The sequence below is a fragment of the Carex rostrata genome, chromosome 17, assembly GCF_964058835.1.
Source record: "Carex rostrata chromosome 17, lpCarRost1.2, whole genome shotgun sequence".
Taxonomy (NCBI): domain Eukaryota; kingdom Viridiplantae; phylum Streptophyta; class Magnoliopsida; order Poales; family Cyperaceae; genus Carex; species Carex rostrata.
In genome coordinates this window covers 3,084,082-3,372,439 of record NC_135934.1, presented here as the reverse complement: position 1 = coordinate 3,372,439, position 288,358 = coordinate 3,084,082, and the positions used below count along the sequence as shown (strand labels likewise).

General features: G+C 34.6%; 24 protein-coding genes, 3 long non-coding RNA genes and 2 pseudogenes across 41 annotated transcripts in view; 14 read left to right on the top strand and 15 right to left on the bottom strand.

Annotated features, from left to right (window-relative positions):
• Positions 1–3,766, top strand: part of LOC144568791 (cold-responsive protein kinase 1-like) — a 4,454-nt gene extending 688 nt beyond the window's left edge. Inside the window, exons 3-9 of the mRNA XM_078319180.1 lie at positions 349–830; positions 1,141–1,216; positions 1,310–1,380; positions 2,189–2,265; positions 2,642–2,789; positions 3,140–3,298; positions 3,599–3,766. Coding sequence (XP_078175306.1) covers positions 349–830; positions 1,141–1,216; positions 1,310–1,380; positions 2,189–2,265; positions 2,642–2,789; positions 3,140–3,298; positions 3,599–3,751 — 1,166 coding nt within the window. The 3' untranslated portion in view covers positions 3,752–3,766. The remainder of the gene's footprint in view (positions 1–348; positions 831–1,140; positions 1,217–1,309; positions 1,381–2,188; positions 2,266–2,641; positions 2,790–3,139; positions 3,299–3,598) is intronic.
• Positions 3,767–7,457: 3,691 nt separating this feature from the next.
• On the top strand, positions 7,458–8,355 carry LOC144568793 (proline-rich receptor-like protein kinase PERK15). Its single transcript, XM_078319184.1, has 3 exons — positions 7,458–7,531; positions 7,642–7,803; positions 7,886–8,355. The coding sequence occupies exons 1-3, from the start codon at positions 7,505–7,507 to the stop codon at positions 7,943–7,945; spliced, it is 249 nt and encodes an 82-aa protein (XP_078175310.1). The 5' UTR covers positions 7,458–7,504; the 3' UTR covers positions 7,946–8,355.
• Positions 8,356–26,882: 18,527 nt separating this feature from the next.
• LOC144568433 (uncharacterized) lies at positions 26,883–28,263 on the bottom strand. The gene has a single exon (XM_078318789.1). The coding sequence runs from the start codon at positions 28,121–28,123 to the stop codon at positions 27,059–27,061; it is 1,065 nt and encodes a 354-aa protein (XP_078174915.1). The 5' UTR covers positions 28,124–28,263; the 3' UTR covers positions 26,883–27,058.
• An 11,505-nt stretch (positions 28,264–39,768) lies between these two features.
• On the top strand, positions 39,769–43,631 carry NYC1 (NAD(P)-binding Rossmann-fold superfamily protein). 2 transcript variants are annotated; one of them, XM_078319178.1, is made up of 10 exons: positions 39,769–40,200; positions 40,662–40,740; positions 40,823–40,958; positions 41,550–41,624; positions 41,731–41,926; positions 42,012–42,080; positions 42,195–42,328; positions 42,454–42,576; positions 42,658–42,850; positions 43,079–43,631. In XM_078319178.1, exons 1-10 carry the CDS (start codon positions 39,934–39,936, stop codon positions 43,250–43,252), a joined length of 1,446 nt encoding a protein of 481 aa, XP_078175304.1. In that variant the 5' UTR covers positions 39,769–39,933; the 3' UTR covers positions 43,253–43,631. The 2 variants fall into 2 exon arrangements, with proteins under 2 accessions (XP_078175304.1, XP_078175305.1); XM_078319179.1 differs by having other exon boundaries at positions 39,878–40,200; positions 40,467–40,740.
• A 3,252-nt stretch (positions 43,632–46,883) lies between these two features.
• Positions 46,884–47,483, bottom strand: LOC144568789 (mitochondrial import receptor subunit TOM7-1-like). Its single transcript, XM_078319177.1, has one exon. It carries the CDS (start codon positions 47,383–47,385, stop codon positions 47,170–47,172), a length of 216 nt encoding a protein of 71 aa, XP_078175303.1. The 5' UTR covers positions 47,386–47,483; the 3' UTR covers positions 46,884–47,169.
• Positions 47,484–47,767: 284 nt separating this feature from the next.
• Positions 47,768–49,639, top strand: LOC144568535 (uncharacterized). Its single transcript, XR_013515678.1, has 2 exons — positions 47,768–48,206; positions 48,474–49,639. It is a non-coding gene; the product is annotated as an uncharacterized LOC144568535 (long non-coding RNA).
• Positions 49,640–59,162: 9,523 nt separating this feature from the next.
• Positions 59,163–62,353, top strand: LOC144568263 (proline-rich receptor-like protein kinase PERK1). Of its 2 annotated transcripts, none has more exons than XM_078318551.1 (9): positions 59,163–59,391; positions 59,488–59,603; positions 60,157–60,666; positions 60,767–60,853; positions 60,975–61,045; positions 61,138–61,217; positions 61,455–61,614; positions 61,697–61,858; positions 62,150–62,353. In XM_078318551.1, exons 1-9 carry the CDS (start codon positions 59,270–59,272, stop codon positions 62,273–62,275), a joined length of 1,434 nt encoding a protein of 477 aa, XP_078174677.1. In that variant the 5' UTR covers positions 59,163–59,269; the 3' UTR covers positions 62,276–62,353. The 2 variants fall into 2 exon arrangements, with proteins under 2 accessions (XP_078174677.1, XP_078174678.1); XM_078318552.1 differs by lacking the exon at positions 62,150–62,353 and adding an exon at positions 61,950–62,019.
• An 18,099-nt stretch (positions 62,354–80,452) lies between these two features.
• Positions 80,453–83,354, top strand: LOC144568265 (proline-rich receptor-like protein kinase PERK1). The gene is made up of 8 exons (XM_078318555.1): positions 80,453–80,787; positions 81,179–81,688; positions 81,772–81,858; positions 81,962–82,032; positions 82,134–82,213; positions 82,479–82,638; positions 82,719–82,880; positions 83,180–83,354. Exons 1-8 carry the CDS (start codon positions 80,595–80,597, stop codon positions 83,303–83,305), a joined length of 1,389 nt encoding a protein of 462 aa, XP_078174681.1. The 5' UTR covers positions 80,453–80,594; the 3' UTR covers positions 83,306–83,354.
• Positions 83,355–86,192: 2,838 nt separating this feature from the next.
• On the top strand, positions 86,193–89,558 carry LOC144568264 (proline-rich receptor-like protein kinase PERK1). The gene is made up of 9 exons (XM_078318554.1): positions 86,193–86,418; positions 86,527–86,642; positions 87,176–87,685; positions 87,939–88,025; positions 88,149–88,219; positions 88,310–88,389; positions 88,603–88,762; positions 88,844–89,005; positions 89,318–89,558. Exons 1-9 carry the CDS (start codon positions 86,303–86,305, stop codon positions 89,441–89,443), a joined length of 1,428 nt encoding a protein of 475 aa, XP_078174680.1. The 5' UTR covers positions 86,193–86,302; the 3' UTR covers positions 89,444–89,558.
• A 7,790-nt stretch (positions 89,559–97,348) lies between these two features.
• On the bottom strand, positions 97,349–100,583 carry LOC144567915 (transcription factor GTE2-like). 7 transcript variants are annotated; one of them, XM_078318106.1, is made up of 6 exons: positions 100,373–100,471; positions 100,128–100,241; positions 99,619–99,951; positions 98,490–98,942; positions 98,343–98,385; positions 97,349–97,963 (listed from the first exon to the last, which is right to left on the bottom strand). In XM_078318106.1, the coding sequence occupies exons 3-6, from the start codon at positions 99,817–99,819 to the stop codon at positions 97,602–97,604; spliced, it is 1,059 nt and encodes a 352-aa protein (XP_078174232.1). In that variant the 5' UTR covers positions 99,820–99,951; positions 100,128–100,241; positions 100,373–100,471; the 3' UTR covers positions 97,349–97,601. The 7 variants fall into 7 exon arrangements, with proteins under 7 accessions (XP_078174232.1, XP_078174234.1, XP_078174229.1 ...); XM_078318108.1 differs by lacking the exon at positions 100,128–100,241 and having other exon boundaries at positions 98,490–99,127; positions 100,373–100,506; XM_078318103.1 differs by lacking the exon at positions 100,128–100,241 and having other exon boundaries at positions 100,373–100,506.
• A 2,290-nt stretch (positions 100,584–102,873) lies between these two features.
• Positions 102,874–106,608, bottom strand: LOC144568506 (proline-rich receptor-like protein kinase PERK4). The gene is made up of 9 exons (XM_078318864.1): positions 106,368–106,608; positions 106,157–106,269; positions 105,152–105,634; positions 104,535–104,621; positions 104,341–104,411; positions 103,912–103,991; positions 103,651–103,795; positions 103,388–103,549; positions 102,874–103,255 (listed from the first exon to the last, which is right to left on the bottom strand). Exons 1-9 carry the CDS (start codon positions 106,478–106,480, stop codon positions 103,130–103,132), a joined length of 1,380 nt encoding a protein of 459 aa, XP_078174990.1. The 5' UTR covers positions 106,481–106,608; the 3' UTR covers positions 102,874–103,129.
• A 3,855-nt stretch (positions 106,609–110,463) lies between these two features.
• Positions 110,464–113,766, top strand: LOC144568501 (proline-rich receptor-like protein kinase PERK4). Of its 2 annotated transcripts, XM_078318861.1 has the most exons (9): positions 110,464–110,669; positions 110,762–110,874; positions 111,285–111,731; positions 112,026–112,112; positions 112,211–112,281; positions 112,391–112,470; positions 112,699–112,843; positions 112,986–113,147; positions 113,229–113,766. In XM_078318861.1, exons 1-9 carry the CDS (start codon positions 110,557–110,559, stop codon positions 113,694–113,696), a joined length of 1,686 nt encoding a protein of 561 aa, XP_078174987.1. In that variant the 5' UTR covers positions 110,464–110,556; the 3' UTR covers positions 113,697–113,766. The 2 variants fall into 2 exon arrangements, with proteins under 2 accessions (XP_078174987.1, XP_078174988.1); XM_078318862.1 differs by lacking the exon at positions 110,762–110,874 and having other exon boundaries at positions 110,540–110,669.
• Positions 113,767–114,307: 541 nt separating this feature from the next.
• On the bottom strand, positions 114,308–118,505 carry LOC144568507 (putative proline-rich receptor-like protein kinase PERK6). The gene is made up of 9 exons (XM_078318865.1): positions 118,332–118,505; positions 118,152–118,264; positions 116,902–117,384; positions 116,586–116,672; positions 116,417–116,487; positions 115,861–115,937; positions 115,313–115,454; positions 114,820–114,981; positions 114,308–114,610 (listed from the first exon to the last, which is right to left on the bottom strand). Exons 1-9 carry the CDS (start codon positions 118,442–118,444, stop codon positions 114,539–114,541), a joined length of 1,320 nt encoding a protein of 439 aa, XP_078174991.1. The 5' UTR covers positions 118,445–118,505; the 3' UTR covers positions 114,308–114,538.
• Positions 118,506–125,528: 7,023 nt separating this feature from the next.
• On the bottom strand, positions 125,529–179,175 carry LOC144568508 (proline-rich receptor-like protein kinase PERK5). Its single transcript, XM_078318866.1, has 10 exons — positions 179,172–179,175; positions 132,350–132,489; positions 132,147–132,259; positions 128,342–128,815; positions 128,037–128,123; positions 127,871–127,941; positions 126,851–126,927; positions 126,335–126,479; positions 125,866–126,027; positions 125,529–125,616 (listed from the first exon to the last, which is right to left on the bottom strand). The coding sequence occupies exons 2-10, from the start codon at positions 132,460–132,462 to the stop codon at positions 125,545–125,547; spliced, it is 1,314 nt and encodes a 437-aa protein (XP_078174992.1). The 5' UTR covers positions 132,463–132,489; positions 179,172–179,175; the 3' UTR covers positions 125,529–125,544.
• On the top strand, positions 134,365–135,852 carry LOC144568681 (serine/threonine-protein phosphatase 7 long form homolog). Its single transcript, XM_078319051.1, has 4 exons — positions 134,365–134,502; positions 134,591–135,045; positions 135,133–135,310; positions 135,394–135,852. The coding sequence occupies exons 1-4, from the start codon at positions 134,365–134,367 to the stop codon at positions 135,850–135,852; spliced, it is 1,230 nt and encodes a 409-aa protein (XP_078175177.1).
• On the bottom strand, positions 148,074–153,799 carry LOC144568131 (RAD3-like DNA-binding helicase protein). 2 transcript variants are annotated; one of them, XR_013515597.1, is made up of 10 exons: positions 153,411–153,799; positions 152,708–153,232; positions 152,140–152,222; positions 151,304–151,657; positions 150,806–151,057; positions 150,065–150,295; positions 149,581–149,802; positions 148,690–149,230; positions 148,468–148,572; positions 148,245–148,381 (listed from the first exon to the last, which is right to left on the bottom strand). XR_013515597.1 is itself a non-coding variant. In XM_078318371.1 (9 exons), the coding sequence occupies exons 1-9, from the start codon at positions 153,559–153,561 to the stop codon at positions 148,174–148,176; spliced, it is 2,571 nt and encodes an 856-aa protein (XP_078174497.1). In that variant the 5' UTR covers positions 153,562–153,799; the 3' UTR covers positions 148,074–148,173. The 2 variants fall into 2 exon arrangements, 1 of the variants encoding a protein (XP_078174497.1); XM_078318371.1 differs by lacking the exon at positions 148,468–148,572 and having other exon boundaries at positions 148,074–148,385.
• LOC144568132 (S-type anion channel SLAH2-like) lies at positions 154,336–158,707 on the bottom strand. Its single transcript, XM_078318372.1, has 6 exons — positions 158,532–158,707; positions 158,136–158,281; positions 157,479–157,997; positions 155,323–156,093; positions 154,868–154,899; positions 154,336–154,758 (listed from the first exon to the last, which is right to left on the bottom strand). The coding sequence occupies exons 2-6, from the start codon at positions 158,265–158,267 to the stop codon at positions 154,461–154,463; spliced, it is 1,752 nt and encodes a 583-aa protein (XP_078174498.1). The 5' UTR covers positions 158,268–158,281; positions 158,532–158,707; the 3' UTR covers positions 154,336–154,460.
• On the top strand, positions 166,991–170,684 carry LOC144568545 (Per1-like family protein). Its single transcript, XM_078318908.1, has 5 exons — positions 166,991–167,161; positions 167,462–167,714; positions 168,379–168,578; positions 169,014–169,201; positions 170,206–170,684. Exons 1-5 carry the CDS (start codon positions 167,067–167,069, stop codon positions 170,490–170,492), a joined length of 1,023 nt encoding a protein of 340 aa, XP_078175034.1. The 5' UTR covers positions 166,991–167,066; the 3' UTR covers positions 170,493–170,684.
• Positions 173,830–177,405, top strand: LOC144568500 (L-type lectin-domain containing receptor kinase IX.1-like). Its single transcript, XM_078318860.1, has 2 exons — positions 173,830–175,783; positions 176,266–177,405. Exons 1-2 carry the CDS (start codon positions 174,129–174,131, stop codon positions 176,291–176,293), a joined length of 1,683 nt encoding a protein of 560 aa, XP_078174986.1. The 5' UTR covers positions 173,830–174,128; the 3' UTR covers positions 176,294–177,405.
• Positions 179,176–179,375: 200 nt separating the features above from the next.
• LOC144568502 (L-type lectin-domain containing receptor kinase IX.1 pseudogene) lies at positions 179,376–181,361 on the top strand (annotated as a pseudogene).
• A 301-nt stretch (positions 181,362–181,662) lies between these two features.
• NSI (nuclear shuttle interacting) lies at positions 181,663–184,949 on the bottom strand. Of its 3 annotated transcripts, XM_078318868.1 has the most exons (8): positions 184,790–184,948; positions 184,174–184,262; positions 183,830–183,887; positions 183,521–183,716; positions 182,880–182,973; positions 182,328–182,431; positions 182,111–182,204; positions 181,663–181,905 (listed from the first exon to the last, which is right to left on the bottom strand). In XM_078318868.1, the coding sequence occupies exons 1-8, from the start codon at positions 184,861–184,863 to the stop codon at positions 181,826–181,828; spliced, it is 789 nt and encodes a 262-aa protein (XP_078174994.1). In that variant the 5' UTR covers positions 184,864–184,948; the 3' UTR covers positions 181,663–181,825. The 3 variants fall into 3 exon arrangements, with proteins under 3 accessions (XP_078174994.1, XP_078174995.1, XP_078174996.1); XM_078318869.1 differs by lacking the exon at positions 182,880–182,973 and having other exon boundaries at positions 182,328–182,456; positions 184,790–184,949; XM_078318870.1 differs by lacking the exons at positions 181,663–181,905; positions 182,111–182,204 and having other exon boundaries at positions 182,350–182,740; positions 184,790–184,949.
• A 1,880-nt stretch (positions 184,950–186,829) lies between these two features.
• On the bottom strand, positions 186,830–188,980 carry LOC144568503 (6-phosphogluconate dehydrogenase, decarboxylating 1, chloroplastic-like). The gene is made up of 2 exons (XM_078318863.1): positions 188,370–188,980; positions 186,830–188,223 (listed from the first exon to the last, which is right to left on the bottom strand). Exons 1-2 carry the CDS (start codon positions 188,699–188,701, stop codon positions 187,056–187,058), a joined length of 1,500 nt encoding a protein of 499 aa, XP_078174989.1. The 5' UTR covers positions 188,702–188,980; the 3' UTR covers positions 186,830–187,055.
• Positions 188,981–193,221: 4,241 nt separating this feature from the next.
• LOC144568751 (L-type lectin-domain containing receptor kinase IX.1 pseudogene) lies at positions 193,222–195,417 on the bottom strand (annotated as a pseudogene).
• A 4,256-nt stretch (positions 195,418–199,673) lies between these two features.
• Positions 199,674–204,539, bottom strand: LOC144568582 (U11/U12 small nuclear ribonucleoprotein). The gene is made up of 9 exons (XM_078318951.1): positions 204,398–204,539; positions 204,059–204,214; positions 203,673–203,982; positions 202,715–202,798; positions 202,350–202,415; positions 201,588–201,660; positions 200,476–200,837; positions 200,344–200,384; positions 199,674–199,964 (listed from the first exon to the last, which is right to left on the bottom strand). Exons 2-9 carry the CDS (start codon positions 204,211–204,213, stop codon positions 199,886–199,888), a joined length of 1,170 nt encoding a protein of 389 aa, XP_078175077.1. The 5' UTR covers position 204,214; positions 204,398–204,539; the 3' UTR covers positions 199,674–199,885.
• Positions 204,540–211,334: 6,795 nt separating this feature from the next.
• Positions 211,335–220,487, top strand: LOC144568718 (uncharacterized). Of its 2 annotated transcripts, XM_078319088.1 has the most exons (17): positions 211,335–211,735; positions 212,956–213,077; positions 213,232–213,320; positions 213,562–213,597; positions 213,934–214,027; positions 214,365–214,407; positions 214,493–214,593; positions 215,061–215,125; positions 215,529–216,025; positions 216,277–216,370; positions 216,661–216,798; positions 217,141–217,351; positions 217,973–218,330; positions 218,807–218,945; positions 219,038–219,106; positions 219,822–219,944; positions 220,097–220,487. In XM_078319088.1, the coding sequence occupies exons 1-17, from the start codon at positions 211,518–211,520 to the stop codon at positions 220,208–220,210; spliced, it is 2,511 nt and encodes an 836-aa protein (XP_078175214.1). In that variant the 5' UTR covers positions 211,335–211,517; the 3' UTR covers positions 220,211–220,487. The 2 variants fall into 2 exon arrangements, with proteins under 2 accessions (XP_078175214.1, XP_078175213.1); XM_078319087.1 differs by lacking the exons at positions 218,807–218,945; positions 219,038–219,106; positions 219,822–219,944; positions 220,097–220,487 and having other exon boundaries at positions 211,347–211,735; positions 216,661–216,792; positions 217,973–218,364.
• A 39,751-nt stretch (positions 220,488–260,238) lies between these two features.
• LOC144568717 (reticulon-like protein B2) lies at positions 260,239–263,132 on the bottom strand. Its single transcript, XM_078319086.1, has 5 exons — positions 262,721–263,132; positions 261,589–261,769; positions 261,179–261,320; positions 260,905–260,974; positions 260,239–260,774 (listed from the first exon to the last, which is right to left on the bottom strand). Exons 1-5 carry the CDS (start codon positions 262,929–262,931, stop codon positions 260,608–260,610), a joined length of 771 nt encoding a protein of 256 aa, XP_078175212.1. The 5' UTR covers positions 262,932–263,132; the 3' UTR covers positions 260,239–260,607.
• Positions 263,133–271,144: 8,012 nt separating this feature from the next.
• LOC144568569 (uncharacterized) lies at positions 271,145–275,406 on the bottom strand. Of its 2 annotated transcripts, none has more exons than XR_013515686.1 (6): positions 275,152–275,406; positions 274,636–274,769; positions 274,107–274,155; positions 273,338–273,419; positions 271,698–271,723; positions 271,145–271,575 (listed from the first exon to the last, which is right to left on the bottom strand). It is a non-coding gene; the product is annotated as an uncharacterized LOC144568569 (long non-coding RNA). The 2 variants fall into 2 exon arrangements; XR_013515685.1 differs by having other exon boundaries at positions 275,167–275,406.
• Positions 275,407–276,293: 887 nt separating this feature from the next.
• On the top strand, positions 276,294–279,114 carry LOC144568282 (serpin-ZXA-like). Its single transcript, XM_078318575.1, has 2 exons — positions 276,294–276,764; positions 278,115–279,114. The coding sequence occupies exons 1-2, from the start codon at positions 276,366–276,368 to the stop codon at positions 278,907–278,909; spliced, it is 1,194 nt and encodes a 397-aa protein (XP_078174701.1). The 5' UTR covers positions 276,294–276,365; the 3' UTR covers positions 278,910–279,114.
• Positions 279,115–283,528: 4,414 nt separating this feature from the next.
• Positions 283,529–286,092, bottom strand: LOC144568618 (uncharacterized). The gene is made up of 6 exons (XR_013515691.1): positions 285,744–286,092; positions 285,355–285,424; positions 284,757–284,849; positions 284,460–284,514; positions 284,081–284,155; positions 283,529–283,852 (listed from the first exon to the last, which is right to left on the bottom strand). It is a non-coding gene; the product is annotated as an uncharacterized LOC144568618 (long non-coding RNA).
• Between the last annotated feature and the right edge of the window lie 2,266 nt (positions 286,093–288,358).

Sequence of the window (288,358 nt, the reverse complement as noted above, 5' to 3'; positions counted from 1 at the left end):
CAATGGCATTCTTTTATCCTTTTACCTGATCCGTACCATATTCGAAAAGACAGGTAAAGGTAAAAAAAAAAATTTCCATTATCATTACAGGTATGATAATGCCTCCACCTAACCTGTATCGTACCCGTTGACACCCCTAGTGCCACAAAATCTCACACCTATATAATTATGCTATCAAGGATCTGAAATGAATATGGGAATAACTTCAACTAAACCAGTGTCAAATGTCCAAATTGAAATGCCAAAGAAAAATGCAACCTGAAGTATTAAAATGGGAATAGTTCGCTTTACTAGACATGAACAAATAATATAAATAATGAAAGAAATACTATTGTCCATTTTTTTCAGATTCAGCTGTTGGTTTACAGAATAAAAGCAAAGGAAGTGCTGCTCTGCAATCCATGGAGACCCTCGTACAACATGTCATTAATATGAGACAACAACCGGTTCCTCTTGGAAGCCGTCTCCCATTTACCGTACCTCGAAGTACTATTATTTATGGCTTCCCTAAAATCGGTTTTACCTATCAAGAACTGGCAGCCGCAACAAATGGATTTGGTTCAAGTAATATTATAGGTCAAGGTGGATTTGGGAAAGTGTACAAAGGTCAGCTGCAGGACGGAAGGCATGTTGCAATCAAGAATTTGTTCTCTTCTGGCAACCAAGGGGAGAAAGAATTTTGTAAAGAACTCGATTTACTTAGTCGTGTGCACCATCGCCACCTTGTCCAGTTAATTGGATGTTGTGTCACCCAAGGAAATAGCCTGCTTGTGTATGAGTATATTACAAATGGCTCACTCCACACTTGTTTGCAAAGTAATTATCTGTTAGTCTGGAAATAGTCTTCTTATATATCGAACCTAACAAGTTAATTGTTTTGAAACGCAAAACTTTGCAACGAAGAATTTTAATTGTTATGTATAATTATAGCAAATTAAGTTCATGTTATAGGTTTTCCAAGATTCATTTGCCTGTTGTTATTTTAGATTAGTTGATGCCTTAAATCGGATCAACAATATCTAAGTTATACTAAAATACATCTATTTGAAAAATTAGCATATATAATATAAGATCAAATTGTTATGAGACTGTCAATTGTAAAGACAATATATTCACTAATATTTATACTGTACAGGGGAGCTGACCATTGATTGGCCTACTAGAGTGAAGGTAGCTCTTGGCTCAGCCAAGGCTCTTGCTTACCTGCACGAAAGCTGTTAGATCTTGCTATCCATTTTAAGTTACTGATTAATCATGTCTATTTTGAGTTGATATGACTAAGTTCTAAAACCCCTTTTCTTTCTTCTAGGCCAACCTAGAATCATCCACCGTGACATCAAATCATCAAATATTCTGCTAGATGACGATTTCCTGCCCAAGGTACATCCTGAACTACAATTACTCATATCACAATAATATTAATTTTGTTTTGATTGTCTGCAAATTCTATGTTTCTGATTGATCCTTTCCTTCATCAGTTTTCAATGTGTCAACTTATCAACATTTTTCCAATCATCACAAATTAATTTACAGTACAAGATTTCAGTTGAGAGAAATCCTCAGTTTTTCTCACCAGCATGGTGGATTAACTTTAATATAAGGTGTAGAAGGGCCTAACTAAACATAGCAAATGTGGAGAGAAGATGCTTGAAAATGGATTTCATTGTAATTGTTATGTACTCTTATCTGCTACTTCAAATGATCTTCTCTGTCCTTTTTCCTTATAATTCCTTATAGTACTCACCTAGTTTTCCCTCTTTATTTTTTGTCTGTGCTCCAAATTGATAATGGCTGTACTACCATCCGTGGACCTGTCCCAGACTTGTCCCGGTAATTACTTATTAATTTTTTTGGCTTTGAGCCATGTCCCACCATTCAGCCCAAAGCCACTGCTGAGCACACATTAACAGATAACCCCAGAAAATTTATTTTGTTTTGCTCACGTAATTGGAATGACAAAAAAAACAAATATAATTTGAATGAATATATAGATAAATTCTAAATAAGCGGACAATTTAGGCTTTCTATTTTAAGATCAATTCATGCTACATTAATCTGATTATCAACAGCCTAAGGAACATGAATGCAACCTGAAAGTATATCGTTTCAATCTAGTATGTGTGCATATATGTTTAGTTAAATGCTATAAATTGGCCTCATCAATCCTATTTCTTGTTATTTATTACAGATGGGAGACTTTGGTCTTGGAAAGCTCTTTCCTGATGATGTGACCCACATTGAAACACGTGTAGCAGGAACAATTGGGTGTGATATTTTTGAATTTTTTTTAAAAATGCTATTTGCATGCTTGTGATCTCATAACTTGAGTAACAATTCTTTTGGTATAACAAGGTATTTCTTGTTTTTGATGATTTAGGCTTTGGGGAGCTACAAATAGAACCATAATTTTACAATTTAGAGTTTTAGTTCAGGATGTTGAGAAACTATTTTAATAATATAGTTGTGGTCTCCACTCCATTTTGAAGATGCATGCTTCAGATAGAAACAGGTTTTATCAATGCGAAAGATGCTGAGGAATTAAAAATAACGGTTAATTATTACAAGTCAGAGAGTCTGAAATGCATTGAACAGATTAATACAAAACAAAGAAATCTTAGTATTATAGTATGAAATGTGCCAGGTATTTGGCCCCCGAGTATAGGTCCACCGGTGAGCTAAATGAGAAGTGTGATGTTTATTCATATGGAGTAGTGCTCCTTGAACTGATTAGCGGAAGAAGGCCTTTCGACCTTCTCTGTTATGAACATCCTTTTTCGTTGGATTATTTTGTAAGTTCTTATTGTCTCATTTATTGAACTTCCTTTTTTTGTGTCAAAACCAGTTTTTGGACCCGCCATGCATCACTGCCTTCTATTTTTGCAGATTAAACAGAGTTCACTTGATATTCTTTTTCTTTTTTTTTATTTTATTTTGCTTCGAATCAGTCAATTTGACTATCAATGAATGCATATTTATGGATCAATACATATAATAGCAACCATGTATTTTTTTTCCAAAGAATCACAGTTGTAATTTTCACCTTCTTTAGATAAACCATTTAATAATTAGTTTGTGCACTTTGTTGCCCAATATTAAGGATTCAAAAGCAAGTTAGAATAATGCTATTATGCCTTTTCAGAAGGAGAAATTAAGGCCAGCACTGCCAAAAAAAGACTTCACTGAATTAGTAGATCCACATTTAATGAACCAGTACAATCATGATGAAATAATGAGGATGATTGCTTGTGGTTTATCTTGTACGCGCGACTCGCCACATGAACGGCCACCTATGAGTCGAGTAAGATCAATTATCTCAAAGTACATAGCAATTAGCATCAATACAATACCAGATGAGATGAAAATGGTTTTCTTTTCTCAAGGGGAAATAAGGGACACAAAAAACAATTGATACAAGATTGTTCGACACAAACCTTAACAAAAAAAAGATTCTTACACACAATTCTGTTGTTACAATTATTGATGCACTAAATGCCAAGATAAATATATATATTAGGACCAATCCTGCAAATCCATAAATGTGATTTTCGGTGTTAATGTTCTAACGTAGTTATTTGATTACGATTTGTATTTCGAGCAGATTGCACTTGTACTTGGAGGAAAATTATCTCTAGAAATTCTAGGATCAATTGACTCTGATATTTATTCACAAAATATCACTAATGAGTCATACATTACCAATGATATTTATTCACAAAATATCACTATGAGTTTAACAATAACGAGGAGTTAACTATGGAGGATGATGTCCCTATGTTGTTCCAAATTTGGTGGAAAAAATTTACATGGATGGAGTTGTAATTTTTTTTTTTTTTTTTTTGAAAGACTTGGTAGTAGCTACCAAGTATACAAAAATTAGATGTACTTACAACATCTTCACCTATTATAACTCTTCAAAGTAATGGAAAATTAAAACAGTTGTAATATTTTTCAATTATATGCAATCTTAAGAGTGAGATGTACTGTAAATCTGTAAACAATTGCATGCTTTAATACTATTTGAGTAATTAAATATAGGATGTTTAATATTTGGGATTGATGTCATAATGTTAGGATGTTAATACTTGGGATTGATGTCATAATTTATGGATATTAATATTTGGGATTGCTGTAATAATTATGAATTGTTTTGTAGAACATACTCAAGCAGCTGTTTTCTTATTTATTTTATTTTTCCTTTTTATTGGTTGAAAGTACTGAGGCAACTGTGAACCATTTTCTCAATGCATATATTTCAGTACTTTGTTGCAGGAAACACATCAGACCCTCTGGCCCAATAGAGAGGCCCTAATATCAGCTAATACATGGGCGACCAACACATGAGATGAGACTCGATTTGGGGCCCGGGCATTATTTCCTTGTAGCCAGAGTCTGTAAGACTGTATCCCACATCTTCTTCACTCACAGTCAATATTTGGTGTTAACATGCATAAAATGTGTTTGGAGATCAAACTTTTACTATTTATTAAATCAGTTTTAAAATCTCTGATTTTAATAAAAAGTGAAAAAGTTTTGGATCATTGAAAATAGTGATTTTAAAACTGAATTAATAAATAGTAAAAAGAATTCAAAAAATGTAAAATTTAGTTTTGAACCTAAAAAGTTTTGGATCATTGAAAATAGCGATTTTAAAACTGAATTAATAAATAGTAAAAGGAATTCAAAAAATGTAAAATTTAGTCTTCAAGGTTCAAGCACATTTTATTATAGATTGAATGTTAAACAATTTGGATCGACTGTTTGAATTTTCAAAATGTAAAAATTGAAGCGTTTGATCTACTGTCTAAGCACAAACATTTTGATAATAGCCAACCTCTCCAAGGAGCTGTTAACATTAAGATCCGTGCAAGATTTAAATCGGACGGTTGATCGCACTCCACATTATTACGTTTCTCCACTCCTGGTCTAATTAATTAATTAATCTTCGTAGCATTTTGTTTACAGTTAATGGCTTATTGATTGAAAAGTCTGGATGCGCTAGGGATGCAACGCGTGGTATACTTGATTACTTGAGAGAAATCCCAAGCGTTCAAACTACAATGTGTGGTCAATGGTCAAGAGAAACAAACAAGCCGGTTGAAGAAGAATCATATCTGATGCGGAACCTGTGGGGCTAACTATGCAGTATTTCTTTTAATGCAACATATTAGATTCAAAAAAACGAAGATGCACACATGTAAACTTGGAGAGGACCACAAAATATCTCCGTTTGATCAACGTCAACATTCACAACTAGGGTTTGGATCACGGGCAGGGCACGGGCGGGCCGGGCATACCCGAGGACGGGCACGGGCACAGGCACGGTGGATATACGGGTACCACGGGCCGGGCATCACGGGTTTTTTTTTCAGAAACCCTGCCCTGCCCATCTTATACCCGTGCCTGTTGTACCCGCGGGGGGCAAGGCGGTCCGGGTAGGGGGGCCTAGTGGTCCGGGTAGAGGGGCGGTCCGTTCCGGTCCCGTTTTTTTCTGTTTTTTTTCTTCTTCTTTTTTTACGGTGTTGTACGAATATTATTACGTGTTTATAATTTTAAATATTATTACGTGTTTCTTCTTCTTTTTTTTCTTCTTCTTTTTTTCTTCTTTTTTTGAAATTTTAAATATAAACGGATACGGGTACGGGTACACGGGTATAGGGGTACACAGGTACAACGGCACAGGCACGGGTTCACGGGTACGGGTAAACAGGTACTATGGTCCGGGTATGTCCGAGTATTTTACCGAAAAACTGAGTCCGGCCCATTTAATGCCCTTACCCGTATACTCTACACAACATAAGTGGAATAGCCCGCCGCGGATTTTGTTAATACTCTACACAACATAAGTGGAATAGCCCGTCGAGTGAGGTCATGCCATGTGGCTGTACCCCTACTCCACAGCTGTTTTTTTGTATTGAAATATTAGAAATGTTTAATATATTTTTTTGTAAATAGATAGAATACAATATAATTTGATTTATAAGAAAGAGTGCAATAAATAACCCGGATCAATATTTTTAAGGTCGGATTTTTTGCAGTTGTAAGAAAAAATAATATATTTCTTTATGTGTTATTGGAAAAAAAATAAAAATGCTTGGATTATGAGTTATTGATCCCGGTTCAAAAGTCACTTCTAAGTAAATACAGAAAATATTGTCATCCTTGTAGTACATTTAATTTCTAAAAAGTTGTATTATTTTTGAAAAATAAAAGCAAAAACTTTAAATTATTTAATGATTATTTTTTTTAAAAAAAATCTCAAAATAGATACAACTTTTTAAAATTAAATGTACTAGAAAGATCACAATATTTTATGTATTACCTAGAAGTGACTTTTAAACCGCGATCAATAACTCAAATTCAAAGCATATTTATTTTTCTCCAATAACACATAAAGAAATATATTAATTTTTCTTACAGCCGCGAAAAATTCGGCCTGAAAAATGTTGATCCGGGTTATTTGTCGCAGTCTTTCTAATAAATCAAATTATATTGTATTCCATCTATTTTCAAATAAATATATTAAACATTGCAAATATTTCAATATAAAAAATAAATTAATTAAAAAAATTATGTTTCCTAAAAAAAACAACAAGAACAAAACCGGTAAAAATCTCATCGAAAAGAAATTATAGAACCGGTGAGAATCTCACCGGTTTGGGCATTTTTTCGAAATCCCGCTCAAAAGCGGGTAGAATTTTGAAATTTTTTAGTTTTTTTGGATATTAATAAAAATTTCGACACATTTAGCATAGTCAATACTATTATGCTGTTGATTATAATCAACCTATTATTCATTTTCTCAGCAATTAATTAAGAAATGATAAAAAGATATATGAACATCTTTTTCATCAAAATAAAAATTCAATTATGCTTGATTAAGAAATGTAGTATATATAATTGAGCAAAGTTAGGGTATGATGTGCACATCAAGAGAATTTGGTGAGCACAACTCTAAAAGTATATTGGATCAATTTTAAATGTCGAATCCAAACCGTTGAAATTCATGTATTCAATGAGTGATGTATGTACATGCAAAATTTTAAAAGTTTCAAGTTTATTTGCTATAAGGTCAAGCGATCAAAGAAATGAATATTTGATAAGTTAATTAGTAAGTTGTTTTATATATTCAAGTTTTATCATTTTTTTTCAGCACTTGACTTTGTAGCAAATAAACTCGACACTTTCAAAATTTTGCATGTACACACATCACTCATTAATTATATTGATTTTAACGATTTGGATTCGGCATTTGAAGTCGATCAGATATACTTTTGGAGTTGTGCTCATCAAACTTTCTTGGTGAGCACATCACACCCTAGCTTTGCTCTATATAATTTCATTATTTTGAACATGGATAAGCAACTAATTAATAAACTCTGCACTTATCATCCTCCAGAGTATGTTTCTACAGGGGAAACTAGAGAACAATTAATATGACACATTTTCATATATATGGAGTTGTGCTTCTTGAACTAATCACAGGAAGAGGCCGCTTATATCTAGAATGCCCATGCTGTGTTTAGTAGATTGGGTAAGTTCACTTCCATAGCCAGTTGCTTCATCTTTCCATAAACATTTCTCTGAAAGTAGAAATTTAAGTATGAATTTAAATAGAAAGCTTGTTAATTTGGCATTCAACAGGCTAGGCCATTGCTATTGGAAGCATTAGTGGATAATAATTACAATGATATAGTGGATCCAAGATTAGCAAATAACTACAATCTTCATGAAATGAACCTTATTATTGCTTGTGCTTCTGCTTGTGTGCGTCAGTCACCGCAAGCTCGACCGCCTATGAGTCAGGTATGCAAGTCTTATTTACAAATATTATTAATTATGGGAAATCACAATACTCTTTTCCAATTAATAGTATCCTATTTAATAGGTTGTTCTCGTGTTAGAAGGCATATCAACTCCTGACACACTCGGCTATGTGCCTATTTAGAGCTCTGGTAATCTCACTAGCAGGAGTAGTGCACACAGTATGTCAGAGCACACCACAACAGACGACTCGACAGACAATTATATGAATCTAGAAACTGAATACATTACTGCTTATATCGATTTAAGCACAAGTGAACAAATTCCACATCATGCTGCATCCATGAACCAGACCGTGCCGCAGGATGAACGACCTAAGTGGGTTGCTTGTCCCACAGATGAGGTTGCATCGAGTGGCGCCATGACAGCGGTTGATCCTTGCATTGATGCTGCAGGAAGAGATCTTGAGAGAAATTCAGTGGACATGTTGCAATCTGGTGAGAATTAAGGATATATTGCCGTACAGAACACGACGAATCAAATGCATAGTTTAAACACAGAGTACATGACAGCAGAGATAGCCTCTGTTTATTTACATTGATTGTATAATTATGTTGTTACAATAGTGTGGACTATATTTTTCTAATTGCAGAGGTATTGTACGAATTGAATTTGATCTTGTTGTGTGCCTTCCTTCATTTTTCTTCGAATTTGTTATATTAAAGTATTTCTTTTTATCAATTTTATATTTTTATCCCATTGGAACTTGGAATCTTGTTCGCCTCACGATCCGCCCTAGGAAACTGCCACAGACACAACAAGAACGTAATAGTCAGGAATAAAGAGGAGGGCTTCCTGGTACAAAGAAGGATTAGTATATGATATGTTATCCGTCTGATCTATAATAAAAGAATCATATTATATTAAAAAAGTTTCTTGTAAAAATCATCAGTGATGCGATTTGATCAATCAATGAATCCATACGATTGGAAGGTCCGATCCAATATGATATGGCCTTCTTTTTGGACATCAATTAATAATAACAGTTGCGGACCAAAAAAGTTAGGCGAAAATTGGAGTACATAAAAACATTTGTTAATAAATTTAGAAGGAATATATTTTGTTTGATCATTTTTGAAAAAAAATATTTTATAAATTTCCGATAAAAATGAGATCAAGTGTAGTTTTTTAGGCCTATTTTTGAAAGCCTACTACGCTTTGTTCTTTCTTTTGTTTCTTCTGTTAAAACTAAACTAATGGGCCTTGGGTTCAACACAATTACATTTTCAAGTTTGTGGCTAATATTGACCAAGTGATGATGATTGTTATTTATTTTATTTTTTTGCAAGTGATGATAATGTTAGAAAATGATTCCCTTTTTTAGAAGGAATTATTGGCATTCTGATTTGACTTTGACTAATTAGATTTCAAATGTTGATGTGGGTTGATTGGGATGCACAAAATCAAGAGACCACACTTCGGCTCTTTAATTTTAAAAAATATTAATAAACTTTTGATTTGAGCAATCAGGATTAATAATTTACACGTGAAACGTAACCGCTGACATACAAAACTTGTGCTGAAAAAAAAAAAAAGAGCATCAAGTTTTATACGGCTCAAAATTGATACTCAATTGACAAGGTTTGGTCAACACGTGGTCCAATAGGCAAGAAGTCCTGCTTTGTTTTTCAATTTAGATAAGTCAATAAACAATAAACTTTTGGTTAAAAGGATATATAGCATATTGTATTAGGAAGAAGAGGCATCAAGCAATTAAAATGTTGATAATTTCCATCTGGCCAGCCAAATATAGCATATTTTATTGGGCATTATGGTTCTCCAATTCGAAGAGGAGACCAGAGGATTCAAACAGACGGTGGGAATTTATACCCAAATTTTAAATTAATTTAAGAGATTAAACTCACTTTTGATCCCATTTTGCTTCTCTTTCCCAACCCTTCGTAGCTATGAGAATTCGTATCCTCTGCATTAACTCAACTTTTGAGTTAATGCATAATGAATCCGGACCATCCGATTCATATTGGCACGACTACTAAAGATCCCCGGTGTGTTTCACCTCAGACTGACACACTTTTAAAAGTGGATGTTTCACCATTAATGGGTCACTATATATGCATGTAGCTATCGGGAAAAATGGGTCACATATGTAGTTGCATTTTGTTTTTGCTAATATCGGTTAAAATCTTTTGAACAATAAATGAAGCAGAAAACCTACTTTGATCTAGTGATTATCTGGTTAGGAGGTTGCCAGTTCGAAAAATGAGGGTCCTTTACGATTATTTAAATTAATAAAGGGGGCTTATAATTACTTCCCAGTTACCTAATGACCGGAAGAAATAAAAGTATCTTTATTCCGCAAAGTAACGAGGATGTGGCCCATGTGGGGCCTGACTGTGAATAGATATACAGACTGGGTTTCAAGGCCTTTCTATTGGGCCAAAAGGCCTGATATGTTTCCCAGTTGCCTCCATATTTCCAACCGAAAAAATGAAAGAAAGAAAACAGCTGCTTTAGTATCAAATGTAGTTCCATCATATATATTCAACATTCCCAAATATTAATATTCTCAAATTATGGCATCAATTCCAAATATTTAACATCCTATAATACAATGTTTTACAAAATATAATCATTAATTGTTCTATATTGTGATACTTGCGGAAGGCGTAATCCAGAAACATACCCTTTGATGGTTACAGGATCAAATAATTATTATGTTAACGAATGGTTATCTAATGAACCAGGAGTTTCTGGAGAGAGTCTACCTCCTAGCAAAAGGGCAATCTGTTCAAGTCAGACTTATTATCAGAGCAATTTTAAAGAACACTTTGCTCATAAAAATTAGCAAATTGTTAACAACATAATTGTGTGTAGCAATCTTTTTCTTTAAGGTTTTTTCGAATAAGTTACATTGTTCTACTTAGTTTCAAAAATGTTGTGAAAATTGAAAATTGAAAATTCCCTGATTTTTCCTCTCCCTTGTTTGTGCAGATGGATGAAGGATGTGAAACGAAGGAATAAAACAGAGGTCAGAGCCTCAGAGGCCCATATCGACAAATGTCGCACAACTGAATATAAGCAATAAATGAAGGAGAGCGACGTAAATATAAAATGGTACACAAACACTGTGAATGTTGTTTCGCATGCACAAGGGTTGGTTTATAGGCTTATTGCTAGTTGTTCAGGCGACAGTGTAATAAATTAAGGAGGTACGTAATAGATAGAGATGTATCACCGGAAACATCTCCTTTGCCTTGCATAAGCATTGCCCATACCCTTTTGCTAATAATACTATTCTTATTTCATCTTTTGTCAGCGAAATTCCTACCATAAATCATTAAATATTATATTAATACAAGATCTAGCAATATATAATTAAAGCGAAAGATGATTGTTTATTGTCTTATTGAAATGATTGTATATAGTGATATATAATTAAAGTTTTTGAGAATAATCAAAACTATGTTTATTGTCTTATTGAAATGATTGTTTTCTTGGTTACATCCGGGTGAGGATTTTAACAGAGTAGTTTTGGCTTCGTGCAGCGCAAGAACCACATGCAACCCTTTGTTCATTCTATAGTCTGTGCGCTGCACGAAGCCAAAACTACTCTGTTAAAATCTTTACCCGTTACATTCTCTCTTTTTAGCCGTTGTTAACATTCCTAAACAGTTTTCTGATAATGGTAACTACAACTTCTTTTTCTGAATTTAGCAAGGGCTAATTGGTAAGATGGCCTATGGATCTGCTAAGGATCTCCCACTGCCTATCTCCGATCAAGGAATCCAATTCACCAAATGAGGCAACCGACAAGGATATGCCTTTTCCGACTTCACCTCAAACTCCTCCGAGAATAGAAAGAATTCGTATCCTCTGAGATATCTCAAACTTTGCGTGACTTTATGGAAAATGCCAACCGTTTAAATAAGTTCTGCACGAATCTCAAAGCACTCGTAATACTAACCCCCTACATCACCCCGAATAGGCACCGGACACGTCGGTCAGGCAAAAGTTGAGATATCTCAGAGGATACGCACTCGAATAGAAAAGGGTTCAAGGTTTATTCCTCTCCAATTGTACAAATTTATCAATAAGTCCAAACTAATCTGAACGGTCCAATTTAGATCTTGCGGTCCTAAAAAGTTCCTATTATTAAACCAATGGTTGGAATCTTTGAATTTAAATCATCTGATCTGAAATGAAGGGTTAATAATTAATTAGATATTACATTGTCTCCGAGATCAAGTGGAGAAGAACCCAGCTGAAATGAGGAATTAATAACAAAAATTCAATTCAAGAATCAAGATTTGAAGCACTAGAAAAAAGAGAAACAGTGCAAAACAGAGGAAGCAAAGCATTACCCAGAGGAGGTTGCACGATGGGATGTTTAACCGATCCTCTGTGCTCTCATTAATACAGCATTTGGCAAACTCTACCCCTTGAAAAGGAATGGAGATGTCCATTTTTTAAATGAATGTTGGAAATCTGAAATATATATATATATATATAGATATCTCATTATTTTATTGTGAATTGTCGGTCGCATATGAATCTTTAATATGTTGGAAATATATAACTGCAAAACGATAGGAACTGATGCAATTTATTATTTTTATTTTCATATTTTAACTTCTAATTACGTAGATATCACTATTTAACGCAATTGATGTAGATTTGAAATCATCCTGATATATAGTTTTCGGGTATAAAAAATGAGGCACTTGAATTATTTATTGTTTTGATAAAACTATAAAAGTAATAATTCTATAATTGATCAGAAATAATGATATACAGTGAAATGCAGTGATATGTTGGAATAATTGGTCAACGGAATTAAATGTACATCAATACAAATATGCTAAGTAACTTTTGAAAATAACAGTTTCAATGAAACTTTTATGTTGAGTTGGACCAATTTAGTGCAATGTCTTTCATAATTGACCCTATTCTGCTCGCCTACCGCCACATGTAAAAAAAATATTTTCTGAGTCACCAATTAAAGGGTCCTTTATGCAATTATGTACTATACTATCTAGAGGTGAAAACGATATGGATAATATCTCATCCGTATGTACTCAATTCGTGTTGGAAAACTTAGATTTGGATATTCGATATTCAAATATCTGTGTAGATAAGGATACTGATATGGTTTTACATTTCAATTATTTGTATCCGAATAGTAGATATATACCATATGGGATCCAATTACACCTTTTTTTGGTGACACCAAATTACACTCTATATTTTCCAAACAGTCGATTCAAACCGTTTAACATGATGGATATGTTAAAATGTGCTTGCATATCAAATTTTATATTTTTTTTGGAATTTTTTTATATTTATTAAGATGGGTACAAAAATTCAACGGTCTAAATATAGCGATTTTGTTAAATACTTAATAAAAAAATTCCAAAAATATAAAATTTGATCTACAAGCACATTTTATTATATCCATTATGTTGAACGGTTTGGATCGACTATTTGATCTTTGAAAATTTTAAAATTCGAGAGTGTAATTCGGTGTCACAAAAAAAGGTGTAATTAGATCCCTCCTCTTTTAATATATATTGAAAAATTTATGTTATTCACCATTATAATTAGATAAATATTACGAACTTTATTTTTATATTATTTTCATAAATATTTGATCTGATCCAGACCCATATATATATATCCATATGATATCCACTCCATATCTATATTCAAAAAATAAAAAATAAATAAATATAGGATATGGATATGATTTTACCACTATCTGCTATGTATCCCCTCCATTGTCACCCCTAATATTGCTACCTCTACGTTATACAAAAGGTGATTGAATTGTAAAAATAATTATAATAAATTACTATATATAATACAAAAATAGAATCAGGTTCTTATACCTCATTTGTTGAACTTATTTGCATTTTTGTCACAACAGTTAATTACTACACAATTATTAAAACAAAATTATTGTCCAATAAATACATCATCCTTCTTTTCCACAGTAAGTCTATTTTGTCACAAAGCTAAGAACTTGATTAAATCCCCTTTTTTATATTATTTCAATTATTGTTTTTTTAATCATTTTCTAATAAGTAAATTAATTTCTCGTTATTCTCTCTCTTTGAAATCCATATTTTGATAATTGTGTCGTTGATATAAGGCTACCAAGCATTAATTAATACCTATTCTTTTTTCTCACCTCTGACCTCTGAGCACAAGTTAAATAATAAATAGTAAATAATAAATTAAATTCTTTGCATGTATCCGATGAAAAGTAGCTATCAGAAGTAGACAAATAGGTGCTAAAGCTGCGTTGCCATTCCGGCGTTTAGCATGCAACCATACATATATACATGCATGCATGGCTTTAATGGCTTTCTTTCTCAGGCTTTACCCCTTGTTTGTTGCTTCTGATCACCGTTAAATACGCTTCACTCTGGTACCGGTGCAGCTAGCGGTACAGAAGAATTTATGAAAATGTCACACCAACATTATAATATTGGATTTTGAGCTTCAAATTTATTACAATTGCTGTGTCTTAACCTATTTGGGAATTTCGATTTTCTGAGGATGTTACATCCACATGCGCAATCGTACATTATTGGTAAGAACATGTACAGCACACAAAAATTTCAACACTGCGAATGAATAATGATATAATTATGTATTTACATGTTAAATTGTTAAAGCTGATCTACTTCATAAGTGATATATTTACACGTTAAATTTACAAACTTCGAAATAATGTAAGTATAGATTTAAAAAAATACTATTGTTGTATAAATATTTCCAAAAGTGTTTGTATCTAAAGAAGGGATCTACTTACATCTTTTTTTTGTGACACCAAATTAGATTCTACATTTTTAAAGTTTTCAAAATTTTAAAAGTTGAAACAGTCGATCCAAACTGTTCAATGTGATGGATATATTAAAATGTGCTGGCATATCAAATTTTACATTTTTTCTGAATTTTTTTACTATTTACTAAGTATTTTACAAAATCGTTTTTTCATACCATTAAATTTTTGTATCCATTTTAATAAATAGTAAAAATTAAAAAAATAAATAAATTTTGATTTGTAAGCATATTTTAATATATTCATCATATTGAACGGTTCGAATCAACTGTTTGGCCTTTGAAAATATAAGATGTAATACAGTGTCACCAAAAAAGTGTAGGTCCCTCCTCTTGAATCTATTATGCTTGAATAATTTGTTATATTCAGAATCAATGTCCAAAATTCATACTAATTAAATAAATTACAAATATAAATAAACTTTTAGCATTCTCCACTTCATAACTAGGGGTGTCAATGATATCCCTTTACTCGTTTACCCAATCCGTATCGTATCCGAAAAGATAGGTAAGAGAAAGATTTTTTTTTTTTTCGTTAGCTTATCGGGTACGGATAAGCGTTACATTTTTTTCCGTTATTTTACTTGTTTCCGTATAAAATAATTAAAAAAAAATTATATATAAATATATATTTGAATGAAGATGATACATGATACAATAAAGTTTTGTATTTTTATTAAATTTTGATAATACAAATTAGTTGTATTTATTATTTATTTTTATTTTTTTAAAATATTTTATTAAAACACACAAATTGTAATGTCAATGGCACTCTTTTATCTATTTGATCCGTACTATATTTAAAAAGACAAATAAAAATAAAAAATTTCTTTTTCATTATCATAATAAGTACGGATATAAAAATGTCTTCATTCAATCCGTATCGTATCGTAGCTGTTGACCCCCATATTCATAACCCTCCCGTTTCAACACATGGCAATTGCCTGGTGAGCAATTAATCTGACATTGTACCAGAAAGTGCCAATTCAAGCGGACATATTTTACTAGGAATTAGTGACTAAATTCATCTTGGGACCATTAATTCTTACAAGTTATAAACATCCAAAAATTTTAAACACTGTTCAATATGATGAATATATTAAACACTGTTCAAAATTTTAAAAGTTGAAACAGTCGATCCAAACTGTTCAATATGATGAATATATTAAAATGTGCTGGCATATCAAATTTTACATTTTTCTGAATTTGTTTACTATTTACTAAGTATTTTACAAAATTGTTTTTTCAGACCATTAAATTTTTGTACCCATTTTAATAAATAGTAAAAAAATTCAAAAAATAAATAAATTTTGATTTGCAAGCATATTTTAATATATTCATCATATTGAATGGTTTGAATCGACTATTTAACCTTTGAAAATATAAGATGTAATACAGTGTCACCAAAAAAGTGTAGGTCCCTCCTCTTGAATTAATCTATTATGCTTGGGTAATTTGTTCTATTCAGAATCAATTTTTCCGTTATTTTACTTGTTTCTGTTATTTTATTTGTATTTTATTAAAAAAAATTTGTTTTTTTTTTAATATTTTGTCAAAACACACAAATTGAAATGTTAATGATACTCTTTTATCCGTTTGATCCGTACCATATTTAAAAAGACAGATAAGAATACAAATTTTTGTTTCATTATAATAATGAATACAGATATAAAAATGTCTTCATCCGATCTGTATCTTATGGTACCTGTAGACCCCTATTCATAACCCTCCCGTTTCAACACATGGCAATTACCTGGTGAGCAATTAATATGACATTGTACCAGAAAGTGCCAATTGAAGCGGGTGTATTTTACTAGGAATTAATGACTAAATTCATCTTGGGACCATTCTTACAAGTTATAAACATCCAAAAATTGATCAGAAAAATTAAATCAGTACTAGATCCTTAAATCCATGATTACTAATCAACATCCAGCTGTACCTAGTTTAATGCCCTGTAGCATAGGCCACTAATTCAGTGTATTTAAGACCTATTATTAATGCCATGTTCATTACATGGTTTACCATAAATATTCATGATTAAAATTTAATAGACACTAAATTGGAATTTTCCTTTAAAAAGTATGTGTTGGGAAAAATTAAAATTAAAATTAAAATTAAAAAATCGAAGAATTATACATAATTACTTTGTCAAGTGGATTGAAGTTAAAGCGAAACAAATATTAAAAAAAATTAATACCATAACAGTTGAAATACATAGATAAAATTCCTTAAATGATATAAAAAAAAGAAAGAAATGAAAACATGATCAATCAATTCAAAGTTTCACAAATAATATTTAAAAAATAAAAAGAAATTATGACCAATCAGAGAGATGATACAATTTGCATATGGAGAGAATGTGTGATGACTACGTGTATTAATAAATTTGGACTTCTACACATAAAAATACATATAAAAAGATGCATAGAATTAGAATATTTGATTGGAAAGTTAATATTCATGCTGAAATTTCATCTTTTAATTAAGGTTGTTGGCGGATCAGAACATCTACGTGCTCAATATAAGAATGAAGATATTGAATTGTTATTTTAATTTTGAATTTTTTAAAGGAAAATACATAACTGTTTAAAATACTCCTAAAATACATAATGAATGTACATCTTTTTACAAGCTTTAGGGAATGTGTTAAAAAAAAAAAATTTACACATGTTTGAAGTCCGAATTATCATTTGTACTTTTTGATGAATTTTTTCGGTTTGCAAATAAATAGTTAACAAATTAATTTATTGATTATGTTTTTCCGAGTTAAAATTTTAAAATTAAAATAGAATTGTTCAAATGTGAAAAATTGAAGGGTCAAATTGCATAAAATTACTATGAGTTATGGCAGCAGATATGCGAGGAACTGTAACAAATATAAAAAAAAAAAAAAAAATCACAGAGAGGTGCAGACCTGCTGCAATTCCTTTAGAGAGAAACAACTTTGCGACCAACTGTGCCAAACGCAAAGAAACAACATCATTTCTACGGCCGAAATTTGTATTTATTTATATTCCAAAAAAAAATCAAAAAACATGTGAAATTTCAAAAATACTAGGGCTGCCAATTCAATCTGTGGCTTCATTCTTGAGAAGCCGCAGATTGAATTAGAGGCCCTCTGAAAATCCAAAAATATACTGTAATATATTGATATTTACGTTTTTGGAGGCCCTGGTATAATTCGAAATCCCCAATTTCATTGGTATTTTGGTTTTTTTTTTTTTTTTGGAAATGGTATTTAATAAAAAAAAAAATGGTTTCTACGGTTGATTAGTAAATTCCTATAAAAACTATAAAATTGGTGTGGTTCTTTCCATAATAAATTCTGCCAACGCCTCTCTTTCCAATTATGTTCCCTCTTGTCTTTTTATTGCCAACATAGAAATAAGAACAATTTTGGTTCTTTTCTCTCTGGATCAATTTTGCCAAAACAGAATTATGATGAAATGGAAATATCATTCATAAAATTGCTGCTGCGCCACCAAGAGACAAGAGGTATAGTCTAAAATCTTAGTACAGAACTACAGATGACAGTTTTAGAGTACGTAGTGGATTAAACGTCAGCTTCCATTGCCGACAGTATTTTTTCTGTTTCAAATCGGATCCGGATTCATTGCTAACTCCAATTTTGAGTTTGGATAATCATAAGGTGCAAACGGGTCGGATATTATCTTACTGTATCTGAATCTGTATCCGAAAATTAGATACGGATATCTGATATTTCAATATTTGTGTGGATATAGACAGCGGCGAATGCATAATTACTGTCAGAAAGGGGCAGGAATCAAACTAAAATAGCTTATTGGATTCAAATTCATTAACTAATCGGGTACTGAATATAAAAAATAATAAACATAATAAGAAATAATAAAAATAATATAGTCTTACATAATAAAAAATAATAATATCATTTTACATATTAAAAAACAACAAAGTTAGTCCAGATCTATAAATTTTTATAAAATTTCTATAAAAAACAGCAAAGTTTCTTATTACCAGTGCTTTTAAACTGGTATAGCAGGCTTTCCAGTTCTAAAGAGGGGAAAAACAATTTTCAAGGAGGGACAAAATGGTATGGGGCCCGTATTTTTTCACTGAATTTCAAAATTCAGGGAGGAGCAGTCTAATTGTGTGTGTGTGTGTCCGCTCCTAGATATGGATACTGATATAATTTTATATTTTAATTTTCTGTATTCGAATAATAGATATATACTATATAGTTTAATATATATTATGAATAAGAAACAGTTAATATATATTATGAATAAGAAACAGTTAATAGATATATACGGATTCAAATCCATTAACCAATCGGGTACTGAATATAAAAATAAAAGGCATAATAAGAAACAATAAAAATAATATAGTCTTACATAATAAAAAAACAACAAAATAATATCATTTTGCATATTAAAAACAACAAAGTTAGTCCAAATCTATAAATTTTTATAAAATTTCTATAAAAACAATAAAATTTCTCATTAACAGTGATATTAAAAATAAAGAAAATAATAATACATGTGATTTTGTTGACGTTTGGTTGACCTTTAGTCTATTTATGTTGAGGACATTCTAAAGAATATATACTTTATGAAACAATCAAATAAATTGATATTTGTCAAAATATCATGTAAATTAATAAAAAAATGTAAATATATTTTACCACTATTTAGTTAACAAATGTACTTATAGTACATCTAACTTGGTACGATCTCATTTGGTAAACATTGGACCATCCATCAATCAATTTCGTACATATTAAATGATTGAAATTATTAAGTTGGATGGTCCTACAAATTTAAACTAGAACAGAACAAAATTACTATATTTATATTTATATAGTAGACACACATCTTGAATCAACTTTTTATTCCAAAATTTTTATTAATGCTATTTCTTTTTCTTTTTTATATTCATTTGACAGTGGCTGTCAAATTACAGTTATTAATGATATTTCAAAAAAAAAAAAAAACCAATAAACCCTGAAATTGGAAAACTAGAAAAATACTAGGGAGGAACGCAGATTGAATTGGAGACCCTGAAAAATCTAAATATCAATATATTATAGTGTATTTTTGAATTATTTTTTTTGAGACGGGGGGCTCCAATTCAATCTGCGATTCTCTAAAAATGAGACCTCCAATTCAATATGCGGCCCTTCTAATATTATTTTTCGAATTCCCCATAATATTTGTTTTTCTTAATAGTGGTATTAATAAAAAAAAATTCGGCTTTTTATTAGTCTGGATTAGGGGTTTGCTCTCGGGTAGGGTACGGGTACCTCGGGTATACCCGGGACGGGTAGTCGGGTAGGGCAGGTACGGGTAGGTCGGGTAGGTTTTTAAAAAAGTGTACCCTACCCGTTTCAAACCCGTGCCCATCTCGGGTAACGGGTACGGGTACCTCGGGTACGGGTAGTCGGGTAGGGCGGGTAGGGTACGGGTATTTTTTTTTTTTTAGTTTTTTTCGTTTTTTAATACTGTTTTTTCTGTTTTTTAGTTTTTTTTTTCTGTTTTTAATACTATTTTTTCGGCGGCAAAATAATTTTGAATTTTGAATTTAAAAAAAACGGGTAAAGGTACACGGGTAAACGGGTAAAGGTATACGGGTAAACGGGTAAAGTTAGTCGGGTAAACGGGTGCGGGTAGACGAGTTTCGGGTACGAGTTGGGCGGGTTTTTTTCCCGAATCATTGAGTCCGGTCCGTCTCAAACCCGTACCCGCCTATACCCGGGCACGGGCACGGGTACAGGTACCTCGGATAACGGGTACGGGTCGGGTAATACCCGAATGAGTACTAGCAAACCTCTAGTCTGGATAACGCCGCGAAACGAAACATCAAATCATTATTGGCCACACAAGTCACAACTCGCAATTATAGCTTTTGTGCACAGTAAAAGTTGGTGTTATAGATACAGTTTCTTATTTGAGTGAGTCTATGGTACTATGCATATTACGATTTGTTACCGTGCTACGGCTCTATATTCGAGTTTTCAAATTCTAACGGTCGATCCGAACCGTTCATCTTGTTCTCCATATTAATATGTATTTGGAGACCAAATTTTACATTTTTTGAAATTTTTTTACTATTTTTTTAGATTTATTGAAAATCACTGTTTTTGGATGGTCCAGAATTTTCAGATCAAGTAATTTTCTAAATATCTAAAAAAATAGTAAAAAAATTTCAAAAAATGTAAAATTTGGTCTCTAAACACATATTCATATAGAGAACAAGATGAACGGTTCGGATTGACCGTTAGAATTTGAAAATTAGAATATAGAGCCGTAGCACGGTAACAACCCGTGATATGCATAGTACCATAGCCTCACTCTTCTTATTTTGTATATAAAATTGAAGCTTATTGACTACATGGTTTGTACCAGTGTTGTAAAAAACGTCCGTAACGGCCGATTAATTGGTGATGGTGGTCAAACCGTCACGCATATCCTTAACGGAAGCATGTTTACGTTGAAAAACGTTTAATCTGTTGTTTTTCCCGATTAATCGGCTGATTATTACCGTTTATTCCCGTTTATTCTTGTTTATTCCAATTTATTTCAGTAATTTTTTTTTCACGTTAACTTTTTTTTATGTGATAGTGTGTGATAATAAGTTTTATAAATCATGTATTGCAGTTTTGTTTGTGCTTAGACATACATTCCATATTTTTTATATATGTTTTTTCTTCTTACTTACTTTAAAATTGATTAATTCTTCTTCTATTTATTTATCATGTATTTTTCAATTAGTACGACATATTCATTTATGAAACTAAGTTGTTATTATAAACTAAATTTAGTGATTTTATGTTGGAATGTTTCATTTCTTTCACATAACATTTTATTAGTATTTGAAAAAAATTTAACTCTTGAATTTATTTTTTTCATTAAATAAATGTGTTACTAACACATGTAAAGTGCTTATGCGTTAAAATAAATAAGTGTAGTGTCATGTTATAATAATGAAATTAAGTTAAATTAAGTTTATTTGATAAGTTTAATGAGTTAAATAAATTATGATATATATACATAAATTTAATAAAAATGTTAAATTGTCCGCATAATTCCAATTAATCGGCCGCTTACCGATTAATCACTTGGCGGTACCCCGTCTGTCTAACGACTGCATACCGTTATTTACAACACTGGTTTGTATCATTAATAGTCATAGTTCTTTTTTCGTCCAGTTATGATTAATATTTTAAAATACAATTTTGTAAATATCACAATTGCATATGAAAGTTACTGCACACTGCGTACTGCATGTGCAATATATGATATACGATTGTATATATATATATATTTTTTAATGTGGATTTATATATGTAAATTCTTAAACTGGGTATTAATATTTACGGTCAATTCTCATAGTTATAAAAAAGCAACAAGATAATTCTTAATGTCGCGAGTCATGACAATATCCAATTCAGAAACAATACGAATAAAGTGTACTATATATAAACTAGAAAGTCCATAACAATCTAATAATCAAATCACATAAACTATCGAATCTTGCAGGACAGAGTACAGACGTCAAAAGTAGGGATCAAAATCTGTTTTTATTCTCCTGCATAAACAGTGTTGTTATTATACCTGCTTTTCTAAATTCAGTTATTAAATTGTTTCGAGATGCGTATACAAAAAAGTTGTTTTGAGATTCGTTTCCGAAAAAAATTGAGGACGTATTCGGCGGACGAAGTGGAATAGGAATGACAACGGGATTGTAAAATTTTTGAACTAAAAAGTACTGTTCACGTGGGAAAAAAAAATTCAGTCTAAGTGAATTTATTTTTTCTCACGTGAATAGTAATTTTTGGGTTGCTGCCGAACAGGCCCTGAACGGTTGGATTCGGAAAAGCAGAGATAGCAGGATTATTGTTCACGGGAAAAGAATAGCAGCGGATATCATTCCCAAAAGTAGCTATATACGGTAAGATATTCAAATTTGCATACTACTGCATGATATTTTGAGTATAGTAGCATACCGCATACATATGAATGCTCATCCTCTGCATTAACTCAAAAAAGAATCTTTTGAGTTAATGAATTTGAGCCGTCTAATTTTAAATTGAGCCAATTTAGCACCTGTTTATAATATAGGGGACCTTTCAATATTAATACAAATCTAGTTCGCACAAATCTTAAAACAGATCGAACGGTTTATATTCATTAACTCAAACAATTCCCTTTTTAAGTTAAATGCAGAGGATACGAATTACATATATATATACAGTCCATACAACTCCATTTAAAAATACTAGCTATGACAGGTATTTGTGAGTACAACTCATCTTTTAGCTCAATTCAATTTTGCATTTCATTCGTTATATAATAAAAATGAAAAAATGAAAAAAAAAATACTTTCATCTTTATCTTTGAAATAAATTGAATGCTGAAGTTTTATCTAGTTTGATCTCTGACTTTACTCAAGAAAAAGAGAGAAATTTTATGTATGCCCCTCAAAAACCCTAAAAATTGAAAAGCCCCCCCTCTAAAATTCATAATATCACATTTTCCCCTCTAAAATTTAAAAACTCACAAATTTATCAAATTTATAGTTTTTTATATTAAAAATTACTTTAAACTTATAAAGTATCCATTTTGTCTTTTATTACAATAAAAAATATGCATCATATTTAAGAGAAATATTTAGTCTTTTAATTGATCTCTTGTGATGCAAAATGGTTCATTTTCTTACTTGTGATGCGCACGCACACAAGCGTATGCCTAAATCCCATTGTGTACGTGTCATAGGTTGAGAAATCACCAATTAACCTCGGAAATTGACCAATTAGAAAAGTTAGTTTTTTTCTTATACAAATTACATATTTTATTTTTTTAATAAAGGATAAACAAGAACTTCATAATTTAAAAAGAATTTTAATACAACACACAATAAATTGGGTAAAATTGTTAGTTATGAAAATTTAGAGAGATAAATATGATATTATGAATTTTAGAGAGTATACTACGTAATTTTGAGGTTTTTTAGGAGTTTACGTGAAATAAAAAAAAATATAAATTTAGAATTATGACTTAAAATATTTAGAGAGATAATCATAATTTGTCAAACTCCCGGAAAAGCAAAAAGAAGTGGAACAATCCCCAACTAAGAAAATAAGAAAGAAAAAAAAAGAGATGAATCTAGTTAGCCTTTTTCAGATTACCAACAAAATATGACACATACTATATAAATATAAAGGATTAAATTGCACTGGTTTGGTGTTGGTGCAAATTTTGAATCAGAAAACAACAAAAGTTTAGGTGTCATATTTTATGGGAAACGAGCCCCCCATCACCTAATCCCAATATTTATTCTAATTAATTAATACCAATACTCTCCTCAAGGGGCATGATTGAGAAAGAATAATGTGCCAATGCTCCCTTCGGTTTCAAAGTTCAAAATGCAAATGATTTCACAATTTGAAATTAATAGTTCAAATATCTAAAAAGGAGCATGATTAGAGCTTTCTAGGTGCTTTTGCATTAACCCAAAAATTTACACTTTTTTTCATATGATCTAGTGAAAATTTTGATGAATCAAAAAGTCGAAAATTGATTTTATTGAGATTGAACGTTAGATTTTTTGTCATAAAAAGCCGTTAAAGTGTAATTTCACCTTCATCGTTATTCGAAAATTATATACTTATATATATATATACACAATTCTCAGGAGTAGATACAGTAAACAAGAAAGGATCAATTGACTAACTATTTTTTTCTTTTTCAAAAGTTACAATTTTAGTATATTATCTAATTTAATTCTTATATTTAAAAATATTATTCGAAATTCTGCTTCCACCTTAAAATTAGTAAATCCTTGCCTATTATAATATATATATATAAATTATTAAGTTAACTAACAAAAACATTCAATTAAGTTAAATTTAAAGAATATGAGATTTATTTTGGTTCCTAAACTAGCGTAATCGATTCAATAATTTTCAAAAACATTTTTTTTTTCAATTATCCTTCTGAACTAATGCGCTTATTCATCTAATTCAATCACTCATTCTTGTGTTGAAATTATGACATGGCACTACAAGTGAATCATGCCTTATCAAAATCTTGTTAGGATAGAAAGGATCAGATTTGGAGAATTTTTTTTATTCATATAAATTATTAAAATCAAACGTACAAAAAATAAAAAGAGTGTCTCATTTTCAATAAATACATAAAGATATGACTCATTGAGTCTGATTCAAATATATGGATCTGACTCAATAATTCAGATTCACACACACACACACATATATATATTTTTGGGATAATCTGTGGGCCAGAGCTTGATTTTTCTTTAATTCAGATGGTTCAAATCCAAACTAAAGAAAAAACATGGATCTAAATTGTTAAGTCTGATCCATAATATATGGATCGAACTCAATGAGTCAGATTTTTTTTCTATATTTATTGAAAATAATAATTCTTTTTATTTTCGTATGTCTTATTTTAATAATTTTTACGGATAAATTTTGTTTCAGATTTGGAGCACCAACAATAATAACAACTAACAAAATAATTATTAAAATAAGAGAGTAGGATCATAAATATTGTCTTTATTGTATTGATATTTGATACACAGTGTTCAACCTTTGAGAAATTTGAAAATAGCCTTCAGCGTTTTAACTTAAATAAATATATTTCAAGGCCCATTTGGTAAAGGTAAAAAGTTGAAAAGTCTCAAGGCCTTTCTCTCTTCTTCTCTTCTGATCCGGATCTGAAAAGACTACTAGATTCTATAGACAAAAGCAACTAGGAGTAGGGGGTAGCAAGTAAAAATATATAGTTCAAAAAGAGGAGCAGAGAAGGCAGCTCAAATCCCAAGTGCTTGGCTAACTTTAGCTTTAATTCTTCTTTTTGACCTTTCCACACTCATGAAACTTGCTACACAAAAAAAGGTCCCTTTCATTGGTTACATTTTAAAAAAAAATTTCCCTAGTAAAAAAAACAGTGATTTTTGTAATTAATTAAACACCTTTCTCCACTTAAAACTTCTCAACAGTTGCCTAATGGATAGTTGGCCAAAAGAAAATTTCAACAGTCATAAAACTTGAAAGACAAAAAAGGTGCCTTTTATTGGTTAAAGTTGTTTTTTGGTAGGGGAAAACAGTGATTTTTTAAATTAATTACACACCTCCACTTAAATTTCTCCTGAGTTTCTTAAGGGCTATTTGGGCCCAAAAAAAAAAAAAAATACTCAACAGTCATAAAATTTGAAAGACAAAAAAAGGGTGTCTTTATTGGTTAAATTCAAAAGTTATTTTTAGGTGGTAAAAAAACAGTGATTTTTAAAAAATATTATTTAAACAATTTCTCCATTTAAACTTTTCAACAATCATGAAACTTGCACATAAAGGTACCATTTATTGGTTAGATTCTAAAAGTTATTTTTTGTAGTAAAAAGAAGTGATTTTTAAATTAATTAAACATCTCACTAAAACTTCTCAACAACTTTGATGTGATTTGATCTTCTTATTGTGACTTCATTGGTTTTAAAAAGTAAAATTTTGGTAGTAAAAGTAAGTTATATATTTTTTATGAATTAAACACCTCCACTTAAAGTTCTTAACAATTTTGGTGTGATTTTCTTCTTATTTTATTTTATTTATTAATGCAATTAAATAGAGATGTCTCGAGATCTAAAACCATGATTATGGCCACTAAAGCAAATCGTTGAATGTTTTCAAAGGCAGTCCAACCAAGGAAACATTGAATGTAGATTTTTATTTAGGATCTCTTAGATTGAATTAGCACAACTTTCAAAGCAAGCTAACAAATCGGATCTTGCACAAACAAATTAACACTTGCATAATTGCATTTCATGTGCCATATTTCTTTGAAAAATCAAATGTAAGCATATTAATAAAATATATATAAGTATCATATCAATTATTGATCTGCAAAAGTGCACAAGTTAAACAATTTTAGCTTGTACGTACCTTAAATAATTTAAATCCAACAAGTACATGGTGCATTAGTTATAAGTTATAACTTATGTGCCTACATTTGTTTTTTCTATGGATCAATTTAAGTTAGAAGTTAAAATGTTGAATCCAATGATTTCAATTCCAAAAGGAGGCATGTATCAAAAACAGAAACATTTATCACTTTAAACCAGAGTTCTAAATAGTTATAGTTGTTTCAAATAGCGACCTATGCTATAACGTGATAAATATTATTTAAACCTTTGCATTTAACAAATATATGTATACTAAAAGGGTGCATCAGACAATATGCCAGAAAAGACAACCATGAAAGAAATTAAACGACTAGCATTGAATAAAATTTTACAGCTTAGTAGACCTTAACACTAAGTTAAGATAAACAACATAACATTCAAAAAACAAAAAAGGCAGAACAAAAACTAAAAACCTAATTAGCACAACAAATTTAAAACAAACTTATAATTAATTGCCCCCATTATTTCTATTTTAGTTACCAAACAATGCAACCCAAATATCAGAAAATGCTTGAAGTATAATAGGATGGTGCCTAGGCGAATTCAAAGAGAGGTAAGATTGCAATAGCTTCTCCAAATCCTCTGCTCCAAATATTTGCCTCTCAATTATCATCTCCACCATTGAATTTCTAAAGTCTGCGTAAGGATCGCTCGATTTTTTTACCACGGCAAAATCCTTTTTAACCCGTTCGTTCTTCGCCTTTTTCTCTCTAGATGAAACAGAAACCAAAGGTTGAAATCCTTGTTTGATGTTACAATTCTGGCAACTTGATAATTTTCGTCGACTCCCTTGCTTGGTTTTGCTTCGTTTCTTCTTCGAAAAATGGTGATTATTACTTTGCACCGGCTTGCTATAGAACTCGGAAGAATCAGAGGAGAAGCTCTTTGAAGAGAAGAAGGCCTCCGTCTCTGTCTTGTGGGCCCCACCTACTTCTTCTTCCTCGCTGGAGAAGAGCCCGTATCCTCCGTCGCTTTCCAATGAAGAAGAGGAGCTCTCGCTAAACCCGTATGCATTAGTGCACAACCTCTTCTTGATCTTTGCCTTGCCATCTTTATTTAGGTAGTAAGAGATGCGATATGAATTGGATGCAGCTTGTTTAACTGGAGAGGATGATGAGACTGGAAGGCGGGTACCGGCACCGGTACCGTTACCAGTGCAAGTACCAGTACCAGCGCTTCTCTCCCTAGTGTTGCTCTTGAGAGGTAAAGGTTGAACTTGAATAGGATTACTCTTAGGAATGACAAAGTTGTCACGGTTAGGCCGGCAACCGCCACAGTCTACCGACACACGGGCAGTCGTTGTAGCAGTAGTACTGCTTGTGGGGCCCACATGGTCGACTTTACTACTACGGTGATCTAAGCTCGAGCTGGAACGGAAAGGGTTGTTGCGTGCAATGTCGGAAAGGAGCGTGCGGCTTGATGTATTCCCCGAACTAAGGGTTACGGAGGTGGCGGAGCTGGAGTTGCATGAATTCCGACGAAACATGCGCGCAAGTCGGTCTTTTAGCTTGCCACTTGTTTTACCATTGCTCTCCATGGTGTCTTTCTCCTTACTCTGTTTTTTGGTGTGTGTTTGGTTTTTGAGGTATTTGAAAAGGAAAAGAGGAGGGAGAAAGAGAAGAGAAGGAGAAGGAACAGATTGAAATATGAATTATGAGGCAATTATTATAGGAAGAATCAAGAACTGTGGTGGAGGTTTTATAAAGTTTTTAAAGTGGGAGAATAGGAAGTGTACTGTGAAGGGTTTGTCTTTTTCTACAATTTTAAAATTTCTAGTTATGTGGAATGTTTTTTCTCCATATATTCTCTCCAGTTCTGACAAATGGACAGATCCGTTATATAGATCACCATTTTAATTTGTTTTTTAAATAGAACCAATTTTAAATATTTTAAAAGAACAAGCACCATTAATTTCGTTTTAATAAAAAACAGCTCTACCAGGATCAGTAGAGTTATTTACTATTGATTTATGTGGTCAGATTATATACATGGATCATAAAATGGCTCCACCGATCTAACGGATCAGTGGAGCAAACATCTTTGTGCCTCCACCGATCCACATTAATCGGTGGAGTCATTTTTTGTAAAATCCAAATAAATGGTGTTTGTTTCGTTAAAAAAATTATAATTTGGTTCTATTTAAAAAAATCCACCATTTTGTTTGATTTTTTTTTTTATATAATTTCAGATGCATTTTGTATGATCTGAAAATTACAGGAAAAAAAGGGTTTATGCTGTTAGCAAACGGTGAACCAAGAATCACTTTTACTTAAATTTTACAATTTTGAAGTACTACATTTTTTTTTTAAATTCAAAGCTAGGTCATTATTTTAAAATTTAAAATCTTTTGTACTTCCATTACTGTCTTACCGTTACTAATATTTTTCTTCTTCCGTAACTGATCCACTTAGAGATTTATTATGTCTTTTGACATAATCAATGCACAATATCTATTAATATTAATAAATTAGTTAAAACTCCAATAAAAATAATGGCCATTAATTGCCACCATATTGTCCCAAATAATATAAATAACAAAATTCATTTGCATTGATGAGAGACTTGTAGACAAATTAAAAGAAAAACATAAAAAAAATATTATATGAATAATCCTACGGTGCTATGCATACCATATATTGGTCTGTTTTATAAATTTATATTCATGTTTTCAAAATTCAAATGAAGCTATTCGTGTTACATTCAGAAGTGAAGTCAGACTTTTAAGTTATGAGGATTAATTATAAAAAAATCATGCTGTGAATGAGATCAATATTACAATATTCATAGCATTTTATTCTAAATTATATAGAAAATCATATATAAACAATAAAATTTTGAAAATAAATGAGGGTTAATTGACCCCAGGGTTAATTGACCCCATTCAGTCATACTAAATCTGCCCCAGATTACATTGTTACTTTTCTATTATAATTATAAAGAATAAGTAGCTAAAATGCTGAAATAAAAAAAATAAAATCCTCAACCTCCTTAAAAGGTCATGCTCTTAGAAGAACAAATTCCACATTATAATTTGGAACATCCTCATTACCAGGGGTTGGAGAGTTGACTGAGTAAATTTATCATATTATTTTATCTAATAATTTTTATAATTTATATTCTTTTATCACAATTCAAGATTTATGAAATTGAACTCTCATGTTTGGGTGTAAGAATATCTGACCTCCATAAAAGTATAAGAATTGTTGTTTGTTGATTCTAATTAATAATTACTATTCATATTTTTTTTTGATGCAATTGTTATAATAATAATATGAACATTTAATATGGTACTTGATACCTTATTTTCAAAATTTCAAATTCTCAAACCTAATTACCATAAAAGTATAAGGATTGTTGTTTGTCTCACAATTATAATTCATATTTTTTCATGCAATTATTATATTATAATAATAATATGAGCATTCAATATGATACTTGACACCTTATTTTCAAATTCTCAAATTTAATTACCATAAAAGTATAACAATTTGTTGTTTACTTGCCCATTTTAAAATTTTAAAATTTACTAAACACAACTACGATAAAAATTAATAACAAAGCAAATTAAGTGCACTTAACCCTTTAAAATTTCCCGGTCATTAAATTTAACACCTATTAACTTAACATTAGTTTGAAGCAGTAAAAAAAACGTCTGTTTAGACCGATTAATCAGCCGATTAGTCGTCGACGGTGATCAAATCGTCACAAATTTTCCCGATTAATCGGCTGATTGTTTACAATTATAATCGATTATTCTCAATTATTCTTGATTAATAACTTGACGGTATTATGTCCGTCCGATAATCGTATACCGTTATTTATAACACTTGTTTGAAGATATGGTATTTAGCATGAGATGGTCTCATTTAATGCGACACGTGAAAAAGAGAGAAATAGGCAGAGATTTGAGATTTGTATTGTTGAAGGGTTGAAGCGACTGAGACCGTATCAATGGGACCTTCTGCAGCTTTTATTCCTTTCCAGTCCCATCTCTCTCTTCTCGGCTACGCTTTTTAAGCTCAAATTTAAATCCCAATTGAAATTCTTTGACAGCTGATGCCTGATGGTATTGGTCATTGCCATTGGTGCCTACCTACACATTTCGGTTTTCAAATTGTATTCAAAGGCTCTACGGGTTTTCATCAAAAAAGAAAAAAAAAGAAAAAAAAAAAAAAAGCAAATTGTTTTCAAAGGTCACGGATAGACCATGACTCCATGTGTAGTTTCAACGCTGCTTCAAAATTAGTTTTTTTTTTCTTCTTTTTCTTTTTCATTACAGAAAGAAAATCAGTTTTTTTTTTTGATGAGATAAAAGATAAATATTCATAATTAGTTAATTACAGAAACAATCTTTAATTTGGTGATAATAAATAACATCTGCAAATATGGAGGTCGAATTTATATCACCTGAAATTACTCGAATTTTGAATTTAGATCAGTACTGAATTGGTTCGGATTCTGATCAAGTGGTCCATATCCAAACTCAAAATTGGAGTTACATCTAAGATGTAATAAGTAAATAAAATTACCAGTACGATTAGCGAGTTGTAGACTGCCGTAAATTAACTAATTTAGACTGTGAGTTGTCTAAAAATAGACTATAGGATTCCAATGTGCTTCAGTGCTCGGACTTACTAAATAAAAGGAGAAGATGACACTAAGTCAACCGAGATACACAGGAAAAACGTAACAGAGCTGCTCGAGATGCTCGAGGTTGATAAAATATTTATTTTATTATTCAATTTCAACTTTAAAAAAATTATTCAAACAATTTGATTTAAAAGTAATTATTGCTTGTAAATTTGTAGGTTAAAAAACAATCAATGGATTGAATGCTTATCTAGGAGTTAAATTTATGCTTTTAATGTATTGAATATTTTTATTATATTTTTTTATTTAATTAAGAGCATTGTTTATTTTACGTTTAATAGCCGTGTTTTTATTGTATTCGTGAGAATATATGCAGTTCTTATTTTTCTATTGATGATTTATTTTATATTTATTGTTATTATCATCTGATGAAACAAAAATACACCTTGCTTTTCTATAATTTTATGAAAATGAAACAGATAAATAAACTCATATGTTATTTTTGCAAAATATACTATAACAAAATAAACACATAAACTGAAACAAAACTATATATATATTTTGTTTTCATAAAAAAAAAAATAATGGGGCCGTAATGATAATTAGCGGCTTTATTTTTGGAGCCACTACGACAAATGGTGGCCCTCAAGAATAGAGCCGCCAATTATCATTGTGGCCCGAATATTTTTTGAATTTTTAGAAAAAAATTATTTTTTAAAGGGTATTAATAAAAATTTCGACAACATATCGGAATACTGACACGATACGTTGAAACATGCCTTACCAGGTTCATATCTCGGTGTATTTCAAATGGTACTCAATCTCCCCTTATTTTTTTTAGTTATGTAAATTGAAATATAATTAAAAAATTTATTCTTTTTTAAATTTAATTTCTACATAATTCAGGCTCTTTTATAAAATATTAAATGTTTAATTGTAATCTAATGATTAAAGTTAATCATTGGAGTTATGAGAGATTTGGTTTTAAATTTAACTTACCAAATTATATATTTCAATCTCCTATATTTAGTTTCGCTTTTGTACCTTACCAAACTGTGTCATTAAACGTGTTATGTTCATCTGTATTATTTTATCACTTGGATGATGGTGGATTTTTTTTTTTTTCAAAATTTAACAGTGTATCCAAGTTTGTTAGTAGTATTCTCATATCTCGTTTAATTGATATGATGTTGTATTAATTTATTAGCATATTTTTTTTAGAGTTGGCTACAATTAAAATGGTCATTTTGAGAACTTTAATCATTTAATTTTTTTTTTAATCTAGATCTTGTTTAATCTTATAAATCAGCAATGATATATCTTTTTTTTTAACATAAATATTATTCAAAAACCTAATAATGTTGAATTTAATAGGAGGGTTCCAATGCCTCATCATACCTCATATTTTATATTTTTATTTTGAAAGTTCAAATTGTCGATCCAAACCATTCAACATAATATTTATACTAAAATATGCATGTAGATGAAATTTTATATTTTTTGAAATTTTTTTACTATTTTTTAAGATAGTGACAAAATCACTGTTTTTGAACCGTTCAAAAAACAATGATTTTCTATCCATCTTAAAAAATAGTAAAAAATTTTTCAAAAATTGTAAAATTTCATCCCTAATCAAATTTTAGTATATATATCATGATGAACAGTTCAGATTGATAATTTGAACTTTGAAAATGAAGATATAAAATATGAGGTAAGATGAGGTATGAAAGACACGAGGCATTGGAACCATCCTCATTTAATAGGTACTTGTTGAGTCACTGTTCAACTTGCCATTACCTGGTTGGATTCAAACAGAATGGATAAAGCACAAGGCAGAGAAAATAATGACTGATGAGCTGATGAGGGAACAAGTGTACCTAAATGCACCATGCAATTAAATGCAACTTTTGTAGCTAAACATAATTGATATAGTGGTCTATATATGTAGGTTTTAAGGCATATATATATATATAGCTGTCTATATCTGTACACATATTGGTGGCTCTAGATCCAAGGAGAGTTACAATTTAACAGTGTATGCAGTGCATAGGTGAACGATGAACTGCCTAATTTATTAACGAGTTATAGCGAATTTAATATATTAATTTTATAATTTTTGAAAATAGTACAGAAGGAATCAGGTTTTGTAGAGTTTAAGTGTAATTTAGTATTCTTTTATAATATGTATCTGATAGAATACTAAATTACACTATGCAAAGTTTGATATACAGTAATTAGTCTATAAGGCTCTAGCAAGTTTTATTGTTTTTTTTGTTTTGTTTTTGAATTTTCATAATTGGATTTGTCAAATACTGCCAAGATCATGGAGCTAGCTTCTGATAGAAGGTGTGGCCAATGTTGCTGTTACAATTGCGCTCGAATGAGATGCATGCATGCTAGCAAAGGACACGTCAGGTTGGTCGGAGAAACACAGCTTAATGCTATTATTCATTGTCAGAGAGAGTACATGGATAATTAATGAATCCAGTTTTAACTAATCATTGATTAATTGTAGTTTATAAAATCTTAAATTATAAGATCTCTTACTTTTTGTGTTACATGCATCCATCTCTAGTTACAGCTTCCTTATATCTAGTTTTAAATTTTTTGTAAACATGAACTTGACAACAAATAGAAAAACATATAGTTATTTCTTAACCTTATACTAGCAACCATTCTCTACAAATTTCAATAGGAGACTAAATAAGATATTTGACAAAATTCTCTAGAATTACTCTACCAAATTATATTAGCCATCTAGAATTTCCAGAATTTTTATAACATTCTAGACATTAATTCTTATTTAACAAAAACATAAATATTTATTTTTGGTCTGATTATATAATATTGTGTAAATATTCTGCTGAAACGTTAACTTCACTTTATTTTGTGCTGAATTTAATTTCCAGCCATCTAAGCATGATAATTTTTTTCTATCTATTTCATTCAATGTCACCTAATAACCATAGCACACATATCTCAAATTGGAGCTGTATTGTACGTACAATAGTTCTTTTTTCCAAACCACAAAAAAGTAAACATGTCAACATGCATTGTATGTCAAATTTGATGCAGTTGATTTGTACATTTGCTCAAAAAAATACAAATGTGGTTCCCCCCACATTTATGAGGTACATCCCATACTTAGCTAGCTGTAGGGTCTCTATATGGCCTGGTTCTGACATGTTTTATTCTGCTCCTTTTGCCTTCTGCATGAATACTAAAAAACAAATAGGAGATTGTACGTATAATTTAAAAAAAATGAAGAAAAAATTAATTATTCGCTATATATAGTTTGAATTTATATAACATATATCTTAGATTTATACAACATTAATTTTGGTTGATCTTGAAGATCTACAATTATATCTTGTTAAATAGTATTAACAGCCAGATAATAACTTGATATTATATATAATTATCTATTTCATGTACCATGCAAGCAGTAGCGTAGTCATGATTTTTATCAGGAATAAGCAAAAAATAAATTATGAAAAAATAGGTATTATTATTTTATTTTTTTAATAAAAAATAAAATTGTCAACGCACGCTTGCTTAAAATGAATTCTTTTTATTTCTAAACAATTTGGTAAAAGAGGTCATGTTAACAATTTTTTTTCACTATACTAAATAATTAAGATAATTTTTGTGATAGTTTAAAAATAAATGGATTCACTATATGTTAAAATTGTCAAATGACAAAGCACAATGGTCTGGATTGAATGCTAAGGCCTAAAAATTTTATAGATGCTCCTGATTCTTTGTGAACCAATCATTATTTCAATTTTTTATACTTAATAGACCAATACACCAAGTTTATTTAGAAATAATTATATTTCTTCTCCAAAAAACCTCCTTTCACTTTCTAATTTCAAAATCAACAGCACTCATTTTTGTTAAATTCAAAATTGACACAAAAAAGACCGAATCAAGCCACTATTAGAAGAGAATTACGACATGAATAGGCAATGTACCGAAATGGGGATAGTCGACAATGACCTAATTTTATACATATTTATAGATAATTTTCAAAATCTAGAGGTAGACAATTCTGGCTCCGCCTCTAGTACCAAGTACATATGGATGTCAACATTTAGTAATAAATTTTGGTCTTTGAAATGGTTGATAATGAAACATAAACATATTTAACTTGATTTTAATTAGAATATATAGCAAGTAGCTAGATGAAAAGGCGCCATTGACAAAAAATGACCAACTAATCAAATATTTATTACAACCAGTCAGAATTATGATATTATAATAATGTGTACTTGCTCTTCATGAACAGTGCTGATAGTACTTGATGAACAGTCATAAAACATGTCTCTAACAAAGGATGCCACTCTGTTGCTCTTCAAATAGAAGAGCAGGACTCTGTTATTTCAAATCTAACCTTTGATTTTTTTTCTTGTATGAATCTCAACACAAATGAACGGTCAGATATGGAATAATAGAGTCATGTTCTCCTATTTGGAGAGCAGCGGAGTTCGCTCCCCCTAATGAAATAGACAAAATAGCAAGGTAATTAAAATTAAACCCAGCCAATAAGCTAGGAAAAAATCTTAGATCTACACCAGTTTCTAAGTCTCACATTTGACATATATAGCTATATATATATATATTCGTACAATATACTCAGGCATTGATATTAGAAACTCTGAATCAAATGGTACACAACCCATATTGTTACACTATTGTTTGATTTGGATTTATCTTTAGCTATCCAGACAAGTACTATTCATGACATGATAGAACCAATAGTGTTTTCAAATTAGTGTAGATAGTTTGGATTTGAAGGTTTAAACAAGTTATAAGAAACAAAATAGCCGGTAGCTAACCCAAACTCGAAACTCTAACCATTGTACTGTGTTCTGAAATTGTACTTGGGAAGCATAGTAAATTAACAACAAACAAAACAGTCACACCACAAATTTGGAATCTTACAAAGTAGGAAAATGTTAAAATTTGTTGCAGATTTTATTTGCATTGGAAAAGTTCAAATATATCTTTTACTCATTTTTTTTTGTAAGAGTGTGTTTATGTGGATGATAAATTGACAATGATGGTTTGTATATATATTACCAAATTATTTTTATCCTTTTATCTTGATTTTATGGGAAATTAACCAAAATAATTAAGTACTTCTAAAGGTTTAAGCAGAGTCAACAATCATTTGAATTTTATATATTTTTTAAAAAAACAGCTCATTATTTCATGATATCTTCACCATAATAATTTTTAACACACCACACTATTAAATTTATTAGTAAATTTATACACTATAATTCTAAGTCATATGTTTATTAACTCTAATGTATATCTATATATCTATATATATATATATATTTTTTTTTTTGTTACTCCGAAGCTATGATCATGTTCAAAATCATCATATGAAATGGGTATCCAACCCACAACAAAAGCCCTAATATGCATAGTAGCTAATAAATTTATTATTTATTTGAAAAAAAGATGCTGTATATGCACGTGTTGAGCGAAGACTATAGGCAATAAATTATTGACTATTGACAATAGGTTTACGTACGTGGATCCCTCGACAAACTTTTGAAATCCATGCAAGAGAGAGAAAGAGACTAAGATCTAGAGAGAGATGTACTGTATTATAAGTTTTGTTATCTGATGAATCTCATAATTATTGTCTTGATCCATATGTCCAGTATAAGCTTGGAGGCATTGAGGTGCCTTTTCTCTAATATAGACAATGAACGTGATTACAAGGCTTAACAAATGCAAATAAAAGGAAACCAACAAAATAGAGGTTGACGAATGACATAATCTGGTTTTCTCAACTGATACATACATTGTTTATTTCATTTGGGTGCTACATTACAAATATAAAGGGAGGACTTTGAGGCCTTCATAGCATGTCGGTACTTCGCTTCAGAATTCAGAGTCACAAGCCCATAAATGAAGTTTGGAGATATCTTTTGTGGATATTGTTGTGTGGCACAATATGTGGTTCAATTATGTAACAAATGTGCTTTCTCACGTGGCTGGGGTTAGGCCGCAATGTGTGGTCTTGTCTTTCAAGTGTGTTTGTTTGAGTTCTAAAATCAATACAAATGAACACATTTTCTTTGAACATCAGAACAAGAGCATATATAATACAGCTACTTACAGAAGTGGAAGTAGAAAATTTGTATTGGAGGTGCTGAAACATACAATTCAGATTGGAATTTGAACCTAATTCTCCACAGCCACAATGGTAAGGCTAAGGTGCTATGGGTTGCATAGAGACCTACGATGCTACGGTTCAATATTTGAGTTTTTAAAATTCAAACGGTCGATCCGAATCATTCATATTGTTCTCCATATTAATATGTATTTGGAGATCAAATTTTATATTTTTTGAAAATTTTTTACTATTTTTTTAGATAGATAGAAAATCAGTTGATCTAAAAAATTCTGCACCATTCAGATATTTGATTTTCTACCTATCTAAAAAAATAGTAAAATTTTTTCAAAAAATGTAAAATTTGGTCTCCAAACACATATTAATATGGAGAACAAGATGAACGGTTCGGATCGACCGTTTGGATTTTGAAAACTCAAATATCAACCGTAACACGGTAGGTCGCTATGCAACCCATAACACCTTAGCCTTACCCTTAATAAAATGACAAAACTATATAAAAACTTAAGAAAATATAAATTAGAATCCTAAAATTATAGGGATGGCTAAGCATCCTTTTGGTTGCATTAAGATCCTTCCCTAACAAATTGGAGATTTAAACTTATCAATCAATTCATATAAACAAGTACTTTTGTAGCTACATGAAACACAATATCGCCACAGAAGATCTGAAGGAACGATGCATGTTGATGTTGTACTAGACTACTAGCCACCCAAATGGGTCCAAGAGGTGAAATCCGTGGCAAGGGGTAATTAGGTCCACCATGATTGGCACTTGACTTAAGAAGAGAATGCCAAGCACTAGCATATTCTCCATGCCATTACTTCCTCCTGCCTTTTTTCATCAAATCATCTCATCTGAATTGCGCCTAGGGATAGGCATGGGTTCCCTGTCTTCTTCTCCACAGCTCTGTTCTTTGGATTCAGAGAAAAAGGATATACCACCCAGTGCGGTTTTGAATTCATTCCTTTGTTGGTACCCGGTACACACTGTGAATGCTGCAGTGGTGAAATTGGTTTGGTGGAAGTTACCCCTTGTTGCATTGTATACTGTACTTTTTTTTATTACTGTTTTAAACCTCTGTAGGGAGTATATGATAAAATGGCTATTGGATTTTATTTTGTTCTGTTTTGTTTTAAATTTGAACTCTAGATCTGAGCCCATTATATATAATAACTGTATTTGTAAATTAGGTGAATGCTAGCTTGTCTTTTTGCTTAATAAATGTTTGTAGTAGTTTTATATGTCACTGACTTCCGCATTACTAACCAAAATAAAATTGAAAATAAAATAAAAATGTGCAATAGCAATGCTTATATACATATATAGATGTTAAGATCAATTAGACAACTATCTCTCTGTCATTATTGTGGAATTCAGATCCTCTCCGGTACCATAATAGAGAATCTTTAGAATTACTGGATCTGAACCTTTTTTGTTTAAACTTGGCACAAATCTAAAGGCCCAATAATATTGCCCACTGCGCTAACCGAATCTCAAAGCGGCTGGGAGTTAATCTCAGACTGTAAAGTGAAGAGAATCTTTTACAATATTGGAGAGGATACTTGTCCATTATTGTGAGAGTATGTGTGCCTTCGTTTGAACTTCGATCCCTTCATCTGACGGTCCGGATCCCGTCAAGTATCTCATAATTTGAGTTTAGGTCCGGATTGTCCGATCATAATTCGGGCCAATCTTGTCCAAGATAACCACTTTAATGTTCGTGCATATTATGATCAAGGAGTCTGATACAAGCTCATATTTTGAGTTGGTTTAGGAGACCCGAATTCTTCATCTGACTGGTCCTATTGTGACCGTATGATTTTATCATAGGTGATTAATTTTTACTTTAATTTGAAAATTTATAATTTTTGCATACACAAAATTTTTCAGTTTTCTTATACAATAAAATTACACTACCAAATTATTCATCTTCATTGAGGTCTAGTTTTTAAAAATGGGTCCAAGACGGCTTGGTAATATCTGCTTCAGGTCCATTCTAAACTTAGCTAATACTAGCCTGTCTTGGGCCCAGCCTTTGTTAGCTATATGGCATCTCAATTGGACCAGCCTGTCTTGGGCCCAGCCCCCAAAAGTCCTAAACAAAAATATCTCTCGTTTCACCCAAAAATATCTCTTCGTAACTTAAGTATACTACTTACTAGTTACTACGGACTTCTCTTCCCTAGTCTCCCGCCTACGGGGAAAAAACCGTTAGCAGTTCCCAACCCGCAATCGACTTTAATTCTTGCACTCATTAATTACTATTGCAAATCATTTAGACCCGTTTTTGCTTGAACCGTTAAACCTAACCTTTCTATTAAAGCTCCTGGATATGAACCGGGTCTAGTCAATAGTGCTCCAAAAAGCGACTGAAGATTAGACAAGTACGACGTGGCGCGTTGATAGCACGGATGAGGTTCCTTGAACGTGTGGTATTCTCGTTCCCCTTTTGCGTATCTTTTACACACAGTAGAAAAAAAAATTCTCAAAATCTCCAATAAAATAGGTAGTTGCCACTTCAAAATCCACACACACACACACAAAAAAAACAGAGGAGAAAAAGAATAAACAAAGGAAACATAAATAAATTAAAGGAGCCATGGCCACGGTGGCAGGTCACTTAACAGTTCATCGGTTAGATCAACGGCGATATCCTTGCCGGAGTCCGGCGATTGCCACGAGGAGACTGGCGATGCGAGTAGAATCTAAGCTTATCGAGGATAAGAGGGACAGCGATACGAAAAGGAGGAAAGGACCGTTATATTCGCTGAAAGCTTTGATTTTAGGTTTTAATGGATCGAAAAATGTAGAGTATGAAGGGGCGTACAAGCGAGCAGTGGAGAAAGCTGAAGAGATCTTTTTCTCGGTATAATTCGATTTCTTTTTCGAGGGTTTAAGCATTCTAATTTGGAGTCTGCCAGTCTGATGCTTTTTTTTATATATATATTTTTTAGCTGAATAAACAACCTCATTACTGATAGCTGTGATAGTAAAATAATGGGAGATAAAGAAGTAAAATACCATTCCTCGATTATTAGCTGAATTTGTGCCATTAAAATTGTTAATTAGTGAAATGAAACTTTACTACTGAACTAAGAATGTCATTTGCAAATTTCATTGTATAGAATTCAGGTATAGTTGATACTTTCCAAATCTGAATCATCCTCCTCTAAAGACTTGACAGTAAAAAAAAAAATACTCTGTTTCTACTTAAACAAAAGTCACTTTCAGTGACAGATTTGAGGGATCCAAACAAAAATATATTTTAAAGTCACCAGTCCTAACAATGCTTTCTATGTATTTTAACATTTTATTTTTTTATTTTAGGTTGCAACACAAGTAGGCAGATATGTTTTCACCATGATGAGCACTGGTGTTATTCTCTCTATAGGATTTCAGTTGTCAGGTACAAGGATAGTAAACTACACTTCTCTAATTTGACTAAATAGTTATCAAATGATAGTTGATTAATGCTGTAACTTTTGAAGGTGGAGATCCTCAGATGAATACAGTGATTTGGTACAGCTGGCTCGGCGGCATTATTATTGGTACCATGATAGGCGCCAATAGGGTCTTGGAAGAACACGCTAAAGCCGGACCCCGTAATGTTGTCATAACTGGAAGGTACATATATGTGCACCTTGCTTTCCACTAACACTTCGAGAAAAGGGAAAATTAGATATAATGTTCTTCTTTTTGGAGTTACTCCTAAGACTTTTAGATTTGCAAATACATCAAATATTATTGGATGTGTTTGGATTAGCAAAAAGAGACTAATTCTTTGTTTCTTTTGTGGGTTAGCATGCTATTCTACTAACCCAACCAAAGTTGAATTAGCTCACTATCTCAATTTTGTGTTGGCTCATCCAAATGAACCATTGTGATTATAGATATTGCTATGCTTGACCTTAATTTTGTATTCTTGAGTGCTGTTTGCAAATAACAAAAGTAGTTGGTGTTGGAGTTAAAGAGTTAGGAAAGGCGAGATAACATTATAGCAACATTGTAAATATATTTTCTTTATTAATATATCTGTTAGTGGAAATTTACCACTAACCATCAAAAAAAAAAGTAGGTGGTGTTGACTAACAAGATGAGGAATAATAAGTGTTATTTTTTATAGACACTACAGTATTAGTGTAATTTGCCAAATACCCTCGAAAAGCTTTTGTTTAGCTATCAATGACCTTCTCATTGTATATCTTTCTAATACAGTACAAGAGGTTTAGGGAAGGCACTTGCACGGGAATTTCTTCTCTCTGGCGACCGCGTTGTAGTTGCTTCCAGAAGGTGGTACCTTTTTTTTTATTTCTTTGGATAATTTATGGACTAATTTTTTATAGGTTCCAGGTTTTTTTTCTCAAGTTTAATATATATATTTTTTTTGCGAAGACAGCCCTGTATCTGTACAGGAAACCGTTGAAGAGCTGAATGAGTACATAAATGCTGGTTTATTAGTTGCAAAACCCAAGGACAAAGCGAGATTATCTCAAGCAAAAGTTGTTGGTATTTCGTGTGATGTTTGCAAACCTGAAGATGTCAGAAAATTGTCAGACTTTGCTTTAGATGAATTCGGTTCAGTAGATATTTGGGTGAGTAATCTTTGACTTTTCAATGTTTAACTTGTTTTGTGATGAGGTTGCAATCTACGTTTATAATATTTGATTTTGTTAACAGATAAATAATGCTGGGATGAATAAGGGCTTTAGACCTCTAATACAATTCACGGATGAAGAAATTAAACAGGTTATCCCCTGAATTCATGCATCTCAAATTTGAAATCAATAATGTATCTCAAATAGTATGTCTATTGCTGTTTCTTATCTGATTTAGTGAAATATTTGTTCCCATAATGACTAGATTGTATCAACAAATTTGGTCGGGTCCTTGGTTTGTACAAGAGAAGCAATGCGCGTGATGAATGAGAAAGGTGGTCATATCTTTAACATGGATGGGGCGGGATCCGGTGGATCTAGCACCCCCCTAACTGCTGTGTGAGAATTTCATTAAATTTGTAATTATACTTGAAACTTGAAAGAGATATTTTTGTTTTGTTTCTTCTCAAGTCTCTATTGGGATAAAGACTTAATATATATATTTTTTCTTGTGGTACCTATAGATATGGATCAACAAAATGTGGGCTAAGGCAGCTCCAAGCATCACTCTTAACAGAGAGCAGGAAATCAAAAGTTGGCGTCCACACAGCTTCTCCAGGAATGGTTCTCACTGATTTACTCTTGAGGTAAGTTTCAGAACATCACTATTTCTTTTCCAAAATATGCCTCATAGAAAGCATTCTTGACATTCCGGTGCATCATTGCAGCGGCTCTTCATTGAGGAATAAGCAGATGTTTAACATAATATGTGAGCTTCCGGAAACAGTGGCGAGAACATTGGTGCCTAGGATGAGAGTGGTGAAAGGAAGTGGCAAGGCTATTAACTACTTGACTCCACCTAGGATTTTGCTTGCTCTGGTCACTGCATGGCTCCGATGGGGCCGATGGTTTGATGAAGAGGTACACATCATACCTCGCTCTGATCTGTTGGATTTTGTTTACTCGTTCTTTTCTTTGGTGTACAATTTGTTGGACTTGTTCTCGTAAGTTTTTGTAAAAATAAAGACCCAACATGACCTCACCTATCCATTTACTTTACATTGGTTATAATTTAATCTCTAGATTAGTATATTGTGCAACAAAAGTTGTGGATACTTTTGCTTGATAAGTTTTTCACTGATAATACAGGGGAAGGCACTATATGCAGCAGAGGCAGACAGAATCCGCAATTGGGCAGAAAATAGGACCCGGTTCTCCTTTACAGATGCAATGGAGATGTACACTGAGAACACATGGGTCTCTGTTTTCTCTCTTTCAGTTGTCTGTGCCTTCATCATACTCTCAAGCTCCTCTGGTACATAAAATCGGACCAACAAATATGATGTGTAGATTCTTTCTTTCTTTGTTACCAAAAAACTTCTAGAAATAAAGATATGAAGCTAACCATGGGTAGGCACAAGAGTTGATTTTAGATGGGGAGGAAAGGGACTTAGTGGTTGATGATCCCTTGTGGGTATTCCATTTGATAATATTTTTCTTGTAATATTCGATTATTGATGGATTATTAGTGCAAACTCAGACACAAGATGATTGATTGGGGCCTTGTAACCATCATCAAGGAAATTTCGCCTCGGGTACGGCCTCCATTCTCTGTCTATAAGTGTGTATTGGGTGCAAATAATTTGAATTTGTATATAATTCACTTTTTTTTAATATTTTTAAAGAATGTATTTACACTTAATTTTTGTGATTGTCTGAATATGGTTCACACGTGTTGCACCTGTGTTGGTGGGTGAAAATCATTTTCCTTGATTTTTTGTTTGTTTAAACTTTGGTCTATAATATCAGTTAGGACTAACATGGAATGTATAACAAATCTTACATTATCTCATGTCAGTTACTGTCAGAATGCTAACGCTGTACTGATCATATTGGCACCTCTTCACTTCCAACAGCTCTTATAATCTCATATCATGTAAATTTCAAAGTGAACTAGTTCAGTAATTATTCCCATGATCAGAGCAGCAATCAACGAATCACCAGGGCTAGAAATGATTGCAGCTGGAGTTCATGTATGTTAATATGTTATTGCATTTCTCTCCTCATTCTTTCTTTCTAATTACCATCCATCAAGAAATTGACGTAAGACAATTAATGCATTTGTATTCTGACATAATAATATTAATTGTCATGTAATAAAAAAAAATGAAGGAATAAATATTATCCTACCTTTGCATTCCTCTACTTTCATGACTACAAACAGACACGAGTTTATGTCATATATAAATTAGGTTATATTTTCAAATCAAAATAGACGTGTTTATTAAGATACAACACTCCTCAATAAATTCCTTAAATTTATCAAAAACAATGACTAAGAAAAAGAAGTTAGAATCTCATAATTTGCTTTCTTACTGCGTATTAACTTTGATTATTTCTAAGTTTCTAAACAGTAGTAACTCTGTTCTGTTGAACAAAAATGATTGGCAGGTAAGTCCTAGTCTGTATGATTTGGATGGTAAGTTGCATTTCTTCACATAATGGACTAAGTATCCCAAAAGTTCTTTTCTTTTTTTACAATTTATTGGACCATGTTCTCATCTTTCATAACCAGTTAATTAAAGCACTACAAAATTAAAAGACACTAGTATGCAAATGGTCTAGCAATAAAATCAAGTGATGAGTCTTTACAGATCATGGACTTGATTTCGGGCAGACGCAGGATTTTTATTAGGGAGGGGCAAAAATCAGGTTAAAATAGCTTATTGGGTTGAAACTCATTAACTAATCGGGTACTAGATAAAAAAAAATAATTAACACAATAAGAAACAATAAAAATAGTATACTCTAACAATAAAGAACAACAAAATAATATCATTTTACATATTAAAAAACAACAAAATTGATCCGGACCCGTAAATTTCTATAAAAACAATAAAGCTTCTCATTAACAGTGCTTTTGAACTTAAACACACGACTAGTTGCATAATAGTCCATGTTACAATTAATATATCTGCTATACTAAGAATAGATAACATAAAAAATTAAATAGGACAATTAAGTTTGTTTCAAGTTTCAACTTATATCATCCATATATAGTCTGCATTTGCAATGATTTAGGATCAATTCCTGTTGTTTATTTCAATTTTTTAGCTTAATAACTATTTCCCTTTTCGTTTTTATTTTTTATGAAAGTGGGTAATTTCCCACTGATTTCCTTAAGGAATCATTTACAGTCTTACAATACCAGCCACTGAAACCAGTGATATCATACCAGTAATGTTTACAAAAGTCTTAAGAAAGAATATAAAACAAAACAAGAAGTTTTTGGAGGCTAATTATTATGTTTTGCCAGTGATTCAACAAAAAGAAATTTCATGACCAATATCACTGGAATCAGAAGTATGTCATGGAATAATGTTAGTGAAGCACACAAAATCGCTACGAACTTGTTAATCGTAAGTACTGTAGCTGGACATTGGTCACTGTACAGAGAAGATAAAGGTGGCCCTATCGGTGGCATGACATTGCTAGGATATTGGCCATCGACATTCTTCAAGTCTTTGTCAAGCCATGCAAAGATAATTGAATGGACCGGAATTTTGACAACAATCAGGAAAGTTCTCTGATGGGCAGCGGGCTATTCACTAGCGAGCTCAATAATAGAGCAGCTTCCTTCACTGATTGCTTTGGATTTGATGAAAATGGTAATGGTTTTGAGGATAATTATAATCCTATTGCCAATGTAGAGAAAACAGCTTGTTACAGTGTCTCTGAAAGGTACTACACTAAGCATTTGGCACAACGCTACATTCTTTTACGGAAAGAATGGAATGTAGTTCAAAATATGTCATGTGGTGGACTTCATTTGGATTTAGTATGATATATAAATAAATATTGCACCATTTGTTCGTCAAAATCCTTCTTCTAACTATATCATGTAATGACGTCCGAAATATCTAACTAACAACAATTTTTTTATGAATGTTTATAGATGCTTTCAAAGTTTTTGTTCCTCCATAAAAGAAATCAGAGCGAAGGAAGTCTTCGTTCCCAAGTTTCAGGCAACGGGAAGAGATAAAGCATGAGAAAGTGAGAAACGGCGAAATGTTTTTTGGATTCGAGTCCTTGGGGACACACCCATTAGAAAGAAAGGAGACTTGAGAGATGACCGGAGAGGGGATGGAGATGAAAATTAACAAGTGGTAGGTGTTTGGTATGAGGAGGATGACAAGTAGAGGCAAGGCCGTGAACATTTTGTATTTGTATTGATATCTTTATTTTTCTCTTAAGAAAATCACAATTTGGAAAGCAAATGTAAAGAAAGGGGAATCAGGGGCTAATGCACAAGAATATATGTTAGAAATTCAAAGTGCTCAGAAGAAAATGGCCATGTCAGGATCAGTGACTGGGTGTCAGGATTCATTAGAAAGAGAGGATACACAGATTTAGTTTGCGTACCACTTCTTTGGAGTGCGTAAACTAGATCTGCGTTCCTGCTATCTTTCCAAAGCGGGTACTTGCCAGTTTTGGAAACAGTTTATTTTCAAAGTGAGGTTGATTTTGATTTTTTGGAAATGCCAACTATTGAGACTTCTACCCAGGTCATACAGGGAAGTTACTGCTATTTTGCACATTAAAAAATAAAAATCAAGGAAATATAATAGAAAGCTTAGCCTATGATAGTTCAAACTTGGATATGCAAGGAACACCTAAAAAAGTATGGCACTACTTCTGACAGTGTTCTCTTTTCCCAAATTGACAGCACAAAACAAGGATTTGGTCACAGTAGCTAGTGCTGGATTGGAAAATTGAGCACAGCTGACAATTATTTAGCTCCTGAAAGCATCTTGAAACACCAAACTATTCATACCACAAATTTCACAATCTAAACTTCCTAAGTCTCTCAAGAACAATAACTTGTTACTGTTACTGACAAAATGCAAGATTACCAATTCCTTGTTACCGAAACTAATTACTGGTACTACCGACCTTGAAAACAAATAATGATACTAGCTACTGATTACTTCTGGTACTAAATTTTATGGATACAAAGAACTTAAAATTCGATCACAGAATCTCAATTCAGTAGTCATAACAAGCAAAACGGGCTATCAAATACAAGTCAAACCTGCTTGATTCACAAAATTATCCTAGATCTCCACAAAATTCACCTCGGATTATCTCCGAACCAGAGCAGATCCACTTGACTGAAAGCGAACAAAATATAAAATAAGAAAAAGGACAGACAGACAATCGATCCTGAAACCAATCCGAAATCAGATCGGAGAGAGCAACTGGTAGAGTTGTGGCTTCGGCTCCGAGTTCATCCCTATTATAATCACGAGAGGGACGAAGCCGTAGTGCGCCACCACCGCTGCCTTCTTCATCGTCCAAGTGGTCCAGTACTTCGTCGCCGCCGCTGCCGTCGACAGGTAACTCTCTTTTTCTCGCGCGTCGCTTGGCGGAGGACCGAGCGGATTCCACGACGCCATCGCCCGATCGGAGGAAAGATCGAATTTAGGTTGAAATTTGTTTTGTTGCGGGAGTAAAAAGTCAGAAAATGAGAAGGGAAGGGATAAGAAAAGAGGTCAAAGTGAAATAATTTTAGACCGAATTCGTATCCTGCATTAACTCAAAAAGGAATATTTTGAGTTAATGTATCTGGACTGTCGAATCAGTTTTAATATTCGTGCCGATTAGATCCGCACTAATATTGAAGGACCCCTACGTTATAGGCGGGAGCCGGATGAGCTCTATTTACAATTAGACGGACAAGATGTATTAACTCAAAATAAACTCTTTGCAGTTATTGCAGACGATGCGACCGAGATGCGGATTAGTGTGTTTAATGTGAAGGCCTAAGAGCATCTCCATCGGCTTTCAATTGCAATTGCAAATCCGCGTTGGCGTCTTATGTGGCATTTTATTTCTTGAATCACCGATGCAGACAAAATGGCAAATATGCAAGCTTTCATATTATGAAAGCTTTCATTTGGCCTTTCATTTCGCTAAAATCACACTTGCACGGAGAATTTCCAATCAAATTCGCTCGTCTCTTGTATTCGTCGCTCCATCTCACCTGCTTCTTCCTCTCACAGGCGCATGACGAAGCTGAAATCTATGGTCGTTTTTCCTCTCCTCCTTCCCGTTCCCGTTCCTTCACAGATCTGAGCCCATCGCCACTGCCTCCGCTCTTCCCCTCTCCCCCTTCCCGTTCCCATTCCTCAATAGGTCTTTCTTCTCCATTAGAGCCTCCACCTTCACTTCAAAGGAGTTAGTGTTCCAGGATTTCACTGATAAGCGAGCTCTAAAGGTTTCTTTTCATGTTTTCAAACTGAAATTTGGTACCAAATTTAGAGGATCAAGGTTTCTTTTCATATTTTCAAACTGAAATTTGGTATCAAATTTAGGGGATCAGCTTACCAAGTAGCTTGAACAAGGTGTTTCGAACCTTGTCAAGTTAACCAGCTTTTAAGTTTCTGCTAGTTCGAATTTTGTCGACAATTACCTTTTCTTATAATCTAAACTGAAAAATTTGATTTGTGTGCTTTTGTGTATATTTGTATATATTTGTATGTAGATGGATTAGGGACATAGCAAATGGAACTAGCTCTAAATTGGATTTTGTCAGCAACTTGACATCTTTGGAAATTTTTGTATATATCCCTTTTATTTTAAATGCTTATTCAGGATTTCATTTCTCTAGATGTGCTCTCACCTTCAGTATATTTTTAATGAAGTTTACATTGTAGAATCTTAAGGAATTGCAAGATATCAGGTACTCTCCTAACAAACTTCTCTAAGTTCAAAATTTAAAATAAAACTTAAAAAAAATTTATTCATTTATTGATGTTTATTGCTTATGTTACAAGGGAAAATACCACCAAATGTCAGATTGTTCATTTTCCTTCTGCTACAAGGGAAAATACTGACAAGAGATGTGCTAACAAAATTTAAGGACTGAAGGATTTAAAGATTTTGAGAAGTAAGATAGAGCAGGGAATCTTCTGGTTTATCATTATAGTTAGAAAGCAATGTTTTTCTTACACTTTGGAATGATGTAAAAGAGTGGATGTAACCAGAAATTGCTTAATAAAACCAATACTGGCAGCATCTGTCAGTTCATTTCAAAAAAAAAGAAAAAAAAAGATGTTTATTGCTTATGTTGTATTTTGGGGCAGATTTTTTGGGAACAATAGTCTTAATACAAACTGAATGGGAGAAATGCTCCAATTCCAGGTTGCGATTTGCGTCTCCCGGTTAATTACAAAGCACTTCCTTTCTTTTTATGGTTGCTTGATTTGTGCTTGTGCGTTTTCTGTGATTGTGGCCGTGCTTGTTTGTGTGATGTGGCACTGGTACTGCTCTTAATGGGGCCCTGATTGTGGATGTGAGGTGCTGAGAGTGGTTACTGGTACGGTTCAGGGTGTGGAGATAGAGTTATTTGGCAAGGACGGGGTTACTGGTATGGTTCCAGGTCAGGGAGAGGGGCCAGAGGTGCACCGAATACTAACTAGTATGATCCTGGTAGACCAGTCGGACTGGATTGTAAGTTCAGTGCTGAACTCAGGGTGTAGTTTGTAATTTTTAATCTTTGAGGGTGTTTTTTTTATTAAGACCAGTAGGAGCCAATTCTCTTTTCATTTAGTAATTTTGATGTATGTTGTACTGTAGAAGATGATGCTACAGGATTGTATTTTAAAATTTCATATATAATATATGGTTTGGTAGCTACTGCCAATAGTTTAGTAAAAAAAAATAGAGAGAGGTCTGAGAGACTTTATGTTTGTTTTATCTATGTGAACAAGTCGGGAGAGAGAAAGGGTTGATAAGGATATATTGTTGACGTGACATTCAAAATGCAATTAAAACGAATTGCACCGATGGAGGGATTTTGAAATTAGAATTGAAGTTAATTTCATTTTAACTTCCGATGTGTATTTGCAATTGCAAATCACTTGCACCAATGGAGATGCTCTAATACAGTAAATATTGGTATGGGCGTTGTTCTCTATTTTGTTCCTTCTATTAATGGGCCTTTTGTTTATAAGATTTTTTTTTTTTTAAATACATAAATTGGATTCGGTTTTCAATACAAATTTTAAATTAGATAGTTTGATATTTTGATATAAATAGTTCGGTTCGGTTGAATTTTTGAATTACTTTAGTTTTTTTTTATATTTGATTCGATTTAACCAAACTAATTCAAATTTACTTGATATTTATTTAAAGAGGAGAGTTCAAATGCACCCAAATTTTTGTGCACCCATATGCACTTTATCTTTCAAATCTTTTTTCTCCGTTTTCAAAGTCCGAATAGTCAATCCGGACCGTTAGATGCGATCTATATATTAAGATGTGCTTGGAGACCAAATTTTACATTTTTTGAAATTGTTTTACTATTTATTAAGCCACTTTGAAAATCGCTGATTTTACATTTTCTGGACCATTGGATCAGCGATTTTCAAAGTGGTTTAATAAATAGTAAAAAAATTCCAAAAAATGTAAAATTTGGTTTCCAAGCACATCTTAATATATAGATCGCATCTAACGGTTCGGATTGACTATTCGGACTTTGAAAACGGAGAAAAAGGATTTGAAAGATAGGGTGCATTTGGGTGCACAAAAATTTGGGTGCATTTGAACCCTCCTCTTATTTAAATTACTTTGGTTTTATAAATATGTTCGGTTAATTTTTCTTATTTCGGTTTACTTATTTATATTTTAATATTTATTTCTATAATTATTAAATATATTTGTGTATATTTATGAGTTTTTTTTATACGATTTTGACAAAATATATTTCAAATATTGATGTGGGTTATTGCCTTATTGGGGTGCATAAAATCAAGGGACTACACCTTCATTAAAAAAAAAAAATCATAAAGAGATTTACTTCGATGAGAGCAAGTAGTTCACACGAGAAAAAAAAGAAGAAGACAAAATTAAAGAACAAAAAATCCCGGATGCGATTTTAATGAAAACGAAAGATGTCATCCGCCCAAATACTTGACCGATGATAATTATGAGCTGTCATTGTGAAATTGTTATGATTGCAGCGATGTGCAATAGACCTGTCATAAGATCAAACTGGGGGTGACAACAAGCTGGTTCGTTACGAGTTGGATCCAGTTTGAAATCGTTACGAGCTGGTTCGTCTGAATTACGAGCGAGCTGACTTTAAGAGTCCGAGATAAAATTTCAGTTTGTAATCGTCACGAGCTGTATCGAGCTAGCTTGCGAGCTGACGAGCTGGCTCGTTGGGTTTGACTAGATCTTATTTTAAGAAGAAAATAAACATATGAACTTTTTGGATCAAGCTGAACTGAGCTAGATTGAGCTGGACAGTATCCAATGCACACAAATTCTTACAAATCTACAAATTGATGCCTAGCTAAACAAACTCGCGAGCTGGTGAGCAAGTTAGACACCAGCTTGAACTTGTTAATTTTGGACCAAGCTAGTAGCGAGCTGGCTCGTTAACAACTCCGTTCAGTAATGAACGAGTTGTTAACAAGCAAATCAGGTACGAGTCACGATCGGACCACGAGCTACAAACTTCTTTACCACCCCTAAATCAGACTAACGATTAGGATTTATTGCTTTTTTGGATTAAAAGTTCTGCACATTGCCCAACATTATTTTTTGGATTAATTAAGCTTGTTGTTCCGGAGAATTTGATATAATAACATTTTTTCGAAAAAAAATCAAACAAAATAGTATTCTCAAAATTTATTGACAGAATAATCATTTGAGACCTATTCATATAAAACTTTCTTCTCCTTGTTTACTTTCATATTTTTTAAGTTACCTCTTCTTCTCCCTTAAAAATTCTATTATCTTTCTTGTTCGCACAAAAGCGTGCACACAAAGTTTCAGATACAGCTAGTTGTATCCTTTTAAACCGTGATTGAGCTTTCGTATTAGGTTGCAAGTGCACAACCTTTGTCCAATGGTACAATCAGGTATCGATCCTCAGGGACGGTACAATTCGAGTCTACATCACTACTTATCCTAGTTAGGTACTAGAAGTGAAGAGTTTGGTTTGAATTCGTTTTAATTTTCTAAATTCAATAATAGAGGATAACAGAAAATAAATGTTGGTTCAAATTGATTTAAAATGAAGTTCCCAGGGTTTCAGATTTCATCCTCAACCTTGCCTCTTTGGACCTTCACGTGACTCGCATGCGACCCTTGTGACGCGACCCGCGTGGTCCTCGAGTGAATGCAGCATTGAACCCGTTTCTGAGTTATTTACTTGTGTAAGGATCTATTGACCGTACCTAAAGTTCCTGAACCTCAACTCTCGTTTATTGGCTTAATGAACCTAGTAAGGAATTGCAATTTCACCTTCTTAGATCTACAACCTCAAACTTTCGTTTACAAGTGTTCAATCTAAGTCATTTGATCGGTTTGCTAAAGGTATCCACTATCTTTCAATAGATGGAAATCTCACCTCTCGGTTCAATTGATCTATCTTTTCAGATCCAAGACCTACCTCAAGTACTTGATCAAATTGCAAGAAATATCAAGGTCTCAATATTAGAAGAAATGCAAGAAACATTCAACAATAGACAACAAGATTCAATCAAATAATCACAATCAAGCAATGGAAAAATAATACTCAATCAAATGAACACAAGAACAAGTCAAATTCAAATTCAATGCATTACAATCAAGGTTTTAGATTACATTAACCCTAGAAACAAAATAGAACTACTCAAGCATCATAGAGAAAGAGAAAGAGATAAAAGGAGAAATCATGATAAAACCAAATGAAGCAATCTAGCAAGAATCTTCACTCCTTCTTCCCTTTCTTGCACCACACTTCAAGGATCTTGAAGTTTTGAATCTTCAAATTCGGAACTCCCCTCTGGTGGCAGGGGTGGTCTATTTATAGACTTTTCAAAACGAGTACTTCAATTCTGGGCCTTTATTGGGCCTTTGCTGTCTGCTCTGGAGACTCGCGACGCGAGTCGCGTCACCACCGTTGCGACCCGCGTTGGAGCATGAGGGATGCGCCTCGCATGAGATGGCATTGCGACCTGCTGGTGCGACTAGGAGGGGTTGTCAGTGCGACTCGGAGGAATGGATGCGCCTCGCGTCAATCATGATGCGGGTCGCATCAAAGTCTCTGAACTTCAGAAATTCTCCTGATTTCACCAATTTCCTGCAAAGTAAGAATGAAAGCGCAGCAGTACTAAATTCTACATGTATTCATTATAATAGACGTTATTTGATGGCTTAAAATACATGTTTTGGTACTGAAATTGGTCAAAACAATAGCTCAGATATAGCAATATCATTTCTCTTGATTAAATGATCGAGTTTTTCTATAGCTAATTATGAACCCTAATACACCTAATTTGGTTGCAAGCATACAACCTTGTCAAGTAGTAGTTCGGGTGTCGAATCCACAGGGACAACTCGTAAAGTACTGGTTCTCGCCAATTCACTAAGCTAGACTACCGGAGTTTGGGTTGGTTTCTAAATCTAATTAAATTGAAAGGAGCAAATAATAAATGTCTTGGGTCTAATTCAAGTGTAGGAGTTCTAGGGACTTTGGCATTCCTATCCACTAGGGTCTCAATCTACTCGATTCATGTTTCTAAAGCATACGTGGGCGTCCTGTCTAAGGTGATAATAGCGTACACTTCACGGTTAAGTACTTCGCGGGCTATTATCTTACCTTTAGGTTACTTCGGACTTCTCGGTTAAGTACTTCGTCCTAATAACCTATTCTTTACTCTTTTTGTTCAGGGAGTTATCGCAAGTGATTTTTAGTCATTGATAATAGCGTACACTTCACGGTTAAGTACTTCGTGGGCTAATATCGTATCTTTAGGGTACTTAGGACTTCTCGGTTAAGTACTTCGTCCTAATTACCTATTATTTACTCATTGGATAAATCCCTAAATCCATGTATCGGAGGAGTAAGGTTAAACCACCCAATCCATGTATAAATCAAGCATTAAAAGAGTAAATCGCTAATAGTCAATAAAAACCACAAATCGAGTAAGATAGAGTGCACCTAGTTTCGAGTTTTACATGCCATCGCCCTTAGAGAGGAGATTAGCCTCTCATAGGGGCACAAACAATTACAAAGGGGATAAATAAGTTGTTACCAAAGCCTAAAGAAAGGAAAATAGAGTAGAGAATACAAATCCAAGCTCAAATCTCTTCTCCCTCAAGCTTTTCCTCTCCAAATCGCCCTAGATCTGAAACCCTAGCTCTTGAGTCGTTCCCAGCTATTGTGTAGTGTGAAAATGGCGGCCTCCCCCTCCTCTCCAAGAGCCCCCGTCTATATATGCCCTTCTGGGCCTCTAACAGCCCAAAAATAAGAAGCTGAGAAGAAATTTCGGGTCGCAATCATAGGAATTACGGGTCACAATAATGGTGCGAAAAAGTGGCAGTGAGCTGCTCCAAGTAGTTTTGGAATTGCAGGTCGCAATACCAAAAATTGCAGGTCGAAATTTTCCTCTGATTCTTGCCTCTACGTGCCGTCTAGGTTCCGATCGCGTCCGAACTTGCTCTAAATTGTTCCCCTTTGCTTCTAATACCTGAAAACACATCAAAATATAGCAGTATCTCGAACTTGGTGCGATATCTAAACAAAATGACTTTAAACTAATAAAAGGAGATAGTTTTAAAGACCAAATCCTACCAAAAATGTATATAAAATTTTGGTTTATCATTAAACTAAAAATTTAGAAAGATGCTACACCTGTAAAACAAACATTACGCTGTCATTTTTATTTTTTTATTTTTTATTTTATTTTACATTTCTGCATAGAAAAGTAGTTCTTGCTTCATTAAATAACGAGAAAAAATATGCTCATCTTGAACTTATTTTTTCTATAAACACATACGTGTTTTTATAAGAGAATTTCTAAATGTTCCATTAAATTGAAAAGTTATGAGTAAAATTTCAAGTACATAAATCTGGAACCCAATTTATTTATATTTTTAAGATTTTTCAATTTTCAATTTTTCCAAAAAATATGGAACCCAAAACATCTTTAGTGGTTCCAGATTTTTCAATTTTAATTTTTCACAAAATCTGAAACAACGTTCAATTTAAAAATAATTGCATTTTAAGTGAACATTCTGATCACTTTCAAACAAAGCAATTATATTGTAATTTTTTAAAACCTAGAAAAAAAAAACAAAAAAAAATTACATTAGAACGCGGTTCTTGTTTTACGAGTGTAACATCTTTTTTAATTTTTAGTTTAATCAAGAGAGAAATATTAGAATTTTGAAGAGAGGAGAAAATGTAACTTAAAAAAAAATGGAGTAAATTGGAAGAAAGAAAATGTTTTATATATCCCATACGATTATTTTGTCAATAAAAGAGGATTGTTTGATTTTTTTTCGAAAGAAGGTTTTGTAACAAAAATACTACTCAATAAAAAAGATACAGTATTCGATGTATGGCAATGGATCGCTAATTTTTTTTTGGAAAAACCCTTAGGCATGCACACCATATTCCAATTCTGCTCCATGCAAAATTGAACTCATATCCTCCCATGAGAGGACTAGTGCCTTTTACCAGCTGTCCATGGAACATTGACGGTGGATCGCTAATTGCTAGTGTCTTTTTTTTTTTTTTGAAAACCTTCACAGAAGCTGTGAAGTTGTGAGGGGAATCAAACTCTCAATCTTTGTGTAGAACAATTCTATGATTTTTTTCTAGCTAATTGTGCAACCTCCCCTTGTCATTTATTGTTTTGCTAGGTGTGTAACGGAGGGTTGGGAGACTGGGTGAGGGCATTTAGTGCCCTAATTAGTGTGTTTTTTGGTATTTAGAATAGTTAGAGGGGATACATGAGGTTAAACCAAGTACTTCTGGATTGTAAATATATTTCTAATCTTAATACAATCATTAACGGTTTTGGCCACTAACCCTAAAAAAATAATACCACTAAGATGATGGAATTATAAGATACATTGGAGAAATTTTATTTGAAGTAGAACTTTTTCTTTGATATATTTGAGAAATCTAATTCAACAACAACAAAGACGAGATGAAATAGTAGCACAGTTGGTTTAGAAGAAAATAAATTTAAAATTATATTTACTCAAAAATTGACATTTTAAGTTCCGTTCACTACTTCGCAAGTAACAACAACAAAGATAATATATTTTATTGTGTCATGTACAAGTAGTGGATTAACAATACCCGGGTCGGGTATACCCGACCATACCCGCCCGTGCCCGAGCCCGGGTATGGGTCGGGTACGCGGGTACGGGCATAAACCGGACCGGACCCGTTTTTTTGGACCAATACCCGACCATACCCTACCCGAGTTTACCCATACCCGACTATACCCGTACCCTAGTACCCGATACCCGAGTACTGTTCATCCGAATTCAAAATTCAAAAATTCTGTTTTTCCCTCCCAAAAATAAACAGAAAAAACCAGAAAAAAACTAACAAAAAACCAGAAAAAAAAAAACAGAAAAAAAAACCAGAAAAAAAAAGCAAAAAAAAAAAAAAAAAAACCCGTACCCGCCCTACCTGGCAAGGGTACACGGGTACGGGTATAGGACGGGTAGGATATGATTTTTGAAAAATATACCCGACCATACCCATACCCGTATACCCTTGTACCCGTCCTACCCGTACCCGAGACGTACCCGTACCCGTCCCGGGTATACCCGGGGTACCCGTACCCGCCCGCCCATTAAACCTCTATGTACAAGTTATGTTTGCTGCGTATTATTTCTGGTCAAAGAGATGCATGATAGATTCATGGCCACATGGGAATTTAAAAAAAAAAAAATTGAATTACAAAAAGCGGGAAAAAAAAATGGTTCTGCAGTGTGAACTGTGAAGAGAATACTAGAATATTAAGTCTTGAGAGCATTTAGTTTTCATACAGCTCAAAATTGATGCTTACTTGACAATGACGTCAATGCTTGGTCAAATAAGATAGAAATCAAATCACGATGTGTTTCAAGTTTCAACTTAGGAATGTGAATTGTCAAATCAACAATAATTTTTTAAAATAAAAGGATTAAATATTGAAAATTTAATTGATTGGCCAGTGAGAAAAATCGTGGGAAAAGAGGCATCAAGCAAAGTATCGATAATTTCCATCTGGCCAACCAAATATAGCATATCTTATTTTGGTTCTCCAATTCGATGAGGAGACTAGAGGATTCACATTGAGGAGAGAGTGAGAGAGAGACGCATGCCGACGGGCTTCTCCTAAAATAAAAAGATAATTATTGGGTTTTCCGTGTCAAAGTTGTCAACATTCCTCATTATTGAGAAAATCGGTATCGTCTAATCAGAATTCGGATAATAGTTGATGCCTGAGATCAAAGGGACTATTATTTCTCTTTTCTCCTTTTTTATTTTTTCAAATATTTTCCGATAAATGCTTAACTACAAATTTTTTTTTTTTTTACTACAATTCTTTTTTTGACAATTTTTCTTTTTTCACCTATTATAGCTGATACTTCTTTTATTGCATTGAAAAGATTGATTGTCATTCTATATCTAATAGAATAATCTAAGTATCGAGATCAAAATCAATAATTCAGAATGGAAAAAAGAAGAAAAATACTTTCTTTAGCTAGATAAGGGACGGATGTAGCCAAGTGGATTTTGAATCCAATTTGAAAATCTACAAAACCTTTATAAGCTTAAATTTTAAATTACTTGGACATGGTTGACCAGTAGTAGTGTATTAATGGTCGGGCGGGTATGGGTACCCCGGGTATACCCGGGCACGGGTACGGGTATGACGGGTACTAGGGTATACGGGTACGGATATGTCGGGTATTTTTTTCAAAAACCATACCCTACCCGTCCTATACCCGTACCCGTGTACCCTTGACGGGTAGGGCGGTCCGGGTACGGGTAGGGCGGGTACGGGTATTTTTTATTTTTTTTTTGCTGTTTTTTTCTGGTTTCTTTTGTTTTCGTTTTTTTTTTCTGTTTTTTTTCCTGTTATTTTTTTTTTCTGTTTTTGTTATGTTTTTTTTTTTACTTTAAAACAATAAAATATAAATATAAATAAAAAAACAGAAATTAAAACAGAATTTTAAAAACAGAAATTACAAAACAGAAATTAAAAACAGAATTTAAAAAACAGAAATAAAAACATAATTTTAAAAACAGAAATTAAAAAACAGAAATTAAAACACAGAAATTAAAAAATAGAAATTAAAAAATAGAAATAAAAACAAAATTTTAAAAACAGAAATTAAAAAACAGAATTTTAAAAACAGAAATTAAATTGAATTTGGGAGGGAAATTTGAATTTGGGGTTTGAATTATTGGGTCGGGTATAAGGGTACGGGTAAGGGTAGACGGGTACCCGGGTAGGGTAAAGTCGGGTACGGGTAAGGTCGGGTACGGGTATGGTCGGGTAGGGTATGGTCGGGTATTTGTTCAAAAAAACCGGTCCGGTCCTTTTTTTGCCCGTACCCGTGTACCCGAGTACCCGACCCATACCCGGGCGGCGGGCACGGGCGGGTAGGGTAGGGTATACCCTTGTCGGGTATAATTAATACTCTAACCAGTAGGATGGCCCCTTGATGAATGAGTCTAGGTTTTCTATGACGTATACTAATGCTGCCGTAGATCTTATTTAGTGGTTGTACGTACACGGAAAAAAACATGGTGCTGTGACGTGACGTAACTAACACGCCGTGATTTTGAATTCGTACCATGTTATGACCAAGTTAATTTTAAATATGCTGTGTCGTGCCGTGACTAAAATATTAAGAGGTGATCACGGCACGCAAATAGTCACGTCACGTAAGTCACGCTATGCCTAAACGTGACTTACATGACCATTTTATCATAATTTATGTTAGTTTATTCAAAATTCATCATTTGGTTAAGATTTAACGGTCATAATTACATGTGATTTGCGTAACCATGTGCTATGCTGTGCTGTGAGTCTGTGACTAGAGCTTTCGCGTGACGCGCTGTACCAAATTTTCTAAAGATGGTCACGGCACGCGAATGATTATAGCAAAGGACACGTGAGTCATGGTCCATAACCAACACGCTTGCCGTGCCATTCTGTAACGGAGCCGGTTTTCCCACTCTAGTCGTAGGCCTTGTAGGCTTGTACAATGTACACTCAACTTATTCCTCAGTGACAAAGTAACACTGATGATAACTCCGTATACGCCACACAAAATCCTGACCATACCTAACAGGGTCAAAGAAACATAGAAGCCTGGGATGCGATTTATAGGAGGCGATAGTTATTAAGAACAACTCCACTTGAAAGCTACAATTGCCAATTTGCATTCTTTTCTGTTTAATATTCATTCCTGTATTCTCAGCAAATTAAAAAAAAATCTCTTCTAAGCGCTTCTTCTCAGGAAGAAGCGTATCACAAAATTGAAATGCCTCCGACTCCGAACAAGTACCGTGGTGTAATGCACCCATTGATTTTCTTGTTAATCCTTCCAATCCTGTTGATTCTCTACACTCTCTCCTTGCTCATTGGCGTTGTAGCGTTTGTTGGGTAATCGAGCAAGATTTGTGCATGTGTAATTTTGTTAATTTCTTCTTCTTTTTTCTTGGGAGAGTTTAGACTGAGATGATTATTAAATGATTTCAGGGGAGCTTTAACATGCTGCTGCTGTGGCAACTGTCTCATGAATGGACTATTGTTTGTTTCCGATTCAATTGCTGAAGCCAGTATCAGAGTGTTTGAAGGCTCGATGCGAACAAATGGTACAATCACATGTTTGCTGTCTATAGATTTTATTTTAGCATTTTCTCCCTATTTAGTTGGTCACTAACTTTTTTTTTTTTTAGTTTATATTTCAATAAAATTTTATGGAACATTCTATATATGATAAATTAATGTATTAGAGACTGTATTATGCGCTACTGTAAGGTATACAACCTGTATTAGAAACTTCTACTTGTTATTATGTTTAGATGAGGGCTTTATCTAAATTGGGATCATTGGAGATGCAAACATGATCTAATATCTGCTGGCTATCATTAATTAAGAAAAATTAGAAAAGGTAAGAGAGAGCAACTGAGCAAAAATTAATTTTTAAGATATATACCTGCCGGGGTGCTAATCTATGGTGTCGATCCACTATTGAAACATCATTTCAGTTGTTTTGAAATTTGCTTGTACTATTACCTGATGCCTTTAGTATGTGATAGTGAAAAACCAATGGAGGGATTCACATCCCCTCAACTATCCTCAAGTGTAGGAAATGTGATGCATTGCATGGATGCAAAATTAAGCATGTTGCAAATCTTAATGCAGATCAACAGTTCAAACCCCTTTTGTACCAATCAGGGAGCACCATTCCACCTCAGACACAGTACTACACCCAAAATCAATTACCAGTGCAAGTGCCATCTGTGCAAATACCAATCAATCGGCATGACAACACGGCATATCATCAGAGGGATTTGCAACAACCAGTAGATTCCCTGTCATCCGTCATCATTACCATCGACTACCTCAAAAGTGGGTTTACATACGAGGAGTTGGTGGAGGCGACAAATGGTTTCTCTGCTCAAAATTTTCTTGGGGAAGGAGGGTTTGGTTTTGTGCACAGAGGTATCTTGTATGATGGAAGGGAGGTGGCAATCAAGCAGCTTAAGTCTGACAACACATGGGGCCAACGTGAGTTTAAAGCGGAGGTAGATGTATTGAGTCGGGTTCATCACCGGCACCTCGTGAAATACTTCGGATGTTGCATGACACAAGATAAAAGGATGATTGTCTGTGAATACATGCCAAATAAGACCATTGAGGATCATTTGCATGGTATATGAAACATTTTTTTTTCTTCAAAGTAGTATATAGATGTGTTAGATACTTAGATCCATGTTATACATTTATTAAATTATTGCGTATGTGTCATCAGGTAATCATGAAGACACGATAGATTGGGATACTAGGCTGAAGATCTCAATTGGAGCCGCAAAAGGACTAGCATATCTGCATGAAGAATGTGAGTTATTCCTTTAAATTTTTTTTTCTTAGAACCTCACAAATTTACTGCTCTTGCATGAACATGGCTATTTTTGTTCCAAATATTGTTATTCCCTTAGCCATAATTTACTCTGTGACAGGCCAACCTAGGATTATTCATCGAGATATTAAGGCAGCTAATATTCTTGTAGATTCTTCATTTGAAGCAAAGGTACGTCCTAATTTGATGCTCAACCAACAAACCCTGTTTGTAGAATCGTTGTTTTGTTTGTAATGATAACAATTAAACTTCTTTGTATGTAGGTAGCAGATTTTGGTATGGCCAAATTTTTTCCTGATGGCATTTCTCTGATTGTGGCAACCAACCTCGTGGGTACTCGTGGGTAAGAAGTGAGGTTTTTCAATAATCCAATATTCTTTTCTAGTCATTTTAGGTCAGAATTTGTGAGATATTGTTTTATGAAATTATCAGCTTTATTGTACCTTTATCATAAAATTTCTGGGCAAAAACAATTTTGTCAGACTTCTCATTTCCTCAAGAAATAACAACCTTTTGGTTTGACCAGAAACTAGTGAGAGTTTCTTATGCTAAACTAAGATTTCTAATTTGAGGATTATAGGTATTTGGCTCCTGAGTTTTCTATGGGGGAGATAAGAGAAAAGTCTGATACCTTTTCATTTGGTGTTGTGCTTCTTGAGCTGATCACCGGAAAAAAGCCGATAATAACCCGCCCAGTTATCTCAGAAGAATCAAACCCATATGAAACCCTAGCAAATTGGGTAAGCTCCTTTTCCCTAATCATGTGAAGTTTTACAAAATTATTAAAATCGAGTAAATTGACATGTATATATCGTTTTTCAGGCGAGACCATTGCTTACAGAAGCATTACAAAATGGTAATTATGATTCTCTCGTAGATTCACGGTTATGTAATGTTTATAACTATGATGAGATGAACCGGATGATAGCTTGTGCAGCTGCTTGTGTACAACTATCACCACAGGATCGGCCATTGATGAGTAAGGTACAACTAGACATCAATAATTAATTAAAATATTCCTTATTTAATATGAAGAATTGTGATTTCCTCATTAGCCATATAACAACCTAAACAGGCATGGAATTTTGACAGAGACAATCTATCAAACAGCTGATGCTCAAACAATTGTTCACAGAGAAAAATAAGTGCCAATTGAGTTATTAAAATTCTTTCTTGACATGATAAACAGTAACTAGTAAATTTTGTAAAGTATCTTGAAAAGTAGTATCAAACCTCAGTTCCAATTTATGTAACTTTATTCTTTTCTGGGAGCAGGTGGCATTAATCTTAGCAGGGCAGACATCTCCTGATGATATTTTTATTAGAGGTGTATCAGATGTAATTCACACCGCTTCAATTTTATCAATGGAATTTCAGGAATCAAGTGCGAGCACGAACTAAAACTAATTTGTACATAATTGCATTTTCTATTTTAAAGAAAGGGCCCTTTTTTTTTCTGGTTTTTATTTGTTTTTATTTGTTTAACAGAAACAAGAAAAGAAATGAAGATGGGGTTAAATCTGCAAAAATAACCTAACAACTATGCTAAGTGTACCCCAAAATAGTATCTCCCATGTAGAAAATTGGCAAATATTTCCAATTTTTTTAGTTTGTTTTCAAAATTAATGGTTTTTGAATTTTCTTGTAAATTAAAATCGTTTTTGATATGAATCATGCGTGATGACTTTATTTATTATTTTTATTTGAACACTTATTTTATTATTGAATTTAAAACTGGAGGCATACCACAAATATTTGAACCTTCCTCATTAATTTTGGACAGGATTTGCTCCTCTTACTGATATGGGCTTTGTTCTGTCTTTTGCTCCTTCTGTAAAAGCTAAACTAATGGGCTTTGGGCTTAGAAGATTTTGAACACAATTGCATTTTAAGTGTGTGGCTAAGATAATGTTAGAAGAATGATTCCGTTTTTGATAAGAAAATACTGACAATCTGATTTGACTAAGTAAATGCCAAATATTGATTTGGGTTGATTGGTGATAGGCCCATGTAAACAAGGCCCTAGAAGAATGGATTTGGGTCATGAATAACCCGGTCTCGCATTCCGAAACGGGCCAGGCCGGGATTAAGAATAAGACCCTCATCCCCAATTAAGCCAGTTCGGCATAACCAAGGCCCGAGGCCTGTCCGGGGCGATCCCAAACAAAGCAAGACAAGCCCAAAACTGACCCGGTCGAAAGGCCTCGTCGGCTGGGTCACCCTATGAGTGTCCGCAGGGACGCCACGAAAGGTAATATGCGGACTCTGACAATCCTGACAACACGGAATGATTGTCAGAAGAATAACCTATATAAGTCCCAAATCCCGAGGAATTAGGGGTTGAACATTTTTTAGAAAAGGTATCAACAGGTTAGAGTAAGAATACCTTTGCAACTCCCCTAAGTTACGACGGCGAGACTCGAACCAGACTTCCGAGACCGGGACGAGTCGAGCCACAGAGACCTTACGGCCTGGTCCTCCGGGACTTGATCCGTATCAACCACCGTGGGGCCTACTAAGCTTTACCTCCTGAGTTTTAGATGACGCAGGAAGGGACGGGAGGAGAACTGGGGACATTATCTCTAGGAATGCCTTTGGACCCTTCCGAAACTTTCCCTAACCCACAGCTGGGCAACAACACTCGGCTTTTTGCCGACGTTTCGGCCAATCCGAGACCTGTTGCCCCACCATCGAGAGGAGGGAATGTCGCCCCGCTCAACACTGACGTTCCGGCCAATCCGAGACCGGTCGTTCCGCCTCTACCGAGAGGACAACCCCCACCCCTTTACACTCCTCAAGGAGGACAACAGCCGTCCTCGGATCCATACAGCCAGATGTTTTCATATTCCTATGCTCCACAAATGTTTTCATATCCCCCGTCATACGCCTATGCGCACCTTACCTACCCAAACATCCACTACGCTTATCAAACCCACCCGACAATGCAGGGTCAATATTCTGCTCCAGCCCTCGCTTACATCCCACATCCCCCACCAGTTGGCCATCGGGACCCTGTAGTGCCAGTTCGCCCAACTGCTTCTCATCTGGGTCTCCAACTTAACAATCTGGACCGAGACAGAACAGGTCCCAGCATCTCGATCCGTAACTTGGATGAAGAATTATATAATGTCAGAACCGAAAGGAGTGGCGAAAGTTCCACTGCTCGAGAAACAGGACATGTGGAACGATCGCAACCAGAACACCTCCTAGACAATCCCGGAGGGACAGGACTAGCTTCAGCGGGAGGTAACGGAGGAGAGAATGCGGGAGATAACGCCGAACTCCAACGAGATGAGGAAGAAAGGCGTCAGCGGTCCCCCCCAAATGAGGACGCTGTCGATAGGCGAGATCGTCGACCACATTCTCTGCGAAGGGAAGCCTCTCGTCACGACGCCGAAATATCCCCCCGAAGGAACAAGGAACGTTCCCCTCCCAAAGATAGGGACAGGCGGGAACGTCACGGGAATAACAGGCGAAAGCGACAGAATTCCCAAGAAAGAAGGAGATTTCGTGATAAACACGGACGACAAGAGAAACGCAAGTCCGGGAGCCCAACCGGAAGGCTGAGTTTGACGCAAATAGAGGAGATGATCCAGGTACGAGTGGCAGCTAAGCTTGAGGAATACGAGTCGAAGAAGTCGGGACGATATACCTATACCATGAATGAGGAAGATGGCCCCTTAGCACCTGGAGTGTATGCCGAGTCGATGGTTGACTTCAAGTACCCCAACCACCTTTCTTCTTTCCGGGGGAGTTGGGACTCTCAAGATCCGCAAAGTTTCATTTTCGGCTTCCGAGAGCGACTTCGCCTCCAAGGGGCTTCAGACTCAATAATGTGTCGCGTTTTTACCACATGTCTGGAAGGCGAAGCTTGGGAGTGGTACATGCGATTACCACGCAAATCCATCAACAGGTTTGACGATTTAGTCAAGGCCTTCCTGACCAGGTATTTGGCAGTCCGCCAGCCCAGAATCACTTGTGAAATGCTGTTCAACATAGAACAAGGACCGAAAGAAGGAACCTGCAAATTTTTGGAACGGTTCATGCATGCTTCCAGGAAAGTACATGACTTGAATGAAGAGGTTGCAATCGCAGCTTTGCGAAAAGGACTCCGACGAGGCGGGGTCGGGACGTTAAGGCATGACGCTCACCTTAAAGAGATACACACCCTCAGCGAATTCCTAAAACTAGCAGAAGGGTATATTAGAGCAGAGAACGATGCCCGAGATACGATACAATCAAGGTCTCGGTTGCCCCGACAACCCAGTAATGGCTGGCAAGGGCGGAACATTGGTTTACAGAGCAACCGTGTGGAAGGGCGGCAGAAGAACACCTTTTCAAACAAGCTTGAGCTCTTTCGACGACCAGATGATCCTCGCCGGAACAACCGTGATAAGCAAGAAATCCGGCCGCGTAACAATGAGTACCGACAACACTACACTAATTACGCGAAGTTCAATACCAACGCACCCGAACTGTATCAAGTCGCCCTCGAGAGATTCTGCATGCCTCGCCCCTTACCGAAAGCCATCTTTGAGGTGAAAAACAGCAATGCGAAGTGTCTCTTCCATGGATTTTACGGGCATCCCACAAAAGACTGTCAGCAGCTGCGAGATATCCTGGAACGTCTAGCTAGGGAAGGAAAGTTACCCGAATTTCTAGACCCGAGGTTTTTCCAGCAATACAAAAGAAGATATGACGGAACAGGACAAGACTACCGAAAGAAAATTCCTTACCGAGACGATTACACAGGACCAAGACATCCGTTACCAAACACCCGTGATAACCATCGCATGGAACAGTGACAGCAAAGTACGGCGCGTAGTCCCGTGATACATGTTATTAGCGGGGGACACAGGGATACTGCTTACAAGCCTAGAGCTCATCATGGTGTCAAACCATTTCCGACAGTCATGACGGTCAAGCAAGAAATAGACCGGAAACGACCTCGACATGATGAGGTCATCTCCTTCTCAGAAAAAGATATGAAACACGTGACATGGCCTCACGAGGATCCGGTCGTCCTGTCGCTCAAGATAGGAATACATCGGGTAAAGCGCATCCTGATTGATACGGGAAGTTCGGCAGATATTTTATACTGGTCCACGTTCAAGCAAATGGGGGGTAAAATGATGGACCTACAAGGGGGCGTTTCCCCCCTAGTGGGATTTACGGGCGATACCTTACAACCGCGCGGTATCGCCCAGTTCAAGGTCATTTTCGGCACTCCTCCAAGAACCATAGAGGTGCTGGTCGAATTTCTTGTTGTCAATGCCCCGTCAACGTATAACGCCATTATTGGGCGGAGTACCCTGAACAAGATTGGCACAATAGTGTCATCCCCGCATCTAAAAGTAAAGTTCCATACACCGACTGGAGTTGGTGAAGAGTGCGGGCAACAGGATGTTGCGCGGGAGTGCTACATGACTTCCATTCGCGAAATAGGTGGTACCGTGCATCAAGTCGATAGAGGTAGTGCGAGTAAACATAAGGGCAGGGGCCAAAAGAACGAGTTCATGCCGCCAAACACCATGTTAGTCCTAGATCCCAAAGACCAGAGTCCTCTGCGGTCTGCGGAACCCGCTGATGAAGTCGACCAGGTAGAGGTCTCGCCTGGCAAGTTGCTTAATGTTGGCCAAGCAATCACAGGCAAGGCGAGAGATGCCCTACTCGAGTTCCTCCGTGCGAACCTGTCCATCTTCGCATGGTCTCCAACCGACATGCCAGGCATTCCGCGGGACATTGCCGAGCATAGGCTGTGCATCAGGCCCGAGGCCAAGCCCGTCCGACAGAAGAAACGGAACATGGGTCCTGAACGAAGGTTGGCTATCCAACGAGAAGTGAAGAAATTACTGGAGGCAGGTTTCATCCGTCCCGTCCAACACCCCGAGTGGACCGCCAATCCGGTGCTGGTTAAAAAATCTAACGGTGATTGGCGGATGTGCATCGATTACACAGACCTCAACAAAGCTTGCCCAATGGACCCTTTTCCCATGCCAAAAATCGACCAATTAGTGGACTTCACTTCGGGACACGCGTTCCTCAGTTTTATGGATGCTTTCTCTGGGTATAACCAGATAATGATGCACGAGGCCGACGAGGAGAAAACTTCGTTTATCACTAACTTTGGTCTTTATTGTTACAGGGTCATGTCATTCGGACTGAAAAATGCCGGAGCCACATTCCAACGGATGATCAACACCGTCTGCAAACCACAACTTGGGCGCAACCTAGAAGCATACATGGATGACCTTTTGGTCAAAAGTATGACCGACATGGGACATATCGAGGATCTGAGAGAGACTTTCGACACCTTAAATAGGGCCCGTATGAAGTTGAATCCAAAGAAGAGCTTCTTCGGCCTTACCGGGGGCAAGTTTCTGGGATTCATGGTTTCCTTAAGGGGAATAGAAATCCACCCTTCCAAGTCCCAAGCAATCTTAAACATGACTCCTCCGAAGAACTTGAAGGAGTTACAGACCCTTACGGGACGACTAGTCGCCCTAAACAGGTTCATAGCCCGATTAGGCGACGTCTGTTTCCCTTTCTTTAAGGCTATGCGCAAGTCGGCCCGTTTTGAGTGGACACAGGAATGTGCCGCTGCGTTTGAACAAGTAAAACAGTATCTCGCCAAGCCCCCTTGCCTCAGCCGACCTGCCGATGGAGAAACATTGGTGCTCTATATCGCTACTACCTGTCATGCGGTCAGTGCAGCCCTCGTCCGTGAAGAAAAGAGTGAACAACGACCAATTTATTTTGTCTCACACGTCCTCCGAGACGCCGAAACCAGATATTCCCAATTGGAAAAAGCCGCATATGCGCTGGTAACGGCAGCAAGAAAGCTGCGCCCGTATTTTCAGTCACATCCCATCCATGTTTACACCAGCATTCCACTCAAGAAAGTTTTCACCAATTTTGATTCCTCTGGCCGACTGTTGTCTTGGGCCTTGGAGTTATCCGAGTTCGATATTTCATTTATCCCACAGACTGCTATCAAATCGCAGATTTTTGCCGACTTCATAGCAGAGTACTCTGGTACCCCGGATCCAACCGACGAAAAATGGACTATCTATGTTGATGGCGCCGCCTCCATCCAAGGCGCCGGGGCATGCATTTCTCTGACAGGACCCATGGGCGAGACCTTGAACTATGCTCTACATTTCCTTTTCCCTGTCACTAATAACACGACAGAATATGAAGCTATGATAGCGGGGCTTAAGTTGGCCAATGAATTGGGAGCGAAGGAAATTCATCTTCATAGCGATTCAGAATTAGCTGTAAAGCAAATCAATGCCGAAATCCGGGTTGACAATGAAAGACTACGTAAGTACCATGATCAACTACGGTACCTAATGCAGCTATTTAGTAAAGTCGAAATTGTACACATTCCTCGCAACAGGAATTGTCAAGCCGACGCTCTATCTAAACTCGGCGCAGCAGGGAACCTCGACAAAGATAAGCCCGTTATTGTGATGGAGGTTCCGACATCCAGCATCGACACGGGTATCAGACATATATCTGTAGTTGGTGACACCGGAAGCGCGTGGTTCACACCAATGTGGACTTTCCTTACTACCGGTCATCTACCAGAGGACGTGATCGAGGCGCGTCGACTGCGGAAGATCGCCCCCCTCTACTCAATCTTTAACAGTCAACTCTACAAGCGAGGCTATCTCCGTCCTTGGTTGAAATGCCTCCACGAAGACAAAGCTCAGGAAATGTTGACAGAAACACATAAAGGAATCTGTGGCAGCCATCAAGGCGCCAAGACTCTCGCCAAGCGAATACTCCGCGCTGGGTTCTACTGGCCAACAATCCATCAGGATGCGGCCAACTTAGTTCGCAAGTGCGAACGATGCTAGTTCCACTGCAAGTTGAGCAACACCCCGGCTTACGACCAGGTATCTATCTCCAGTGCATGGCCGTTCGATTTATGGGGAATTGATCTTGTCGGCCCTTTTCCCACAGCAGTCAGGCAGAGACGATGGCTGGTGGTCGCGGTGGAATATTTCACCAAATGGGTTGAGGTCGCGGCCTTGGCAACCATCACGGCTACCGCTATTCAAAAGTTCATTTGGAAAAACATCATTTGCCGTTTCGGCCTCCCAAGAGCGCTGGTTTCAGACAATGGTACTCAGTTCAATGCGACCAGTACGCTGTTCTTTTTACAAGGTTTAGGCATTCGTAATAACTTTGCCTCCGTTAGCCATCCACAGAGCAATGGTCTAGCCGAGGTAAGTAACAGAACGATCGTTGACGGCCTTAAGAAAAAGGTTGCCGAGAACAGGAAAGACTGGCCCGACATGCTAGATGAAGTCCTGTGGGCATATTGCACTACGCCACGCGAAGCCACTCAACAGACACCGTACTCGCTAGTATTCGGAATGGAAGCCGTCACCCCGTTGGAACTTGTCTCCCCATCTTTGCGGATCGAGGCGTACTCCGAAGAAAACAATGATGAGGCTCGCCGGTTGGAATTGGATTTAGTGACGGAAGTACGTGACAAAGCAAGAATCCGTACAATGGAGTATCAGAGGCGTGTCAAACGTGCCTTCGATAAGCATGTTGCACCAAGACACTTCCAACCAGGCGATTTAGTCTTGTGGAAAGTGACTGCCGCAGGACAACCGGTTGGTAAATTGCAACGGGCCTGGGACGGACCATACAAAGTCGTCCGAACTCGTGGGGTAGGATCGTACGAGTTGGAAGACTCCACAGGGGCCACTCTCCCGAGACCTTGGAACATTGAGCATCTCCGCAAATTCTACATCTGAGACTGCTGTTTCCAAAAATTACCATCATTGTATTTTATTTATGTTTTATGCATGTTTTTCTCGTACCTGAGTCAGGCGCAAGTTTTATTTACCTACAACACTTTATTTGTGCAAAGCTATAAGCACATTACTTCATGAATATTTGTCATGACTACGTATTATCGGATGAATGGATGAATAAAGGTGAACGAATATCCTGCAGGATCATGAATAGCCTTCTGAAACAATGAATACACATCAGGCAATACGCATATTCTCGAGGCTCATACCGTGAGTCTCGAGAACAACGCACGCCTCTTGTATCTCGTAATCGACATAAGTCTTTCCGGAAGACGCAGCGAGATGTTATGGGTGGTTCACACGAGGTTATGTGCATTTACGATTACCACCACATGAAGTGTCTACAGAGGAACAAACGAAAGCCTCTAGGTAACGCATGCCTCTGTCAGACCTATGAATAGTTAACCCAATGGGTTAAAAAAAAAAATGCAACATGAAGGGATTGACATCAAAACACAGTCGAACTTAAACAACAAGGCTAATATCCGTTCAAAGGATGGTCGAGAAACATTTCCCGACAAATCACCCACTTCCAAGGTACACAAATTCTCTGTTTTACCCTCACACATGGAGGGCTTACTGTTAATGTCAACACTTACAACACATTACTGTAAAAACATTATTTCCTACAACGTCGCATCAAGTATCGCTTCACATCATTCGACACCATTTCCGCGACTCCATATCTGCCAATCAACGAAAATTTCCGTCATTCATAAAGCACATTATAACCACCCAATATAATAAAAATACAACCAACTCACCTCATTCAGTGGCGGCACCTCCGGTATTCCCGGCACCTCCGTCACCACTCTTCTCAGAATTCGTAGTATCACTTGATGCAGTACTTGTACTTGACGTCGATTTGTCCGCAGCACTACCTTCCCCAGCTACCTGCTCTTTCACTGGTTTCGGATAAAACGTGTAATCTGGATTCGTCACGTTTACATCCTCAGGCCATGGGGCCACGTACTGCCAGGCATGCGAAAGCACATCAACCATCGTGCCGTCGGCTAATTCTGCGTTATTCGGCGGCACCTTACCGTGTGAGTCTCGTAGTACGTCGTCTTTCTCATCCCACCGATAGCACGACATCCCCATGGGAACGCCCTCCTCGCCTTCCCTAAGAGTAGTAAAACCAAATTGCTCGGGAGTGAAGGGGTAGTAATTACCGATAGTCTTCAGTTGGTCATACACGAAGGATTTCAATGCGTTTTTCATTGACAGGAACGCGGCATGTTTAAATGCTTCACTACCCAAAAATCGGTTCAACAACTTCCCCGACGCCTCCTCTATACGCACCATTTCCTCCTTCATTCGGGCAGACTCCTCTTTCGCTTGGGATGCCTCAGCCCGCATCGCTGCAACATTTTTAGACAAGTCGCTGTTATTCTCAGCCAAAGCTTTCTTCTCTTTTTCCAGTCGAGATACCTCTTCCGCCAACGCCATAACTTTGACATTCGCATCCCCTAAATCGCCTGTCAGGGAAGCGACATCCACCTCTTTGGCACTCAATTCCGCTTCCAACTCTTCAAATCTTCACTATCGCACTTCGCAAGTCTTGGCTGTACTCATCCCTCTCCTTCTCCAACTCTGTCACCTTCAGTTTACCATGGATTAACACATATTCCTCCAGCTGGCCCTCCAACTCTTTTTCTTTCGCCGCAGTAGCCTTCTTGATTTCCTTCCTGGTCGTTGATTTATTGGACTTATAGCGGGCACGAGACAGACCACACAGGGCATACAACAAATGCCCACACACTTTATTCAAAGCTGCGTGATGGTCCTCGTCGAAGTCTTTTATGAGGAAATCGGGACAAACCAAGTTGTCCAATTCCTGAGCCATCAAGTCCCATTCAACATTCCTTTCTTTTGCATACATACCCGCAGCAGCATGCGGAAGATAGGCCACAAAGGTATCCGGGTCGTTCCCAGGAAAGGGAGATTTCCAAATAATACCTTTGGAAGGTTCGGCGAACACCTTCGCATCCTCATCCACTGCATCACACTGAAACTTGAAAGTCCCTGCCTGCACATCTCCTTGCTCGATCACGCGCACATTCGTGTCTTGTACACTTTGCTCCAGCGACATGACACTCGTCGGTACATTCTTCCCCTTGGCCTCCGGAGGGATGTCGGCAACCGACAACCTCTGTTCCCCCACAGGTACCAAGATGGGGATTATCTCGGTATGAACATCCGTCATCACCACATCTGACGGAACCCCTTCATTCTCAGGACCAGCAGGACCTCCACCAATGAGTAAGACCGTCTCGGCTTTTTTCGCCGACACTCCTTCGTCGACCCCTGTTGGTATGTCTTTACTTGCTTTCTCCACCGCGCTGATTTTCGGTTTCTTTCGCGTCCTCTCGGCATCTGATGTCTCCGGTACTCCCTGCTCCGCCTTCGTAGGTTTAGGCTTCGCTGTCGGCCCCCTTTTTTCGATCAAGGCGATCGTCTCGCTAGCAGCTTTTGTACCTTTGTAGCTGAACGACATGATGCGTCTTTCTCCTGCAAAGAATACAAACGTAACACGAGTAAGGGCAAGTCGATTGGAATATAATGGGAAAGGAGGTGAAAATATACCAATCAAATGTAACAATCTCTCCGCTGCTAACTCGTTCGCTGCACTCAATTTATAGCCTGATAAGTTGGGATATTTGTCGGCTTCCAAGCATAGCCACGTGACGCGCAGATCCTTCAATGAAGGGATGTCCCGGTAACCCGACACATAAACCCAACCTCTGTTCCAGTCCGTAATTTTCTTTAGTGAAGAGGTGTTCTCAATATCGAACAATGTATATTCCGTTTTCTTCTTGACATTTAACCAGTCCTTCGACTTACATAAGTTGAAAAACTTCGAAAACAATGCCACTGTCGACTGATAACCTTCGAAAACATCTCCGAAATCTGAGAAAATTCTTTCAAAGCTAGACAAATAGCACCACCCGGACGCTGTAATTTGGGCCGGCGTCAGGTTTACAGTCTTAAAAAATGATGCCAAGAAGGCAGACAAGGGGAGCTTGAACCCGCATTTCGGCATTTTCCAATAGAGACACAAGCCTTTTGCCCAATCATGTGCTCGATCCGTTTTGGTAGATTTCACAAATCCCAAACGGTCAATAGGAATTTCGTCTCGATTGCCCTCCGACACTAATTCCGGGTAAAATGTGTCTTCCCAATACGATGGTAGTTTCTTTGGACAATATGACCTCGTTTCACTAATATGCGGCCACAATTTCTTCTCGCTCCAGTCACGCACCGTATCCGGCGCTCGGGAAACAATGTCTTCATCTTTTACCACTTTCTTCCGCTTACGTTTCTCTGCCTGGATAGTCAAGTTTGAACTCTTCCGTTTTTTCCCCTGCGCGCCATCTTTCATGGGAGAGACCACTTCGCCTTGTGGTTCCCCCCCTCGCGACAAAGGGCTCGATGCCGTAGGCCCTTGCTCTTGCCCACCCAAATGTGATCCCGACGCCGCGTCCTCAGAAGGTGTCCTGTCATCGCCAGATGTATAATATTGAGGGTTAGATGGAGATAATGGATCCCTTACGTCTCCTCTCGACATCGTATCAAGAATTTGTTCAAACCTGAGTTGAAGAGGAGAAACAATGTTAGGAAGTTCAAACGCGGACGACCCCTACACCGGAGATCATGACGACACTAGCTCTGACGAGTTTTCCGACGAGGACGACTTCAATGAGTAACCTGCAATGTGCCATATCTGGTCACACCACAAAAATTGTCTGTTATGTTCATTGTTTGTGAACTTAGTAGCATGTATCTCGTACTTTTTCGTACCTGATGTATGTTTTCGATTAACTGCGTGTGGAACATATTTCGAAAGTACCATTGTCCATGTTTTTGATTAAGATAAATATAATGCATATTGCCCAGATACTTGAAAGCGTCGTTTCAAGCCTATCATCCTTTACTAACACGAGACCCGTCGCATCACCATCATAACACCATCCCCACCACCTTGCAATCACCTAGGGCCCACAAATGTCAGCAATTTTTACTATAAATACACGCACAGGCATACCATAAAGGGAGGATCCATCAAACATAATTCAAGCATGCCTCCTAAATATTTCAAACGCGTTGTTTCCAAAGGCAAAAAACCCCGTCTCGCCAGAGGCGAACCCAGTAACCCACCCGTACCACAAGAAGTAAAGCCCATGCGCGAGTTCACCCCGGAGGAATGGCATCGCCTCGCCCGGCGGTTCTCAGCCTCAGAAATCTACTGGTTCATGCACAACAATGAGACCAAAATTGGCGACTTCGTTGATCGGATTTTAGCAGAAGAAGCCGCCAGACCACCTACCCCCAAGAAGTCCTTCCCAGATCATCACTTCGACGATCTCCTCCGTGAAGACTACCAACCACCGACCGACGACGACATCGAGGAGGAAACCGCTTCCATCCGTCATTGCATCACTTGCAACAACTTTGGCCACAAGGATGACATGGTCAAATGCCGCAAATGCGGATACTGGTACCACACCTGGTGTGCAGACGAACCTGAGCGAGATGGCCGCGGAGATCCATACTTCAGTTTCTGGCTCTGCCCACAATGGAAGCCTGATCCCAAAATAGACCCCGGTTATAAGTTCACTTACATGTCTAAAGCCGCCATTGAGCAGGACAACCACTACGAAGACACAGACTCCGACATAGAGCCTGACTACAAGATCCCGGCCTGACGAGGAGTGTCCCTCCCATCCAGCATCCCACACCGACACCAGAAATATTTTGCTGAAGCCCTAGTCTTCCGCTTTAGATTCTCTTATTTTGTATGAACGTCCAAATGACTATGTTTTTGATAGATTAAGGTTGTCTCGAAACTCTTTATAATTTTTCTTCCATGGACTAGTATTGTTTCGTATTATTTACAATCCCCATCAGCTCGTTATTGCTTTCGCCCACATCCATACACTTTCGCCAGGCGTCATTTGATAGTTTTACTCATTACCTAAAAACAAGGTGAGTCCCTACGTTCTTGATGAGTTAATACAAAACGACCAAATGACGTAAACGACATGTGTCGCAGAATTTTACGCTATTCCCCCCACGAATATCATGTCAAAAAAAAAAAAAAAAAAAAAAAACCCACCTGTCCAAGCATCTAACAATACCACGTCCATACAACAATAAAGGGCTCAACATAACGATCGGTACCCATAGTACCAGCAAACGACTATATATAAGTCACACAGGATAAAATGGGGCTCTCCCATTCTCCTCCATCAAAGATCCAATCTCAAAACATGGACAATGATCCGACACCATCACAAGCGAGACACATGAAAATAACCAACCCTACGTCTCGCGTGAAGGAAGAAATTGACTTCTGCCCAAAATGCAAGGAGTATGGTAAACGACGCTTAATGTTCACATGTGTCGAATGTATAGAAGCATTCCACCCATCCTGCATCTCGGATTTCCCACCAAAAACAGGCGATGATCTAAGGTTTAAGCATTTTACATGCCCAACGTGCGCCATCGAGAAATACAGACGAGAAACTTACACAAGAAAGCGCCCGCAGCAATGGTATTCTGATTCCGACTGAGAAACGCACTCAACAATCCCGTAAGATAACCAGCAGCGTTTTCGCATGTTATAAGCATTATGTATTACGAGAGATTCATAAGATTTGTGTCGGAGCGTGTAACGTTATGAATGGATCATGAGTTATGTTGTGTGAAGAACCGTGTATCATGTTATGTATTTTTATGTCATTTGTTTTACATTATTTTACCAAATAGTACACTCTCTTTGACAAGCCATGGAGCATTCAGTATCTTGCAGGTACGAAATGCCGATATATCTAAGGTAATCAAGCCAAAATGCATCTCACTCAAATGCCCTTCGCTCAAATGCATCTCGGCTTAGGGGGCTAATGATAGGCCCATGTAAACAAGGCCCTATAAGAATGGATTTGGGTCATGAATAACCCGGTCTCGCATTCCGAAACGGGCCAGGCCGAGATTAAGAATAAGACCCTCATCCCCAATTAAGCCAGTTCGGCATAACCAAGGCCCGAGGCCTGTCCGGGGCGATCCCAAACAAAGCAAGGCAAGCCCAAAACTGACCCGGTCGAAAGGCCTCGTCGGCTGGGTCACCCTATGAGTGTCCGCAGGGATGCCACGAAAGGTAATATGCGGACTCTGACAATCCTGACAACACGGAATAATTGTCAGAAGAATAACCTATATAAGTCCCAAATCCCGAGGAATTAGGGGCTGAACATTTTTTAGAAAAGGTATCAACAGGTTAGAGTAAGAATACCTTTGCAACTCCCCTAAGTTACGACGGCGAGACTCGAACCAGACTTCCGAGACCGGGACGAGTCGAGCCACAGAGACCTTACGGCCTGGTCCTCCGGGACTTGATCCGTATCAATTGGGTAACATAAAATCAAGGGACCACACTTCAGCTCTTTAATTTATAAAAATAATCATAAAGAATATTACTTTGATTTGAGCAATCAGGATAAATAATTCACACGTGAAACCTAACCGCTGATCAATTGTATAAACAAATTATCAATTAATCAGATTTCTGATATAAAACCTTTTCTGATAATAACAGTAACAGACGATTAAATGAAAACCAAAGATGTCATGAGAGTTCACATTCATTGTTCTATTGTGGTGATGGCATCGAAGATCCATATTACAAATCTGAACCATAAGATCAGACTAACGGTTAGTATATATTTTGTCCTTTTAGGATTAAATCATTGTGTACCCTGCCCAATATGAATTCGTATCCTCTGCATTAACGGAACGTGTGTTAATAGATCTGGACTATCCGATTGAGATATGCATTCATATTTTTTTTTTGAAAACTTAGTAGTAGTTACCAAGGTTCATGAGGGGGAATCAAACTCTCGACCTTTGGGTATAACAACTCTATGCATTAATATTAAAGGCATTAACGGAACGTGTGTTAATAGGTCTGAACCATGCATCATAAGTGTGAACCAAATTAGCTTCGATTCTGATTAAATGGTCGAGATGCATAAACTCAGAAGATACTTTTGAGTTAATGCAGAAGATGCGGACTCGCCCAACATTATCTTACTTAAGTACTTCTCTCACATGTTAGATTGTTAGCTTGTCTTTCTTCTGGTTACCGACCTGCTTTTACTTTTGAATTCGGATCCTCGGAGGGAACTCAAATTTATGTTTGGATTCGGACCGTCCGATTAGAATCCAGATCAATCGGATTCGTGGTGGAACATACGAGATCTTTTTAATATTCGTACTAAAGCAGATTGAATGATCCGGATCTAAACTCAACAAACTTTATGTTACATTAGCTGATATGAATTCCTTTTATTTCCCGCCTCCGCTATTCTCCTCCTATTCGAGCTTTTCGACTCTCGCCTCTCCAGCTCAAGTGCTCCCTCTCTCCTCTCTTTGAAAACTTTGACGGTGACTGTCAAATACTCTCTCTCTCTCATACCCCGGTTTGAATGCTCTTAGCACGATGTTCGTGTACATGGTGTCAGCCGATCAACTCTCTTAAATTTAAATGACAATTGGATAGAAATGTCTAATTATGTCGCCGACATTATTTTGGAAGAAGAATACCACTGAGATGGAATTAATAAGATTATTTTATAGAATATTTCGTCTAATTAGAAATTTTCTTTTGGATGGAGTATTTGAGAGTTCTAATGCAACAAGAGAACTTATTTTAATTTGTCATATATAAATTTTGTTTGCTGCGGATTGTTTTTGGATAAAATTACACCGGAATGCTATATGGAGTGGTGGTTTTTGCAGAAAAAAGTGAGACTATGACTCTGGCCTCTGGCGAAAAAAAAAATCACAGGTTGTCATACTAAACTTTGGCACTTAAGTTCTCTATCTCTCTTCCTCGTTTTCTCAATTTTCTTCATCTCCGAAATGTAAATAATAATTTTTTTTGAAACTTGAAATGTAAATAATTATTGTATACAACTAAATGAGTTCAAAAATACTGTAAATAAATTAACTAAAATAATTATTACCTGAAAACTCTGGAGATAAAGAAAACTTTCATAAACGAGGAAATGGGTAAGAGAATGAGAGGAGAGAGATAGCCGTATGTCTCTGTGTTTTTATGAGTTATGATAAAGGTCAAAGTCTGATATAACATCTGAGATTTTTTTTTTCGCCAGAGGCCAAAGTCTGGTATAGAGTCCCACTTTTTTTTTTTTTCCAGCAAAAACTGTTGAGGACAATGACAATTTCGGTCAATAAGTAATTTTATCGAACACCTTGCGGGCATACAAAGTATCCGATCAAATGAAGAAATATGAAAGTTAAATAAGAAACCAACTCAAATAAACAATTAAGCACAAAAAAATAAAAGAGTGACACAAAATCTTACATGAAAACCCTTTCGGAAAAAACCACGAGAGCACACGACACAACTTCACTAGATCAAAGAGTCTTTACAAGTACAAAAAAATTAACAACCCAATAACCCTCACTCTAACACTCTCTTACAATATTATACACTAATTTGAGATTTCCAAGTGTATTTAGATGTATTTAATTAAGACAGCAAGAAATCATAGGATGAGCTTGGGAGACAGAGCAGCAGCTTCATTTCTTTTCTCACGTTAATTGGCTCAACTCAATGAAGTTTCTGTTGGGAATCATAAAGCCAAATAATTACGCCTTATTTAGAGATCAAACAATTACATCTCATCTAGGGGTCAAACACTTACACTCCGGAGAAGAAGAAACAATCCCCACCTTAACCTAAGACCGTCCTATGCCAAAGAGACCCAAAACATAATATTTAGTGTGGAATACAATACCTGATTCCATATCGTTTGCCATGGAATATCAAACCCTAGGTCGGAGAAGCAACCGTCTCCGTGAGCGTAAGACAGGACTCTAGCAAGCTATTCCTTTCTCGCCCTTTTGGTTGAATTTTAGATTAGGTCTTCCAAAGCAACAAGATCGCCTTTGATAAATCATTTCCAAGTTTCTAATGGATTTCTCCTCTCAATTCTTTGATGATGGAAGAAGGGAGAAGGCTCTCAGAATTTTATCTAAGAATAACCTCTTTTTTAGAATTCTGAGTTGAGTTGGTTATCTTGTATCCTGGGGACTCATCTATATATAGTTATACACTTCTGGCGACACGAGTGCATCCGCACTCAGGTCCAGTACGGGTGAGCCACCCGCACTGGGTCGAAAGGAGCGTCCTGATAACCGCCTTAGCTCTAAAAATAGTTTGTATCCTGAGTGCGTCCGCACTCTTGTTCAATGCGGGTAAGCTACCCGCACTGGGCTTAAAACATAACTTCTGAAATTTGACTAAGTACCCAGTACGTCCGCATTAGGCTCGGACATTTTTCTGCATTGAATTTCCAGAAAATCGACTAAGTCCCCACTGCGGGTGGTTCACCCGCACTGGAGCTCAGTGCGTCCACACTGCGGTTGGACTTTTTCCTAAAGTTTTCAAAAATTGGCTAAGTATTGAGTGCGTCCGCACTCAGATCCAGTGCAGGTGAGCCACCCGCACTGGGCTCCCAAAAGACAGTTTTCTCAATTGCAAATTTCAGAATCAGTCCATCAATGATTTGATCTTTGCCCAAATTGTTCTACACACTTATGTACCACACCCTATTGAATAAATTGATTGTCTAATATCTTAAATTCATATTATATCACTTTAATTGTGACAACCATATATGACAGTAAACAATTCATAATTATATCACATATATGCTCAACGTTGGATTAAGATCCAACAGTTTCGGCTAACCCATTTAATCAAAAACTCAATGCCAACGGTTTGACTAAAGTTCTGATAGCAAAAGGAAATGATTACCATCGGTGGAAATGTTTGGTCGATTGAAGAAAAACAAATACCATCGGTTAAGCTCAAACCGATGGCAAAAGACAAATGGGTTTGACCCATTAATTTGACTTCATATTATAACAAAAACCACCACTCCGTACGTATGGCGTCCCCGTGTAATATTTTTCAGGCATAGACATTATTTTCGATATGACGTCTTGGCAGAACGCCATCATATTGAATAATTGCATTCTCATTTTTAAAATTACTTTCAATCCTTTCTGATTTATTTTATTTTATTTACTATGAATAAAAATTTCGGAGAATATTGAGGGTTTCAGAGCATTCGGTTTTAATACGGATCAAAATTGTTGCTTAATTGACAAGATTTCGTCAACACGTGGTCCAATAGGCAAGAAGTCATGCTTTGTTTTCAATTTATATAAGTCAATATACAATAAACTTTTGGTTAAAAGGATACGATATTGAATTCAATATTGAAACTTTAATTGATTATCCGTAGAGGAAAATCTGGAAGAAGAGGCATCAATCAAGCAATTTAAGTGTTTACCCAATCCGTATCTAAGTACCTTTAGTTCTCATTTCTGTGTACTAGTGGTACATAGGATGGTAGGATTGTGGCTTGATGAGTCTAGATTTTCTGTGACTTATACTAATGCGGCCGCAGTTCTCATTTTGTGATCGTAGGCCTTTCACAATCTCAAATTCTCTTCAACATCTTTCTTCAATGACTAAGCAACACCTATGATAAGTCCATATACGCCACATAAAATCCTGACCACGCCTAACCGGGTCAAAGAACTAAGAATGAGCAAATAAGAACAACTTCACTTGAGAACTACAATTACAAATTTGCAATCTTCTCTGTTTCATATTCCTCTATTCTCAGCAAATACAAAGAAACGAAAATTGAAATGGCTCAGAATAAGTACCGTGGTGTAACGCACCCATTGATATTCACGTTAATCCTTCCAATCCTGATAATTATTAATGGTCTCGCCTTATTCATTGGCCTTGTAGCATTAGCAGCGTAATCAAGCAAGACTTATGCATGTGTAATTTGTTAGTTTCTTCTTTTTCTTTTTTCTTTGGAGAGTTTAGACTGATAAGTTTATTAAATTATCTCAGGAGAGTTTGCTTAAGCTGCTGCTGCGGCAACTATATCATGAATGGACTATTGGTTGTTGCTGATTCGCTTGTCGAAGCCAGTGTCAGATTGATTGAAGGCTCCATGTGTATAAATGGTAACATAACATGTTTTCCTCTGTATAGATTTTATTTTAGCATTTTTTCCCTATTTATTTTTGTCGATTTGAATCTCTTTTTTATGTGCTATGTGCTACTAAGGTATACAACTTGTATTAAAGATTTCTACTTGTTATTTAGCATGTTTAGACGAGGGCTTTATCTAAATTCGGCTCATTGGAATTTCTAACATGAACTAATATCTGGTGGCTATCATTAAATAGAATAAAATAAAAAAGGTAAAGAGGAGCAACAAGTTTAGTTTTGGGATATATACCTGTTTAGTATCTAACAGCAAAAAGCTCAAGGAAGGGAATGTGAACATTTGGTTTTTGATCTTTGATGTATTGCATGGATGTAAAATTAAGCATGTTGCAAATCTTAATGCAGATCAACAGATCAGATCACTTCCGTACCCATCACGTAGCACCCATGCACCTGAGACACTGCAATACCCACAAAATCAATTACCAATGCTGGTACCATCTGCACAAATGCCAATCAATCGGCACAGCGACATGGCATATCAGCAGAGGAATTTGCAACAGCCAGTAAATTCACCGTCATCTGTCAACATTATCACCAACTACCCCAGGAGTGGGTACACATACAGGGAGCTGGTAGAGGCGACAAATGGGTTCTCTGCTCAGAATTTTCTTGGTGAAGGAGGATTTGGTTTTGTGCACAGAGGTATCTTGTCTGATGGAAAGGAGGTGGCGATCAAGCAGCTTAAGTCTGACAACACATGGAGCCAGCGTGAGTTTAAAGCAGAGGTAGATGTATTGAGTCGTGTGCATCACCGACACCTCGTGCAATATTTTGGTTGTTGCATGACACAAGATAAAAGGATGATTGTCTGTGAATACATGCCAAATAAGACTGTGGATTATCATTTGCATGGTAAATGGAAATATGAAACATTTTTTTTTTCCTTCAAATGTAGCATGTAGGTATGCTTATTAAAGTTTTGCGCGTCTCATCAGGCAAGAATGAAGATACCATAGATTGGGATACTAGGCTGAGGATTTCAATTGGAGCCGCAAAAGGACTAGCATATCTGCATGAAGAATGTGAGTAATTCCTTTTAGTTTTTTCATAGAACCTCACAATTTTACTGAGGTTGCATTAACATGACAATTTTATTCTGTTTTCCTTAATTTACTTCTATGACAGGCCAACCTAGGATTATTCATCGGGATATTAAGGCAGCTAATATTCTTCTAGATTCTTCATTTGAAGCGAAGGTACGTACTTAATACTTAGTTTGATGCTCCACCAACTAATCCATGGTTGAAGAATACTTGTTTTGTATGTAATGATAACAATTAAATTCCTTCGTATGTAGGTAGCAGATTTTGGTATCTCCAAAAGTTTCCCTGATGGCATTTCTCTGATTGTGGCAACCAACCTCGTGGGTACCTGTGGGTAAGATGTGAGGCTTTTCAATAATCCAACTTTTGTATTGGCATTTTATTTTTTGTTCTGTTCTAGGCCTTCTATGTCAGATTCTGTGAGATACTGATATATTAAATTATCAGCTTTAATTTAAATTTACCTGAAAATTCCTCAGCAAATACAATTTAGTCAGACTTCTCATTTCCTTGGGAAATAACAACCTGTTGGTTAAACCAGAGACTTACCAGAGTTTCTCATGCTAAACTAATTAAGATTCCTCGTGTGAGGATAATAGGTACTTGGCTCCAGAGTGTGCTATGGGAGAGATAAGAGAAAAATCTGATACCTTTTCATTTGGTGTTATGCTTCTTGAGCTGATAACCGGAAAAAAACCGATAATAACCCGCCCTGTTTTCTCCGAAGAATCATACCCGTTTGAAACCCTAGCAAATTGGGTAAGGTCCTTGTGCCTAAATCCAATGCTTTACATAATTATTCTACTGGAGTAAAATAAAATGTATACATCATTTTTCAGGCGAGGCCATTGCTTACAGAAGCATTACAAAATGGTAGTTATGATTCTCTCGTAGATTCACGGTTATGTAATATATATAACTATGATGAGATGAACCGAATAATAGCTTGTGCAGCAGCTTGTGTACAACTATCACCACAGGATCGACCATTGATGAGTAAGGTACAACTAGACTTCCATAAATAGTGAAACTATTCTCTATTTAATTTGAATAATTGTGATTTTTTTAGTTGTCATATTTCGGTTTTCAGTAATGCAAATCTCAACAACCTAAACAGGCATGGAATTTTGACGGTGGCAATCAATCAAACAATTGTCGACAGAGAATAATAAGTGCCAATTGAGTTATTAAAAACTTTCTTGACATGAGAAACAGTAACTAGTGAATATATAAAATATCTTGAAAAAGTAGTATCAAATCTCACTTTCAATTTATGTACCTTTATTCTTTTATGGACCAGGTGGCATTAGTCTTAGCAGGGCAGACATCTCCTGATGATCTTTTTATTAGAGGTATATCAGATGTAATTCACACGGCTTCGATTTCATCAATGGAATTTCAGGAATCAAGTGAGAGCACAAACTAAAACCAACTTGTTTATAATGGCGTTTTCTCCTCCTTTTTGTTAATTCTGATTTTAAAGAAAGGGCCCTTTTTCTGTCTATAAATTTTTCATAGGTGTTGGTCCTCTAAACTTGTAGATAAATTTAAAAAGATAGTTTTCTTTGCTTTCATAAAGATTGTTTTTTTTTTTACTTTCTGGAATGTCAATTGTGATATGCATCATGTGTTATAATTTTATTTTACTTTTTTGTTAATAAATTTAAAAGTGGAGGTATTCAAAATAAAGATTTGAACTTTCCTCCCGATTTGGAACAGGATTTGCTACTCTTAGCAATAATTTATCATCGGCACAATTCATTTCTGTAGATGTTGTGAATAATGTAAGTAACAATCTTTGAAACAATAAATAGAACAACTTATAATAGTTTTGGAAAACTATTTAACTATTGTTTGTCATAATGTAAAAATTAATCTTTTGTAACCATAACAAATTAGACCTACTGAAATAATATACAGCGGTAATTAATGCATCTATCCTAAAAGTAGAGAGTTTTTCTTTTTATCAATTTTATCCCATTAGAACTTGGAATCTTGTTCGCCTCATAATTAGGTGTGGAACTAGAAAATTAAGATTGGAAGGAATAGGTAAGATATTGTAGTGTAATTTTATTATATAAAGGGTGATGAAAGATTAAAATACTTCAGGCAACTCAGAAATGTTATCATGTACCGTGGAACTGGGGGAGCATGGTACCAAGTGGTACTTGTGAAGAAAGTATCTAGTACGCTTAGAAGTTAGAACAATGCCTCATGCTAGTAAAATACTGAAAGTGACAGACAATTCAGGAGTCATGCTCAATGCAATGCCGCAATAAATGTTTCAAAAAAAACAATCAGTTATTGTTACCAAATGAGAGATTTAGTTCACATGAACAGTACTAATAGTTCTCGCTGATATTATTTTTTTGCATGAGTTCGAGCAAGACGTCATTGACTGAAGGTGTGCTTCTGGTAGTTGATGATACTGGTAACTGGTACTACTGGTTTTTTTACTGGTACAGAGTAGGATTAGTATATGATATTTAGTCCGCCTGATCTATAATTAAAGAACCATATGATATTAAAAACTTTTGTAAAAAACAATATTAGTGACGCGATTTGGAAGATCTGATCTAATCTGATCCGGCCATCCTTTTGGGCATGGATGATTCATGACAGTTACAGATCCAAAATCAAATGGCACAAGTTATTCTAATAAACGAGTGCTTAATAACAATTATGCATCCCAAACACAGTTGTGGGAGGAGAAAGGAGAAAGAGGGGAAGGAATTGGAATTTGTATCCTCTGCATTAACTCAAAACAGAATCTGTTGAGTTAATACATCTCGACTATTTTTTCTGTTTTAAGATTCATGCAGACTAGATCTGCACTAATATTAAAGGACTCCTTATGTTACCGACAGGAGCCGGATTGGCTCCGCTTAAAATCAAATGATTGAGATTCATTAACTCAAAAGATTCCCTTTTGAGTTAATGCAGAGGATACGCATTCGGAGGAAGGAGGGAGGGGGCTAGAAAGAAAAATTGAGACCCACAAAAGTATTTTTTTTTTTAAATAAATTTAAAAGAGAGATATTTTGTTTGATGAATTTAACAAAAGTAATTTTTTTTTCCAAATAGTTATTTTAAGCCAGTGTGTGAAGGCCTAATACTTACATGGGCTTTATTCTCACTTTTGGTCCTTCTATTAATAATAAATTAATGGGGCTTGGCCTTGCAACAGTTTGCAGACAATTGCATTTTCAAGTATATTGCTATTAATATACCGATTCTTTTTTCTTACCATCTTTCCAAAAATATAAAATAAACTAAAAGCCACATTTTTGGGAAAAATAGAATTATCAGTTCGGCAAATATTTTTTATACAACCAACAGGTCGTTGCGCAATCAAATTGCTATGAAATCAAGTAAAATCAATATCTGCGCAGACTAATTTGGTTGCGCTGATTATTTTGGATTTTTTTTAGAAAGATGGTAAGAAAAAAATTCGAAATAATAGGGACCAAGCGATGATAATGTTAAAAAGTGATTCCATTTTTGAGAAAATATTGGCAGTCTGATTTGATTTTTGACAAAGTAGATTTCAAATATTCATCGATTTTTGACAAAATCCAGTGACCACACTTCATCTCTTTAATTAAAAAAAAAAATCATAAAGAATATTACTTTGATGTGAATAATTCTCACGTAAAACCTAACCGCTGACTAATTGTATAAAACTTTTGCTGAAAATAACATGTACGATTTTTAAATGAGAACAAAAATGACATTCGCCCAAAGACTTGGCCGTACCATCATGCAAGTGTGCCAATTGTACGGATGATCCCTGCAGCTATTTACTGATCGGAGGCCTTGTACACTACACTCTTTAGTGACAAAAGAATAGTTCAAATTCGGTTTGGCAGGGTTAAAAATTCGTGATTTTAGTATAATTCGGATATAATTCGGGAACAATTCAGTACAACAAGGAAGAAAAACAAAAAAAAAAAAAAATCTAAAATTTTTTTTGACATTTTTATCGCGAATAATTCATGACTCGCGTTTTGTACGTGTTTTATGTGCGAATAAAACATATTATACATTTTTTTTTACATTTTATTCGGAGTTTGGTTCAAAAATGTCAAAAAAAAAATTTAATACATGAATTAATTGTGAATTAATCGCGAATTAAACGCGTAACGTATATTGTTTCTATGACTCTTCAACTTAATTCTACCTTCAGTAAGTAACACCTATAATAACTATCGTATACGCCACAGAAAATCCAGACCTAACTGGGTCAAAGAACTAACTGCAGTGAGGAAAGAAAAATGGAAGCCTAGGATATGACTTAGGATTGGATTAGGAAGAAGAACAATTCAACTTGAAAACTACAATTGCAAATTGGCAGTCTTTTCTGTTTTATATTCCTATATTCTTTGCAAAATCGCTTGGGAATTAAGCATATCACAAAATTGAAATGCTTCCAAATAAGTACCGTGGTGTAACTGGCCTATTGATTTTCATCTTAATCTTTCCAATCCTATTAGTTCTTTACATTCTCGCCTTTTGCATCAGCCTTATAGCGTTTGTGGGGTAAGCAAGACATGTGCATCTGTAATTTGTTAATTTGTTCTTCCTTTTTTTTTTTTTCTTTTTCTTTTTAGGAGAGTTTAGGCTGAGGTGATTATTAAATGATTTCAGGGGTGCTTTTACATTCTGCTGCTGTGACAACTGTATCATGAATGGACTATTGGCTGTTGCTGATTCGTTTGTTGAAGCCAGTATCAGAGTGTTTGAAGGCTCCATGTGTATAAATGGTAAAATCACATGTTTTGCTCTGTATAGATTTTATTTTAGCATTTTCTCCCTATTTAGTTTGTCAATTTGACTTTTTTTTTTAGTTTACATTTCAAGAAAATTATATAGAGCATACAGGGGTTTTAATCTGTGATCTATGTACTAGACTGTACTATGTGCTACTAAGGTATACAACTTGTATAAGAGATTTCTACTTGCTTTTTATCTAAACTGGGTTTATTAGGGGTTGTGACATCATGAACTATTCTAATATCTGGTTGCTATTATTAATTACAAAAAAATAAAAAGGGTAGTGGGAATACCTGTCGTTGGTGCTAATCGATGGTGTGGACCCATTATTGAAACTTCATTTCAGATGTTTAAATTTTGCTTGTACTATTAGTTGATGACCTTTAGTATCTGATAGAAAAAAGCAACAAGGGAGGGATTCGGATCCTCTCTACTGTCCACAAATGTATAGGGAATGTGAACATTAGATCTTTGATGTATTGCGTTGGCTGTAAAATTAAGCATGTTGCAAATCTTAATGCAGATCAACAATTCAGATCCCTTCCATACCCATCAAGGAATACCAATCCACCTGAGACACTGTACTACCCACAAAATCAACTACCAATGCTGGTACCATCTACACAATTGCCAATCAATCGGTATAACGACATGGTATATCAGCAGAGGATTTTGCAACAACCAGTAAATTCAGTGCCATCTCCCAACATTGCCATTGACTACCCTAGAACTGGGTTCACATACGAGGAGTTGGTGGAGGCGACAAATGGGTTCTCAGCTCACAGTTTTCTTGGAGAAGGAGGGTTTGGTTTTGTGCACAGAGGTATATTGTGTGATGGAAAGGAGGTGGCTATCAAGCAGCTAAAGTCTGACAACACATGGGGCCAGCGTGAGTTTAAAGCGGAGATAGATGTATTGAGTCGTGTTCATCATCGACACCTTGTGCAATATATTGGATGTTGCATGACACAAGATAAAAGGATGATTGTCTGTGAATACATACCAAATAAGACAGTGGATTATCATTTGCATGGTAAATAAAATATTGTTTTCTTAAAATAGTGTTTGATCCATATTTATATGCTCAGGGGTGGAGGGATGTACAAGCAAAGGGGTTCTAAGCACCGCCTGTCAATTGAAAATTTCATTTTTGCTGTTTAAAACTTCTAATTTTTACAAAAATTAATACTATCAGCTCCCATCATAAAATAAAATTACATGACACTTATTTATTACCCCCCTCCCCCTGTTATACGTTTATTGAAACTATATGTATATGTCATCAGGTAACCATGAAGACACCATAGATTGGGATACTAGGCTGAAGATTTCAATTGGAGCCGCAAAAGGACTAGCATATCTACATGAAGAATGTGAGTAATTCATTTTAATTTTTTTCTTAGGACCTCAGAATTTTACTGAGGTTGCATGAACATGGAATTTTATTTTTTACCCAGTGTTGTAATTCTTTTTTCCTTAATTTACTCCTGTGACAGGCCAACCTAGGATAATTCATCGAGATATTAAGGCAGCTAATATTCTTGTAGATTCTTCATTTGAAGCAAAGGTACTTAGTTTGATGCTCAACCAACTGATCTCTGTTTGTAGAACCCTTGTTCAGTATGTAATGATAACAATTCAACTCCTTCGTATGTAGGTAGCAGATTTTGGCATGGCCAAAATTTTCCCTGATGGAATTTCTCTGGTTGTTGCAACCAACCTTGTGGGTACCCGTGGGTAAGATGTGAGGTTTTTCAATAATCAATTTTTGTTTTGACATTTTTTAATTCACTACGAAACCAATATTGTTTCTATGCCTTCTAGGTCAGATTCTGTGAAATAATTTGTCAGACTTGTCATTTCCTTGAGATATAATAACCTTTTGGTTTGACCAGAGACTAGTTAAAGAGTTTCTTATACTAAAGTAAGATTGCTCATGTGAGATAATAGGTATTTGGCTCCAGAGTTTTCTATGGGAGAGATAAGAGAAAAATCTGATGCCTTCTCATTTGGTGTTGTGCTTCTTGAGCTGATCACCGGAAAAAAGCCAATAATAACCCGCCCTGTTTTCTCCGAAGAATCATACCCATTTGAAACCTTAGCAAATTGGGTAAGCTTCTTGTTCCTAATCATCTAAAGCTTTACAATATCTTTTAACTAAAGTAAATAAAATGTATACATCATTTTTCAGGCGAGACCATTGCTTACAGAAGCATTACAAAATGGATATTATGATTCTCTCGTAGATTCACGGTTATGTAATATATATAACAATGATGAGATGAACCGAATGATAGCTTGTGCAGCTGCTTGTGTACAACTATCACCACAGGATCGGCCATTGATGAGCAAGGTACAACTAGACTTCCATAATTAGTGAAACTATTCTCTATATAATTTGAAGAATTGTGATTTCCTCAGTTGCCATATTCCATATTCCAACAATGCAAATATCAATAACTCACATAGGCATGGAATTTTGACAGAGGCAATCTATCAAACAGCTGATGCTCACACAATTGTTGACAGAGAAAAATAAGTGCTGATTGAGTTACAAAAAAAAGTTGACATAAGAAATAGTAACTAGTGAATTTGTAAAGTATCTGAAAATGTAGTATCAAATCTCACTTCCAATTTATGTGGTTCTATTCTCTTCGTGGAGCAGGTGGCATTAGTCTTAGCAGGACAGACATCTCCTGACGATATTTTTATTAGAGGTATATCAGATGTAATTCACACTGCTTCAGTTTCATCAATGGAATTTCAGCTCTCAATTGAGAGCACAAACTAAAATCAATTTGTATATAATGGCGTTTTTTTTGTTTTTTTGTTTTTTTTGTTAATGTGATTCATAGGAAAGACCCTTATTCTGTTTATACATTTTTCATAGTTGGTAGTCCTCTAAACTTGTAGATCACTTTAAAAATTGAATATTTTTTTTTAAATTAGTGGCTTTTTAATTTTCTGGACAGTCGATTGTGCATTTGTGATCTTCATCATGTTTATGATTTTACTAACTAATTTAATTTTAAAACTTTTTATTAACAAATTTAAAGGTGGAGGTGTGGAATAAAGATTTGAACCTACCTCGATTTGGAACAGGGTTTGTTACTCCTAGAAATAATTTCATTATTTGAAGTATTACACCTTCCGTTTCTACGATACATACAATGGATTGGTTCCACAGATATCGTGAAAAATGAATGAAGTAGTTGTATTTCGTCTTTGATAAGTAATATACTAATATAGGTTAAAATCTTTTAAACACAATTAATGGAGTAAGTTACATAAATTTTGCAAAACTGTGGTAATTATTATTTGTTATAATGCAAAGAGTAATTTTCTGAAATGATATAACAGAGTACTGAGTAGGTTCGGAGGCCTTCGCTCACTCTCTCTCTCTCATACACCGGTTTGAATGATCTTAGCTCGTTGTTCGAGTACATACTGTCAGCCGTTCAACTGTCTTAAATTTAAATGACAAAAACAGAGGAAATTATAACTGGTTCAAAACTATTTTGGAATTAATAAATACTTCTTAGAAGATTTTCTTTTTAAGTAGAACTTTTCTTTTGGAAGGAGTATTTGAGAGTTCTAATGCAACAAAACAACTTCTTCTGTTGTCCTTCAGAAATTTTGGCTCTTAAATTCGAAGAGTAAGCTAGAATATTCAGATTGAGGAGAGAGATAAATTTAGCTGAAGGAACGATAGTGGAAGGGCTTCAAAAGGAGATTAAAACAGGGGAGCTAGGCAGAGGACAGAGCAGTTGAAACAAAAAAACAGAGTAAAATACCAATTCCCAGGATATAAAGCAGTTTGAAAAAAGAACGAGAGGCTAGCATGTAAAGGTCACTTGAGAGAATTTTTTTCTTGGGGGTGTTCGGGCAGCGCACAGGTTATTTAGTGCAAATCATCTGTATTCGTGAGAACGATCTAAAACTTGATAAAATTAAACGGTCCACATAAATGTTTTGAAACCAATCGGACGGTTTAGAATCAACTCTGGAAACCCAATTCTCAGGTAGGGGTGTTCAAACGGTCGGTTCGGTTTAAATCGAACTAAATTTGCCAAACCGAACTTTTTTTTGGTTTTTAAAAACCCAACCGAACCGACCGAATTAAAATGCCAAACCGAACTAAAACCGAACCGATTAAACTGAACTAAACTTCGGTTTGTTCGGTTGAACCGAATAGAGGAATTAAATCTCAAAAAAATCAAAACTCAATATAGAAGCCAATACATTCATAATTTCATAGAAATGAAAATTAAGATACCATTACACACATGGTTCAATTTTATACAAATATATTGATGTTCTAAAGTATCCAAAGTTCTAGATCAATATTTATTCTTGATTTTTAAGTTCAAAATAAATAAAAAAACCAAAATAATACTTGAATTATTATATAACTGGTCAGTTTGGTTTATTCGGTTTTGAGAAATTAAAACCGAACTGAACCATTTAAACCAAATTACTTCATAAAATCAACCGAACCGAACCATTTGAACCGAACAACCGAACCATTTAAACCGAAATTCCCTAGTTGAGTTCAAAACCAAATAAACCGAACCATTTGAACACCCCTATTCCCAGGAGACAAAGCAGTTGTCAGAAAAAGAGTGAGAGTCTTAGCACGTGAAGATCACCTGCGAGAAACTTCGTTTTTCTCGGGTTGATTCGGTCAGAACACAGGTTATTTGGTGCAAGCGAGCAACCAATCCGAGCTTGTTTGCTTTTTAAAAAAAAACTATAAATTTGTTATCTTCACCTATTATTTTGTATAGTATCTAGAATCCTAGATACTGATGTTGGGTTCTAGAATGATAATAGCTAAATACTGGTCAATAGACAGAAGGTAATTTGCTTTGTACCTTTAGGATGTGAAAAGAAAAAAACCGAGGGATTCGGATCCCCTCAACTATCCACACATGTAAGGAATGTGAACATTTTGATCTTTGATGCAGGTCAACATGTCAAATCTCTTTCGCACCCATCAAAATGCACCAACCCACAAAATCAATTACCAATGCAGGTGTCATCTAAACAAATGCCAATCAGTCGGTACGGCAACATGGCAAATCCCCAGAGGCCTTTGCAACAGCCAGTAGATGTACTATCATCTGTCAACATTACTATCGACTTCCCCAAGGGTGGATTCACATATGAGGAGTTGGTAAAAGCAACAAATGGGTTCTCTGCTCGTAATTTTCTTGGGGAAGGAGGGTTCGGTTTTGTGCACAGAGGTATCTTGTCCAATGGAAGGGAGGTCAGTCAAGCAGCTAAAGTCTGACAACACGTGGGGACAGCGCGAGTTCAAAGTGGAGGTAGATGTATTGAGTCGTGTTCATCACCAGCACCTTGTGCAATATTTTGGTTGTTGCATGACAGAAGATAAAAGGATGATTGTCTGTGAATACATGCCAAATAAAACTGTGGATTATCATTTGCACGGTAAATGAAACATTGTTTTTTCTTCTAATGTCATTTTTAGATGTGTTTGATCCATATTGTACGCTTATTAACATTTTTGCGTATATATCATCAGGTAACCGTGAAGGCACCATAGGTTGGCATACTAGGCTGAAGATTTCAATTGGGTCAGCAAAAGGGCTAGCATATCTGCATGAAGAATGTGAGTATAATTATTTTTTTCTTAGAACTTCTCAATATTACTACAGTTGGATGAACAAGATGATTTTTTTTTTTAAATATCATCATTCCATTTGCCTTAATTTAATTCTGTGCCAGGCCAACCTAGGATTATTCATCGAGATATATATTAAGGCAGCTAATATTCTTGTAGATCTTTCATTTGAAGCAAAGGTACTCAGTTTGATGCTCAACCAACTAATCCTTATTTATAGAATACTTATTTTGTATGTAATTATAACAAATTAACAATTCTGCTCCTTCGTATATATGTAGGTAGCAGATTTTGGAATGTACAAAATGTTCCCTGATGGCATTTCTTTGATTGTTGCAACCAACCTCATAGGTACCTGTGGGTAAGATGTGAAGTTTTACGATAAATCAAATATTTTTTTGGCATTTTTTTTCAAATTACTATGTAAAAAATATTATGAAATTATCAGCTTTTTGTACATTTACCAGCAAATTTCTGAGCAAAAAAAGTCTTGTACAAAGAAATCATCATTCCACAATCCGTGAACAAGTATATTGTGGTTTCACTTTCCTGTCTACACAAAACAGTTTAGTTAGACTTGTTATTTCCTTGAGTAATAACAGTCTTTTGGTTCAATAACCAGATACTAGTGAGAGTTTCTTATGCTAAAACTAAGATTGCTCATGTGAGGATAATAGGTATTTGGCCCCAGAGTTTTCTACAGGAGAGATAAGAGAAAAGTCTGATACCTTTTCATTTGGGGTTGTGCTTCTTGCTGATCACTGGAAAAAAACCGATAATAACCCGCCCCGTTATCTCAGAAGAAATGAACCCATTTGAAACACTAGCAAATTGGGTAAGCTCTTTTCTCCTGATCATCTAAAACTTTACAAAGTTATTTAACTGGAGTAACATAAAATGTATATACATCACTTTTCAGGCAAGGCCGTTGCTTAAAGAAGCATTACAAAATGGTAATTATGATTCTCTCGTAGATTCACGGTTATGTAATATATATAACTATGATGAGATGAAGCGAATGACAGCTTGCGCAGCTGCTTGTATACAAGTATTACCACAGGATCGACCATTGATGAGTAAGGTACAACTAGACTTCAATAACTAGTGAAAATATTCCTGTTTAATTTGAAGAATTTTGATATCCTCGCTCAGTTGCCATATACCATTTTCCAATATTGTAAATCTTAACAACCTGAACAGGTCACCGCTGACAAAAAAAAAAAAAAAAAAAAAAAAAGCAACACGAACAGGCATAGAATTTTGAGAGGCAATCTATCAAGCAACAGCTGATGCTCAAACAATTGTTGACAGAGAAAAATTTCTCAAAAAAAAAAAAAAAATTGTTGACAGAGAAAATTAAGTACCGATTGAGTGATTAAAAACTACCTTCACATGAGAAACAATAACTAGTGAATTTGGGAAGTATCTGAAAAAGCAGCATCAAATCTGACTTCCAATTTATGTACCTTTATTCTTTTTCTGGGAGCTGGTGGCATTAATCCTAGCAGGGCAGGCATCTCCTGATGATCTTTTTATTGGATTGAACTGAACTGAAATTCACACCGCTTCTTTTTCAAAAATAGAACAAGTGAGAGCACATGCTAAGAGTTGGGGTATTGTAGTTTATTTATCAAGGAGCTCTTTTAATTGGCATCTATATTTTACGATTTTAAAGTCCAAATAGTCAATCCGGTCCATTGAACATGATCTCCATATTAAAATGTGCTTGGTGATCATATTTATATTCTTTTCAAAATCTTTTGTAATTTTTTAGATTGGTAGAAAATCATTATTTTTTATGGTCCAAAATATTTTTAAAAAAAAGTATTTTCTACCTATATAAAAATAGGAAAAAATATAAATTTTTTTGCCTCCAAATATATTTTAAAATGGAGATCATGTGAACGGTCCGAATTCTATTTAAACTTTGAATACAAAAATATAGATGCTAACTAAAATATATATCTTTAATTTCCAAAGCACAATATCCCAACTAACAAACTAAAACCAATTTGTATATATTGGCGTTTTCTTCTTCTATTTTTTATTAATTTTGATTTTAAAGAAAGGGTCCTTTTTCTATCTATACATTTTTCATAGGTGTTAGTCCTCTAAACTTGTAGATAACGTTTTTTTTCTTTTTCTTTTTGAACACAGTATTCGATGTTTTGAGTAGCTGTTTAATTTTTTTGGGCTGCCGATTGTTATGCATCACGCATTATGATTTTATTTTATTATTATTTTTAAATCAAAATAGGGATGGAGAAAGGGGCTAGCTAGGCAATTGATAATTTGTAATTTTGTATATATTAATTAAAACCGTTCGGATCGCGCCGTTCTGATACTCGTTCATCCGTTGAGCCACACCATTCAATGACATGTCATATGAAATACTTCAACATATTTTGAGAACATCTAGGCGCTTAAACAAATTATAATAGCTTCAGCAGTGGTTTCCTCATTATTTGACAAAAACACCACTGAGAGACACACCTAAATATTTTGGCCATAACCTCTTTACACGAGCTCTAATAATTAATGTGATCCAAAACTCTATAAAAAAAACTAACAAGTTCTACAACTTTTATATTGTAAAACGATTTTCCACATTCCGGAACAGAGCATGGTCAAAATGACATGCTAACAATGTGATAACTTTAAAGATTTCTATTCTTGAATAATTAGGTGTCTTTTGAGTGCACTTTTAATATAGTCAATGAGTGTTTGAATTAGGGGTGAAAACGGGCTAGATATTATCTGATATCCGATATCCGATCTGTATTCATATGTATCCGTCTAATATCCGATCCGTATCTGTATCAGAAATAAAAAAGGGACACAAATATGATTTTACCACTGTCCGATCTGTTTTCACCCCTAGTTTGAATTGTCTATTTTTTGGGTTTTTAAGAGATTTTTTTGGTTGTTTTTAGATAATAATTAAGAGTATTTTGGGAGTAGAAAAAAGAGTTGAAGAAGTATTTTTAGAAAAGGGAAGGATTTCTTGGTAAAAATAAAAAGGATGATTTGTTAGTTGCGTTTTTAATTTTATAAAGATTGTTTAGTTCCTGGAGAGATGTCAAAGACTACAAAGATGAAAAATATCTAAATTTAAAGGGGATACAGGAAAAATATCTAAATTAGAAATTTTGATAGGTATGCATCTATTGTTCTAATTTCCTTAATAATCCAGTTAATCACAGTTCTCTCTCCCCTCACCGAGCTGGCTCCTAGAGATATTTGTCATTTTTAATTTTTGGACTCAAATAATTCTCTAAATAACTATATGTAGGAGTGTACAAAAATATTGTCAACACACCCGACCCGTCTGACACGTCCGACCCGACCCATATTTTACCGGGTTGAGATGTTACTGGGTCGGGTACATGTTGAATTTTGACAAACTCGTTACTCTGGATCAGGTCATGAATTTGCTCTTAATAATCTATTTATACCCGGACCCAGTCTCAAATCTACGTTTCTACATTTTTACAAAACTTCTTTTTATATTTACTCCTCTCACGTTTAAAGCACTTTTTATTTCTACCTAATTTGAGGATATTTAAGAGTTTTAAGAGTTTTAAGTGTACAACTCAACCATGATTTGGTCTTATTTTGTTATTTATGAAAATAGACGTCAAAGGTTTGTTTTGCTCTCTGGAGTATATTGTTTGTCAGAAAAGATAGGGTCATTGGAAATAATAACTGGCAACTAGGGATGCCATGGATTTAGCTTCATTTCTTTCTTTTATATTTTCCCTCTTCTTTGATCTAGATTTTGTTAAGCTAATGCATTATGTTTGTTTCGGAATGTCAAGGTCACTTACTGAAATTTCATCTTTTGATTTTATTTATTGCTTTGTCAGATGTATGTTTGTTATTGCATTTCATCAGTTCATCTTTGCATTAAATCCATTGGGCATCTCTTTATTTCTATTCAATCTGAGGATATTTAAGAGTTTGAAGTTTAATTTGAATTTGAATTGTTATGTTTTTTTTTATTTCATGAATTTTATATGCGATTGTTATATATGTCACTGCCTTTTTTTTTAGAATGTTACATTCTGAATATATTTTTTTTATTATGGATATTATATACTAAATTATTTATATTTTATTTATGTTTGTCACTTTTATTTGTACCTAGTTTTAATAAAAATAGTAAAAAGATATATAATAGATTTTCGATCAAAATTATAACCCGTTTCACCCGTTTAACCCGTATATAAAAAAATAGATGGGTTGGGTTGGGTTATGGGTGTGTCAAGTAAAGATTTTTTTTTAACCCGGTGTAATCGGATTGGATTCAAATTTTAATAAAATATTATCGACCCCCCGTTGTACACCCCTTGTCTGTATGTAGTTTGGAAGCTTCGATTTTTTTTTTCTGAAAATATATATCTATGTATATAACCTGCATTTCCAATTATATATATAAATTTGAGTAGAATTAGGGTGTTTTCAAATTCACGAAGTTTCTTTATTAACTCAACTCTAAAATCTATTGGATTTATTTCAAATGATGAATTCGAACTATTAAAATCCATCTATCTTAAAAGGTTTATAAATTAATTTTAATGTATTTATTTTTTTATCACTTGACTCTACATAAAATTAATTTCAAAATTAAAATTTTTTGTATGTTGTTACATCATTCATAAGATAGATAAGTTTAACCGTTTGAATTCATTATTTAAGACTAATTTAATAGATTTTAGACTAATTTAATAGATTTTAGAGTTGAGTTCAGAGAGGAATATCGGTGAACCTAAACACCCTAGTAAATTTACATACCGTTTACCCATTATGCAGCGATCAACCGGATCCATATTACAATCTGTATTTTAAAATATTGATTCAACGTGTGCAACACAGATGCACTAACAAAAATGATTAACAAAAAAATTAGAAGATACCTGTTCACCATAGAGCTTTAATGGAACAGAACAAAGCCTTTTCTTTAACCGCAAGCAATTTTATAAAAGCACACAACTCCTTGGAGCAAATTTCCACATAAATCAGGCACAAAATTAAGAAGAACTATGACAAAGAAAGGGACTGGCAGTACATATGATCAAAACAATAACAACAACAACAACAATAAAATTGAGGAGTCAGGCCTTACACACAACAATCACCACTTAACAAGGTTCTATAAAGCGATTATAGCGCTATAGCTTTTAAGGTCCGAAAAAGCTATAGCACAACTATAGCTAACTATTTAAGATCATTATAAAAGAAAAACGATTAATAGCGTTATAGCTTTCGAAGTCTGAAAAAGCTATAACGTAGCTATAGCTAGCTATTTAGAACCCTGCCTCTTAATAAGGTTAAGCATATACTTATTTGTAACTTCCCAGAACTTCAAAGAGTTATCAGACTTCTTTTGCAGGCGTTCCATGGTTTTGCGGAGACTCTCATTCTCAGACTCTAGAGAGGCCAACTTTTCTTGGGATGCTGCCAACATGCCCTTCAGCTGATGAACTTCAGCCTCATCATCGGATTTAGCAGATGACTCGGCAACTCCATGATGCTCAATTTGGGTCACTTCATATTCGGCCACTGGAAGGAATTCTTCAGAAAATATTTTTCTCCATGACCCGTACTTTTCATCTGTGTCCCTAAGATCCCTTACACTTGCAATATCCTTGCCTTTCCCTTTTCCTATTGAGAATATATACAAGAATTACATAGTACATATCATAAAATTTAATCAAAGCAACTGTTTTTTTTTTTAAATTGAGAAAGTGGAGAATTTCCAGGATTCACATAACTGAGGATTGTTTTGTTCCTTCACATCAATATGAAGGTCTTTGGATAACTACTAAATTTTTTACTTTTTTCCAAAATTTTGAGTGGTAAAAAAACAAATAACATGTAAATTAGCATTGTTTCTCACCAGTATAAAACGGAATAACAAGCCAGTAAGATAAATATGATACTAAGTTGCTAATTTTGGAAAGTCACAAAAATTGAACTTATCTGTGATTTCAGATCGTTCAAAGTAAAATAGCAAAGAAGAATAATCAAGTTAACCAATTACCTTTGTTAATCCTACTTGTTGCTCCAGCAGAAGGATTCTCAATCTAAACACAAATTTGACAAAAAAAACATAAGAAAACTATCCACATTTAATAAAAACAAGTCTCTAGAAAAATCTCTTACAAATGTTGATTTGACAAAAGCTTACTCTCTCAATATTGTTCAATAGTGGTGCAAAATCAGCCTCAAGTATTGACCACTCAACAGTGAAAATCTCAAGCAGCTCTTCTGCCATATTGTATGCAGCATCACCTCGATTGTTGTACTTTTTTGCATTGTGGAAGGTCAACCGAACGTCCTCAGAAAACTCAATAGGATTGGAGTATCGCCCTTTTTCAAGGCGGCATTTGACTGTTCCAAGGTCCATTGGGTTTATCACCACATTGTAGTAGCCAATTGCACGTAGACCCTTCACATCTACTGGGGCATTAAAAAGCCACCCGTGATGATGCTCCATCAATTTCACAAGGAGAAAGTGACATCTGTTGAAAGCCTCGTTGATTAAGTTTTCCTCATAAATAGATGTTTTCACAACTCTCACCATGATGGTTTTGAGAAGAGGAAAGGGGAGGAGATGAGAGGGGCCAATAAGACAAGATTGCTTTGGAAAGTGAGGAGGCAAGGATCAATTTGGATTTCAAAAAATTACAGTCTACCTTACAAAGGGATTAGGGTTTCTAAGATGTGGTGCGGCGCTTGATATCCATGCTAGATTTTCTAAATTCTTGGTTGTGCATAGTTAATTCATAATAAAAATTATTAGCTCCTTGGATACGTTTTCGGGACCTGATTATGGATATTTGAAGCAAACAAATATAAAAGAAAATTAAATTACAACACTTTTCTTCAAGAAATACCCAAAAACAATGAAGGCAGTTTGGTTCACTTTTTCACTTCACTATGAAAGAAATGACCACAGAGAAATCTCCACAAAATATCATCTTACTTTAATAAAACCATGGGAATTTAATGCTTACAGGCGTCTCTGGTTTTGCATAAATAACGGCAACGTTACTTTCCTTAATATCTTCACTCGTATTAATTTTTTAAAAATACTCTTTTAGTTACAAAGGATAACCTTAACAAAACATCACGATTTTTTTCCCGTGTATTCTCCTTATTTTTTATCCATGGTGATATTCTTCATTGTAATGCAATTTTCTTATTATTTTATTTATAATAACCACTTTCATACTTTTTGCAATGCAATTTTTGGTTGAACCTAATGATAAATTGTTAAGGTTAATTGGTCGAGTCAAAAGAGTAACCAAACATACCTTCCTTTTCATCTTGCTTGGTTGTCTCCCATTCCTCTTCAATAACTTCATTCTTACAACTATACCCTGGGTTTCTCCCTCCAAATCAATCTCCTTTTCAATCATATCTACAACAAGATTGAGCCTCAATTGAAGGCCACTCAGAGATAAATATCCCAACAACTCCTCTGCCATTGCATAGGCAGGAAAAATAAAACTCATCAATTTTTCTTTTTTTTAGTTCTGATTAGAAACTTGTATTCGGCTTATGTTGTTTGTTGTTCACACAAAGGTTGATTTATAACATTCCATATCAGTGCAAGAATTAACCAAATTAGCAAATTATGCTCCTTCCTACAAAAAAACAAAATTTCCTTTTGTTCATGAAGAATTTTGGCTTTAACAATTTGTCTCAAATTCTTCTCCAAATTTTACACAGGTCAGCTATCTATTATGCTAATTATTGCAGTGTTATAATTATACATTTTTCTTTTCATTTTATTATAATCAGCATTGTGTTATCAATTCACCTCAACATTGAGTAGGCCATTTGTGCTGGTCTTTCATCCATTGAAACATGAAAATGGTTATCCAAACCCTGTAATTTCATAGTCCCTTCAATAAAGGACTCAATAACCCAAAAACTGAAAGTACACAGTTGCAAATTTCACCAATTCATTTTTTGTCAGTGTACAAATTTTGTAAATTTCACTAGAAAAATTCAAAAACTGATAATCTCTCCTAATGAAAATAAAATCAATCAACATTAAATCACCTTTTGGTTATAAGTCGTGGCATTGCAAAAGGAGTAGCAACTTCTTTCTCGACCTTATCTTCTCTAGGTCCATGGCTATTGCGAACAAAGAAGTAGCAACCGCTCAATCGGAGGCTCTTCACATCTACTGGCCAGTCGAGCAGCCACCCATCGCGGTGCCTCATCAGTGTCTCCAGTAGCGCGCATTACTGGAGAACAGATAAAGAGGGAGGAACTCTGATCAAGTGGTGGTGGATTGTCGATTCGGGTTTTTATCGCTGAATTCATATCAACTGAGTTAACTCAAATTTTGATTTTAGATTCGAACCGTCCAATCTGTTTATGCACGAATATTAATGCATTCCATCTTGAGCTGGATTGGTCCGAATCTGAGCTCAAAATTTGAGTTACTTCAGAGGATCCGGACTCGCCCTGAACCCTTGGCCCATTGCATTATCCATGGATTCACGAAGTTAAGGATGTTAAGGATGGGTTATCATTTTCAGTTCATAACTAATTGTTATTATTTACAATTCGTTAAATACTTAATTCTTTTTATAAAATTTTGCATATTTCATTGATTCAAATATATCATATATTTATAAATAATAATTTAATTATTATTATAATTAAAATACAAATAAAACATAACCCAGCAAATACCACAAATAAAATGAGGAGAGTTTAAATGAATTTTTTTTGTCTCCATTATGTCTTAATTTTTTTAATTTTTAAATAACAAAAATTATAAAATCCATATGTTAAAATAAAACCGTTAAATAGTTTTGTACATGAATTATAATTATACAAAAATTATAACTTTTTGTTTTATTTTTTTTATATGAATTAGTTGGAAAAAAATCAAAATGCCGTAGTACTTTAAACATATGTATATTTCTACCAGCTCTTGATATCAATCACAATAAGTTAGAAAAATATAGTTTTTTACATGTGTACAAACCATGATATAAATCATATTTAACTATTTTATTCTGAAATATAATTTTTTAATTTTATATTATCAAAATTATAAAATTATAGACATTTGAATTCTCCTCATTTTCAATTATAGAATTTTTTTTTCTAATTTTATTTATGAGTGTTTTTCCCAATAGAAATCAGTGTTCTCCAATTTTTGAAAAATGAAAATCGTTTATGCCCCAACTTCTATTGATCCCTGTTAAACGATTTGGCTGCTGGCTAAATCTGAAAGCAGGATTTTCTAGAATTCACATCCTCTCCAATACCTGATAAGGGAATCTTTTACAATTACAAGATCTAATCCCTTCTTTTTAACTTGGCACGAATCTCAAAGCACAAAAATACTGCCCCCTACTGCGACCCAAATCTCAAACCGTAAAGTGAGGGTGATCCTCTGCAATACCAAAGAGGATACGGATTCGATTTTCTATGGCCTCACAAAATAGAATGGGACAAAATTTTCATAATTTTTTTTTTTTTGATAATTACCTCTCCGTAACAAATTTTTCATAAAATTTTCATTATTTAGTTATTTTAATTTGAATATATTCTTATAAGAAAAATTCGAATAAAATATATGATAAATGAAAAGTTCAGTTTAGAAATATTTTTGAGACAAAAATAGATAAGTACCTTTCCGTAAGATACATAATGAAAGAAACTAAAAAAAGGATCAATATTGTATTGAATTAGACACCTTACATGTTAAATATAACCTGCGTTGTTTTCGTATTTGCATTGGCTTTGCTCTAGGCTACACAATTATGCTTGTTATTTTATAGAACTGAAGTCGGTCCTATTTTGTCACTTCTGCAAGAGTTGTGGTTGTTTCTATTTGTTTTCGACTCTTTATTAAGAAGTTGTAAAAAATATATATATATTTTCCAAGAACAGTACTACAATTCCAATTTCCCATACCAGGCTTCCGAATGGGGGGTGTCAATGATAGCCGTTTATCCGATCAGCATAGGTATAGATAATTTTCGTTAACTATATAGGTATAAATAATTTTCTTTTTTCGTTAATAAAATAGGTAAGAATATGAGTAATGATTATTTTGTACACGTTACTCTATAGGATAATTATAAAATCTAAATGTATATTCAATTCAATTTTCAACCCATCTAAATATATATTCGTATTTTTTAATTTTCTTCATTTATAAAAAAAAATTAGTTGGAATTGATTGCACATTTATTTTTATTAAAAATACAATTACATATGTGTGAAATGAATGAGTTTTTCACATTTAATTTGTAAAATATAATAAAACTAATTATTATATTAATATTATTCATTATTCACCCGCCACTGTTTCGTTACCTGATAATATTAACAGATAAGGGTAAAATAGAATAAGATCAATTTTTAATAGGTATGAATGAAGTATGAATAAAGTCAATTTTATTAGATATGAGTATAAAAATGCCTCCACCCGATCGTACCGTACCCATTGATACCCCTACTTCTAAATTTGAAAATAAGTACTCAGAGCTTAATTTATAACCATAATTAAAAATTGTCTACACTAAAACTTGCAATTATCTACAAATTAATTTCATATAAATATATATACAACACATTAAGTTTATCAAATTAGATTGACGATATGTTCTGCGCGTACTCTGTTTCAAGGAAAAAAGAAAAAAGAAAAAAGAAAAAAGGAACTACTATATGTCAGAACAAGATGGTACATTCATCAAATTTATACATCTTCATAACCAGGAGATTTTGTGTAGATTTGTAAAATTGAAACCATCGATTTAAAATCTCCACCAAATTTGGCACAGCACAGGGTCATCTTCCTTCTTTGTTAAACACCTCAGAGAGATCTTGTGGTCCACTCACCTCATAAATGTTATTTTGATTTTGTGTTGATCCTAAAATTTCTGGAGATAACTTTCCTCCTAGCACAAGCGCAATCTGCACCAATCCAAGTTGCAATCAGATAATTTTGTTAGAACATTGATTTTGAATATCACACATAAAGATTAACAATTAATTGAACAAGGTTAGCACAACTGGAACAAAATAAATCAGAAAATGAATCAGTACTCGGCTTATAGGTGGCCGCTCTTGTGGGTAATCGCGTATACAAGCAGCAGAGCAAGCGATCATCATCTTCATTTCATCATGATTATATTGGCTCTGTAGTCTTGGATCGACTATTCCACTGAAGTTCTCGTCTTGCAATGCTTGGAGTAATTTAGGTTCCATCTGCCACATATGAACCAGTGTAAGGTATTGCGCGCCTTGTTCACATACATATATGAACAGGAAGCTTCCTATCAAATCAAATTTGAGATGGATATACTTACAAATTGAGCCAGTGTAAGGTATGGATCAGGATCACCACTGTTCGCTGTTTTCCCAGTGATGAGTTCTAGTAGCACTACTCCAAATGAATATATATCACATTTCTCAGTCAGAGCTTCAACTTTTCGACATTCAGGAGCAATATAACTGCCATATCATGAAAAATGATGATTTTTTTATTTTTTATTTTTATATGACGTGTTTATATTGCTTATTGTATAACATGTAATTTAATCTTTGCAGAAGGTGTATATATACCATACCCGTAAGTTCCTACTATGCGTGACACTTCAAAGTGGGTCACATTGTCAGGAAATAACTTTCCAAGTCCAAAGTCAGAAACCTACAACAGAACTTCAGAAAATATATTTACACATTCACAAACATGTATATTAAGCAAACAATCTTTTATATATAATTATGTATTACAAAATATTCTATGGGCCTCTTATTTCATTTCTTCCAATTGTGGTCTTGGAAGGCTATTTTCAGTCAAAACAGAGTGATACTATGCACTCTCTATAGAACACTCTTTTTTTTTAATGTTGGGACATCAATTTGTTGGCCTACGGGCATGAAACAAGCAAAAAAAAAAAACATTGTATTGTAGAATTTTAGTATAGTATGGCTTAGGTAATTTGACCGATACATATGATTAAAGTAGAGCACATATCATCACAGTGAGAAATTACCTTTGGCTGAAAGTACTCATCCAGTAGAATATTTGATGATTTAATGTCACGATGAATAATCCGAGGTTGGCCTATAAAGTAAATAAATAAAATTTCATCTTAAATACTTGTTTTTTGCATAAAAAACTAAATTTATAGTACAATTCTTGAACTAACATGTAATTTAAGATGAAAACTAAATAACAAGAACTCACAGCCTTCGTGTAGATAAGCAAGTGCTTTGGCTGAGCCAATAGCTATTCTCAATCTTGTAAGCCAATCAATTGATTGTGGATGATTCCCTACACAGTATATAAGTGCATCAATATATTTTATCATCATGTAATTTCATTTCAGTGAGAATACCCCTTTATTATCACAGTATATGAGTTTATACTATATTTACACCCTATGTTTAAGCACAATAAAATTATATATGCCAGTATCCACAAACACTGTATATGAGCATGAAAGGATGTCAAATTTCATCATTGACTGGTACAATACTGAAATCAGGGCCTATAATACTTTCAGATTACTTCCTCTGAAGAAAAAGTGTAATGGTACTTGACTACAAGTGCATAAGAGTCTAATTGTGTAGCACTTTCAGGCAGGAAATTTTGGGTCGCAGCAACCACATTCTTGTCTTTTTTTTTTTCTCTTTCTTAACAACTGTTAGAGATAATTAGCATGGATCTGGAAAAAAATATACTGACAATTGTCTTTCGCATCATTCATTTATTCCATTAACATATTCCCAAGTTAACTGCAAGTCAAATAATGTGAACCTACAAACGACTAGGAATTAATATAGACAAAATAATTTAAGTACCATGCAAATGAATGTGAAGTGAAGAATTTGGAACATATTCATATGCAAGCAGGCTCTTTCCTTCAGTGATACAACAACCAATTAATTGCACTAGATGCCGGTGGTGCACCCGACTCAACAAATCGAGTTCTGCAATGAAATTTTTCGAAGCACGGGACCAAGAGTGCATGCACTTGACGGCAATATGCCTTCCATCTAGTAGCCTCCCTTTGTAAACTTTACTGGTGCCGCCTTTTCCTATCAAATTACTGTTTGAAAATCTGTTTGTCGCTGCTGCTAATTCTTGGTAGGTGAATCCAATTTTAGGGAAGCCATACATGATAGTACGTCGGGGGATTGTGAATGGTAATTGGGCCATAAGAGGGACTGGTTGTAAATGTGGCATATTGATGATATGTTCAACGAGGCTCTGTGTGGATTGAAGAGCAGTGCTTCTGTCTTTTCTAGCAGGGCTTAGGTTGTTGTGATGATCAATGGCATCATCTAAAAAGAAGAAAACATCTTAGTTTTTATTTTTTGTGCCTCAGCCCATTTGGGCACAAAATGGGCATGTTTGGTGGAGGTTTGAAGTTAAGGAGGTATAATTTAATTATTCTAAGTTAAGCGGCTTAACCTATCTTGTTTGGTGGAGGCTTAAAATTAAGAAGACCTAAGTTAAGTGGGAGAGATAAAATATTAAAAACCTTGTTTCACTAACGGGTCTATAGGTGGAATAAGTGAAACCATGGTTTAACTTAGCCTGGCATAAAGTTAGGCTTACGCCATCTTATGCCAACCTAACTATTCTACATTCCATGACCTAAGTGAGGACTAATCCTCTTATTTCTGGATAGTCCTCAAACAAACAAACAAACATGTGCTTTAATTCTACCTTCCTTTTTCCAAATCAAGCAATTCTGCCTGAAGTGTCAAAGATTTTTCTTTTCGAATTAATTCCAATTGTAGTACAATAGAACAAAATTTTGGAATTTTAACTGGGCTTGAGAATAGGAATTAAAGACTTACTCTTAAGCACACACCAATATATGATCTTCTTGGCAATGGAGGCAAGGTTCTTTCCTTTCTCTACCAGCTCCTTTGGAAAGACTTTGTTTGGTAGAAGCCAAACCAGAAATTCCCTGAGATATATATAAATACACCCCACAAATTAAATTAGAAGCCAATTACCAGATATATATATACTTCTTTAAAGAAAATAAAATTAATTAATGTTCACCCAGTCAGTCCGGAGACTGCAGCAGCGAAAAGGAGGAAGAGGAGGAGAGGTAAACTGAGTGGAACCGTAAGTAATGCCCACATCATCTTTCCAAAGCACTTGCACCATTGCATCTCTACTTGGCGCTGTCTTCTCTTGTGTCTCTCTATCTCTCTGTCTCTCTTACACTGAAGAAGGCAAGAGGTTCTGTCTGAAAAAATGTTTATTTTATTTCCAAGATTTTTTTTTTTTTTTGAGTTGGTAAGCCCGGAGTCCGTTTTTAGTTTTAATTCGGACCGTCCGATCAAAACATCAGATCAATTCGCTATGGATACTCTATATATGTACATAATTTCTTCGAAATTCATGCCAATATGTAACGAACGGACAAAATTCAATGTGAGGTAGCTTTGTGTGATATGAATTGGGTAAAGCCGGAGGCAATTACCAGGATTGTTTTTCCACAGTGGCACTATAGTAAGCTGCTTCCAAGCAGCATCCTCCGGTACGCGCATCAATCAGCGGCTTTGTCTTTTTCTTCCCAACCCAAAACGTGGTGATTGTTTTTATGCTTTCTTTTTTGGCGCATGGAAATTACTCTACAATTATTTCGGTATCCGGCCGTCTAGAATTAATGTGGAACGATATTGCAAGTTACATATGATTTATAGTTAACAAGCTTCTGCCTATTAGTATATATCAATAATACTATGTTCTTATTCAAGTTCATCATATTTTAATTGTGATAATTATTAATTATAATGATAAAATTTAATTTAACAATTACAATTTCATAAAAAAACAGTGTATATTTTTTTTTCATTTTTATGATTTTATTTAATTAGAGATAATATGATCATAGACTCTAGAACTATTAATGGAGAAAAAAACCTAAAAATTATAATGGAGTTGTAGTCCGTGTAATCTGTCTAGAACTCTGTATTATTTAATATTATTTCTATAAATATAAAATACCAAATATTTTGTCTTAACTTTGCATTACCTTAAAAGAGCATCTTTTGAGTTAACACATTTTGACCGTATGATTTTAAATGGAGTTAATCCGTCTATACTCTATAGTCTATAATCTGAAGCCTTTAAATATTGATGTGGATCTAGTATGTACGTATTTTAAAGCTGATCGGATGGTTCAGAACTTCAGATGCATTAACTCAGAGATTCTTTTTTGAGTTAATGCAAAGGATACAAATTCGGTTTTTAATGAATGTTAGGATTTATAAGCAAAACCTAGAGGATGATATTCTCTGGTTCATAACATTATTCAGGCTGTACATTTTATATCAGTTATATCTGTAGTTAGTTACTGCTCTTGGCAATCTCAAACATTAATTGTGACGGTTATGTGATGCTGGCTTGACGTGAATGGCAGGTACCAAGAATTGATTGGAGACGAGAATTTTTCAAATCAATTTGAATAAGATTAATGAGTGGTTGACATGTGGCACAATGTCATTCGACGACAAGCCCTGCTGGTGTATATATTTATCCGGTTCGATTGACTATAGTGGTCGTTACCACAATAATTGTATTTATTTATCCGGGTTCGATTGACTGTACTGTATTTATTTATGCGGGTTTTGATTGACTATAGTGGTCGTTACCACAATAATTGTATTTATTTATCCGGGTTCGATTGACTGTACTGTATTTATTTATGTGGGTTTTGATTGACTACGTTACCACAATAAATGTATTCTATCTTTTTAAATTAATTTATTAAATTGTATATTCATACAAATAATTAATTAAACTGCATATAATATATAATGAACAATATAACACTATGACATAATTAGTGATTAATATTTTGATAATATGATATATGTTTTGTAACTAACAAACTTATTATGAAAAATATTAGATCTAATTTATGAATCAAAAATTATATTTAGAATTTTTTTTTTACTAGAATATATATAAGTAATATATTTTTAATTATCTGAATTATATTCATATCCAATCCGTATCCGTCCGATATCCGATTCGTATCCATAGCATTTAATATCCGATCTGTATTTGTATCCGAGACTATCTGTATTTGTATCAATATTCAAAAAATTATAACGGATAAGAATACGGTTTGACCACTATCTGATCCGTATTCGACCGTTTACACCCTAAGTGGCATGCACTTTCTCTTTTTATTTTTCAAACAAAAAAACATACCATAGCATTTTTCCTTACATCCCCCCTCCCCCCTATTTTTTCGATGTTTCTTGTTTGAATTTCTTCAATTGCGGTGCAGAGTAACAAATGATTTTTTTTGTCTGAATTTGTTCATTGTGTCTAAATTTTTTAAACAAAAAGCCTACTGTATTTGAGTATCTACTCAGGAAATTCCTATGTTGTTTAAAACAGAAAGTGTTAAAATAATTTACAGATAAGGACAAAGTGATATCAGATCTGTATTTTTTCACTGAAATTCAAAAATTCAGGAAGAGACAGTTGCCCCCCAGCTCTGTGGATCTGCCCCTACTTATTAGTATATATCAGTAATACTATGTTCTTATTCAAGTTCATCATACTATGTTCTTAGAATTTCATAAAATCCAGTACATGTTTTATATTTTTATGATATTATTTAATTAGAGATAACATGATCATAGACTCTAGAATTAACGGAAATTAAACAACCTAACCATTATAATATAGTAGTTGTTGTTGTCCTGACGAGACTGTAAAAAATAAAACATATTGTAGTAAGCAAGACAATTTGAAAGAAACTATTAATATGAATACCTTCTCAAATCTCAATATATCTAATTCTTTTACACAAATTTGAAAATATTTTGGACTATATCTAAAACTACAATGTTGGTAGACATTAGTAAAAATTATATAGTAAGAACTATATTCATAACTGAGATTTGGATGAAAATTATCCATTCATTCATTGTATAAAATATACATTAGTAAAAATATATTTCATGTCTTTTTCTGTGCTAGTTTTGTGTATTACTTAGTAAAAATATGTTTCATATCATTTTTGTATTAGATAGTGGTCAGATAGATAAATTATAGTTCCATGTTAGAAAATAGTCATAAACTTATAAAATTTAGCATTTTATGCAAAATAAAATATCACGCATTGAGAATGAGATAGTAATACAGTTGGTTAGAAAAAAAAAATTAATTATTAGATAGCTAAAGATCGAAAGTTTGAATTTCTCTCACCACTTCACAACCTCTACGGAGATTTTAAAAAAAAATACCATGCTTTATAATTTTAGTGCAGATTCTAATTGTAAAATTCTAGTGAAATAATTCTCACCACAGGGATCACATAACATTAGCCAACTCGTTGTGTGTGTCACATCGATCAATTAGATATTAGAAGATAATTATAAAATAAATAAATGACAAAAAGGCTAAGATCCCTTTCCAACCCTGTACTATGTCTAAGTGCAATTGCATGTGCACAATAGTGTAGTGTTAGACTGACAAACAGAGATAATGTAAAAGAGCAAAACAAAACAAAAGGATTAAAAACAAAAATATCATTAGAGCTTCTTATCTACCTTCATATATAGGATTTCCAATAAATATTTTAGGATTAATATTTTTATTGTAAAGCGAATTAAAAAGTATCTTTATAAATGGATCGCTATGAAAATCGTAAAATGGTATATATATAGTTTACGAAATTCATATGTGGATTTCATAAGTTATTCATCTAATTCATTGAATTCTGAAGAATTTGAATTCAAATCTATTATAATAGTTTAAACATTATTGATAAATATATTGTTTTTTTCTAACTTTTTAATTATATTTTATTGGAATCCGTTGTTAGTTTTCTTTAATTGAGTTTATAAAAGTTGACTTTTTATGTCATATACTAGCTAGTTAAATTAATTTTGTATTCTATTTTTTTTATAATGCAAGATTATTACAAATGTATTCGTATCATGTATGTATTTGCTATTTTAAATATTTTAGCAAAATTCAAAATATGGTACAAATTCGATCGGAAACTAACAAGTGATCTGCCACAGAGGATCTAGACACGGTAATGCCACCCGTGCAGCAGCCCAAGTGAGAACTGAGCAAAAAGTCAAAAAATGACTTATTGACTTGAAGTCTTTAACCACTAATCAACTCTGTCCTTGTTGGGGATACTCTTTCTCTCTATTGCTGATTCTTATTAGCTAAGGAGAAAAAGGGAGATATATTCAACATATTTGCTGAGATGCAGTGGTGCACCTGCGTTGGGAACATATTATGGGCGTTGCTCACTATCCCTCTTTGCCTCCCCCTTTCATTGATCCTACTTCTCTTCGCCGCAATTTGTGGGCTTTGCGGGTAATTAAACACGCAATTTGCCACTTGTACATTTGCACTTTAATTAATCTCTGCTCTAAGCTCTAACAACAATTGCAACTTAACTATTGCAGTGAATTTCTGCTATGGGTTTTACCTAGCATGGCTTTCCCAAAGGGGCTGATAAGTGTAGGAAATAACCTTATTTCTTCAGCCAAGAAGATTTTGGGGTGGTGCTTGCCTATGAGTAAAACCATTTTCTCTCCCTATTGCAATATCTTTTTGTTTTGTTGTTATTTACTTAGTTGTATACGTACGGTCTTTGTTGCTATTAAATTTAGCAAAGTTTGGAAATTTGTCCAAGACTTTCAGAATTTGTACTGTTTGGTATACTCCAAATTTCAGATAAAACTAGTCATATTAATGTGCAAATTTCAGATAACCTCAAGAAAGGATATAATATGAGTTTATTTTAGTTCTTTCCATCCTTCTGTGGCAATCCTATCTTCTTCTTCTTCTTTTTTTGTTTTTTTTGAGATAATATGAGTTCAAGCCACCTAACTGTAAATATCCGATCCTCAATTTTGAATCTGTGGCAATGCTTTGTTTCAAATATTTATTAATAACTGTCTATTTCTTTCTTATGATTTTTTTTAGTTTTATTTGAGCATGCTGCTCAGAGGGAAGAACAGAGAGGAGGGGCTACCATCCAAACATTTAATCCAATGGAAACTCAAAGGGTTTCAATTAGACAATCCACCTTGACAGAGAATGAAAATGTAATTTTTGGTTTTCCTAAGATTGGCTTTACCTACGAAGAGTTGACTGTTGCTTGTAACGGGTTCTCGGATTCAACCTTTATTGGAAAAGGAGGTTTTGGGAGTGTGCACAAAGGTGGATTGGATGATGGAAGAGAAATTGCAATCAAGCAGCTAAATGCTGATAGTAGGTGCGGTGACCGTGATTTCATTGCTGAAGTCGACGTACTTAGTCGGGTGCACCATCGTCACCTTGTCCAATTAATCGGGTGCTGTATTACCAAGGAGAGCAAAATGCTCGTTTGTGAATATGTTCCTAATAAAACGCTAGAGTTTCATTTGCATAGTAAGAAATAATTACACTTATTCTTCAGTTGCATTCCTTTTGTTATTCTAATCCTTTTTAAAGTTTATTATCATTTAGATTTTTTTTTTGTTAAGCACATGTTATTCAAGCCTCCCCAATTTTGTTTTCTTTTTCAGACATGTTAGCGGAAATATTCTAATAAAATTCAAGAATTCAATGAAACATCCACTCAAGCATTTTATATATCTTGAAATTCTTTTTAATGATATGCACTTGATATTATGTTTTTATTCTATATTGTTTGTGCAAAGTTCTAACTTTGATGATGTGCAGAGAGGCCCGAATCGTTGGTGGATTGGTCTACGAGATTGAAAATAGCAATTGGTTCTGCCAAAGCGCTATCGTACCTGCACGAAGATTGTAAGTTCTGCTCCCAATTCCTCTTTATTCGGAGTTATTTTCGCATCTTTTTAATTACAAACTTGATCTTTTTTTTCTTTTTTTTTAATCTTTGGTAGGCCAACCTCGTATTATTCATCGCGATATTAAGGCAGCAAACATTCTTCTCGAAAACTCCTTCGAAGCGAAGGTCCAATACACTAATTTGAAAAAAGAAAAAGAAAAAAGGAACAGTTTATTTTTTTACTTTAAAACTGAGTATGACATGCATCTATAATATTTCATTAATTTTCATGTAGGTAGCAGATTTTGGGCTTGCCAGGTTCTTTCCGGATGGTGAAACACATGTTTATGCAACTCAAGTTGTTGGAACTCGTGGGTAAGTAATTCGGTCGCTGTAATTCCCTTGTGTCAACAATCTACATATTACCTGAATCCAAGCTCCAGGAGCCTAATTAACCTCAGCCCAAAAAAAATAAAATAAATTAACTGAACTCAGATCTGAGCAAACCTATATAAACAGCATCTGACTCTACCTGACCTTACCCGGCTAGCAGTGGCCACCTCTAGATGTTCTTTTACTTTGTTGACATTGGTTGCAAAATAGGTATCTTGCTCCAGAGTATGCTTCTACTGGGGAAATCAGAGAACAATCTGACACATATTCGTATGGAGTTGTGCTTCTTGAACTAATCACAGGGAAGACACCGCTTATACGTACCGACTCTAGAGTGGAGTGTTTAGTAGATTGGGTAAGTTCACTTCCATAACCATTGGCTTCAATATCTTTCCTATAAACATAAATTAAGTAAGAATTTCTCCTAGAAGCAGGCTAGGCTAGGCCTTCAAAAAAAAGAATTTCTCCTAGAAAGCTTATCATTTTTTTTTCAACAGGCTAGGCTATTGCTATTGCAAGCATTAGTGGATAATAATTACCATGATATAGTGGATCCAAGATTAGCAAATAACTACAATTCTGAAGAAATGAAGCTTATGGTTGCTTGTGCTTCTGCTTGTGTGCGTCGGTCACCACAAGCTCGACCACCTATGAGTCAGGTATAATTCATTTACAAATACCAATTATGGGAAATCACAATACTCTTAATTTTCCAATTAATACGATATCCTATTCAATAGGTTGTTCTGGTGTTAGAAGGCATAGCAACTCCTGACACTCTCGGTGACGAACCTATTCAGAGCTCTGGTGATCTCACTAGCGGGAGTCGACACAGTATGTCAGGGTATACCACAACAGATGACACGACGACGGACATTTCTATGAATCTAGAAACGGAATACATTACTGCTTATATCAATTCAACCATGTCTGAACAAATTCCACATCATGTTGCATCCATGAACCAGACTGTGTCGCAGGATGAACGACCCGAGTGTGTTGATTTTCCCATAGATGAGATTGCATCAAGTGACGGCATGACAGCTGTCGTTCCTCGTATTGATGCCACTGGAAGAGATCTTGAGAGAAGTTCAATGGACATGTTTCTATCTGGTGAAAATTCAGAGTACCTTACCAAACAGAGCACAGCAAATCAGGGGCACAGTTTGAACACAGAGTATATAACAGCAGAGATATCCTCAGTTTAGAGTTAATATTGTGAAGGACCCAATGCATTGTTTATAAATTTGCATTGATTATATAAGTAGGTTCTTACAATAGTGTGTACTATGCTAATTGCTGAGGTACAGTAGGATTGAACTTGATCTTGTTGTGTGCCTTTCCTTCAGTTTACCAATCAGTTGGAGCTTAAGTTATTAAATCAATTGATCTGAATATTTAGATATAAATACATGTTTCTATTGATATAAACACTTTACCTTGTAAATGCATACATTCATGTAGTGAGTTGCGCAATAGGTGGGAACAGGGTGAAGATATTGACAGACATATTTTTGCTTCACGCAGCAAACCAGTCATCTAATTCTTGCGTGAAGCCAAAATAGCTCTGTCAATATATTACCCATGGGACAGGTGTGCTAGCTCTTGAATTTGCGGAATGTATGAGGAACACTAATTGTTATTATAATTAGTAAAACAAATAGGAGGATAAATTTAGAGAAATTTGTTTGCAGTACTACTAGCACACCTGTTACGGGATACAGACTTCGGTTTACGAGGAAGTAAGCTGGTGGACCTGATTTTCAGGGCCTTAAGTGTTTTACAGTTGCCTCAGAACTTCCAACCAAAAAAGAAAAGAAAAGAAAACCGCTGCTTGAGTACCAAATGTAGTTTCATCAACCATATTCTTCATGTAAACATTCCATAATCATTACAGCATTCCCAAATATTAATATGCTCAAGTTATGACATCAATCCCAAATATTTAACATCCTATAGTTATATACTCAAATTGTATTAAAAGCATATAATGTTTTACAAAATATGATTATTTTAGAGACATGATTAAATATCTAGGATTAAATAATTATTATGTGGTCGAATGGTTATCTAGTGAACCTAGAGTTTCTGGAGGTAGTCTTCCTCCTAGCACAAGGGCAATCTGTTCAAGTCAAAATTATTATCAGAGAAATTTCAAAACACACGTTGCTTATAATAAATAGCAAATTGTTAACAACAGAATTGTGTAAAAATCTTGTAATAGTTGTTTTTGGTGTTTCTTCTTTCCCATTTTCCCTTGTCAAAAGCAAACTGATTTCATCTCACCCTGTATCATATTGATGCTTTGTACTTTGAGATAATTGATCTTACTCGACTTATGGGTGGGCGTTCATGTGGCGAGTAGCGTGTACAAGCAATACCACAAGCAATCATCATCCTCATTTCATCACGATTGTACTGGTTCGATAATTGTGGATCTACTAATTCACTGAAGTCATTGTTTTGCAGTGCTGGCCTTAACTTTGGTTCTATCTGAAAAGCAATAGTAGCATTATTCTAGTTTGGGCAACAAAGCGCACAAACTAATTAAATGGTTAATTCTTAACAAGGTGAAAAGCATAACTGTGATTCTTTGAAAAGAAAAAAATACATGGCTGCTATTAGATGTATAAAATCTTAAAATATGCATTCATTGATATTCAAATCAACTGAATCCAAGCAGAATAAAATCAAATGAAAGAAAAAGATTATTAAGAGAACTCCATTTATCTGCAAAGGAGAAGGCAATGATGCATGCCTGGTCCAAAAACTGTGCTTGGCACAAATAAAAGGAAGTTTAATAAAAGAGAATATAAGAACTTACATAATCAACCAAAAACATAGGTTCACATTTGGGAGTACATGACCTCCTTCCGCTAATCAGTTGAAGAAGCACTACTCCATATGAATAAACATCACACTTTTCATTTAGATTACCGGTTTGAATATACTCTGGAGCAGCATACCTGACACATTTAATACTACAATATTTAGATGTTCTTGTTCCGTATTAATATGTTCAATGCATTTCAGAATCCCTGACATGTAATAATTAACATATATTTTCAATTACTGAACAGCAATCCTATAGATACAACCTGTTTTTATGTGAAACATGCATCTTTCAAAATGAGTATGGCACAAAAACAGAGATCACAAATATACTATCAACATAATTTTTTAAACATCCTGAACTAAAACTCTAAATTGCAAATTATGGTAGTAGTAGCAGCAGTAGCTCTCAAAGCGTACGTATATCATCAAAAACAAGAAATACATTGTTATAACAAATAATTCTTTACTTCTTTACTCGAATGTCCTGATCTGACAAGCATGCAAATAGTATTTCCCATAAATAAAGAAATATCATACCCAGCTGTTCCCATTACACGTGTTTCGATGTGGGTCACATCATCATGAAAGACCTTGCCAAGACCAAAGTCTGTGACCTGTAATAAACCACAAGATATATATGGGATGACGTTATATGAGGTTCTTCTAAGTTCTAATAAAACACAAGTGTGCATGCTAATTTTATAGCATCTAATTAAACACAAGATTGCACAGCAATTACAATGAAAGCTTTTTTCAAGCATCTTTATTCCCCATTCGTTTCTTTATTCAGTTAGGCCCTTCTACATCCTTGTATTAATGATAATCCACCATGCTGGTGAGAATAACTGAGGATTTCTCTCAACTGAAATCTTGTATTGTAATTACGGTCTGATGATTGGAGTTATGTTGTTAATTAATTGGTGGTGATCTATTAATTGGGATTTAGCGAGTGCAGATGATAAATTGAAAACTAATGAATGAAAGTAGAAATCAGATCCAGCGACAAGGAGCTATATTTCATATAATTTGTGGACAATCATTCCAAGAAAAATTAATATTATTGTGATAGGAGTGATAGTAGTTCAGGATGTACCTTGGGCTGGAAATGGTCATCTAGTAGAATATTTGACAACTTGATGTCACGGTGGATAATTCTAGGTTGGCCTAGAAGAAACAATAATAAGGGTTACAACTTGAAAAATCATTTCAACTCAAAATAGAGAAGATTAATTAGTGATATCAAATGGATAGCAAGATCTAACAGCCTTCGTGCAGATAAGCAAGAGCCTTGGCTGAGCCAAGAGCCACCTTCACTCTAGTAGGCCAATCAATGGTCTTTGACCCCTCCCCTGTACAATAAAAAAATTCTTGTATAATATTGTCTTTACAATGAACAATCTCCTGATAGTTTGGTCTTATATATATGTGCTGCTTTTTCATATATATGTATTTTAGTAGAAATAAGTTAAATGTTGATCCGATTTAAGGCATCAATTAATCCAAAATTACAACAGAAAATGAAACTTGGAAAACCTATAATGTGAACTTAATTAACTAAAATTCTTGGTTGAAAATTACCGTGCAAATAAGTGTCGAGTGAGCCTCTTGGAATATATTCATACACAAGCAGGCTTTGTCCTTCGGTGATACAACATCCAATTAACTGGACAAGGTGACGATGGTGCACACGACCAAGTAAATCGAGTTCTTTCAAAAATTCATCCTCCCCTTGGTAGCCATTAGACCTCAAGGTCTTGATTGCAACATGCCTTCCATCCTGCAGCTTACCTTTATACACTATCCCATATCCACCTTCACCTATCATATTCCTTACAGAAAATCGGTTTGTTGCGGCTGCCAGTTCTTGATAGGTAAAACCAATTTTAGGAAAGCCATAAATAATAGTGCTTCGAGGGACTGTAAATGGAAGACGGTTTGTAAGAGGAACCGGTTGTTGTGTCATATTAATGACATGTTCTACGAGGGTCTGCGTTGATTGCAGAGCAGCAGTTCTATCATTTCTTACATGTCTGTTTTTATTACGTAATCCAACAGCTGCATCTGAAAAATAGGAACAATAGTATTTCTCGTATTATTTATAATTGTTGATATCTAGTAAAGTGAGCAACTCGCACTTTAATACTTTGGGTATGCCAACGTTTTTGGCATTTCAATTTGGACATTTGACCCTGAAAGATTGACCCCCATTCACGTTTGACCCTTATAGTTTGAAAGTCTGGCTCCGTCCTTAGTTGTTGTTGTTGTAGTGGCTTTAAGTACCTACTAATGAATCTATTGATAAAAAATATATTTACAACGAGTCAAATGATTCTCATTGCTAGATCTACTAATTTATTCTCATGAATCCCTCTAAACTATCATATTTTTCTAATCCTGCTTATCTACACTGTTTATCACTCTATTACCTTGAGCCACAGTTACCAGAGCACTTGTTTTTTTTGTTTTGTTCATTTTTTAATAAGTACTTGATTTCTGACTGTGGAATTCTTTATGTTTCCTCCTCTCAATTTTTCCTGGGTTACAGTTACAGGACCAACAACCTGGAAACAATATATACTCCTTATCTTCACTAGAAACCTTTATACAGTTGCATGCAGGTTGCAATTCCAGCAAAAGAGTAAATCAAATGAAAAAAACATTTTATTTGGAAGACATAGGAACTTTAAGATAACAAACCGCATGCAGATCACATTATTTGTGAATGTTGTTACCACTAACTCATGGCTCAGTCTTATATAAGTTGGGCACAGCCGGAAATTGACATTCCATTCTATCTGAGAATACACTTCTGAAAAAGAAATACTTACTCTTGAGCAAGCACCAATAAAATATCTTCTTGGCAGTAGAGGCCAGATTGTTACCCATCTCAACCAGTTCTTTTGAGAAGATATGGGTAGGAAAGAGCCACACCAGGAATTCACTGTGGTACATAAATAATTCAGAAAAATACTCAAAATTGAGATGAAGTGGTCAAAAGATATTTTTACCCAGTAAGTCCGCAGATTGAGGCGACAAGGAGGAGGAGGAGAAGGAGAGGCAAACTGATGGGAATCATGACGGATGCCCATAGTACCTGCCACAAGCACTCGCACCATTGCATTTTTTTTTTTTTTTTGCTTCTTAATTTCTTGACTTCAGTACGTTTTGAGACTTGAGACAATTGGGTCCGTGTCCGGAGACTCTCTCACTTTGTCGCTGCCCCTCCGACTCCCTCACTGGGTCGCATTCACTCCAGATATTTGATATGGACAAATCAAATGTTTAAATCCTTTATCGTCTCGCCGTTCACACGGGCTGAAAAGAATGAACACTTAGAGCATCTATAAACTATTAGAGTTTCTAATTTGACGTGGCAGTTTCTAATTCAGTTTCAGGGATGTGGGAGAGTTTCTTATTTAGAAACTATGCAGAAAAGTTTCTTATTAAGAAACTGTTTATAAACTCTATGTTGGCCAAATGATTGGCTCAAATTGTTTCTTTTTTTTTAATTTGTTGCTGACGTGGCTTAATAAAAACTCTAAAATGAGTTTCAGGGATGTAAGAGTTAGAAACTTTAAAGACCATAATTTCTAAAAAGTAGTTAACAGTTATTTAGAAATCCTTTTGAGTTTTAGGGATGTAGATGCTCTTATGTATCCTGCTTTTTTTACTGATATCAGCAATGATTTTTTACTATACGTATTATGCGTTATTATACAGTGAAAATTAAATCACAAAATTTAATGTCTATTTTATCGTTCATTAAATAACTTATAAGAGTGAGGCTATGGTACTATGGCAGATTGGTTGGTATTATGAATCAATATTTTTATTTTCAAGATTCAAATATATAGTCGATTGAATCGTTCAATATGATCTTCATATGAAAATATATTTTCTGATAAAATTATATATGTATTTTTATCAATTTTATTGGTAGATAGAAAATCATTGGATTTAAAAATTCTATAATTCTAGACCATTCAAAAATATTAATTTTCTAATATATATATATATATATAGAGAGAGAGAGAGAGTGTGTGTGTGTGACTAATATGCTTTCGGTAGCATATGGGCCGAAGTACTATCAGTTTAAATTTGAAATTTTAAAATTCAAAAAGTCAATCTGAACCGTTCATCTTGTTCTCCATATTAATATGTGCTTGGAGACCAAATTTTACATTTTTCTGAATTTTTATACTATTTATTAAGTCGCTTTGAAAATTACTGATTCATATTAAATTAGCCGGTAATAATTTCACTGACAAGAGAAATATTTACACATTTTATAGTACACTCCGCTCCTTCTCCAATTAATTACATGTTGAATGATTCACTATTTGAACTTTGAATTCAAAGATATTAATACATATCACTCACCAATCCGGACAATACAGTACCATAGCCTCAACCATAACTTAAAATTTACAACAATATACATTTAATACTATTTAATTTATTATCAGTTGACATTTATAATTGTATAAAAACTAATCCACAATTAATATAAGACAAACAATATGTTCATAAGATTGTCCTACATTTTTATGTATTTCATTCGAAAAAGATTGTCAAATTTATTTAAAGTAATCAAAGTTATTAACAATTTTTATTTGTTGTTCTGCGTTTTCATAAATATAATTGATTATAAAATTATGATAATATAAAACGCATGCTTCTTCGTCAAATTTTTTTTTTTTAATTATGAGAAAGAAATCGAATTCTCTTTTTTCGACAGCCGGAACGCATTTGTTTTAAAATCAGGTATAATGTTATCAGAATAATTAATTCACGGTTCACCCAATCAATCACGAGTGCTGAGATATCTCAACTTTTGCGTGACCAACGTGTCCGGTGCCTATTCGGAGGTGATGTAGGGGGTCAGTATTATGTGTCCTTTGAGATTCGTGCAGAACGTATTTAAACGGTTGGGATTTTCCATAAAGTCACTCAAAGTTTGAGATATCTCAGAGGATACGAATTCATCAATCACCCTCAAGTTCTCGATCTCGTGTGGCGGGGTATGATGAAACATTTCGTGTCAACATAGAACAAGTCTTCGACTTCTCGACGTGAATCCAACAAATAGATTTTAAAAAAGTCAGAACGGTCAGTTGGAACGTTGGCACATTGCAATTTTGAGAGGAAGTGATTGTAAAATTCTTTGGCCTCAATTGATTTTGCAAGGAACTAATTAATCCAGCGAATTACCGCATGATGTGAAGTTGCTTAGAAATATGTGAGAGAAAATAGGAGGCTAGGCGGTGACTCCGGTGAGGTACAATATATTTTCCGGCGAGTAGAATTTAACTCATTATTTTCTCTGCACCACCATATATTTTGCACTGCTACTTGATCACCTTCTAATACAATAAGTCAATAATACAACATGCCTTATCTTTGATCTCTTTGTTTGTCACGTGCGTTAATTCTTGTTCTAATTTTTCTTTAGTGTAAGATAATTAAGGATTACGTGGTGGTTCTATGTGTGAGTTGATTTTTAGTGAAGGTTGGAGATTAAATCATAAAATTAGGAGTGAAAACGGAATGGATAGTGGTAAATTTATATTTATATTTTATTTTTTCAGATACGAATACGGATGCAGATTTAGATTAGATCGAATATGAGGGTGTCTATAGTACAATATTGACTTTGGCTATATTACAGTAAAATTAAATTAAATTAGAATCGTTCATTTCATTTTTCGAACGGTGAAGATTACACCTGCAAGGCCAAGCCTTATTAATATAATTATGAAAGATTAACAAAACAATTAAAATCAAATTCCTAAATAATGCTGCGATTCGCAAGTCGATATTAAAATTGTAAATATATATAAAAAAAAGTTACATTAAATTGAAGTAACAAGATACTTGAAAATTAATTTGATCAAATAAGTTTCAAAACGTAACTTAATTTTTCTTTCTAATATCATAATAGAGGAGGGTAACCATTTTTATAACTAGTAAAATTATTTCGACTTATTTTTACAAATAAATGAACATAATCCGTAGAGAAATAATTTTTTTTATTAAAAGTACTTCTTTCATTTACGACTTTTAAAAAGAACTTGGAATAAAAAAAAATTGAAATTTTCACATTCCTACATTTTACGAAGTAATTGTAAAATATCAAAATAAAAGTTCCTAATAAATAATATTGATCTGGTCATCTATTCTCGTTGATCTGTTGCAAGTTTTAATTTTAAACAAAATTGTTCAAGTCGAATTATAATATTGCAATATTGTTTTATTATTTTTGTGAAACTCGACATGCATATTTAAGTATTTTGTTTTTTTGAGTTTTATTTATATTTTGTCCTAATAAATAAATTTTATAATTTTTTATTTGATTGAAATATATGTATTTGAATAAATTTCTAGTGATAATTGATTTCTTCTAATTTCTTAAGGAAAAATATTATTAACAAAATTAATTGGTCTAAATGAAGAAGCCGAAGCATGTTAAGTTAATTCATAACCAAGTCTTATTAAATAAAAAAAATTGTATCACAAACATGTAATGATATATCATTTAGATCTCATTCACACAAGGGAAAATAGGTGTTTCCCTTGGTAACAATAAGCAAGAACTGCATTTTTCAATTATATATGGATGCTTATTATCTAGCATTATTTATTTAAATTTCACACAATGCCAATTAAAGAACCTACAAGTATTTTGGCTGAGCTAAATACAGTTTAGTTAACTAAATTTATCTCAATAAAATTTTAGAACTACTTTTTAAATTATATATATATCAAGTTTCAACTTCAAATAATAATGACGATATTCAAAACGGCCATGTTCTTTAACTTTTACAGTTTTAGTAAGATTTAGCCTCATGTCCTTGTGTATTAATCAACCAGGACAACATCATAAATTGATCATTTATGTATATATGGTACCTATTGAACAAATTGATACTCCCAGAAATGATCTGGGACGTTCATTTCTCATCAAGATTTCGTTAAAGGTGTTGAATCTAAGCAAATTAAACTGGACGTAAAAAACCGTCCAATATTCTCATTTATTGGTCAATGTTTTTCATGTTTTTCTTTTCTTCATTTTTTGGTTTAAAAAAATATGATGCTAACCGGCCGGGTAGCAAATAGGGGTGTCAACGGATCATCAGATACTATCCAATTTTGTCTATATCCGAATTAATTGAAAAATTATTTAAATTATCCGATCCATATTTGTATTCGAGACTATTTGTATATGGAAAATTATAATAAATAAAGATACAGTTTGATTACTAACTATATGTATCTGATATGTTTACACTTCTAATTAAGCTGCTACAACAAATATACTTTTTGTTCTTAAATTAATTTATTAAACTGAATATATATACCAATAATTTATTACTTGTATTTTTTATATCAATAATTTATTACTTATATTTTTTAATCGTATAATATTGATATATCATTTTGTTGAGAAAGTAGAAACAAAAGTTGAAATCGATTATGTTAGAGTGTATATGACTTTTTAATAAAAATAAATATGCGTAAAGTAATCAGAGAAATTGAGTTCCTATGTTACTATATATATTATGGTGTTAAATTTCCACATTTCACTGACTTTATCATTATTTATTTTTTATTTATATATAGCATTTCGTTTAAAATTACTTGACAACTCACTAGTATATATATATATATATATATATATATATATATATATATATATATATATATATATATATATATATAGAGAGAGAGAGAGAGAGAATGGCTAAGCTCAAATCGTTTGTTCCTGGGCTCAGGAACAAACGATTGGGTTCTCCAATTTCCGAAGTTCAAACGGCCGATCCAAACCGTTAGATGTTTAATCTATATTAAAATGTGCTTGGAGACAAAATTTCATATTTTTTGGAATTTTTTTACTATTTATTAAGAGGGTTTGAAAGTTGTTGTTTTTATTAAAATTCTGCACCATAAAAAAACAGCGACTTTCAAACCCTCTTAATAAATAGTAAAAAAATTCCAAAAAATATAAAATTTTGGCTCCAAGCACATTTTAATATAGATTAAACATCTAACGGTTTGGATCGGCCGTTTGAACTTCGAAAATTGGAGAACCCAATCGTTTGTTCCTGAGCCCAGGAACAAACGATTTGAGCTTAGCCACTCTCTCTCTCTCTCTCTCTATATATATATATATATATATATATATATATAGCGAGAATAAAAAATTACAAACTTCCCAAGTAATTATATATACCAAACATATTGCACAAGACAACTTCATAAATAGTTTAACAACTCACGAATGATGAGATAATCAATCTTATCATGCGCTAAAAAAATTTAGAAGGAACATGATAGAAAAATATATTCATTAATTAATAAACATTATGTAACAATCATTACGAAATCAAAGTCTACATATTCTGACAAACAAAGAGGTCAAAGATAATGTATGACCGATTTTTTTATTAATAGTAAATAAATTAATAAAATATCGAAATAGGGGATTGTTTTTGAAATATTTCGAGATATAAGTAGAACGGGTTCAAATATCCCGTCTCATGGGACGGGACTAATTAACCCGTCCGAATTTTCTTAATTTAATTAACGCTAACAGCAGCTTAGTCGCGTGGAAGGAAAAAAAAATCCAGACGGGAAAGATAGACCCGTCCAGAACAGAACCAAAAAAAAAAAAAAGCTCGGACGGGAAACTAAACCCGTCCGAGAATTTATACTGATATTATTATTATATTATATAATATTATATTATATTATATATTTTTTGTTTTTTATATTATATTATTATATTAATATACTTATAATATTAATATATTATATAATATTATATTATGAGATGGGCTACGGTGAGATAATTAAGGATTACGTGGTGGTTACGTGGTGGTTCTATGTGTGTGTTGATTGTTATTAGTGAAGGTTGGAGATCAAATCATTCAATTAGGAGTGAAAACGAAGCGGATATTGGTAAAATTATATATTTTTTTTCCAGATACGGATACAGAGTGGATATTAAATGAATACGGATACGAATTCGGATCGGATCAGATATTTATTAAAATAATATTAAAAATATTAAAATTCATAATATTTATCTAATTATAATGGTGACTAACATAAACTTTTCATAATATATATTAAAATATATGGTATATATCAACTATTCGGATATGGATAATTGAAACGTAAAATTATATCAGTATTTTTATCCACATGGATATTCGAATATTGGATATTCATATCTAATTTTTTAAATACGGATTGAATATTATCCATACCGTTTTCACCCCTACACTCAACTATTTCATATTCATAAGTGTATATTTGTGGGGCTTTAAATTTGCGACCTCTTCCGATTCTATCAGTGAGTTGTTATTTATTTTTTTGAAGCTCAGTGAGCGGACTCACTTGACGATTTCATTGATAATAGAAAAAAATTATTTACAAAGTCTTATTATCTATTTACATACGAGTTGTTATTTATTAAGTTATCTTTGTGGGGTATGTTTGGTATATATAATTGAGTGGAACTAGGATGTTGCTAAGTTCATCAAGTCTCTTTGTAAATATACATGTTTTGATCTATCATGCATGTTTTCATATTCATTTCTTATATATGTTATTAATATGTTGCGGGGTTCATTCATGCAATGCAAATTGACCATTAAATCGTACAAGGAAACAGATCTACACGCGATCCGTGCAACATAATGTAAGTACTTCTTAAAACGTGTTTTACGTTTAGCTTGTAAATACATACATTCATCTACTTTTATTTTGTCTCTATTGTCACGCGCTGCGTGAAGCCAAATTAGCTCTGTCAATATATTACCCATGGGACGGGTGTGCCAGCTCTTGAATTTGTGGAATGTATGAGGAACACTCATTGTTATTATAATTACTAAAACAAATAGGAGGATAAAATTAGATAAATTTATTTGCGATACTACTAGCACACCTGTTACCTGATTTTCAGGGCCTGAAGTGTTTCACAATTACCTCAGAACTTCCAACCATAAAAGAAAAGAAAGAAAACCTCTGCTTGAGTACCATATGTAGTTTCATCAACCATATTCTTCATGTAAACATTCAATAATCATTGCAGCAATCCCAAATATTAATATCATCAAGTTATGACATCAATCCCAAATATTTAACATCCTATAGTTATATACTCAAATTGTATTAAAGCATATAATGTTTTACAAAATATCTAGGATTAAATAATTATTATGTGGTCAAATGGCTATCTAGTGAACCTAGAGTTTCTGGAGGTAGTCTTCCTCCTAGCACAAGAGCAATCTGTTCAAGTCAAAATTATTATCAGAGAAATTTCAAAACACACGTTGCTTATAAAGTTATAATAAATTGCAATTGTTAACAACAGAATTGTGTGTAAAATCATATTTTGGTAATAGGTTTGTGTGGAAGAATCTTGGACTACTTGTTTTCTGTTTCTTTTTTCCCATTTTTTCCCTTGAGAAAAGAAAACCAATTTCATTTCATCATGTATTGTATTTATGCTCTATACATTGAGATAATTGATCTTACTCGACTTATAGGTGGGCGTTCATGTGGCGAGTAGTGCGTACAAGCAGTAGCACAAGAAATCATCATTCTCATTTCATCATGATTGTACTGATTCATTAATCGTGGATCTACTATTTCACTGAAGTCATTGTTTTGCAGTGCTAACCTTAACTTCGATTCTATCTGAAAAGGAATAATAGCATTATTTTAAATTGCCTTTGAATCCTTAATATTGGGCAACAAAGTGCTCAAACTAATTATATTATGGATCATTCTTAACAAGGTGAAAAGCACAGTACTGTGATTCTTTGGAAAAATAAAATAACTTGGTTACTTTTAGATGTATAGAATGTTAAAATCAAATGAAAGAAAAACAATATCAAGTGAACTCCGTTTATCTGCAAAAGAAAAGGCAATGATGCATGTCTGGTCCAAAAACTGTTTTTGACACAAAAAAGGAAGTTTAATAAATGAGTAAATAGTAACTTACATAATCAACCAAAAAATTAGTAGGTTCACAATCGGCAGTGCATGGCCTCCTTCCGCTAATCAGTTGAAGAAGTACTACTCCATACGAATAAACATCACACTTCTCACTTAGCACACCGGTGGTAATATACTCGGGGGCGGCATACCTGGCACATTTAATACTATAGTACTAAGATTTCTTTGTTCCATGTTAATTTTTGCATTTCATACTCCCTGACATGTAATATTAACAATTGTTTTTAATTACTGAACAGCAATTTCATACATGTAACCTGCTTTTATCTGGAACATGCTTCTTTCAAATGGTTATGCCATAAAAAACATACTATCAATATAGTTTCTCGACATCCTTAACAACTCTTAAATTGCAAATTATGGTAATATATAGTATCTCTCCAAAGCCTACATCATAAAAAACAAGATATACATTGATAATAGCAAAAATAAATCGCTGCTCAAAAGTCATGATACCACAAGCATGCAAATAGTATTTTCCAGAAATAAAGAAATATCACACCCGTATGTTCCCATTGCACGTGTTTCGATGTGGGCCACATCATCAGGAAAGAACTTTCCAAGACCAAAGTCTGCGACCTGTATTAAACCACAAGATATAGGATGAGGCCATGCATGAGGTTTCTGCTGCTTTGAATTCATGTCCCTTAGGTTGTCGATCATCGATTAGACTAATGTAGCATGAATTTACCTTAAAATAAAAGCCTAAACTGTCTGCTTATTTATAATTTATTTATTTATGTTATTTTTTGTCAGTAAAAAAGATTGACCCTTAATTTTACTGAACTTAGCGAAGAAGGTCTAATTAGTTCCATCCTTGACCTAAAAAAAAACTAAGACAAAAAAAGTCAACTTAAGAAAAAAAAAATTGAAAAAATACAGGTGAAATCTAGTTCGATCACTGCAAGAGAAATTACGGGTGCCAAAAACAATAAATTTTGGGGTTTATCTGATAATTCATGCTCAGAAGACATGTCCAAGAAGATTAATCAGTGATTTCAAATGGATAGCAAGATTTGTGTGACAGTACTCAAAGCCTCTAACCAGTTAAAAAATGACTGGAAAACAAAAGGTCTGGGACATGTCCAAGAAGGAAAACTAGATTATAAGTTTATAACTATAAGGATTAAGAAAAATGGAGAGAGAAGATCATTTGAAGTATAGCAGATTAGAGTGCACATCAATAACAATGAAAGCCTTTTCAATCTTCATTGCCTGTGTGTTTCTTTATTGAGTTAGGCCATTCTACATCGTTGTATTAATGTTAATCCACCATGGTAGTGAGAAAAACAGAGGATTTCTCTCAACTGAAATCTTGTATTGTAAAATTATGGTATGATGATTGTTAATTGATTGTTGGACATCTACTTCTGACAAGCACAGATGATAAATTAAAAATGATGAAGGAAAGGAGCAATTAGATCCAGTGACAAGGAGATATGTTTCATATCATATGCGAACAATTGAAACAAAATTAATATAAATATAATTGTAATATGAGTAATGGGCGTTCAGGATGTACCTTGGGCTGGAAATGGTTATCTAGTAGAATATTTGCCAATTTCACATCACGGTGGATAATTCTAGGTTGGCCTAGAAGAAATAAAAGGTATTAGAACTTAGAAAGCCATATACACTCAAAATAGAGAAGATTAATCAGTGATTTCAAATGGATAGCAAGATCTGACATCCTTCATGTAGATAAGCAAGAGCCTTGGCGGAGCCAAGAGCTACCTTCACTCTGGTAGGCCAATCAATGGTCTTTGCCCCATCCCCTGTACAGTGTAAATACTAGTTAATATGTTGTCTTTACAATGGACAGTCTCCTAACCGTTTGGTCTTATATATTTAATTTAGTAGAACAAACTTAATGTTGATCCAATTAAGGTATCAATTAATCTAAAATTACAACAAGCAAATGAAACTTGGGAAACCTATAATGTGAACTTAGTTAGCTGTCATTATACTTAACCAATTTTTGGTTGAAAATTACCATGCAAATAACGGTCGAGTGAACCTTTTTGAACAAATTCATATACAAGCAGGCTTTTTCCTTGGGTGACACAACATCCAATTAACTGAACAAGGTGACGATGGTGCATACGACTAACTAAATCGAGTTCTTTAAAAAATCCTTCCTCCCCGTGTAAGTTGATCGTCTTGATTGCAACATAACTTCCGTCCTGCAGCCTACCTTTGTACACTTTCCCAAATCCACCTTCACCTAGAACATTACTTGCAGCAAATCCATTTGTTGCAGCTGCCAGTTCTTGATAGGTAAAACCAATTTTAGGAAAGCCATAAATTATTGTACTTCGAGGGACTGTAAATGGAAGATAGCTTGCAAGAGGAACTGGTTGTTGTGTCATATTAATGACATGTTCTACGAGAGTCTGCGTCGATTGCAGAGCAGCACTTGTCTCATTTCTTACATGTCTGTTTTTATTCCGTAAACCAACATCTGAATCTGAACAAGAGGAACAATAATATTTCTCTCGTTATTTATATTTGTTCATGTCTAGCAAAGTGAATTACTAGGCACTTCAATACTTTGGGTATAACATCTTTTTGGCTTTACAATTAATTTGGACATTAGACACTGGTCAACTTAAAGTTACTCTCATATAGAGCTAGATATGAGATCTAAGAATAACAATGAAGAAATAATTGAGTTCAGACCTCTGAAGTCTGATCACATAATTATGTAGGTGCAAGATTTTGTTTTCTTCTTTCTTGAAATAAGAATTTGATGAAGTAGATGAGTTTTATTGAATTCATTATCCTTATCTCCATTTATCCCGGGTTTCCAGGACCAACAAATTAACAGGGAACAATATACTCCTTATCTCACTAGAAACCTCTACAGTTATACAGTTGCGGGTTGCAATTCCAACAACAGACTAAATTCAATGAAAACAGTACAGTTTATTTGCATGTCATAGGAAATTTAAGATAAACCAGAAATCAACCCTAAAAAGGATCGGGTTAGATTACCATAAATTTTCTGTACTCGACCTGTCAGCTGATTCATGACCATAGTAACAAATTTGAAATTTAAAATAATTTGATGAGGTTTGGAATTTTGTGATCCGAATATAATTCAAAAATTATGTTTTTAATGCAAAAACTATGGATAGAAAGACATGTAAAAATTTGCAACATAAAATATAAAAGCGTAATTAAGTACGATTCTATTTGGAAATTATTTCTAAAAAAGAGAGCAGTGTTCCAACTTGAAAGAACTAATTTTTACAATATGAAACCTTTGTTGTGAGGGTTTCTGAACTTGCTAATTTTTACAATATGAAACCTTTGTTGTGAGGGTTTCTGAACTTGCTTTTGCCAATTATGTGCAAACTAATAATGAAATTTTTGTGAACTTGCATTTGTATATATGCCGATTTTTTTTTTAAATACCCAAAATAATAAATATTTTATTTTAAATGACCAAGTTTTGAGGGAAATTTTAAAAATGCCCAGGCCGCAGATTTTTTCTGCGCTCCGGAATTTTTATTCCGGAGCGCAGAAAATATTTGCGCTCCGAAAATTTTTTTTTTTTTTTTTTTAGAATTTTTTATCCCGAGCGCAGATTTTTTCTGCGGCCCGGATTTTTTTTTTTTTTTTTTTTTTTTTTTTTTTTTAGAGTTTGGAGAAAAAAATCCATGGTTTGGTATATGTACAATATATATGTATAATATATATATCTATAATATAATATATGTATATGTATATGTATAATGAGGAGGGATCAAGTTACAACACTTGAAAGTTACAACAAAGTTACAACATCATTTTTTTTCATTTTCAAAGTCCAAATCGTCGATCCAAACCGTTAGATACTCAATCTATATTAAAATGTGCTTACAGACCAAATTTTACATTTTTTGAAATTTTTTTGCTATTTATTAAGATGGGTACAAAATTGCTGTTTTTAATGGTGCAGAATTTTAATAAAAACAGCGATTTTGTACCCATCTTAATAAATAGCAAAAATATTTCAAAAAATGTAAAATTTGGTCTGCAAGCACATTTTAATATAGATTGAATATCTAACGGTTTGGATCGACAATTTGGACTTTGAAAATGAAAAAAAATGATGTTGTAACTTGATCCCTCCTCATGTATAATATATGTAGAGTGTGGCTAATTTGCTACCGGAAGCACTTCGACCAAGGTGCTTCCGGGGCTATATTAGCATATGTGATGTTCAAACAACAAATCCAAACCGTTAGATATTTAATCTATATTAAAATCTACTTGGGGACTAAATTTTACATTTTTTGAAATTTGTTTACTATTTATTAAGATGGTTTGAAAATCGCTGTTTTTATTAAAATTCCGCACCATAAAAAACAGTGATTTTCAAACCATTTTAATAAATAGTAAAAAAATTCCAAAAAATGTAAAATTTAGTCCCCAAGTAGATTTTAATATAGATTAAACATCTAACGGTTTGGATTTGTTGTTTGAACATCACATATGCTAATATAACCCCGGAAGCACCTCGGTCGAAGTGCTTCCGGTAGCAAATTAGCCACACTCAATATATGTATATGTATATGTATATATATATATGTAGAGTTAGGCTGGGGTGCTATGGATAGCATAGTGGCCTCTATGCTACGGCTCAATATTTGAGTTTCCAAAATTCCAACGGTCGATCCGAACCGTTCATCTTATTCTCCATATTAATATCTGCTCGGAGACCAAATTTTATAATTTTCTGAATTTTTTTACTATTTATTAAGTATTTTACAAAATTGTTGATCCAACGGTGGCTGCACAAAACAGTAAAACCGTTGGATTAGTGATTTTCAAAGTGGCTTAATAAATAGTAAAAAAATTCAGAAAATTATAAAATTTGGTCTCCAAGCAGATATTAATATGGAGAGTAAGATGAACGGTTCGGATCGACCGTTTGGATTTTGAAAACTCGAATATTAAGCCGTAGCATAGAGACCACTATGCTATCCATAGCACCCCAGCCTAACTCTATATATGTATATGTATATATAATATATGTATAATATATATTACATATATTATATATACATATACATATAATGTAATATATATTACATATATTATATATACATATACATATATTATACATATATTATATTATATACACATATATTGTATTATACATATATTATATTATACATATATTATATTATATATACATATACATATACATATATTATATTATATTATATATAGATATACATATATTATATCATATATACATATACATATACATATATTATATTATAGATATATATATATATTATACATATACATATACATATACATATACATATACATATACATATACATATACATATACATATACATATACATATACATATATTATATTATAGATATATATATTATACATATTATACATATACCAAACCATGGATTTTTTTCTCCAAACTCTAAAAAAAAAAAAATAATAATAAATAAATAAATAAAAAATCCGGGCCGCAGAAAAAATCTGCGCTCGGGATAAAAAATTCTAAAAAAAAAAAAAAAAAAAAATTTTTGGAGCGCAGAAAAAATCTGCGGCCTGGGCATTTTTAAAATTTCCCTCAAAACCTGGTCATTTTAAATAAAATATTTATTATTTTGGGTATTTTTAAAAAAATCGGGTATATATGTGTTTAATTTTAAATTAAAAAAAATTATGAAATACAATAAATAATAGTAAAAGCTTCTAAAGTTTATAAAATCATTTAATTCATTAACAATTTGCATATTAAACGAATAATTCATGAAGTACTAAATTAAATACTTACTCTTGATCAAACACCAATAAAATATATTTTTGGCAGTAGAGGCCAGATTGTCCCCCAGCTCTACCAGTTCTTTTGAGAAGATATGGGTAGGAAAGAGCCACAGCAGGAATTCACTGTGGTAGATTACATATAACAACCCAAAATAAATAACAAATTCAGAAAAGATACTCAAATAGAGATGAAATGGTCCAAAGATATTGTACCCAGTAAGTCCGCAGATTGAGGCGACAAGGAGGATGAGGAGAAGAAGAGGTAAACTGATGGGAATCATGAGAGATGCCCAAAGCACCTGCCCCAAGCACTCGCACCATTGCATCTCTGTTATTTTTCTTTCTTTTTTTTTCTTCTGTTAATTCTTCACTTCTCACTTCCCAATGCCACCAAAAAGGTAAAATCACAAGAAACGCGTTATGACTTATAAGTCCGTTTCCGCATCCTCTCTGACTTGAATTCACATCCTCCCAGGCACCGAAGCTGACCGAAATGGACGGTCCATATTTAATCTCAATCTAGATTTTTAAATTGGCACGAATCTCAAAGTACAAATAATAGTGTCCCCTACGTCATCCCGAGTAATCAACTTCTGAGAGTAAATCTGGGCCGTCCGTTTTTTTATTTTCTTTTTGTGATTACAGCTCGTAAGCACCCCGACACAACTCACCTACTCTACTCAAATCCGGCCGATTTTTTTATTTTTACCCAAAACCATATTATTTTTAATATTTATATCCACTTTTGCGGTGGATTTTTAAAAATACCCAGTCCGTGGAAATTTTCCACGGCCCGATTTAAACCTCCCCCCCCGTGGAATTTATCCACGGTCTGGATTGAAGTTCCCCCCCGTGGAAAATATCCACGGGCCGACCCCTTTAATTCAAATCGTTTCTGTCTCTCCGTGATCTCTCTCTCTCTGTTCTCATTCTCTCCGTGGTCTCTCTCTCTCTGTTCTCGTTCTGTCTGGGTGAAGCCAACACAGAAGCAGTGAAGCCTCCCTGCGCCACTCCCTGCACTACTCCGAGCGGCGAGGTGTAGAGACTCGGTACTGGTCGTTCTATCAAAGCCGGCTCTTGGATTTCGTTGCTAATCGGGTAAGTGAGCACCTTAGAAATTCATTGATTCATTTGATTAGTTGTATCGCGTTGACCGCATCTTGGATTCCATTGTTATCGGGTTTTATGGGTTGATTTGGGGATTTATAATTTGTCTAGCGCGGGTTGTTGATTTTCCCGGCTGGACCTGTGTTGACTACATTACTTGTCTAAATTTGGAAATTTACTATAAATTATTGATTTGACGAATCAATTTCGGTTGTTAATACCAACCTTGTACCGGTGAGATTAAATCAGTACCAGAATTTAATTTGTGCATGAACATATCCATTTACAATTAGAGGGGTAAAATGGTTATTTTAAATTTTAAAATAATTAAATAGAAAGGAAAATAAATAAATGGGGATAGGAGAAAGAATTTAAAATTTGTATGGGGATATTGGATATTATAGTATTTTGATGGATAAATTGGTTATTTCAAATATTTAGATGGGTACACAGGAAATTTTCCGACATTTTTATTTTAACTCCATTGAAAAATTATTTTAATACTAATAACCAAAGTTTAGTAATAATTTTAAAAATACCCCACCTGTGGAATTTTAATTCCAATTTTCTTGGTTTTATAATTTTGAAATTTATTTATATTTATTATTTTTTGTATTGAAATATTGAAAATGTTGGATATATTTATTTGAAAATAGATGTAATACAATATAATTTGTTACAATCTTTCTAATAAATCAAATCATATTGTATTTCATCTATTTTCAAATAAATATATACAATATTTCCAATAGTTCAATACAAAAAATAAAAAATATAAACAAATTGCTAAATTATAAAACCACGAAAATTGGAATTAAAATTCCACGGGTGGAGTAATTTTGAAATTATTACTAAACTTTGGTTATTAGTATTAAAATAATTTTTTAATGGGGTTAAAATAAAAATGTCGGCATACCAAGTTATTTAAATTGAACCGAAAGACTTCACGGACGAGTATCATTTTTTTAGTATCAGTATAGTGATAGCAAGTGGCACAAATTTGTTATATATAGCCTATATATTTAGATGATGAATTGATAGTATGTTTTTTTAGTATATTTTTTTCATATTAGCCTCATTTAAACTAATTGTAGCACGTTTATTTTGTTTTTAAACATAGGATGGCCAGGGGACGGCCTAGGAGACCACCACCAGGGGACCCTGTTGATGAGCCCATTCCCGCGGACAGCACAGAGCATTTCAGTCCATTATTATGGATGAGTCACACGGAGCATCGAGTCTGCATGGCATCCCGAGAGGTATGTGATTATTTTTACTTTTAAATTTAAATTGTGCCAAGTTCTCGTATTTTGAAGTTCTTATGTTGTTTACTTTTTTTCAACGCAGAGTGAGGACATTTTAGATGCCAGGAGTCGGTACTATGGTATGCAGTACTACTCGCTGATGGACCCGTATCTACGAAATTTGGGGTTGCACCATTTGGTCGATATCATGGAGTCAGAGACTAAGGCCATCAATGCGTCCCTTATTGCAGGACTAGTGGAGCGATGGCGTCCCGAGACGCACACGTTTCACTTACCTTTCGGAGAGATGACAGTGACTCTCCAGGACGTCAGTGCCCTATGGGGTTTGCCCATCCAGGGTGTGCCCGTTGGTGGCATATCTGACCCCACAGAAGTTGAGGAGAGGACGATTAATGCCCGGCTCGCAGAGTTGTTGGGAGCGCAGTCAAGTATACGGGATAATGGTGGAAAGTCCAGATACGCTTTGAAGAGGACAAAGCTCCGAACTCTGTTTCAGGGAGGTCTGCATTGGGGTTCGACGCAGCTCGAGATTGAGAGGTATTCATACAAAATACTGTAGATATATTTATTTTGCACTATATTTTATGACAAAAAATAAGTTGTTTTGTAATTATGACATTACAGATACACACGAGGCTTCGTGATGGACTTGTTTGGTTCTGTCATGTTCGCTGATTCAAATGGTGATAGCATTCCGATGTGCTATCTAGAGCTGTTGCGAGACCTTGAAGGGTCAAAAAAGTACAACTGGGGTGGGGCAGTCCTCGCGCATCTTTACTACAACTTGTGCCAGAGTTGCAAGGTTAGTATGCTATTGTCATGCACCTATGGTCTTATTTTAATTATATAACTTGTCCCTGACGGCTAATATTCTTCAAATTACAGCCGAAAAGTAAGAATATGTACGGGCCGGTACTTCTATTGCAGCATTGGTCATGGTCACGACTACCGGTGGGGGTACCTGAGACGAATGTGTCGCCCGATTGGGGACAACCGGATGGTGCAAATTGCCCGGCATTTGGCAAGAAATGGTATGGACATCACGAGTACACCAACCAGCCTCACGGGAAGCCAATAGGTATCAGGCTGGTTCGAGGTCAGATCCAGAGTCTGGGTGACACACAGGTGATATGGACTCCGTACGAAGATCTATACACTCAGGAGCTGCTGCCGCAGACCGTAGTGGATGATCAGCAGATGTGGTTCTACCGGGGTCCGCTGGTATGCTTCTGGATAGTGGAGCACCACTATCCAGACCGTGTGCTCCGTCAGTTTGGAGATCCTCCACTCATCCCTGCAGAACCAGATGTCCCGAGATCTGTGATTAGGAGTCTTCACGGGTGAGTTATTTTATTTTAGAATTTTGTAATTAACATTAGTTCTTAGCTGTAAATTGCATCTGACACGTTAATTACAGGACGACCCACGGTAATCACCCCGGCCGAGATTGGACCGTGCATCATGAAGCACACTATGCAAAGGCAGCGAATATGAGTGATCACTTGTGGCAGATGCCGGATGATGGGATACAGTTCCAGGGACCTCCTGACTTGAGATATGAGGCTTGGTTTGTGCGGGTCGGCATGGCATCAGTATATCTCGAGGGAGATTACGGGGATTTTCTTCGCTCAAAGATCTTCGCAGAAGATGGCTTTACTCCCACTGGCCGGAAAGGTGCTCGCGATGTAAGTACAACTGTAATGTACCTAAAACAACACATTTTTTCTATATCTTTTTTTGTTATCTAACTTTGTTTTTTTGGTTGTTATGTAACTTTGTTTTTTTTGTAGCTGCTAGTGGCGCTTAAAGGTGCCGGGCGAGCAGTCGTTTGTCTTGGAACACGTGGTTTCAGAGCTTTTGGGCATGCGATGCTGAACTTGGCTGCCCCCTGTATTGAGAGCCACGGGCACGAGGCAAAGCTAATCACCATGCTGAGAGACGCTGGAGAGGAAATTGATTGGCGCAGAGTACAAGCGCACGAGCCCGATGCGCCACCTGTTTTGGCTTCTGAGATGCCACCGGAGCCCTCAGATCATCAAGGGTGGGACTACCATCGTTATGTTTTGAGCATGACCGGTTGGCATGCCTTCCGTGACCAGTATGGATGTCCAGTTCTTCCCCCGGTATGGCATTTTTAATTTTATGTCAAGTTAGTTGAATTAATTTAGTTAAAATTTCATTCTCTTTAAACTAATTGCTATCCATGCAGGGTCCTGCCTACATGCCTCCACCGGCTGAGCCGCATGATTCTCCAGACCCGCAGCCTATGCATGAGTCCCCGGATATCCAGATCAGCATTGATCCATCGGTGGATCCATTTGAGGCCACTGACTATGCATCCCCGCATCAGCCGTATCCACCCATGGCGCATGATTGGGAGGCATCTGGTAGCGGTACTCAGCCTGACTATGCGTCTCAGTTCGTGGATTCCCTATTTCATACCCCACCCCCACCAGAAGCTACACACGCGGCCGAGGATCCATGGAATAGTGCACTCGCGACGAGCATAGAGGCCGAACCCGAGGAGCTGATTACACCAGCTCATACAGCACCAGACGGGCAGCTACAATGGAATAACTGGCATGAACGAAATTTTAGTAGGGAGAACAGGGGTAGACCAGCCGACCGATTCACCCCTTCGACGTACCGATGATAGAGAGTTTCATTTTGTTTTTTGTTTTTTATTTTGTTTTTTGTAGTTCAGTGTAGTTTTCAGTTATGTTTTATTATGTTTTATTATGTTCTTTTTTATAGTTCTCTCGTTTTATTTTGTGTTTTGTAGTTCAGTGTAGTTTTCAGTTATGTTTTATTATGCTTTGTTATGTTTTTTTTTATAGTTTCATGTTTCGTTATATTTTAGCGTAAACCCTAAAATAAGTTCATACAAACCTCAGAAAAAAAAAGTTCATACAAATCTTGAATTACAAATCTCGAAAATTCATACAAACCTCAGCACATTTGAATACAACTCTGGTTAATTTCTACGGAGCCTAAAATGCAATCCCAAAGATCTCCATCCAGTTGTGCTCCTCCTAGCGGGTTGCACTGCTTCATCCCTCAAGTGTGCTGTACCAGATGTCCCAGCGCCAGATGTGCTCCTCCTAGCGGGTTGCACTGCTTCACCCCTCGAGGGTGCTGTACCAGATGTCCCAGCACCAGATATGCTCGTCCTTCCCGCGCCAGATGTGCTCCTTCTTCGTTGGGTACTACCTGAAGGCCCTTGCATCCCAAATGCATCTCCTCCTGCCAGTACTTCTCCCATTGCCTCTCTGAACATCATATTTGCATTTTCACGGTCTGCTGTACGGCTTCTAGCTGTGCTTTGCCGAGACCCGTGAGATCTACTTGCCTCAGCCATAACTCGCTCATTTTCTGCTGCATTTGCTGCATTATGCGCGTCTGTAGCACAAAAATGTTAGCTACTAAATTATTCAAGATTGAAATGAAATATAATCAGGGTTGAGTGCTACATACCTCGGCTTTGCCTGTCAGAAGTGGAACGGCGAGGTCGGTGCCCCATTCGCCTACCTTGCATTTCGTCCATGGTCATTACACAACGGATGTGTTTTCTCCTACCACGCCGTATCCAATCTTTGTTTGGCTCAATTTTAGGGGTAGTGGTCGTAGGCCACTCTTCAGGATTGCCATAAGGAACAAACAGTGCATTCCAAGTACTCAGAAGATAGTCCACCCGATACCGGTGGTCAACAAATAGGTCGGGTGACCAGCTATTACGGCGACAAACCGCTAACGCATGAGCGCATGGAATTCCAGTTAATTGGATACATCTGCATGTACATTCCACTTTTCTCTCTGGCCCGAATGTCACGATATACTGGAACCTTCTATGAATAATAGACATAGTTCCATCCTGTGTTTGGACTACTGGAACATATTCATTTGGACCCGTGACTTCGTACTTACCTTCGCCGTGCGAGTATGCGATGACATCCATTTCTATAGCTTTCTCCCACCGTTTGGCGAGCTTGACATGTACCCGTTCGGAAAAAGGCTTTCCTGCATTGTTTTGCTCCGTCGCTGCCTGTCGCCGCTGAACAAACCAGCTATTGCACTTGTAGAATGTCTCCTCCACGAGTGCAGCCACGGGCAACATTCGGCTATCCTTGAAGACAGCGTTCAGGGACTCGGAGCCGTTTGTTGTCATGATACCAAATCGGTATCCTCCATCACATGTCTGGAAGATTTTATCAAAATTTGATTGCTCCATGACATCATTAAGACGTACTTTGCCCACTCTCCTCAAAAAAACATTACACCTAGGATTTTGCTGCATTAGAACAAAGTAAAATTAGACAAAATGCATCTAAAAGAAAAGAAAATGAACAACATAATTAGACAATATTAGACATACCATGGCGAAATCTTCGAACATCTCTTTCAGCCTTCTTGGCTTCTTCTTCTTGGCTCCTTGTTTGAACCTAGTTCCGTACCATTTGTCCTTCCCACAAGCCTGAACCAGATTGTCAGCAACATGCTGGATACAATATCTGTGCACAAAATTATCTCGGTCCCATCCGTATTCAGGTTTCAATGCAGCTTTGATACCCTTGTGTTGGTCTGATATGACACATACGAATCTATTAACACCAATCACATTCATTCTAAGCCATTGTAAGAAAAAACCCCAATTATCTTCATTCTCCTTGTGCACAATTGAAAATGCAAGAGGCATCAATTGGTTCTCGGCATCATAGCCGCAAGCCATCAAAAGTCTGCCCTCATACCGCCCAGAAAGGAAGGCTGCATCTATACTGATGACCGGTCTCAAGTAATTAAATGCGGTGATGCATGGTCCGTAAGCCCATGCCACGGCCACGAATTCCACAACACCTTGCTTGACCAGTCCTGTATTTCTATCGAAGCTCGGCTTGGTCCAAAAATCGTGCCTCGAGCCGGGATTCTTATCACATATCCCGATAAGCAATAGTTTCATAAAGTTGTACGACTCTTCCCAACTCCCAAATTGACGGGCAACTGCAATCTCACGACCTCTCCAGAGTTTGTTGTACTTCGGGGTTATACTGCCAAACCTAACCCTCACACAATGTGCCACACTCCGGATGCTCATAGTGGGGTCTTCCTTAATGCCGCTCTCGATGATATCTGCGATTATTGATGCCGTCAGTTGTGCATGGTCGGTCCTGGTGTACTCAGACGTGCAAGTGTGAGGCGTGTCTTGCTCGGTTATCATCCATGTATCTCCTGCATTTGTTGCCTTTGCCTTCAGTTTGAAATGACAACCCGAAGTGCTGCATCTAATTTCCAGCCGGGATGTGTCACTTCTCTTCGTATATGTCTCCTTGTTCTTGTCAACATGGTACTCTCTGATCTTTTTGGTCAGTTGTTTTTTGTTAGGAAAGTATTGGCCTTTTGCGAGCTCACTCCTGTATTCAATCCGACGACCGTAGCAAGAAACGTCTGCTTCTCAAAAAGCAGATGTGTCATTGAAGTTTACAAACGGGTGAGTCTCAGAACGGCCACTTAACGGCATATTCTCTCTATTTTGTCTCACAGTGGGCTGTGTGTATTCTTCTTCATCTTCTTCATCTCCTTCATCATTAATGTCCCAGTCTCCTTCCTCCCATTCATCGCCAGTTTGCAGATTTTCCTCCGGTACCTCGTTCATAAATTCAAATTCTGACTCGTTTGGATCTTCATGTACTGGTGCCGGTCTGGGGTCAGGACTTGGTTCAGGCCCAGGTAAGGATGAAGGACCTCCATGCATGGATATAGGTGAGATAAAAGGTGGAGATTGTACTCGTGGTGGGACAAAAGGTGGAGATTGAGGTGAATTACGGTATATTTCTGCTTCCGGTTCTGCTACTGGCATTGAGATAAAAGGAGTGTGTGGTTCATAATTGGGTTGATCATTTTCTGCAACCGAATTCTGGCCTGAACTCCCAGCCACTGACTCTCCGCGAATTCTGCATGCAAAAACTTCCAATAATGGGTCACCGGACCGCACAATCTGCGCGATCAGGCCTCTCAATGCCCCGTCATCACCCAATGCGATTCTGACATACCTTCCTGCATGGACCATTCGGGCCTGAATCTGTAATTCCCAACGATTCCTATTGTAGCCGCTCACTTCATAAATAAGCGATTGCAACTGCTCAAATGAGAAATTTTCATCAACCCAATACGTATTTACTGGAGGTTTGGAGTAACGTGCCCCATTCTGGTCAAAAATGAATTTCCCCCCAAAATGTATTGAAATTCCAATAGGCATGGCCAATAAACTACATTCGGAGAAGGAAATATTTTGTAAGTTTACTGATTTCAAATGAACAGTAAATACGTATATGCACAGTAATGAATATTAAATGAACAGTAAATACGTATATGAACAGTACAAAACGTATGTGCACAGTAAATGAACAGTAAATACAATACATGAACAGTAAATGAACAGTAAATACAATACATGAACAGTATATACGTATGTGCACAGTAAATTAAAGTACATGAACAGTAAATACGTATATGCACAGTAAAGGAATAGTAAATGAACAGTAAATACGTATGTGAACAGTCCATACATAAATCTATAGTAAATGAATAGTAAATAACAATGCGTAAAAAAACCTGATTTAGCAGTCGAACAATTCTCTTCCTCCTTCCTCTCTTTCTCCCTTTCTCTCTTTCAGAATAAGCTCTCTGCCTCTCTCTCTCTCTATTTATAATGAAAAAGCGCAAAAAAAAAAAAAAAAAAAAGGGTCCCGCCCGTGGAATTTATCCACGGGGGGAATGGGGATATCGGCCCGTGGAATTTATCCACGGGGGGAGGGGAAATTCGGCCCGTGGAAATTTTCCACGGGCTGGGTATTTTTAAAATTCCAGCGAAAAGCTGGGTATTTTAATTAAAATAATGATATTTTTGGGTAAAAATAAAAAAATCGGCAAATCCGGATTCTTCCGTAAGAGAACTAATACGGTAATACCATAACCAGCTGCACTAAGCAGCAGTGGTATCTCTCTGACTTGTTTATTGCATAGATAAAATGCACATAATTTTTCATACACATCAAACAGTTTTGTGTATAATACAAATAAAAATTAAATGATTAAATTTAATGTAACTTTTATTTCATCAAATAACTTAAAATTTACAATGTCTCACATTTCATATTATTTAATTAATTATCAATTCATATTTAAATTGTATAAAAATCGATCCACAATTAATGTTAGATAAATAATATGTTCATAATTTTTTCCTATTTTTTTACTTTGATTCGAAAAAAGAGTTGTCAAAATTATTGAATCGTTCTCAATAAATCTCAATCATAATTGTTGTTCGAGCAATAATCTTTTTCATCTATTTGATTAATTTACAAAAAATATACAATTATTAAATTTTACGATTTCTTCTATTTTTGAAAAATATGTAGGTTCAAGTCAAATGGAATTGCATTATGGAATACTTTGACTGAAAAAATCATGAAGACACTTATCAAGAATACAAATTGTAAAATCAGAAGCTTGGTAAAGTAAGTTTGAGGTTGTTTACAAAGAGATCAAACGTTGGTAACGTTTGTAAAACGTTGTAACGTTTTAGGCCTGTTAGAAACGCTGAAGTAACGGTTTGATCAAACTCAGAAACAACTTAAAACGTTGTAACGTTTTAGGACTGACAGAACTGCTCAAGCACAGCTGTACAGAATCAACTTGAAACGTTGTAACGTTTTAAGAATGTCAGAACGTTAAATACAGCTGTATCAAATTCAAAATTCAAGTTACAAATGTTGTAACGTTTGTCAATAGTTACAACAATTTAATTAAATCAACGTTGTAACGTTTTGACAAAAGTTGTAACGTTTTAATTAAATCTGAGCTTCAGAAATTCCTGTTTTTGATCAAGTTTTTACAGTGAAAAACGTTACATAACGTTTTACAATCGTTGGTAACGTTTTACTGAGTTGTCAGAAAATCAAAACCCTAAATCGTATTTTGAACTAAAACGTTGTAACGTTTTAGGCCAAACGGCTCATTAAACAACTGTCTCTGTAAATAAGGCTTTGGGCTTTCTTCCAAAAGTATCTAAGCCGATCCTAAACTTCTAAAAAGTGATTTTCTGAGAGCTTAGCTTACTCCATTGTTGTGAGAACTTAAAACTTCAAAATTCCTCAAACAACCTCAAACCCACTTCACTAATCTTGAGTTAAATTATGTTAGAGTAATCTATTGAATGTTTCTCTTTAGTAGCTTAAACTTTGAGACCTTGTTCTCATCTCTTTGAGTTGGCCGATTGACTTTCCGCTTGGATTGTAAGGGCTCAACGGTTCACAAATTGTAATCCTTTCGTATTGGGTAATAGAAAGGTGCACCCACAAGAGGTTGCGAAGTCCCGAAGACGTAGGCATTTGTTTTGCCGAACTCCGTTAAAATTAAATCTATTTAAAAAAATACGGATACGGAGCGGATATCCACAGATATGGATTGAAATACAAATACAAAACGAATAATTATTGACTAATCGAACTTTAAATACAAATACTAGTTAACAAAATGAAAATATGAAAATGAAAATTTATATTACTTTATTTAAGTTTATAATTTAAATTTAAAAAAAAACATAATTGGATACTTTACGTTAGTTTATTTAAGTTTTTTCATTTCTTTATTGAATCGGCGGTTAAAATTTAAACTCCAAATTGCATTATAATATATTTTTTTAATTTTAAAACACTGATCTGATACATGCAGATTTTTTTTTTAATTTGATAGAGAACGGTTGTATAATTATTTGGATTCTTAAAATTTTGTGAACTAGTCAATACCGTATGTTCTAAAGCCGACATTTTTAAAAATATCCAATTAACTAAATCTTTTAATAATAATAACTAGGTTTGAGCCAAATTAATAAAAATGTCCAAACTGTGGAAAATTTTCACGGCTTGGTATTTTAATTTCAAACCGTGAAAATTTTCCACGGTTTGGTTTTTTTTTTTTTTTTTGCAAAACAAATTTTTTTTTGTATTAAAATATTAGAAATGCTAAATATATTTCTTTGAAAACAAATGGAATACAATATAATTTGATTTATTAGAAAGATTGTAACAAATAACCCGATCAACATTTTTCAGGCCGGATTTTTCGCGGCTGTAAGAAAAATTAATATATTTATTTATGTGTTATTGGGAAAAAGTTAAAAATGCTGGGTTCTGAGTTATTGATCCCGGTTCAAAAGTCACTTCTAAATAATACAGAAAATATTGTGATCCTTCTAGTACATTTAATTTCTAAAAAGTTGTATTTATTTTTGAGAATTCTTTTTGAATAACAATCATTAAATAACTTAACATTTTTGTCTTTTTTCAAAAATAGATACATTTTTTTAGAAATTAAATGTACTAGAAGGATCACAATATTTTCTGTATTACCTAGAAGTGACTTTTGAACTGGGATCAATAACTCAGAACCCAACATTTTTAATTTTTTCCCAATAACACATAAAGAAATATATTAATTTTTCTTACAGCCGTGAAAAATCCGGTCTGAAAAATATTGATCGGGTTATTTGTTGCAGTCTTTCAAATAAATCAAATTATATTGTATTACATCTATTTTCAAAGAAATATATTCAAAATTTATAATATTTCAATACAAAAAATTAAAAAATATAAAAAATTTCTGTTTTGCCAAAAAAAAAAAAAAAAACGGTTTCAATGTAACGGGATGAATTCAAGTTTTGGTTTCATTTTTTTTTTTTTTTTACCAAAACAGATTTTTTTTTGTATTGAAATATTAGAAATATTAAATATATTTCTTTGAAAATAGATGTAATACAATATAATTTGATTTATTAGAAAGACTTCCACAAATAACTCGATCAACATTTTTCAGGCCGGATTTTTTGCGGCTGTAAGAAAAATTAATATATTTCTTTATGTGTTATTGGAAAAAAAATAAAAATGCCGGGGTTCTGAGTTATTGATCCCGGTTCAAAAGTCACTTCTAGGTAATACATAAGATATTGTGATCCTTCTAGTATATTTAATTTCTAAAAAGTTGTATCTATTTTTGAAAAAAAAAACAAAAACTTTAAGTTATTTAATGATTGTTATTCAAAAAGAATTCTCAAAATAGATACAATTTTTTAGAAACTAAATGTACTAGAAGGATCACAATATTTTCTATATTACCTAGAAGTGACTTTTGAACCGGGATCAATAACTCAGAATCCCGGCATTTTTATTTTTTTTCCAATAACACATAAAGAAATATATTAATTTTTCTTACAGCTGCGAAAAATCCGGCCTGAAAAATGTTGATTGGGTTATTTGTTATAGTCTTTCTAATAAATCAAATTATATTGTATTACATCTATTTTCAAAGAAATATATTTAACATTTCTAATATTTTAATACAAAAAATAAAAAAATTTCTGTTTTGCAAAAAAAAACCAAACCGTGGAAAATTTCTACGGTTTGGAATTAAAATTTCAAGCCATGGAAATTTTCAACGGTTTGGACATTTTTATTAATTTGACTCAAAACTAGTTATTATTATTAAAAGATTTAGTTAATTGGTTATTTTTAAAAATGTCGGGTTCTAAAGTTGCGTACAAAAATTTATTTGTACGACCATATATCCCACTTGTCCCTTTCTAATATAATAATACAACCTTATCTTTGACCTCTTTGTTTGTCAGAGAACATTTTTTTTTTAATCATGTTTCTTCTTAATTTTTTTTTTAGCGCATGATATGATTGATTATCTCATCATTCGTGAGTTGTTAAACTATATATGAAGTTGTCCTTGTGCAGCATGTTTGGTATATATAATTACTTGGGAAGTTTGTAAACTTCTTCTTCTCGCTAGATAGATACTAGTGGGTCGTCAAGTAATTTTAAACGAAATGTTATATATAAATAAATAAAAAATGATAAAGTCAGTGAAATGTGGAAATTTAACATGATAGAAACTTAATTTCTCTGATTACTTTAAGCACATTTTTTTTATTAAAGGACTCGTATATACTCTAACATCTTCTATTTCAACTTTTGTTTTTACTTTCTCAACAAGATTATATATCAATGTTATACGATTAAAAAATATAAGTAATAAAATTATTGATATAAAAAATACATGTAATAAATTATTGGTATGTATATCTAGTTTAACAAATCAATTTAAGAACAAAGAGTATCTTTGTTGTGACAGCATAATTAGAAGTGTAAAAAGAACCAATATGGATAGTTAATTAGTAATCAAACTGTATATCTTTATCTATTATAATTTTTCAGATACGGATAGTCTTGAATACGAATACGGATCGGATAATTTAAGTAATTTACCGATTAATTCGGATGTAGATAAAATCAAATAATATCTGATGATCCGTTGACACCCCTATTAGCATCATGTTTTTTAAACCAAAAAATGAAGAAAAGAAAAACATTGACCCGTAAATGAGAATATTGGACGGTTTTTTACCCTCCAATTGTCAAATTTTGCTTAGATTCAACACTTTTAACGAAATCTTGACGAGAAATGAACGTCCCAGATCATTTCAGTCAAATGTTCTTTCTAGCCCTGAAGGCTCCCGGCCTTGGGAGTATCAATTTGTTCAAGAAATACCATATATACATAAACGATCAATTTATGATGTTGTCCTAGTTGATTAATACACAAGGACATGAGACTAAATTTTACTAAAACTGTAAAAGTTAAAGAACATGACCGTTTTGAATTTGTTTTCATTATTATTTGAAGTTGAAACTTGATATATAGAGAGAGATGGGCTACGGTGAGTTGCGAAGTAAAACGCGTTTTTACTTCACGCCGTATTTTTATTTTGAAAGTTCAAATGACCGATCCGAACTGTTAGATGTTTAATCCATATTAAAATGTGCTTGGAGACCAAATTTTACATTTTTTGGAATTTTTTTACTATTTATTAAGCATTTTTTTAAATTGTTGTTTTGCTGTGAACAGTAAAAACAGTAAAATTTTCTGGACCATCAGATCAGCGACTTTCAAAATTGCTTAATAAATAGTAAAAAAATTCCAAAAAATGTAAAATTTGGTCTCCAAGCACATTTCAATATGGAGAACAAGATGAACGGTTCGGATCAATATTTTGAACTTTAAAATCGCAAAATATAAGCGTGAAGTAAAATAATCGCTTTACTTCGCAACTCACCGTAGCCCATCTCTCTCTCTCTCTATATATATATATATAATTTAAAACGTAGTTCTAAATTTTTATTGAGATCAATTTAAGTTAACTAAACTGTATTTACCTCAGTCAAAAGACTTGTAGGTTCTTTAATTGGCATTTGTATGAATTACATTTGTGTGAAATTTAAATAAATAATGCTAGATAATAAGCATCCATAATTGAAAAATGCAGTTCTTGCTTATTGTTACCAAGGGAAACACCTATTTTCCCTTGTGTGAATGAGATCTAAATGATCTATCATCACATGTTTGTGATACAATTTTTTTATTTAATAAGACTTGGTTATGAATTAACTTAACATGCTTCGGCTTCTTCATTTAGTCCAACAAATTTTGTTCATAATATTTTTCCTTAAGAAATTGGAAGAAATCAATTATCACTCTAGAAATTTATTTAAATACATATATTTCAATCAAATAAAAAAATTATAAAATTTATTTATTAGAATGAAATATAAATGAAACTCAAAAAACACAAAATTCTAAAATATTCAAGTCGAGATTCACATAAAGAACAAAACAGTATTGCAATATTATAATTCGACTTGGAACAATTTTGTTAAAAAACTTGCAACAGATTAACAAATCATCATATCAACAAATTCAATAGATTTTGAAATTTTCATTTATTTTTTTATTCCAAGTTCTCTTTAAAAGCCGCAAATGAAAAAAGTGGTTTTAATAAGTTTTATTTATTTATTTCCCTATTACGTCCATTTATTTGTAAACAATAACGCAGAAAAATTTTACCCATTAAAATAGTGGTTATATTATGATATTATAAACAAATTAATTTATGTTTTGAAACTTATTTGATCAAATTAATTTTCAAGTATCTTGTTACTTCAATTTAATGTAACATTTGTTTTATATTCACAATTTTAATATTGACTTGCGAATCACAGCATTAATTAGGAATTTGATTTTAATTGTTAATGACGACCATAATTGCAAGCACCACAAATTCGAAACACCACTAAAGATCAAGTCCATTAGGTTGTTACAAGCAGAAAAAGAAGTAAATATAATTTTTAATTTAATTAGGGGGGCATAATTTTTAAAATTATAAATATTATATTTATCCTCCTAAACATAAAAATTTATTCAGCGTCCAAAATTTCATAATTACATTTATGATTTATGTAACAAATTTATTTCATTTACACCCCTAAAGTAGCTACGTAGAAATATTTTCATCTAAACAAGTCATGAGATAGCCCAATGAGCTCGTCAGATAAAAGGAACCCCTGTGACAAATTGATTTAGAAATACATCTGCAAATATTATTTGTATTTCCATTGTCATATTTGCCATATGAGATTTTTTTATCAGAACTAAACAAAAAATGTGTGCAAAAATTGAGGTCAATCATCTCTATTTAAACCATCAAGTCACCTACAGACCACCTCTGGCAACTGTGCAATAAAACTAAAGACATATTTATACAAAGTATTGCTATCATGTTACGTGTTTCTGCTTGTTTAATCTGAAAAACTGCACAAGAGATCTGTGCACTTCACCATAGCCCTCAGTGCTACAAACCAATCGATCTTTAATCCATTTTGGCAGCTTGTCACGTGGCGAGGAGTTATTTTTTGATTGGTTGGAAGAATAACGAGCATCAACCAATAACATTGCTGCATAATCATTTATGTGCCTAATAGCTCTTCCTGTATTTTGAGACATTTTAGAGGGGAGACAATTAGATGGAACCTATTATAAGAAATTTTAAATTAAAGCAATAATAATGACCGTTTCTTTTGCGAACAACTTGATGTCTGGCTTTTAGGCTTATTTTTTACAATATAGGGCAGCAAATTTGCTGAGGCCTTTGGATAGCAACACATTATACCAATCCTTTTAAGGATTAGAGGTGAATATCAAACCTGTTTGGGTATTGATTGACATTTAAAACAGTACAACTTAGGTACGGCTTCAACTAGGCCAATTAGAATCATAACTCATAAAACGTACCAATCGATTGGTTAACTGCCTTCATGCATAAATTCTCATAGTAATCCCTCCCCTTGTTGCTGCATCTTTTCAACACTGCAAATCCTGATTCTGCATCGTAACTGGAATCAGAACAAGAAATCCCTTCAATGTGCTTTATTCTCTCCACCAATTCCAAATCTGACGGGCTGGGATAAGGCAAGCCCACCATGACCACACATCGTCCCATCCCATCACTGAAATTAATTCCCTCAGAGATCTTCCCTCCCACAACGGCTAGGAGAATAGCACCGTTTATTCCAGCACAACTCATTTCAGTTTCTTTTTTGACAGATTTACAAGATTCTATTGCCTCCTTGTAGTTCTTTAATGTAGACTCCACTTCAGTGCTGCTTTTTGGTTCTCGAAATACTTGCTTTTTCTTGGATATCTTTGCAAGGATGCCTGACAAGTTCCATGCATCGTAAACTGTGCGCTCATACTCGTAAGAAGCAAAAAATACGACCATTCCTTCGGGAACAACTGCTACTATGTTAGAAAGGAAGCGCCCCAGCTCTTCTATCTTGTAAACAGAAAAAAAAAAAAGGGTAATAAACTAAAAGATAGATGTATTAATAAAAGAAAATAATGAATGGATGCAAAGGGAGAATTATGTCATAGGAGTAGTTTTCAAGGATAATAGTACAGAAGTTGGTTGCTTATTTGAGCCTATAGCAAAACTTGAGCATCAAGCAATGAATTATAACTCCATTCTTTTAAAAACATATGCCAAGGTTGATTGAATAAATTAATCCTTTTAAAAAACCTACACCAAAGTTGATTTAATCCAAACAGGTGACATCTGAGCGAGTAAAATTACTTCAATTCTCTGAATTTTGTCTACATGCAAGGAAATGGGAAAGCTATTTGTACCATTTGAGGTGAGCTCCTAAAATTGTAGCTGAAGTCAAAAGTCAAGCCAGAGGGTCCTCGTGAAATGGCCATAGGAAGAATGCTCTCTGGAGGCACAATGTGACTGCATGTAAAAAACTTTATTTCTTCTGAGGGTACTTTGGGAAATAAGCGCACTCTTGTTTCTTCAATAGGCTGAAGCGTGCCACCAGCCATAATAACAGCATGCGCATCTTCTACAACCTAAATAATAACTTTTTTAAATTACTGTAATTAAGGGTTGTGTTTGTACTGCCTTCTGCTCTACTGCACGAGTAAAACCCAACTAAAACAGTAAAAAAAAGCTCATGGGTAAAGTTCAAATAACACTATATAAAAGCCCAACTGGTAACTGTGACTGTGCAACCTCTTCCTATAAATGGAAAGAGAGTTGTTTTTTCAATTTCTTGACAATAAAAAGGCCTGTACTACAAAGTTAGATAAATGCAGTATAAATGCTATAAACCTCAGAGAAGATCTTCTCTCCAGAGAGCATCACGAACTTGAGGTGGCCTTCCTCTGCACTGTCCAAGGAGGATTTTTGCTTCGAGATTATAACCCTTCCATCAGTGTTGTTATTCATGAGAGAGAGTAAAATATCGGCCATTGATTGGAAGTCTGATACTATGCTCCCTTCTTGGAAAATTTGTTCACCACTTTGACTTGTTGAAATCAATTTATCCCCATATCCACTAACCTGAACGTTTTGTTGGATTAGAAAACCATAGAGATGGTAAACGAAATAGAACTAGGGGCTTTTGCTAGAAAGAAGAATAAACATATGAAAAGAAATAAAGCTATTTGCAAAAGACACCCTCATGAACAAATAATTCAACAGATAGTTCATTTGACACTCGAGATCCTTTTTTTATGTGCAACTTTGGCCCCTATATAACTTCTGCAAAAAGTAGCATATAATTTCATTTTTTTTAATAGCTTAAACCTAGCATGAAGCCATCTTAATATTCTTGCTGGTTTCATATTTAAGGTCTTAATATTTTGACTTCTAGGTTCTTAATAAGCATTTAACGTTCAGTGGGTATTATAGAAATACGGGCAAGTCCTTTTTAGTGAACTCAGTGCACAAGTTTGTTTTTGAGATTTTCTATTGACACTGAAAACCATGTGTTTTTTGTAACAAGAATAATGATGGAAGATCTTTTGCCAATCAAAAATCATAGAAAATAATTCTGTGATATTTATTTACCTTGTGAACAATTTTGCTCTCCTTCACATATTGACAAAGTTTAACCAGGTTTATGTTGTCAATGTCGAGAGAGAACAAGAACTCGTTGATAGTCATTGTACCATTGGTGCTATTATTGCTTGAATTGCTGAGAAGTTTGATGAAATATTTTGATAATACAATCAGGGTTTGTATGTATCGGCGGTTTCCTGCCCCCAACAGGTTGCAAAATCTCTTGAAATAAGCCTCTAGGTGAGAGAGAACTCGATTCAACTGTATGAAATTTGTCAAAAAAAATTATGTATTGACCTGAAATACAATCTAGCAATTAACGTGTTTTCCTATTTTTTTTTTCTTGTATTAAATTTTCTGATTTAGTGTAGAATAGCACTTTGGAGGATAAAACAAGATTAAGTTGAGTATTGTCCTAGCTCGATTGAGAATTACTTCCGACCTATATTGGATCAAGCTGAAGCTCGTTATAATATAAAACCTTAATATATGAATGAGAGATTCTACCTGAGAATAAGTAACCTTTGAATTATACATGCTTGTAAGCGAATCAGCCAGATTGTGAGCCTCGTCTATAATGACTATATTACCCTTCAAATCAAGACCAAGTGATTCACGTGCCGACCTCAAAAGAAGGGATTGGTATGGAAGAATCACTAGGTCGGCAGATTGAATCATGTCACGGGCTCCATAATATGGACAAGTACCAATCTTGTTTCCTAGATGCACCAAATCCTCTATATCTAATGCACCATTATCCAGTGCTTCATTTCTGAATTGTTTCCGTAGTGATTGTTTTTTTAACATGGGGCATCCAGAAGAAACCTTCTTTTTGGTTTTCCTTCCATTTTCATTCTGCACCTGCCAAGTAAATATAATATTTGCCAGCAATTAGTGATTGAACATATGCTTAACTGTCTTAATTTTTTCAATAGTTAACAGTAAAAAATTCTATTGTATAATTAAACAGCAAAGATCGTACAGTAAATACTTGAAGATAATTGCAATATTTTTGTTTTTTTTACTAAAAGAACTAACAGATATGTGTACAATAAAATAATACTTCTCAGACTACATTCACCTATTTTACAAGAAGAAGTTCAACTAACAGGTAAATATCTATACTATACCAGGACTATGGGCGACAAATTGTTAATTGTTAAATTTTCTTCCTCCTCATCTCTCTCCTTTTAGATTTCTCTTCTTTTACCATCTATAAAATTTGAAATAGGCTTTGTCTAGTTGCCTCAAAAATAACAATCTATTACCCAATGGAGTCATTTAATGAAATCCTTACTTATTACCTTTTATTTGATTTTCTGATAAATGAGAAAATAAATTACCTCAACTTTCACCTCTTTTTTGTTATGCTGCAATTCCAAGCAACGTTCATTCATCCTACTTGCATTCCCTAGCTTCAATACAGCTACAGAAAATGCCAACAGGGGACCAAATAAACTTAGCAGTAGAATTTTCATTTCCTCCAACTTTTTATATTTTCTTCCTTTTTTTTGTAACAGAAAACCAATATTTAGATGTTGCAAGAAAGACAACATTTTTCACACTTGCAATAATTATGCATCGCATTGAGATATCAATCATAAAGTTAACATAACTTTCACTAGGTTTCCAATACTGATATCAAAGTCAAAGTGGATTTACATGTTAGTTCATATTTAGTGCCTATGGAGCAAATGATCTTTAATTGATGTCAAACAATAAGGGCAATTCAGTCATATTTGAATGAACTAAGCATGATTTTAACACTACCATTTCCACCATTACTGACCAATTTGCCCCCGTAAAATGTTCAGTATTATTGCAAATTCAATATATATGAAATACAATAGAATATAGGCCTAATTTAGAAAAGAAAAAGAAGACAAAATAATGCCTGAAAAATTTTCTCACCAGGATTAATACACAAGTTCTTCCTTGACCCCAGACAAACAACATTCAGTTCAGAAGCAAACTTGGTCCTTCTAAACTCCTTCACAAATTGAGACAGCTGAGAGTGCGTTCTACTTGCAAAATAAATCTTTGGTTTAACCTCTTCTTCTAAATCTTCCTCCTCTTCACTACTACTACTATAACAACCTGAACACTTTTTGACCTTTCGCTTCAACCTCTCCATCCCTTCATCTTCACTCTCATAATCATCAAGTAAAAACTCCCTCTCATCCTCTTCCCTGACCTCTTCTCCAAATTTCTCTGGCATCTTAGGAGCTTTCTTTTCAGGTACTTTGGGTTTTGATATAGTGGTTCTCTTTTCTGGAACAGGGGCAGGTGCAGTGAAATCCCGCATCCAATCGGGTTCATCTTCATATCCTTCAGTTTTATTTGAAGAAGACAGACTGTTTTGTTTGGCGGGTTGGTTTCTTCTGTCAACGAGCCATTGAAGTGCACTACAAATAATGCTGAGGGTTTTTCCAGTTCCTGCCATTTTTTTTTTTTTTTGCAAAATACAATGGTAATAAATTATTCATAACCTGGCCTTGGCTCAGTATTTGGCTGTTATGGGCTGGTACAGATAACTTACTCAGCACCTTCTTAGGACATCAGATACTAGGATTTAATTAAAGATCAACAAATTGAGAAGAATAGAAATAATTACCAGTGGGGCTCTCGAGCATGGCTATCCCTCCTTTATTCAGAGACTCGTAGAGGAAGCACATGAACTCGAATTGGATAGGGTACGGATCGAATGGGAAAGCCGGGAAATTTCGCCTTGTTGGGTTCGGTGTATCTGGTTTCTCATCCGCCATTGCTTCCTCTCTCTCTCTCTCACTCGAACGATCGATCGATCGAAAGGCTTGGCAACGACTGTCAAGGTGCCCTCTCACTCGGTCGGCGCTCTGGCGTGCGCGCGTCGTTGAGTGCTTTTTCCCGCCTTTTCTTGGCTTCGCTTCAAGATGCGTGCGGAGTTAATTTGTTCAACGATACTTTTGTGAATTACATGGGCCGGGCCGATAGTCTTCTATTTTTCCCTAATAAAAGCCCAAGATGTGAATTATATAGTGACTGTTGCGCAGTATTTTGCGCGCTTTCTGTTGCAAACTTTCGGGGAAAGGTGCGTTTTCTTCCAACATTGAAATAATTCCTGAGCATAGCATATACCAGACTAAATTATAAAGTTTCACTAGTTCCTGATACTATGAGTGAAATAATCATTCTCGTTCTGGACCGCTGGAAAGCCTAAAGCATATATATAAAGGTGAGTTTTACAGAACTACAGAATGCCTTTTAGGTAACCGTGAAGCTAATCAATTAAACCCCAAAATTAAAATATGATAGATACTAGGGCCAATTGTAACAAGAAAGCCATTTAAGAGCTACACTTTTATCAAAATCTGTTGCAATTCTTGGGAAAATACAATGCTAGCATATCTGATTGTTAGAACATAAGAGAACCTCTATTGATAATCATATACAAAACTTCTGTCCAATTATTCTCTCCATCTGTAGTTATAATCCGATCACGCAACAACAAATATATACATCCGACAAAATCCCATCTTATAATCGCTCACTATATATATATATGATTTTAAGTCTATATATATTCAATCTGATGCACATCGATCTCCAAGTATCCCATCATAGGGAAATAAGGATCAAGCCGTGTCACCAACCGGACAAAAGTTCTACCTGGCATCTCAAAATATTATTTTGACTCTTCAGAATCACCCAACTCCACGTCAGTTACATCTACATCTTTAGTTCTACTCTTTGGCAGGTGATGAGTGATGGCAATGGAGATGTCATTGGGGAAGAGATCATGTAATACCCATGCATGGAGCATGGTAGAGAAGAGCAGTACCGCTACAATTAGAGTGGATATGAGAGAAAGCACAATTGACAGAGACTTGGTGAAGACGGTGCTCACTTCGATGCAGTATCTTACTGTTGCTATAGCTGCCCCGGTCATTGGGAAAGTATAGGCCCACCATGTAAGGGAAAACCTGACCGTAAAAATGAAAACAAAGAAGCTTTAGCTTAATTTAATTTGGATATAAATTTTGGACACGGAAAAATGAAAATGCTGAGTTTCTGGACACAAATAAAAATTACCTGAATCCACGAAAGAAATTTATTCGAACAGCCTGAAATTTTCACAAGTAAAAATAAGCGGTTAGATGATGCCTCAGTTTCGCCTAAGGCTACAAAATGTAGAACAGAAACTTAACAGCTGCTTCATTTTTAGAGACTGGGCAACTTTTACAAGGACCAGAATCATGACCCACAAATTTGTTTCCATTTTTAAAAACATTTTACAAGTGCATCATAAGCAACTATTTTGGATGAATTTTCATACACATACGATGCCTTAATTCTCAATCCCTTCAAAATGTCAAAAATGTTTTTATACTAGTTCATAACTAGAAAATTGTTAATCATAATTTGATCTCTAGTCATTCCTTTGTAAATATTTTCTTAATTTCTTTTACTTGTTTATTTGTTCTTTTGTGTATGGCCAACAGGCCAAGAGTAAAATAAATCAACGATATTATCTGGAATACACTTACAAGGGAAGCATATAAGAAGAGAGCAATAAAATAAGCAATCCTCGATCCAAATCCAAACTCTCCACTTATCTTTGCCCATGCCATACAAGCCACACTCGGTGCTGCCACAAACAAAAAGAAGACCGGGTGCAAATCTTTGGGAAGCGTCTCATTTGTCGGCAGTCTCTGATACAATGTCACAAACAAGACAATATAATGTGCCATCCCAACTGCATAGAAAAATATGGGCCCCTCCTTGAGGCCCATAGAAGCTCCCAACAATGCACCCACAAAATTCCCCACGACAGAAAGATGATTTGAAGGGTTTGCAACTTTAGACAGCCTCCTCTGACCTCCAGACATCCATTGCCCGTAGATTTTAAGTTCAAGGCACAGAAATGGGGTCATCAAAATGTACCATAGAAATTGGGGCAGATTCTGGGCAATGCCGGGTGGTAGTCCTATGGCTAAAAAAAGGCAAGCGATCCAAGGGGCAAAAAAGAAGTTGACTCTTATTGGGTGGTGGTACTCACGGCGTACTGCCTCAAAGTAAAAAATGATCTTGAACAAGTAAATGACGGCCATAATTGCAAGCACAGAAATGGAAATGCACCATAGGACCAGGTTGACTCGGAGGGGTACATGGAGGAATTCAACAGGTGGTGACATGGCAAGAGTTTTCCATAGAATGGCTTGGCTGCCCGTACCAAGGCATATACCAAAGGTGGATACAGGGAATCGAAGAAGAAATGGCCATTTCTTGTCCTCTGGAAGCACCAATTCTTCATATTCCTGTCAAAGATAAAGAAAAGATATTTATATCTAGACCTCATTGAAGTTCGTAATTTGGTAATTTTTATACAATTGTTCAGAATACATCAAATTTACATAATTTGATGCACACAAAAAAAGCTTTTCTGGAAATTGATACATAGGTAAACAAATTACTTGAGGTGACACGATTTGGTTATGGGACCAAGATTGGGGTATAGGAGTTATGAAATATTGATTCCAAATACTCTACACATTCACCATCACCAACAATGTTACACTTCAGGAATTCATTTTGCAAACAAATCTGGATTCATTATTTAGACCGGTATTATCAGAACAAGCAGCAGAGCAGTTGCAGGAATTGAAAGCGGAAAAGTCCAAGCTGACAACGGTTCTGTTTCAGAATAGAATAAGGACAGATGATGCAAGATGGAAGATGCATTCAGATGGAATCTTCACAGTTAAACGGGCATATCACACAATGGAAAAATCACCCATGATAGAGACATACATACACAGGGTCTGGAAACTTAGAGTACCCCCTAGAATTCGGGTTTTCGGATGGTTAATACTGCACAAAAAAATATTAACGGCTGAAAATTTGAGAGCAAGAGGATTCCACATAGTAGGCATATGCTACATGTGTAGGCAGCAAGATGAAACCATCCAACATCTATTCAACGAGTGTCCCGCGAGTGAACAAATATATAAAGGGGTTATGCAACAAGAACAAGCAACAGTACCTGCACATGATAGATTGGAGATGATCATACAAACGGGTATAAATCAGAAAACAAAAGAACTCATATTGCTAACACACTTCATAGTTTGGAGGGAGAGATGCAACCGTTTATTCAAAGAAAAGGCAAAGCAAAATGAGGTCCTCATTCAAGAAGTCAGAACACAGTGGAGAGCATCGACGGATCAAGATAGAAATTACACATAGGGAGAAGTACAACTTATGTAAACAGTAGAGAACAGGGTGAACAACCATGGCTCACCTTTTGATCTTTGGTTTTCTTATTTCTTTACCTTTTTGCTTTTCTTTTTCCTTAACTTAGATTTACATTTTCTAGCTAATTACCTTTATGCTTGTTTTAAATCCGGGTTTCTACTCAGAAACCCAAAAAAATTGTAACCGATTGTGGTTAATGAAAAACATGAGGCCTGACCTCTGTTGATTTCTCAAAAAAAAAAAATTACTTGAACCACCTAACATAATCTTCATGTGAGTTGTAAAGAACAAAACTGCTTTTAAATATGCAATTAAAAATCTATTCTTTAAAGCATTACTTGTTTACCAACAAGCACAAAGAGAAAAAAGAACTTGCTTTAAAAAAAAAAAAAAAAACAGAACTTAAGATACTTCAATTAATAGAATTGATGAAGTTTTGTTTGGTTACCTTGAGCCTGTCCAATTCAGGCCCTTCCAGCGCATCAAAAAACCGGTCAAGTTTTGGAACACGAGTCGTCTGAGGTGTCTCTGAATGAACATTTTCAGGCAACTCCTGCGGCTTCCCGCGCAAATTTGAAATCTGTCTTTCTAACTTGCCTGACCAAGTCTTAAAAGGATCATACCGGTTATCTCGTATTCCATTGCTCCTTCGCAATTTGCGTTGTGTTGCCAAACCATCAAAACCCTCAACAGTGTTACTGCTCTTTTGGTCACTTCCCATCGTATGAGAGTGGAATCGGACCTTCTTATTTGGATCAAATTTCTCCGCGTTTGATTTTCTCGGGGGGAGGCCAAAATAGGTATTTGGTGGAGTAGTTCCATTAGGTACAGATGGATTTGTTCCCTGTTCTTGTAGGTACAGCATGGATGGTGATGATGGCATGCTGATGGAGGTGGTACGTTCATGATGGTAGAATTTTGGCTGCTCTGTCGTAAGATTTTCAGTGGCACTTCTGTTTTCTGGCACCTGAGAATGAAAGATGTGGGCAGATTTAGTGCAAATCAAGGGAGAAAAACAATATTTAGTTTACACCGGCATGCAGAGAAATTTGTAGTGTGCATTCTCTAAATATTAGCTTAAATAAATGGTTATACACGAGCTTACTTGAGATATTGAATTTTCTGAACTGGGAGTATGAAAAACATCAAATCCAACAACTCTCGATTGTACCGTAGATAGGAGAGATGGGATTTCCTCTGCTTGCCTTGAAGGATAATATATGATCTCAGTCTCCATTTCTTACACAAAATCTGCAAAAAAATGATGGTCGACATGTGTCAGTTTTAACATACTCTCAATGATGATAGACATATGCTGGCTTTGATAAAACTGTGATTAAAAAAAAAAAAAAAAAAGACGAGAAAACAAAACAGTAATAGAAAATTTGGAAGTCAAAATAAAAAGATATAACTAATACTGAAAAATTCTCGCAACACAGTCCACACACTCGTGAGCTTACGAAGAGATCAAAAATGGCAATCCAAAGACGTAGTTACTTACCCAGTTCAGGAGACCCAATATTAAATTTCCCAAATAACAGCATATTCCAGTAAATATGTCTTAAATAATACGTGCTACCATTACCAATATATTTTTTAGTTTTGACCTGATGAAAAGAAAATAGAAGACTCGTTAAAAAAAACTTATCTAAAATGAAGCAATATAACAGGTATTCCTCTGTGCTGACCAACTGTAGTGCTTGATTTCCACTTCTCCTTTTTAAATTATTCAGATGCTCTCCAGCTGGCGCTTTTTGATGGGTACACATGTGCAGATGTGCCGGCCATTGAATTTTTAGTTGAGCTATTTAAATTGTTTATTCAACAGTTGTGGGACCCCATGCAAACATCCAAAAAAGCAAACTGGCTTATCAGTCCAATTAGTGCTATCTATCTGCTAATTTTATATGGAAACTACTAGACGAACCAAAATGCACTTGAAAGACAGTCTTTGTCAAATTTTCTCCACTAATAAAGATTGCATTTTCTCGAATAAAGATGAAAACAAAAGAATTTAATGCACAAACGCAAAAGTTGGCAATTGGAGGCCACACAATTTATGCACAAATGTGGTCCCAAGTGAAAAGGTTTGTAAATTCCCAATAGTTGGATTAGAAAGAAGCACGACAACACAACAATTCTACAATCATTAGCGTATTTGCGTAAAACGAGGCTCGATGAGTGGGATAAAGATTTATCTCATGGATCCCCGGCCATAAACATGGCGGATTTGGGGTTAACGACGAAACCCTATCTTCGAGGAAAGTTCCTCTCGCCATTGCCATTAACAGAGCTTCTGTTTAGAGAAGGAGATCTAAAACTGAATTCGCTTCCTCTTTTCCCATATCGTTCACTGTAAACTCCGTTTCTAAATTTAGCATCCGATTCCCGCGTTTATTTGCTGAGAGATGTGTCAAGTGGAGAGTCGGAGTGATTGAAGGTTTTACATTCCCAGAGTTTTGTATCACTGTTTGGGTGGGCCCGCTCTCAAGTGCGGCTTGCCGCGTTTCCTGAGTTGGTATCATCTGCATTAACTCAAAAAGGTATCTTTTGAGTTAATGCATCTGGACCATCCGATGAGAATTAAGATTCGTACACATTAGATCCGCACTAATATTAAAGATACTCTACATTATAGACGGGAGGCCGGATGGGCTCCATTTACAATCAGACGGTTAAGATGCATTAACTGAAAAGATGCTCTTTGGAGTAATGCAGACTCGCGTTTCCTAGAGTCCATTTTTCTTGTCCTACGTGACCTACGTGTCCGGTGCCTATTCGGGGATAGCGCAGGGGCCAGTATTGTTTGAGCTTTGAGAGTCGTGCATAACGTCTTTGAACGGTTGAGATTTACCAAAAAGTCGTGCAAAATATGAGATATCTCAGAGGATGCGAATTCATACTTTTTTCGACCCCTCTATTCCTCCAAAGTTTGTGGAGTCCTCCAAAGAGTCGTGCTTCAATGGGCATCGGACCGAATCCCAGTAAAAGTTGTCCGGTTGACATTAAGATTCGCGTAGAATTTTAGATTGGGTTTAAAAGATTAATTGCACGAATCGTAAAGTGTATCGAACAATTCATACCGTGCAGTAAATAGGACTTGGTCCGATGCCCATTGGACATCAAACCGATTCCTCTATCTTCGGTTCGATCCTATGCACGGTATGAATTGTTCGATACACTTTACGATTCGTGCAATTAATCTTTTAAAACCGATCTAAAATTCTACACGAATCTTAATGTCAACTACTTTTACTGGATTCTACGCGAATCCTATGCCCTTCTAAATGAAGGGCTGTACCACTTTCAAAATTATTATTAAATAAAATAGAGAAATATATTAAGTTCGTGGGATTTTGGATTGTCCAGAAGGCACTGAGTTAGTATCTCAGATTTATACTTCGACGTCGAATTAACGAGTTTGGTTGATATTATAATATAATATCAGTGTTATTTCAGTCTATATAACATTAACTTCAAAATCTATCAACTCAATTTTAAACAATAAATTCAAATCATTCAAACCGATCTACTTCATTAGTTATGTGTTTACATCGAAATTTATAATTTTTCGAATTTATTTAGTTTCAAGTCAAGCGGTCAAATGTATGAGTTTTAAATTAATTTTAATACATTTATTTTCCAACATTTTTACTTAATTCGATACTAAAATAACTTGATAATATAAAAAATTTGTATCTATACGCATCACTTATAAAGTAAATCGGTTAGAATGGTTTGAATTAGTCGTTTGAAATCTATTCAATTGATTTTGAAATTAGTGTTATATGACACCGATGTTATAATAGTCGGACTCTGAATTAACAGTTTGGTTCAAAATTTTGGACCCAAGTTAGTAGTTCAAATCATAACTTTAGCCACATCAAATCCCACTTATCCACTTCTTACTCTCTCTTCTTCTTTTATTATTATGTCTAATTAGGGGTGGTAACGAACAACTCAGCTTGTGATGGACTTGCCACAATTATTAGGCGAGTCGAGTGAGTTGATTTTAAGGATCCGAGTTAAAAATATGATCGTCATGAGTCAGCTCAGAGCTGGATCGAGCTGGCTCGTTAGCTCGTTAGACTTTATTGAACCACTATTATACAACAGTCTATCAAACAAAACATAGTTTGTATTAGATATTCATCTTTGTAGCTTGAACAGTACTCTTAATTCAAGTACAACTAAGCAAGTCAACTATTATAATTAAGTTTGCAACTAAATTCATACATACCAACATTTCAAATTCTCAAATTCATACAAATATAGTTCACAAATAAATTAATGCATATCAAATTCGCATAAAATATATACCTAGACTAAGCTGGCTCGCCAGCTCACGAGCGAAATAGCCCTGCTCAAGCTCGTTAATTCTGGATCGAATTAGTGGCGAACTGGCTCGTTTAACAGTTTAGTCCACTACAAACGAGTTAGCGAACGAGTCAAATATGAGTCACAATCGATCCACGAACTACAAATTTTTTTGCCAACCCTATGCCTAATCCAGTGACTGTTTTTTTTTTTTTTTATCCAAGGTGGAGAATAACCGTGCGCACAATTGTATTGTTTGTGAAAAAAGAAATTTGGAACGAGACTATTAATTTGACTCCAAAGTTTGAATCCAAGTTACTAACTCGGCGCCTTCTAATCATCAAAAATCACACTACTCAAACTATTTTTTTATATTATTTATTATTTAATACAAAATTCTAAAAATAAAAAATTATCTTCCCATGTTACTTAAACGTTTTTTTTTGCAAGAACTTTTTATGAATATAAAAATTATTATTAAATAATATAGGACAATTGAAAGAGTGTTTTTAGATGATATAGATGTATCCGAAAAAAATAGTTTCAGCTTCATGCTTCGGGGCTTAAGGGGTCGAATATACTTTTCAAATACATCTGTACCACAAAAAATTCAAACTACTTTTTTCTATCTTTTTATATTATTTAATAATAACTTCTATTAATAAAAATTCTCAATGTGAGAAAAATAATGCAGTCAGACTGATTTTTATTTTTATTTTTATTTCCACGGCAGTGCGCGTCATTTTCTCCTTTGTCAATCGGTTTCGGTGAAAAGAATTGGTTGTGCGGAAAACTCAAATGGAAAAACAAAGATAAATAGATTGCCACATGCCCATCCCCAAGTTGTTATTTTCTGTAGATAAATATTTAAATAGATATTTATATTTCAAAAACAAATCGGTATTTCTCACACATATTTTTACAATACAATTGGGCATTCATTTGAATACATTTTTATAATATGTGCATACTTATTAATTAGTACAAGTTTATTTAAATTAATTTGTGAATTTTTCATATTCATAAAATTTCATCTCGCATAATTCCGCAAAAAAACAAAAGAAATTTCAATATTGTGAATCTGAAATACTAATAAGGGTGTAGTATTGGAGTAAGGCTTAGGTGATATGGATAGCATAAGGTTTTCCATACTACGACCTCAAAAATCAATTGTATAAACTTCAAATTTCGATCTAAGCAGTTCAGTAAATTAGTTATATAATAAAATCGTAGAATACTAATTTTTATTATTTTTGAAACTTTTTTACTATTTATTTATTTATGAAAGACGGCAAAAAAAAAAAATTTAAAAAAAATTGTAATGTTTTATGCTATTTTTTTTTTGCCATATTTCATATATCATACGAAATAGTAAAAATTGGTCTACAAGTTTATTATATAATAAATTTACTAAGTTACTTAGATTAAAATTTAAAATTTATATAATTAATTTTTGAAACCGTAACACGAAAAGCATTATGCTATCATAGCACCTAACCCTTACTCGTATTATTTTTAATTAGGAGGAGCCTTTAATTTATTCTTATCAAAATAATCTATGTCACTCATGATATTACATGTCGGCAATAAATATTCTTTACTCTGTTATTTTTCTTTACTGCGTAATCATAATATAATCAACATCATATTTCCGATTTTTTTTAAAATAGAAATCCTTTTACAAGTTTCAACATAACAGGCACGGTTTGCTTGGATTTTAGAAAAATAGCCTCCATCGATCCCTAGGATCGGTGGAGCAAATTTTCCATCCGGCCACAGCACACTGCACAGATGGCTACACCAAATAGCTCCACGGGTTTTGTAGATCGGTGGAGCCTCAAAAAATGTCTCCACCGGTTATGTGAATCGGTGTAGCCCCAAAAATTTCCTCCACCGTTCCTAAGGATCAGTGTAGCCCCAAAAATTTCCCTCCACCGTCGTTTGAAAATTTTTAAATCAAGGCTCTACCGATTCTTAGGATCACTGCAGCTAAATATGGGATCTTCTGTGGCGTTCTGTGCAGTATTTTGTTCCGGGTGCAAAATTGGCTCCACCAATCTCTAGAATCGGTGTAGCTTTTGATTTTCTTGCTCCACCGATCCTAAGGATCGGTGGAGGCTATCTTTCTAAAATCTAAACAAACCGTACTTGTTCTGTTGAAACATTTAAAATAAATTCTATTTTAAAAAAATCTCATATTTATATTACTTTTTAGTCTATAATATAATTAACATCACATTTCTATTTTTTTAGTAAGGTTAGAGAAGCTACTCAAAAGTTAACTATTTAATACTTTTGTTATTACAATAAATCTTTCTTTTTATAGATTTCAAACTCATAATCTTCTGTATTACAAATCATATGCATTTGTCATCCCAGATCAGTATTTTAAAATGCGGCCGCATATGTCTATACAGTCGGCAGCCGTGTTCAGAATGATCATGCGGTCCTCCCATGCAGTTTTGAGCATGCGGCCGCATATACGGTCTGAATATACGGCCATGCGGAATGAATTCACGATTGCTCATTTGGGCGCGCTGTTGCTTTTTGTTGGATCGGGTTTGTTATTTACTTCGATCCAACCCGTCATTCGGCCTTGTTCTATCGACCTAAGCTCTCTCCCATAATCCCACTTCCATCATAATGAAGGGAATAATATTATATAGCTTCCAATTCTGTGGCAAAAAAAAAAAAAAAAAAAAACAATTTTCCAATTATTATTTTTTTCTTGCGGACTGTGTTTTCTCCTTCTCTTACCCTACGTAAATTTGGTTATGATACATATTAGGATATATTTTTAATGACTCTAGTTATATGTTATCCATTTATTAAACTTGAATTCGATAACATGTAAAGTAATTTTCCATGTAGTGAAGTCCATAAATTTTCAAAGTTATATGACCGATAAATAATTAAATACTCACTTGTAAATAACTTTTTTCTTAAAATTTATATCATGCAATAATACTATAAAAAAAAATTCATTAGTATTTGTTTATGAAAATACATAAGTTAATTGTATAGCAGAAAGCAACAGAAAGGTGTTCAATCGAAATTATTTAAACATACATTATGATTTAATTTATATTATCTTGCGTTAAAAAATGACTTAATTTCACAATCTAAGAATTTTCTATCATAATTTTTAGGGCAATGATTTTTTTTTCACCTAGGACATTTTCTCTCAAGGATCTCCTACTAACAAGGCTTTGTCAAATGTGTTCATGTTTGAGTTTTTTTTAACATGATTCGTATTTATATAAATATATTAATACAGATTCACGCACGTAAACATAATTTCATTTGTAAATTAACACGGACGAAAATTTTCCAAACAATTTTAGTAGACTCATATTATTTAATTAAATGCATAGCAAATATCTCTCCTTTTATTTTTTTTCCGGACATTCGAATTAAGAATTTTTGGGCCTATATATTAGGTTTTGTTGCGAAGCTTCTAAACCAGATTAAACATTTAATTCTTTTTTTTTTCTAATTTCTTATCAATAAATCCTCACTGATAAATGATAATAAAACATACCGATTAAATAATTTCTTATCAGAAGATGAAGTAGATCCCCCCATACCTACGAATTCGTATCCTCTGCATTAACTCAAAAGGGAATCAATTGAGTTAATGAATCTCAGCCGTTCAATTTGATTTAAGATTCATGTGAATTAAATATGCACTGATATTAAAGAGTCGCCTATGTTATAGGCAGGATCCGAATTGACTCCGTTTAAAATCAAACGGTTGAGATTCATTAACTCAAAAGATTCACTTTTGAGTTAATGAAGAGGATACGCATTCCATACCTACAGACGGGATGACTTCCATGGCCACCATTTATAAAAACAATATCTCTGTGCATACCAGATTTGGAGAGTAGCAGTCAGCAGATTTCGTTTTTGATTACTAGACCCAGAAAAAGTCTCTAGTTCCCAGCACGTTCCTTGATCAGTATAAAATAATTATTTTAGCCTCAGAAAAAAGTCTACCCAGAAAAAGTCTTTAGTTCCCAGCATGTGCCTAAATCAGTATAAAATCATTATTTCAATTCCATAAAAGTCTCAGGTCTAGTGAGAAATACGGATCGAATGAAGACATTTTCATACCCATATAGCTATTATGATAATAAAAAAAAGAGTGAGTCTATGGTACTATGCATTAGGGGTGAGTAAATCGCTCATAACTCGTGAGCCGCTCGTAACTCGCTCATTAACAGCTCGTCTAAACTCGCTCATTTATCCGCTCATTTAAACTCGCTTATTAACAACTCGCTCATTTACTTAATGAGCGAGCATGAGCATGACCCAACTCGCTCATAACTCGCTCATTAAGAATTTGCCACATCTAATCCATGCCACATTTAATCCTATGTAATTATGTGTAACATCAACCTTGCCTCATTAAGATTGATAGATAGTGAGCATAGTTTCATATTTAATCATGTGTAATATAGTGAGCACAATGTAACATTTAATCCTGTATAATATACTAATATTCATAGTTTCATATTCATTTTTTTTTTGTAAATCGGCAGAACCAAAACCTCCGCCTAAAGCCCAAAACAAGTAATAGTCATAACAACTCGCTCATTTAAATGAATTATGACAATTTGTTGAATTTTGTTATGATGACTTTTAACAAATTTTGTTATGCGTGGGCACACTATATAATTTTGTTATGAGTCATAAGTCATAACTCGTGAGCCGCTCATAACTCGCTCATTAAAAGCTCGCTCATTTACAACTCGCTCATTTATCCGCTCATTTAAACTCGCTCATTAACAACTCGCTCATTTACTTAACGAGCGAGCATGAGCATACCCTAACTCGCTCATGCTCGCTCATTAATCACCCCTACTATGCATATTACGATTTGGCACCGTGCTACAGCTCTATATTCGAGTTTTCAAATCCTAACAGTCGATCTGAACCGTTCATCTTGTTCTCCATATTAATATGTGTTTGGAGACCAAATTTTACATTTTTTGAAATTTTTTTACTATTTTTTTTAGATTTATTGAAAATCACTGTTTTTGGATGGTCCAGAATTTTCAGATCAAGTGATTTTCTAAATATCTAAAAAAATAGTAAAAAAATTTCAATAAATGTAAAATTTGGTCTCCAAATATATATTAATATGGAGAACAAGATAAACGGTTCGGATCGACCGTTAGGATTTGAAAACTCAAAATAGAGCCGTAGCACGGTAACAACCCGTGATATGCATAGTACCATAGACTCACTCTAAAAAAAAAAAAGATAAATCATAAATCTTGACTGTTCATTTAATGTGGTACGAATCTCAAAGTAGATCTCTTACAGTCTCAGACTCTCAGTAGGCTCCAGATTGAGTTTGAGTTGGCTGAGATTAATCTGGGCCGTACATTTTTTTAATTGTACCTCAGGTACCTGGGCGGAAACGGGCTCGTAGTCAAGAGTCAAGACTAGCGAAATAGAAGACGGATCTTTCACTCATTTCACCCTCATCTCGTTCAACCCGACCCGAACAAGCCTAAGCATGTGTCATTCACAGTTGCACATTTGGGCTGCTTGCTCTTTTTGGATCGGGTTTGTTATTTACTTCAATCCAACCCGTTAAGCGGTGTTGTTCTTCTATCGAGCCAAGCTCTGCTCTCCAGTTTCCATGACTTAATTTCCTGATCTGATTTTCGAATTACTTCCTTTTTTTGAGGTTTATTTCTCGATAGAGATGATGGGTGGTACTTGGATCGGCCTTATTTTTGCGCTAGCTTTTCTATTGCCATGTCTCAGTGCCAGCCCTGGAGATCGTGATTCGATCTATAGGTAATTGCTCTTCGTTTCAATTTGACCGTAAGGATTTGCGCTTTTATAATTTAGTAATGGAATGAAACTTGTTGAAATTGAGTAAATTTGTTGAAAGATAATTCTTTTCCTAGCTTGCTGTTGTGTATTTTTGTTAATTGTTGAGTTCGAAAGCACTGTTAGAGCTAATAAGCTCCAATTGATAAATTCATGGTCTACAGATAATTTTGAACTTAAATCACAGATTAGAATAGACCTCACATCATGTAGAAAAAAAAATCCAGCAAAATCATGAAGAATTCATTCTCTTTTGAACGGCAGGAATTGCGTGTGGCAATGTGAGACGGAAGGTTTAACTGGTGGCACTGAAATCCCTCATTGCACCAATGAAACTGTAGAGGAAGGTGGATGGTACACAAAAGAGCCGCTTTACGCACAATGGAGGCAGCTAAACTGTAAGGCCGACTGCCGGTACCACTGCATGATGCAAAGAGAGGAGGAGAGGCGGCTACAAGGGCTCGACCCTGTCAAGTACCATGGAAAATGGCCCTTTTTACGCATATTTGTTTTTCAGGTGCTAATTGTTTTCCCTTTTTTGTTTGTTTATTTGTTTTGATGCTTGAGCTCACAAAAGTGAATTGTTATGGTCCATAATGGCATATCAGACCCTGCTGGTATTTTATTATCTTTATTTATTTCTTTGTTGGTGTTTACTTGAGGTGGATAGATAACCTAGGGCTCAATTGATGTTGTTGTTTTGCTCTTTTGCTAAATGCAAGTTTGATAACCTGTACAGCACCAGTAAGAATACCCTAACATGTACCAGTTTGATTTGAATTTAACTAACACTAAAAACTGTGACATTAATTTTTTACATTTGCACGTAAATTAGTAAAGTTCTTCTAATCAAGGTTTACCACAAGTGAATTCAGATATTGTGCTTGTTAAGTCCAGTACCAGGATGTACCTGACGGTGTTGTACGTTACTGTTCAGGCTTGTATCACTGACATTTATCTCATTTACTTCTTCATTTTTCTCTTTGGTTATCTCGTTGTTGAATTATTTGATCTTTAGTTAATGCTTGGTGCTTAGTCACCTTAAACATGAAGTTTTAGCCGAATGTTGGTGTCTCTGATGTAATCTAAAGAAGATGAAGATGTCATGTCACATTAACACAAATTTTATTACATGCAACTCTGTGCAAAACATATTCTAATACCTGTTTTAAACTAATTAGGAGCCTCTCTCGGCTGCTCTATCAGCACTGAATCTGCTGGTGCATTTAACTGGTTGGATATCCTACTACAGGCTAGTAAATTACAACCTGCCTCTGCGGCCTCAATCTAAGAGGCCATATTACGAATACACAGGCTTGTGGCATATCTATGGACTTTTATCTATCAATGCTTGGTTCTGGAGCTCTATTTTCCATACTAGGTTTGTTGTTTTATCTATTATGCAAAATTAGTTTTGTATGCACGCGGGACTGACTTGTCTGCCTCTTCTACCATTATTTTCACATTTATGCTTATGTTTCAGCCCCCCATCTAAATTTTCTAGTTCTGCCCCTGGGTATTGTATTATGTGGTTACGATACTTAATCCTTAGGCCCATTGCCCCTAGGTTGGATTGCCATTACCATCTTTTAATTGGCACGAACTGGTACAATTTGTAGGATTAGAAACATTCAAGTCCTTTGGGGTAGCCGGATAATTAAATAAAATGATAGAAGTTAAAATAGTCCAGGCAAGGATTTTGAAGGTACAGTAAGCATCCAAGTTAAAAGATGCATTTTTGTTTTACTCTTTACACAAGTACCATTAAGGAAACAATCTAGATACTTTGGTAAGTAGAAGCTCCACATTTTTGTAGGGATATTGATTTGACAGAGAAGTTGGATTATTCATCTGCTGTGGCCTTACTTGGTTTTGCCTTGATCCTTTCCTTACTACGAACTTTCAATGTCAAAGATGAGGCTTCTAGGGTAATGCTATCTGCACCGATACTAGCATTTGTCACAACTCACATTTTGTTTCTCAACTTTTACGACTTTGATTATGGTAAGTCATTTCTCTTTATCCTTTCAAATATGACAGTTTTTAAGCAGTAACCTTTGAATAAAAGAACTAAGAAATAGCAAAAGAGCGCATACAGTGTCAGTTAATTGCAACTCGTTCCTTTGTTGTGAAATTTAAAACAGAACTCTGTTGTTAGTGATTCTCTAACACCAGTGCATTTGTATCTTATTATCAATAATGTGTAAAACCATGAAAATGACCAAATTATCCCTCGTTAATAAATTTTTTCAAATGATCATTTTCATTTATTATCTTAATGAACTCTGTCAAAATTTGGATGTGAGCTGGATTAAAGATCAGACCTCTCATTACAAAAAAGAATTACGACATGCACTTTAATTTCTCCCATTAGGGTTTTTACAGTTGTTGAAGAGGATGGGTGTTTTGTTTGCAAATAGTCATAAAATTTAGTGCCTTTTGTTGCACATTTCCATTGTATAGACTAGAGAGTATGGACTAGCTGCATTTCAGTGACCATGCATGAACTCAATACTTCACTAAAAAATATTATGGGCACACATGATTTATGATTCTGGCAAGCTATGCCTATAATACTGAACTGGCAAACTGTGCTTGCGAGGACAGCTATGATTACTAACCAGTATATATCCCAAAGCTATTCATAATAATGCTTCACATGAAGTTTTAGTGCAGTCCAAATTTGCATCACTACACTGTAGCTGTTCAATTGTGCTCATTTCAGACTTCATTTTGACTTTTACGATCAACTTTTCTCCAATCATTCAATCTTAACCCACTTTCAAAGTCAAACAAACCGAAAGTTTAATGTCAGCCTTTATTTTTTATTTATTTTTATAAAGGGCCCCGGTACACCTCAGCATCTTTTAGATGCTATTCTCAAGTATTAAACCTGCCTATCTATGTAGTGAGACGGAGCTCACGCTACTGAGCTAAGCTTTTATCATACTGGAAACCTAAAAAATGAGTGATTTTTCTTCTATATCATTATTCCTTTTATGATGCAGGATGGAACATGAAAGTCTGTTTACTAATGGTTGCAATACAACTCACTGCATGGTTGGTTTGGGGCGGGTTGAGTCGGCACCCAGCCCGCTTCAAGCTCTGGTTTGTGGTAATTGGAGGTGCTCTTGCTTCACTGCTTGAGATTTTTGACTTCCCTCCATACGAAGGATACGCTGATGCACACGCGCTCTGGCATGCTGCCACAATCCCTCTCACATTTTTGTGGTGGAGTTTTATTAAGGATGATGCCAGGTTTAGAACCTCCAATCTCGTCAAGAAGGCCAAGTGAAGTAGTAGGCAACGCTTTTTAATTTTTAGTGCTTGTTGGTTCCTTTTTTTTAGTCCATTTGTGTACTTTATTTTCTTGGGGGGGGGGGAGGTGTTGTTAAGCCTATTTAGTATTTTATATTAAGCATCTAAGTTGTAGTATAATTTTTTTAATAGTCTCGCTGGAATTTAGATTTTCATAGCTATTTCTTCATTTAGTTGCTGCTACACTGACAAGTTGGGAATTAAAAAAAAAAATTGACAACATCTAATTTTTTTTATTCGAATATAATATTTAAAAATAGGTAATTCTTTATAATTTACAATATATCAAAATATTGATCTTTGCACAAAATAAAAAAAATAAATTTTCGTAAATTTTATAAATAATAATAAAAATATATTTTATTCATAAAATTCGTTGAATTAAAAAATAATTCGAGGTACAGAAGGAGGATAGTTCAGATAAACGGGAATATATTTGGAGATCTCAAAATGAAATATTTCCTATTGTTTGGATGGCATAATTTTATTGAATTTATTGCATTGGGCATTTGGGCCCCATGTACTTATTTACAAGCTCCGAGAAGCAAGCAAACAAACAAACAAACAAACAAAAAAAATCTTAAAGAAGTATTAGAACACTGTAATTCAAACGCAGACCAAAAGGAATGTAGGCCTATAAAATGGATTCTATTATTATCAATGTGAGCATAATTTTATTTTTATGTAATATTTGATGTATTTCGGTTTCAATAATTTTAGGATCATAAATATGGTTCGAATTAATTACAAAAATATAAACAGACACACTAAAAATAATATAAATGATCTCCAGGCTCCAGCACAATCTCCAACCATTACATAATAATCTCAAGAATGATCTCCAACCATTACTCAATGATCTCAAAATGAAATAATATAGATTAGGCATTTTGTACTGGATATCAACCCAAGTGCTCTGACCTCTAAATTTATGTTTTCTATTGTAGTTTTCGATGAGATCAATCGCAGAGATCTTTTCTTGAAATTATGTTTCATTACTCTGTACCATTTCTCCAATTTTAACTTTTTTTTACCAGAACCACATTTTAGAAGGTCGCTAGTGCATTTACTGGTGACGCTAGTTGACGGGACAACTCTTTAAACTTACACGTGCAAGTAAACCTAGCATATGAAGTCTTTAAACTTAGCATATTAAATTTTTATACATAACATATCAAGAACAAAAAAATCAACAATATGAATATAACTCAAAAACACTTAATTATCAATCTCATTTGAAAGATAAATTTGAGTAGAAGACATTCGCAGTTTTAGATTTGCAAAATTCTCGTGGACTGTCGAAAAAATGGACGAGATTGATCGGAGAAAATAAAAATTACTAAAATGGATTTTTTTTTCGGTTTGGAGGCAAATTGAGAGAAAAAAAAATAGTTAGCAATTGAACTAGTTGGGGACCCGCTTGAAAATAATAGAAATAAATCAGCTGTTATTTCAATCCAACCATTCAAATTTTTTAATGTGTGCATCTCAATGAAGAAATATTTTCATGCACGAATCTCAACGAAGATCAATGGTTAAAATTGAAATAACATGTTCCAGTTATTACTTTGGAATAATAAGGAATAACAGCAGATTTATTTCCTAACGAGATGCTTGGGGCATAACTTTTTTAAGATGAAATTAAAAAAATTGTTTGGTTCGGTCTAACCGGTTTTACACTGAATCTAGCATTATATATTATGTCGTAATTTTTTTTATTTTTTTTAATATTTGGTTCGGACAGACAATGAGTTTAAAAATTTTGGTCAGTTTTTTTTTTTTTGAAATATGAGTTGGGATCAAGCCACCTAACACATTTAATATGGAGGATTTCCCCCACTTTGTAGGTTTCGAACCTATATGTATTAAAAATTTTGGTCGGTTTGATCTAAACCAGTTTTAAAATTTTCAGACCGAACCAAACCAAATAATTAAACTGATCTAAAAAAAATAAATTTTACTGAAAAAACTGAACCGTTTAATCCGAACTCTCTCTCTGTTCGATTTAAACCGGACCTGATAGACACTCCTAATCTCAAGGAATTGGAGACAAGAGGACTAAAAAGTTTAGAAAACGAGATTAAAAATTAAAAATTTAGACAAGAGGACTAAAATTTAAAATGCATGGTCTTGATTTCCACAATAATAAATTGAAATTCTAACCATTAAACCGCAAAGACGCATGTAATAATTTATGAGAAGCTGAACTAACATAAAAACTTAAAATAATTAAAAATATAACTAAATTCCATTATAAATGATTAAATTTTTTAAAATAATAGGTTGACTAAATACATCCTGACTATAAGTAGATCCGCCTCCAATTCAGTGGACATCAGACCAAATTCAATATAATATTCAATTTTAATCGTCGAATCTACATCAAAATTTGTACCGATCAAATATACATAAAATTTAATACAAATTGAACATCTCTGACTTTTGACAGGAAATCCAAATAACAATCCAAATAACAGCTCAAGATCTTATCATCTTAGTTGACTTCAAGTGTACTATTGAGTGATGAGCATGCTACCGATTCCCAAATAACAAGCCAATCAAAGAATTCGTCTACTATGCATTCACATTCAATTCAACTACTGAATAATGATTACTGAATTCGGATTCCCTAAAGTAAATCAAATTTTGAGTTTGAATCCGAACCGTCCTATCTTCCATCCAGGATCGGATTGGCCCAAATTATGATCGGACGGTCGTTACTCGTGATCCAAACCCAAAAATTCGAGTAACTTTGCAACTTGTTTGGATGGAGAGTAGAGAAAGAAAGAGAATGAAAAGAAAAAAAAAAAATTTCTATCGAATTGTGTTTGGTTTATAAAATTATATTGGAGGTGAAAGGTTTAATTTTATATCATTATATTCAATAAAATTGGTTTTTCTTCCAATTTGGAGTGTAAAGGATAAAAAAAAAATTGTTACAAATATTTTTAGAAAAAATAATATAAATATCCAATTCTATATCTTACCAACATAATTCTCATATAAATTTTTTTGTTGTAAACCTACAATAATTATCAAAATTTATCATTAATCTTTTAAATTTTAATAAGCCAAATAAAAACTAAAAAATAAAAATAAAAAAATTATTTTCTCTTATTAATCATTGAAACACAAAAGAATTAAATATATTCATCTTCATTTTTATACTTCCCTTTTCTTCCTCTACTCTCCATCCAAACAAGGTGTTAGTAGAACGACCCATAAATGCATTCATCTACTCTGCAACTTGATGAATCCGAATAGTGGATAGAGAAATAATTAAACAATGGTTTCCTTATTCCACTACGCGTTTTACTTGCTCTTTCTAGTTCTTCTTACCTTACAGCATTCTACATCATTCTCTTTCAACTACAATTTCTCAGATCCAAATTTTGACCGATCAAGCCTTCGATTGGAAGGTGATGCATTCTTCGATGGTGATGTTATAAACCTTTCTCGCCAAAACTCAGATGGAAACTTCGACCAAAGCCAAGGCCGTGCAACCTACAAGCAACCAATTTTATTGTGGGATCCTTCCACTGGTAAGGTTGCCAACTTCACAACAAGCTTCACTTTTGCTCTTCGCTATAGTGTTGAACTACGTGGAGATGGTATGACTTTTTTTCTTTTACCATACCCATCTGACCTGACGGACCAATCATCTCAGGGTTGCCTTGGTGCTGTTGAAAATTGCTACAGTACGAGTACAAAAAGGAAAAACCATGTTGTAGCTGTAGAGTTTGATAGTTACATGAATGATTGGGACCCGAGCAACAGTCATGTTGGAATTGATGTGGACTCGATCAGCTCCATTGTGTACCAAAACATCACACCGAGCACTAATCCGGACATGAGGATTACATCAAATATTACTTATGATAGTGGTACAAAAATGTTAACCGTTTTGGTGTACTCAGATAATAATGTGGGATTCGGAAATTATTCGTTAAGTGCAAAGGTTGATCTCAGAAGTTTATTTCCACCAGAGGTAGCTTTTGGCTTCTCAGGTGCTGCCGGTTATGCGAGATATGTGGAGTTGCATCAAATTTTTAATTGGTATTTCAACTCGACCCTAGAACCAAAGAACATATCGAGTCTGTGGTCTCTTAACAACATTCTTGAAGTGGTGATTGGATTAGTTACCAGTTTATTTATCATTGTTGGATTTGGATCTATAATTTGGTGGAAGAAGTACAGGACCCGGTATTATAAAGAGGTAGAAATGTATGAAGTAATGTATGATGAATTAACAAAACAAGCCGGACCCAAGATTTTCCAATATGATGAATTGGTCGTTGCTACTAAGAATTTTTCTGAGGAGCAGAAACTCGGTCGGGGGGCCTTTGGATGGGTTTACATCGGGTTTTTAAGCAATCTGAAAATTCATGTGGCAATTAAGAGACTGAGCAAGACTTACGAGGAAGGGATTAGAGAGTTCACGGCTGAGGTTGGGATTATAAGCCAGTTAAGGCACAGAAACCTTGTGGAACTCGTAGGTTGGTGCCACCACCAGAAAGAATTGTTGCTTGTTTACGAATACATGCCGAATGGTAGCCTTGACACACATCTTTACCCCAAAAACACTGACACGACACCTACTCTTCAATGGTCGTTGCGTTACAAGATAGCGCTCGGGCTAGGCTCTGCCCTTTCCTATCTTCACAGAGACTGGAACCAATGTGTTGTGCACAGGGACATCAAGCCTAGCAACATTATGCTGGATTCAGATTTCAATGCTAAATTGGGTGATTTTGGTCTAGCAAGGCTAATGGACCATAGATTGGGAACCCAGACAACAGATCCGGCTGGTACCATAGGATATCTCGCACCTGAATGCTTCTACACATGCCAAACAAGCAAAGAGTCAGATATATATAGTTTCGGTATTGTTCTGTTAGAAATTGCATGCGGAAGAATGCCGTGTGGAAGAAGACCATGCGTACCAGAAAGCCCCAACTTACTACTGGTGGAGTGGGTTTGGGAGTTACATGGGCATGGTAAAATTCTAGAAGCTGCTGATGACAGGCTTGACGGGAATTTTGAGGCGGCGCAAATGGAGTGTCTGATGGTTGTTGGGTTGTGGTGCGCTCACCCCGATGACAGTCAGAGACCGAATATAAAAAAAGCGACGGATGTCTTACACTTTGAATCTCCCTTACCTTTACTTCCTCGTAAAATGCCGGTACCAATGTATGCAGCTCCACTGGAAAATATTTCAATCCCATCTCGTAGTGAAACAACTACGAGTGCGGGGAGTATTATTACACGGTACGCAAGCTTAATTTTTTGGGGTGTTTGCTGGTCTAAGATCAGCATGACTAAGTGATCAGCAAAAACCAAAGTAGGGTTTATCGAAAAGTATCTGTAGTATTTTGTGTTTATCACTGATTTCTTGATTGAACTGGAGTTGATTTGCTTTCCTAACTTATTTTCTTAGTAGTCACTTAATCAAGTTTCTTATTTACCCTTCAACACTTAAATTTATCTTTTTTATCCCTTAACTCTTGCAATTGTTTCTTATTTACCCATCACTTAATTCTATATTATCTCTAATTAAATTATAAAAACTCTTAATTAAACTTTGATTAAAAAAAATAAAAGATAGTGTTGCCCTTTCATTTGCTTTCTTTTCTAGAACAGAATTACTGTACCATTCAGCCTTATTCAAGAATGCCGCAAACCATCCAACCTCGTTTACTTACTGTGGCGACTTCTTATAATTGTCTGCTATCTCCTTTTTTTTGTTTCAGAATGGGGTTGCCTAGCGATAGCACCTAGCTCAATCTCAAGATATCTGAACTTGTACCGTGGCCATGGTTGGAGACAAGAAAGCAGAAGAACCAATGACCTAGCCACCAGTAAATGATTTTTAGGATGAAAATATGGGCTTTCCTACTTTTTTTTTCTTTACGGAGAAGGCCAAATCGGTTCCATGACTTGGTTCATTGGCAAGTCATACTTTTTTTCAAATTGTCGGGACTAAGGGAAAACGTGGTTTACCAGTTGGATCTGGGCTTAACAACTAGCATATCTTCTATCTTGAAAGCACAGTTGAATGAGAATCTCATATAAATTCTAAAGTATACTGTAAGAGCAAGGAAAATTACGGTAAAGAGATACAGAGATGTGTAATTGAACAATATGATTTTCTATTTTCTATTTTCATCATTTCTCTGATACAACAGGTACCTGTATTTATAGACCCTGGTTACAATGTAATTCTATACTAAATGAGCCTAACTGCTTCAGCAACAAACTCTAACAGTAACCTTTAATTACAATTATGCCCTGTATAGACTCAATCAATATCTAACAGAATCCTTCGCCTAATATATTACCTCACACAAACTTACACTTGTAGAAAAGAAATTTAAACACTTTTCATGCACACTAAAATCTCCCCAACGGTAGGTCTCGGCTCACAGGACCACTTGCTGATGGGCTGACAATGCCATGATACTGCTGGTATAAGCGGTACCAATTCTGCCACTGGAGATGATCCTGGTACCGCTGATACGGTTGCTGTTACGGAAGTGTTGCCGAGGAGGGCCAGCAAAGAGAGGCAAAAACACTGCCAATGGTACTGCTGAAGACACTGGTACCTCTGATGCTGTTACTGGTACAGAAATATTTGCATGGATGAACAGCAAAAATAGGGACAGCATTGGGCAGCTGAACCTGGCGCTACCTGGTTTCACTTTACTTCTGTTTTTAGTTTGTGTTTACTTACATCTTCATTTCACTTTTTGATGCTCAACTGTTTTTAATTGTCTGCTATTTCACTTCTAATTTGTGTTCTCCCAAGTGGTCACAGCATAGATGTACAAAAGAAAGAAAAGTAAAAGGATAATTTTGTCTTTTATTTTTTTAATCAAAATTTAATCAAGAGTTATAATTTAACCAGAGATAATTTAGAATTAGTAAGTAATGGGTAAATAAGAAATCATCATAAGAGTTAAGGGATAAATAAGATAAATTTAAGTTTTGAAGCGTAAATAAGAAACTTGAGATGTTTTGAAGGGTATGTAAAAAAATTTCCATTTTTTTATGGTCAGTATTTCCATAACCTTTCAGTTGTTATTCTAGTATTAGATAGTTGATATCCCAATTAATTGGATTTGAGGTGTTGAAATTGATCTGTAAGAGCATCTACGTCTCTGGTATTATGAGAGTTTCTAATTCAATTTCAAAGATGTGAGAGAGTTTATTATTTAGAAACTATGCACAAATTTTTTTTATTAAGAAACTGTTTATAAATTTCATTCTGGCCAAATAATTAGCTCAAATTATTTCTTTTCTTTTTTAATTTAATGCTAACGTGGTTTAATTGAAACTTTAAAAATTAATTTTAGAGATGTGAGAGTTAAAAATTTTAGAAATTTTAATTTTTAAAAAGTGATTAACAGTTATTTATACCATTTGAGTTTCGGATGTGGATGATCTAATTAGAAAACAGGTATCCTGTATAACCACATGATTTACTCGATATTAGTATCTGAGCTCTGTACTGGAATCGTTGACCAATCACCTCCATATCAATAATGGCAATTAATGCATCAGCTTTTCCTCTCATCAAAGGAATCACAAAAGGAAGGTATATCCGTATATACCCAGTGTCAAAAGCTCCCACATGTTGTGGGGTCTGGGGAATTTAGTAGACTTCGAAGGCACACCAATAATTGGCTTATGTCGAATCAAAAAAAAAAAAAAAAAATTGGCTTATGCAATGTCTGAGGAAACCATAGGAAAATTATTTAACAGAAATATCTGTAACATAATTAGCGCCCACTAAAAAATAAGATTTTTATTACCTGATTTGAAGTAGAAAAATGTACTGTTCGAATGCCACCAACACTCATTTGTGGATATGTGTGAAGTGTGGACAATTTTTCTTGACTTCAACATTTGGGCCAGTAAATGTTGACAATCTTAGCCAACACATTTGTTTAAATGCGGTTGTCACATAGTACTATCAAATAATTAAACGAGAATAATTGATCATAATTAGAAATAACTGGTCTATTAATTGGAAAAATTCATGATGGTTTGATTACCACTAACGACTAATCGGCCGATTAATCAGTCCAAACGGACGTTTGTTTACAACACTGGTACGGACCTTAGATCAAAGAACATATCAAACAAAGAACCAAAGATGAGGGGGTGTACTGAGTACTGACCCTTTCAAATAAACAAAAGAAAAATGATTTGCCGAGTGAGCATGATAATGATTCCCAAATAATAATAAGCCAGTCAAAGAATGATGAAAAAAAATAAGTCAACTCATTCATAAAAGCCAATCAAAGGATGTTGACGCGCTTTTCCTCCAACTGTCCTCACTACTTTTTCATTATAACCCTCCCTTTATTATATTTCACATTCTAAACAAAAAGATTGCTCTTCGTAGAAGTGGGAAAAAATTATGAGCGAGACAACTGTCTTGGAAAAATAGAAGGGTGTCTCTATGATATTTTGCACATTTTGAGGGTTATGTTTGTAGAAGGGACCCAGAACTTAAATTTCAATAAAGACTTGTACATCATTGAGCAAGATAGATGCCACATTAAAAAAATTCAATAAATGTGTGTCTACTGTCTACTATGCAACTCGCATGAATCCAAGTAGCTATTGATAGAGAAAACAATGATCTCCTTACTTCACTTCCCCCTTTACTTGCTCTTTCTCTTCCTTACCATCCAACATTCAACATCATTCTCCTTCAACTACAACTTCTCTGATCCAACTTTCGACCAATCAGCGCTCCGATTGGAAGGTGATGCATTCTTGGATGGTGATATCATAAACCTCTCTCGCTACAATGCTGATGGAAACTTTGACCAAAGCCAAGGGCGTGCAACCAACAAGCAACCGATTTTACTGTGGGATCCCACCACTGGTAAGGCTGCCAACTTCACAACAAGCTTTACTTTTGCTCTTCGCTATCCTGTCGAACAACCTGGTGGAGATGGTATGACTTTTTTTCTGATACCGTATCCATCTGATCTGACAGACCGTTCACATCAGGGTTGCCTTGGTGTTGTTGAAAATTGCTACACAAGTACAAAAAGGAAAAACCATGTTGTAGCTGTAGAGTTTGATAGTTACATGAATGAATGGGACCCGAGCAACAGTCATGTTGGAATTGATGTGGACTCGATCAGCTCCATTGTGTACCAAAACATCACACTGAGCACTAACACGGACATGAGGATTACATCGAATATTACTTATGATAGTGGTACAAAATTATTAACCGTTTTGGTGTACTCAGATAATAATGCGGGATTCGGGAATTATTCGTTAAGTGCGAAGGTTGATCTCAGAAGTTTATTGCCGCCAGAGGTAACTATTGGCTTCTCAGGTACTACCCGCCATGCGAGATATGTGGAGTTGCATCAAATTTTTAATTGGTATTTCAACTCGACCTTAGAACCAAAGAACATATCGAGTCTGTGGTCTCGTAGCAACATTCTTAAAGTGGTGATTGGATTAGTTACCAGTTTATTTTTCATTGTTGGATTTGGATCTATAATTTGTTGGAAGAAGTACAGGATCCGGTCTTATAAAGCTGTAGAAATGCATGAAATGATGTATGATGAATTAAAAAAACAAGCTGGGCCCAAGGTTTTCAAATATGACGAATTGCTCGTTGCAACTAAGAACTTCACTGAGGAGCAGAAACTCGGTCGAGGGGCCTTCGGATGGGTTTACATCGGGTTTTTAAGCAATCTAAAAATTCATGTGGCAATTAAGAGACTGAGCAAGACTTACGAGAAAGGGATTAGAGAATTCACGGCTGAGGTTGGGATTATAAGCCGGTTAAGGCACAGAAACCTGGTGGAACTCGTAGGTTGGTGCCACCACCATAAAGAATTGTTGCTTGTTTACGAATACATGCCGAATGGTAGCCTTGACACACATCTTTACCCCAAAAACACTGACACAACACCTACTCTTCAATGGTCGTTGCGTTACAAGATAGCGCTCGGGCTAGGCTCTGCCCTTTCCTATCTTCACAGAGACTGGAACCAGTGTGTGGTGCACAGGGACATCAAACCTAGCAACATTATGTTGGATTCAGATTTCAATGCTAAATTGGGTGATTTTGGTCTGGCAAGACTCATTGACCACAGGTTGGGAACACAGACAACAAATCCAGCTGGTACCATAGGATATCTGGCCCCGGAATGCTTCTACACAAGCCAAACAAGCAAAGAGTCAGATGTATATAGTTTCGGTATCGTTCTGTTAGAAATTGCATGTGGAAGAATGCCCTGTGGAAGAAGACCATGCGTACCAGAAAACCCCAATAAACGACTGGTGGAGTGGGTTTGGGAGTTACACGGGCACAGTAAAATTCTAGATGCTGTTGATGACAGGCTGAGTGGGGATTTTGAGGCGGAGAAAATGGAGTGTCTGATGGTTGTTGGGTTGTGGTGCGCTCACCCTGACGACAGTCAGAGACCTAATATAAAAAAAGCAATGGATGTATTACACTTTGAATCTCCCTTACCCCTTCTTCCTCCCAAAATGCCGGTACCAATGTATGCAGCTCCACTAGAAAATATTTCTATCTCATCTTGTAGTACAAGAATTTCAAGTGCCATGAGTACTATTGATCTGTAGGCAAGATCAAGTTTTGATGTGTTTGCTGGTTTGATATCAGCATGGCTAACAGGCTAAGTGGTCAGAAGAACCATGTAGGATTTATAAGTATCTGTAGTATTCTGTGTTTAGCACTGATTTTTGTTTGAACTGTAGTTGATTTGTTTTCCAAACTTATCGTTTGTCACTTAAATGCCTGTATTTAATATCACATTTTATGATCAGTGGTTCCATAACCTTTTAGTTGTTATTATAGTATTATATAATTAATATTCCAATCAGTTAGCTTATAGGTGTTAGAATTTGATCTGATAATCACACGATTCACTTGATTATCCATTAGATAAAGGGAAATGAGCTGATTATAAACTTTTTACCCACTATTTCCTACAGTTATAGATTGGGGCAGCCGGAAACTAATCTAGGAATTCTAGCAAGTGTTGGTTTAAACCAAATACCAAGGCAAGAAACCTTTTCCAGATATCTCTCCATGTGGTGAAATCCATTGTTTTTTGTTTGACTAAACAACTACAAAGATAAAATTACATAAGAAATTTCTTCATTTTATCAGTTAATGGTACTGTGTTACAAAATAATATTTATGAAGGCACTGAGGTCATTTGTACATATAGAACTGTTGTATAATCTTTGCCCCGATTGTCTCGGTGTAATAGAGAAACATAAAGAAACCATACAAAATCTTAGTCAGAAGGGCAAGTGCCAGAACATGCCTTTGATGCCCTCAGGATCAGCTTCAAACCCTAAATTCTTGTAAAAATCTACAACTGCATTCAAAACATATTTTTGGAGAAACTTTAATCATATCATATTTCTTTAATTTTGAAGGTTGATCTTGTGATTTACTAATATATGGCCATCAAAATCACTACAATAGCAAATATGGTTGCTACACCACCACTACTTAACACAAACATCTTACTTGGTCAATAACAAGAATGAGTAGGTTTTATACTTCAGAAGAAAAATTACCTTTACTATCAGCAAATAATGTAATATTTCCAATATCCCTTTGGAGCAATGCCCTTGTTAGCTTTTGTATAAGCAACTTACCGAGGCCCTGACCCTACAAAAGGAACCAAAAGACAAGCAAAATAAATCACAGTCATATCATCAAAAGTTAAATAATGGACAGGAAAAAGAAAACAATGCATTATAGTTTATATTATATTAGTTGCCTTTTGCTTACCTGATAGGAGGGATCAACAATGACATCCCAAATAGTAGCATTAAATGCTTGGTCTGAGGTGGCACGAGCCATCCCGATAAGCTGCTTCCTCTCTTCATCTCCTTCTGTCAAATCACTTTTCCATATACACTAAGGCATTCATCATCTCCATTTTTAGTTGAACTTGAAAATTTTAATAAAATGTTCATTTACAATATATTAGGTGAGAAATTTTTTATCTTTTTCCTACAAAAATCTAAATAATATACCACAATTCTATAAAAACCAAGTATATCTAAACTACCATAAATCTAAGAAAATTTCTAGCAAACCCCTTGCCTCTAATTTTATTTCCATCCAAATTTCCCATAATGTCTCATTACTTAGTTTTCTTTTGAAGAAAGAGGAAGAGTCTACTAGAATCGGCACTTCTCCTACCATGTGTAAGGGTTAGGGAGATATTCAGCTCTTTCACAGTTGAAATTAGAAACATCTCATAGAAGTAATTAATGATAAAAATATATAAACTTTAAAATAAAAAATTATACAATCAATGATTGAAAAAGTTGTTACCAGGATATTTAATTATAGAATGCAATGTAGCAACCAAAAAGCTATTCTTTAGAGATACCGCTACTTTTGATAAAGGTCTCCTGGGCCATCCTACCTAACATTTCACATTAAATACTATATAAAAGTTATTCTGTTTGTACAGCTTATACAGCCAGACCATTTGGCACCAACACATAATGATATGTTACCAAGCCAAGCCCAATTCTGTTAGTAAAGGATTAATAATGTTGTTGTGTTTTGCAATACCCACTACTTAATAAAAACCAACACTGTGTCTTTCAACCAGCAACCCAACTTTGCTTCAGAAATATTGCACATAACACGACAAATATAAGACTCAAAAAAGTATATTAAGTGACAGGGTTGTCCCTTTTCTCTACAAACTATGAACTTGTAAGCAAAATGGATGTAGACATAACACACAAATATAGCACAATTCAATTTGTTTCAAATAATATGAAAAATGTCAAATAATATGAAAAATGTCAGGGACAATATAGTCGTCTTTTGCTTCAGTTAATATAATCCAATGGTCGCTGATTTGCAATGACCAAATATTGTTGGGTACTAATTCAAAATACAAAACATTAGGGTTTATTTGAAAAGTACAGGGTAAAAATAACTTTGAGATAGAGAAAAACCTTATCACATAAGTCTTGAAGAGCATGCACATCAACATCTCCAGTTAGGGAAAAGATAATCTGCTCTTGGGACCCATCTGGCAGTGACCTATCAGCAAGTACTAATTGGTCTGGTATGGGCTCTTCTTCTGCTTCCTCTTCATTTATTGTAGAGGGGGGTGCCATTGTCTCTGTTGCATTGTTGTTTTTCAAGAAGCTATGATGGAAGTATAAAAACCATTCACTCCCTTATACATGGCAACAATTTTTAATTCTTGTAATGTAAGAAAAGTAACATACAGAATTTTGATACCATTAACAATGAATTACCTGGATGCAATCGAATCCCAAAAGCCAGCTCTTAAGAACCATCTCTCTAACCTTTTTTCTGAAATTTATTAATAACCATGGTGTGACATGAATAGAAAAAAAAATGATAAGAATAGAATAAAGCTAATCACAAGTGGAAAGTTTGAACCATTCTTTGACATAACATAACCCACTGTAAGATGAGAAATCCTGTAATTAACCAAATATACCTCAATTCAACATTTCAACCTCATTTGCCAAGAACCTTATATTAATTTAGTACCCCTCAGATTGCAACTCAATTCTGCATCATTGTCACCAATTTCGACAGAACTTAACCAGCTCACAACTGAAAGAGAACATACCTGGTTTTCGCCTTAACCTAAGGTACACTCTAGGGGGTAAAAGCTTATTTCGAACTTCATATCCGGAATAACTGGGACATGCATTGCACCTGAATTTAACATAAATATAGAAGTACAAAACTTAACTAATATTTCTTGTTGAATCTACGAGATATTGTCCGATTTTAGCCATAACATTCCAGAACTGGAGGCATTGATCAGTCAAAATTATATTAAAATAGCACAGAAAACAGGAACTGGAAGGACGATGAGGGAGAAAAAGGTTTAAACTTTGTTAATTTCATTTCATTAATTGTAGAATTAGCTCATTGTGACCAATTAATGCTTACACTGGAGACAGAGTCAAAATAGGTCTCAAAATGAAAATTACAACATGACAATGGTATATTATCCCATTTCTTAGCAAGCATCGTCCCAGTAGAGAAAGAAATCCAACCAAGACAAATACAAAGATGTATCAACAACAGTATCTGAATCAAATATCAGTAAATTTCCTCTAAGAGTAAAAAAGAAAAAAAAATAATTCAAATTGAGGCTGATGAAATAAATAACGGAGCAATTATAACGAATGGAGATAACTTTGAAGGAGTGAAGAGCAGAGAGAGAAGGCAGATACCTCTGAAGGAGAGATGCTCTCTGATGAAGTGAACTCAGCGGGAAGGAAGAAGGAAGAACCGAGACCGGTTCCATCGAGAGGTGGGAGATGCGAGCGAGCGAGCGAGCGAGAGAGAGAGAGGAGAGAGAGGTCTGGGAAAATTAAAGCGGATACATAGAAGAAGACTGGATCAGCATCTCTTGGCTATGGCGTTATCCCAGATTAGCACGGATCTTAAAGTACATGGATGCTCTAGATCAAATTGATTACCTGAGGGAAAAGAGATGGATCAAAACCAAGGCAACCTAATCAGATATGCAAAAAAGTGTGATTTTGTATCAATCTAAAAAATAGTAAATAAATTTTAAAAGTTATAAAATTTGGTCTCTAAGTACATTTTAATATAGAAATCATGTTGATAAGTTTGAAATCTCTATTTAAACTTTAAAAACGAAAATAAAAATATGGGATATGAATAAAGAACAAAAACAATGAATCATTTTAACCATAATCTATTTACCGGAGGCATGAAACAATTACACTAGGTAGTAAACTGGTATCTTTAGTTCTACATGTAAGACACCAAGAATAGACAATGACAGGATTTGGAGGTATACAGTTGTTTCAAAGCAGATATCTCACACTCACAGTAAAGAACTGTACTAGTGGTAAACTGGATTGGCAGGGTTGATTGTTAAAAGATTTTTTTTTTCTTATATTATGTAATTCTAGCAGTGCATCAGACTTTTACGGTATATTTTTTGAAAAATATCGTTCAAATTTTAAAATTAATTTATAAATATATGCTAAAATATTTATATATACGGTATATAACAAAATTTAAGTTAAAATTAAGTTAAGTGATGTGTGAAGTTCGTGTTGGTTTGGCATCTTTTTTCTACTCATTTTTTAGCAATATTTACTCTCTCTTTTTTGTAGTATTTTGAAATATTTTACAACTTTTCGTCTAATAAAAAACAAGCTTTAATTTAGTAATCATGATTGTTTTCTATAATTCTTAGTTAAAGGTAAGAGATAGATTCTTAAGCAGTTAACTTGGAAATGATAGGATATGTACTTGGCGTGGTCATAATACGAACATTGAGCGTAGAAATAGCTAAAGAACGTCTTAGAGCATCTATATTCCTGAAATCTAATCTGACGTAGCAGTTTTTAATCCAGTTTCAGAAATGTGAGAGAATTTCTTATTTAAAAACTATGTAGAAAAGTTTATTATTAAGAAACTATTTATAAACTCTATGTTGATCAAATGATTGACTCAAATTATTTCTCCTTTTTAATTTGTTGCTGACGTGATTTAATAGAAACTCTAAAATGAGTTTTAGAAATGTGAGAATTAGAAACTTTAAAGACCATAATTTCTAAAAAGTAATTACCAGTTATTTAGAAATCCTTTTGAGTTTTAGGGATGTAGATGCTCTTAGTACAAACTATTTTGGGGGCAACGCTGTAGGACCACATCTTAGTACTAACTATTTTTTACTCTACAAATTATATAAAAAATCATACATAAATACCAAAAAAAAAGTTAGGTCAATTGACCCCCATTCATTCTACTTGAATCCGCCCCGTAACAATGTCCTAGTGGTACCTATTTTGGATGCAATGCTATAGCAGCGTTGCTCCGAAAGCCGCTTCCACTCCACCATCGACGAAAATATGAAGCCACAGACATGCCAACCCTCAAAGGATCCACTTCCAACTATATGCCATAACATGTACAAAAATTTTGGTACAGCAAATATAATTTGCACTAATTTTATGAAATCAATCATTGACGAATGACAAATGTTTAGTCAACTCAAGAAGCTACAAGTACAGTTAAGCTGCGACAGTTTCATCCAAATTGAATCAAAACTGTTACAAGTTGCTCGTTTTAATTTGTTTTATAGTTGATCCGGGGCACTGGTACCAGTATTTTGGGAATGAGATAATTGTTAGTACTTCAGGACCAAGAGTGTTATATCTTATTTTGTACTGGGAAGGCAAACATTGCTTGAGCACTACTAATTGACAGAAAACAGGTGCACAGAATCAAGATTTGCTTAAGCACATGAAAAATACCTCAATTGACAGAGGAAGGCACCTCCCTCACCCCTACTAAATTGTTCTCCTCATGCACTACAACCTTAATAACTAAGGTGCAAAATTTTATTTAACAAAAAATCATAATCCGACCACTTAGAATTTAAATAAAGAAAATCCATAGAGAAACAACCACATGAAAGCTGACTGGCACAAGCAAATGAGATTTTAAAGGGATTACTTAGCTAGACACACCAGCACCCCTTTTCTCTCTAGCAGCACGGGCCCACTCAGTGTGGTATGATCCAGGTTTATCAACCCTCTCGTAAGTATGGGCCCCAAAGTAGTCCCTCTGTGCTTGGACCAGATTGGCAGGGAGTCTCGACCGTCTGTATGCATCAAAATATGCCAGGCTGGCACTCATACCAGGTGCACCTACACCCGACTCCACAGCAAGCCCGACCACTCGCCTCCATGCAGCCTGTCTCTGCACCATCTCCCGAGCAAACTCCTCATCCACAATCAAGTTCGCCAAATCAGGGTTTCTCCCGTAGGCCTTTTTGATACGGTCCAAGAACCGAGCCCTGATTATGCAACCACCTTTCCAGATTCTCGCTAACTCACCAAGATTCAGATCCCAGCCCTTTTCAATGCTCTTGGAACGGATCAGATTCATGCCTTGCGCATAGCTACAGATTTTAGAGGTGTAAAGTGCCTGACGCACATCGTCAACAAGCTGTCGCTTGTCAACCAAGCTGGATCCCTTAAGAAGGCCGGGCTGGAGACCAGCCTGCTTCAGTGCCATCTCAGCTGCCACACGGTCATCTTTCAACCCAGAGATGTAGCGGCTATCCAAGGAGGCGGCAATGGTGGGAGCCGCTATGGCCAGCTCAGCTGCCTGCTGTACTGTCCACTTACCAGTACCCTTCATCCCAGTCTTGTCTAAAATCTTATCAACAAGCTGTAGTTCGCCGGAGCCTGAGCCGTTGAATTCATCAGGCACGCTAAAAATGTCAGCGGTGATCTCCACAAGGAAACTCTCCAGCTCGCCACGATTCCAATCCTCAAAAACTTGAGCGAGCTCATTGTTGGAAAGACCTCCGACATGCTTCAGTATATCATATGCCTCAGAAATCAGCTGCATGTCACCATATTCAATCCCATTGTGAACCATCTTGACAAAGTTACCGGCACCGCCAGGGCCCACGTAAGTGACACACGGGCCATCGTCCACCTGTGCAGCTATCTTGGAAAGGATAGACTGGACATTGGTGTAGGCTTCTTTGTGGCCTCCAGGCATGAGGGACGGTCCGTTGCGGGCCCCATCTTCCCCACCTGAAACCCCCATACCCAGGTACAGGAGCCCCTTCGAAGCCGCATCCTCCAGCCTCCTCTCAGTGTTTTCATACCTATCAATTTTACTTTTATTACTACTGGTTGTTTGAGAATTGAGACTCAATTTAAACCCCTAAACTCAAAATGCTAAAAAGTGTATGAATTGCTTCAAAATTAATGGTATGGATGAATTAATTAACTAACTGATCGATTAACTTACCACTCGTTGCCTCCATCAATAATAGCATCGCCTGGCTCCAGAAAGGGAACAAGGGAGGAAATGAGGGAATCGACAGGGGCCCCAGCTTTGACGAGCATAACAATGGAGCGGGGTCGCTTGATGGACAAAACGAAGTCTTTAGTGGTGGCGTGACCCGTCAAAGGAAGCCCTCCTTCCGCCTGAGCCCGGCGCACAGTCTCCTCAGTCTTAGACGCCGTGCGATTGTACACCGAGATGGGGAACCCCTTCTCGGCTATATTCAGGGCAAGGTTTTGCCCCATAACGGCCAGACCCGCTAACCCGATCCGAGATACACATCCTGCTGCCTCCATCGGAATACCTTCGTTAATTCCTAGGGGTTTAGATTTGGACTTTTGAGATAAAAGGGGAGAGGAGATGGGGGTCTTTTTGTAAATGTCCTGTTTAGTCGTTTAGCGGACAGAGAGTTATTGGCTTTTAGTGATACAGAAGGGTATTAGTCTTTTGGCGGAGGATGGAGGCGTCCGATCAAGTGAGGGGAGGGTTGAGATGAGCTTAGCTGGGAGAGACGAATAGGCGATATTTTTTTCTCTCTTCAGAGTTCACAGTCATCACACGCATCTCTTCCAAACGACGATATTTAATTCCTCTTTCTTCTTTGCCATTTTGGAGCAAGTGCGGGATTTACTGAATGCAGTGACGGTGTTTGCTTGACCGTGTGCAACTACACGTCACTTACACTCACACGGGTTGTTAGGGGCACAGTGACAAACGAAAAATTCGGGTTTTAATTTGACGTGTTAAAAAATTTGTGACTCAAGTATAATTTGAAAATTATTCGGTACATTAAGGAAGCAAAAAAAAAAAAATTGGCGTTTTTTTCTCTTTTTCTCGCGAATAATTTGTGATTCGCATTTTATTTGCGAATAAAACGTATTATACGTTTTTTTTTTTGCGTTTTATTCGGAGTTCGGTTCGAAAATGACAAAAAAATGAATTAAATGTGAATTAATCGCGAGTCTTGTTACTATGGTTAGGGATGCAAACGGATCGGATATTATCCAACTGTATTCGACGGATATTATGTTTTTCTTTTAGTTAAATAGAATAGTAACTAACAAAAATACTCCTTTAAATTTCAAGTTTATATTTTAATTATAAAAAATTAAGTTAAGACAACACATAAATTTAGACAGACGCTAGCTTTTTTTTTTGTTAAAAAAGAGAGTTGTCGATCCTGCACTCATTTATCTTTTAAACACTTCAAAACAGGTTACAACTTATTGATATTAAATATTTTGTTGTTTGAGGCTGATAAGATTCAACTCCTTTAAATAAATAATTAAAAAATAGTGATGATAACAAATGTGGTATATTATATATACCGCACTTTAATATCCAACATCGTACCCGCACCTTAATTGCCATAACTGCTTGGGAGGGCGCCAAAACTGTAACGCTGAATTTTTTTTTCCTAAAGTATTTATACATATGTACGAAAGTATTTATATCTATGAGTTGAACAATTTTTACGTAAATAATTGTTTTCCCAACCAAATCTCCCATAACATACCTGCACCATAAAAACCTATACGAACCACTCAAACTACATGAGAGACCATACATGTTTTTAGAGGTGTTTTTTTTCTTCATTCAATCTCATCCATATTTCTGACGACCTGTGAGGAATTTTGTGAATCTAAAATCACAAACGTCTTCTACGTAATTTTCTCTTTCAAATAAGATTCATGATGACATACTTTCTGGTTCGTCGTTACACAATTATCTATATGTCGTCGTGCAAGTATTTATACCTATATTTGCAAGTATTTTTTTTACATATGGCACTGAATTACATCTAAAAGTATTTATATCAAATATTGCAAGTATTTATACTTATAAGATCAACCTTCCTTGTTGATGCAGGGACGATTGGGGGACTAAAAAATGGGATGATCATATCAAGTTACGCATGCAAATATTAATATCTTATTTTACAAGTAATAATATCTTATGTTTCAAGTTTTATACATGTGAAGATTGACACAGAAGCGAGTGCAGGGACTGGGAAAGGGGAGCCATATAATTAGTGGGGACCATAATACAATTTTTCTCTATTGTTGCTGCGGATGCCGGTATTGGAGTGGGGATTGAAATAATTATTCTTATATATATTATTTTTTAATGACACAAATCTTGATGAATAGAATATATATAACCATGTTTACTTAAATGAGGTCATTAAATGACAAACTAGATTCCTTATGATATATATAAAAAAAGAAAACAAATGAAGACATGATCAATCAATTCAAAAATTTCTTTCATGATATTAAAAATGAAAAGAAATCAAGATCAATATGAAAATCGAGTATCTGACAATCAAATAGGTGTGGTGAGTACGTGTCTAAATAAATTTAGACTTCTATATGTAAAAAAAACATCAAAAAGATGTATATAATAAAAAAAACATACTATTTAATCAGAAAACTAATATTCAATCTGAAATTTTATATTTTAATCACAGTCATTGATAAATCAGGACATCAACATTCTTAATAAGAGAGAAGATATATTATTATTTTTGTCAATTGACGTCAATTGCCAGTTAAGACAACGTAAACATCCTAATATATAATAGGGGATCGACTAACAGTCCCCCTAGTTCAGTCCCCTATCTGTCCCCCGCACTAAAAGACAAAAAAAAATAGTTAAAACGTGCTAACTACTACCAAAGAGCAATATTAATGCTATTTTATTAATAGTCAAAACGTATAGTATTCATACCTACGGATTTATAGTATTCATACTTATTATCAGAACTATTTGTCATATGTAAACACAAGTTGGAGGGGACCAGTAACGACCAGGGGGACCGCTGACGTCTTGTGACAGTCTGGATTGGGGACCGCAACCGCCTGAAAGTGACATTTGCCAAGATTGGAGACCACTACAGCGAATCTATATATTATTCATATCTAAATAAAGAAGTATTCATATCTAAACAAATGAAGTATTCATACTGGCGATTACGAAGTATTCATACATGTTTGAAATAATATACAATTCAAAATTCAAAGTTAGACCCTTCTTCATGCATATCTAACAAATGAAGTATTCATATCAAACTAATGAAATATTCATACATATTTGAAATAATTTATACAATTCAAAGTGAGACCCTTCTTCATGCATATCTCTCTCACCCCACCTCTTCCAAAAAGTATTCATACTGACGATTACGAAGTATTCATACATGTTTGAAATAATTTATACAATTCAAAATTCAAAGTCAGATTCATCTCTCTCACCCCACCTCTTCCAAGAAGTATTCATACTGACGATTACGAAGTATTCATACATGTTTGAAATAATTTATACAATTCAAAATTCAAAGTCAGATTTATCTCTCACCCCACCTCTTCCAAGAAGTATTCATACTGACGATTACGAAGTATTCATACATGTTCGAAATAATTTATACAATTCAAAATTCATTGTCAGATTCATCTCTCTCACCCCACCTCTTCCAATAAGTATTCATATCTAACATGAAGTATGCATATCTAACAAATGAAGTATTCGTATCTAACTAATAAAGTATTCATATGTTCTACTTTGACAACCTTCGTTGGGCTAGCATGGACCCCTCCAATGGTGCACCACGCTCTCCCCGCCGGATCTCGATGGTGCACCGCACTCTCCTCGCCGGATCTTGTCAGATCTCGACGGTGCATCACGCTCTCCTCGTCGGATCTTGACGGTGTAGGAAGAGAAAAGCGCGGAAAAGGAAGCCGCGGAGGAGAGAAAAGGAAGCCTTCGACGCCGATGCAAAGGTCAAGCCGGAGGCCGATGAAGTTTTAGCCGGAGTTCGAGGTGAGAGGAGGCGGAGAGAATCCATGACTGGGTGGCGGAGAGGTTGTTCTTATTTTTTTTCTGAAGGGGATCGAATTGGAAAGAATCAGGGGGATAAAATCATTACTAACTAATTTTGTTAGTTATTAATTAGACAGTTAGGGGGATAGTTAGGGGACTAATATGCGGGGGACAACATCTTTACTCATATAATAGAGTGGGGTTAAAATGCACCCTCCTTTTTGTGCTCCTAACGTGCACCCTCCCCTCGTTTCTTCATTTTTAAAGTTCAAATAGTTGATTTGAATCTACCAACGTGTTCTACATATTAAAATGTGCTTGCAGACCAAATTTTACATTTTTTGGAAATTTTTTACTATTTTTTCAGAATTTTTTAAAATCATCACTGTGCTGAATTTTTTATTATTGTTTAGTTTAATAAAAAATTCTGAAAAAATAGTAAAAAATTTCCAAAAAATGTAAAATTTGGTCTCCAAGCACATTTTAATATGTAGAACACGTTGGTAGATTCAAATCAACTATTTGAACTTTAAAAATGAAGAAACGAGGAGAGGGTGCACGTTAGGAGCACAAAAAGGAGGGTGCATTTTAACCCCACTCTATATAATATATGTTTTAATGTGGGAAAGTGAAACAACACTAGAGCTCACAATTAATAACTAATAGAAGAGGATTCAACTAGACTATTTTACTATGACAACACTATATTTATATAAGTAATTTTTTGCTATTTCAAAGTCTAAACGGTGAATCCGAACCATTTAATATGATCTCCGTATTAAAATGTGTTTGGAGACCAAATTTTATATTTTTTGGAACTTTATTTAGTACTTATTAAGATATGTACAAAATTGTTGTTTTCAGATAATTTTGGACCATTGAAAAATAATGATTTTCAAAAATTCTAAATAAATAGTAAAAAAAAAATTCAAAAAATATAAAATTTGATTTTCAAGCACATTTTAATATGGAGATCATGTTGAACAGTTTGAATCGACTATTTGAATTCCTTGATTAGTTTCCGGGTGCCCCAATCTATAACTGTAGGAAATAGTGGGTAAAAAGTTTACAATCAGCTCATTTCCCTTTATCTAATGGGAAAATCAAATGAATCGTGTGATGATCAGATCAAATTCTAAAACCTATAAGCTAACTAATTGGAATATTAATTATATAATACTATAATAACAACTAAAAGGTTATGGAACTACTGATCATAAAATGTGATATTAATTAATACAGGCATTTAAGTGACTACAGACTACTAAAAGGATAAGTTTGGAAAACAAATCTACTACAGTTCAAACAAAAATCAGTGCTAAATACAAAATACTACAGATACTTGTATATCCTACAAGGTTCTTCTGACCACTTAGCCATGCCAATATCAAACCAGCAAACAAATCAAAACTTGATAATCTTGCCTACAGATCAATAGTACTCATGGCACTCGAAGTTCTTTCACTACACGATGGGATAGTAATATTTTCCAGTGGAGCTGCATACATTGGTACCGGCATTTCAGGAGGAAGTAAAGGCAAGGGAGATTCAAAGTGTAAGGCATCCATCGCTTTTTTTATATTAGGTCTCTGACTGTCATCGGGGTGAGCGCACCACAACCCAACAACCATCAGACACTCCATTTTCTCCGCCTCAAAATCCCCATTCAGCCTGTCATCAACAGCTTCTAGAATTTTACTGTGCCCGTATAACTCCCAAACCCACTCCACCAGTCGTTTGTTGGGGTTTTCTGGTACGCATGGTCTTCTTTCACACGGCATTCTTCCGCATGCAATTTCTAACAGAACAATACCGAAACTATATACATCTGACTCTTTGCTTGTTTGGCCTGTGTAGAAGCATTCAGGTGCGAGATATCCTATGGTACCAGCCGGATCTGTTGTCTGGGTTCCCAATCTATGGTCCATTAGCCTTGCTAGACCTAAATCACCCAATTTAGCATTGAAATTGGAATCCAGCATAATGTTGCTAGGCTTGATGTCCCTGTGCACCACACATTGTTTCCAGTCTCTGTGAAGATAGGAAAGGGCAGAGCCTAGCCCGAGCGCTATCTTGTAACGCAACGACCATGGAAGAGTAGGTGTTGTGTCACTGTTTTGGGGGTAAAGATGTGTGTCAAGGCTACCATTGGGCATGTATTCGTAAACAAGCAACAATTCTTTATGGTGGTGGCACCAACCTACGAGTTCCACGAGGTTTCTGTGCCTTAACTGGCTTATAATTCCAACCTCAGCCGTGAACTCTCTAATCCCTTGCTCGTAAGTCTTGCTCAGTCTCTTAATTGCCACATGAATTTTTAGATTGCTTAAAAACCCGATGTAAACCCATCCAAAGGCCCCTCGACCGAGTTTCTGTTCCTCAGCAAAATTCTTAGTAGCAACGAGCAATTCATCATATTGGAAAATCTTGGGTCCGGCTTGTTTTGTTAATTCATCATACATTACTTCATACATTTCTACCTCTCTATAAGACCGGATCTTGTACTTCTTCCACCAAATTATAGATCCAAATCCAATAATGATAAATAAACTGATAACTAATCCAATCACCACCTTAAGAATGTTGCTAGGAGACCCCAGGCTCGATATGTTCTTTGGTTCTAAGGTCGAGTTGAAATACCAATTAAAAATTTGATGCAACTCCACATATCTCGCATGGCGGGTAGTACCTGAGAAGCCAATAGTTACCTCCGGCGGCAATAAACTTCTGAGATCAACCTTCGCACTTAACGAATAATTCCCGAATCCCGCATTATTATCTGAGTACACCAAAACGGTTAATAATTTTGTACCACTATCATAAGTAATATTCGATGTAATCCTCATGTCCGTGTTAGTGCTCAGTGTGATGTTTTGGTACACAATGGAGCGGATCGAGTCCACATCAATTCCAACGTGACTGTTGCTTGGGTCCCATTCATTCATGTAACTATCAAACTCTACAGCTACAACATGGTTTTTCCCTTTTGTACTTGAACTGTAGCAATTTTCAACAACACCAAGGCAACCCTGATGTGAACGGTCCGTCAGATCAGATGGATACGGTATCAGAAAAAAAGTCATACCATCTCCACCAGTTTGTTCGACAGGATAGCGAAGAGCAAAAGTAAAGCTTGTTGTGAAGTTGGCAGCCTTACCAGTGGTGGGATCCCACAGTAAAATCGGTTGCTTGTTGGTTGCACGCCCTTGGCTGTGGTCAAAGTTTCCATCAGTGTTGTAGCGAGAGAGGTTTATGATATCACCATCCAAGAATGCATCACCTTCCAATCGGAGCACTGATTGGTCGAAAGTTGGATCAGAGAAGTTGTAGTTGAAGGAGAATGATGTTGAATGTTGCATGGTAAGGAAGAGAAAGAGCAAGTAAAAGGCGAAGTGAAATAAGGAGATCATTGTTTTCTCTATCAATAGCTACTTGGATTCATGCGTGAATTTTTAATGGGGCATCTACCTTGCTCAATGATATACAAGTCTTTCTTGAAATTTAAGTTCCAGGTCCCTTCTACACACATAACTCTCACGTCCGTGATTTTTATTTTTACCCATTTAAATAAATATTTTATTAAAAATAACCAGATTTTACAAAAATTTATTAAAATGTCCAAACCGTACAGAATATTTGCGGCCAGAAATTAAAATTCCGAACCGCACAGAATATTTACGATCTGAATTTTTTTTTTTTGGAATTGAGTGAAGTTTCGTACGAAAATTGACCGACATACAGTCTTGATATCTCACGATATGTTTGGAGATTTCATACAAAACTTCACAGTCTTGTTCTATGATGTCAAGACTGCATGTCGGTCAATTTTCACGATTTTTGGAGATATTTTGCTATGTTAACCAGGAGTGCAAATTTGGGCTCATAATGCACTCCTTTAGCAGTTCGGGCAATTTCTAAGACCTGATATCTCACTATCTGTTTAGAGATTTCGTACAAAACTTCACAGCCTTGTTCTATGATGTCAAGACTGCATGTCAGTCAATTTTCACAATTTTTGGAGATATTTTGCTATGTTAACCAGGGGTGCAAATTTGAGCTCATAATGCACTCATTTAGCAGTTCGGGCAATTTTTTGAGATATGTTTGCACCTCTGGTTAACATAGCAAAATATCTTCAAAATTTGTATAAATGAGTGCTAAATGAGTATAATCAAGGACTTTGGAAAGATCTCAAAAAAATTTCCGAACTGCTAAATGAGTGCATTATGAGCCCAACTTTGCACCCGTGGTTAACATAGCAAAATATCTCAAAAAACCGTGCAAATTGATCGACATACAGTCTTGACATCATAGAACAAGCCTGTGAAGCTTTGTACATAATCTTCAAATAGATCGTGAGATATCAGGTCTCAAAAATTGCCCGAATTGCTAAAGGAGTGCATTATGAACCCAAATTTGCACCCCTGGTTAATAAAGCAAAACATATTCAAAAATCATGAAAATTGACCGATATGCAGTCTTGACATCATAAAACAAGGCTGTGAAGTTTCGTACGAAATCTTTAAACAGATCGTGAGATATCAAGACTGCATGTCAGTCAATTTTCGTACGAAACTTCACTCAATTCCAAAAAAAAAAATCAGACCGGAAATATTCTGTGCGGTCCGAAAAAAAAAAATATTTCGACCGTAAATATTCTATGCGGTTCGGAATTTTAATTCCGGGCCATAAATATTATGTACGGTTTGGGCATTTTTATAATTTTTTGTAAAACCTAGTTATTTTTAATAAAATATTTATTTAAATGGGTAAAAATAAAAATCACGGTTATCACATTGTGCAAAATGTCATATAGACCCCTTCTATTTTTCCAAGACAGAGTTGGCTCGCTCATAATTTTGTCCCACTTATATACGAATAAGGGTGTCAATGAGCTGGCTCAGTCCGAGCTAGGCTTTAGTTCAGTTTGTTAATTCTGAGCCGATTATAGTCGAGCGAGCTGAATCTAGGGCATCCGAGCTAAAACTTCAGCTTGAACTCGTGAAAAACCAGTCTGAGCTAGCTCGCGAGCTGGCTCGCTAGATCTGGATCTTATTTTAAAAAGAAAATAAATTATACAAACTTTTTGGATCGAGCTGAACTGAGGTAGACAGTATAAAATGCACACAAATTCATACAAATTCACAAATTGATGTCTAGCTGAACTAGCTCGCGAGCTGGCAAGCAAACTAGACCCCAGTTTAAACTCGTTAATTCTGAACCGAGCTGGCTCACTAACAGCTTAGTCCAGTAACAAGTGAGCTATTAGCGAGTGAGTCAAGTATGAATCACAATCGAGCCACGAGCTACGAGCTTTTTTGCCACCCCTAATACAAGAAGCAATCTTTTCCCGTAGAATATGAAAATATAATAAAGGGAGGGTTATAATGAAAAAGCCAAGTTGGAAGAAAATAACATTTAACGGGTATGAATGAGTCGACTGACTGAATTTTTTCCTTATTCTTTGATTGGCTTATTATTATTTGGGAATCACTATCATGCTCACTCATAGGTAGAAAAAAATGTGCCGTGTAGTGATTAACACGCTGTGATTTTGGTCTCGTCCCGTGATCAACGGGTCATACCGTGTCGTGCCTTCGAAGTCTACTAAATTCCCCAGATCTCACAACTTGTGGGAGCTTTTAACACTGGGTACACCCTTTTAATTGACTTCTCTTAGCGCCAAGCAACAAAGTCAGTTGATGTATACCTCCCTTTTGTGATTCCATTGATGAGAGGGAAAGCTGATACATTAATTGCGATAATTGACATGGACGTGATTGGTGAACGATTTAAGTACAGAGCTCAGATACTAAAACCAAGTGAATCATGTGATTAGTTAGGATACCTGCTTTCTAATTACCGATCAAAATTTTAACACCTCCAAGCCAACTAATTGGGATATCAATTTTCTACGTACCCTTCAAAACATCTGAAGTTTCTTATTTACCTTCGTGACTTAAATTTATCTTATTTATCCGTTAACTCTTACAATAATTTTTTTACTCATCACTTAAACAATTCTAAATTAGCTCTAGTTAAATTATAATAACTCTTGATTAAATTTTGATTAGAAAAATAAAAGACAAAATTATCCATTTACTTTTCTTTCTTTTGTACATCTATGCTGTGACAGTGTGACCACTAGGGAGAAAACACAAATTAGAAGTGAAATAGAAGACAATTAAAAATAGTTGAGCATCAAAAAGTGAAATGAAGATGTAAGTAAACACAAATTAAAAACAGAAGTAAATTGAAACCCGGTAACGCCAGGTTCAGCGGCCCAATGCTGTCCCTTATTTTGTTGTTCATCCTTGCAAATATTTCTGTACCAGTAACCTCATCAGCGGTATCATCGGCAATGTTGTTCCCTCTCTTTGTTGGTCCTCCTCGGCAACACTTCCGTAACAGCAACTGTACCAGCGATACCAGGATTGCCTCCAGTGGCAGCATTGGTACCCCTTCTACCAGAGGTACCGTGGCGTCGTCATTCCGTCGGCAAGTGGTCCCATGAGCTGAGACCTGCTGTCGGGGAGATTTTAGTGTATATGAAAAGTGTTTAAATTTCTTTTCTATAAGTGTAAGTTTGTGTGAGGTAATATATAAGGCGAAGGATTCTGTTAGATATTGATTGAGTCTATACAGGGCATAATTGTAATTAAAGGTTACTTTTAGAGTTTGTTACTGAAGCAGTTAGGCTCTATTTAGTATAGAATTACATTGTAACCAGGGTCTATAAATACAGGTACCTGTTGTATCAGAGAAATGATGAAAATAGAAAATACAAAATCATATTGTTCAATTACACATCTCTTTGTATCTCTTTACCGTAATTTTCCCTGCTCTTACAGTATACTTTAGAATTTATATGAGATTCTCATTCAACTGTGCTTTCAAGATAGAAGATATGCTAGTTGTTAAGCCCAGATCCAACTGGTAAACCACATTTTCCCTCAGTCCCGACAATTTGACAGTAGGAAAGCCCGTATTTTCGTCGTAAAAATCATTTACTGGTGGCTAGGCCATTGGTGCTTCTGATTTTCTTGCCTCCAACCATGGCCACGGTACAAGTTCAGATATCTTGAGATTGAGCTAGCTGATATCGCTAGGCAACTGTGGTAGCCTTTGGTCACATGAAACCTGACATGAGAAGCCCCACCTGTAAGTGTTACTAATCCCGTCATCCCGGCCCGGTTTCTCGGCCCAGTCCCCTTCCTCACTCTTCTGCTATTCATCATTTTGACTCTGTTAAAATCGATTAGTTCATCGCCCCCCGCCAAATTGACATGGCACGTCCTTGACATGTAAGTTGTCCTTGATCAATTTTATCACTTGTTATCTAAACAATTGCTTAGATTCGTCTTGCATCAAGCATCCATTATTGGTTTATTAGAGAATGCTAATGGAGCCACACTGCTTTAACGTTAAATTTAAATTCTTAAATGCGCCATATTAACAATATAATATAAGAACTTTTTTTCAGAAAAAATAAAAAATAAAATAATATAGTGTCTCTTTAGCTCCACGCTCAATGATTCAAACTTTCAAAGAGAACCATATAATTTACAATCAACACTCCTTAGCACTTCTTTTCTAAGCAAAACATTACTAAACTCAAATTTTGACCCCAAAAAAAAAAAAAAAATGAAAGATGCACCAAATTATTTCTGTTGCACTAAATAGGATGCCCATACTTCATTTGCGGGAGGCGGCGGCTGGACCCAGTGCCCAGGTATCCGGCTGCACCAATAAAACAATGTGCATAAATTAGGATGGAGTTTTGAGTTTATAAGTTTACTCTTCCACATGTTTACTCCACTTGCATGCCTATTTCTCTCCCATAGTAAGAAGGATAATATGAACAATAACTCCATTCAAACCCTCTCTGTATTGAACCACAAATTGACCCCCACCAGCGCACACACACACAAAGACGACTACAAACAATGAATAAATGGGAAAAAAAGTATCCAGTTTTTAACAAATTAATCTGTGAACCCTATTTCCCATTAGCGCTGGTGCTGAAACTGTCAGGTATCTGCTAGGAAACAGCTAAATACCTTCAAAAAATTTAATTATCCTTTTAAACAGATATTCATAAGAAATGAAGTGCCATTACCTCCCTCCTGGTCGTAGATAAGCATCCCATGTTCTTCTCACCTACAATCAATAGCAAATTGATTGATCTTAGCAAGTGCAACAAAAATACACAATATAGCCTGAAATTACTCGAGAACTCAAAATAGATCACCTCAATAAGTGTCCCCGTGTCATAGCTGCTCCCATGATAGTAATGATAGAACTCCACTGGCAAATTGATACCTAAATTTCCATCGACTTTTTTATCCCCCCCAACAGGCATCTCTCTCTGCAAATTAGAGCCCCCACTCTTACTGGATCCAGCCTCAACCTGTGCATCTCCTGTGTCAGTGGGACCCGTATAATTTGATTGGTTGGTTGGCTGATTTGAAGATTTTCTAGACCCCTCAGCTGTTGCAATTGCATCCATTGCAGCATCAGTGCTTGCAGCAGAGGCAGCCTGGAGTTCCTCTTCCTCAACTGCAGCCCTGACTCGGTCGAGAAATTTGTCATCCTCTTCTGGGAAGAAATGACCTGTTTAAAAAAGATAATATCCATTATTACAATGTGAAATCAATAGTTAAGTAAGTTGATGTGGGCTGGTATTATATAGTATTTACTTCAAAGCTTAACCTTCAGATGTGTGCTTATTCCTAATAAAGGCAAAGCCTAAATTGTGTGCATCTAAAGCCAATGTAGTTCCCTTTACTCATTTGTACATGTATGCCTTAATTCAGCCTCAGTAAGCCTGCTAAAGCATATTACTGATACGTGATTAAGCTCTATAAGTCTGAAACGCCCAATTAAGACTGAGTTAACTCCTCTGTTGTGCACTTGAGCCTCAACCACAACTAAGTCTAGTTAAGCACCTACAATTATGCCTAAACTAAGCTTTCTTAACCCTCAAGAGAGCAGGAATTCTCAACTATTCCTCATTTCACCGTCAAACTTGCAATTATGGCCTGATTATCCCTTCAAAACCATTTTGCAATCAATCAACCCTCGATTGTGCAATCATACACTAAGCAAGCCCCAAAGAACCTTCAGTTGTGCAGTTTAAGTCAAAATTCTGTACTCAAGCCCATATTTGACCTAGTTTCTCCTTTATTAGAAAATGGCTTGAAACTCATCTGGCATTAACCATAAGTATATCTCATTATAATATATACTGATCCAGCCAGAAACTGAGTCAGTGTAAAAAAGGCACCAAACATTTTCTTTTACAAGCATCAAATCATTATCACAGATCATGCACTTTAAAATTTAAGTAACAGAAAAGTTCACCTTGTTTCTTCAGTTTCTCAATTCGGATTGATCGGAGCTCTTTAAGCTTTTCCACTATTAGGATAAGCTCAAGCTGAAAACAGAAGCATCAGAATTAAAGATGAAATCTTTGATCTATAATTTACTGAACTGGAAAATCATTGATTTTTGCCCCTCGACTTAAACCAACATTATAAAATATGCAAAAGAGATCTTAAACCTCCAATGTTTGCGATTGAAAAATCGAACATTTTTTGGTAGATAAGAATCCCAAATGTTGGAATAAATGGTATAAAATTAATAAAAGTGAAGAGTTCACATGCCAGCTTTTCTTATGCCTCCATTTATTTAAGAGTAAATTAAAAATAAAATATAAAACTCAAATGACAAACAAAACCTTTAGCTGTGATCTATGTCTCTTTTTATTATAAGTGTTCAATGAAGGCGCAATGTAACACATAAATTGGAGGTGCTTGAACCATCTTAGTAAAAACTGCCCCCAAGTTCTTGCCTCAACCAAACATGTGAATTCTCTTTGTTTAATTGTACCTTAATATAATATAATGGAGATGTCTTTTATAAAGATGAAAGATTATCAACTGTAACAAATGTGCCTTGTCCATCAAATTAATCTAAATTTGGAAAATCATTTGCAAATATCTCAAAAAATAGTGTCAAGTGCAAAAGGTGAGAAATATTGGCTGTTCTGCATACAAAAAACATATGGGTGCATATTATGAAAGAACTCAAAATTGATATACATGGTATTAGACTTGTTCATACCTCAGATTCAAGCCTCTCTTTCTCCTCTTTAGCTTTCTTCTTCGCAATTTTCTTCATACTCTCGACCTGAAAATTCAAGTTAGTTACACCCAGTATCACTACAAAAGATTAATATGACTGGCATAAGAAAAAAGATCATTATGCCAGCACAGAAAAACAATTGCTATTCTCCACAAATGCATTTGTTCCTATAATGAAATGTCAATTTCATTTTAGTTACATTTAGGCATGGTCCTGTATATGTCAACCAATATATCCAAATTTGACTCACTTTTGGTAGTTCTTGCCAATTATTGGTTTGTATAAGTTACGTTTTGTTGGACAAGTATAGCCAGCACAAGGCATAATTAATTAAAAGTAAGTACCTTGCGTCTGGCAATATCCTTGGCAATCTCTTGCGCCCTCCAATCATCGGCAGCCTGATCAACTTTATCATAATCTTCATGCTCCTACAAAATGTTGGATTAAGTTGATCATTCTCAGTATACAAATCAACTATTGAAAAAGATAAACAAGATGGAAGAAAGAGTTTGGTACAGAAGAAAGGGATAGATCACATAAACCAGTTGATACCAATGACAGGTGAAGTTTAACAAAGGAGGTTCTGGCTGTACAGGTCATTCAGGTCAAAGGGAGACATCTCTCTCGCTCTATTTCTAACCCCATCTCCCCCATCCCCCCAAAAAAATGCAAAACTGATGACAATAACGATAATTGGAGCTTGTAATGATGCTGCTAGTAGGTACTCCAGCTTATGGTCATGCAAGGACACAGGTGATACAAAAGGACAAAAGCTCTACATACGGGGAACTGCAAGGAAAGGGGAGGGTCTGTTTTGCAAAACTGACTGAAGGGGTTAGAAGGAAAAAGGACAAGAAACAAGAAATTCAATAAGGAATGTTCCAAACTTTTTCAATGTCAGTCCATGTACTGGTAATTTTAATTTTAATGCACTCAAGTCACTCTTACTAACAAGTACAATTTCAGGTAGTCAGTATCATTTTTTAATATAATAACCATACATATATATATATCAATTTGTAAATCTCACTATATGTATAACATAAAGTTGGAGACATTTCTGTCATTAAAAACATTCATACATAGATTCTAACATCCTAGTTTTTTTAACAATTTTTTTTCTTGGCTCAGGCCAGTTTTCACCAAGCAATGCTTGGGATAAATTTCAGTGATCAGTCGAAGTTTGCAACCAGTCTTTTGTACTGACACTGAAAAGACCATACCAGACACTGCACGTGTAAAGGCCTATCCACCAACAAAAATTTCCTATTCCACTCCACTGTGGAAAAAAAAAATGAATACCTTGCGTAGAAGTTCTGCAACCCGTCTCCTTTTCCTCTTCCTCCAAAGTTTGTTTCTTTTGGATTTTTGCATCTTTTGGCCCGATTTCATGGCAAGTGATCCCTCTTCCCATGGGCCGGTCTTGTTAGTGACAGAGGCTAATGGGGCCACGAGGGCATTCAAGTGTGAGCATATTGAATTAGCCGCCTCAATTGAAAGAGACTCCTGTTCATCTAGGCCAATCTTCTTTGCATTTATAACCTCAAGAAACTCTTCAATCGCAGAACCACTGCCCGTCTTTATTTTGAGTAGCGTCTCCAGCTCATTTAGCCTGGTAAGAGATTCATCATTTGTTAGTGAAGAACCGAACTTGTAAACAGAGAAAAGTCATTTAGTTATCAACATACATGGCTTGGGATACATCTATCGTCTCTTGCAATTTCCTAATATGCTCATGCACATTTCTGGGTTGCCAGAAGGAAGAGGCAGCATGTTGAAGAGGCTGCCAAGGTTGGGCTTGGGGAGCCGCCGCAAACCCACGAGGTAGAGGTGATGGTATCATGCTGTTAAAAGAGAGCACACAGTTAAAACACGTGTTTAATCAATCAGAGTACTATTTAGAAATGAAAAATTGCCTACAATTTACTTGTCAATAGAGCTATATACAACAAAACTACGTTGAAAGATGCAAAACATTGTAAAGACATTTCGTCGAATACCTGGTGTGCAATGTTAGAAACACTAACCTTTGAAATAAATTCACCTTTCGCCTCAATCAAACTCAGGTTTCCTCCTTTCAGGAAGGCAGAGAGTGATGGTGTGCTAGCTACGGGATTGGATTTTTACTCGTAAATGAACTTTAAGCCTGTAAATAAACCTAATAAGTACACAGCTGACAAGACAAATATGGAACAAATCTTCAAATTGACCGCAAGTTAGAGCTGAATTGTTTAGTTTTCGGGGAACTAAAATGGTAATTTAAGTTCCCTAATCAGAAGCGGAAGCTGGTACCAGTTTGATGCTAATGCTACTGATAGAATATTAAAGAGACTCCGTGCATTCCCCTCGGACTGTATCGGGTCGGATTCTGATCGGACGGTCCGAATACAGGCTTAATACAGGCTTTATTCCATTGGGTTATATCCGGACTCGTGGGCCTAATACAGGCTTTATTCCATTGGGCTTGTATAAACTCAATGAAAAGGCCTTGGTTTAGTCTATTTTGTTTTGATTTAGTAATTTGAGAAGTATTTGACATCTTCAATTTCTTCTGAATAAAATCGTCAAACACCTGACAAAAAAATGAATAGAGTAAAATGTATTTAACATAATATGAAGTTCCTTTTTTGCACTTTAAATATCTAATCATCACCATCACTTGAACTGATCCCTGATTCAAACACAGAGGTTCTTCATGGTTTTTAGTCAACCTCAATTTATTAAAATGTATTATGTGTTTACAGATGGTTGGTTAGTGGCTACTCATGATAAAGTGGCATGTAAATGTATTTGCATTAAAACACGTGTACATCACGTGCTCAGTTTGATTATGTGAGCATTTTCCATCTTGCAAAAACTAGAACATTCTGGAATTCTGGATTAAACCTTTTAGAACATTCAATTGAAAAATTATGAAATGCGAAAGAAAATTAATTTATTTTATATTTAAAAAAATAAAAAGAATCTTCATTTTATATTTTATTTTTTAACCAGATAAAACTTCTGAAAAATCTGAAATCTACAAATAAATATCAAGTATTTGTTTTATGCAACGTAATGTTTTTACTGCTTAAATAATGATAAATCAATTTTTGCAATGTTGCTCGGTTGCTTTCGGACTGGAGAAAAAATCTCAAATATGTTGTATCATTTTTGTAAATATCCAAAATTAATAAAGTCGTAATGATTTGATGCGGTTCATGAATCAAAATAAAAATTGGACCCATAATTAGTGCAGTCTTATTAATTTTAACTTTTTGTAAAAATAATCTTACAAATTTAATTTTTACTTTCTTTTTTATGATATGAATAAAACATTCGGAATCAATTATAACTAGTAAGAACGCAGAGGAGGGTTCCAATATCTCATGTCTTTCATATTTTATCATAATTCATATTTAATATCTTAGTTTTTAAAGTCAAAATCATCAATTCGAACTGCTCAGCATAATATTTATACTAAAATATATCTAGAAATTTTTTTGGAATTTTTGAAAATATTTTACTATCTTTTAAGATAGTTACGAAATCACTGATTTCGGACCATGCAAAGACAATGATTTTGAACTTATCTGAGAAAATAGTAAATAAAATAAAAAATTATAAAATTTAATATTCAAATATATTTTAATATAAATATTATGTTGAGCGATTCGAATCAATAATTTAAATTTTTAAAACAAAGATATAAAAATATAAATCATGAACGAAGTACCAAAAACATGAGATATTGAATTCTCCTTAAAAACATAACAGGGCCCATAAAAATAGAAACAAAAAAATGTGGAGAAGATAAAGGATGGGGGAATTTCATGTATCACTCTAAAAAACTTTAATATTACATATTTTTTCCTCTAAATTTTAAAATTACATATTTTTCTTTTAAAACTTTCTAAACTCACAAACTTATCCATTTAATCAATAAAATATATTTAATATATTTAAAAACACTTAAATAACTATATTTCAGATTGTAAATTTTTTTCAGACTATTATACCCTTTTCTCTTTCCAATCTTGTTCTCTCTCTTCATTTCTTTATCATGTGTGTCTCACATCGTCTCCATCTATGTCAGCCTCCTTGATCATGTGCATCAGCTCGACAAATGTCAACGACTAGCCCGTTTTAGCTATCGATCTCGCCAGTTGGCTTAAGATCTATGGATCGGAGCAATGCAACGAGCTCCAGCGCGCTACGTCAGGCTACTGTCACTTTCCACATCGAATCGGCGAAGGATATCACGCAGCTGCTTCAATTGATCCCCCGTAGCGTTTACATCTCTATTGTATTGTATGAGATTGATTGATTCGGGAGGTGATGCGGAGTTGGAGAGATTGCAATTAGAAATGTTGAATTTGGAGGAGGAAAGAGCAAATAAATGATAGTTTTTTTTATGGGGATGCGGAGTTGGATGAAGAAATGATAGTTTCTATTCAACTTAAATTGCTGAAAATGCTTCAATACTTGAATGAAGAAAGAGAATCAAAATTAGCTAGTATGATACTATTCAGAGAAATTGAACTCCTGCTATCAGATGGTATAGTACCATTCAATCCATTTCTAGTAAAATCAAGCACTTCTAGCGAACTCGCAGGAAGTCAGGGACACATCACGAAAACTTTAAAATAAATTTGGCAGACACTCAAATAGAGAAAAAGAATTAAAGAGAAAGAACGAGGTTGAGAGGAGGAAGGGTATAATGGTCTGAATTTTTTTACAATATGAAATAATATTATTTAAATACTTTTAAATATATTAAATATATTTTATTGATTAAATGGGTAAATTTGTGAGTTTGAGAAGTTTAGAAAGAGAAATATGTGATTTTAAAATTTAGAATAAAGAATACGGTAATATTAATATTTTTTGAGGGGATACATGAAATTCCCCATAAAGAATCTGCATGACAGCAACAAAGCGGGCCACGTGATATCTAATTCCCAAGCACCTTGCATGATTGAAACGTGTAATTACCTTCTTCGGCGCCTCTGGATTATTCTTTCGCCACCTGGCTACAAAATCATTATATTTATATTTCTGGGTTGCTCCTACTATTAATTATTGGCCGTGAATTTCATGAAATTCTTATATGAGGGATCGGATGACAATTTTTTTTGGTGATATCGGATGACACTGTGTATTTTCGAAGTTTAAACAGTCGATTCAAACTATTTAACTTGATGGATATGTTAAAATGTATTTGCAGATCAAATTTTATATTTTTCTGAATTTTTTTACTATTCATTAAGATGGATACAAAAATTCAACGGTCTGAATATAACGATTTTGTTAAATACTTACTAAATAGTAAAAAAAATTCAAAAAATGTAAAATTTGATCTGCAAGCACATTTTAAAATATCCATCAAGTTGAACGGTTTAGATCGACCGTTTGGACTTTAAAAACTTTGAAAATGCACGATTTTATCCGATATCACCAACAAAGGGTGTCATCCAATCCCTCCTCTTCTTATATTGACTTTTCACCTTTTTGTTATAAAATAAATACAACGCTCAACACGTTGAAAGAATATTTTTAATGCTAAATGAAAACGCCACCATATATTGAAAATAACAAATCTGAAAATTTCGCTAAAAACGTGATATGAAAGAATGGCAAAAATAATAATAGTATACAGCGTTAATGAACCTAAAAAAATATAGTGCATATATGGTTATTTTAATTTTTTGTTTTTCATTAATAAATTTGAAATGATGTCCGGAGATTTTTCTATTACAAATTAAAGTTTGTTCATGAGAATACATAAAATTTGCCGAAATTTTTAAATATACCATACTCCCAAAAAAGATAAACCAAACAACAACGATTTCTAAAAAATTCGAATTTGATACGGCCGCATTTCCTGGGTGCGGCCATCCTTTTTTTTTCCGTTCAGATTGAACTGCATGAGAAGGAAAAAAAAAAGGGTGGCCGCATCCCCTAGATGCGGCCCGCATAAAAGTGGCCGCATTTTGGGGATGCGGCTGTGCCAAAATTCAAAATTTTCAGAAAATGTGATGATTTGGTTTATCTTTTTTGGGGTTATGATATATTTAAAAATTTCGGTAGATTTTGTGCGGAAGATAAGCAAATATCTGATTTTTTTTTTTTTTTTTGCATCGAATTAAAACTCAAATCAAATTCAAATCGAATCACGAACTACAAAATTTTTTTGCCACTCCTACTCGGGACTTTTATTTGTAGTTGTAGACACTTGATTTCGTACATATTTATTTCATAAAATTACAAATATTACATATACACATAAATATGATATATAACGTAAATTAATTAATTTGTATTTTTAAAGTATAAAATACAATAAAAAAATTATTCGCTGATTTATTCCATTTTTTCTTGAGATCAACTCTGTTCTAATATGCGGTTGCTGATGCACTGTAGTACAGTAACCGAAATTTTTATTAATACTATTTAAAAAAATATATATCAAAATATTTCTAAAATTGAAAATTAGAGAATTCAATAAATATCAGGATATCCAACTTAATATGTCGCCTTTTAAGAATAAAGCCGCATTTGATTCTGATAACTATGACAAAAATTTCACAATTATTTATTTATTTTTTAGAAGATGGTATAAATTAGTATTTCGGGTACAATAGTCCAATGCCAGTAACAGTAAACCACCAATGTTTTGTGTACTTCGTACAAACAAATCAACGAACCGCACCGATGCTGATGCATTATAAAAAGAAGGGAATGGAAACATCAAGTTGATACTTGACTTGATAATATCTGAAATTCAATTATTACAGCCCAACAACTGACCATGGTTTGTCAGCTGCTGGTTGGTTGCACGTTCATCTAGATACTGTAACAGTGTAACTCACCCCCGCGTGGATGCAGATATTTTTTTTTTCTTCTTTTTTTTTTGTGCAAATTTAAATAGTTGTCTGAAGTGCTTCATACGTTCTCTATATTAAAACATGTTTGTAACTCAAATTTTACACATTTCTTTTTTATTATTTATTTAGAATTTAAAAATCTCTGTTTTAATAATAAAAAATAAAAAATTCTTAGAAACAGAGTGAATTGGTATTTGTATGAAGTATGAACTGTGAAGTGATGGGCTGAGGCATTGAAAATAGCGTGACTTGCATTTGTTCAATAAACAATTATTGTCATTTTGGCAACACACTACGAAGAGTTTTTTTCATAAACCATAATTGAAAAATGGATTCTTAGGGAACCAATATGATTACAATTTTTTTTTCAAAAACCATAAGAACCGTAGGAATCTCACGGTCTGGCATTTTTTTTTTTTCCAGACCGTGTGCTTCTCACGGTCTTGCCAAATTTTTTTTTTTTTTTTTTTTTTAAAAAAAGCAGATTTTTTTTTCAGACCGTGGGGTTCCCACGGTCTCAATTTTTTTTTTTTTTTTTTTTTTTTTTTATAAAACAGAATTTTTTTTAATTTTTTAATTTTTTGTATTAAAATATTAGAAATGTTGAATATGTTTCTTTGAAAATAGATGAAATACAATATAATTTGATTTATTAGAAATACTGCAATAAATAATCCGGATCAATATTTTTCAGGTCGGATTTTTCGCGGCTGTAAGAAAAATTAATATATTTATTTATGTGTTATTAGAAAAAAATAAAAATGCTTAGATTCTGAGTTATTGATCCGGGTTCAAAAGTCATTTCTAGGTAATCCAGAAAATATTGTGATCTTTCTAGTAAATTTAATTTATGAAAAGTTGTATCTATTTTTGAAAATAATAATAACTTTTAAGTTATTTAATAATTGTTATTCAAAAAGAATTCTCAAAATAGATATAACTTTTTATAAATTAAATGTCCTAGAGGGATCACAATATTTTCTGGATTACCTAGAAGTGACTTTTGAATCGGGATCAATAACTCAGAATCTAAGCATTTTTATTTTTTTCTAATAACACATAAATAAATATATTAATTTTTCTTACAGCCGCGAAAAATCCGACCTGAAAAATATTGATCCGGGTTATTTATTGCAGTATTTCTAATAAATCAAATTATATTGTATTTCATCTATTTTCAAAGAAACATATTCAACATTTCTAATATTTTAATACAAAAAATTAAAAAATTAAAAAAAATTCTGTTTTATAAAAAAAAAAAAAAAAAAAAAAAATTGAGACCGTGGGAACCCACGGTCTGAAAAAAAAATCTGCTTTTTTTTTAATAAAAAAATCTGTTTTTTTTTAAAAAAAAATAAAAAAAATAAAAAAATTTTGGCAAGACCGTGAGAAGCACACGGTCTGGAAAAAAAAAATGCCAGACCGTGACGTTCCCACGGTTCTTATGGTTTTTGAAAAAAAAGTTGTAATCATATTGGTTCCCTAAGAATCCATTTTTCAATTATGGTTTATGAAAAAAATTCCACTACGAATGATGGTAAATTAGCAATATCCTCTTTCCCCTATTTTGGGTTTTTGTTCGAGATTCGTATTAAATATTCAGATTCCTTTCAGAATCCAATACCAGAAGATTTTTAGTTGTACACATGAAATCCGGATCCGTGAAAGCGACATTAGAATTCTTAGGAAACTCAAATTTTGGGTTTGAATCTGGACCGTACGATCTACTTTAACACGAATATTGAAAGAGCTTCTTGCATTCCACCTCGGATCGAATTGAGCCGATTATAATCAAACAGTCGAGTTTAATTTCAAAATTTGAGTTACTTCAGAGGATCGTGATCGCGACATCATGGGCGGATAATATTGAGAAATACTATCGGTTTCCTGTGGCGTAAACTGTAATATGAATCAGTAAGTAGTGTTTAAATTCAGAATTCTTGACGACAGTGATCCGCCACACAAATTACAAAATAAATTCGTCTACGGAAGATCAACAATGTCCTTGGTTAGTACTCGCTAGTCACTAATGACTAATCAGTTGTCAGTTGTCACCAGTCACCACTATTCAGTCCTAAAAAATATAACAGAGAGAAACGGAGAGAGAGAAAAACCTTTTTTTTTTAAACACCTGTTCGGTTTTTCGCCATTGTAGTAATTGTACCATCCAAAACACGCCACACACCCACTTGAAGAAACAAAACCAAAGAAAAGGTTGAGAGATTGGATTGTTCTTGCTTGATCAAGTTTCAATTTTAGTAAGAAAGGAAGGGAATTAACGATGGAACAGAAGCACATAGTGATGTCAGCGCTTGGGATTGGGTTGGGGGTTGGAGTCGGACTCGGACTAGTGTCGGGCCAGACAGTGACGAGGTGGGCCCAGCCGTCAGGTTCATCGGCCGGTGTAACGGCTGATCGGGTTGAACAGGAGTTGATGAGACTAGTGATGGATGGAAAGGAGGGGAAGGTCACCTTTGATGAGTTCCCTTACTATCTTAGGTACTGTTAAAAAATCAATAAATTTCCCATTTACATTTTTTTATATATTATCGTTATTAAAATTGTTCATATGAAAAGTTAAAAGTTGTAGATGTGTCTTTATCTGTTGTATACTTGTATGTTATATTAAGTATTCTTTTTAAATTTTTTGGTTTTATATATAAGAAAAAAAACTGTTCAACATTTGATTAGAGACCACTTTTTTTTTTTTTTAATGATGGTGAACACATTTACAATTCAATTTTGCATTCATATTACAAAATTGTAATTTTTCAGTTTGGATAATATTGTTAGAGATGTCAAATGAATGAACTTTTAAGATGGATGTACAGTAGTATCACCTCCCCTTTTATCTTTTTTGTTTTTGTTTTTGAGTTTTATAAGGGCGAACCAGGGACCAGAAAATTGAGAGATAGAGGGCTGGATAAATAAGTGTTTTGTAATTTCATTTTATGAGGGGGGCTATTAGTATAATTTTTTGCATAAGTTAAAATATGTAAAGGAAAAGCTGATAATTTTCAATTTGTAAGGGGTTCTTTGCACCCCTTCCCCTCTATCCACTTCCGGCCCTGCAGTTTTTTAATTTTTTCACTTAATTAGTTATAAAGGGAAATTAAAGACTGCAGTATTTGTAGGTTCTTTTGAGGTTTTTTTATCCGGTATGATCTTATTACTAGAGTTCTAACTGAGGTTTGATCATGTTCCATAATATTCTTCTTGCTATAGAAGCACCGGAAATTTCAATTAGGTGAACAGAGGCTCTGTTTTTTATTTTTTTCTTGTCTGGTTACTATTTTTTTATATATATAGAGAGAATTTTGGTATCATAAGGTATCTCCTTCATTGTTCTTAATTACAAAGATTACTCAGTCCCATTGGCAGCAGAGGTTACAAAATTAGTAGAAATCAATAGTGGTGGTGGTGATGACTAAGTTTTTAGTCAATCTTATTTTTTTAATGGCATAATTTTTGGTATTGTGAAATATGTTCTTAGATAACAAAATAAAATATGTTAATTGAATATTTCGATCCAAACTTTTTAATGAACACAACTTACTTTTCTGAAATAGATCGCTGGATTTTATTCTTTTGGTAATTCCATGAGTCCGGGATCATTTCAATTTTTTCTTGAAATGAGAAGTTGTAATGGCTGCTCTCCTTTTAATATTACCAGGGAAGCCAAACTGACATTATTTTCTACAATAAATTAACTATTGCAGTGAGCAAACACGTGTAGTATTAACAAGTGCTGCTTATGTGCATTTGAAACAAGCCGACTTCTCCCAGTACACCAGAAATCTATCTCCTGGTAGCCGTGCTATTTTACTCTCTGGACCTACAGGTACATTGTTATCTGATGGAATTCCATACAAAGTGATTTAAGTCAGTTATTTTACGCTATGAACATTATTTGATGCCAAATTTGTAAAGACCAAGAATATAAAATGATTGCACATTGCAACTACAACTAAGTTGTAATTTTGACATATTTTTAGAGCTTTACCAGCAGATGCTTGCAAAGGCACTTGCGGACTACTTTGACGCCAAATTACTCTTGCTAGATGCAACTGATTTCTTCCTCAAGGTCAGTACATATTTGGAACGGCCATTTTCTGGAGCTATTTGGTTGGAGACCATACTGCTCTAATCAAATCAAGATTGATAGCTCAGATTATAATCATTCTATATAATTTAATGGCGATGATGATCATGATTGATTTGGATATATGGCATCAATGTACAGGGTCCCGAGCTTAGTTCGTAAATATATTAAATCTTATAATATGTGGTACTGTTCTTCTTATTTTTGTTACATCTTTTTGCAGCTTCAAAGCAAATATGGCAATGGTGGTGCTAAATCGGTAACATATCTGTTCCTTTTAAATTAATTGTCATTGGAGAATAGAAATATCATCTTGATCTCTTAACAAAGCAGAGAAGTATCTATAATGTCTTATTGTCATTACTTTCACATGGGATGGTAGTTCCATCAATCCTTTGGAAAATATATTTGGCAAGAAAGTTTTTAGATGTTATTTATATGTATGGATGTCTAAAGTATACAATGGACGGTCATTCAGTTAAATATGGTATCCATATATATATTTGTCAAAGCTCTATGTGTTGTGTGTTTAATTATATTATTGTTTGTCAAGCACCTGAATTTTCTGATGCGCTTATTTTCTTTTAATTTTTAGTCCTTCAAAAGATCAATTTCTGAGACTACACTAGAAAAAATGTCTGAATTTTTTGGATCTCTAGCAACGATTTCTATGAAGGAGGAACCAAAAGGTAACACCTTATTATTTATTCTCCATACAAACATGAACGTACTACCTGGTATCAGTAATTCAGTATGCATCAGTACTGAATCGGTAAATTGAATATTAAACATAAGCCAGCTGCTCAAGAAAATGGGGGAAACAAAATGATTAATTTGAGATCAGGTTCATACCAAACTGTGAGAGATCATAATGTGTGTATAACATTATAATCTGATACTTTATTGATGAAATGCTCGCTTCATTTGGAATAAACAGTACTTTTATTTACCTTGGCATCATTCCAAAATTTCGGTTATTTATTTTTAGATTTATTGCTGCTCAATTAAATTATGTTCGACTTTCAGGTCCAATACGAAGGCAAAGCAGTGGGGCAGACATCCGATCAAGGTATTGAACTCCTTTAAAATTTCAACAACCTTTTCAGTTTATCATACTTATATCTCATATCTAGGTTAACAACTTGTCTTTGAAGGGGTTTAGAGCATACAAGTAGCACATCAAACCTTAGGAGAACTGCCTCTTCATCATATGATCTGAGTAATCTTGCATCGCAAGGCTCTCCTGTCAATCCTGGTTAGTATTATCTGTAAGATAAACAAGGGAAGAACATAATAGGAGTCCTTCACTTGGTCTCCAAATGTACACCTTTCGTTACCAAAAAATATATAGATACCTTTCTGTTTTTTTTTTTCACAAGGGGGGTTGGGCTTACAGCTTAGCTTATTGGCCAAATTAAACCTCAATTAATTATTCAAATAAAATAATCTTATAATTGGTGTCCAACCAATACATGGATCCTGTACTGCTCTGTGGGTGTATATATGTGTGAGGGGCTGAGGGCACACACCCAGGAGCCTACATTGATCAATGAAACCTTACAATTTGGTATTGTAACCCTTGAAAATATTACCCAGAAGCTTTCTGTTCTTTTCCTAGTTGTAAATTTCTGTTCTCTTTATCAAAATATGGGGATCGTTGTGCTTTCAGTATCCTTGATCTTTCTACTTTCTTACTATTTTTATATTTCTATTTTATTCTAGGGCCCCTCAAACGCACCAGCAGCTGGTCTTTTGATGAGAAGCTCCTAATTCAGTCCCTCTATAAGGTTTTCTGTTATACTAATTCAATATGCCTTGGTATTAAATTTTTACCTTATTTTGTGAAATATAAGGTTAAAATAAAATGCAAGCATTATTTTTTTTTTGAGGTAGAAGACTGCAGGCAATTGCCTACTAATAAAATTTTAATTAAAGAAACAAGAATATTTACAGCAGTGGTTCAGCACATATTGGAACGGAGTTACATGGTCCTAGTGGAAGCATATCTAGATAGAAATTACTCTCATTGGTTATACTTGGTACTCATAATATTTTCTTGAGCCTTTATGTTTTAATGTTCCTATTTGTTTAAATTAGGTCCTTAAATGGGAACTATAAAACTTGAAGGACAAGATGGGAAATTGTGATAAGTTAGGAGCACCTTCATCTAAATTACTCATATTTTTTCAGGTCCTTACTTCCATATCCAAGAAAAACCCCATAGTTTTGTATGTCAGAGATGTAGAAAACCTCCTTTTCAAGTCCCAACGGATGTACAATCTATTCAAAGCTATGCTTCAGAAGCTAACTGGCCCTGTACTGGTACTTGGGTCTCGAATCCTTGAACCCGATGCTGACTTGACCGAACCACCCGAAAAGCTCTCGATCCTCTTTCCGTACAACATAGAGATAAAGCCACCTGAGAGTGGGTCCCATCTAGTCAGCTGGAAGTCCAAGCTGGAAGAGGATATGAAGACGATACAGTATCAAGATAATAGAAACCACATTATCGAGGTGCTTTCCTCGAATGATTTGGATTGTAACGATTTGGGGACCATTTGTCTGGCTGATACAATGGTTCTTGGTAAATATATTGACGAGATTGTGATTTCAGCTGTTTCATACCATCTTATGAATAATAAAAACCCTGAATACCGAAATGGGAAGCTTGTTATTTCTTCCAAGAGGTCAGTTAACAGAGCTTATCCTTTCATAATGCCTTTTGATGTTACAATTGAATTTTCATATCGTAATCCTCTAAAAGAAATCAATACCACTGTTAGTCGAGAACAACATAAAACTACGAAAATAGTCTGTAATGTGCTTTCTTTAACCCCTACATGAACTTCATTAACCTTACTTTTTATTATTAGTTAACCATTTGAAATATTATTCATTATTTTGCTTTTGTTTGTTTGGTTGGTTGATCGTGCTTCAGTTTGTCACATGCATTAGACATTTTTCAAGAGAACAAACTTAGTGGCAAGGACACTCAACAGTTGGAGACAACTCCTGATGCCCCAAAGCCAAAGGTTTATTCAATTTTCTTTTCCTTACTATTAGTCGATGACTGTTGTACCACTCTACCGATACATAGAGACCACTCATTCTATTATTGAACCTGATTGGTGCCATATTGAACCAGCATTTTGCCAATACTACATTGATTATTTTTACATGCTTGTATGTCCCGGAGGAGAAGATGTTATGGATCAAACACTTATTTATTTCTATTTATTCTATTCTTGATTTATTTTTGGTTCCTGGGGGAAGCAAATTGAGCTCTAATTGCTACCACTTTTTTGTTCTTGATGAGGCATAGATGGATGATAGCAGAAATGCTCCAGCTGCTGCGAAATCAGAGAAGAAAACAGAGTCGACGGTTCCTGACAATAAAGGAGGCGAACCAGGTAAATCTGACACGGCTGTCCAAAAGGACGCCTCTATTTCGAAGGTACCGGTATGTGTTCTAATTCTAGCTCTCCCTCTACAACCTTGTTTTTGAAATTCTATTGTGCACTTTAGTACTGAACCTGACCAGTCATAGATCAACGTTGTTACTCACTGTTAAACTGGGTATGTTGATTTTTCTTTCAACCAAACTATCAAGAAACAATTAGACCAGTGATTTAGCAGGAAGAAAGAAAAAAAAAATGTAAATTTTTTTAGATATGGTACAAGCACCTGGTACAATAATTAAAGCTGTACTGTGATCACTGCTTAACTCACCAATGGCTGCATAACTAAATATCCTGAAACTTATCAAGATGTAGTTTGATATAACTTCTTTTTCTGGCTTTAGGATGTTGCTTCTGACAATGAGTTTGAAAAGCGAATAAGGTCAGAGGTGATACCAGCAAATGAAATTGGAGTAACGTTTGACGATATAGGCGCGTTAGATGACATAAAAGAATCACTTCAAGAGCTTGTGATGCTTCCTTTACGCAGGCCTGATCTCTTCAAAGGAGGCCTTCTCAAGCCTTGCAGAGGGATTCTACTCTTCGGTCCGCCAGGTACTAATAACCAAGTACTATTTTCAGTACTGAAACCATGATCGGAACCTTATATTGGGACGCATACTACATTTGGTAGTTCAATGCAATTAGAAGCTTACTTGTTAATTGGTTGGCATGAAGATCATAATTTTCTGTATTGCTGAAATTTCAGCATGTGTATACCAGCTTGAATCCTGAAATGTTTCAGTATTCTAAGCTATCTGCTTTTTAATATTATCATATTTCACTGAATTTTGTTTATCAAAGTCTCATTTTGCAAATCAGAACTTAAAGAATCTCAATCAAGTTTTAATATTACAACTCATTTATTTCACTTACCCTCCATTGTCATATTCTTGTGTCAATTACTGACGATAGGGTATACCTTACCGGTATGTTGAAACTCTAATTCCTGATACTGTTAGTTTTACCATACTTTATTCTAACTAAGCTATCTTGTACAACAGAGCTTTATTTAAGTCCCAGTAAATGAGTAAGGTATATTGCACGATTTATCCAGTTTTTGCATTATTTCAACCTTAAATTGTAAATTAGTTTCTCAACCTCAACTCAGTTTGCCATCAGTTTCACGACCAGTCATTACCAGCTGACCTTATTAACCATTTTTTAATCTGACAGGTACAGGAAAGACCATGCTAGCAAAGGCCATAGCAAATGAGGCCGGTGCGAGTTTTATAAATGTGTCGATGTCAACCATCACCTCAAAATGGTTCGGCGAAGACGAAAAGAATGTCCGGGCTTTATTTACCTTAGCAGCAAAAGTGGCCCCCACAATAATATTTGTGGATGAGGTGGATAGCATGCTGGGGCAGAGGAGTCGAGTTGGTGAGCACGAGGCAATGAGAAAGATTAAAAACGAGTTTATGGGTCACTGGGATGGGCTTTTGTCTAAGCCCGAGCAGAGAATCCTTGTGCTTGCAGCCACAAATAGGCCTTTTGATCTTGACGAGGCTATTATTAGAAGATTTGAGCGAAGGCAAGTATTTAGTCTATAATAAGCAAGTATTATTTCCAATACATAAGAGCCACTTTTATGAAAACGGCATGCTGCTTTTCTCACATTTAGTAGCAAAAACAGACATTCTTTTTGAGGTATTTGTAATTGACACAATGATTAGGTCAAGGGTAGACAATTTTACCCCTAACTCCAATATTCCTCTTTGTTGTGCCCAAATTGAATGGAAGCAATGCAATCTTTAATCTAGATAAGGAGTTGTAATTTCACATGGACTATTCACTGAGCAGTGAGCATGACAAAGGGTAACTTTGTCATTCTTGTTGCAAGTAAAAATTGGTTTTAATACTTACAAATTTAGTTTCAAGTCACTTGGAAACTGTTAGAAATGTGGATTGGTTATTTGAAAAACATTTGTGACAAACCGTGTTATTTAAAGAGAAAATAGATTGTCTTATTTTCAGCAGACTAAATATATTCTTTCTTCCATGAGATAGAATAATGATCGGGCTACCATCTCTAGAAAGTAGGGAGCTGATTCTAAGGACACTCTTATCAAAAGAGAAAGCAGGTGATGGACTTGACTTCAAAGAATTAGCAACAATTACTGAAGGTTACAGCGGCAGTGATTTAAAGGTCTTTATCATACTACTGATTTGATTAGATATTATAATCTAATGTCAGAATTTTATAACTAGTTATGCTGTATGAATTTCTATTTCCTGCAGAATCTATGTACAACAGCAGCATACCGACCTGTAAGGGAGCTAATCCAAAGAGAAAGGCTCAAGGAACTGGTAATTAGTCTATTCATTCAAAGAATGCATTTAGTTTATGCTCTATAGTAATACCCCCTTTGTGTTTTCATTTTTGTTTCTGTATTCATCCTTATCATATATTTTTTTTCCTGCTTTCTGTACTTTGATTAATATAATTATTTAGGCTTCTTTGTAATACTTAACATAAAGAGTGAGACTATGGTACTATGCATAGAGTGGATTGGCCTGTACTATGGGTCAATATCTCCGGTTTTAAAATTCAAATAGTAGATATGAACCTTTCAACATCTCCATATGAAAATGTACTTGTTTACTAAATTTCACATTTTTTTATAATTTTTTGCTATTTTTTAAGACAGGTAGAAAATCACTACTTTTGACTGGTCTAGAATTTTTAGATAAAGTGATTTTCTACTTATCTAAAAAAATAGTAGAAAAAATTGTAAAATTTGATTTAGTACATTTTCATATGGAGATCGTGGTGAATGGTTCAGATCGACTGTTTAGACTATGAAAACGGAGATATTGATCCATAGTACGGACCATGTCATGCTATGCATAGTTGATAGTACCATAGCCTCACTCTAACATAAATATATACAACATTCTGCCGCAATTTCTGTTTTGTTTCGGCATTCTCTGGTTAATTTTTGAAAGTTAGAGATGTCAAATATGCCAGGCAAAACAAAAAGAGTTATTTTCTGATTTGAAATAAGTTCTTCAAATATGCCAGGCAAAACAAAAAGAATCAGGAGAGACTCCATCGAAGGAATCACTAGAAAAGGAAGGAGAAGCTAAAGAAGCAATCACTCTTAGGCCTCTGACAATGGATGATTTTAGGCAAGCTAAGAACCAGGTGGGTTTTTTCTACAATTTTCTCTTTCATATTGCAATAATTTCAAAGAAGTAATAATTAAAGTATACTGATTTCAGAACTCCTCTAACAGTTTTTCATTTGAGAAGTTTATGAAATTCAATGTTGATTCTTTTTTAAAATAAAAAATGCAGGTGGCAGCCAGTTTTGCTGCTGAGGGGTCGATAATGAGCGAGCTCAAGCAATGGAATGAATTATATGGGGAAGGCGGATCGAGGAAAAAACCGCAACTGACTTACTTTCTGTGAAAATACAAAATATGTTTGCTCTTCGTTTGTCATAATGGTGACATATCATGAGAATTAGAGACCAAATAGTGAAGAGACGCTCATAAGTCATGACAACGTTCTGTTTCAAAAACTGTAGTTTGGTTTGAGTAAACTAAATTGGTATGAAATTTAGCTTTGAACTATCTGTTTTAAGTAGGCAAAACCGTAAAATCCTCGAATGAATTTTTGTTATTACAAAAGTGTCGACTGTAGTGGTGCTTAAAAGGCGTAAATATCAAAACTAGCTATATTTGTTTTATGTACTGAGGTTACAAAAGCGCTTTGAATGACCGAACCAAAGTTACAAGGAAGAAAAGTTTAATTTGGTAATAGTACATAATATTTTCTGATTATTGCAGGTTTAAAATTCAATTGAATTTTTTTTTTGTGGATATAAATGTGGTTTCAAACAGTTATTAGGTTAGTAAATGGAAATTCAAAATTGAATTAATTTTGGTTTATGACAAGTACAATTGAAGGGCTATGTTGGCATGTTCACACAACTGATTTAATTAGTAGAATTAATTTGCTTTCTAAAATGAATTGGAAATGTCATGAGTAGGCTTCGTAGTTTAATCATCCATTAGGTATTGAACTAAAAAATATTTCGTCAATCAACATGTATATATAACTGGTACACCCGCCTCAGGCAAACAATGTAATAAAAGAATGCGGAGTTATTAGATTTTCATGTTTTATGAGGCATTGGAGAAAACCAAATTAGTTGTTATCTTAGATCAATTATCAATATGAGGCAGAAAGTGTTATATCTACAATGAGTAAAGATTGGAGTTCAAGTCATCTAATTATTTAATATTTACAAAAAAAGAAAGAAATTTTTCGTTAGTGTTTTGTACAAGAACTGTGTTAAATTAAAAGTTGGAGCAGATCAACTTTTTTTTTTTTTTTATGAAAGAGTCCCGATACATCTTAATTATCATTTATATATTAAATAAATTAATGAAACGTTTTAATTAAATAGGTTACAAGTCATTAAGTTGTGGAAATACTTTTTTGTAATAATTACTTCTCTCTCATTTAAAGATAAAATAAGTAAATAGAAAAATAAAATACAATATTAAACTAATTGTGATTTATGTTAAGTACAATCGTGGGCTCTTTTACAATTTGCATTGAAGGATTATGTTTGCATATTCACACTAAACTGATTTAATTACTAGAATTTGCTTTTTAAGATGAATGGAAATGGCATGTATACGATATAAAATATGACTCTACTTAGGAGTAAAGTTTTGTTGGTTGAGCATCCTTGAATTATATCAAAAAGATTGAGCATATTTTCAGTTCTGTATCTCTATTCTTTATAAAATGATTGAGTATCCTTGAATTATATCAAAATTATTCAACGAGGCAGAATTTTGTAAAATATCATATGCCTAATTTTAGGGAGCTAATTTAAAATGGAAAAAGCTAATGAACCTGATAATCAATTAGACAATTAGTTGGATGTATGCCATTGTGTTTTATCTAATAGTTTATTTCTTTCCTTTTTAATTAATTAATTTAGGCACCTAGTTAGCCCATAGTCTTATTTTTTATTATTATTATTATTATTATTATTATTATTATTATTATTATTATTATTATTATTATTATTATTATTATTATTATTATTATTATTATTATTATTATTATTATTATTATTATTATTATTATTATTATTATTATTATTATTATTATTATTATTATTATTATTATTATTATTTTACCAAACTGTCAATTAATGAACACAACCAATATCTCGTAATCACCATCTTATATTTTGTTAATGCTCTATTCTGTTATTTTAAAATTGAACTATACTATATCATCTTTAATTGAAGCTGGGATCAAAATTTAGTAAATAATAAATAAACAAATAAATAATATATTTGCTCGCCGAGAATAAATTATTAGTCTGCAACCCTACAAATTCCAATTTTTTAGGGAGCATCTAGCTATCCCCCCTTAACAATCCCCCATTCCATCCCCCAGTCATTAACTACTTCAATAACTACTAACTACCTAGGGGGACCACTTACTATTTGGGGACCACATAATATTTGAAATATTTTACAATTGGCGCGCGCAAGTATTCATCTATAATGCATCAAGTATTCATCTATAACACATCAAGTATTCATAACTAATATAACAAGTATTTTTAAAAAAAAACTGGACACGTTTTTAGAGGTGGGATTTTTTTTCTTCGTTCAATCTAATCAATATTTCTGACGATCGGTGAGGAATTTTGTAAATCTAAAACCATAAATGTTTTTGACATAATTTTATCTTTAAAATGAGATCCATGATGATATACTTTCGAGTTGTCCGTTGTACAAGTATTCATCATTATCGAGAAAGTATTCATCCTCGTCGTGCAAGTGCAAATATAGAAACTGGACACATCACTCATCCATCTTTTACACGTTTTTAGATGTGGTTTTTTTTTCTCCGTTCAATATAACCAATATTTCTGACGATCTATGAGGAATTTTGCAAATCTAAAACCACGAACATTTTCTACACAATTTTATCTTTCAAATGAGATCCATGATGACATACTTTCGAGTTGTCTGTTGCACAAGTATTCATCTCATATCGAGAAAGTATTAATCCTCATCGTGTAAGTGTAAATATAAAAACTGGATACATCACTCATCCATTTTTTACATGTTTTTAGAGGTGAGTTTTTTTTTTCTCCGTTGAATCTAACCAATATTTCTGACGATCTGAGAAGAATTTTGCAAATCTAAAACCACGAACGTTTTCTACACAATTTTATCTTTCAAATGAGATCCATGATGACATACTTTCGAGTTGTCTGTTGCACAAGTATTAATATCTTGTCACGCAAGTATTCATACATAAGATATTAAGTATTCATTTATACACATTGAAGTATTCATTCATATATCTCTATTTTTTTTTTCAAAATTTGTTTTTATGTCATTTATTTAATACGCAGTGGCCTAATTCACCATTAATAAAGCTTTGTTCTTTGCAAAACTCACTACTTCATGAGGAAGGAGAACATAAACATGAAAAAGATTAATTGCATATACATATACAAAATTATTTTGATACGATCGACAGTGACGGATCTGACCCGGTAGAGACGTGCTCTAGTATTCATATAAACACATTGAAGTATTCATTCATACACGTTGAAGTATTCATTCCTGGCAGAGGCGTGCTTGATTGGGATGGAGTGATGGATGATCTCCGGCAGAACGTTCGCTAGAGCAGGAGCAGCAGGCATAGAGGGAAAAAACCGAGACGAAAGTGTAAGAGGGAGGGAGCTTATTGTATTTATCATTTCGAGGTGGGAGAGAGAGGGAAGGTTATCAATGGAAAAACGGAGGTGGAGGAGGAGGTGGGATGCGGAGGTGGGAGAGGGAGGTAGAGGCGGAGGTGAGGTGAGGTGAAGGTGAGAGAGGGAGGTGGAAGGCGGAGGCGGAGGCGGAGGTGGGAGAAGAAGATGGATGTGAAAGAGGAAAATAGAGGTGGAAGAGAAAGGGAGAAAGATGAAAAAAATAAAGATTGTTAGAAATAGTAGTTATAGTTATAGTTAAAATAGAAAGTTAGTTGGGGGATGAAATGGGGGATAGATAGGTGGGGGATATTATAATTACCCAATTTTTTAATACCAATTGAATTAATGTCACAGAGTATATAAATTCATAATACATGGAAGGTGGCTCTAGAAAAAGAAAGAAAGAAGGAATTCAGTTACTTTTTAAGTTTTTATGAATATACAAAATATGTTAGCTCTCATTTGGCATAATAGTGACATATCCTGAGAATTTTAGACCAACATATATAGTGAAGAAATGCTCATGACAAGTTATGTTTGAAAAATTGGAGATTTGTGTGATTATCTTCTAGGTTGGTGTCATGGTGTGTTAACAAGAGCACTTTGAATGACCGGCCCGTTGGGTCCAAGTTTGTTAGACTAGCTACTTCAATTGTGTTCATGCTGAAAAAAACAAGTCAGGTCAGAAAAAAAGGGCACTGGGACTACGTTAGGCATTGAAAAAATAAAATACTTGCCAGCTAAAATATGACATAATGTAAAGAAGAACTTGGTAACAGTATATATAGTGTTTTAAAAGATAATACTTTTTGTTTGGAAAGTCACATATTTAAAATTTAATTGAAATGTTTCTTATGAATGTTTAAAGATAGAAAGCTTGATTGTTATATTTATCTCAAAAAGAAATTTCTTATGAATGTTGTTGGTCAAGAAGGCCTTTTAAGTTTCTAAAATTCTAGTAAATGAGGTTAGTTGTCTGATTGTCTAATTTCTTGTTAAATAATAAATCGTTGATTCATCTTTCATTTTGTCATCAAGATGTGAATTTTTTTTATTACTAAGTATATAAAAAAAACCATACTAATTTGTTTCTTTTACATGTATAAGCCCCCCATAATAATATAACAAAGTTAAAGGGCTTGAATGTTAATTTTAAAAATCAAAATTATATTCATTTCTATTGGAGCAATTGAGGCTTCTATTCATGAAGATGCAAGGTCTTAATTGCAATTCTTCTGTACTTTCATAGCTGTTGTTTTAATTTGTAGGATTGTGTTTGTTTTGTGTACTTGTTTGGATCGTTGGTTGTAGGTTATATTTTTAATGTTGGTTGTAGGTTATATTTTACTGTTGTGGTATTTGCTTAATACATGTTCAGATTTGCGGTACGTGTGCAGCTGGTATCAAATTGATAGTACCTGCAATATTGTGTAATACTTTGGTTTTTATTTTAATGAAAATTGATGACAATGCCACTTCTTTCAAAAAAAAAAAGTGTGCGCACTGGAAAAAGAAAAAGAAAACATATTTTTTTCAAATTGAAAAGGTAATACATTGAAAGAAACATGAATAGAAGGTAAAATTAATGATATTATTTAGCTCGCCTTCTATACTCGAATTCTGGTTTCGTCCCTGCACACATTGTGTACTTGTCTGCAAACAGTTATTAGGTTAGTAAATGGAAAGTATAAATTGAACTAATTCTGGTTTATGTTAACTATAATCGTGGACAATTTTACATATTGCAAGCTCACACTAAACTGATTTAATTACTAGAATATGCTTTTCTAAAATGAATGGAAATGCCATGAGTACGCTTGGTAGTTTAATCATCCATTAGATATTATTGGATGTAAAATTATTTCATGACTCAACAGGTATAAAAATTACACTTGCCTGAAGGGACTAGGCAAAAAAAATATAACAACATAATGTGGTGTTATTAGATTAATTTATAAACAAAAATTAACACAATCAATGTTTATATTTTCATGTTATGAGACATTGGAGAAAATCAAAATTAATTGTTATCTTATATCAATACAAGATTATTCCATACCGATAAACTATGTATTATAAATGGTGCATATTGTGATGTTGCAAATTGAATAGTAGTCAGCGGTAGATGTTGATGTTGAGGTTGACGTTGAGATCGAGGTCGAGCTGATAGAAAAAATAGTGGTAGATGTTGAGATTGAGACGGTTGTTGAAGTTGAGGTCAAGGTCGAGGTAATAGGAAAAATGGTAATCACGATCAGGTTGGGCATGCATGGAACATAATTTTTAATGCACGATCTATTGCTTCCGACATCTCGATCGCCAAATTGAATCAGTACATGCCGGCCACACATGTGCCATCATTTCAATATTTCTGGGTCTTTTCTTTTCTCTCTCTCACGTTATTTGTTTAAACTTAATAAAGAAATGATAAATATTATTCAGCACTTCATATTTATATGGAGGTTAGACATGTATGGAAATATGATATATAATGCCACACTTTTTTTTTTTTTGAGACAAATATAATGCCACACTCAAAACTAGATTAGATGTATAGATTGTAGTAAGTTGAAAAAGTTACTTTAATGTAAAATTAGTGGAAGCTACTATTTCTGCTTGATGTCTACTAGTTATTCATCCACCTTTTCCAACCCACATTATCTTTTTTGTTACTTAAGGAGTGTTAATATCTTAGAATTTGAATTTGTATAAAATTCATAATTATCTAAAATATGAACAAGTTTTGCAAAGACTTAATTGGTTTAGATGGATTGGACCTGCCGGATTATATGAGGGATCGAGTGAAAATTGATGCAATTGATAGGGCTGCAGGTCTTCTGCCTACTGCTTCAGTTTCAGATGACACTAGTTCTTTTTCTGATAGTGTTGTTATGCTTGATGCAAGTCGTTAGATCTTCAGATGTTGTTACTATCGTTTATGTTTTATAATTTGTCTTATGTCCTATGCAAAATTTTATGCTGGTTTACGTCTTTTGTTTTTAGGGTATTAAGTTCTGCTTTTCTGTATTGTTTTGATCATCTGCTTTTATACTTTGTTTAGATTTTTGTATAAACAATTTGGTTTCACAATGAAACAGGTGGAGTATCCCACTTTTGTCAAAAAAAAAAAAAATCTACATATATATTACTTACAATTTTGATGTCTTTGGAAAAACTTTAGAACTTCAGAAAACGACTGAATCATTTGAAAACAGAAGAGGTCGAAATTGACCAAAAATCTACATATAAATTACTTACATTCTTGATGTTTTTGGAAAAACTTTAGGACGACTTCAAAAAACGACTGAATCATTTGAAAATAGAAGAGGTCGAAAAGAGAATGATGAAATAACACTTTATGAAAGAAGGACATTTAATTCACATCTTTAACAGTCTTATTTGATAATTTTGTGAGTATTTTTTTTTTCTAAGACAAAAACACACTCTAAATATGACATTCAGGTTAATTTGTATCTCTATTTTTTGTAAAAATGATAGAGTTTTTTTTAATTATATCAGAATTTGTCAAAGTATATCAGAATTTTTTTAATTATATCAGAATTTGTAAAAATGACATAGAATCCTGTAAATATAATTTACTTTTTGTTAGGAAACTAATTTAATATGATTATTTGACAGCTAAAAATTAATCTAAACTGTTGCTTATTAATATTATTTGTATATTTTTATCTTGTGAATTAATATGTATATCTTAACCTACATAAATTTATGTATTCACCAAAAATTAATTATACGTAACTTGTACCAAATATGATGCAAAAATGTGGGCTTGAATCATTATATCTGAGCAAATATCTAAGGATAAAAAAAAAAAAGTTTTCTTCAAATTAATTCGTTGGTTGCTTCATTACAAAACGATCAATTAAATTCAAAATTCAGGACTGAATTTGGTATAATGGAAGTAGGCCGCCAAAATGTGTTTTATTTTAACAAATTATTTGATATTTCCGTTATGTTTAACGTTAAAGTTAATAGTTTTGACAACTTTTCAATTTTTAGTTGGATAAATGTGACAGTTCCTAAAGTTAATATTTGTGAGGGTATTTCTCTTTTCGGATTTGAAAATAGTATTCTTAAAGTTAATAAAATTATACACTAAATTCTTTGGAAAAATAATAAATGTGATAAAGGGTTCTTCCGTAATCTTCCTACTCATGCTAGCTAATCTGGTCATACATATTAATTATGTTTGAAACAAAATAGGATAGTCAACAATATGCATTTTTTTTTTCTATTGTAGTTTCTTGTTGTAATCATCCATTAAGCATGAGAAAAGTACATGAAAATTGTATTGTAAATGTCGAGTAGACTAAAGAAGACATGATTTCAGGGCAGGCATTTCACATGTTGCCTCCTTCAAGTTCATCACCAAAAAATTATTTTTCTGAATCAACAATTAAAAGAGAACATCCTATCTGAAGAGCAGATTATAACAAGTATAGGTGAATAACTTATTGTTATTTTTTTTTTGGTAAATATGAGCAAATACGTGAAAAGTAATAAGAGTTCGTATACAAATATTTTATCGATTCCGTTAGGTATTGGTGAAAACTACAGTTACGAGTTAGGAATTTGATAATAAAATCAAAATCAAATTCGGCTTAATTAAATTAAGAATAATTTTGTTGAATTCGAAATTGTTGAGAAATGAGAAATTAGAGACTTAATTAGCCACATCCGTTAAGGTTTTCACATTATTGGCTAAATTAAGAAATAAAGATTTACTATTTTTGGATAAAAAAAACATCTCAATCCATTTTTTATTTTTAAAATATTAATAGACTATTGTTAGAATCCATAGGCATTTGTCAGATTCAATTGTATAAAAGACACACTATAGCTCTTTGTAAAAACAATCAGATTGAGTAAAATAAATTAATTAGAAGCCTGATAATTGTATTCCAAATAAAATTTCCAAGCATGTCATCCAAGTAGTTTAACATAAAAACTTTCAATGTTATTTAACTTTCATTTTCAGCGCTAATATCCAAACATTTAAAGGTTTGTTTATGACATTTTACAATGCTACTCGCAAGCATTTAAATCTCTGTCGGTAAGCATTAAAATTTTAAATCTGTATAGTTTTAACTCCTAACTACTTTTGTTTTTAAGCCAAAAACGGAAAGATTCATTTCACCCACTTTTTTTTTAAATTTTTTCTCTGATCATTCTCATCCATTTTCTCAACGATCCGTGGTAAATTTTGCGAATCTAAAAATATGAACGTTTTTTATCCGATTTTCTCTTTCAAATGAGATCCATAAAGAATAACTTTCGAGTTATATTTGTGTCGTAATTTTTTTTATCACTTTAAATCTTTGTGACTTTTATTTATTTTTTTATTTTGCTTCAAAATAATTTAAACCTATGTTTACAAGCATATAAACCTCATGTATAAGCATATAAACCTCATGTACAAGCATATAAACCTCATTAATAACACTTTAAATCTCTAGAATAAAACATATAAACCTCATGTACAAAGAATTAAAATCCCAACAATAACATTTCAAAGCATATAAACCTCAACAATAACACTGCATTTACAAAGCTCATTTACAAAGCATATAAACCTCATGTACAAAGAAATAAAACCTCAACAATAACATTTCAAAGCATATAAACCTCAACAATAACATTGCATTTACAAAGCATATAAACCTTATGTATAAAGCCTTGAAAATTTTAATGGTTGTAGACTGAGATTTAAAAACTTAAAAATTTAAAGTGTTCATGAGTTTTACTTTTTAAAAAACAAATGACTTTAAAATTACTCAAAAATATTTCTTCATGGATCTTATTTGAAAGATAAAATCGAATAGAAAACATTCGTATTTTTAGATTAGTAAAATTCATCACGGATCATTGGAAAAATACATAATGATTAGAGAAAAAAAATAAAAAAGAGTGGGTGAAATGAATATTTTCGTTTTTGACTTGAAAACAAAAGTAGTTAGGAGTAAAAACTATGTAGATTTATAATTTTAATGCTTTCAGACAGAGGTTTACATGCTTGCGAGTAGCATTGTAAAATGTTATAAATATAGCTTAAATGTTTTGATATTAGCGCTAGAAATGGAAGTTAGACACCATTGGAAATTTTTTCTGTTAAACTACTTGGAAAACGCACTCGGGTATGATGGCTCGGGATACCAGAACATTTCTCAATTAATTATTCAATTTCCTCACCACAAATTTACCAGCAAAATCAACCAACTTTTATATAGTTTAGCTCAACTTGTTTATAGTCCTCCTATACAAGGTATTTATCTTAATACCTTTGTTGAAAGAGCCCCAAAAGAAAAAAAATAACAACTACAGTTGAAGATAGTTGGTTTTAATTTTGGTAATTTTGTTTTCATACTTCCTATGTAATTGTTATGAAATAAAAAAAAGTAATTAAGAAGAAAAAAGTACAAAAAAACACATTTAACTTATTCCACTAATAGATTACCGAGTATGTAAGCACAGAACTTGCATATAATTAATCTTGATTTCATCATTGTTAGCATAATTATAACAATTTATAATTAATTACTAATTAGAGTGGTTGTTGCTACAACCTGGTGCCAATGTAAAATATGCCAAGAAAATAAAAAAGAGTGTCACCATTGCAATTATATTTTTTTCTGCACAGAAAAGAAAACTATATTTTTCCTTTGAAAACCAAATGAGCTCAAGTGATGTACCAATTAACAACATAGCTAATAACTCGATAATAATTTTTACATTGTGGAGTTTTAAAATTAAGCATTGTGGAGTGGCAAATTAACCTCAAACAACCAACTCAAACAACTAATGTACTCGGGTCCTCCCTTTCTCTCTCATAGGTTTTACACCTATGCAATTGTTATTCTACATTCTAACTAGATCGGAGTCATCCAATTCAGACCTGACACTTTACATTGGATATGAGCCAGTAGTTGTCCATATATATAAAAAGGACACATAATGGTCAAATGAAATTTAATTTTACAAATTTGAGATTTCCATTACTCTTAGCCCACAGTTAATGATTTTGATAAATTTTATAGTTTTAGTTAATTAAATGAGAGAGTTCTTAATACAACACTTTAATTGAAATTTTTTGCGACATATAAGTAATGTCTGCAAATGATAAGAAAAGATGATAGTTGCAACCCAAATACAAAACTCCAATTGAAGGTCTTTGCAACACACTAGTAGTATCTCCAGATGGCAAGAGAAAAGAGTAGTTGCAACCATAATGCAACACTCAAATTTAAGGTCTCTGCAGCACACGGGTATTGTCTCCATATGAAAATAGAAGAGGGCAGTTGCAACTCTAATACAAAACTCCAATTGAAGGTATTTGCAACACACTAGTAGTGTCTTCAGATAGCAAGAGAAGATGGTAGTTGTAACCCTAATACAACATTCCAATTTATGGTCTTTATAGCACACTAGTAGTGTCTCCAGATAGCAAGAGAAGAGGGTGGTTGTGGTGACTCTAAATGAGTACTACTAACTTTTAGTATACATAAATGAGTTTGGCTAATATAACATCAGTGTCATTTTAGCCTATATAACACCAACTCTAAAACCTATCAAACCGACTTCGAACGACTAATCCAAACCATTCAAACTGATTTACATTATAAGTGATGCGTTTACATATAATTTTTTTTTTTTATTTTATGTTTTTGGGTTATTTTAGTATCAAATCAAGTGGTAAAAATATTACAAAATGAATGTATTAAAATTAACTTAAAAACTCACACATTTGACAGCTTGACTTAATACTAAATAAATTCGAAAAGTTATAAATTTTGCATGTAAAGGCACAACTAATGAAGTAGATCGGTTTGGATTCACTATTTGAAGTCGATTTGATAGGTTTTAGAGTTAGTGTTATATAGGCTAAAATGACACTGATGTTATATTAGCCAAACTCTACATAAATATATACTTAGTTACCCTAATTCTACTTGTCGGATTACAAGCGCATAATCTTACCGTGTAGTAGTGTCGGGTGTCGATTCACAATGATAGATCTTAAGTAATTAACAACTTTAGCACTAGTCTAGGTTCTTCGGATTTGTTTGGTAGTGTTTATACTTAATTAATTATAAATAAAATAGGTGCAAGTTGATTTTACAATTTACTCTAGCAGATTGATAGGTGGAGATGCTGATTGTTGTAAGTCAAGAATATGAAGCCTCTAGGAATTTAGATGAAATCCTTCTAATTATCTCAATACATATTTATGGTACTCATGTCTACCCTCATAGTCACTGCAGCATACAGACTCGTATATGGTACTATGCATACGGTATAGACCACCCTGCAGACAGAGCTGCACACCGATACTATTATTCCCTACGGATGCCAGGGTTCGATTCTATGTGTATTTGAAAGGTTCTTCGACTCTAAGGTCGGCTTGTGGGGGACAATTCAGATTATCACATGATGTAATATAATTAAATCACTCACACTAACCTTTCACATTCTCCTATTACTCGCTAAAGAATAACCCTAAACCCTACTTATTACAAGTAATAAATAAATTCCTAATTATACTTCGAGATGCTATCTAATCTATAACCTGCCAAGGGAGCCCACTGGGTTCTAACCCTAGTCTTTGAACTGTTGCCAAGCCTCGTTAGCCGAAGTGTTTATAGTACTTGCTTGTATCCCTTCTCACACTGAGGTATAATGACTTAACACCTATAGTGTGTGAAGGGCATTGACATATAGTAGACAGAACTATGTATGCAATGACATATTTCAATAACATTCAAAGAGTAACGAAATCTCAAATAGACATAAAAATAAATAAATATAATAAATAGATAATATAGAATTCAATACATCCAAACCTTAGAGAGGAGAAATGATAAGCATAAATTATATACACATTCGATCTATATTTTAGCAAATTCTAACACCAAATATCATGTATTTTAAATAAGAATTGATTAAAATATACCTAGAATCAAGTTACTGCGGTTGTTTGACTTTAAATGCAGGAAAAGGTGAAAAACTGAAAAAAAAATGACCTCCAGTGCAAACGCACTGAAGCCAGTGCGGACGCACTCAGCACTTAGTCGCATTTCCAACATCACAGCAAACCCAAGAATTTTTCCTGAGCGTAATGCGTCCGTACTCAGACACCAGTGCGGGTCAACCACCCGCACTCAATACTTAAGCCGATTTCTTCAAGTTCCAGAACAACACAGAAATTTCACCAGTGCGGGTCAGCCACCCGCACCCATATCCAGTGCGGACGCACTGAGGAAATCTCGCAGGATTTTTCTATGTTAAATAAGGAAACTCAGAATCCAGTGCGGGTCAGCCACCCGCACTAGAGCCGCAGAAAGCCAAATTTACACTGTTTCAACACGGTTTCTATTTTTGGTGCTTCATGGACGTGTTTTACAGCTAAATATGGACAAGACAACCTGGGAAATAATCCGAATATAGCACCCACTCACCTCACAACTATGCTTCTTAATTGGGCATAGTCCTTGGCTATAAAAGGAGGAGTTGATTTCCCATTCAAGCATCATCCATTCCCATCTCTCTCTCTTAGTGCATGTCCATTTCCATCAAATATAGTGATAAATCTGCGATAATTTCTGGAGTTCCTGAAGCTTTTCTAGGAAGGAGAAGAATGTCCAAGGAAGATTTCGGCAAGTTTGAGGTTCTTGATTCAATAAAGGGTGTAATCATTTCTTCTTATTTTTGCCAATTTTTGTAATGGATCTCTCCATGAGGGAGTAGATCTCTCTCTAGGGGTTTAGGTCAATGCATGAACTTGTTTAATTGTATCTTATTCGGTTATTTGTTTTTATTATGATTGTTTTATGGGATTTGATTGTAATTTCTGTGATTTATAATTTGTGTTGATTACATAGTTTAGTACTTGAAATCACAGTAGTCCGCTTTGGAATCGCTTTGTTATGCAAAGGATCCAAAGAAGTTAGGATGAGAGGAGAGTACCAAATTATGAACACAAATATCTTAGGTTTTGGGTTAGAAGCGACCGTACTTTGATACCTATAACCGGAACTATAGAAATTAAGGGTTAGGATTTGGTGAAGAACGACCGTGAAATCAAACCCCTACTTGGGACACCTAGATTGATTAAGTATTGATACGTATTTTGTGTAAACGTGATTGTTAAATATCCCTTTAGGATGGTGACAACACCTAAAATTCGAGGAACATTAACCCAACCTACCAAAATACTTGTGTCAATAATTAGTCAATATAGGCTAACAAGAGCTCAATGAGTCTAGATAATTAGGGTGAAGAACGACCGTGAAGTCTGAAATTATCTAGGCACGTTATTAATTCACGACTGTGACCCTTTTTAACACTTTAGGTTAGAAACCTTATCAAATCATACATGAATTTAAACAAATACCGAATAGATAGAATTAGCAAGGAATTGTAGACCAAATACCCCTAGATCTTCTCAACTAGAAAGAAAACCAATCTTTCTTTTCTTTATTTATTTACTTTTATTGTTCAAAACCTTCTTTTCGGGTATTGAACCCAAATTTAGATTAATTAGAACAAAACCCCCCCAATTTACTTTTATTGCACTTTACTTTCTTTACTTTTTCTGAAATTAATCAGCAAAGTTTAAACCTAGCTTTTAACCATACTCTCTGTGGATCGATACTCGATAATATACTATGCGATAGGATTGTGCACTTGCAATCTGAACCGAAAGTGTATTTAGGGATAAAAAATACATCTAGTTGTACTAAAACTTAGTATTATACCTTTTTGGTGTGACAAGAAACTTAGCTACTCAAAGCCATGAAAAAAATAAAATAAATTAAATAAGAAAGACAACCTAAAACCGAGAGAAACCTCTTCCTTAGATGACGCCTTCTTCTTCTGCCTTGGACTTCGAGAGCTTTCATTTCTCCAACTCCAGAATTTACACACACTATTCTACTCTAAACTATGGACTTACACAACTAAAACATGCATGCTAATTCCTACTACATGAGTAATTTATATAATAATCCTCAGCGTGCAGTCATGGAGAACATGGAGGCCAATTATAGCCTCTCATGCCATATTTGGAGATCCTATTACATATTTCTTCTCAAAATGGAGTGCTAAAAATAGACTTCCAATCATAACAAGGCCTGCCACATCTGTAGGTTCATCCTTCTAGAAGGTTGCTGCTCAACTGTCAAGATTTCATCCAAACCAAACAGTCCACGGATGAGATTCGTATCCAAACAAGAAGGTTGCTTCTTAACTTCAGGATCTAGCACATTTATCCAACTAAAAATTGAAAATTTGTAAAAACTAATACTTAGCAAATATTAACTCTAGTAATGCCTCTATATGGCAGGATACTAGTCAAAACTAAAAAAGAGAAACACCCTCACAAATATTAACTCAAGTAATGTCTATATATGACAAGCCAATTGGGCATTTACAACCCAAATACAACACTCCAATTTAAGGTGTTTACAACCCTAATACTACTAGAGTTCTCAAAACACCTTCAATTGGAGTGTTGTATTTGAATTATAAATGCCCTATTATCATGCCATCCGGAGACACTACTAGAGTGCTTCAAACACCTTCAATTGTGGTGTTGTACTGAGGTAGTAAATGCCCTATTATCTTACCATATAGAGACACTACTAGAGTGCTCCAAACACCTTCCATTGGAGTGTTTTATTAGGGTTGTAAATATCGTATTATCTTGCCATATAGGGATACAACTAGAGTGCTCCAAACACCTTCAATTGGAGTGTTGTATTAGAATTGTAAATAACCTATTACCTTTCCATATAGAGACACTACTAGAGTGCTCCAAACACCATCAATTGGAGTGTTGTATTAGGTTTGTAAATGCCATATTATCTTGCCATATAGGGACACTATTAGAGTGCTCCAAACACCTTTAATTGTAGTGTTGTATTAGGGTTGTAAATGCCCTGTTATCTTGCAATCTAGAGACACAACTAGAGTGCTCCAAACACATTCAAATGGAGTGTTGTATTAGGGTTGTAAATACCCTATTATCTTGCCAAATAGAGACACTACTAGAGTACTCCAAACACCTTTAATTGGAGTGTTGTATTAGGGTTGTAAATGCCCTATTATCTTACCATCTGGACACACTACTAGAGTGCTCCAAACACCTTCAGTTGGAGTGTTGTATTAGGGTTGTAAATGTCTAATTATCCTGACATATAGAGACATTACTAGAATGCTCCAAACACCTTCAATTGTAGTGTTGTATTAGGGTTGTAAATGCCCTATTATCTTGCCATATAGAGACTCTACTAGAGTACTCCAAATACCTTCAGTTGGAGTGTTGTATTAGGGTTGTAAATGCCCTATTATCCTGCCATATAGAGACACCACTAGATTACTCCAAACACAATCAATTGGAGTGTTGTATTAGGGTTTATGGAGCACTTTAATAGTGTCTCCAGATGGCAAGATAATTTGGCATTTACAATCCAAATACAACACTCCAATTGAAGGTGTTTGGAGCACTCCAGAAGTGTCTCTATATTGCAAGATAATAGGGAATTTACAACCCTAATACAACACTCCAAATGGAGGTGTTTGGAGCACTCTAGTAGTGTCCCTATATGGCAAGATAGTAGAGCACTTAGAACTCTAATACAACACTCCAATTGATGGTGTGTGAAGCACTCTAGTAGCTTCGCCAGATGGCAAGATAATATGGCATTTACAATCCTAAAACAACACTCCGATAGATGGTATTTGGAGCACTCTAGTGGTGTTTCTATGTGGCACGATAACAAGGCATTTACAACCCTAATACAACACTCCATTTGAAGGTGTTTGGAGCACTTTAGAAGTGTCCCTATATAGCAAGCTAATAGGGCATTTACAACACTAATAGAACACTCTAATTGAAGGTGTTTGGAGTACTCAAGTATTGTCTCTATTTGGCAAGATAATAGGGAATTTTCAACCCTAATAAAATACTCCAGTTGAAGATATTTAGAGCACTCTAGTAGTGTCTCCAGATGGCGAGATAATAGGGTATTTACAACCCAAATACAACACTCCAATTGAAGATGTTTGCAGCTCTCTAGTAGTGTACCTATATTTCAAGATAATAGAGCATTTACAACCCTAATACAACACACGAAATAAAGGTTTTTGGAGCACTCTATTAGTGTCCCTTTATGGCAAGATAATAGGGCATTTTCAACCCTAATAAAATACTGCAATTAAAGATGTTTAGAGCACTCTAGTAGTGTCTCTAGATGGCAAGTTAATAGGGCATTTACAACCCAAATAAAACTCTCCAATTGAAGGTATTTGGAGCTCTCTAGTAGTGTCACTATATGGAAAGATCATAGGGCATTTACAACCCTAATACAACACTCCAATTGCAGGTGTTTGGTGAACTCTAGTAGTTTCTCCAGGTGGCATTATAATTTGGCATAAACAATCCAAGAACAACACACCAATTGAATGAGTTTGGAGCACTCTAGTAGTATGGCAAGATAATAGGACATCTACAACCCTAATTCAACACCCAAATTTCAGTTTTTTGGAGGACTCTAGTAGTGTCCCTATATGGTAAGATAATAGGGAATATACAACCCAAAAACAACACTCCAATTGAAGGTGTTTGGAGGACTCTAGTTGTGTCTCCAGATGGCAGGATAATTTGGCATTCACAATCCAAATACAACACTCCAATTGAAGGTGTGTTTAGAGCACTCTAGTAGTGTCCGTACATGGCAAGATAATAGGGCATTTACAATCCTAATACAACACTCCAATAGATGGTGTTTGGAGCACTCTATATGGAAAGATAATAGGGCATTTAAAATCCAAATACAACACTCCAATTGAAGGTGTTTGGAGCACTCTAATAACGCCTTTATTAGGAAAGATAATAGGACATTTACAACACAAATAGAACACTCTAATTAAAGTTGTCTGGAACACTCTAGTATTGTCTCTATATGGCAAGATAATAGGGCATTTTCAACCCTAATAAAATACTTCAATTGAAGATGTTTAGAGCACTCTAGTAGTGTCTCTAGATGGCGAGATAATAGGGCATTTACAACCCTAATACAACATTCCAATTGATGGTGTTTGGAGCACTCTAGTAGTGTCTCCAGATGGGAAGATAATATGACATTTACAACCCTAATACAACACTCCAATTGATGGTGTTTGGAGCACTCTAGTAGTGTCTCTATATGGCACGATAATAGGGCATCTTCAACCCTAATAAAATACTCCAATTGAAGATGTTTAGAGCACTCTAGTAGTGTCTCCAGATGGCGATATAATAGGGCATTTACAACCCTAATACAACACTCCAATTGATGGTGTTTGGAGCACTCTAGTAGTGTCTCCAGATGGGAAGATAATATGACATTTACAACCCTATTACAACAATCCAATTGAAGGTGTCTGGAGCACTCTGGAAGTGTCTTTATATGGCAAGATAATATGGCATTTACAACCCTAATACAACACTCCAATTGAAGGTGTTTGGAGCTCTCCAATATTGTCTCTATATAGCACGATAAAAGGGCATTTACAACCCTAATACAACAATCCAATTGAAGTTGGTTGGAACACTCTGGATGTGTCTTCATATAGCAAGATAATAGGGCATTTAGAACCCTAATACAACACTCCAATTGAAGGTGTTTGGAGCACTCTAATAGTGTCTCTATATGGCAAAACAATAGGGTAGTTACAACCCTAATACAACACTCCTATTGATGGTGTTTGGAGCACTCTAGTAGTTTCCCTATATGGCAGGATAATAGGGCATTCACAACCCTAATACAACAATGCAATTGAATATGTTTGGAGCACTGTGGAAGTATCTTTATATGGCAAGATAATAGGACATTTACACTATTAGACAACACTCCAATTGAAGGTGTTTGGAGCACTCTAATAGTGTATCTATATGGCAAAACAATAGGGTATTTACAACCCTAATACAACACTCCAATTAAAGTTGTTTGGAGCACTCTAATAGTGTCCCTATATGGCATGATAGTAGGGCATTTATAACCCTAATACATGACTTCAATTCATGGTGTTTGGAGCACTCTATTAGTGTCTCTAGGTGGAAAGATAATAGGGCATTTACAACCCTAATAAAATACTCCAATTGAAGATGTTTAGAGCACTCTAGTAGTGTCTCCAGATTGCGAGATAATATGGCATTTACAACCCTAATACAACACTACAATTGATGGTGGTTGGAGCACCCTATTAGTGTCTCCAGAATGGAAGATAATAGGACATTTACAACCCTAATACAACACTCCAATTGATGATGTTTGGAGCACCCTAGTAGTGTCTCTCTATGGCATGATAATAGGGCATTTACAACCCTAATATAACAATCCAATTGAAAGTGTTTGGAGCACTCCGGAAGTGTCTCGATATAGCAAGATGATCGGACATTTAGAACTCTAATTCAACACTCCAATTGAAGGTGTTTGGAGCACTCTAATAGTGTCCCTATATGGCATGATAGTAGGGCATTTACAACCCTAATACATGACTTCAATTCATGGTGTTTGGAGCACTATATTAGTGTCTCTAGGTGGCAAGATAATAGGGCATTTACAACCCTAATACAATACTGCAATTGATGGTGTTTAGAGCACTTTAATAGTGTTCCTATATGGCAAGATAAGAGGACATTTACATCCTTAATACAAAACTTCAATTGAAGATGTTTGGAGCACTCTAGTAGTGTTCCCATAGGGCAAGATAATATGACATTTACAATCCTAATACAACACTCCAATTGATGGTGTTTGGGGGCAATCTAGTAGTGTCTCCAGGTGGGAAGATAATACGACATTTCCAACCCTAGTACAACACTCCAATTGATGGTGTTTGGAGCAGTCTAGTAGTGTCTCTATATAGCAAAATAATAAGGAATTTACAACCCTAATACAACACTCCAATTGATGGTGTTTGAAGCACCCTAGTAGTGTCTCTTTATGGCACGATAATAGGGCATTTACAACGCTAATACAACAATCCAATTGAAGTTGTTTGGAGCATTTTGAAGTGTCTCGATATAACAAGATAATCGGACATTTACAACCCTAATACAACACTCCAATTGAAGGTGTTTCGAGCACTCTCATAGTGTCCCTATATGGCATGATAATAGGGCATTTACAACCCTAATACAGCACTTCAATTCATGGTGTTTGGAGCACTCTCTTAGTGTCTGTAGGTGGCAAGATAATAGGGTATTTACAACCCTAATACAATACTCCAATTGATGGTGTTTAGAGCACTTTAAAAGTGTCCCTATATGGCAAGATAAGAGGGCATTTACAACCTTAATACAAAACTCTAATTGAAGATGTTTGGAGCACTCTAGTAGTGTTCCTATAGGGCAAGATAATATGACATTTACAATCCTAATAGAACACTCGAATTGATGGTATTTGGAGCACTCTAGTAGTGTCTCTATATGGAACGATAATAGGGCATTAACAACCCTTATAGAACAAACCAATTGAAGGTGTTAGGAGCACTCTGGAAGTATATGGCAAGATAATAGAGCATTTGCAACCCTAATACAACACTCCAATTGACGGTGTTTGGAGCACTCTAGTAGTGTCCCCAAATGGCAAGATAATAGGGCATTTACAACCCTAATACAATACTACAATTGATGGTGTTTGGAGCACTCTAGTAGTGTCTCCAGAAGGGAAGATAATATGACATTTACAACTCTAATACAACACTCCAATTGATGGTGTTTGGAGCACTCTTGTAGTTTCTCCAGATGTCATTATAATATGACATTTACAATCCTAAACAACACTGCAATAGAAGGTATTTGGAGCACTCTAGTGGTGTTTCAATATGGCACGATAATAGGGCATTTACAGCCCTAATACAACACTCCAATTGAAGGTGTTTGGAGGACTCTAATAACGTCTTTATTAGGAAAGATAATCGGACATTTACAACACAAATAGAACACTCTAATTAAAGTTGTCTGGAACACTCTAGTATTGTCTCTATATGGCAAGATAATAGGGGATTTTCAACCCAAATAAAATGCTTCAATTGAAGATGTTGAGAGCACTCTAGTAGTGTCTCCAGATGGCGAGATAATAGGGCATTTACAACCCTAATACAACATTCTAATTGATGGTGTTTGGAGCACTCTAGTAGTGTCTCCAGATGAGAAGATAATATGACACTTACAACCCTAATACAACACTCCAATTGATGGTGTTTGGCACTCTAGTAGTGTCTCTATATGGCACGATAATAGGGCATTTTCAACCCTAATAAAATACTCCAATTGAAGATGTTTAGAGCACTCTAGTAGTGTCTCCAGATGGCGATATAATAGGGCATTTACAACCCTAATACAACACTCCAATTGATGGTGTTTGGAGCACTCTAGTAGTGTCTCCAGAGGAAAAGATAATATGACATTTACAACCCTAATACAACACTCCAATTGATGGTGTTTGGCACTCTAGTAGTGTCTCTATATGGCACGATAATATGGTATTTTCAACCCTAATAAAATACTCCAATTGAAGATGTTTAGAGCACTCTAGTAGTGTCTCTAGATGGCGATATAATAGGGCATTTACAACCCTAATAGAACACTCCAATTGATGGTGTTTGGAGCACTCTAGTAGTGTATCCAGAAGGCAAGATAATAGGGTAAGATAATAAGGCATTTAGAACCCTAATACAATACTCCAATTGAAGGTGTTTGGTGAACTCTAGTAGTATCCCTATATGGCAAGATAATAGGGCATTTACAACTCTAATACAACACTCCAATTGATGGTGTCCGGAGCACTCTAGTAGTGTCTCCAGGTGGCATTATAATTTGGCATAAACAATCCAAGAACAACACCCCAATTGAATGAGTTTGGAGCTCTCTAGTAGTATGGCAAGACAATAGGACATCTACAACCCTAATACGACACTCCAATTGCAGCTTTTTGGAGGACTCTAGTAGTGTCCCTATATGGTAAGATAATAGGGAATTTATAACCCTAAAACAACAGTCCAATTGAATGTGTTTGGAGGACTCTAGTTGTGTCTCCAGATGGCAGGATAATTTGGCATTCACAATCCAAATACAACACCCCAATTGAAGGTGTTTAGAGCACTCTAGTAGTGTCCCTACATGGCAAGATAATAGGGCATTTACAACCCTAATACAACACTCCAATAGATGGTGTTTGGAGCACTCTAATAGCGTCTCTATATGGGAAGATAATAGGGCATTTAAAATCCAAATACAACACTCCAATTGAAGGTGTTTGGAGCACTCCATAAGTGTCTCTATATGGCGAGATAATTGGGCATTTACAACCCTAATACAACACTCCAATTGGAGGTGTTGGGAACACTCTAGTAGTGTCCCCAAATAGCAAGATAATAGGGCATTTACAACCTTAATACAATTCTCCAAATGATGGTGTTTGGAGCACTCTAGTAGTGTCTCTAGGTGTCATTATAATATGACATTTACAATCCTAAAACAACACTGCAATAGAAGGTATTTGGAGCACTCTAGTGGTGTTTCAATATGGCACGATAATAGGGCATTTACAGCCCTAATACAACACTCCAATTGAAGGTTTCTAAAGCACTTTATTAGTGTTTCCAGATGGCAAGATAATTCGGCATTTACAATCCAAATACAACAATCCAATTGAAGGTGTTTGGAGTACTCTGGAAGTGTCTCTATATGGCAAGATAATAAGGCATTTACAACCCTAATACAACACTGCAGTTGGAGGTGTTTGGAGCACACTAGTACTGTCCCCATATGGCAAGCTAATTGGGCATTTACAACCCTAATACAACACTCCAATTGATGGTGTTTGGAGCACTCTAATAGCGTCTCTATTTGGAAAGATAATAGGACATTAACAACACTAATAGAACACCCTAATTGAAGGTGTTTGGAGTACTCATGTATTGCCTCTATTTGGCAAGATAATAGGGCATTTTCAACCCTAATAAAATACTCCAGTTGAATATGTTTAGAGCACTCTAGTAGTGTCTCCAGATGGCGAGATAATAGGGTATTTACAACCCAAATACAACACTCCAGTTGATGGTGTTTGCAGCTCTCTAGTAGTGTACCTATATCTCAAGATGATAGGGCATTTATAACCCTACTACAACACACGAATTAAAGGTTTTTGGAGCACTCTATTAGTTTCCCTTTATGGCAAGATAATACGTTATTTTCAACCCTATAATATACTCCAATTAAAGATATTTAGAACACCCTAGTAGTGTCTCCAGATGGCACGTTAATAGGGCATTTACAACCCAAATAGAACTTTCCAATTGAAGGTATTTTGAGCTCTCTAGTAGTGTCAATATATGGAAAGATCATAGGGCATTTACAACCCCAATACAACACTCCAATTGAAGGTGTTTGGAGCACTATAGTAGTGTCTCCAGATGGCAAGATAATAGGGCAAGATAATAAGGCTAAATACAACCCTAATACAATACTCCAATTGAAAAGTGTTTGGTGAACTTTAGTAGTGTCCCTATATGGCAAGATAATAGGGCATTTATAACTCTAATACAACACTCCAATTGATGGTGTCCGGAGCACTCTAGTAGCGTCTCCAGGTGGCATTATAATATGGCATAAACAATCTAAGAACAACACTCCAATTGAATGAGTTAGGAGTACTATAGTAGTATCTCTATATGGCAAGATAGTAGGACATTTACAACCCTAATACAACACTCCAATTGGCGCTTTTTGGAGCACTCTAGTAGTGTCCCTATATGGTAAGATAATATGGAATTTATAACCCTAAAACAACACTCCAATTGAAGGTGTTTGGAGGACTCTAGGTGTGTCTCCAGATGGTAGGATAATTTGGCATTCACAATCCAAATACAACACTCCAATTAAAGGTGTTTGGAGCACTCTAGTAGTGTCCCTACATGGCAAGATAAAAGGGCATTTACAACCCTAATACAACACTCCAATTGATGGTGTTTGGAGCACTCTAATAGCGTCTCTATATGGAAAGATAATAGGGCATTTAAAATCCAAATAGAACACTCCAACTGAAGGTGTTTGGAGCACTCCAGAAGTGTCTCTATATGGCGGGATAATTGGGCATGTACAACCCTAATACAACACTCCAATTGGGGGTGTTTGGAGAACTCTAGTAGTGTCCCCAAATGGCAAGATAATAGGGCATTTACAACCCTAATACAACATTCCAATTGATGGTGTTTGGAGCAGTCCAGTAGTTTCTCCAGATGTCATTATAATATGGCATTTACAATCCTAAAACAACACTCCAATAGAAGGTATTTGGAGCACTCTAGTGGTTTATCAATATGGCACGATAATAGGGCATTTACAGCCCTAATACAACACTCCATTTGAAGATGTTTGGAGCACTCTAGTAGTGTCCATATATGGCAAGAGAATAGGGAATTTACTACCCTAATACAACTCTCCAATTGATGGTGTTTGGAGCACCCTAATAGCGTCTCTATATGCAAAGATAATAGGGAATTTAAAACACTAATAGAACACTCTAATTGAAGGTGTTGGGAGCACTCTGGTATTGTCTCTATATGGAAAGAAAATAGGGCATTTTCAACCCTAATAAAATACTCCAGTTGAAGATGTTTAGAGCACTCTAGTAGTGTCTCCAGATGGCGAGATAATAGGGTATTTACAACCCAAATCCAACACCCCAATTAAAGGTGTTTGCATCACTCTAGTAGTGTCCCTATATGACAAGATAATATGGCGTTTACAACCCTAATACAACACTCCAACTGAAGGTATTTGGAGTACTCTAGTAGAGTCTCTATATGGCAAGATAATATGGCATTTACAACCCTAATACAACACTACAATTGAATGTGTTTGGAGCAGTCTAGCAGTGTCTCTATATAGCAAGATAATAAGACATTTACAACCCTAATACAACACTCCAATTGAATGTTTCTAGAGCACTTTAGTAGTGTTTCCAGATGGCAAGATAATTTGGCATTTACAATCAAAATACAACAATCCAATTGAAGGTGTTTGGAGCACTCTGGAAGTTTCTCTATATGGCAAGATAATAGGGCATTTACAACCCTAATACAACACTGCAGTTGGCGGTGTTTGGAGCACACAAGTAGTGTCACAAGGCAAGATAATAGGGCATTTACAACCCTAACACAACACTGCAATTGATGGTGTTTGGAGCACTCTAATAACATCTTTATTAGGAAAGATAATAGGACATTTACAACACAAATAGAACACTCTACTATTGTCTCTATATGTCAAGATAATAGGTCATTTTCAACCCTAATGAAATACTTCAATTGAAGATGTTTAGAGCACTCTAGTAGTGTCTCTAGATGGCGAGATAATAGGGCATTTACAACCCTAATACAACATTCCAATTGATGGTGTTTGGAGCACTCTAGTAGTGTCTCCAGATGGGAAGATAATAGGGCATTTACAACCCTAATACAACACTCCAATTGATGGTGTTTGGAGCACTCTAGTAGTGTCTCCAGATGGGAAGATAATATGACATTTACAACCCTAATACAACAATCCAATGGAAGGTGTTTGGAGCACTCTGGAAGTGTCTCGATATAACAAGATAATCGGACATTTACAACCCTAATACAACACTCCAATTGAAGGTGTTTGGAGCTCTCTAATAGTGTCCCTATATGGCATGATAGTAGGGCATTTACAACCCTAATTCCGGACTTCAATTCATGGTGTTTGGAGCACTCTAGTAGTGTCTCTAGATGTCATTATAATATGACATTTACAATCCTAAAACAACACTGCAATAGAAGGTATTTGGAGCACTCTAGTGGTGTTTCAATATGGCACGATAATAGGGCATTTATAGCGCTAATACAACACTCCAATTGAAGGTTTCTAAAGCACTTTATTAGTGTTTCCATATGGCAAGATAATTTGGCATTTACAATCCAAATATAACAATCCAATTGAAGGTGTTTGGAGTACTCTGGAAGTGTCTCTATATGGCAAGATAACAAGGCATTTACAACCCTAATACAAAACTGCAGTTGGAGGTGTTTGGAGGACTCTAGTATTGTCTCTATATGGCAAGATAATACGGCATTTTCAACCCTAATAAAATACTCCAATTGAAGATCTTTCGAGCACTCTAGTAGTGTCTCTAGATGGCGAGATAATAGGGCATTTACAACCCTAATACAACACTACAATTGATGGTGTTTGGAGCACCCTAGTAATGTCTCCAGATGGGAAGATAATATGACATTTACAACCCTAATACAACACTCCAATTGATTGTGTTTGAAGCACCATAGAAGTGTCTCTTTATGGCATGATAATAGGGCATTTACAACCCTAATATTACAATCCAATTGAAGGTGTTTGGAGCACTCCGGAAGTGTCTCGATATAGCGAGATAATTGGACATTTACAACTTCAAGCTATTTTCTGCCATGCGAGTCCATAGATTGACACCTGATGCAACCACAACCCTAATACAACACTCCAATTGAAGGTGTTTGGAGCACTCTAATAGTGTCCCTATATGGCATGATAGTAGGGCATTTACAACCCTAATACAACACTTCAATTCATGGTGTTTGGAACACTCTATTATTGTCTCTAGGTGGCAAGATAATAGGGCATTTACAACCCTAATACAATACTCCAATTAATAGTGTTTAGAGCACTTTAATAGTGTCCCTATATGGCAAGATAAGAGGCCATTTACAACCTTAATACAAAACTCCAAATGAAGATGTTTGGAGCACTCTAGTAGTGTTCCTATAGGGCAAGATAATATGACATTTACAATCCTAATACAACACTCTAATTGATGGTGTTTGGAGCACTTTACTAGTGTCTCTATATGGCAAGATAGTAGGCCATTTACAACCCTAATAAAACAATCCAATTGAAGTTGGTTGGAGCACTCTGGATGTGTCTTTATATGGCAAGATAATACGACATTTACAACCCTAATACAACACTCCAATTGAAGGTATTTGGAGCAATCTAGTAGTGTCTCTATATGGTACGATAATTGGGCATTTACAACTCTAATACAAGAATCCAATTGAAGATGGTTGGAGCACTCTGGATGTGTCTTTATATGGCAAGATAATAGGGCATTTACAACCCTAATACAACACTCCGATTGAAGGTGTTTGGAGCACTCTAATAGTGTCTCCATATGGCAAAACAATAGGGTTTTTACAACCCTAAAACAACACTCCAATTGATGGTGTTTGGAGTACTGTAGTACTGTCTTTATATGGCACGATAACAGGGATTTACAAACCTAATACAAAAATGCAATTGAAGGTGTTTGGAGCACTCTGGAAGTGTCTTTATATGGCAAGATAAGAGGGCATTTACACCATAATACAACACTCCAATTGAAAGTGTTTGGAGCACTCTAATAAGGTATCTACATGGCAAAACAATCGGGTAATTATAACCCTAATACAACACTCCAATTGAAGGTGTTTAGAGCACTCTAGTAGTGTCCCTATATGGCATGATAATAGGGCATTTACAACCCTAATACAGCACTTCAATTGAAGTGTTTGCCGCACTCTAGTAGTGTCCCTATTTGGCACGATAATAGGGCATTTACAACCCTAATACAACACTCTAATTGATGATGTTTGGAGCACTCTAATAGCGTCTCTATTTCGAAAGATAATAGGACATTTACAACACTAATAGAACACTCGAATTGAAGTTGTTTGGAACACTCTAGTGTTGTCTCTATATGGCAAGATAATAGGGTATTTTCAACCCTAATAAAATACTCCAATTGAAGATGTTTAGAGCACTCTAGTAGTGTCTCCAGATGGCGAGATAATAGGGCATTTACAACCCTAATACAACACTACAATTGATGGTGTTTGGAGCAACCTAGTAGTGTCCCCAGATGTGAAGATAATTGGGCATTTACAACCCTAATACAACACTCCAATTGATGGTGTTTGGAGCACTCCGGAAGTGTCTCGATATAGTAAGATAATCGGACATTTACAACCGGAATACAACACTCCAATTGAAGGTGTTTGGAGCACTCTAATAGTGTCCCTATTGATAGTAGGGCATTTACAACCCTAATACAGTAGTTCAATTCATGGTGTTTGGAGCATTCTATTAGTGTCTCTAAGTGGCAAGATAATAGGGCATTTACAACCCAATACAATACTCCAATTGATGGTGTGTAGAGCACTTTAACAGTGTCCCTATATGGCAAGATAAGAGGGCATTTACAACCTTAATACAAAACTCAAATTGAAGCTGTTTGGAGCACTCTAGTAGTGTTCCTATAGGGCAAGATAATATGACATTTGCAATCCTAATACAACACTCCAATTGATGGTGTTTGGAGCACTCTGGAAGTGTCTCTATATGGCAAGATAATAGGGCATTTGCTACCCTAGTACAACACCTCAATTGAAGGTGTTTGGAGCACTCTAGTAGTGTCCCTATATGGCATGATAATAGGGCATTTACAACGCTACTACAACACTCCAATTGACGGTGTTTTGGAGCACTCTAGTAGTGTCCCCAATTGGCAAGATAATAGGGCATTTACTACCCTAATACAACACTCCAATTGATGGTGTTTGGAGCACTGTAGGAGTTTCTCCATTTGTCATTATAATATGACATTTACAATCCAAAAACAACACTACAATAGAAAGTATTTGGAGCACTCTAGTGGTGTTTCAATATGGCACGATAATTGGGCATTTACAGCCCCAATACAAAACACCAATTGAAGGTGTTTGGAGCACTCTAGTACTATCCCTATATGGCAAGAGAATAGCGAATTTACAACCCTAATACAACACTCTAATTGAAGGTGTTTGGAGCACTCTTGTATTGTCTCTATATGGCAAGATAATAGGGCATTTTCAACCCTAATAAAATACTCCAATTAAAGATGTTTAGAGCACTCTAGTAGTGTCACCAGATGGCGAGATAACAGGGCATTTACAACCCAAATACAACACCCCAATTGAAGGTGTTTGGAGCACTCTAGTAGTTTCTCCAGATGTCATTATAATATGACATTTACAACCCTAATACAACACTCCAATTGATGGTGTTTAGAGCACCCTAGTAGTGTCTCTTTATGGCACGATAATAGGGCATTTGCAACCCTAATATAACAATCTAATTGAAGGTGTTTGTGGAAAGATAATAGGACATTTACAACACTAATAGAACACTCGAATTGAAGTTGTTTGGAGCACTCTAGTGTTGTCTCTATATCGCAAGATAATAGGGCATTTTCAACCCTAATAAAATACTCCAATTGAAGATGTTTAGAGCACTCTAGTAGTGTCTCCAGATGGCGAGATAATAGCGCATTTACAACCCTAATACAACACTACAATTGATGGTGTTTGGAGCAACCTAGTAGTGTCCCCAGATGTGAAGATAATTGGACATTTACAACCCTAATACAACACTCCAATTGATGGTTTTTGGAGCACTCCGGAAGTGTCTCGATATAGCAAGATAATCGGACATTTACAACCGGAATACAACACTCCAATTGAAGGTGTTTGGAGCACTCTAATAGTGTCCCTATATGGCATGATAATAGGGCATTTACAACCCTAATACAGCACTTCAATTCATGGTGTTTGGAGCACTCTCTTAGTGTCTGTAGGTGGCAAGATAATAGGGTATTTACAACCCTAATACAATACTCCAATTGATGGTGTTTAGAGCACTTTAAAAGTGTCCCTATATGGCAAGATAAGAGGGCATTTACAACCTTAATACAAAACTCTAATTGAAGATGTTTCGAGCACTATAGGGCAAGATAATATGACATTTACAGTCCTAATACAACACTCGAATTGATGGTATTTGGAGCACTCTAGTAGTGTCTCTATATGGCACGATAATAGGGCATTAACAACCCTTATAGAACAATCCAATTGAAGGTGTTAGGAGCACTCTGGAAGTGTCTCTATATGGCAAGATAATAGGGCATTTGCAACCCTAATACAACACTCCAATTGACGGTGTTTGGAGCACTCTGGTAGTGTCCCCAAATGGCAAGATAATAGGGCATTTACAACCCTAATACAACACTACAATTGATGGTGTTTGGAGCACTCTAGTAGTGCCTCCAGATGGAAAGATAATATGACATTTACAACCGTAATACAACACTCCAATTAATGGTGTTTGGAGCACTCTAGTAGTGTCTGTATATTGCAAGATTATAAGGCATTTACAATCCTAATACAACACTCCAATTGAAGGTTTCTAGGGCACTTTAGTAGTGTTTCCAGATGGCAAGATAATTTGGGATTTACAATCCAAATACAACAATCCAATTGAAGGTGTTTGGAGCACTCTAGTGGTGTTTCAATATGGCACGATAATAGGGCATTTACAGCCCTAATACAACACACCATTTGAAGGTGTTTGGTGCACTCTAGTTGTGTCCCTATATGGCAAGATAATATGGCATTTACAACACTAATAGAACACTCTAATTGAATGTCTTTGGAGCACTCTTGTATTGTCTCTATATGGCCAGATAATAGGGCATTTTCAACCCTAATAAAATACTCCAATTAAAGATGTTTAGAGCACTCTACTAGTGTCACCAGATGGTGAGATAATAGGGCATTTACAACCCATGTACTAAACGAATAATAGGGCATTCACTTGATCATGTCGGCCAAATAAAATCAATTGTATTTAATTTGATATCGGCCAAGGAAATAAAATATAAATGAAATCAAGTTGAATGTCGGCATTAGATGTAAAATCAAATTTGATTTCTTAATTGGCCGAACTGCCATTCCAATGGCAATTTTTTGTAATTAGGCCAAATGCCAATGGCATTTTGGTCATTTGCAAAACCACCACATTTGCCTATAAATAGAAGGGTGAGGGTTGAGAATAAAATACAAATTCACGTGTTAATCTGATTACTTCGTTAATTAGAATTTCTCTCTTCCTCGGTTACAGTTTTCACGAGATCGGTGAATAGTGTTTTTGCATAATTCCGCAGTTTACGGTATTTCTGGCAAAAGAAATAAACTGCTCTCCGGTTAGTCCTGGTGGATAACCAATAGAGGTATCATTCGTTTGATACTTCGAGGCAACCATTTATGATCGATCTTCTCGCTCAGCTACATTCCAATTGAGATTTGGAAACGAGGTATAAACATGTTATATTAATTTATTTAATAGGTAAATAGATTTAAAGCATTTAGAAAACAATTATGGAATATGTAAAAGAATTAAATGAGGTTTTGAAGCCGAAGGAATACTGAAGGTGGACCGCCTTGGAAAGTTTCCTCTCATACCCCGTTTAATTCTTAGCTTAAATTAAACGTAAAAATTTTGTTTTACGCACTTTCCACAATTAAGCTAAATCAATGGGTTTGAACTGTCAAAACCCAACAACTATATGGCACGACAATAGGGCATTTACAACCCTAATACAACAATCCAATTGAAGGTGTTAGGAGCACTCTGGAAGTGTCTCTATATGGCAAGATAATAGGGCATTTGCAACCCTAATACAATCCAAGTGTTTGGAGCACTCTAATAGTGTCTCTATATAGGAAAACAATAGGGTATTTACAACCCTAATACAACACTATAATTCATGTTGTTTGTAGCAATCTATTAGTGTCTCTAGGTGGCAAGATAATAGGGCATTTACAACCCTAATACAATACTCCAATTGAAAGTGTTTGGAGCACTTTAATAGTGTCCCTATATGGCAAGATAAGGCATTTACAACCTTAATACAACACTCCAATTGGAGATGTTTGGAGCACTCTAGTAGTGTCCCTATATGGCAAGGGCAAGATAATATGATATTTACAACCCTAATACAACACTCCAATTGATGGTGTTTGGAGCACTCTAGTAGTGTCTCTATATAGCACGATAAAAGGGCATTTACAACCCTAATACAACAATCCAATTGAAGATGTGTGGAGCACTCTGGAAGTGTCTCTATATGGCAAGATAATAGGGCATTTACAACCCTAATACAATACTCCAATTGAAGGTGTTTGGAGCACTCAAACAGTGTCTTTATAAGGCAAAACAATAGGGTATTTACAACCCTAATACAACACTCCAATTGAAGGTGTTTGGAGCACTCTAGTAGTGTCTCTATATGGCATGATAATAGGGTATTTACAACCCTAATACGACACTCCAATGGAAGGTGTTTGGAGCACTCTAGTAGTGTCTCTGGATGGCAAGATAATAGAGCAAGATAATAAGGCATTTATAACCCTAATACAATACTCCAATTGAATGTGTTTGGTGAACTCTAGTAGTGTCCCTATATGGCATGATAATAGGGCATTTACAACTATAATTCAACATTCCAATTGATGGTGTCCGGAGCACTCTAGTATTATCACCAAGTGGCATTATAATTTGGCATTCACAATCCAAGAACAACACTCCAATTGGAAGAGTTTGGAGCACACTAATAGTGTCTCTATATGGCAAGATAATATGGCATTTACAACCTTAATACAACACTCCAATTGAAAGTGTTTGGAGCACTCTAATAGTGTCTCTATATGACAAAACAATATGGTATTTACAACCCTAATACAACAATCTAATTGAAGGTGTTTGGAGCACTATAGTGGTGTCTCTATATGGCAAGATAATAGGGCATTTACAACTCTAATACAACACTCCAATTGAAGGTGTTTGGAGCACTCTAATAGTATCTCTATATGACAAAACAATAGGGTATTTACAACCCTAATACAACACTCCAATTGAAGGAGTTTGGAGCACTCTAGTAGTGTCCCTATATGGCATGATAATAGGGCATTTACAACCCTAATACAACACTCCAATTGATGGTGTTTGGAGCACTCTAATAGCGTCTCTATTTGGAAAGATAATAGGAGATCTAAAACACTAATAGAACACTCTAATTGAAGTTGTTTGGAGTACTCTAGTATTGTCTTTATATGCCAAGAGAATAGGACATTTCAACCCTAATAAAATACTCAAATTGAAGATGTTTAGAGCACTCTTGTAGTTTCCAATGGCGAGATAATATGGCATTTACAACCCTAATACAATACTCCAATTGAATGTGTTTGGAGCACTCTAGTAGTGTCGCTATATGGCAAGATAATAATGCATTTACAAACCAAATACAACACTCGAATTGAAGGTGTTTGGATTACTCTAGTAGTGTCTTTAAATGGTAAGATAATAGGCCATTTACATCCCTAATACATCACTCCAGTTGAAGGTGTTGGGAGCACCTAGTAGTTTCCATATATGGCAAGAAAATCAGGCATTTGCAACCCTAATACAAGACTCCAAATGATGGTATTTGGATTACTCTAATAGCATCTCTATATGGAAAGATAATAGGGCATTTACAACCCGGCTACAGGTGGGGCCCATTTGGTCATTAATTATTCTGGGGGAAGAAAGATAGAGTGAAAAGAGATGGGGAGGTTATTTTTGTCATTAATTATTTAGAGTGGCAAAATTAAAAATTAATTATGTTTAGAGTGGCATTAGGATTATTTCTAATTTTGGGGTGGCATTTTTAAAATTTTAAGGTTTTGGAGTGGTAAATAACTAATTTTCCCTATATTTTATATCAATTTGATGATTTTAAAAAATAAGGAACGAATCATAAATAAGATAATCAAAATGTAAGCTTACTGGAGCTGTGCAACACTCCTCCTTTGTCTGGATTTCTTTCTTCTTCTACATGCTTATAATCTCATCTAAAAATACCAAAGAAAGTCAAAAATAAATATATATAAAACTAAAATCAATCAAAAGGTCTAAATCTTTCGATATCCTAAATCCTCTCACAGTTATATTGTACACATGCCTACTATAGAATGTTCTCTCTGATATAAAACTCTTTACCTCAACAAATAAGCTTAAATTGTGGCAATAAAATCCAACTCATTCAGAATTCTTAAAATAAGAGAAATAAACCTAAATAGAGGAAGTAGAAAATATAGTTAGACGGAGTATTTAGAAAAGTTTAGTTGAAAAAAGTGGACCAAGAGTCGGTAAGAGCATTAGTATCAACTGCTGGGGGTTTAGTAGTCATCTATACAATAATAACAATAGTACAAAATAAGTATCAGTTGGAAACATTTTCTAGAGAAATGAAATAAAAAATTGAACTGCTAATTTCACTTGGTAGAGAAATAAAAAAAAAAAGAGTTACTCATAGTGAAAAAGTAAAATACTAATTTCATTGAGGAAGAAACAAAAGTAATGGGGAAAAAAAGGTAGTATTTACCTCTGTACTGGAAGAGACACGGAAAGAGACCAGTAACACCTTAGCTGACGATAGGCTTAACAATTGATAGATCTTGAATTGAACAAAGAAATATGAAAAGTTTAGTTTGCAGGTCTCAATTCTAGATCAATGTTACATAAGAGCTTGGACCCTAAAATTGGTAGAACATAAAATGAACATTTTAACTTGACAGCCACTGTCAAGATTATAAAGGAAAAAAATAAACATCTTTTTATCAATAAAATAAAGAAAATATATAGAGAAGTCAAAATTTTGCTAAACTATACATGCATTTGATCACTTTCAGAAATATTGCTTATTTAGAGCCTAACATATGCAGCATCGAATGTGTATCAGTCTTGGTTTGCATTTTGATTCGCTAGTACCCTGTACAATATGATTAAAGACAAGAACTGTACTGGTACTTACGAGTACACCGTACTAGATGGCAAAATTTGGGTGCTACCAAGTTGGTATTTCAGGTCAAAAATATTGTTCAATTGCTTCAATTATTTCAATTGTTTTAATTGTTCTTGTAGAATATTAAGACAGTAAGATAACATTTCCTACGATAAAAATCATATCGTTTTTGTGCACCAAAGAAAGTTAATCCAACTGGGAAGAAATATTGAACACTCAACCAAAGTCATTTGCAACATCTAAGTGAATTATATTAATTCAAATCTCAGCAACATGTGATTCGGTTAGGGAAAAAATGTATTGTTCATTTCTCATGTTTAAGGGTTTTCATTTTGTTTCTTGTCTCATTTTTTTTTTGAAGGATACCTTAAGGAAAAGTGAGGAACAGAAAAGTCAATATATCTTGTTCTTGTGGCAGGCTAAAAATTGGAAGCTTTATAAAGGACAACTAAAACCATGAGAAATTAACCATACTGCATTTGTTTCTGAGTCATATGTCATTGATTGAAATGTAGCATTTGCAAATAAATCAATCTCATCTTGCACAAACTTAATTGTGGTCTCTAAATTTGGTGTGGACGCAGGTGGATCAATAATTGTCATATCATTGAACTGTACTGGTGTAGCTTGATTATATGCACAAAGCACTCAACAATTCTCATACCTGCAGCCTCCAACAATCATTAAAAAATTTCCTTGGGTTATTAGCAAATGACAAGCATGAGGAGAAGTACAATCCTTTAAAAAGTTCATATTGTCAAACCAATTTACCAAAGAACCGAAGGAAAAAAAATTATATGTTGCTTTATTTAGGTTAAATTTTGATAATCCAATGGTTTCATTATGTATGATGATATGGTGGAAATCAATGCTAATAATATTTATAATCCTAATTTCTACTTACTGTCGATTCATAAGTGCATGAATCTACTGTGTACTATAGATTGGGGTGTCGATTCGCAAGGATAGTGCATTAAGAAATCTAAGATGTAAACTAAGATCTAGGTTATCGGTTCTTTTAGGTTGGTTGATTATGTTTGGTTGTTTGATTATTGGATTCTTGGTTGTAATGTTGGATTACAACAAAGAAGTAGTAGTAGATTAAGTGTTTAGAAGATGGCCTTCTAGAGAATCAGATATTCTATCATTCAAACTTGTTTAATATAGGTTCTGGTTGTCATAACAATAGCGCACGGTTCTGTCACCATCCGCATGTTATTGCTAATACCTGTCAATTGCAAAGTTACTCAATAGCATGCAGCTCTGTCACCATCCGCACACGTTTGGGTAAACCGTACAAAGTTTGATTTCAACTCCAGTCGAAATCGCACACGGTTTGGCCGGAACCGTACACGTCCTGGTATCTCTGCGATCTGACAGCTACTAATCCTATTTTACTGTTGATCTCCGGTCAGTCTCACAACACCCTAACTGAGTAAGTACCTGTCGGGTACTTAGCACAGTTGCATGTAGATTAATGATAAGTCCTAATTACTAATATTACAAAAGGGTCAAGTTCACTTGGTCGGTTCTTCCTCTAATATTTGGTAATAGCAATAATCAAGATTACCCCACTATTAGTGTTGGAATGCGACATTCGTCTGCTAAACCACTTCCCAATAGGTCTCTTAACTGTGGTTCGAATACAAGCGGTCAACCGGCCAGTCTATTCTACTTGTATCTAGGATAACTTATATTCTTCGGATATTGGTTAACCCAAATTAGGTATGAATGGATTGTATACTCCATTTATACGAGGTCACTTTAAGCACACAATAAACAAGAATACAAGGCATAAAATCTCATTAAGAATTCAGATCATAATGCAAAAATAATATAATGAACAACTAGATTAAATTCATAAGAATTCAAGATTACATGTCTTCACCCTAGAATAGGGTTGCTTAGCCGCTCATGGCGGGTTCAACAACAAAAGAAATAAAGTATATAAAGAGGGAGAGCAATAGAGAGAGATGGAGGGAGAACACCTATGCTGCCCCTTATCTCATGCACGTCTTTACGCCTTGTTCCTTCCTCTTCTTCTAGTAGAGACCTTGTTATTCCTTATTTATTTCTCCTTTGCATAGCCTCAACTAGAGTGAAACCCTAGTTCTAAGTGCTCTCAAATGTGTATGTTCTTCTGTGGTTCCAGAGATTCGAGAGTCTCCTTCTTCCCAGGCGTCCATTTGTTTAAATAGGCCTTGGTTGGGAAGTTAGATCTGATACTGTTGTTCTGGAATTTTTCACGTGCGGATGCTAGAATAGCATGCAGTTTGGCTGAGATCCGCATGGACGATTATAACCTCCTGCGATAGCTCTTCGAGTAGCATGCGGATGAAGGCATCCGTGCACCTGAGGCTGAGGTGTCAAAATTGTGTGTTTTATACCTGTTTTTGCCCCAATATCATTGAAAATCTGCAATTATCTAAAATCAAGTGAAATAACAAAAAGGAATATGATTATCTATAAAATAAGCAATTGCAACTTGATAAATGACAATAATATAGGTTAAGTGATAGAGAAAATAATGACTTATTTGACCCCTATCATATGACAAGAACAACAAAGTAAAATTTGAACGAAAGGTACATAAATATTGAATCAGAGTTATTGACCTTGGGGAAGTCACTTTCATAATTGATTTGGGTGTCAGAAGAAGGGAAGTCAACTATGAAAGAGAATCATCTCTATGCAAATGCGCCAGCTTAGAGGCTTAGGCACCAACTTTCCATTTCTAGACCTTTGTAATCCCTTACAATACACAAACTAGCTACACTAAAAGTACCTAGTGAAGACAATAAGAGTCCACAATACAGACCTCAAGCCCATTGTTTCTCAAGCCGATGCAGTATATTTACCAATCAGGAAGCAGACGACATAGGCCATCCTTTTTCATTGAGAATAACACGACAAGAAGCAAAGTGATGATTTTCTACCTATCTTTAAAAATTGTAAAAAAAATTAGTAAAATATATGAAATTTAGTCAGCAATTACATTTCTATGTGAAGATCATGTTGAATGATTCGAATCGACTTTTGGAGTTTTGAAAACGAAGGTATTGATCCATAGTACGAACAAATTTTTATTAGGCATAGTGCCTTGGTATCACTCATAATACAACTGTAGTCAATGTTGTTCCCATCTGCTTCATTTGAAAAATTAGAATAAAAATGCAAATGTTACGAATAAGCAAGAAGCATGTACAAAAAAGTCACATAATATAAATCAACAAAGCTAATAGAATTTGGCATTAAAACATAAAGCACATACCGATCTTCATTGTGGGGTTCATTGAGGGTGATTAAGGTAGTCCATGTTTAATTCTTACGTCATAATTAATTCCATAGAAGTGAGGTGTGGTGAATCCATTTTTTTATTATAAAATATAAAAAATAGGGTATAATATATTCGGGGTAAATGCAAAAATGTGCACAAGGCCTTACGTAGGAAGTATAAGTTGACTGAAATGAGCACAACCTCACTTTCTTTGATTGTGGAGAGATGCTGGTAAGAAAGAAATCCAGTGAGTCCTTCGACAATGGAGGTAAATAATCAAATAAAGGTCAGTCATTGCACACTAATTAGTTGTAAAATAAGAACACTTAAATGGAAGAAGAATGCAACAATTTTAACCCAAACAAAAAAATAGTTATAATTAATAACAGAAATACTACCGTGAGGTTGAAATTGAGATGGTAATTGAAGTAAAAATCCGTGACATCTACTACAAATTAGTTGAGCATTTGTCATTATGGAACATAACTATGAGATACAAAGTGAGGACCTTTGAGATTTTGCAATTGGGAGGGCCGTAGTTGATGGGAAACAGATAAATTGAGAAGGTTGAAAATGAAGTCACCTAATTTCTGTAATTTGGAGGAGGAGGTTGGAAATCAGCAAGCTACAGATGGGTAGAAGGAGACCTATGGGAAGATTGACGGAGGCAAAAGGAAGAGGAGGGGAATGAGAAGTGAGAACAGATGGCGATGGAGGAAGCGGAACAGCTTTCGAACAGAGGGAAGTGGGTAGTTGGGGAGGTTTTTGGAGTGAAGGGAGTTAGGGTTTCCGTCTATAGAGCAGGGAAATTTTGGAGGGTGAAGAGAACGATGAGGGGTTGGACAAGTGGCGAGATTGAGAGAAGACATCCAATTTTTTTATTTTTGTGGGAATCATTGAGGCTGCGTATTTGTTGACAAAATGTTGAGCCCTTGATATTTCATCGGACAATAGAAACACATTTGTCTCATCAGGCAAAAAAAGAGTAGTGTTAGGTGACAGAAGCTAATGTCAGCGCAAAACAACAAGAATCATTCATCTTGTATCGGAGGGTGATCACGATGGGTGTAACTGTAGAATGAGCAGTAACATCCCATCTAAAATTAAGATATTATAAATGTATTATCTTCATACAAATATATATCTATATAGAGCAAAACTAGGGTGTGATGTGCTCACCGAGAGAGGTTGGTGAGCATACTTTCAAAATACTATCGAATTGGCTTCGAACTATGAATCCAAACCATTAAAATCTAAGTACTTTGTGAGTGATGCATGTACATGCAAAAATTTTAAAGTTTCAAATTAATTTAGTACATGATCAAGCGGTCAAAAAAATGATGAAAAATTAATACATAAAATAATTAAAAATATAACTTATAAAATGTTCATTGTTTTGATTGCTTGACCATGTACTAAATAAATTCGAAACTTTATAAATTTTGCATGTACATGCATCACTCACGAAGTACTTGGATGTCAACGGTTTAGATTTGTAGTTCAAAATCAATCTAATAGTCTTTTGAAGATGTGCTCACTAACCCCTCTTGGTGAGTAGATCACACCCTAGTTTTACTCATCTATATATATATAATTTTATTTTTAAAAATTATCTTATTAAGTAAGATAACAAAAAAAATCAATAAACTTATCCATATTCAATAAACTAACGAAAAAAAAAAATCTTATCCAAACCAATTTTTTCAAATACGATGACACCCCTACAAAAATAGATGTATGAATTTACATAAATAGTAAGCAGAAATGCACATATTTTGTATACCATTTTGATATTATAAATATAAATAGTTATAAACTACTTAAAATTTAACTGTGTAACCAAAGAACCAATTGAATCCCCACTTGCATCAGTAAATAGGGGTGTCAATGGGTACGATACGGATAGGGTGAAAGCATTTTCATACCCATCCTCATTAAGAATGACCTTACTCATACCCTATTCTTACCCGTTAAAATTATCGGATAACGAAATGGTAGCGGATGAATAACGAATAATACTACTATAATAATTAGTTGTATTATATTTTACAAATAGAACATCAAAACTCATTTATTTCGCACATATGCAATAATATTACTAATAAAAAATTAAAAATAAATGTCCAATCAATTTAAACTAAATTGTATTTTCTATAAAACAAGAGAATTTAAAAATAAAAATATATTTTTCGACAAATTTAATTATTTAATTAAAGAACAAGACATACAAATAAAAATAATATATTTAATATTTTTCTTACAACAAAAACAATACACTAAATAACAAAAGTACTCACTAATTATTGCTCAAACATTATCATATTATTATATTTTATATAATTAGTTAATTACCTTATAAGGTAATGGGTAATGGATACAAAATAGACTTTACTCTGTACCTTTACTAATTTACCTTTACTAATTTATCTAACGAAAAAAAATCCTTACCTATACCCATACCTAATAAGCTAATAAAAAAAAAATTACTCATAACTGCCTTATCGAATACGTTACAGATCGGATAAACGGCTAAAAGGGTATCATTGACACCCCTATCAGTAAACCGTTAATCTAGAGCTTTACCAATTAATGTTTTATCAAGGAACATTGCATTAATCAAAATGGTACACAGAAACAAAAATTTGCAAACTGATGAATTATAGAACAGAACATTGTATATGAAGACAAGAAAATCCAATCCTCCTGCACTTTACCCCTACATGAAAATAGGGTTCTAAAATGACAAACAGCAGCTTAAGCTTACAAAATAGGTCTTAAGCAAAAAGGAAAGAAAAGAAAAGAAAAGAAACATGACATACGGATTAAGCCATCCATGTTTCTTACCAAAACTTCCACTACAAACCCCAACCTACATTTTTAATATGATTAACATCCATTAAACCAGAATCTATTTAGAAACGACAGTCGGCACCATACACATAAAAAACCAAAACTTGGTCAATTACCATAGAGAACTACTAACAAAGCAGACATGAACCATCAAACTTTTTTAGGGCTTCTTGTCCTTGCCAACCCCCTTGGGAATCTTACTGAGTACCTTCTCATTGAAAACCGAGTAGTGCTTTTTGAGTTCATTTGTGGCCTTCTCTGCAAGTGGGTCCACCTTGTCCTCATATTTGTCATACAGATATGGGATTGTGAACATCATCAGAAAATCTGTTTGTAAGAAACAAAGAAAAGAATTTTAAGCTGAGGAGAAAACCAGGTGAGTGGTACTTACAACAGAAATGAAATATTCCTCGTTAATTACACATTAGATAAGTAGGCTGAGAAAAATCAACATTACCTACGTAGACCAAAGTCAAGAAACTGCAAGAGCTCCCAACAATAGAAAGAACCCAGAAACAGCCGATTACCTAGAGAATTCAATATTTCACAAAAAAGCTTAGGGTTAAATTTTTTTTTACAAGCAGAATGTTTGCCAACTTTAGGCTTTTGATTATTTCAGATAAGACTATCAATTTCCAAGGCAATTTGATTTTATTTTATAAATGTAAGATGAAACTAAATTCAAAATGTGACCAAAAAAAATGAAAATGGATGAGGAAAGTGAAGCATACAATGAGGAATTTCTGAAGGCTATGGCCAGTAGCTATTTCACGCAGACTTCTAAGGCCTCTGTTTATCTCGTAGCGAATTGAGAGTGCAATATTCACCATCAATTCCTCTGAAATGCTCACCTCAGGAATACGCGGTGGAGACCTGAAAGCCAAAGATAAATTAGACAATCATTTCCATAATTTATATACTTCACTCTTAGATTAAAAAAAAATATACAAAACACTTGGATCTACAAATAACTCAGTACAGGTAAATATACTCTTGCCAGTCTAAAAATTCACATTACAAACATTTAAACTTTACTACAGATGATCAATTGATGGGATTGAAACCCACACATGCAAACACATGCATGCACGTGTTGTGTGCACATGCATGCAAAGAGAGAGAGAGAGAGAGAGAGGCATACTTGTTGATGAAGGAGGAGGCATTGGACCAGACGAAGAGGACACCAAGAGTGACAATGAGAGCATGGCACACAAAGGTCAAAAGGTGGTATCCCATTACTTCAAAGAGGATCCATATGGCAGTCACAGTGCCGAGAATTCCAGCTGACAGCTTCTTGTCCTTCCATAACAACACATCAGCAGCTGCACCAATTAAACTTTTCTAATTACAACATTGCAACATGCATAAGATGCACAAATTATCTTGTGAACAAAATCAATATTATGTTATGAAATAGGAAATATTTTTCTCAGATGATAATCTATCCTTCCCTGAATTGCCTATGAGAGTGAGAAAGGATAACCTGGGGGTTTATTTATAGATTTTCATTGAATACAATGGTTTCCTTTCAATATTGCATTAGTTAATTACTAGCCTGAATTTTATGAACAGAAATTTGTGACAACAAAAATAATGTGTATAAGAATGTTTAAACAAGTACAACAGTTGAAAAGGACATTGTGAAATACAAAAACTGACTAAAGATTGTAAATTAGGAGGAAGGAATCAAATACTAAAGAGTCGCTATCTCATTTGCTTCTTTATATATATGTATGTCAGGTATGGATTTGCTACTAGCTTGACATATAAACAGGTACTATTTATTAATTGCTCATTTTTTAAATTTGATCAGCAAAATGTATTAATTTCATCAATTTACTAATTGAAAACACCAGTGTCCCAACTGATGTAAGCAACAAATCTCAAGATCTACAAGCAAATAATCAAAGGTTCTTCCGCAGTCCTTTTTATAAACTATTACATAAAAAAAGTCACCAACTTTATATGATTTTCTCCAAAACCCTTTAAACCCCAGGGTAAGCAACACTAACTTTGAATAACAACCTCAATCGGACCAGATCTTTAAAAATAGGTTTGAAGGAATTGGAAAAGGTGAAAAGTATGGAAAGGATCGGTTTTATCTATATTTACATATCGATCGATAACATCTGTAATATTGAGAACATGCCTACTTAATTTAAAATAAATAAATAAAAGACAAATAACGCTTTCTCTTCAGTTAGATCGAAAATATTAAGTAGACTATATATTAAAAAAATGTGAAGAAAATGAAAAGGCAGATCAGATCATACGTTTGCCACCACCAAGAATTTTATGCACGGGTTCCTGACGACCGAAAATGCGCCAGGTCTTAGGCTTGGGAGGTGGATCGGACACGGACGGCTTAGGTTTCTTCTCAGTTTCCTCATCTGACGAAGAGGATGAATCGTCGTGGATCTTCTCCTTGATCTTCTCAATAAGGCTCTCTCTTGGCACGCTCGTTTCCTCGACTTGATCCGCCATGAGCTCCTAAACGTGATCCGCAGGCACAGCACACAAAGGATTTCCCTTTCACTTGATTTTTTTTTTCTCTGTCCTTGCTGGGCTGAGAGAATGTGAGATCTCAGTCTAAAAGGAGAGGGAGAGATTCTTTGTTTTGTGGCGATGTGGTTTTAAATGAGGTCGAGGATGGGGAAGAAATTCTGGCCGTTGGATTAAAGGGTCGGTGAATGTGTGAACGAGAGGCGCCCGTTAATTGCTTGACGGTGGTACGAATAAAGTTCTGGAATTCAGATCTTCTGTTGCGCTGGATAACTCAAAGTTTGCGCATTACATACGCTATTTTAAGGTAATTGCACTTTTTGTGGATGAGAATATGTCATGCACTGTTGTAAGAATCAAATTTTACAATACTTCGATAATTTTTATTTCAATAAATAAGAAATTAAGAATATTATTTTTAATAAAATAAATTATTTATAGACATTTATATAAGAATTAGCTTAATGTAAAATTTACTGGTATTTTGTCTGGAGGTGATAAATGAAGAAATAATTTTGTAGATCATCACAATAATAATAATAAATTTCTAACTAATCTTATGAGATAGAAAATAAATTATTATTATTATTATTATTATTATTATTATTATTATTATTATTATGTATATTTCTTTTGAGATAATTTTATTTACGATCTTCTATACAAACTTTATTGATAAGATAGACTGTTTTTTTTTCTATAGAAAAACATTGTACATAACAAAAAGAAAGAAAAAAGAGGGGGAATTCGATCTCTTTTGTCCACAATTTTTTTTTTACTTGTATAATTGATTGTGCTGAACCTTTTTCATAATTAATCCATCTAGTTACATAATAGCACTTAAGTACTCAAGAAAAATAAATAAATGTTATATAATAATTACATCTTATTTACTTAAATAATTTTCTTTCTATCACTAAAATTGACCCCTCATGATAATTTTCTGATTACGCTGAACAATTTGTTTTTCTCGAGATATTGCAAGATAGCTTCCCACATTGCTACACAACATAAGCCGCAAATAATCAGGATATCTCATCCACCAGGGAGGCAATGAATTCACATCCTCTGAGATATCTCAAATTTTGCGTGAATTTTTGGAAAATCTCAACGGTTGCAATAAATTCTACGCGAATCTCAAAGCTAAAATATATACTGGGCCCCTACGTCACCCCGAATAGGCACCGGACACGTTGGTCAAGCAAAATTTGAGATATCTCAGAGGATACGCACTCGGAGGGAATTGGGAATAGGAATAAGGGAGATGGGATCCTCTGAGATATCTCAACTTTTGCGTGACCGACGTATCCGGTGTCTATTCAGGGGATGGAGGGGTCAGAATTATGTGTGCTTTGAGATTCGTGTAGAACATATTTAAACGGTTAGGATTTTCCATAAAGTCACGTAAAGTTTGAGATATCTCAGAGGATACGAATTAAGGATTAAGGAGGGGTCACAATCAAGGCGCCGGGACCGTTTAAATGGAGGAGATTCAGAGATAAGAAAGAAAACAAGGGAAAGACAATTGGTAGCCTCTACCAATATTTTCAAAGAAAAGAAGGGAAAGACGTGAAAAGCACCCCCGGCACCGGTCTCCTTTTGGGCTGGCTCTGCCGTTTTCTTAATCATGAATCTCCGCGTGTGCCCCCCAGACTTTTTATATTTTTTTCGAACAAGAAATACGGCGAAAAAATTTCAGACTTCTTTTTTTTTTAACTCATATATTTGTATTTGCTGCTGTTCCTCGATATGTCACACTTTTGCATGACAAACAGTGGTACTATACTAATATACTATTAAAGAAATTGCGGATCGGAGTCAGAATTTTCGAGCAAAAAAATAACTTATATTTTTTCTAATTAGTTCATCGGGTTTAAAAAAATAATTGATATTTTTTTTAATATGATTGAATTTAATTAGCTCATTGAATTTAAATCTATTAACTAATAAATTATTTAATAAAAATAATGTTTTAATTTATATTTTTCAATACTATGACTTATAATTATTCATTGTTCTTCAAAAATAAAAAATTGCGTCGCTTTTTTTCTTATTTGATTCTAAAAAAATATTTTATGTAATCAAGTTATTAAGAAGCTTCTAAAATAACAAAGCATGAGTAGCTAATGATATATAAAAATTCAAAAAAAAATATTGATAAGTACTGCCGATCAGAAATATATATTGTTCAGTGTTCACAGCTGCTTGGATGTTAATAAATGTTAAATAAACAAACTATTTACTATTATTACAAAATGAATAAAAGGATGCGCTGTGAGCCTGTAATGTTCTGGAATTTTCTAATTATCCAGGTGGCCCCATGAATATACGTTTGACGTCAGCTGGGGTCCACTGGACCTCTGACTCTAACCCGAAGGTCCATGCGGTGTCCCTATCACTCTATCTTCAATCGTACTCGTATCCTCTGCATTAACTCAAAGAGGAATCTTTTGAGCTAACACATCTGCACCGTACGATCTATCTTATGATCAGTGTGGATAGATGTACACTAATATTAAAGGACCCCTGAATTATAGGATATGGCCGGATTGGCTCTATTTAATATCAGACGGTTGAGATGGGTTAACACAAAAAATGCTCTTTTTAAGTTAATGCAGACGATGCGGACGAATCTTGAATCTGGATCACTGAGGCTGTTTTAGCGTTTTTATTTCCTTTTTCCAGATTAGTCCTTTAATAAATTGTTTTTGTAAATTATGGAACAAACTGCTCCGTAAACCCCAGGTATTATTGTATTTATCTTCCCAGCCTTGAAAAATTAATCGAATTTGAGCTTTTGAAATTGAAAAATTGAGCCCAAAAAAAGGGAATATACGTACGGCTGTCTGTGTACATCATAAATAAAGCAAACTATTTGTTGTCAGGAATATTCGCATTGTGATTTTATAATTGCACCTTTTATATAAAGTTCATTTTTTTAATTAAATAATTAATGATGGTTTGAAAAAGAAGTTTACTATATTCTTTGAAATATTTAGTGTCTTAATTTTATTCCGACTCTGCCAAATATGTTCGCCAATACATAAAATGCCGACAAACCGACACATGCGTAAGAGAGCAAAGAAAAAAAAAGGTGTTGAAAAAATAAATTTACTATATAACACTGTGTGTCGTTTTCTCTCTTTATTAATTTAGTATTTCTAACACTTGGCCATGGTTTGGGTGTACAATTCTATGGACCGAGTCCAACCAAGTGAACCAAGAGAAGGAAATAAAGTATTTTACAGTGTTTTTTTTTAGGGAAAAAAAAATCAGGTATATGCCTTTGAAAGTTGTCAATTGAATTAAATTGAATCGGTCGTCAAATAAAAAAAATTCTTTCTAGCTTAAAAGAAATTAGTTCAAAAGTTGTTTAGTCAACTAACGCAGGTTGTTTTGCTCACAGAAATTATATGATTTTCGAATTATGTGGAAGCAAAATTTCCATTGTATTTGTTTATGAGGTGGAGTTGTTTAACCATATTTCAAACAACATTCTTCCATCACTTTTACATGATTCCATTGTATTCTTCAAACAATTAGATTTATATTGTGAAACGAGTCCGTATATATGTCTATGAACACCGTTAAAGAATCCACATCAATAAAAATAAAAATATTAATTGACAAAATTAACAGAAGGAACAACCGACTAAATCTCCTGTTTATCTGTGGGTTAGATATTTTTACCTCAAAAGTCACTGATAGATGCATGAGTCCGAAATAAATTTTAAGATAAAACTATATCTAATATTTAAATATCAAAATTCATTGTGAATCTACGTATTAGTGATTTTAAGGATATAAATTTCCTACCCACAAATAACAGGTGATCCAGTTTCTGACTAAAAAAGTTCCAGAAAAGGTTATTAAAGTCTAAAACTGATTATTATTGTTTCTGACTAAAAAGGTTCGAGAAAAGGTTAAAGTCTAAAACTGGTTATTACTGTTAATACCTAAATTTGAACGATAGGTGTCGACATTTGACAGTTGACATACCTTTTAGTAGCGTTCGGTGAAAAATATGAATAAGAAGATGAGATGATAATTAAGAATTAGACATGGAGACTACTTTTTATTTTATATCAGAAAACTGTGCAGGTGTCGAATACATATCTGACATCTCAACTGTCGCACCCAAACAAACACGTCCAAACACACAGCATTATGTAATTAGTTATACAAAGTGATGAGAAATTTATATATAATGATTCCGTAAGTCTACATTTTCTAACAGGTTCTGTAACTGTAAGCAGCGAGTAGTAGGGGGGCCAACGTGTTGGTTCGTCACGAACTGGGTTTAGCTTGAGCTCATTATAAGATGGCTCGTTCGAGTCACGAGTGAGCTGACTTTAGAAATTCGAGCTGAAATCTCAATTTGAAATCATTATGAGCTAGACCGAGCTAGCTCGTGATCTGACGAGCTGGTTTGTTGGGTTTGATTAGATTTCATTTTAAGAGAGAAATAAATTCTATAAATTTTTTGAATCGAGTTGAATTGAGCTGGACAGTATAACATGCACACAAATTCATATAAATTGATGTCTAGCTGAGCTAGCTCACGAGTTGGCGATTAAGCTAGACCGTAGCTTGAACTCATTAATTCTTAACCGAGCTAGTGACGAGCTGACTCATTAACAGATTGGTCCAATAACGAGCAACCTGTTAGTGAACGAGTCAAGGACAAATCATGATCGAGTGACGAGATTTTTTGCCACCCCAGCGAGTACGAATGGACTATTATTTTTTCTTAAAATTAATTTTCATTTTCATTCAACCGTTGAATTTTTTTTCATATATAAATCTCAATAAAAATCAATGACTGAATAAAAAGAAAAACAGGTTTGTATTTTTTCAAAATAATAAAAACAGATTTTCTCGCACAAGCAGACAGAAAAATGTCGTCAAATAAAAAAACGGAAAATAAAAACCGTCATGATTCATGAACAGTAGCTAATCCAGGTAGCAGCTAATCTCCTCGATGATTCGGTCGATTATTTTTTATGGGTGGATTAAAAAGAAAAAAATCATGACAGCAAATCAACAAAATCTTGAAATGCATCAATAAAAATGTTATCATGAAGAATGTGTTTTTGTTGAGAAAAAATGATGTCAACTATAAAAAAGTTGTTCACGTGTAAACCAAACATAACTTAAAAAAATGAAAGCAGCCTAGTGAAAATAAAACGCTATCATTGACCATATTTGTGTATGTTGCAAAAAATTTCATATTTAATGTTATATATTTAATTTTTTCTTTTAAAGTACTGATGATAAAAAAAATCGGATGATTCTGGCCCCAGTACAAGAAATTACAGTATAGAATACATTGATTTTCTTCTAAAAGAAAGAAGAATACATTGATTTTTTTCCTTTCCTAAAATTCACTTCAAATGAATAAATTTGACAGCGTGGCTGACGAGCTAGCTCATCACGAGTTTGGTCAAGCTTGAATTCGTTACGAATTGGCTTATCCAAGTCACGAGCTAGCTGATTTTAGAGGTCCGAGCTGAAATTTCAGCTTGAAATCGTCACGAGTTGGACCCAAGCTAACTCGCGAGTTGATGAGCTGGCTCGCTGAGTCTAGCTGGATCTTATTTTAAGAAGAAAATAAATTTTATAAACTTTTTGGACCGAGCTAAACCGAGCTAGACAGTATAAAATGCACAGAAATTCACAAATTGATGCCTAGTCGAGCTAGCTCGTGAGCTGGTGATCAAGTTAGGCTCTAGCTTGAACTCGTTAATTTTGAACCGAATTAGTGGCGAACTGACTCGTTAACAGTTCAGTCCAGTAACAAACAAACTATTAACAAGCGAGTCAGGTGCGAATCGCAATCGAGCCACGAGCTAAGAGGTTTTCTGCCTCTATTATATTTACGTGGGAAATTTCCAGCGTCTGAATGAAATGGACTGGGCTGACATGCCTTTATGGGCCTTTCTAACCGTCAAGTACCGGCCCATTTATTCAACCGAATAGCAAATCTCTCTCTATATATTATACATTATGCCTGACTGGACCAGCAAGCCCTGAAGGCTGCAGCAGATTTGTCCCATTAATAAATAGGTGGTGGGCTCCAACCCAGGTACTGATTCACTGCTTAAAGCGGTCGTCGCAGATTTGCTCGTTTTTTTTTTGTTTGTTTTTTTCTCTCTGTTTTTTTTTTTTTTTTGGTGGATTCATGCTCATTTTTTTTCTGCCCTCTTCACGTTTCTACACTGGGTATTGTCTTTTTGTAATCAGTCTCTTATCGCTGCTCATTTAAGTTTAAATTTTATTTGGAGTAAATAATTTAATATTTTTAAAAAATATTCCTATATTTTTTACACATAAAACATGTCGTATTTCGGGTTTTATAAAGTATTGTGTCGCAGTATCCTTATCAGTTTGTACAAAGTAACAAAAATGTTTCAAAAAGAAAAAAGATAAATGTTTACACAGCATTTAATGCTGATCCCATTTCCTCAAAATGAACTCTTCATTTACAAGACAGAACCCGCTAAATAATGACTTGTAACAGAGGCCATTAATTCTGAATATTTTTTTTAAAAGAAAAAAGAGACTGGAATGAGATACAAAAATTGCAATTCATTAAACACATCTTTATTTCAATTAAATACTCTTAAAATTAATAAATATATATATACACCTCAGAGGCTCACACAAATAACTTGCCCCATATAGAAATGGCAAAAGCTGTCTTCATTGTTATCCTTCTCTTAGTTTCTTTCACATTGCTCTCTCCAGCAATAGCCTCCTGCCACTGCCGCCATCTCTTAACAGAGAAGGTTGAGGTGTCGGTTGTTGCTGATGTGGCAGGAGCAGAGAGTCATGTCACCGATGATCTCGAGTCATGCAAAATTCGATGCAAACTCATTCCAGCAAGTGCCGAGTCGAAAGAAACGCTCGATCTCGGCCATGGTCCTGTTGAGTTCTTTTGTGACTGTTATTGAGTTGTATTTAGTCTTAAGTGAATGCGTATATAATCAATAAATATCACTATGATTTTATTTGAGGAAATAAAAAGTTCTTTTATATATGAGAGGTGTTTTCTGAAGTACTCTACCTTTTTTTTTCTTGTTTTGTTAAGTCTGATATGATGATATATATCTTTAAGGCCACAATTTGTGCAATAAGAGTATGGCTAATATAATATTAGTGTCATTTCAGTCTATATAACACCAACTCCAAAACCTATCAAATCGAGTTCAAATGGTGAATTCAAACCGTTCAAACCGATTTACTTCATTAGTTATGTATTTACATGTAAAATTTATAAGGTTTTGAATTTATTTGGTATCAAGTCAAGCGGTCAAATGTGTGAGTTTTTAAGTTAATTTTAATACATTCATTTTTCAATTTTTTTACCACTTGATTTGATACTAAAATAACTCGAAAATATAAAAAGTTTGCATGTAAATGCATCACTCATAAAGTAAATTGGTTTGAACGGTTTGGATTCACTATTTAAACTCGATTTGATAGATTTTAGAGTTGGTGTTATATAGACTGAAATGACACTGATGTTATATTAGCCATACTCGTGCAATAATCTGATATTTAATTTTTTGGTTGTCTTATGGGTTAATTGAAATAGATAGTGTTCTGAAATTGGGAAAACAGAAAAGTGCTTAACCGCAAATTTGCTATCTGGATTCGGACCCAATTTTTTTCTTTTTTTAATTAACACCTTAATATTTCAAAATTCGGACTTTACCAGTAATTTTCACAAAATTGAGAATTTATTATGTACGCATCAAACAGCTGTGCATGACCAGGGGCGGAACCAGCTTAGGTTGGGAGATGTTTAGCTGCCTCTCTCTAGATTTAAAATTTTTATAGAAACTAGGTGCGTCTGTTGCGGCTTTTGCCGCAACCCAAATTTGATTGGTTATGCTGACGTCCATTTCTTTTTTCTTCTCAACGCATACAATATACAGTACCATAATCTCACTCGTTTTCTGATAGCGCAATCAACTGCTTGGAATGTTTCCTTAATCGGAATATTTCATTATTGTCTCAACTAATGTTTTAGCAAATGAACCACCACTTTACGTCCTGAATCAGCATTTTAGCTTGCAAGTCCTCAGTACAAGCTTTCGGATATCCATATCAGAGTTAATGTAAAAGCGGAAGTAATACAAATAAAAAGTCAGTCAATACAATCTGACATGTTCCAAATTAGTTTCTGGTAGTTCAAACGAAACCAATTAGTACAAAATTCTGGGAGTTATCTTGAAAAATCTTTTTGACTGAATGTGCACAAAAGGAATCATACATCCAACCCAAAAGAGGTTCTACTTATAGTCACACTGACAACATGAGAAGTCACAGTTTGTGGTAAGATCCATTATTGACCAACGAATGCTAAACTACCTAACATATCTTCTATTTTTTCCTAATCTCCTCTTTAAGCTCATACAACCCCTAACACCTTCCTCACCTTTATGACCCGAATCTGAGCTCAAATTATATTTGTGGTCTAGCATGTCTAGCTCCTTCACAGGACATTTGAAAGACAGGGCCCACCACCTTGCTGCTTCCTCTGGCAGTCATCTCTCCCCTTTCCTTTTTTCTTCATTCTCTATTTATTCTCGATTTTGCTTGTTTTGTGCTATTTGCCTTGCTAATATGAAATAAGTGCAAACATCCATTAAGATGTTGTTTGGGTGTACTCATTTTTAAATTGTAAGTTCTTTTAATAAATCAGGTTTCAAAACTAATAATAACAGAATAAAGAAAACTAACCTCTGTGTTATTTGATGATTTAATACCTGAAAAGAAGAAGAAAAAAAAAAAAGCCAAATGTAAGTGTAACATACATGTAATGCCTGCTCGAATCGACAGTTTGTAGAACTTGCTAAAATCAAATCACCAACTCCACGTGTACTATGCATTAAAGCATCATGCATTAAAATTATGAAGAAAAGAAAAATATTTCCATCAATATACCTAATCTAAACAACACATTTGTTGGTCATATGCCTCAAGCATCACATGCCTATGCCTAATTCATGAAAGCAAAAGGAATAAGTACAGAAATAACTAATAGTTCTAAATATAATTTGGCCATCTATATGGTACCAAGCATGGTGGAAGTATTAATTTGGCCCACAGCAGATGTTGATTTTTCTGACAAAGAGCAATAGCTAATCTTAAACCTAGGAAACAACCTTATTAGCAATGTGATTATCTTCTACCCACTCAATCAAATTCAGAACCCAAACTCTCTACTATCCCCCACTGGAATTCTCTTAATATAGGCACAAACTACAATTTAGCACAAAAACTAACTAAAATCAACAAAGAGAATTCACTGTAGCACACCTTGCATTGGACCTCTCATCAAGTGTTCTCTTTCTTTCTGACTCCAGTAATAAAATAAGCCATGGAAGTACATAAATCTTACAGACTGAGTACAGCGAAGAGGGGAGAGTGCCGATCTTCTTCTCTTTTTTTTTCTGGGCAGAGGTTTGCGTTGGAGGCGAGAAAGGAATAAGCAATAAGAAGAGATTGAACAAAAGAACCGATCTCTCCAAAGCACCGCAGAAGGCGCAAGAAAGGATAGCGGGAGACCGGAGGGAGTCCACCAAGAGAGACACGTACCAACGGGGTAGCACGTGGCGATGGTGAAAAATAGGGGAAGGACAGGTAGCACAGACGGGGGGGGGGGGGGTAGTAGCAAGGGGAAGGAGGAATTTTTGTCTGCTGACGATATATGAGAAAATGGGAAAAGATCTGATGCGTGAATCTATGATCGGACGGTACGAAATTGGGGTGTACTGTTCGCAGCTACTGCAACAACCCATTCTCCCCAGCAATTACAAACGGGGAAATAGCAAACAGGAGGGAGAATTTTGCTGCTGATGCTAAATGACGAAATAAAAAACGATTTGATGCATCAATTTAGAATCAGATGGAAATGAATTGGAGTGTCACTATTCATTGATGAGGTCACAACTCACGAACTGATCCGCGCTATGCGTAGTACCATAGCCTCACTCTATTTCTCTTATGTTATTGTTTTAGCAAAAAAAAATTGAAGGAAACATATGGCTAATTTAGAGAAGTAATTATTCATATGGAAATTATAATTATGTTGAACGGTTAGAATCGACCATTAGGAATTTTGAAGCGCAAAAAAATGAACCATAGTACGTACCCATCCGTGCTATGCACCTCATTGAACCCTATTATATTTAGTCTTTTGCAATATGGAAAAATGTGATGACTAAACCCAAATTTAAAAAAAAAAAATTATACTATTCATGATACTAAGTGGAATTAATCTTGTTAAGATATTTACATCTAAATAAGCTGAATTCAATTATTGACATCAGGTTGATATAAAGAGATAAATATATTGAATTATATAATGTATAACTTACAACAAAAGATCCTGGAAAGGCAACCTTAATTCCACTAAAATCAACAACAACTCCCTTCTTAGATTCTGTCCAGCAGAAGCTCCTGATTTGTAAACAGAGGCATGAATTTTGCATAATTAGAATAATGGTGATTCAACTGAGGGGTGAAAGCTACTCAGCTTTGAAGAATGTTGGAACATAATTTTTAAAAATAACCACTTTTGAATGGATTCAGAATTTTTAGATCTAATAATTTTCTATCTATTTTAGAAAATTGTAAAAAAAATTTAAAAATGAAAAATTTGATTTACAGGTACATTTCCATATGTACATCATGTTCAACGGTTGAGATAGAATGTTGGGACTTTAGAAACAGAGATACTTATCCATAGTACGAACTGCTCCGCGCTATGCGTAGTACCATAGCCTCACTCTATTGCTCTTATGTTATTGTTTTAGCAAAAAAAAAAAAAAAAAAATTGAAGGAAACATATGGCTAATTTAGAGATTGCTAAATGTCGAATCTAACCAAGAGTCAATAGTTTCCAAACTTATTGTCTTGTTGTGTTATTTTAACAAATGGAAACTTTGTGCATCATTTTTAATGCGATTGGTTGTTGTTCTTTTCTATACATATGTTGGGCGATGAACATTTGTTTGGGTGAGAAAGATGTTGTGGCGAATAATTTGCTTGCATACACTTTGAAGGTAAAATTTATACAATTAGGCAATAAATTCATAATCATGAAATCAAGAGTAGTAAATGAGAAGAACATAGAGAACACTGTACCTTCATTCTAACAGCCAATGATGCAGTTGATTGTACTTCAGTCGTCTTCCTGCATACATTTGGAATCCCAGAAAATAAATTACTTCATAAATTATTTCTAATTCACAATTCAGCACTCAGTCAGGACAGAAGAGATTTGCGTCTTCAATAGATACCACATGTAATGATAGATTAGCTGAATTAAATACTGCGCTCAAGTGAATGCTGATACTGACAGAGTGAAATGGGATGAAAGATTAGCTGAACGAACCACTGCTCTCAAGTGAACGCTGATACTGACAGGGTGAACTGGGACGAAGAATTTGTTCATCTAATTCTATAAATTAATTGCTACCAGTGGCTAATAATGGACCGAGACCTAACTACAAGTCAGAAGTACCAGTGTGTGACGGGATTGGAAACAGGAATTAGAAACTAAAATGTGAAACCCATGTAACCAAAGCTTAATGGTAAGGAGACAACGGAAATGAAATTTGATTAAATCAAAAACCAAAAAGAAAAACCAAAATAGAACCTTTAAATTACATACCATGCATTAATCGATTGTTCACACGAATCAGTTATTCTCTCTTGTATATGTCTGAGCCAGCAAGGAGGCCAATTGGAAGAGGCCAAGGTCAAAGATTGAGAGGCATTCTACGGGAACAGTTGAGACTTCATCACCTGACAAAACCCAATTTATTCAGAATTGTTCTAGCTTTTTGAGGAACTTTTTTTTTCAAAAATTTAATTAGATTTCCAATTTTGTTTGTCCTATCTAGTTGCTTTCAACCTTGACAAAAAAATCGTAAAACCAATTTTGCTATTTGAAGAGCCTTTTGCCCATGTATATTATCTTGGATATTAATTAATGGCAGAAAAAGAAATTGATATATTGCACGTAACGTAATATTTTTGAAATACTTTTTCCATGGTGCATTCGAAAAGCAAAAAATCAAGTAAAATTATTGTAATCAATACCAGTTACCCTTAGATTGTAATAGCAAACTTAATTAGCCAATTTAAAAAGTCGGCTCGGCTCCAGCCAACTATTATAGTTCCATACCATAGTTGTACCGACCTGGTTGCTAGACGCTCGAATGAATGGAGGGAATGAGACGGTAGACTGCGGCAGAGCTGACCGAACACAGGAGCATACACCGATTAAGTAGAGCTAGGTCAGCCTTCTCAGCAGCGGAGGAGAAAAAGAGTCGAAAGAGAAAGGGGAAGAGCTGAATAAAGCGGAGACACGTGTGGGATGAACTGAGCACGCGACCGTCACATAGGAGAGGAGAGCGAGGGACAGCTGTGCAGGATTTGCGAATGAAGCGAAAGAGAAAGTTGAAACGCTAGATAGGCGAGAGATCAATTTCGGGCTGATGACGAGAGGGGACGTCAGATGAGAAATTTAGAGCGCTTCATCCAGCATCCGAAGGTTAAAAGCAGGGGTGTCACTGTTCATTGATGATGTAACACCCCATTCTCCTTTAAGATCCTTTAAGATATTATAATATCAGCGTGAAAGATCCAACTGGAGGTGAGCAGCGCTGAACCAATGACGACAGATGATGTAAGGTAGAAATAATCTGGGCCATCAATGATAAATCGGACGGCAGCTTAGAAGGGACGCACTGTTCATCGCTGACGTCACTCAGCATTGAAAATTAAGGTATTATTTTTTTTTTTTTGATTAAAAACCCGTAGGCATGCATTGAATATAAAAGTTCATTACAGAAGTACCTAATACCGAAATTAAACTACAATTGAGATAGTAAGCCTAAGATTAATCTACCTAACACTACGAATGTAAAGGAAAGCAAAGCAAAGTATTACAAATAATCCTAATTGCATGTATATAAAACTACTTGGAAACTTGGGAGATCTTTACAGAGGTCGTGATTGAACTCTATATGTCTCTGATTACTGTGATGCTGCACCATTGATTCGTTGTGCATTGATATATGTCTCTGATTACCGAAAATTAAGGTATTATAATTTATAGATTCAGATCGACTGTCTCTCTGAAATTTTATTTATTCTGCTCTGAATTTTTAGTTTGCAATTAATTTTAAAATTTAGAGTTAAATAGTGATAAATTTCTTAATTCTAATTGGCAATAAGTCGGAGCATTCAAAATACTGTTGACCTGTTGTGTTTAAGTGTAATCCATTGAACAAGCCAAGAGGCGATCAGGCGAGATAGAAGACGTGAGACACACAGGAAGTAAAAAAAAAAAAAAAAAAAAAAAAAAAAACGAAACACCAATTTCACAGTTGAACAATGGATCTGAAACTGAGAGATGTGATCACATCTCAAACCTCCTTCTCCCTCCGCCTATCAACACACCTTCTCTCCCTTCCCGGTTTTTCCAGCTCCAACCTCGTCTTCTCGCCTCTCTCTCTCCACTCAGTCCTCGCCCTCCTCACCGCCGGCGCCACCGGCCCCACACTCCAGCAGCTCCTCTCCTTTCTCGGCTCCAATGGGACCTCTGACTTGTCAACTCTACACTCCCATATTTCAAATGTCCTTCTTGCTGATGGATCGCGTCATCGTGGGCCCTGCCTCCGCTATGCGTGTGGCGTGTGGGTGGATGCCAGTACAAATCTCAACAACTTATTTAGAGAGATTGCGGGGTCGGTGTATAAGGCCCAGGCGGATCCTCTTCCTTTTCGGTCCATGGTGATGTTCTTAATTTGTTGTTGATTGATTACATTGCTTATTTGCAATTTCTTAGGCTATTTTCGGCTAATTGGCCTACTTCAAAGGGGAAAAAGGAAAACAACAGAGATAAATTCTAAGTCAATTGAGCTCATGTTATAAAGTCAAACCTTGGTCTGATAAGAACTGGATGAATCTAGTGTTTGAACAAATATGATCTGACTAAATAGATTTTGGAAAATGCTCCTAACAATACACCATATATATTTACAAATCGCAGCTAACTTCTTTAGTGTCTATAATGAGGTAGCAGTCATATTTACTCACCTAAATTAAGTCCATTAATTAAGATTGTCGGATTAACTCACCTAAATTAAGTCCTTAACTTTTAAATTCCTTTTGTATTTTGTACTAAGTTTTTTTTTTTTTTTTTTGAGGGGAATATTTTGTACTAAGTCAATATCTCATTAGGTGAAGACTGAATGGCTGTACAATACAGGCACTGTTGTTATCTCTCTCATGTGTCAGATTGCACAATTCATAAACATCATGCATAAATTTTGTGATAATATTGATAATATGAAAGGTTTTGCACATAATGGTTGGCAAGATTAATTGTTAATTCTACCTTATACCTTACCTATTTCGAGCACTCTGAATTCTGCACATTTGAAATAAACTTTTACATACTGACATAAGCCCATACAAGGACCATGACCTTGTTTGTTATTTTTAAATAATTCGTTGAATGAGGCATGTATAAAACTTCAAGTTAATGACGCATATATAATAAAATATTTTTTAAATATATATCTTAAACACCAGTAGAGTGAAATAGTGTCATGCTGTTATATTTTTTAAAACAACATTAACATATATATATAATGTCGTTGTAACAAATGTACTCAAGATATATATAGGTTCTGTTGCTAATTCATTAGTATGACATAATTTTACTTCTAAAATTATTAATGTATTATTGTAATTCTGAAAATTAGTTATGTAGATGCAATTGTCATTTATTTTGTTTGATTCGTATAACTATTAGTTATCTGTAATTTATGTAAAAAAAATTTCTTGATTTAATAAAAAAATTAAATAAGTGATTTGTCCTACTTTTAAAAACAATTCTATGTATTAACACTTGTAGCATAACACTTAAGTGTGTTATATTATATTTTTAAAAGAAGTGGTACTCCAATGCCCTACGTTAAGATTTTAGAAGTGGTACTTAAATGTAATTGCAATTTTTTTGCCAGACATTATTGATTGATTCTCTGAAGTCAAATTATTAACTATGTTAATAGTAAAATCTCATATGATTATTATTGTTTCCTTTATTACTATCTCATTATCACTTCTTTTGGGCAGCCTGAAGAATGCAGAAATCGAATAAACGAATGGGTTGAACAAACAACTGCCGGACACATCAAAAACCTACTTACACCTGGATTGGTCACGAGTGATACGCGATTGATTTTGGGCAATGCATTGTACTTCAAGGGAGCGTGGGATGAAAGTTTTGATCCATTGTTCACCAAAACCAACATTTTTCATTTAATTGAGGGAAGCTCGATTGAAATCCCCTTCATGGCCAGTGGAAAAAGGCAATTCATATCAGTTTACGACGATTTCAAGGTTCTAAAACTGCCATATGAACAAGGAGAAGATCGGAAGCAATATTCGTTCTATCTTTTTCTCCCAAATACATTTAACGGGTTGCTTAACCTATCAATTAAATTGAGTTCTGAACCTGATTTCTTAAATCATCACGTACCTATGAAAAAGGTTCTTGTGGGGGATTTCAGGATCCCGAAGTTCAAGATCTCCATGGAAATGAAATTTTCTGATATTTTAAAAAATCTAGGGCTTGTTATGCCCTTCACAATGACTGGAGATTTTTCGAAGATGGTCGAATCATCCGATGTTCGTCAATATTATGTGTCAGAGATTGTACATAAGTGCTTCGTGGGAGTAAATGAAGAAGGAACTGAGGCAGCTGCAGCATCTGCCGCAATTATGAGATTTGGGTGTGCGCCACTGATGGGAGAACCGATTGATTTTGTAGCAGATCACCCCTTCTTGTTCTTGATTCGGGAGGATACAAGCGGGGTTGTGCTCTTTGCGGGACACTTGATGAATCCGTTATTGACTGAACAAATATGAATTTACATCATATACATGCTGTATATGCTGTTTGTAAGTAATGAGAAGTGCTAACTCTCAGGTTTTTGCAAATTTTCTTTAATGTATATATAATATATCTGTTTTTTTTTATATGCACATGTTTTTGTTGCTTGTGTGTGTAATTAATCCTATTTGGTAAATGAAAATTTATCATTGTTTTGCTCAATATCAAGTAAGGGATTTGGAGTAGGTGCGTATTGTATGTATTATGCTATAATATATTGGGATCATTGAGGTTTCTCTGACCATTACATAGCCTCTGTTAGCCTGGCTCTTAAACTATTGAAGTTCTTTTCCTTTCTAATTTTTCTAAATTCCAATGAAATTGGCCCTTTCTTGGACTTCTATGAAATAATTGGATGAAATTCCACATAAGCAGAAAAACTATATTGATGTCAGCTCTTAGATCTAATGACTTAGACGCCATAAATTTCATGCAAATTTCACATTTAAATTGTACTCGCAGTAGTGGGCCAATAGTTCTCTATTTTTTTTTTCTTTTTTTTCTTTTTTGACAGTGAAGTTTTATTCGCCGTATATATAGGGGTGGAAACGTGCAGATCGGACACGGAGTGGACAGTGACCACTATCCATATTTGTATTTGTTTTTTATTTTTATTTTTGGGATACGATAACGGATACGTTTTGGATTGGATATTTATTAAAAGATATTAAAGTTTATATATTTATTAATTAATGATGAATAGGATATGTATTCATAATATATATTAAACCATATAATATGTATCTAATTTTTTGAATACATATCATATATAATTCACTCCGTTTTCACCCCTAGCTGTATCAGTTCGTAAATAATCATTTTTTTTTTTTATGATTTTATAAGATGTGTCCTTGTTCTTATACAGTTCAAAATTTCTACCAAAATTGATATATTTGTTTTCTTCGTGCAGTGAGGCTATGGTACTTATATAGAGCGTATATTGGTTCGCACTATGGATCAATATCTTTGGTTTCAACGTTCAAACAGTCAATCTGAACTGTTATTATTATATGAAAATGTACTTACATACAAAATTTTATATTTTTAGAAAACAAAATTTACTATATTTTTAGATAGGTAAAAAGTCACTACTTTTGAATGCTTCGGAATATTTAGATCAAATAATTTTTTTAATTATCTAAAAAAATAGTAAAAAAAACTAAAAACTTGTAAAATTTGTTCTACAAGTATGATTTCATATAAAGATTATTTTGAAGAGTTCAGACAATCACCTGTTTAGATTTTAAAAATAAAATATCAATTCATAGTAGAGACCAATGTGTGCTATACATTCTACCATAGCCTCACTCTTTAATAATAATGATCCATGTTAATAATACCCTCTTTTGTGGTTGTACATGTAGGCCCTATTTGTTGGTAGGCTGAGAGCATTACAACTTTGGGCTTCATGAAAAAAAGAAAATTGTCCAACATTACTTAAAACTATGAATTTAGTTCAGGGGCTCTAATATTATACCCAAAATTAAGAGCAGATCAAGGTTAAAAAAAGGTTCAAAATGGGCCTAAAAAATATCTGCAATTAGGGTTGCACAAACACACAATGGGTCTAAAATATTGGCTGAAAATAAACTAATTTGAGACTAAGAATGCCTATTTGCTATCCATCCGAATTAATTTAAGATCATTAACCAAATGATGAGAACACAAAGTTCTCATCAATATTTGCAATCTTACATGTCTCTTTACCACTATTTTCAATGAGGATTCAAATACCTCCATTTTATTTTATATGTCTCCATCATATTTTTATTTTTTAAACAATAACTTCAAATTTAAAACTCAAATATCAACATAATTAAATCGTTAAATTTGATCTATATTATTTACTATATGCACATATAAAAGAATACAACAATATTTGGGCTTTGTTTTAATCTGTATCAAGAGCTTCAAAAACACATTGATATAGATAAATTATGAACATTGATTTTTCAACTTATTTATTTATATAAAAACAAACCAAAAGGTAATATTTTCTTATATACATGTAGAGAAAATAATATAGATCACATCTAATGGTTTTAGTTAGACGTAAAAGTTTTAAAAAAATTATTATTAGAAATTTAAAAAGTGAAGGTATGATATTGGAACCCTCTTCATTTTCAATATGATGTAATTTATTTTAGAGGTTTTTCTCAAATAATCTCTAGCTAATTAAGATTCATAAGTGTACATACAACGATCTCTCGATATAATTTATTAATATTTTAGCTCTTCTTTTATTCTTTCTACTTTAAATTTTCCATTTAGATCGATAAAAAATAATTAATATATCAAAGATGAAGCTTCTCTTCAGCGAAAAATAATGATCATGGAATGCAAGTTAGTCTATGGAAGACTTGACAGTAGTTACAGCTGTTAGCTAGTCAATGATGTTCCATTGAAAATATGAATTTGGTTGAGACAGATCCTAATCAAAGTTAGGTATAGAAGAACCAACATGCATGCACACATCACAACAAATATATATATAGACACTGATTACATCATGTCAGTAGTACAAAGCAAATGTTTTACAAACTGAAATATCTACTTTTAGTCCCCTGATGCTTTTACCCCAAAGAACTTCACCAAAGGAGATTTTATTTATCTTTGATTTATAGCTTAATTATAAGGATACTTCTTCCTCCAAGAGAGCTTAATCAATTAGGAGGACCATACGGATCAGGTATTGGGTTAGGACCGGGTAAGCAGTAGGCAAATCATGTCCTTTGTTCACTGCAAATTAATTAAATCATAGACAATTAATTATTCAAAGTGTCATAATGAACAAATAAAGATGGTTTCTAACACACTGGTTTAGTGGTTTGTACCATTATATAATATCCCTTGAGATATTAAACTTCCAACTATTCTGTCATCAGAAAATATTAAGAAAAGAGAGGATCTGCATTGCTTTGGTGAAATGTCTATCTTTGGGACTTCTAATGATTTGGTACTGTTAGGATCATTTAATATAAAGACAAAACTTAATATATTTAGTAGTGAAAAAAAGAACACTCTATGACAGAAAATTTACTTTCTATTATCAATATTTTCTTGCTCTCTTATATTCAAAAGGCTGCTTACACATTATATAGACCTATAGGAACTTTCTACACAATCCACTAACACTAAATGACATTTAATCATCTCATTAATCCTCTCTATTTCCTATACACGTTTTTCATCTATCAAAACAACTTAAAAGACCATAACATGTATCTAGAGAATTCCAATACATTCATGACAATTATAGAGAGTTCACACACATTAACTATAATACATTTGACTAATTGACCAACTAATTAAGTTTACTATTTCCAGCATCCCTCCTTAAACTTAATTATTTTTCATCCTCTCCAATATATGGTAAAAATATAATTTTTCTTTTATGACATCTTTCTCAATCTCGATTGTTTTCATGGGGTTACATTAGTGAGTCGTCCGCTCATCATACTTGATCTCCCATCAAGAATCTTCGTAGTCACTTCTTCACATGACTTACTATTTACGTGAGCATCATACTTGAATCACGTATCAAGCATCCTCGTAGTTACTACTCTGTGCTACTTGCTCCGGTCATGAGCCCACTCGTCATCACATAACTCCCACTCAAACACTCAAGTAAAATAATCTCCAATAGACTTACATTACTTTGTAACAATCGACTTAAACACAACCCTTTAGAATTTGGAGCCACAACTTCTTCACTTATAAAAACTCGAAACCACATCTCGTCTCATAGGTAACCTTCTCGAATATGTCGTCATCCAACCCTTGATGGATGATACTTCGTGTGCTTTGATATCCATTTTTTCAAAGCATTAACTCTCCTACCGTGAGTTCGCTATCATCTTAGGGATCTTCAATCCCGTTCTCAACAATGTTCCATAATCCATGAGCACCAACAATGGCATTGATTTGCAATGATCATTCATAACGACTATGGCCTCAACCGCAACCACCAAGACCATGCTAACCTCAATCACCGCTGCCCGATTTCTCTTTTTTTTGTGTTTCTTTGCTAGCAACTGTTCTTCAAGCAACACTAGTACAAAAAACCCTTTCACTGACTATTTAAATACCCCTACACCGACTGTTTTAGCGGCGTCAGTAAAGCCAGCGCCAGTGAAGGTTACCCTACACTGACTGTTAAAAAATAGTCAGTGTAGAGTACCTACGCTGACTCTTTTTAAAAACAGTCACTGTAGGTGCCCTACACTGACTCTTTTTAAAAACAGTCACTGTAGGTGCCCTACAGTGACTCTTTTTAAAAAGAGTCAGTGTAGGTCATTTATACTGACTCTTTTTAAAAACAGTCACTATAGGGTACCTACAGTGACTGTTTTTAAAAAGAGTCAGTGTAGGGCATTTATACTGACTGTTTTTAAAAAGAGTCAGTGTAGGGTATCTATACTGACTGTTTTAAAACAGTCAGTGTACGTCCTAAAAACAGTCGTTGTTGGCCTAAAATTTTTGGCATGATTCTGCTTGTATCGAGGCTAGCCTCCATATTTTTGCTAGCCATATATATTAATATACGACATTCATTGACATTAAATAAAATATCATGCAAATAACGTAGATAACATAAACAAAAGACAACGCAATTTAATAACATAACATATTCATTTACAAAAAAACCACACTATAACAAAATTTACATAACACATAGTAATTAACAAAATATGCATTTAAAATTAACAACATTGCATTTGTAGTAAATAGTTTACAAGTGGCGAGGAGGTTGGTAACATTGGGGAGGTTCTGACGATAGAAGGCCTCGCGTAGGGCCCACACCTTGTTGGTTCAGGTTATTAAGAGGTGAAACAAAGCAATCACAGCACCCTCAAACTCTGCACCGCAGCCACTATTGATTGTTGTTGGGCTAAAGGCCTTCCATATAATGTTCTCGCTGCATTGTTGACAAAGACACCAGAGATAACTAAGATTAATATTCTTTTAGTGTTGATATTTAAAATAGAAAGAGAGGTGGCTGTTGAAGAAAATCTTTGTAAATATTGGTTCCTAAAAGAGTTCCTACCAAACTTTCAAAGTAAATATTGGTTCCCAAAACAGCTATATATCAGGTGGTACCTTAGTAATTGAACACAATAAATGCAATGCAATAACATTAGTTAACCTGATGGATAACTTGTTCTCTGACAAATTTGTGAAGCTCTAGCATATGGTAGAATTGGTCTGACAAGGCCCTAAACTGCAAATAAGCACCATATATTTAACAAATTAATTTATGTGCTCAAAAGTAAATAAAAATTATCAGAAAACCAATAAAATTTCAGACCTACTGTTTGCATGCATGTTAGGTCTCTTTGATATGAGATTCATCACCACTTTATGCAAAACATAGTCATATGTATATATATTTTTAATGATCTAACATAGATAGGGGTCGGATTTGGAAACTTTCTAATATGCTAATTTTGCAAATTTGTTCCTGTGCTCTTGAAGTTCTAAATTTCAGATTTATGAAAAATAAAAAAATTGATAAAGAAATGTACCACAGTGGGCTATCCGGCTATACTTTGAACTTCTTTTAATCTCCCTTATAAAACCCTAAAAATTGAAAATATTGGTCATATTAACAAATCTACCAATACTTCAAAAAAAGCCAATCAAAATCTCTCAAATTTATCTCATGCCTATGAAAATCAATAAATTGGACATGAATTTCTCTCATCCTGCAACTCATTCTGAAAAAGTATATTATGCAATTCAGCCCATTAATATTGAGAGGTTTTATATGCACATGGCAAGGTGCCAAAACATATACATTTACTGATTTACTGATATAATACCTCCTATAGGATCACTTATTGCAAAAGTTGATAAGAAGCTTCATCTCTTACATATGACAGTTTTGAAATGAGGATTGCAAATTGCTTCTTGACCTGAAACAGAATCAGAGAGGAAAAGATTAACTTGGTTTAGTATCAAAATGGGTTTCTCTTCCAGCTCCTCCTTACTCTTAAAGCTGTCTCCTGTTGAATTTGCAAAAATATACATACAGGATATTTATGCAAGCAACATAGGTCCAGCTTAGAGTAAATAGTACCTTCTCTTCTAGTAAAGCATTGAACTTCTTCACATCAAAAAAAAAAAAAAAGCATTGAACTTCTTGATCTCATCCATGTTGCTGATCTCTATCAGCTGAGAAATACTAAATAGGATACATGATTCTTATCCTATAGAGAGAAAACAAGCGAAGTTAATTCGCATTAGGTATACCCAAAGTTATGTATACTACATGTCTCGTGTTAATTTTACAGTTTTACCCTTTATTTAGCAGGGGACAATAAAAAAAGTAGATAGTATGAATGATAATTACACAAAAATTTGATAATAAATTATAATGAAAATATCAAGTAATATAGGAGAAAGGAAAATTTTCCATACCTGACTAGCAACTTTGCTTAGCCTTTGCTTAATTTTGTGCACTAGCAACTTTGGCCATAATTCTAAACCCCTGAAAAATAGTAAAATTATAAAGTCAAAATCATAAATTTGTATCATAAATTTACCAGTCAGGTATGAGCTCCTATTTGCAAGAGGGCATGAGCTCCTATTGCATATACCAGTCACATTATAAGTATTTCTGCAGAATTTACCAGTTTCAATCCTGTCAAACACCAAAAGAAGAACACAAAAAAATAAAATGGGGATGAGTCATGAGATTGTTTCGGTGAAACAACAAAATTACCTATTAATTGACTAAATTGAATACATACATCGATTCCATATATGCTGATGAAACTAGAGAAACAAGAATCATTCAAAATGGTTACCAAAATCTTGCAAATCAATTCAGCAGCCAAATCTCCAGAATGCGCTGATCTGTCCCAACGGTTCTGCGTCAGATGCTCTCCAGTTGCTCCATGCGCGGCGGAGGAAGCTAGTGGCGCGGCAGGGAACCCTAGCGGCTCGGAGGAGAGAGCCAGCGGTACGGAACCCTAGCGGCACGGAGGAGATAGCTAGCGGCAGGGTGCGTGAGCGGTGCGGAGGAGAGCTAGCGGCAGAGAAAATTTGGGACTTAGCGGTTTAGGGAGGTGAGAGGAGGGTTTAGAAGGAGATGTGCTTCGCAGTTTTTAGAATGGAAATCAAAATTAGAAGGGAAATGTTTCGCGGCTGATCGAAATTTTGAGTTTCAAACCGGGAAATAAAAATCACAGTGGCGCTGATTGAAAATCACCGACGGTTTTATAAAAAGAGTCAGTATTGCTATCAACACTGACGGTTTTGCAAAAACAGTTAGTGTTGAATATCAACATTGACTGTTTTTTAAGCGTCAGTATTAGTGTTCAACACTGACTCTTTAAAAACAGTCAGTGTTGATGTTCAACACTGATGGTTTTTTAAAAAACAGTCAGTGTTGAGAACCAACACTGACTGTTTTTATAAACCGTCAGTGTTGAGTACCAACACTGACTGTTTTTAAGAAAGAGTCAGTATTGGCTGAATAAAATTAAAATTATATATAGTATATTGTTTAGGCAATTAATTTAGACAAAAAATTGCAAATGAATTTTGCAAGATAATTAATGGAAAAAATATGTTTATGAATTGCTAATGAAATTGTCACTATTTTCTGAGTCTGAGATTAAATTCAATAATATATTTTGAATTGATATACACGACTAGTGAAATTTAAGCAATTAATAAACTAATCCAACATTATTATTTTTTTAAAATGACAACAATTTAAAAAGATATTGATAAATTTTATACCAAAAGATAATGCTAGAACATTTTTTTTGCATTATTAAATAATTTTGACAAATTAAATTATATAGTTGTGCATGCATGTTGTATCAAGGACTTATATCAAACATCAAAGACCATAGAACATCAACTCTTGTTGGATGAGATAATGAAGGAACAAAGACAAACGTCGTCCGTTGGTTGATCGAAACCGTTCAGATCAAAGAGTGTTCCATTAAATTCATTGTCGGTGAGTTTGATCTAATTTGATGTTCATTTACACATCCATCCAAGCGACGGAATATAACGAGATCGTAAGGCTATAAACATTACACATTGGATCGAAACTTACAATTGTTGGAACTCCAATTATTTTTTGTTTTTAAGGTTCCTGGTACTAACATGATCATTTTAAAATAAATTAGGAATTATTTGATTGCAGATCACCCGTTGATTATTCATAAGAAAATGAACGGTCCACAGTTATTAGCTCAATTTGTTTGAACAAATATTGATGAAATTATATGAAATTGATAATTACAAATATTATTTGGTCACAAGTTATGTATAAAAGTAGGAAATATTTTTTTTGGAATTTATTCATATTATTTGCTGTACAAAAATCATAAATTTCATTATCTGCTGATATTGCTACCCAACACTGACGCTTTACAAAGAGTCAGTGTTGAGTACCAACACTGACTCTTTTGAAAAAGAGTCAGTGTTGGTACTCAACACTGACTGTTTTTCAAAAGAGTCAGTGTTGAGTACCAACACTGACTGTTTTTAAAGAGTCAGTGTTGCTACTCAACACTGACGCTTTACAAAGAGTCAGTGTTGAGTACAAACACTGACTCTTTTGAAAAAGAGTCAGTGTTGGTGCTCAACACTGACTCTTTTGAAAAAGAGTCAGTGTTGGTACTCAACACTGACTGTTTTTCAAAAGAGTCAGTGTTAAGTACCAATACTGACTGTTTTTAGAGCGTCAGAGTTGGTAATCAACACTGACGCTTGAAAAACAGTCAGTGTTGGTGTTCAACACTGACTCTTTTTTGAAAAACAGTCAGTGTTGATAACCAACACTGACTGTTTATAAAGTGTCAGTGTTGAATAACAACGCTGACTGTTATTTAATAAAAGGGTCAGTATAGTGTGAGCAACACTGATGCTTTGCTTAAAAGAGTCGGTGATTAAGGGTCGGTGAAGGGGTTTTTTGTACTAGTGCAATTCGTGATTATCATATGGCAATCTCACTTTGAATACCTGTTTTATTTTTTTTTTCTTCTTCTTTTTCTTCTTAGCCATGGTTGAACCCTCTTTTATCTCACCAGGCTCTAATACCAATTTGTTAGGATCAATTTAATATAAAGAAAAAAACTTAATATATTTAGTAGGAAGAGATAACACTCCATGACAGAAAATTTACTTTCTATTATCAATATTTTCTTGATCTCTTATATTCAAAAGATTCCTTACACATTATATTGACCCATAGAAACTTTCTACACACTCCACTAACACTAAATGACATTTAATAATCTCATTAACTCTCTCTATTTTCTATACACGTTTTTCATCTTTCAAAACAACCTAAAAGACCACAACATGTATCTAGAGAATTCCAATACATTCATGACAATTCTAGAGAGTTCACACATTAACTAATACATTTGACTAATTGACTAACTAATTAAGTTTACTA

Bases quoted from the DNA above. Each gene is read 5' to 3' on its own strand.
- LOC144568263 (XM_078318551.1), top strand. From the start codon at position 59,270: ATGCCTCCGACTCCGAACAAGTACCGTGGTGTAATGCACCCATTGATT. The intron at 59,392-59,487 runs GTAATCGAGCAA...AAATGATTTCAG, and splicing joins GGCGTTGTAGCGTTTGTTGG to GGGAGCTTTAACATGCTGCT. The intron at 61,615-61,696 runs GTAAGCTCCTTT...ATCGTTTTTCAG, and splicing joins ATGAAACCCTAGCAAATTGG to GCGAGACCATTGCTTACAGA.
- LOC144568545 (XM_078318908.1), top strand. From the start codon at position 167,067: ATGATGGGTGGTACTTGGATCGGCCTTATTTTTGCGCTAGCTTTTCTA. The intron at 167,162-167,461 runs GTAATTGCTCTT...TTTGAACGGCAG, and splicing joins GATCGTGATTCGATCTATAG to GAATTGCGTGTGGCAATGTG. The intron at 167,715-168,378 runs GTGCTAATTGTT...TAAACTAATTAG, and splicing joins TACGCATATTTGTTTTTCAG to GAGCCTCTCTCGGCTGCTCT.
- LOC144568265 (XM_078318555.1), top strand. From the start codon at position 80,595: ATGTGTAATTTGTTAGTTTCTTCTTTTTCTTTTTTCTTTGGAGAGTTT. The intron at 81,859-81,961 runs GTGAGTAATTCC...CTTCTATGACAG, and splicing joins AGCATATCTGCATGAAGAAT to GCCAACCTAGGATTATTCAT. The intron at 82,881-83,179 runs GTACAACTAGAC...TTTATGGACCAG, and splicing joins ATCGACCATTGATGAGTAAG to GTGGCATTAGTCTTAGCAGG.
- LOC144568501 (XM_078318861.1), top strand. From the start codon at position 110,557: ATGCAGTGGTGCACCTGCGTTGGGAACATATTATGGGCGTTGCTCACT. The intron at 112,282-112,390 runs GTCCAATACACT...ATTTTCATGTAG, and splicing joins AAAACTCCTTCGAAGCGAAG to GTAGCAGATTTTGGGCTTGC. The intron at 112,471-112,698 runs GTAAGTAATTCG...GTTGCAAAATAG, and splicing joins CAAGTTGTTGGAACTCGTGG to GTATCTTGCTCCAGAGTATG.
- LOC144568718 (XM_078319088.1), top strand. From the start codon at position 211,518: ATGGAACAGAAGCACATAGTGATGTCAGCGCTTGGGATTGGGTTGGGG. The intron at 218,946-219,037 runs GTCTTTATCATA...TATTTCCTGCAG, and splicing joins ACAGCGGCAGTGATTTAAAG to AATCTATGTACAACAGCAGC. The intron at 219,107-219,821 runs GTAATTAGTCTA...CAAATATGCCAG, and splicing joins GAGAAAGGCTCAAGGAACTG to GCAAAACAAAAAGAATCAGG.
- LOC144568582 (XM_078318951.1), bottom strand. From the start codon at position 204,213: ATGATACCATCACCTCTACCTCGTGGGTTTGCGGCGGCTCCCCAAGCC. The intron at 201,661-202,349 runs GTATGAACAAGT...TTCTGTTTTCAG, and splicing joins AAGAGAGGCTTGAATCTGAG to CTTGAGCTTATCCTAATAGT. The intron at 199,965-200,343 runs GTAATGGCACTT...TTATTGGTGCAG, and splicing joins TATCTACGACCAGGAGGGAG to CCGGATACCTGGGCACTGGG.
- NYC1 (XM_078319178.1), top strand. From the start codon at position 39,934: ATGGCCACGGTGGCAGGTCACTTAACAGTTCATCGGTTAGATCAACGG. The intron at 41,927-42,011 runs GTGAGTAATCTT...TTTTGTTAACAG, and splicing joins TCGGTTCAGTAGATATTTGG to ATAAATAATGCTGGGATGAA. The intron at 42,577-42,657 runs GTAAGTTTCAGA...GCATCATTGCAG, and splicing joins CTCACTGATTTACTCTTGAG to CGGCTCTTCATTGAGGAATA.
- LOC144567915 (XM_078318103.1), bottom strand. From the start codon at position 99,819: ATGAGTTTTATTTTTCCTGCCTATGCAATGGCAGAGGAGTTGTTGGGA. The intron at 98,943-99,618 runs GTATGTTTGGTT...CACTTTCCAAAG, and splicing joins CAAGCAAGATGAAAAGGAAG to CAATCTTGTCTTATTGGCCC. The intron at 98,386-98,489 runs GTAAGCTTTTGT...ATTTGTGTTTAG, and splicing joins TATTGAACAATATTGAGAGA to ATTGAGAATCCTTCTGCTGG.
- NSI (XM_078318868.1), bottom strand. From the start codon at position 184,863: ATGGAACCGGTCTCGGTTCTTCCTTCTTCCTTCCCGCTGAGTTCACTT. The intron at 182,974-183,520 runs GTTTTTCTCTAT...GTGAAATGTTAG, and splicing joins TTCAAGACTTATGTGATAAG to GTAGGATGGCCCAGGAGACC. The intron at 182,205-182,327 runs GTAAGCAAAAGG...TTCCTTTTGTAG, and splicing joins TTGTTGATCCCTCCTATCAG to GGTCAGGGCCTCGGTAAGTT.
- LOC144568717 (XM_078319086.1), bottom strand. From the start codon at position 262,931: ATGGCGGATCAAGTCGAGGAAACGAGCGTGCCAAGAGAGAGCCTTATT. The intron at 261,321-261,588 runs GTATGCCTCTCT...TTTGGCTTTCAG, and splicing joins GCCTCCTCCTTCATCAACAA to GTCTCCACCGCGTATTCCTG. The intron at 260,975-261,178 runs GTATGCTTCACT...TGAATTCTCTAG, and splicing joins GCCTTCAGAAATTCCTCATT to GTAATCGGCTGTTTCTGGGT.
- LOC144568264 (XM_078318554.1), top strand. From the start codon at position 86,303: ATGCTTCCAAATAAGTACCGTGGTGTAACTGGCCTATTGATTTTCATC. The intron at 86,419-86,526 runs GTAAGCAAGACA...AAATGATTTCAG, and splicing joins AGCCTTATAGCGTTTGTGGG to GGGTGCTTTTACATTCTGCT. The intron at 88,220-88,309 runs GTACTTAGTTTG...CTTCGTATGTAG, and splicing joins ATTCTTCATTTGAAGCAAAG to GTAGCAGATTTTGGCATGGC.
- LOC144568793 (XM_078319184.1), top strand. From the start codon at position 7,505: ATGCCCATGCTGTGTTTAGTAGATTGG. The intron at 7,532-7,641 runs GTAAGTTCACTT...GGCATTCAACAG, and splicing joins TGCTGTGTTTAGTAGATTGG to GCTAGGCCATTGCTATTGGA. The intron at 7,804-7,885 runs GTATGCAAGTCT...CCTATTTAATAG, and splicing joins CTCGACCGCCTATGAGTCAG to GTTGTTCTCGTGTTAGAAGG.
- LOC144568507 (XM_078318865.1), bottom strand. From the start codon at position 118,444: ATGCAATGGTGCGAGTGCTTGTGGCAGGTACTATGGGCATCCGTCATG. The intron at 116,673-116,901 runs GTAATTTTCAAC...TTTATTGTACAG, and splicing joins ACTCGACACTTATTTGCACG to GGGAGGGGTCAAAGACCATT. The intron at 114,611-114,819 runs GTAAGATCAATT...TGACTTGAACAG, and splicing joins AACGCCCACCCATAAGTCGA to ATTGCCCTTGTGCTAGGAGG.
- LOC144568789 (XM_078319177.1), bottom strand. From the start codon at position 47,385: ATGGCGTCGTGGAATCCGCTCGGTCCTCCGCCAAGCGACGCGCGAGAA.
- LOC144568433 (XM_078318789.1), bottom strand. From the start codon at position 28,123: ATGGAGAGCAATGGTAAAACAAGTGGCAAGCTAAAAGACCGACTTGCG.
- LOC144568508 (XM_078318866.1), bottom strand. From the start codon at position 132,462: ATGCAATGGTGCGAGTGCTTGGGGCAGGTGCTTTGGGCATCTCTCATG. The intron at 128,816-132,146 runs GTAAGTATTTAA...CCTCTTGTTCAG, and splicing joins TTATTGGTGTTTGATCAAGA to ATTCAGATGTTGGTTTACGG. The intron at 126,928-127,870 runs GTACATCCTGAA...GGTTTAATACAG, and splicing joins ATAACCATTTCCAGCCCAAG to GTCGCAGACTTTGGTCTTGG.
- LOC144568131 (XM_078318371.1), bottom strand. From the start codon at position 153,561: ATGGCGGATGAGAAACCAGATACACCGAACCCAACAAGGCGAAATTTC. The intron at 152,223-152,707 runs GTGAGAAAATTT...CATTTTCTGTAG, and splicing joins GAACTTGTGTATTAATCCTG to CTGTATTGAAGCTAGGGAAT. The intron at 150,296-150,805 runs GTAAATAAATAT...CAAAACGTTCAG, and splicing joins AGAGCAAAATTGTTCACAAG to GTTAGTGGATATGGGGATAA.
- LOC144568500 (XM_078318860.1), top strand. From the start codon at position 174,129: ATGACTTTTTTTCTTTTACCATACCCATCTGACCTGACGGACCAATCA. The intron at 175,784-176,265 runs GTACGCAAGCTT...TTTTTGTTTCAG, and splicing joins GCGGGGAGTATTATTACACG to AATGGGGTTGCCTAGCGATA.
- LOC144568506 (XM_078318864.1), bottom strand. From the start codon at position 106,480: ATGCAATGGTGCAAGTGCTTTGGAAAGATGATGTGGGCATTACTTACG. The intron at 106,270-106,367 runs GTGAACATTAAT...TATATATCTCAG, and splicing joins GCAGTCTCCGGACTGACTGG to GGAATTTCTGGTTTGGCTTC. The intron at 103,992-104,340 runs GTAATTTCTCAC...GTTCTGTTGTAG, and splicing joins ATGAGTACTTTCAGCCAAAG to GTTTCTGACTTTGGACTTGG.
- LOC144568681 (XM_078319051.1), top strand. From the start codon at position 134,365: ATGGCCAGGGGACGGCCTAGGAGACCACCACCAGGGGACCCTGTTGAT. The intron at 134,503-134,590 runs GTATGTGATTAT...TTTTCAACGCAG, and splicing joins TCTGCATGGCATCCCGAGAG to AGTGAGGACATTTTAGATGC. The intron at 135,046-135,132 runs GTATTCATACAA...ATGACATTACAG, and splicing joins ACGCAGCTCGAGATTGAGAG to ATACACACGAGGCTTCGTGA.
- LOC144568132 (XM_078318372.1), bottom strand. From the start codon at position 158,267: ATGGAGACTGAGATCATATATTATCCTTCAAGGCAAGCAGAGGAAATC. The intron at 154,900-155,322 runs GTAAGTGTATTC...TGAAAATTTCAG, and splicing joins TCTTCTTATATGCTTCCCTT to GCTGTTCGAATAAATTTCTT. The intron at 154,759-154,867 runs GTAATTTTTATT...TTTTACGGTCAG, and splicing joins AATTTCTTTCGTGGATTCAG to GTTTTCCCTTACATGGTGGG.
- LOC144568503 (XM_078318863.1), bottom strand. From the start codon at position 188,701: ATGGAGGCAGCAGGATGTGTATCTCGGATCGGGTTAGCGGGTCTGGCC. The intron at 188,224-188,369 runs GTAAGTTAATCG...TAAAATTGATAG, and splicing joins ATTGATGGAGGCAACGAGTG to GTATGAAAACACTGAGAGGA.
- LOC144568282 (XM_078318575.1), top strand. From the start codon at position 276,366: ATGGATCTGAAACTGAGAGATGTGATCACATCTCAAACCTCCTTCTCC. The intron at 276,765-278,114 runs GTGATGTTCTTA...TCTTTTGGGCAG, and splicing joins CTCTTCCTTTTCGGTCCATG to CCTGAAGAATGCAGAAATCG.